The 261,748-nt window shown below is 39.2% G+C and overlaps 5 protein-coding genes across 18 annotated transcripts; 1 reads left to right on the forward strand and 4 right to left on the reverse strand.

Moving 5' to 3' along the window:
- Positions 1–42,764: 42,764 nt before the first annotated feature.
- On the reverse strand, positions 42,765–125,577 carry STK31 (serine/threonine kinase 31). Of its 7 annotated transcripts, none has more exons than XM_039342088.1 (24): positions 125,394–125,577; positions 117,176–117,214; positions 117,049–117,101; positions 116,692–116,790; positions 115,053–115,127; positions 110,870–111,028; positions 109,432–109,769; positions 105,891–106,059; positions 104,933–105,048; positions 103,332–103,491; positions 101,258–101,380; positions 67,939–68,118; positions 66,660–66,776; positions 64,966–65,085; positions 64,533–64,664; positions 61,696–61,797; positions 60,255–60,335; positions 60,026–60,148; positions 57,689–57,814; positions 57,391–57,477; positions 54,908–55,057; positions 51,888–52,013; positions 50,053–50,121; positions 42,765–43,612 (listed from the first exon to the last, which is right to left on the reverse strand). In XM_039342088.1, the coding sequence occupies exons 2-24, from the start codon at positions 117,201–117,203 to the stop codon at positions 43,355–43,357; spliced, it is 2,991 nt and encodes a 996-aa protein (XP_039198022.1). In that variant the 5' UTR covers positions 117,204–117,214; positions 125,394–125,577; the 3' UTR covers positions 42,765–43,354. The 7 variants fall into 7 exon arrangements, with proteins under 7 accessions (XP_039198022.1, XP_039198021.1, XP_039198024.1 ...); XM_039342087.1 differs by lacking the exon at positions 125,394–125,577 and adding an exon at positions 124,950–125,328; XM_039342090.1 differs by lacking the exon at positions 116,692–116,790.
- A 2,574-nt stretch (positions 125,578–128,151) lies between these two features.
- Positions 128,152–141,761, reverse strand: FAM221A (family with sequence similarity 221 member A). 3 transcript variants are annotated; one of them, XM_039342095.1, is made up of 7 exons: positions 141,330–141,761; positions 134,837–135,010; positions 133,206–133,396; positions 132,099–132,305; positions 129,816–129,929; positions 129,651–129,733; positions 128,152–128,511 (listed from the first exon to the last, which is right to left on the reverse strand). In XM_039342095.1, exons 1-7 carry the CDS (start codon positions 141,392–141,394, stop codon positions 128,440–128,442), a joined length of 906 nt encoding a protein of 301 aa, XP_039198029.1. In that variant the 5' UTR covers positions 141,395–141,761; the 3' UTR covers positions 128,152–128,439. The 3 variants fall into 3 exon arrangements, with proteins under 3 accessions (XP_039198029.1, XP_039198028.1, XP_039198031.1); XM_039342094.1 differs by having other exon boundaries at positions 129,645–129,733; positions 141,330–141,755; XM_039342097.1 differs by lacking the exon at positions 129,651–129,733.
- Positions 141,762–142,540: 779 nt separating this feature from the next.
- On the reverse strand, positions 142,541–144,684 carry FANCF (FA complementation group F). The gene has a single exon (XM_039342098.1). The coding sequence runs from the start codon at positions 144,621–144,623 to the stop codon at positions 143,604–143,606; it is 1,020 nt and encodes a 339-aa protein (XP_039198032.1). The 5' UTR covers positions 144,624–144,684; the 3' UTR covers positions 142,541–143,603.
- A 148-nt stretch (positions 144,685–144,832) lies between these two features.
- Positions 144,833–149,815, reverse strand: CCDC126 (coiled-coil domain containing 126). 2 transcript variants are annotated; one of them, XM_039342099.1, is made up of 5 exons: positions 149,701–149,787; positions 149,473–149,614; positions 148,080–148,310; positions 146,041–146,419; positions 144,833–145,319 (listed from the first exon to the last, which is right to left on the reverse strand). In XM_039342099.1, the coding sequence occupies exons 4-5, from the start codon at positions 146,276–146,278 to the stop codon at positions 145,144–145,146; spliced, it is 414 nt and encodes a 137-aa protein (XP_039198033.1). In that variant the 5' UTR covers positions 146,279–146,419; positions 148,080–148,310; positions 149,473–149,614; positions 149,701–149,787; the 3' UTR covers positions 144,833–145,143. The 2 variants fall into 2 exon arrangements, with proteins under 2 accessions (XP_039198033.1, XP_039198034.1); XM_039342100.1 differs by lacking the exon at positions 149,473–149,614 and having other exon boundaries at positions 149,701–149,815.
- Positions 149,816–152,390: 2,575 nt separating this feature from the next.
- Positions 152,391–181,941, forward strand: TRA2A (transformer 2 alpha homolog). Of its 5 annotated transcripts, none has more exons than XM_039342101.1 (8): positions 152,391–153,211; positions 161,304–161,437; positions 163,855–164,023; positions 165,096–165,284; positions 170,149–170,264; positions 172,903–173,034; positions 180,867–180,934; positions 181,117–181,941. In XM_039342101.1, the coding sequence occupies exons 1-8, from the start codon at positions 153,134–153,136 to the stop codon at positions 181,125–181,127; spliced, it is 897 nt and encodes a 298-aa protein (XP_039198035.1). In that variant the 5' UTR covers positions 152,391–153,133; the 3' UTR covers positions 181,128–181,941. The 5 variants fall into 5 exon arrangements, with proteins under 5 accessions (XP_039198035.1, XP_039198036.1, XP_039198038.1 ...); XM_039342102.1 differs by having other exon boundaries at positions 172,906–173,034; XM_039342104.1 differs by having other exon boundaries at positions 152,391–152,587.
- Positions 181,942–261,748: the final 79,807 nt, after the last annotated feature.

A 261,748-nucleotide genomic window follows, 5' to 3' on the forward strand; every position in this document is an offset into this window, starting at 1 on the left:
AGACTGGCATTATACCAGTTTTGATATGGTCAGTAAAGCTTTAATATTTAAAGTAAAGCCAGATTATTTCTGCATATCAGGACAACGCTGTCAGCAGTGACTGAGAACAGAGGTATTAAAGGCAGAATAGGTATTGTGTAGTGGGAACAGCGAGGCATTGAAGACACGAAGTTGAATTGCTTAATACATAACACCCCTTCCCCCTGATCAAAACATATCCAATAACTGTACATATTCATTTAGATAAGCAGGCAGTTTCTGCGTTCGATTCAACTGCTTCATTTCTGCCTGAGGTTCCCGGTCTACCCTTGGTTGGCTGGGTAGACCAGAGTCTTTCTGACAACTGGTCAGGAAGACCAGTCTCTGTTTGTCTTACAAGGCTAAGTAGACCGGTGTCCGTTCGGCTGGTCTATTCCAGTAGACCAATACAGATGTCTGAGAATGGAGAAGTCTCTGACAGGCTGGGAAATAAGTCTTCCAGCGAACTTTGATCTGCAGACACAGTTTCTTTAGTCGGAAGCAACCGACCCACAGCTGAGTCATCCAGCCTGTCTCTTGGAATCACACTGGACTCTGGAGAATTGCATCCGCAGTCAGGCAATTCTCGGCTCTCCTTTTGGTGGGTGGCGAGGGTTAGATTAGCCTGCTGCCAACGCAGCTGATCCATGAGGCAGTGCAAAATGCGCCCATCTTCCAGGACCACTTTGTAAGAGAGTGGTCCTGACACCTTACAAACCACAACTACCACCCACCGTGCCCCTTGACTGTAGTTCCTTGCCAAACTCGGTAGCCGACTTGCAAATTCCTTGGAGGCTTGGACTGCACTGTCTCTGTTGCAATTCTGTCTGGATGGAGACAGTCCAGCTTCGTGGTCAGCCAATGTCCCCATCTCAGCTCTGCTGGGCTATGACCTGTTGATATGCATGGAGTAGTGTGTTGGCAAAGCAAAAAGTCTATCAACTTGTGATGCCAATCACCCCTGGTTATCCTTTTGAGTGCTTCTTTGGTCGTCCTGACCATCCTTTCAGCTTGGCCATTAGAGGATGGGTGAAACGAGGCAGAGGTGGCGTGTCTAATCATATTAGACCTTAGAAATAACTGAAATTCTGCAGAAGTAAATTGTGCCCCATTATCCGATACAATTACATTGGGTAAGCCATGTGTGGAGAAGATTCTGCGCAGTTCCTGGATGGTCCTGGCAGTAGTCATAGAAGAGACAGGTGCTACCTCAAGCCACTTTGAGTGACTGTCCATTACAACGAGGAACACCTGTCCTTGGAAGGGTCCTGCATAGTCTATGTGAATCATAGACTGGAGAGTTTGCGTAGTTTCCCAGCGATGTACTGGGGCTTGAGGCATTTCAGGTCTGGACTGTTGGCAAACCTGGCATCCTTTAACTTGCACTTCGATATCTTTATCCAACCCTGGCCACCAGAGGTAGCTTCTCAGGAGTGCCTTCATCCTGACTATTCCAGGATGACCCTCATGCAGAGATTCTAAGACTCTTTCCCTAAGCGTGTGTGGGACTACAGCCCTGCTCCCCCATAGAATACATCCCTTGTGTGCAGACAGCTCCTCCTGTCTTCTACCAAAACTCTGAAACTCTGTTCCAGGACTGGTTCCTGGCCACCTCCTCAGCACCCAGTTCAAAACTCGGCTGAGAGTTTTGTCAGAGACTGTCTCAGCAGCCAAATCCCCTGCGTGTAGGGGAGATTCTGGCAAGTCCTGAATTGACAGGATGCATGCAGCAAGTGCGGGGTCAGGCTCTGAGTTGGGCAGGGGAAGTCTGCTGAGTGTGTCAGCGTGGCCCATTTCTTTGCCCAGTTTGTGAATTAGACTGTAACTATAAGCGGCAAGAAATATGGATGTTCTCAGCATCCTTGGACATAGGATCTGAGGAGTTTGTTTGTTCATTATGAACAGCCCAAGTAATGACTTATGGTCGGTGAATACCATGAATGGGCGACCATAAAGGAAATCATGAAATTTCTTGATGCTGGCCACGATGGCCAGTGCCTCTTTATCTATTTGGGTATAGTTATGTTCCGCCGGTGACAGCATCTTTGAATAATAGGCTATGGGAGCTTGGCTCCCATTGGCCATTAAATGGCTCAACACAGCTCCTACTCCATATGGAAATGCATCATATGCAATGCTGATAGGCAGTTTTTCATAAAAATGAGTTAACACGGAGTCTGACGACAGCAGTGATTTGACTGCCTTGAAACTGTTTTCATGGGCGCTTGTCCAGTGTCATGGTGCCCTTTTATCTTAGACCCTGTGCAGAGGCTCTGATAATGCAGCCTTGTGAGGTAGAAAGGAACAATAAAAGTTGAGTAACCCCAGAATGCTTGCAGCTCCCACTTTGACTTTGGACTGGGAGCCTGCAAAATAACTGTGAATTTTGATTCAGCTGGGTATATTCTGGCAGCATAGATGCAGAACCCCAGGAATTCTATGGAGCTGACTCCAATTTGACATTTTTCCCTTTTTAGCTTCAGCCCCACTTCGTGGAAACGCTGAAGGACAGCCCTTAAGCATTCAGCAAGTATCTCTGCTGACTGCCGAGCAATTAAAACATCATCAAAGTAAGGACACACCCCTGGAATATTTTTAATGTGTGTTCTATCACACTCTGAAAGAGCCCGGGGGCTACACTGACCCCAAACTGTAGGTGATGAACCTTGAATACCCCTCTATGGGTAACTATTGTTTGAGCCTCAGCAGAGGCATCATCCACAGGCAGTTGCTGATAAGCCTGTGCCAGGTCCAGCTTTGCAAATAAGCGATCTCCTTGTAAGGATGCCAGAATATGGCTAACTACAGGTACCGGATATGCATGCTGTTGCAGTGCCTTATTAATAGTGCACTTATAATCAGCGCAGATGCATACCTCTCTGTTAGGCTTGACCGGTGTAACTATTGGGGTTTCCCACACAATGGGTTGCAAGACTCCCTGTTTAACGAGCTTATCTAACTCTGCATGGACCTTGGGATTAAGGACAAAAGTCACTCTATGAGGCTTAACTCTTATCAGGGCTACGGTTGGGTCAAGGTGGAGAGCAATTGGTGCTCCTTTGTACTTTCCTAAGGGGACTGAATACCTCTGCAAACTCCTGGCAGACAGCTGCCAAATCTGTTGTTTGGGTTCTGTTGATGCTAGTCACATGCCCAGAGTATCAAACCAGTCTAAGCCAATCAGGCTTGTTCACTGGCCTTCCATCACCACGACACTGAAAGGACCTTCAAACTCTTTGAATGTCACTTTAATGGTAGCTTCTCCTTTAACTGCTATACGGGAGTTTTGAAAAATCTGACAAAACTAAATCTGACGGCTTGAGTCTGACTTGTTTTCCGCCATTTCTGCAGATGAAGTTAAAAGTTTATAGATTATAGACACAACTTATCCTGTGTCCAGTTCCATGGTGCATGGAACTCCTTCCACCTTGACTTTTAGTCTAAGCTTTTTTTTAGGGGGCGACGGGCTCCAGTTCTGAGGATGCTCCTTCTCCCGGAGCAAAACCCAACTCTATTCTGTCCCGGGGCCCCATTACCTTTCCTGGGGAATTCTTTGTGTGGCGATCCCCTCTGACGACCTTTACAGATGCCCGGCACACAGCTGTGCAGAACTAGCATTCTGAACATTGGTGTCTTCCACCACAACTGAGACAGCTAGGGAAGGGAACTGCCTTGTCAAACGACAACTGCTTTCTTTCTGGGATCTTCTGCACCCGGTCAATCTCAATGTTGATGTCTGGGTCTTCTATTCTTTCTGATTTTTCATGATGTACAGTCAACTGACTGGAAAGATTCCTTGAGGGGTGTAAAGCCTTGACAGCTCCTCCTGCAGCTTCTTCTGCCATCACCTTTTTAGAGCGTCCTGGAAGATCAGGGTTTCTTTAGCGAACAGCCTTTGCTCTAAGTCTCTGCTTCACAAGCCACAGACTAGTCAGCCCCAGAGCCTGTCTTCTACATCGGGAAACTCGCAGAGCCGGGATGCTTGGCATAGGGTGGCCACAAATTCAGCAATGGTTTTACCTGGCTGCTGCTCTCTCATCTCAAATGCATGTCTGTATGCAAAAATGGACCAACGAGGTTTGAAGTGCTCCTTGAGTCTACATTTTAAGTCAGCAAAAGTACTGATTCCAAGGGAGAAGGAGTGACTAAGTTCTCCGCTATATCAAAGGTGGCTTGGCCACACACACATAACAAGGTTGCAGCTTTTAAGTTGTCTTCTCTGACCTGATTTGCTTTGAAGTAGTTTTCTACTCTGGAGACGTATGAACTCCATCGTTCGGGGTGCGTTATGTCGAACTTTGAAAGTTTGCCAACTTTGGCCATGGTTTGGCTGTTTCGGCGTCTCCAATGCCATATGTTGCTAGGGCTTCTGTGAGTGTCCTAGGGATGGGTCCCTTAGGAAGGCAATACCTCCAGCGTTTGCATACTGACAGGTAGAAGGGGAGAACACTGTTCCAGCCAGGATGCTGAAGCCTGGTCTTGCCCCTTTAGTGACTTAGCTCTCTTTTTCCTAGCAGCATAATCCCACTTTTGTCGCAACTATTGTATAGTGGGAACAGCGAGGCATTGAAGACATGAAGTTGAATTAACAGCTCTTTAATAGGTTCTCACAGAAGCAAGCTCTAGCAGCTGCCTAACTTATATTTATACGACCACCACTAGGCAGCAGCCAATCAGTTTAAAGTATTCATTTGCGCCAAAACCAACTAACTAACTTAAAGATATACATACAGACAGTCTATCATTCAAATAATGCAATCAGTTAACCGTTTTTTTACCACAGACCCATTGAATTGCTTAATACATAACAATAGGGATCATCAATAGGGATAGAAAAGCCAGTTTGGTTAGTGGGTTTAAGGTATTAGGCTAGAAACTGGGAGAGTATGATTTCCAGTTCTGCCTGAGACACAAAGCTAGCTGGGCTGACCTTGAGCCAGTTCTTCTCTCTCAGCCCCAAGAAGGAGGCAACAGCAAACCACCTCTGAAAAGCAACTGCAGGGACATATTCAGGCAGTTGCCATGAATCAACTCGAAGGCACCTCTCCAAAAAAGATGGGAGACAGCATTTCATTATTGTTTTCTGCCAACTCAATGATGAGTTGAGATCATTTTGACCCTAAAAATTGGTACTACTGATTCTTAGTGGATCCACATGAATCATATGCAAAACAAAACCATGAAAAATTAGCCAAGCCTAGAAATATGCATATTTTGTTCCAACAAAGATTGATATCACTTTCCTTCTGTTTCTCTATGACAGTCCAAATTTATTGTAACAAAATATGTCATGTGTCATTTTAAAGAATAACAAATTGATTTTCATTAGGTAAGCCTTTTTATATGCCAAGGGATTAAACCAAATTCAGATTGTTAGTTAAACAATAAATGTTAAAGAAGTTAGCAATAGTTAAAATATTTGTTGTTCTTTTTGTTTGGTTATATCTTGATTTATAGGAGTATGCAATATAGGAATATGGTTTATACTCCTGCCTCCTATTTTCCCTCAAAAACAACCCTTTAAAGTGGGTGGAATGGTCCAAAGTCATCCAGCTGGATTTAATGCCTAAGGGAGGCTTAATTGTCTCCTGAATTTTATGTCAGTGTCTTAACCAGGATGATTCCAAAAACTAATAAATCTCCTCTGCACACAAAAGCTGTGGCATGATTTTTTTTTCTTCCATTCAATGGTGACTGATTTTTGGAGGCTATCTGGACAGGTTCCTGTAGATTGAGGTTCTGGCAGAGTCTTACATTTTTAAAATTTCAGATGAACTACCAAGGACCACCAAAAAAAAAGCCTTAGTGGCCTTCATGTGTCCTGCAAGTCACATGTTTGAAACACTTGGCTTAGAGAAATACACTCTGATGATTCTGCTAACGGAAATTTTGAAGTCAAGAGGTATGCAATTGAAAGAAATCCCAGCACAAATCCCCAGTGTAAATACAAGCAGTGTGTAAAGATCTATGTAATTTTGGTCACCATGATGTAAAAAAGATGTTGAGACTCTAGAAAGAGTACAGAGAAGAGCAACAAAGATGATCAGGGGACTGGAAGCTAAAACATATAAAGAACGGTTGCTGGAATTGGGTATGTCTAGTTTAATGAAGAGAAGGACAAGGGGGGACATGATAACAGTGTTCCAATATCTCAGGGGCTGCCACAAAGAAGAGGGAGTCAAGCTATTTTCCAAGGCACCTGAAGGCAGGACAAGAAGCAATGGATGGAAACTGATCAAGGAGAGAAGCAACCTAGAACTAAGGAGAAACTTCCTGACAGTTAGAACAACTAACCAGTGGAACAACCTGCCTCCAGAAGTGGTGAATGCTCCAACACTGGAAGTTTTTAAGAAGAGACTGGACAGCCATTTGTCTGAAATGAAATAGGGTTTCCTGCCTGAGCAGGGGGTTGGACTAGATGACCTCCAAGGTCCCTTCCAACTTTACTATTATTATTATTATACTGGTTGTTGAACCCATTGAAGTAATAAATTAAAACACTGGATTGAGATAAACTCTTGGGCAGCTGGAGGGGTTTTACTCTTATATTTACTGATGAAAGCAGAAACTAATGCATATTCTGATTTCCACAGTATTAAATATGAGCCCTCTTCTTTCTTTGTGATTTTTACCAAAAATTCAAAACATATGGCTAGACTAACACTCTCTTCTTTTATTATTGGACACTAAGTAAATTGAACATGGTAATAGCAGTGCCATTCCCACTGTTGTAGCTAAAAAGATGAAAACCTTCTGAAGAAAATCCCATTGATCACACAAGTTCATTGAGATCTCTCTTCATTGTCTACAGAATGACAGGCCTAAAACATGAAGTCATTTGATTTGATTCATTAAGACTTAAAAACAGAAAATAAAAGGAATAGGCAATTATCGTTAGATACATGATGACGGCAAAGCTAGAAGGTATTAACCATAAATTAGCCAATTAAGTATAACCTTTGCTTCATGAATAGTTCAATACTTCAGAAATGTGCTAGGAAATATTTAAGATACCAGGCTATATACATTATCTGAAAATAAATTACTCACTCCAATTACAAATGTGAGGAAGGCAGTTTTTTTAGTTGTTTGTTTTAGTAGGACTCACACATATGATTTCATGCTAACTAAATGAAAAGGATCTTTTGGGTGTAATTATTCTACTTTCTCAGAAAACAGTAGGAATATGTTTTCTTGGATACTAAATTTACACATGTATAGGTTTTTAAAATGTGAGAAAACCAGGAAAACAGAAAAGACAGGAGCTGTTTTTACAAATTGTTAGTCCCTTTCTTTTATTATAAAATTATTCAGCTTCATGATGAATAACCAGTTTTTGCTGTCAACCAACCCATTTTAAATGATCTCACATATCCAGGTGTGAATGTGTGGAGCCACCAGCAGGATTTTACCCTTTACCTAACAAAATTTCTAAAAATGCAAGGAAAGGGGGTTGAGGAAAACAAGCAGAATTCCCTGCAAACTTTGAAAAGCAGAATTAACTCATAATGCTCCCAAATCTCTGGCAATTTGGGCTTGCTGCTGAGGGATTAAGCTACTATACCTAGACTACAAAAATCTGGCAAAAGTCCAGGTGACAGCAAAAAATTAACATTGAGAATTAATTAATTACTCTAAAGTCTGTTGGAAGAAAAGTCTTCATCCTGGTTCATCCAAGCCAGGAATGAACATGACAACTGCTTTGGGAAGAAGGTTGTAGTTTATTGGAGAGGAGAGCCAGGCAAGAAGATGGCTCTGGCACCATGTAGAGAGTGGGTTTTTTATACCCTCTGAAGCCTTTTGTTTTGAGTTGTTTCCTGTTCCTGTGGCGTGAACTTTGAACTGAACTGAACTGAACTTTTCTGAGTCTTGGTATCTGTGATTTAATCCTATTATATTTCCCTGTGGCTGGGCTAATGACTCTTAAGAGTTTGGGTGAGGTATGCAGATTTTAGGTCTTTGTCTTCTTAATCTTCTAGCTCCAACTTTCCTGAATGGTCTGCATTTGCATTTCTATAGAGCTGGTTTCTGCTTGGGGGGAGGTAGACTTGGGGCTATTAAGAAAACTGGGCATGCTTTCCTGCCTCTTCAAGATCCTGAGGAAATATATTTTTTCTGCCCTTTTAATATTTCCTTCTCTGGAGGGGGTGACTTCCCACAAGTCCAACTTAAAGTACCGTGTTTTCACCAATCAGATGTAGATGAAAGCCCAACTCTCTCCTCTGTTGTTTCCCTGCAACTCATATTTAGGAGGGCACACTCCCCAATGTGAAAATAATATTGACTCTTTGAGACTAATAGCCTTTAATAGAATTGTCCCTCACAAACTTAATCCAGTCTGCTTTTGAAGCCATCAAAGTTGGTGTTAGTTTTGTTTTTACCCCTCAAGGGTTGTGCGCAAATTGGAGGCAACATTATGGGGACACAGCAGAAAATGAGGTTTCCAAGGTTCTTTTGTATTGTTATGTACAATAGAGGAAACACTTTGATTTCTTCATGTTGTATTATAGTTCATGCTTTTTATTTTGTTATTTTCTTCATATTGTATGTGATGAAATAGACACTTTTAAAATACCGCCAGTTTCTCAACACATTCTGAATGTTGATGTTACAGAGTAAAGCTAGAACGAAAATATTTTTTCATAATCAACTTAATCAGAATTGTAAGATGCCAATTCTACCATTCCTGAGCCATCGGCAAATTCTAGCTGTAAAATAAGTAAACTACATATGGCTTCTGTTAATAAAATATGCAGTTAAGGACTGCTATGCAACCAAATTTGACAATATACCTTTAAAGAATGTATACTGTTAAATGAGTAGAATGAGCTTACTCAGTAGTGAGTTAATGGAGATAGTAGTGCTGCTGGGGTCTCATATTAATGACCTGATGAGGTAGACAGCTATTGTTCTTATTAGGAAAATTACAACTGATATGTTTCCATGCGAACTAATTGTTAGATGACCTTCTTTGGATCTTCTGAACGAACAGCAAAGGCAGTACCCTTCACCCCTGCCTTATATCACCAGTACTGTCTCCACCTCTTCCTCCATATTGCAATTCAAATGTGTGTGAAAGAAGCCAAGGGAATATGCTTTTCCTTTGATGAGATGGATACAGAAATAGGCAAACTTTGGAAAATTGTCACTTTCAGAATTTGAGAACATGTCATGATTGCTTTCAAGAAATGTATATCATGGCAAACCATACTATACATTGGGCATCCATGTGCAGGTAAGAACATGTTCAAAGTTGTAAACTGTAACTGCCCCACACTTACAATGTCTAAAAATATTTATGTAGGCTATGTAGGTAGAGACATTTAAAAAAAAGATAATTCTAAAAGCTGGGTTCTGATTTGCAGAATTTCTATCTTAATGAAAATATTTTTTAAAAAAGTTTAAAAAATAAAGTCAGATAAAGAAGCTCAGCAGATTATTAGCCATCATGTTGACATCTGCTGGATTAAGATGAAAATAACAAAAAGTAGAGTTTATATTCTGTTAATTAAGAGAAGAATCTATTCAGACCGTATATTTGTAAATATATTATTATAACTAGTCTAAATATATTATTATAACTAGTCTAAGCTTCCTGTGATCTCCAATCAAAGGAAACCAAAATTCAGACTTATAAAGCTTCTCAAGTGGAGAAAAAAGAGAACTGCTCTATTTTGCTGATACCTTTCTCCTTCAAAATGTGGAAGAAAGTTCAAAATGATCAATTGCACCAACATGATTGTAACCAAAGAAAAATGTAGAGAACAAAATTGTTGTAATGAATTTTTTGGGAGGAACTGACCATATATTTTTAAACTGCTTAATAGACAAAGAAAAATTGAGGTACTAGAGCTTTCTAGGAAGCTGAAGAAAAAGTTGGGAATAAGATACAGTATTAGAGATTTAAGAGATTTAAAATCTTACTGCATAAGATTGGATTTTCTTTTTCTCTCTACTTTGGTTTCTGTACTCTTGTCCCAAGTATGGTCAAATGCATTCTTCATTATTCAAGAAAGCAGATTTTAATAAAATTAATAAATAACTAGATTTTAATGGCAAGAGACACTTATTCTGCATAGAGCCCAGGATAAATGGGAGTTCTCTAAAAGAGAGATTCAAAAAGTATTATTGCAAACAGTTCAGCAGTTTCAACAACAGAAAGTTGTGGAAAGGAAGGCAGAATCTGAAGCAGACAATATGAGTTCCACAAAATGTTTGGTGGAAATCCAAAAAATGCTGCCTAAAGGAAATTATAATAATGGGGTAGGTGATAGTGAAGGGCATAGAAATTATGACAAGAGACTAATTGAATGAAGCATACTCGGTCTGGAAAAAATTACTAATATAGAATATGATGCAGTTTACCTGAAGAGTATCACTCAGAAGGTCAACACTCACATAATACTTCATCCCAGAGGGCAGGAGATGATGACAGACAGATAGATGATAGATAAGTTTATCTATCTCTAAGAAAAGAAAAAGAAATGAAAGACAAATAAAGTTCAAGAAAGAAAAAATAAAAAATAAAAAATAAAAACAAATATAAAAAAGTAACTTCCAATCTTTATAGCAATTATAAGTCATTTATAAATAAGTTTCTTACTCTATGATTACAACATAATTCTTTTCATTCTATAGTCTGTCCTTTTAATCATCCAAACCATAATTATAAGTTCATATTTTTTTTCTGTTTTATGCAAAAGTTCATAAGAGGTTTCCAGTTAAGCATAAACAGATATCATCTTTTTTCTGGTAAATGTAACGATCTCAGCAATTTCTATCATCTGCAGGATAGAACGTTGGGAAAATAGCTCAATTATTAACAGAGGGGCTGGCCCCTGCTTCTTGAGACTGTTCAGAAGCTGGACAGCTTTGCTTTTTCCATCAGCCTAAATGTTCAACACTGCAGATCACTTCTATGATTCCATGGACTTAAGTAAGTTCCACTCTTTCAAATGAAGCTGTTCCCAGTCAGATGTATAGCAGCCTCCTCTGCATGATTCCTTGCTAACAAATAAGTCTCTGCTTGCTAGGAATGATGGGATTTCAAATCCAACACATCTAAAAAACATCATATTGGTGAAAGTGAACATATAGGATTGTATGTGACGGCTCATTGTTTTTAGCTGAGTTGAATAACTCAACAGTTCAAAAAAACTACTATGGATTTCAGTTGATTGGCTCACTTTGCTTAGTTCAACTCTCATCAATGAATTCCAACATTCAGCATTATATTTCATCTTTCTTACAACAAAAATACATTTATAAATTTCTCTGCTTTCTAAAAAGTTATTTCTTTTTCTTATGGGAACAACCACAATTAATGTCATGAACTAAATGACTTGTCAGCCAAATTGACTGTATAATTATATACAGTATTATGTTTTTCCTCAATAGTATTATGTTTTTCCTCCAGAAATAAAGATAACAATTTTGACACAAATGTTTTTACTCAAAAGTGTTTGCAGGCATTAGTACGATTTGGAAGATATATATATATATATAAGAAAAAAATCACTCATATTCTGATGGTTACTAAAAGATAAGTCGGTAGAAATGATGATGATAATAATGACAATGACAAATGAATTGTTGTTAATTTGGACAGGAGGTAATATTCATTCCAGATATTTTTTTTTTTTTTAAGAAACCTGCATATTGGAAAGAGGGAGCCCAGTCCATGTGTTTGCTTCATAGATTTAGCTTTATTTTATTTATTAAATTTATCGAGAAATCATCTTTCTTAAAATCTTCCAAAGCTAAATTTTCTCTATACAACTTTCATGACTACTCCAAAATATACTTTTTTCAGCTCAACTTCTACTGATAGACATTTTTCCTTTTTAATTTTTTTAATTAGAGTTTATTATAACAAATTGAAGCAAAGATTATAAGAATAGAAAGAAATAGAAGGGAAAGGGGTACAAGGTACAGAGAAAAAGAAAAAAGAAAGCAGTGACTTCTGACTTTTTTCAGTGCAATAGAATAGATTACAAAATACAGTTGTAATCTCAACTTGTTGCTTTACACGCTTAGCAATATTAGTCATCTTATAACAAGAGCATTAATATAATCAACACCAAAAAAAATTCTATTCTGAATACTAAGTCATGAAGCAGTTTCCAGGTGGAAACAAAGCTGAGTGAGTTCTTTAATTAAAGTAGTTAATTTTGCCACCTCTGCCAATTCCATTGTTCTTTTTTCCATCCATATTTCCATTGTGGGAAATGACTTATCTTTCGATTTTTGCTCATATAAGACTTTTGCCACAGCCAAGATGTATAATAACAAATTTTCAGGGTTTTTTTTCAAGTTTTTTATCTAATAGCCTAAATTCCTAGGAGCCAGATTTCAGGTAGCACTCTGCATCCCAAATGCAGTATTCAGGAGGGAGGCAGTACTAGTCAAAAGCAGCTTACAAACTGCTCTTTTCTCCTTCAGGTTTGAGTTCTTTCTTTATAGAAGATAATTTCAAATCAGGATGGTTCAAGACCATCTCACAAAAACTCCAGTGTCTTAGTTTCTCTGGGGAATTGTTTCTAATGATGGGATATGAGTGTGCATGTATTAAAGATCTGGAAATCCAACAACATTGGGCTGCTCTTCCCAAGAATGTTTATTTGAGCAGTCAAACTCCCCTTTTTAAAGCAGTGACATATTTATATCAAATAACCATCCAAAAAATCCAAAAGGGCATTAACCTTAGTGTACTACAACGCACTTCCCACAGCATATTTAGAGATCTGATACAAAAAAAATACCATATGAGCTGAGACTATATTTCTGTGGACAAGGGGCCACTGAAATTAAACTCATATCCTCCTATACTGCATCTTCTATAAGGACTCATGGACTCAATTTATAACACCTTATCTGATGAAATATCTGGGAAATATTGATCTTTTTTATATGCAAGTACTGTTATCAGATCAGTATGAAGTAGTTTCTCTGAATGTAGCCAAATTCTTTAACTGCTCATTGTTTATCCACCACCAATCACAATATATGATTTTGTCTTTTATTTTTATTTTTTACTATTATTATTGTTTTAATGCTTTAACTTCCTGGTCTTGATTAATTAGCTAATAGCTTTAAAAGAAAAACTTCTGTTTTCAATTTTATATTTGTTTTAGACTTCTGAATTAAAACAAAAATCTGTTAGATACTTCTTTGTCTTTAATACAAGTCCATCAGAGATGATAGAAACTCTTTACCACAGATATCAAAGAAATGCCTGTTATATGAATACAGGCATTCTTCTTGTGCTTGTAATTCTTGGAGTTGTTTTACAGTTTGTTTAAACACAGTTAAACCCTATCATTCATTTTAAAATATAGTTTTCTCAAAGGGAATGTGATTAGTTATGCAAATTCCCCAGTTACAGGCTAGTTTATACAAACTTTATTAATTCTGTAAAATGTCTCCATTCTTACTGTTTTTTCTACAGCAATGTCCACTTTAGCAAATTACTGTACAATGCTTTGAAGTAAAATATTTCACAAGCATAGTTGTGAAATAGATATTCCTATGGAATATGTATTCCAAAAAGCTTGTAATGCTTAGGTCTTTATCATATACTATAAAATATTCACTTGTTGGGAATAATCACTGAAGAGAACAAGAAAATTAAACCTTAAAAGCTGGCGATTTATATGCTGACAGCAGCAAGAATGGTATAACAAGAAGAAGTTGGGAATTTTATCCTATGATAAGAGTTATAATAAGGTTTGATATTAACAATGCAAAAAAACGCAGTTCATGTGTCACACTTTTGAACATGAATACAGAAAGTTTTGATACTTTTCTTCAATCAGAAAAACTATGGTAAACTATGCTTGCTTAATATGTGGAATAATCAGATATAGAAATAGAAATATATGTGTTAAATGTAAACAATTCTAAGTAATAGTTTGGAATAAAAATACCTTAAGTAACCATTTAAACAACTGGTTGTAAATTGAGGACTATCTCTATTTACCAAGCCTCTTTACCCTGTCTGCATTGACTTGACAAAGACATTTGACACTATAAACAGGGAGGCCCTCTGGAACATACTAAGATATTATGGATCCTCAGGAACTTCGTGAAGCTAATTCAATCAGTCCACAACAGAATGACAAGACAGGTCCTTTTGCTTTTTCCAATGGGGTATAAAATAGGGTTGTGTGCTAACCACAGTGCTATTCAATTTTTTCTTCACTTGCATGTTGTCATGTACCGTATTTTCCAGCGTATAAGGTGGTGCTTCTCAATTATTTTCTGTCATGCCCCCCTAGGAAGAAGAAAACATTTCGTCCCCCCCCCCCCGCGCGACTGTAACAAAAATTTTTCTGTACAGAGGACCGATTTCCGGGTCTAAAAGTCACACGGGCGGGTTTGGCCAATCAGGATAGAGCATCATGTCTATCCAATCGGGTCCTTTGCATGTGTCACGTGCGTTGGCGGTCATGTTGTCCTCCGTGTCGGGCTGCCGCTTGCGAGTGAGTCGGATGATCCGATCTAGAAATCCAATATGACAGTATTTGCCAAGGTCAAACGAGCCCCCCTTTACAGAGCCTCGCGCCCCCCCTGGGGGGCACGCCCCACTATTTGAGAAGCACTGGTATAAGGCAACCCAGCATATAAGACGACCCTCGACTTTAGCGCCAATTTCCATGCCTAGAAAGTCGTCTTATCCACTGGAAACTACCATAATTTCTGGCGTATAAGACGACTCGGTGTATAAGACGACCCCCAACTTCAGCACCGATTTCCGCGCTTTAGAAAGTCATCTTATACACCGGAAAATATGGTACTTTCCAGGATCTGAAGAAGGAAATATAAATCAGGTACTGCTTGGATGGCTCTCTCTTTGATCTTCTCTGCTTAAATGCATAAACAAAGTGTACTGTCATTCAAGAAACCTGCTTTGCTGATATGTGCTCCTGCAGCACAAAGATTGTAATCTATAGTTGTTGAACAAATACTCAGAAACTACTAAGCTATTTGCCATGACTACCAGCCTGAACAAAATGGAAGTATTTACCAGCCCATGCCAAGTACCAAGTTCATAGAAACAAAAATCACTATTAATGACACCCAGCTAACAAATGTAAACATCTTCAAATACTTGGGATCCTTGTGTAAAGAAATTGACTCCATGATCAGCAAGGCCAGCCAGGTTCAATCAATAAAATATCCATATCTTCACATAGCTAAATGTTTACGAAACTGTATTTATCCCTTCCTTCCCATATGGACATTAGTCATGTACTCTGTACCAAAAGCATATCAAACAATTCTCCACTCAATCCTTGGAATTCATTGACAAGACCGTGTCCTCAGCCTAGAGAGCTTGGATTGTGCAAAGTCCACCAGCACTGAGTCCCTAATATTAGAGCCCAGATGTAGTGAGTAGGTCATATCATCATAAGAAACAACCACTAAATGATTTCTTTTATTGCTCTATGATGTTCTGAAGACTGCAAAGAAACTTCAAGGTTAACTGCACAGTTGCTACAAAGACATTATAAAACAAATCCTATGCCACTGTGACAGCCAGCCAAGGGTATTAGAACTGTCGTTGCTGATAGAACTACTTGTGAACCCTGTGCTATGAAGCTTCCATCACCTTTGAAGACAAGGCTGCTAAAAACTGATAGAAAACCATGAGCAGGATCACAAAATAATACCCACAGTTACTACAATAATGGACTTTCACTGCCCCATTGTACTAGACTCTGTGATTCCAGACTGAGACTACAGAACCACTTACATATGCACAAATGGACTGCATGACAATATCTTCTTCGGATCCAAAGGACTACCATATATTGGAATTTATGACGATAAATATCTCCTGAATCAACTATCAGATGCAAACATAAATAAGCTTTTGATATATTGTACAATTGTTGGAATAACAGAATAAAAAAACCTAAAACCTAAAACTTCACTGTGGTTAAAAAAAAAATCCGCATTTGCCAAAATATTCATTTCACAGAGTTTGCAAAATGCTGATATGTTAGAGTTAATATGTGAATAAAAATTCTCTCGTGTCATATTGTCATCACAATTTGGGAATAACATGGCTAAAGGCCAACTGATTCCTTGCCATTTGAAAACCATGGTGGTTTGTCTTTAGGAGACTTTGATTCTGACTATAATTGAGCAAAGTAGATCTCAGGGCTCTTTAAAGAAGTACAGTATCATTTGGGATAGGTTTATTATGCTGGACCAAGAAAAAGCAAGTGGTAGAAAGCTTAGCAAACAGACAACTTCACAGTCTAAGAGCACCTGGCATCCAGGCTTGTGATAAAATCAGACATCTTGTCTCCATGAATCATTTTATACATGTAAAATTGCAAGTGCTCATATTTATAGTCATTACAGTGTCTTTGGAGAGCTTACAGAATAGTGGTAGAAAGGTACAGTCACATTCAAAAATGATTGAATTTTAAAAAATTTTCTAACACCTTTTTTAAAACTTTCTTGGAGAATAAATATCATTTCAATAAACATCATGGAAGTTTGCTGAATTGCTTTGAACTAATTGCTACCAAGTGTATTGTATAGGGTTATAATATTGGGGATTAAATTGAGGATACACCACTCTATAAGCAGCTCTGAGCTACAGCAAAATATAGAATGTTAATGTTATATCTATAAATATATATAAAGTATCTTTCTCAAACATGTTGTGTTTCAACTTTCATGCTGGCCAAATTTTTGAAGCTAAAATCTAATGGGATGAGAGTTTATCAAATTTGGATGTTAATAACGTCCATTAAATGTGCACAGAAAAAGCACTTTTAAAGACTCTTCCTAATTCTACTGAAAGGAAATGGTCTCCTTTATTTTGAAAAAGTTTATCAATCCTTTTACTTTCTGTGAGGGGAGAGAGAAAAAACAACCCTTATTTGTGGCTGCTCCAGATATGGTCTACAGCTCTTAGCTGAGAATATTTCACACCCACTCGCAAGTAACACCTGGAGCTAGCAAGCAGCAGGCAGTTATGTTACTAGTTTCTGTAGCAATAAAACTGACATTCCCAGTGTTAGCAACACTAGTGCCTTTTTGTACAGATTAACCCTGGGAACCTGATATATGGGTAAGGGCAATCAACAAGGTTGAATCAGACAGCAAGTTGTCTGCCTGCGGATATGGGTGGGAAGGTTGGTTGCTGTCACATTTCACATCTAAGTATCTTCAATGAAATAAGCAATTGAATCAGATCTCCAGATCACAAACTGTATTATAAAAGGTACTGAGCCCAAATCATAGAAATCCAAAAGCTAGTGCCAAGAAGGAAAAAAAAATAGTAATAAAGTGTCCCAAATTGGGAAGAAACATAAATTACCATCACATAATTTATAAGTTCTTATAAACTGTCATGATTTTTCCTAATCATAAATATTACATAGAATTGTGGAAATTGGTTTTCCTTTTTTCTGAAAACAATACTAATGCTAAATAACTTAAATGCTAAATACGGTAACTATTACGTACCAGCAAAATTGCATGAAAACATACATTGCAGTACATGAAAATGCATGTCCCTCATAGAGTGGCAGCAGCTTTACTCTCTATTTAGTGAGTGGAAAATAATTTTCATTAGCCCTCAGAGCATTCCTAAATTCAGAGACAAGATGTCACCGTTTATGCTTTTCCCACCATTATTAAAGATTTGTGTTAGCATTTTATCTACAGTGCAAACAGACTTAACTCTGGGAAACAACAAGGTTATGGACACAAACCCAATTCTCAACAACCATACATGCCATGACACCTTAAAGAGGTTCACATATTAGTATTGGTTCAATGGGATTTTAAAACTTCCCATGTGAATTAATTCTGCCTTATCTAAGTTCTTGATTACAAAAATGTTGAAAACCCAACGATGCATTTACAGTTTTTTGAACTTTTAAGAGAACCAAATTTTGCATCTGTTAGTACTTGAACTACATTGTTGATTCTTTTTCCCAGAGACTTTGATGAACCTTATACATCCTGATGAGATGTCCACTGAGACTAAAAGTATAGTTAAGTAATGCAAGCTGTGTTTCACAGTATGCTAATCTAATTGCTGTGTTTATGAAATATATTGCAAAGTTTCAAGTAGAAGCAGCTCAATCTTAGGCTGCATTTGGGTTCACCGGAGCATTAGGTTAAAATGTGAAATTAAGTAATTAACAACTTACTTAGCGCATTGGGTGAATCCAATTGCAGTCTAAGGTGAGAGCTGCTTCTACTTTCCACTTTCGATGCCTCAGAGGCCTTGATAATTTGAGACCACTGATTTTATGATTTTTGTCACTTTTGTTTTGATAAATTTATATACAGATAATTTTCAACTTACAGCCTTTTGTTTAGTGATCATTTAAAATTACAACAGTATTAAAAAAGGGACTTAAGACAACTTTTCACATTTACAATTGTTGCAGTATCCCCATGGTTACATGATCAAATTTGGATGCTTGGCAACTGGCATGTATTTATGATGGTTGCAGTGTCCTGGGATCGTGTGATCAACTTTTGCAAACTTCTGATAAGCAGTCAATGGGGAAGCCAGATTTACTTAACAACCATGTTACTAACTTAACAAATGCAGTGATTCACTTAACAAATGTGGCAAGAAAGATAGTAAAAGTAGACAAAACTTACTGTTTTGCTTAGCAACAGAATTTTTGGGCTCAGTTGTGGTTATAAGACTACCTATATCACTTTATTCTGTATAGACTCAAAATATTTACAATATGTGAGAATCAAATGCAACCATTCATAACACAGCTAAACTTTGTTTACATAAAAGAATGCCCTCTGTGTTCCTCATATTCTGTATGTATATATATGTCTCTGTCTCTGTCTCTGTATGTTTCTGTGTGGGTGTATGAGGGAGAGGGAGGGAGGGAGGGAGGGAGGGAGGGAGGGAGGGAGAGAGAGAGAGAGAGAGAGAGAGAGAGAGAGAGAGAGAGAGAGAGAGAGAGAGAGAGAGAGAGAGAGATTTTTTATATAATCCTCAACTTCTGACCACAACTGGTCCATTGCTAAGCAAAACTAAAGTTAAATGAGTTCAATTTTATGAACATTTTGCCATGGTCATTCAGCAAATCAGTGACTCTGACTTCACATTGACTTTTTCAGAAGCTGGCTGGGAAGGGCATAAATGGAAATCACATTAACCTGCTACATTGCAACTGTCATGAATATATGCCAGTTGCCAAGATTTTCCTTGTGTGATTATGGGGATGATAGACTGAATATCAGTTTTTTCAGAAGTGCTGCAACTTAGAATGATCACTAAGCAAATGGTTATAAGCTGAGGACTATTATTCATGGAGAAAATGAAGAGTGGGAAAGCCTTAGTTCAGGCAAGTCAAACGTGCAACGTATCGGGACTTTTTTTCCATTGCCGGCAATGGGGTGGGTGTGGTTTCGACCTGACACATCTGTGACGCAATTTGACATGCCTGCCTTAGTTGATGATGAAGGAAATCAACTGTCCTTTGCTTCTGGTTATTGGGAAGTTCTGCTACACTAGGGAAGGCCAGCTCTACATCAGGATCATATCAACAGGTCATTGTGTTTATTATTTCAGAGTTTGTATTTTCTAGTCTTACTTTCTTAAAAACCTGGCTTGGCTTATTTTTTATTTTCTACAGTACTCCTTTTGCTTGAAGTTGATTGAATGACCTGCCTGGATACAGAGTTGATCCCAGCCACATACATTACTGTGTCTATTTAAGCAAGACACTTCTAATGGGAGATTAAATGAAGCCTGATCAAAAGTCTACATTTAACTACAGCTGATGACTTTTGAAGTTGCAGTCCCATCACATCTGGAAGTTATAAAGTTAAGGCAGCTCCCAAGTCTATTTCAATATTTAAGTAGTAATGTGAGATTGTCTGTTATATAACCCCATCCACCCAATTTAGCACCCATCTTAAAATACTATGCGTTGTAGGAAAATATCTTTGTAACTCTCTCAGAAGATTAGAAATTTCAGCTTGCAAAATACTATAAAAATGTTTATGAAAACTTATTTTTCTCTTTAGAAGATAGGATTGTTGCAATACTAGCATTAAGATGTATAGATTCCTAAACACCTTGGCTTTCAAATATGCTGTTTGGGGAAATCTTGAAAAAATAAATAGTATTTTAAGATGTATTAACAGAACTATGTGATAATGCAAGGAGGGAACATACAAAAATATTCGGAGCGTAGTATCTGAATAATAATAATAATAATGACCAAATTAGATTTTGCAACAGGAAAGCTACCAATTTTTTCTTCTGAGAAATAATTTTTCAGTTTCAAGTGTGAAAACAAAAGGGCAAATCAATGTGGGCCTGCTGGCAAAACTATTCCTTGGTGCATGTTACTACTCCAAGAAACATATTCTTAATTTTTGAGATAAGTCAAATGAGACACATTTCCACTGTTTTATTTCATTTATATTGCAGATACACCATGAGGTCCTAAATAAAACTAGTTAAACAGAACACAGTATTAACATCCCATCCAAGTAATTTCAATCTAGATTCAGTCTATTTCATTTGCTATTTCAATAACAAGCATATAGTTGCATAATAGATAGCATTTCAGATGATTGAAGAGCATATTGTGTGGTTTGGATCCAGGCATAATCATAGTTAGGAAAGACCCATAGGTCTACTTTGGCAAAGCCTTAATCCAAACCTGTGGATTTTATTTGAAAAGTCTAATTCTGATATTCAAGAATATTAAAGTACACTATGTAACAAAAATAGAAATTGGATTGACAGAGCATAGCAAGACCAAAATTGCAATATTAAATTCAGAGGACTTTGCTCATATGACATATTGAATGTATTGCCATATGTCAATCTTTTTTACAGCCAAACTTATAAAAGTACAAAATCTATAACAATTATATAGAATTTAAAAGAAGTTCAAGAATTCTAACAGTAAATCTAAGTTCATGAGTTAGCTAGAAATCATTGCAATATGGTATGGGAAAACAACTGGTAATAGAATAGATCTATACTGCAGTGTATTTGGAATACTGTGAAAAAATTTGAGCTATTATTAAAATGTATATTATATGGAGGAAAAGATATAAAAAGTAGGATGAAATTGTGAACTAAAGTTGACTCCGCTGCCAACAGTGATGGAAAGAAGAGCAGGCAAGTGGAGGAACAAGGAGACGGCTTGAGATTGCCCATATGTTCTCCCATCAGCTCGTGAGGAGACTGTAGGACAGAGTCTCTGGTAGGCTTAGAGCTTTGGGAGACATCTTACTGAAATCACAGTCAATGTTTTAAAACAATACTGGTTTACATACTTCCTTTTCTAATCACTTTCAAAAATGGTTTGTTAATTGCTTTTCAGCTATTAGAAATGACAAGTTTTATAGCACCAGGTGAGTCTCCTTCAATCCTTCACAAAAGAAACTGCAAGTACAAGATTAAGAACATAAAAACATTCATTTTTTGAATAAATAGCAAATGGATTGCTACTGATATTAGAAAGTTAAATTTTCTTTTGAACTGGACTGGAGCAAACCTGAAAAAATTAAAGATTACAATATAGGAAGAAGAACACTTAGATTTGACTTACTAATACAAAATGAAGGAAAATACTTTCATATTGTATATATTGAGGGATATTTGTGAAAAATAGACCCAGCTGTTAATTTTAGTCTGCCATTATAGATAATGTTTTTAAAAAATATTATAGAAGAGGAACAGGTTTTACCAGACAAAACTGAGTCTGATGAGAAAGTGGACTTAAAAATGACAGGTTACAAGAATGATATACTGGGTATACAAATAAAACCAGCTGATGTCTTAATAAAAGGAATATACAAATGCAAGCCAAAAGAGCAACCTGAATAACTTTCCAGTACTAGATTTATAAGAGATTTGTTAATGTTTTGAAAAATGTTGTGAAAAGGGACAAAGAAAAAATAGGAAAAAAAATCAAGTTTTAAGACATCATTTGAAGGAATTAAACATCAACATTTTTTAAAAAATAAAAGAAATATAAAATTGGTGCATTTTATCAAGGTTTATCATTTTATCAGGATGTTGTGTTATCTATATTGACCCTTACTCAACCTTTAATTATTTAGGACTAAATAATATGGTAAGTTTTAAGGATTTATAAATAGATAAGAGATGGGATATGGGAAGATTTTTTTTGTATTTTAGGAGGTATTAAGTTACTAAAATTATATTTGTTCTGATAAATGACAAGTAATTTGTTTATATATTTTTCTTTTCTTTACTATATTCTTATTTGTTTTTTCTTTTTTTCTTTTTAATTTTCTACATGTTGTATTTTTATTCTTTTATTTTTCTTAATTGTATTTTTATCTTTTTAATTGTAATATTTGATACAATTACTATAGAAAACAATACAGAAAAGAGCAGCCAAAATAATAAGTGGTTCAGAATAATTCTCCTTTAAGGAAAGATTATCACATTAAGATTCTGCTTAGACAGAAAATGGCTAGAAAAAATAAGATAATAAAATAAATCAATGTTCATAGAAAATGTGGATAAATTTTCTTCCTAATTCCTATTAAAATTAGAGTTATTTATAGGAAGATTTGGCACAACTGCATAGTTTCAACACAGAATTCCTGCCATTCGATATGGTGATATCCACCAATATAGATGTCAGCTTTCAAAACCATCTCACCTTCCCATCCTTCCATGTTTATTCTTGTTTTGGTTTTATTCTTATTTGTATTGGTTGTTATGGGCTGTCTTGAAAGCCAATGGTGTATAGAGCGGTTAAGGTATTAGGCTAGCAACAGGAGGCTGTGAGTTCTAATCCTGCCTTAGGCACAAAGATAGATGTGTGACCCTGGGCCACTCACTTTCTCTCAACTCTAACAAGGAGGCAATGGTAAACCAGAAAATCCTTGCCAGGAAAATTGTAAGGACTGTCTAGGACAGTGATGGTGAACCTTTTAGAGTCCGAGTGCCCAAAAACTGGCCCCACCCTCACTCCATCTCCCTCCCCACCCCGTCTGCCCATAGGACCACTCACTGCCTCCAGGGCCCACTGCAGATCATCCAGGCAGCCCAGCAGTGCTATGGTGGCTCACCCTCTGCCCCCGTCCTGCAGCATCAACTGCATGATTGTCTACGCTGCCTGGCGGCCATGTCTTGGGCTGTGCTGCTCCATGCGGGCCATGCTCGGGGACGACTCTCCTTCAGGAGGTTTGCTGGAGAAGAGAGGGTCATGGGGGAGGCAAGACTGGGGCAACAGCACATGTGCCCACAGAGAGGGGTCCAAGTGCCACCTCTGGCACCTGTGCCATAGGTTCGCCACCACTGGTGTAGGAAGTCTCTAAGAATTGGATATAAATGAACTGAAGAAAAAAACACAAGCTGCCTAGATAATAATATGAAATAAATAAAATAAATAACACAATCTGCCATCCTGGATTCCCCTATTATCCTAGAAACTTATTAAATGAGCTTTGCGTGGCTTTAGTTGATACCAGTAATGTATAGTGAATAATTTTGTCCATGTAATCTCAGCCCTAATGATGGGAAAAAGATGTAATGTACTAGTGATGCAACACTGGATAATGAACTACAAGCTCAAAAGTAGTACAATCTGAAAGGAAAAAAATGAAGCCATAGCCCTAGATCAGGAAAAATAAATGCCGCTGTTCCCCTTGGATTTTTTTTAAACATTATCAGACCACACTTTCAGGCAACTTGCTTGTAATTGGGTAGCCTGATATTACCATTTCATTCTGTTCGGCAGGAATCATTCAAAACTAAAATAAGAGGCAGGTTTATACTATAGCTATTTTCATCTCTCATTTCCTTCCCATACTCCTGAAGTTAATGTTCTAAATTATACTAAGCAAACGTGTTAAAATAATCACACTACAGAAATCAGATTAATTGTCCATGTGGTCCATTCTTAAGAAATGTACAGTGAAGGAAAACTGTCATAGCTTCAACTTTTCACTTTTACTTTCATCAATAATTAAATAAATCAAAAGCATGCTTCTCGGAGTCCATTACCCATCTACCTTTCCCCAGCAACTTATCCTTACCATCTCACCTTGGAGAATTATTCTGATGATCACTATATGACAGCAAAGTTGCCATTTATATTTTTGCAGCTCCAAAGTAAGGAAAGTTCTCAATCATGTTTGGCAACAAAATATTAATTTAAACAAAAACTAATTCTGATAATAGTTTGTTATCCTTGAAAATGAAAAAGAATAAAATTGTTATTAACCAGATTGTACAAAGCTACAAAGGTGAATCACAACAATGCCATTAGGATAGGATCCTGTTTTATAACTTCCTAAAATTTCAAGTAGGAATGACTTTCTCATCACTTAATACCACAAATCGAGGAAGCAGCTGTACATAATTCAATTTAATTATAGTTAAATCAAAACTTTGAGAAGCTAGATGGCTTTGGTATGTAAAACCAGTGCTTTTTTTCTAAAAAAAAAAAAAAGGTGCCAGAACTCACAACATCATACAACCCGCCTTGCCTATCCTACAAGGTTCCATCCAAAAAAGGTACCGGAACTCCATTCTGGGCGTTCTATGAGAAAAAAAGCCTTGTGTAAAACTGACTTTAAAAATCTCCCATATATTGCAGCGATCCCCAATCTTTCTGGCTCTATGAACTAGGAGTGGCAGTAACAGCAGCGGGGGCGGGGGGGGATGGTTTTCCTGCTCCCAACCTAGATCCCACGCATGTGCAAATGAAACTTCACACACTCACCCGCCACTTCCCAACAGGATGCAGACTAATACCACTTTGCAGTCTGCAGGTTCGGGACCCCTGATATAAAGAATGCCCTTTTGAATTGAATGGCATTTCTTGATAATAAAAGTTTCAAAGTTTATTCTTAGTTATTTCACTCATGAGCTGAAAATATAAAATGAAATATAGTAGCTTGATATCCCTCTTGAGTGTGGCTGTTGAAAGTATGAGGACTTTTGAGATTTTTTTCCTTATTTAATTTCATCTCTCTTTAATTAAAGCAATTTTAAAGATTTTCCTGTCTAAAATCTATCAGTTGTAATCACGTACTGGCTGCACATCTACTATATTAATGTAATACAGTTTCATGCTCAGAATACTAGTGAACTAAATAGTCATATTTACCTGAGTAAAAATGGGAGAACAGAATATCTACAAACCATAATTGTGACATCAATTTCGGTTAGAAAGAAATGAAGATAAATTTTGAGGGGTCCTTGGTACTCTCTGAACTTGGTTGTTTCTTGCAGATGTTTTATTGCCCAAACTGGCTAACATTATCAAAGCAATTTTTCATGAGGTGCCTAAGTGCTAAAATATAAATTCACATCCCCCACTCCCACTCTGCCCAGACAAGCTGGCTATTTGAAGGCATCAGAGTATGATCTTGCAAGCACTTCTTTTAAATGTGTATGCAAGGCCTGTTCCCTGTCAGATACATTCCCAGCTTCCCTGATTCTTGGCCTGTTTAGGCAGAAAAAATATTACTTTTGACTTAAACACCCAACAATGGACCAAAAATGAACAAGTCTTTTTTCATTATCCAAGCCAACCTGACTAGATTACCTAAATTAGAAACATCTATGTAATGCACAGAGATCATAATGAAAATCAAACGTTACCATAATTACCTAGAGTATGAGAACAATTTTGGCTTAACCTAGTACATACCTATAACTTATATCTACATTCCTATTGCATTTTAACCTTCTATGAGCCAGCCTGGTGTTGTTTCAAGATAAACAACCATTTAAATTGACTGAAATAAATAAATATGTATTGTGTCAAGATATACATGTACTGACTTTTATATTTATGGTCATAGACATGATCATGGAGGCAATGTGAATAATAACATCCTAGTCCTTTCATTTCTCTAATATAACTTTTAACCAATTAAGTCTGCTAAAATCAGGAAAGCAGCTTATTTTGTAAGAAAGATTTAATTGCCCTTCTGATTTCAGAGGGGAGACTAAGCTCACCAATTACACAACACATCACCCCAGGATTTCTGAAATATTCTATATCCAATCCTAGCAATGGTATAACTGAAAAATGGAGAGCCTTGAGAATAAATTCAACCATTAGAAGTCCTCATTCACAGATTTCTATTAGATTGCTTAAAAAAAAAAAAGCCAAATTATTTATGTCCGAAGATTCTTATGATTCCCTAGGGCACTGGTCTTTTCTTCAGAAGTAACAGTAACCATGGATATTTCTTGCATATATTTAAAAAAATCCCTTCTTAAAGACTATTGTATGACTACTGTATGACTTCTTGTATATATTAAAAAAAACCTTAAAAATTATTGTATGTCAATGTCAATGTCACACTTTTCATTATTTTTTTATTTGTCAAAATAAAGTTTTATTTATGTTAATCTATCTCTCTCTCTCTCTCTCTCTCTCTCTCTCTCAAGACCTTTATTTCAGCTTTTGGTAAAACATAGTTGGTTGAGAAGGACTTTGGGAGCTGATTGGTGTGATTCACCGACACTAGATATGGATATTATAGGAGAGATATGTTAGTTATAGTGGCCAAAATCAGGAGTCTGCATGGACCTTTTCTAACTAATGCATTTTATTTAAAAGCCTAAGTTTTCATAAGAGATCTGGTGTAGTGGCTGCAGCTCATGAAAGTTATGCCTCTTAATAAAATGAGTAAATCAGAAAAGGTGCAACCAGACTTTTCTTAGGTTTTAATGTATTTTTATTGATTGGCTATGCCTTATTCTTTCTACATGTATACTCTTTGAAAACTGAAGAGTTTATAAATTTTCTAAACCAAGAAGCAAATGATGTGCTTTCCTGTAATCATAAAAACCTAAACTTTAAATACATTGGGCAAGCCACTGCTACTGTGATTCTTATGTTAAGGAGCATATGAATGCTCAGGAAGGAATATTTATAGTTACTTGTTTGTCTCCCATAATATCTTCCTGGCCAATTCTATCCTGCAGGGTTCCTTCAATTAAACAATGTCATCTCTCAAGACCTTAGAAGCATTCCTTCTCTATAGCAGCAGATGCCCTCTGGAATGAGGTTTCCTCAGGATCCAGATGCCCCCCCCCACTGTTATTTAGAGGAATTGTCAGTCTGTAAAGCAGACTGAGTATGAAACGTGATGAATTATATCTACCCTACTATAAGGCTGCAAGAATCCTGCACTGAAAGTGCAAATGTACTGTCTCTTGTTACCATCTGATTAGTTAGGGCAGATCCTTTCTGTTGCGTCCTTCGCGAAACGGCAAGACACGAGAAGCAGTTGTAGTTCTCAGGAACTCTTTATTCTTAGTTCAGCTTTACAGTTAGAAGACACCGGCAACGCCCAAAACTCCTGGCCTCTTATATAGGCCATCCCCGGGTCAATCTGCAACTTTTGGCGTGCCAGCACTTGCGCATGCGCACAAGTACTGGCGACAGCCTTCTGGTGCTGGGCAACTTGCACCTGCCCGGGACCGTTTGCAATGCCCCGAGCCTGCTTGCACAGGCTCAGGACATAACACCCCTTCCCCCCGGGCTAAAACTATTCCCCATACCATAATAACACATAACTCATTTCTTTAGTGTAGTGCCATGCTCCCCAATACCAGGTATTCCCCGTTTTCCATCAGCCTCAGTGCTCTACTTTTCTACTAGCTCTGTTTTGCCAAAAGAGTTACAAAATCCTCCAAATACTTAGATTTCCTTGCTCTCTGTGACCCCCTAAGTTCTGGGTACTTGCCAAGTACCCTTTGACTGAGGGGTGATGCATGCCTGTCCCTATTTTGCCTTGGTGGTTCCCAAGGGCTGTGCTCCACTGCCTGGCCTGCTTGCTTGCCCACCGGGCTTGTCAGGCCAGGGCTTCTTTCTCTGTATAACCTGGTTGTCCCGCCTAGCTGTAGGCTCTCTGGCCCTTCTAAGCGGCTATCACTGTCGGGCATTCCTGTAGAACCTCCTAGGTCCGTCCAAGACCTGTCAGGAGGCTGTCTGTCCCCTGAATCCCGTTCAGTGTCCGGGCTTGTGTGGTTTTCAGTACTGTCCCAAAACTCAGTTGTCCCCTGAGTGAAGTCAGAGGTGTTGTAGTCGGGATTTGGTTCCTCGACCACCTCACTATGTGTTTGCCCCCTTCTGGGGACAGGGGTAGTGTTGGGCCAACTAGAAGGAGTGTATGCCAGCTCTCTTGCAGGGTATGGATTGTTGGGATGCTCCCGGGTATTCTCCCTGACTGGAGTACTGAGTGATGCGGGTGAGTAGTGATTATGCCCCCGGGGTGACTCCCGGGCTGGAGTAGGCGTTGCTGCCTGGTATCTAGTTGGGCTCCTTGAATTCCTGTTTGGAGCACTCGCGGAATCTTGAGATGGGCTGTTTGTAGCTTCCCCATTGATAATGGGCATCATTCCATGCCCCTCCCTTTGCCCAAAGGGTTCCCCCTCCCCCCTGGAAAAGACCCAGGAGTCTCAGCGGGAAGGTCCCGTCTAGGGCGAAGTTGGTCAATGTGCCGACGCAGGACACGACCGTTGTCCAGGGACACCTCGTAAGACAGAGGACCTGTGACCCTGGATATAGAAGCGGGGAACCATGTATGACCAGGCCCGTAATTACGAGTCCAAACCGGGGCGCCCACAAGTAGTTGCCTAGGGGCCCTGGGGTGAGAGACAGAAGGAGGCAGTCTGTCCGGATGCAACCGGTCAAGCTTGGTAGTCAGTTTGCGCCCCCAACGAAGTTCAGCTGGGCTTCTCCCTGTAGAAGTGGATGGTTTGGTGCGATAAGAAAGGAGGAAGTCAGCCAACCTGCGATGCCAGTCTCCGTAGGTCAGTTTCTTCAAAGCGTCCTTGGTGATGCGAACCATGCGTTCAGCCATACCGTTGGTGGACGGGTGGAAGGTGCAGAGGTGGCATGACGAATCAGGTTAGCCTGCAAGAAAGCTTGAAATTCGGAGGAAGTGAATTGTGGGCCGTTGTCAGACACAATGACATCTGGGAGCCCGTGTGCAGCAAAAATCCCCCTCAGTACCTGAATGGTCTTTGCAGTGGTGGTGGATGAGACAGGTACAACCTCAAGCCATTTTGAATGGCTGTCAACGAGGAACAAGAAGAATTGACCCTGAAAGGGCCCAGCGTAGTCAATGTGCACCCTAGACCATGGAGACTGTGTTTCCTCCCATCTATGTACAGTAGCTTGGGGCATGTCAGGGCACGAGCGTTGACAAAGGTGGCATGCGTGCACCTTAGCTTCAATGTCTTTGTCTAGGCCCGGCCACCACAAATGGCTGCGCGCAAGAGCCTTCATTCGTACAATGCCAGGATGACCCTCGTGGAGGGAACCTAAGACCCTAGTCCTCATTGAGGTGGGAATGACAACTCTGCTTCCCCAAAGCAGACAACCCTGAGAGGTGGACAACTCGTTCCTTTTAGACCAGAAACTCTGAAACTCAGGACCAGGACAGTGCTCAGGCCATCCAGACAAACCCAAGAAAGGACACGTGAAAGTGCGTGATCTGTGCCTGATTCAGCAGCTACATCCCTGGCGTTCAGAGCGGACTTGGGCAAGGCTTGGATAGAAAGAAGATTGATGGCTGGCGTGGGGTCAGCTTCTATTACCGGCAGGGGTAATCTACTGAGGCCATCAGCATGGTCCATTTCCTTCCCAGGCTTGTGAAGTAGGGAAAAATCATATGCAGACAAAAAGATAGACCCCCTGAGCATCCTGGGGGAGATGATTTTGGGGGGTTTGCTTACGTGTGGTAAACAGTCCCAGCAAAGGCTTATGGTCAGTGAAGACCGTGAAATGCCTACCATATAAAAAATCATGGAATTTTTTAATCCCAGCAACAACAGCTAAGGCCTCCCTGTCTATTTGAGCATAATTACGCTCAGCAGAAGACAATATTCTGGAGTAATATGCAACAGGAACCTGAGTTCCATCAGACCTGAGGTGGCTCAGTACAGCTCCTACCCCATAAGGCAGTGGTTCTCAACCTGTGGGTCGGGACCCCATTTGGGGTCGAACGACCATTTCACGGGGGTCGCCAAACAAGGCTATCCGCCATTTTTCCCCCCTTTACTTTGATCACGCCCCTGGCACCCGGTGATGTATAAGTGGTTGGGGGTCACCACAACATGGGGAACTGTATTATGGGGTCGCGGCATTAGAAAGGTTGAGAACCACTGCCATAAGGGGAAGCATCACAAGCGATGCACACAGGAAGGGATTCATTGAAATGTGCAAGTACACTGTTAGAAGTAAATAAGGCCTTGACCTCATTGAAACTTGCCTCATGTGTTTGTGACCACTGCCACACTGCCTGTTTATCTAATAGCCTCTGAAGAGGCTCAGCTACACTAGCCTTGTGTGGAAGAAAGGAATTGTAGAAATTCAGAAGGGCCAGAAAGGCCAGTAGTTCGGCCTTAGACTTTGGCCTAGGGGCATGCATAATAGCTTTTAGTTTGGATTCAGCAGGGTGAATCCCAGCAGCATTAATTTTGAACCCCAGGAAATCAGTAGAAGGCACCCCAATTTTGCATTTGTCCTTTTTAAGTTTGAGGCCTATTTTCCTGAACCTTGACAGGACAGCCCTCAGCCTTTCAGCTAAATTGTGTGTGGAGTCTCCTGCAATTAAGACATCATCAAAGTAGGGGCAAACCCCTGGTATACCCCGTAGTGTGTTTTCCATTACGCTTTGGAAAATCCTAGGAGTGACATTTACTCCAAATTGTAGCCTCTTTACCTTGAAAGCCCCTCTGTGGGTCACAATGGTCTGAGCTATAGCAGCAGCATCATCAACAGGCAGCTGTTGATTTGCTTGAGCTAGGTCAAGCTTTGCAAAAACACGCCCCCCCTTGAGGGAGGCCAGAATATGACTGACCACAGGAACAGGATAGGCATGTTGCTGCAATGCCTTATTCAGAGTGCATTTGTAATCAGCACAGATGCGAATGTCCCCATTTGCCTTGAGAGGCGTGACAATGGGGGTCTCCCAGGACTGGAGTCAACAGGTTCTAGAATTCCTTGTTGGATCAGTTTATCCAACTCAGTGTCAATTTTACTCTTTAAAGCAAAAGGGACCCTTCTTGCTTTAATCCTAATGGGAGTGACAGTGGGGTCTAGCTTTAATGACACAGGGGGTCCTTTGAATGTGCCCAGCTGGGGGCTGAAAACATCTGCAAATTCTTTGCAGACTTCCTGTAGGTCGAGTGTTTGTAGGCTGTTGAGCCCTGTGATGTGTATCCCCAAGGCCTCAAACCAATCGAGTCCTATGAGACTCGTTCGTTCACCCCCTACTACTAATAGGTCTAGTGGACCCTCAAAATCCTTATATTGCACGTTAAGGGTGGCCTCCCCCTTAACACACACTCTGGAGTTTTGAAAGTCTGTTAGCACAATGTCAGAAGGCCTCAACTTGGCCTGGATTCCGCTGCCGGAACAAATCTTCCTAAATGTATGCATAGAAATGATTGAAAGTGCAGACCCCGTGTCCAGTTCCATAGTTAATGGAACCCCTTGTAGCTTTACCTTAAGTGACAGCTTTTTCTTAATGGGCTTGTGTGTGCCTGTCCTATAGATGCTTCTTCGCGAAGCGCAAAACCCCACCCTATTCTGGCTGGGACCCCTGGTACCTTTCAGGCGCAATTCTTCCTGAGGTTGTACCTTCTGACGGCCCAGGCACACAGCTGCAATGTGTCCTTGTTTTCCGCACGCCCTGCTGATAGCGGAGCGGAACTTGCAGTCGGTTCTCTTGTGGCAACCTCCACAGCCGATGCACTTGGGGAGAGCTGAAGAGCTTCCTTTTTGTTTCCCTTCCTTTTTGGGTTGGAGACGGTCCACTTCCTCATCAGGATCCTCCTCAGAGTTTCTTTGGACTTCTTCCTGGTGCACGGATGCAGCATCTGGACTGTTTCTGATTGGCCGCATGTTCTTGATGGCGCCGCCCGCTGCTTCTTCTGCGGTGACCTCTCCCAAGGCATCTTGGAAAGACAAGTCCTCCTTGGCAAAAAGTCTCTGTTGTAACTCTCTATGCCTTAGTCCGCATACAAATCTGTCCCTCAATCGTTCTTCGAGGTCCTTGAACTCGCAATGTTTGGCGGCCTTCCTCAATGAGGCGATGTACTCCTTGGCTGATTCTCCAGGTCGTTGATCTCTCTGCCCGAAGGTGTGGCGCCACGCAATGACGGACATCTTGGGCTGGAAGTGCTCCTTCAGTAGCTTTTTTAGATCTGCGTAGCTGACAGAATCTAGAGGAACAGGTGCTGCAAGGTTCTCAGCGATTTCGAATGCGTCTTGACCGCAAACGCACAGCAGGGTGGCAGACTTTAAACTATCTTCCCTTACTTGGTTCACCTTGAGGTAGTTTTCCACCCTGGCTACGTAGGACTCCCACCTCTCTGGATGTGAGACGTCAAATTCCGAAAGCCTTCCAATCTTTGCCATTTTTGTAGAAGGAAGGGTCTATCAGCCAGCCTACCCCCGAATGCACGCTGGATTGGCGGGTAGCTGCCGAGTCAACGCCGTTTCTGCCGCTCAGGACTCACTCGGGTAAGCTTACACCTTTTCTTCTTCGATGTAAGGCAATCCCACCTTCGTCGCCAGTGTTGCGTCCTTCGCGAAATGGCAAGACACGAGAAGCAGTTGTAGTTCTCAGGAACTCTTTATTCTTAGTTCAGCTTTACAGTTAGAAGACACCGGCAACGCCCCAAACTCCTGACCTCTTATATAGGCCATCCCTGGGTCAATCTGCAACTTTTGGCGCGCCAGCACTTGCGCATGCGCACAAGTACTGGCGACAGCCTGTCTGGTCCCGGGCAACTTGCACCTGCCCGGGACCGTTTGCAATGCCCCGAGCCTGCTTGCACAGGCTCAGGACATAACACTTTCTAAGTTTCTTTTTTCTACCTATTATTCACTTATGGGCTCCTCCTTCTACTATATAGCAATAGCACTTAAACCAGTGGTTCTCAACGTTTGTGTGACGGCAACCCCCGTCACACAAACGTGCCGTGCATGCGCGGTGCCGCACGCATGGGGGCGCCCCCATGCATGGCGCGCATGCGCAGCGGCGCCCCGAGGGGGAAAAATGGCGGATCGCCTTGTTTGGCGACCCCCGAGAAATGGTCGATCTACCCCAAATGGGGTCGCGACCGATAGGTTGAGAACCGCTGACTTAAACTTATATATTACTTCACCATGCTTTATTGCCCTCTCTAAGCAGTTTAGTGTCAGCCTCTTGCCCCCAACAATCTGAGTCCTCATTTTACTGACCCCAGAAGGATGAAAGGCTGAGTCAACAGAACTAATGAGTCATCAGTCAGCAGGCCACTTTAGCTGACTGTGTTCAGCAGGTCAGCGGTTCAAATCTCACCGGCTCAGCCTTCCATCCTTCCGGGGTAGGTAAAATGAGGACCCAGATTGTTGGGGGCAATGTAAATATATATATATATATATATTGCTTACTGGTGTAGACCGCTTAGAGAGTGCTTGCACTTAAAGCGGTATATAAGTCTCATAAATAAATAAATAAATAAATAAATAAGTTCTAACCACTATGCCACCACAGCTCTATAATCTTTTGTTAGGCAATATCTTTCCCCTCCCCCATCTTTCAAACTTATTCTCACATTGTATTACAAGAACCACAAAGATCTGACTCTTCACACAGACCTGCAGCAAAGCAATGAAATCCTATGCTTCATCTTTCTTGCCATCTTTTACCTTTGTGGCATTATTATTTTACCTATATTTTATTGATTTTATTCCAGTGTCTTTACTAGATTGTTGTGAGCTATACCAAAGAGGTCAGATGGCATACAAGTTTAATGAAATTATTATTAAACATTGTTTTGTTATGAAGTTTTATCAGGATATTTACTGGCTACTGGTGAATAATCTGAAATAACCAGTATCTCTAATAAGGTTTTAAAAATAAAAAACTTTTCTTATGGTTGGAAGTACTATTTTTCTAGTATAGTTATTCGCTTGATAGTAAATAAACAAAAACATGTTTACATTGTTATATAATATGTATAATAACTATATGTATAATAACTATATTTATAATAAAATGTGTATATAATAAAAATAAATTATATATAAAATATACATACCCACTCATAACCATATAGTATATATGTAATCTCTTAAGAGTTTTATTTTCTATGTCATGCTTCCTCCATCAGTAGAATTTAAGTAAATGGACCGCTCCCATCTTGAATTCAACATCATCGGAATTCAGTTACCTATAGTGAATAATTACAGCAAGCCTATATATTTCTAAATATCCATTGGAAATTCTACTGATGCAAAAATCACTTGCCTTTTGTGATTAGGCTGTTCCTACTGCTTATTAAATACCTGCCTGTACCTCTAAATAATCCTCTTGAAAAATTCATCTTATATAACAGATTTGTATTAGCATAGATGTTGGCTTAACTGAGAATGAAATAGTTTAACTTCTTAAATCTACTAGAGATTGATACATTCAAAGTTGACTTGATTTTTAGACCAGACAAAGCCAATGTTTCAGCTGGCGGACTGAATTCAGAGCATCAAAACTCCTGTTGCTGTACTGCTTGTCCAGAGCTGATTCAAGGCCAAACCTTTTGAAGCATTTGAAACAAAGAGTAGTTCATTTTATAGACACTCAAGTACATATATTATGGTTAAGAAATCCATCATCTAAATTTTGTAATTTGCATCTGGCCTTCATTCATTTATTTACAAAAATATAAAGCAACTGATCAGACTTTGAGAAGAATTAAAAATTAGAAAGGAGGCATAAAAATGAAGAGTTTCGTTTAATTTCAGTTAATACCAACAGTATTTTTTTTCATACTGAACCAGTATTTGCAATTAAAAACAACTCTAAATATGAAAATTTAGATTTCCTGAATCTCATTATTCTCTTTGGATATACTATAATGCAAATAAGATATGGAAATCATATGCTATCTCTTCTGTTTATACTTTGGAATATTCAGAAATGTAAGTTTGGTCCCACTGATGATTTACCTACTGTTCTTACCTCTCCATTTGATAACACACAAACATAGTTAGCAACAATGAAATAAAAATAATATTGCAGGTGGTAAAATGTATGACTCAATCAATTTCTATATTATACTACACATGCATCTTATGTATAATGTGATATAATTATATATTTATATAGCCTATTTTGCACTAAATTATTTCATTTACATCTTTTATGTGTTTCATTCCTAGAATGTATTTCACGTGTTTTTCAAATTTGCAACTTTTAAGATATGTAGACTTAAACTCCCAGAATTCCCCAGCACTGACACTGACAATGCTGCACTAAATAGGCAGAAAACTAACTTTAAGAGAAAAATTAAAATGTAGTTCCCTCTTTCTAAAACCAAATTCCAAATTATGAAAATGTTGAAACATAAAATTCAAATAAAGCTGGCTCCTTATTAAAATATATTCAGTTACCTATTTAGCTCTGATCATTAAATTTAAGGAAAGGATTTATTCCTTTTAAAAGAGGAAAAACAGCTGATAATCATGCCAATCCCTAGTTATTGTTGTTGTTAGTCACGAAGTCATGTCTGACTCATTGCGACCCCATGGACAACGTTCCTCCAGGCCTTCCTGTCCTCTACCATCTTCTGGAGTCCATTTAAGCTCACGCCTATTGCTTCAGTGACTCCATCCAGCCACCTCATTCTCTGTTGTCCCCTTCTTCTATTGCCCTCAATCTTTCCCAGCATTAGGCTCTTCTCCAGTGAGTCTTTCCTTCTCATTAGGTGGCCAAAGTATTTGAGTTTCAACTTCAGAATCTGGCCTTCTAAAGAGCAGTCAGGGTTGATCTCCTCTAGGACTGACCGGTTTGAATGCCTTGCAGTCCAGGTGACTCGCAGGAGTCTTCTTCAGCACTATGGTTCAAAGGCCTCAATTCTTTGGTGCTCAGCCTTCCTTATGGTCCAGCTTTCACAGCCATACGTTGCAATTGGGAAAACCATGCCCTTGGCTATACGTACTTTTGTTGGTAGGGTGATGTCTCTGCTTTTTAGTATGCTGTCTAGATTTGCCATAGCTTTCCTCCCCAGGAGCAAGCGTCTTTTAATTTCTTGGCTGCAGTCCCCATCTGAAGTGATCTTGGAGCCCAGGAAAATAAAATCTGTCACTACCCCCATTTCTTCCCCATCTATTTGCCAGGAATTGAGAGGACCGGATGCTGTGATTTTGGTTTTCTTAATATTGAGTTTCAATCTTGCACTCTCCTTCTTCACCCGCATCAAGAGGCTCTTTACTTTCTGTCATTAGAGTGGTATCATCTGCATATCTTAGGTTGTTGATATTTCTCCCGGCAATCTTAATTCCAACTTTTGTTTCATCTAGCCCTGCCTTTCTCTCGATGTGCTCTGCATATAAGTTAAATAGGCAGGGTGACAGTATACAGCCTTGCCGGACTCCTTTCCCAATTTTGAACCAATCAGTGATTCCATGTCCAGTTCTCACTGTTGCTTCTTGACCCGCATATAGATTTCTCAAGAGACAAATAAGATGGTCTGGTACTCCCATCTCTTTAGCAACTTGCCACAATTTGTTGTGATCCACACAATCAAAGACTTTAGCATAGTCAATGAAGCAGTAGATTTTTTTCTGGAACTCCCTAGCTTTCTCCATGATCCAGCATATGTTGGCAATTTGATCTCTAGTTCCTTTGCCTCTTCAAAATCCTGCCTGGACTTCTGGAAGTCCTCAATCCACATACTGCTGGAATGTAGCTTGTAGGATTTTAAGCATAACTTTACTTGCATGTGAAATTAGTCCAATGGTGCAATAGTTTGAACATTCTTTGGCATTGCCTTTCTTTGGAATTGGAATGTAAACTGACCTTTTCCAATCCTGTGGCCACGAACGCTTTCTGGATCTAGGATAACTTGCCATGCCCAACTCACCGCAGTCAACTTACCACAATCAACTTGCCAAGGGACAACTCACCACAGCCAACTCACCACTGCGCAACTTCAACACTGTATTAAACATTACATTCAGTTACTTTTATTATTGGTGACCACATTTTCATCAAAATTAATTGTAACTTTCTGGATTGACTTTATTATTAGCAGCTCTGGTTCCATTGAAATTAATTTAACTTTTGCATTTATTGAATTGTCCTGTGGTGAGTTGTCCCATGGCAAGTTGGCCAAGGCAAGTTGTTCCGCAGTGAGTTGGTCATGGAAACTTGTCCCATTCTGGTTTTCTTAAATTATATTCCTAACACCTTTCCTAAACTGCATTCATTTGCTATTTATAGCAGTTTAGGGATAATGGTGCACATCAATGACAGAACTGCGCAGATATTAATTTAAAAAATCTTATTTGAGTTTAAGCTACTATAAGGATTTTTGTTTCTAACCTTCTTATCCAGTTATAAGACCTGCTCTAAGACCAGAGTTGAGAGCATTATTTTTATGGTTTTACTGTAGTTGTGGAACTTTATTTTTTCCTACTAAAATTCACCAGCTAGTAGGAAAAACATCCATCAGTCTCCCTAGCATGGGCTGGAGCTTTGTAGGAGGCAAGAATGTAATAGGATATGAGGAATTTGGAGTCAATATTGGTGACTCCTTCTGGGTAGGTCACTTCTGCTTAGTAGAGCTGGATTAGAACTTAGTAGAGTTGGATCAATTAGCATATTTTACTGGTAAATTCACTTGGACTAAGCCTGGATTTCATTTGGATAGGATATTGTGATTTGCTATGCTACTTGGGATGTTTGTAAAATCTAAGAAAATGGACGGATCAATGGTGGGATTCAAATATGTGAACAACCTGTTCTCTGCGTGGATGCCACTTCCGGAAGTCCATTCTGGGCCTGGGCAACAAAAAATTAGCTACTGGTTCTGCCAAATTGGTGCAAACTGGCTGAATCCCAACACTAGGATGGATACTGTCTGGGATGACCTTGGATATCTGCAGGATAGAGCCTTGCTTTTCCTTGCTCCTTTAGATAAGTACCTCCCTAAACTGGAAAGTAGTGAATGATTTGTTGGATGGAACAATGTCAGCAGTCCTTCTCTTTGCATCTATTCATCAAAAGATCTTCCTTGGATCCAGTCTCCAATCTTCCCCTTTTGACAAAAGTCGAAACAAATAGCTTGGGGTCAATTACAGAATGCCCTAGGGGAAACAAGTTACGTGAACCTTTACCAATCAGGTTTCAGGCCTGGCAAGAGACTGACAGCTTTGGTTACTCTGGTATATTACCTTTGCCAAAACCTGAATAGGGGATTTGTAATTACTTGCCCCAGCTAATGTCCCAGTAGCAAGTGGATGGGGTTGCTTCTTTCCTGAAGGAGCAGGTCCATGACTTGAGTCTTCTTGGATTCACAGCTGCTACTAAAGCAGCAGTGGAAACTGTGGCCAGGAGGGTCTTTGCCGAACTTTATCAGGTACTGTAGAGCTGTTGTCTTATCTGGGATGTCCAAAATAAGGACATTAACTACTTTAAACTACCCAATGATTTTAAAGGTTTTTCTTGTTAAATTATTTTTATATAAGAAACATTTTTAATGCTGAGATTCAAACAGTCTAGGTTTTGTCATACATACTCCAATTCTGTTCCACATTTCTTGCATATTATCCAGGTTTATTCATTTATTGTTGGCAGTATTTAATAAGTCTAACTTGTGTGTCTCATGGATTCAGAGGGATTTGGAAGCTGTCAAAGCATCTGGACTAAACAAAACAAATGTAACAAATGTTTTAATTAAAATTGTAATTCAGTTGGTTTTGGTGATCCATGTTAATAATTAACTGATGAATAATAATTATACATTTTCTGCTCATGTTTCCAAAGAAAGGGTTTTCCCTCCATCTTTACTGAAGATTTATACCAGAGAATTGATTTCCAGAGAGAGATTGTAATTACATACCTAATGACATATGTGTCTAAATGCCTTCAATATTGATTGCTCAGAATTCCTACTAGGCTTAGAACCAATGGTGGCTAGATCTTAAAATTGCTAAGGTTCAGAAACACAGACGGGCCCATAATGGTAATATTCAGTACTACTGTTTTAATACATTACATAAGTTTAAAAAATACAACCAATTATTTAAATTCGATGCCTTTTTTTATATGGTTATTGGCATGTGACCATTTCATAGAATTTGTCAGTGTGTTGAAAATATCTTTCAATGGCATCTTCCACCTGCAAAGCTTGCCAAGATGTTCCAGAATAATTCACCAACATGTTGGAAATGTAAAAAAGTATATGGAACATATTATCATCTATGGTGGACATGCCCAGTTGCAAAAAAATACTGGTCTACAATAAGAAAATGGATCCAAGAAATAATAGACCAACCTGTAGACTGGAAACCAGAGATCTTTTTGTTGGGTATTTTAAATAGAAAATATAGTAAAGAAATATGGTACTTAATTTTACATATAATAACAGCGGCAAGAATAGCATATGCACAGTGCTGGAAAAATGAGAATATACCATCAGAGGAAGAAGTAATAAGAAAAATCCTGGACTGTGCTGAGATGGACAAATTAACAAAAGAGATAAAAGGAAGGCACAGAGTATTATACAGTATGGAACAAGGTGTATGTCTGGTTGGAGACTAGAAATAATAGAGAATATGGAAAGGTCAAAAGTGAAAATATGTGTACAATAATGTATAATAATAATAATATGAATTATTCTTAGTAAGAAATAGAACATGAAGGAAGAAAAATGTAAATAAAAAATAATGGGGCTGTAAGGACAAATATTTAAAGAAGGGGGAAATGTAAATATTAGATTACTGTTACGTAATTGCTGTAAAAAAAGGAGGAGTATATATATTGTGTGTATGTGTGCTGTTTTGTTTTGTTTTGTCTTGTTGGTTAAAAATAAAATTTTATAATATCTATCTATCTATCTATCTATCTATCTATCTATCTATCTATCTATCTATCTATCTTTCAATTCTGGAGACTCCATCCTCAAGTTTTACGTCATGGTTTTGAGTTTGTTAAAAATGAATTTGAAATCCGACTATGTGGTAGTGATGATCATATAATTGCCAAAGTCTATAAAATGTTATTAAAATTGAATTTGGAAAATGAACATGTAAAATATTGTATAATTCAGTGGGCAAGGAATTTTGGGTATCATGTGATGCTCATAAAAGAAAATAACATTAAGTACTTTTGTTTTTACTTGGAAACCTCTTCTGGACTTGTGCTTGAAAAGGAAAAAATATTATAATTGTGGGTTTTACCGATTAGACTGATTAGCAGATACAGAAATGGCTAGTTCATACTACCATAGAAATGTAGAAAGTTGAGATTTGATTTTACTGCAGCAGAGAGAGTCAGAAGTCGATGCCTTTTGTTTCTTCTCCCTTTCTTCACACCTTTTTTGTTTTCCCTTTTTCTACTGTTGTCCTCTACTATTTGCATTTGTATTTTCACATTTTATGTCATAAATGAATTAAACTAATAAAAAAATATCTAAATAAAATAGTTCCCAGTTCATCAATCTTGAGGCCATTATTAATCTGTATTATAGAATCTGAACTCTTATTTCTTATCTACTGGAAAATCAAAATAATAATGGGAATCTTCATCATAGATCTAATAGTTTGAACAAAAAAATGTTATTTTACATATTTATAAACATAATCTTATTACCAACTGGTAAAATGCCAATTAGTTTTATTTACAATAAATCCAAAATATGTACTGTATTGCTTTATTATCTCTGCAAATCTGGATGAAGATCTTTGATAAACAATAGAAAAACCCAAGACATTATCTGCCATAACAATTCGTGTTCAGTGCTGCCACCTGAATATCTGAAAATATCACCAGATAATCATGTCAAAGCTTCCAACATCAAAGCAAACATTTACAGTGGGGCAAAAAAAGTAGTCAGCCACCAATTGTGCAAGTTCTCCCACTTAAAAAGATGAGAGAGGCCTGTAATTGTCATCATAGGTAGACGTCAACTATGAGAGACAAAATGAGAAAACAAATCCAATCACATTGTCTGATTTGGAAAGAATTTATTTGCAAATTATGGTGGAAAATAAGTATGTGGTCAATATCAAAAGTTCATCTCAATACTTTGTTATATATCCTTTGTTGGCAATGACAGGTCAAATGTTTTCTGTAAGTCTTCCCAAGATTGGCACACACTGTTGCTGGTATGTTGGCCCATTCCTCCATGCAGATCTCCTCTAGAGCAGTGATGTTTTGGGGCTGTCACTGGGCAACACAGACTTTCAACTCCGTCCAAAGGTTTTCTATGGGGTTGAGATCTGGAGACTGGCTAGGCCACTCCAGGACCTTGAAATGCTTCTTACGAAGCCACTCCTTCGTTGCCAGGGCGGTGTGTTTGGGATCATTGTCATGCTGAAAGACCCAGCCACATTTCATCTTCAATGCCCTTGCTGATGGAAGGAGGTTTGCACTCAAAATCTCACGATACATGGCCCCATTCATTCTTTCCTGTACCGTCCTGGTCCCTTTGCAGAGAAACAGCCCCAAAGCATGATGTTGCCACCCCCATGCTTCTCAGTAGGTATGGTGTTCTTTGGATGCAACTTAGCATTCTCTCTCCTCCAAACACGACGAGTTGTGTTTCTACCAAACAGTTCTACTTTGGTTTCATCTGACCATAGGACATTCTCCCAATCCTCTTCTGGATCATCCAAATGCCCTCTAGCAAACTTCTGAGCAGAGGGATTCGAATAATAACTTTTTATGCAAAAAATACTTTTATAGAAATTCATTTTCCCTATCCCAAATACATTCCAAAAATGTAATTTGCAGCACATGATTGCTGTACTTCTAATGCACTGTCTATAGATAGAAATAAGTTATTCAGAGACTTGGAAAAAACTTGTACACTGAAAAAGAATTGAGTGTTCTAATGCTAATCAGTATTCAGTACATCTTTCTCAAAGTTTTGCAGTGACAGGAAAAATAACATGACTGATTTTTTTTCTATTTCTGCAGCAAATATTTAATCATTAACTCAGTTTTGCCATATTACAAAATGAAATCCAAGTGGATTAGTCCCATTGCAGAAGCAGATTGTTTCATGTTTACAAAGCAAGAAGTAAAGCCACCCTATGCAGGTTATGATACCAAAGAGGTGCAATATTTGACTAGGCATTATAGTATACCATAGTTTATCTGATATCCAATTCATTCTATGAGATTTAATTGTAATCTGCAAACTCTAAAGTTATTAACTAGTTTTTTCTAGTTCATAGAAAAAAATTGTAAGTGTCTTGCAATTTGTTTTTGTATAAAGTGTCTTATTCTCACTCTAAACTAGATTATATTTATTTTTTAAAAATGGAATAACCAAGATGCCTTTTTTATAGTTATGAGATTTTATGGGATAGTATGACTAAAACAAAATTCTATTTATATTCACTTCTTTAAAAATTGAAAATTCAGCAAAAATTGAACGAGATACAATCCTACAGCCTCAACCAAACAAAAGATTTATCTATTTACATATTTAAACAGCCTTTCCCTTTTCACAAAATAATAAATTGTAAACAGCAATATATGCAACCAGTTAACCTGAATCAAAAGCAGCATTTTACCATATGTTCATAAATATGCCAATTCAGCTCTGCTGCTTAACAGCCAAGACCTCCATCTAGTGGTGAGTTGCAGCCTGACACTGCAAAAGATTCACCTCTTATAAATGAATACTTACTTATATAAATTTCGATCTTCTCTACCTAATTTCTTCTAATTTATAAATCACAATTTATTCAAATACCACAACATATTTGCTTCAAAACTTTATTCAGATAAGTGTAATACTGTTATTGCAAAAATAGACATGCAACTGAACAGAAGAAATAGAATTACAAATAATTCAGCAACATTATGTCCAAAACAATACCAGATATTAATTTATGGATACTCCGATCTTAGTTAACTTAACTAGCTCTGGTTAATTTAAATAATGTAATTATAGAATACTCTAAGGCAGGGATGTCAAACTGCTGGCCCATGGGCCAGACGCGTCACATGGAAGCCAAGCCCACCCCATTACTGGCAATGGCAAAACTGGCCCGTTGCAAGTTTGACATGCCTGCTCTAAGGTAACATGTGAAGCTTCAATCCCATATTCTGTTGTTTTTCACTTCTGGAAGACAAGTGGGAAAAATACTTGACAGCAGATAAAGAAAATTTTAACATTCACAAAACTAAAGCTATAACTCAGGTCAAACACTGATATCCCTAGATATTATGTACCACTTGTTTTTTAAAAAATAATACCAAAACATATGTATATACAATTTTTCAAGATGTATTTGTATCTTCTCCTGAAAAAGGCTATCTTGGGATGTATAGGTTACTCTGACCTTATTTATTGTGAACTGGCATTCTGATCACTCATATACGCATCTGGATCTTTATCTGATGAAGGTTCACTCTTGTCATCCAGGCTTTCATCAGACACATCTTCTGGACTCTGTTCTCCATGGTCATATTCAGTCACTTCACTTTCCAGTGGAACTGAAATCAGGTCAGGCGACAAGAAGCAGTCGGCATTCAACACCTGTTCTGCAGTCATCCGATTATCATAGCAAAGGAGTTGTGAAAGCAGAGATTTAACTTTATCATCCTTGAAAGAAAAAGTCAGCATGAAACATCACTCAATCAAAGTGCAATTATTCAAAATCAATAAATGGGAATATTTGTTTTGCAGAAAGAGTAATTAACATTTTATTATGTATCTCTGAAATAAAAAAACAAATTGCTTGCTCTACTGCAGGTGAGAGGCAAAATCTGCAAGATGGTGGCCATGGCATCATGTTCACATACGGTAAACCTTTGATGATGTCACCTCCACTATCTTCCAAATTTTGAACTCATCATGCAGACTCCCCTAATGTATCCACTGTATTTCTTTTGTTTTCCATCTGAGCTTGGAGCACTTTTGTCAATTTCAATTCAGCATTTAATACAATCATTCCTCAGCACCTACACCTAATAGATAAACTGGGCCTTTTAGGCTTTAATACCTCAAAAGTAAGACTTACCCCGAAAGTAAGCCCAGCTTAAGATCCTGTGCAACCGGCCACCCGCTGATTCTGTCTGGTTGCTGCCAAACACGAGGTGAGGAGGGGGAGCTTCCAGGACTGCTGTGACGAGACACACCCGGTGGCAGAGGGGGGAATCTGACCCACGTGCCCTGCTTACTGGTACCCTGCTGCACCCTCTCACGCTGCCCCACTGGTTCTTTGGCTGGTTTCAGCCACTCACGGCATGACACATCGCATGTCATGCCCAATACTACTACATGAGGCTTGGCAGATCCCACCTCTGACCCACACGGCCCTGCTTTCCAACTCCGATACAATCCTAACCCTCATCCCCCAACCCTAACCCTCACTCCTTCCCCAGGGGAGGCAACTGCAATGCCTTACCCCAACACTAACCCTCAATGAAATCAAGTTTGACCCCCCCCCCGGTTTAATGATTTAATTTAATGGCAGATTCAAAGGGAATATTTTGACTCCTGACAAGATGAGTTCAAAAAGAAAGAGCTATTCCATCTTTGGGGCAAAGTCCCCCCTCCACCCGGAGGATCAGCCTGGCCATCCCTGCCTCGGCACCCTTCTGCCACCACCCCGCCCGGCACAGGAAAGGCATGCATGTCCACCTGCCTGAACTCTGCCATACAGTACCTTTACCATACTACAGTTGTTCCACCACCATGCTCAAAGGCTGGCCCATCACCACCATGCTATGTCTCCACTCCATGTGCAGACCACGCCATCCCCATCCCCCTGCGCACTGGCCACCTACTGGTAATGTAAGATCTCCCCTGAAAATAAGCCCTAGTGCTTATTTCAGAGCCCAGAAGAAAATAAGACCGGGTCTTATTTTCGGGAAAACGTGGTACTCCTTTGTGCAACTGGATTCTTGATTTTCTTATTGACAAGCCCCAGTATGTGCATGGGACTAATATTTCTAACATCATTTTCTTGAGCACAGGTTTTTCCCTAGGACTGCATCCTAAGTCCACTGTTTACTCTGTTGACCCATGAATGCTGTACAAGGCTTGCCACCAACCATATTATGAAGTATGCAGACGATACAACAGTGTGGGCCTTATTCAAGGTGACAATGAGGGTGCTTACCAAAGGAGGTAGAGGATTTGGTGAACTGGTATAAGAAAAACAGTCTAGTTTTAACTGTTGGAAAAACTAAAGAGATCATTGTTGATTTCATAAAAGACAGGCATAGGCATGCTCTTCTATGTATTAATGATTCGCCTGTGGAGCAGTTAGCACCGTCAAATTTCTGGGAATGCAGCTAATGAGTAGGCCGGTGTGGTTGCTCAACAGCAAGACACTTGTGAAGTGGGCACAGCAGCACCTGCATTTTCTGCGTCACATGAAAAAGTACATCTTCCTTCTCCTGTCCTTACTAATTTCTATAGAGAAATGATCAAGAGCATCCTTTCATATCGCATTACAGTCTGGTTTGGAAGCATCACTGCCTCAGACAGGAAGGTGGTGCAGAGAGTAGTGAGGATGGCAGAAAAGATTATTGGCAGTTCACTCCCTTCTATACAGGACATAGCATATAAGCGTTGCTTGAGCAGGGTCCACAGGATTGTCTGGGACACTACACTTCCTCTTCACAACCTGTTTTCCTTTTTACCTTCTGGGAAGAGGCTTCGTGGTATCCAAAGCAGAACAGCCAGATTCAGTCACAGTCTTGTTCCATATAGCATCAACCTTGTGAACTCTCACGTTTCCTCTTTCCATTATGTATTCAAAATGGACAGTAATTAATATTTATATGTTATTTATGTGTAAGGGTGTAGGTATATACATGTCACATATAGCATGTTTACATGTTTGTTATGTATGTGTACACTTTTGATAACAGGCAACAGATTTCACTTTTAATGTATGCCAGTGTGCCCGCAGTAAAAAATGACAATAAAGGTTATCTATTTTAGGAAAACAAAAACTCTTCACTCAAGTGAAGGAAAGAGAGTGAGAGGCTTCCTTCTGATCTGTTATTTTGCCATATTTAATCTTTATGTTTTATTGATTTTACTGTAATTTCTTTACTTGATTGTTATTAGCCACCCAGAGTTATAGAGAATCAGGTGGGATATAACTTTAATATATTATTGTTGTAAACTGCAAATTCACTGGGAAAAAAAGTATTATAAAATAGAAATGCAGAACAATAAAAAAAGAAAATAGCACTAATAGGGAGACTTTTATATGTACAACCAACAGCTAAGAGCATTGAATCCAGAGAGGACAAACCTCAACATGCCTGGATATCATATATAGTGACACTAAATTATGTCTAAATTATGGTTAAAATATCTTGCAAGTGAACCAGGAGTCAAAAACATACAAATAAAGCAGGTGTTACACACCTGCAGAGGAATCCCTTTTTAAGGAGGCTCTGTAAACTCCATGAACAAATGGAACCTCTTTAAAAATTGTGCCTCCTTAAAAAAAAAAAAAAAAAAAAACCTCTACAGAATTGTGAGAATAGAACCTGTTACAAAATAGCATGAAATTGCCAAAATAATGGATCTGTAAGAAACTGATCCTATATTGGGTTGGATGCCTCTGTTAGAACCTGCAAAACACAAAAAGGTTGAACTGCAAGCAGAGTCCTGTAAGTCCTTGGGTGGGATCTCCCCTTACTTCCTGGAGTTTGTGAACTGAGTATGGCCTAATGTCCCCTTGCTTGCTGGGTGAGAAGGCTTTGGAGATTTGTAAGCTCCAGATGATTTGATCTCCCTTTTCACTGGATGGGAAGGAAGCTGAAGGACTGCAGGGACACTGAGGGATGTGAAGCAGAGCATGATATGCCTCAGAGGGTGGGAATAGCCTTGAGAGACCAGGGGGAAGTAAACCTGGGCTTGTTGTAGGCCTCCCAGGATCTCCCCTACCCTGAGGCACCCTGTGCACCCTCATGGTTGTTTAACAATTGCATCAAGGAAAGCAGGACGTGGGGTTGTTAAGTGAAACCATTTTGCTTAACAGCCATTGTGACACGCAACGGTAATGGGCAGGCTCCATTACAGTCTTATCTCAAGGACTATCTGTACCTTCAAAGAAAAGGTCAGAATATTAAAAATTAGTAGGAAAAAACTATTGGAGATAATGCTTTGACTATTTCTTTTCTGCATATTACCATGTTTCCCCGAAAATAAGACAGTCTTATATTTTTTCTGCCTCCAAAAGAGGAACTAGGTCTTAATTTGGGGGGATGTTTTACTTTAGGACCACTACAGCCAGGCCTCCCACACCCTGACACTATAGCACCGCTGCTTGACTTCTTCAGTGGCTGTTTGCTGCCACTTGTGGCCAGATGCCATGTGGCACATTGGGCCATTGCTGCTACTCATGGCAGGAGGTCACATGGTGCTTCATGCCATTGCTGCCACTTGCAGCAAGAAGCCGCATGGCTCTTTGGGCCATTGCCATCACTCGTGGCAGGAGGCCATGCAGCATCCTGCCGCGAGCAGTGGAAACAGCTCAAAGAGCCACGTAACATCTTGCCACAAGCAGTGGAAACAGCTCAAACGCCATGCGGTTTCTTGCCGCGAGCAGCGGAAACAGCCCAAAGAACCATGCAGTGTCCTGCTGCAAGCAGTAGAAATGGCCCGAAGTGCCATGCGGCTTCTTGCCACGAGCAGCCAAAATGGCCCAAAGAGCCACATAGTATCCTGACGTGAGCAGCGGAAACAGCCCAAAGCACCGCACGGCTTCTTGTCGCAAGCAGCGGAAATGGCCCAAAGAGCCACGCAGTGTCATACTATGAGCAGTGGAAACAGCCTTAAGCACCATGCGGCATCCTGTCACGAGCAACAGAGATGGCCCAAAGTGCCACGTGTCCTGCCGCAAGCAGCGGAAATGGACAGCTCTGTGTAACTTCCTGCCACAAGCGGTAGCACTGGCGTGATGAGCCACGGGGCTTTACAAGTGTCAGGACTTGAGAGGCTTGGCTGTGACAGTCCTACTGGTAAGGTAAACAGGTGCTGGCGAACAGCTTCATCTCCCCTACGCCAGCTTAATTTTTAGGTTTGTACCTCGCCCCAAAACTAGGATTTATTTTTGGGGTAGGGCTTATATTAGCCAAGAGTTACAAAAAAATCTATTAGTCCTAATAATTGGGACTAATATTTATTCATTCATTCAATAACCCTATTTATATAAACAACTCAAAGCGGTAAACATTCCAAAATACCTTCCTCCTCCTATTTTCCCCATAACAACCACCCTGTGAGGTGAGTTGGGCTAAGAGTGACCAGCCAAGGTCATCCAGATGGCTTTCAGGCTAATTCATGATTATTTATTTATTTATTTATTTATGAGACTTATATACCGCTTTAAGTGCAAGCACTCTCTAAGCAGTGTACACCAGTAAGCAATGTATATATATATATTTTACATTGCCCCCAACAATCTGGGTCCTCATTTTACCTACCCCGGAAGGATGGAAGGCTGAGTCAACCTTAGAACTCACAGTCTCCTGTTTTCTAGCCTGCTGCCATAAGAAGTCTGTTATAAATTAACAGCTAGAAACAAAATTGAAATGCAAATGGGGAAAATATTATTGAAAGCACTGGTGTATTTAATTTAGATTTTTTGTGGGAGAAGGGGCATCACAGAGATATCAAGCACTGAATTTGAGACTGAACCCCAATGATATGCCCCATACCAATAAAACATGGGGCTTATTGTAGAAACAACTTGTGTTCCCAGTACAGTGAACTCCATATGTCAGGCAGACTGCAGACATTCATTCACCTCAGGCTGAAAATTATCTGCAGGAGGGATAATTATATTATATAAATAACCTCTGAAACAGATATTCCCCTGCTTCTACTTCACCTGAGGTGTTACAATCCACCTCTTATTTAGCAGCTTCTCCTTGTTATCAAAAGAAACTCCAATCCTCTCATTAGCAACGGGGAGGAGTCAGGAAGTCTGATTTTGCATGTAATTCAGATAATATAATTTCTTAGCAAGATGGTACTGTCTCTATTTTATAATCTAATTGGAACTATGTCTTACACTTTTAAATTGTTCTTTAGCTAGGCAACCCAGTTTTTGTTTCCACATGAACAGGGTAACTTCATAAGTTATATTTTTTCTTAGCATTGAATATTTATATTTTGTTATTTAAATTTAAATAAACTTTTATATTTGATTTTTTAAAAATATTTCTTTTAATAAATTTGATTTTATCAAATAAAATGTACCAATCTTGCAAAATAGGTTTACCCAGATTTATACCAATTTCCAAAGGAGAGGCATACAAAGTCTGATACATTTACAATCTCTATGACAATGGTGGCGAACCTATGGTACGCGTGCCAGAGGCAGCACTCAGAGCCCTCTCTGTGGGCACACGTGCCATGCCCAGAGATGGCGAAGGACTGGACTGCGCCACCCTGGCCCTGCCACCTAGTCTGCCATGACCACTGCAGCAATGCCCACCTGGCACCCGGTGATAAATAAGTGGGTTTTGGGTTGCAGCTTGGGCACTGGGTCTCTAAAAGGTTCGCCATCACTGCTCTATGAATATTGATGACCTTAATCTATGAGTTTATCTAATCCTTTTAAAAGCAGAATAAACCATGATACCGTAACCCTGGATCATCCAAGTTCTTGTGATATTAAAAAAATAAGAAAATTATTCACATTCTGAACAGCATTGAATGTTATGTGATTAGTGAGAGTGTAATCTTTTTCCAGTGATTGCTCCAGTTTTCTATTCATTTTGGTTATATTTCATTCTTCCAGAACCAATCCTTGCAATTATGTGAAATAATCAAATTAGTTAGCAATACTTGAACAATACGTGGCCCTCTGTTCTTCATACTTTATACCGATCTTTTCATTGTCCTGGAGATCAGCAATATGAAAATGTTTTGAAAGGTTTTGTATAAATAGTTGTCACTTTATGTCACTATACTCTTACATGTCTTAATTTTTTTTATTTAACATGCATTAAAAAACAGCCAATTCTGCATATAATCTGAAATATTTCAGTTGGAAAAAAACATACCATATCTAAGCCATCAATTTCAGGAGTTCCATCTTCATTTGTTTTCAATTCTTGCTTTCCAATAAATAGCTGCACATTTAAAAGATTACAAAATTATTCCCAAAGATCAATAAACTAAACATTGCACTGCCCAAACTTTTTCTCTCTCCCCCCCCCCCCAATCTGCATTCACTCAGCACTGAATTTCCTGTATACTCTTTGTCTGGTTCTGTTCTCCTATCCACTTTTTTTTTTCTTTTTCCTATGTTAGGCTTCTTTGGCATGCACTAATTCCATTTAGAAATCAAGCTGGCCTAAAATGAACATTCCTGGCTCAACTGGTAAGATTACCAACAGTATAACAAAAAAGTGCAGTAAACACAACTTGATTTAATAATTATGAAAACTATAATACTTTAATTTTCAAATATTCATTCTATTACATTGACTACCATTATTTTTTTAATATCTTCTCTAAGACAGGGCTTTTCACCGATTGTATCACTTTTAGGATATGGCAATATTCGAGTACCACCTAGCAAGGTGTCAAAAACTTGATGACCCCAAAAAAACCCTGTTCAAAGTTGCAATTGCACTGAAATGACTTATAACCATTTTTCACACTTATGACCATTGCAGCATGCCCAGGGTCATATGATTTATATTTGGATGCTTGGCAACTGATTCATATTTATGATGGTCAGTGTCCCAGGGTCATGTGATCCCCTTTTGCAACCTTTTGACAAGCAAAGTCAATGGCAGGGCTGCTAGTGGCCAAGTGCTAAGGCGGGACTTCCCTCCCTCCTTCCTTGCCTCCCTCTTTCTCATTCCCATCTCCTTCTAAAGGAAGAATTTGAAAACACCTTCCCATATTTTCCCTCTTTCATATATTCATCAAACAAGGAAAAGCCTCCAGAGATAGAAAAGACAAGTGCTGAGAGAACTAGGTTAAAAGAGTACATTCCCCTTTAAGAATTAGCTACTGGCTAGAAAGAAAGTTAAGGAGCCAGCAGCCAGCACTTAAGAAAGAAAAAAAACAAATGTAGTAAGTACTGGCTGCCGGCTAAGGCAGCCTCCCCAAATGCTCCATTCATAAGTAAAGGAATGCTACAGGAAAAATCCATTCAGGAGAAAAATATTTCAAAATCCCTTGCAGCAAAATTTACAGCTAACAATAGCAGAGCAACAGAAGCTAACACCAGACATCAGCCATCAGCCAAATAGAAATTGCCAAACACTCCTTAAGAACACAAAGCCCACATTGCACAAATCCCAGAACTCCAAAGTCACAAAAGCACATAAGAATCCTTCCACTCTCGATCTCCCTCCCTGCCTCACCTCCAGCAGATGCTGCTTTTCTTCATTCCTTATGGAGGGCGACCACTCCCCCGCTGCGTTTCTTGCCTGTTTGTTGCTGCCAGCACGGATGGCTGCCACAAGGTGTAGATTGGCTCATGGCCGACTTGCTTGATTTCCACCCCCTCCCAAGGCTGCTTTTTTCCCCCCTCTCCCTCTCCCAACCAAACTGCCTCCTTTTATAGCCTGTCTCCAACCCCCTCCTCCTCCTTTCCCATCCAGGTGAGCCAGAAGTGAGCCTGGGGCCTTTGCCTCACCCCAGCAGCCCTGCAGCTCCAGAGGACTCTCACAGTAAGTCCTGCCCTGCGCTGGCTCGTTCCCTCCTCCACTACACTTGGCAGGGCCGTGTACCACCTGTCACTTGCTAATATACCACAGGTTGAAAAGCCCTGCTCTAAGAAGCACCATATAAATCCTTAGACAAACACAAAGTTATCAAAACAGAAGTGAGATGCATCATATTGCGATACAGCAATGCCTGTGACCAAAGATTTACATACCCAGTAAAGCAGACAACCAAAAACATACATATCCGAAGCTGGAGAAGGTGGCTGACCATTTCTTAGTTCAGGGGAAATTAAGCTCAAGCCATTCAAAGTCATAAAATCTGACAAAGCACGCTTGCTCTGAAAGTAAAACAATCCAGAGGTTATATAGAGGCTTTGACTCTTATCTCCAGCCATATTGAGCCCATTGTCTGGGATATGAGGTCTACTGCTATTGATGCTATTCAGATATTATATTTCGGTGGCGTCAGGTATGGGAGATACAATTGCAGGAGACTTAAACTCAGCCTCTTTAGCTGGTCAGCAGATGAACAGCAAAGCAGGTCTTAAGCTATTGCTTTTAAATGCCAGGTCAGCCTGCAATAAGGAGAGCTGGCATGGTTGTTGTTATCCAAGACACTCTGGCTGCAAAGTCTCCACAAATGCTTGGGTGGGAGACTTTTTTTCTTACAATGGTTTCTAGGAACCAGTTGAGATTGCTGCTATTATACCAGCTTCCCTACTACATAACAGTTTCCCTACTTGAGCTCCTAGACTTTATTACAGAGTTAGTGGTGGAGTTCCCTAGGTTAAGTCCCCCTGGGGGACTTCAATCTGCCTTCCTTGGGAGTGGGGTCAGGGGTAGTGTGGGAATTTAGGCCTTCCAAGAAACAGAGATCACACACCCAATTTGGTATTCTTCTTGGAGCGATGCCCTTATGACCTGGAATTGGTGCCCCGTAATGGTCAGATAATAATTTTGTGGCTATGCGTATTTCCAGGCTGCACTCATTCACAAGGAGGCAAGATCTACTAAATTGGTCTCTCCCATGCAACCAATAAAGCTGACTGGTTCAAAAGGAGAGGGTGCTATAACTGAGAATCTGCTGCATACTTGTCACTTCTTGGAATAAGAGAATGACTGAGGTTTTAGACAGCTACACCCAAGCAGCCTCTCGACCTGTGGATCTCAGCATTCTTCTTAGTACACAGAAGAACTAAGATAAATGAAAGAGATTAAGACATCTAGACTAGAGCACCACTAGTAGAAATGAAGAACAAATTCAATTGAACATAGGTAAGAACTGCTATTAAAGTCTACCTTTGGCAATTCATTCAATGAAGCAAAAATATTTCGCACAAATTGCATCTGCAGATAATCGCCCAGCGGTCCTTTTTAAGATGACATGAGTCCTCATAAATGAGGACTTGGAGAACTACTTGCAAGGGTACACTGAGAAATTTGCTGATTTTCTGACAGATAAAGTCACTTGGATGTGTCCACAATTGTCCATGTAGGCATGGACATCAGTCCAATGGAGATGCCCTCGGAAGGTTCTTGCCTCATTATTGGGAAATAGTTTGACCCTGTAATTCCTTAGAAAGTGGACAGGATTCTAGGAAATGTGAGCTTGGCCACCTATTAGATCTGTCTCCCCACAGCTGATAGAAGACTTCCAGGAGGTGACACATGGGTGAGTACTAGAGGTGGTGAATGTTTCCTTGGAAAATGGTCCTACCCCAGTTCTTTAAAGCTGTTGTGGTTCACCCCCTTCTTAAGAAGTCATTACTAGATCCCACCCTGATGGACAATTTTCATCCTGTCTCCAGCCTCTCCTTTTGGGAAAGGTTGTTGAGAAGACAGTCGTGCTGCAGCTCCAGAGGATCTTTGCTGAAGCATATTATCTGAACTTTTCCTGGGATTCTGGTCTGCATATGGGATGGAAACAGTATTGGTCGCACTCTCTAGGGGGAGCAGGACAGGAATAGTACATCTATCCTTTCTCAAGTTGACCTTTCAGCAGTTTTCGATACCACTGACCATAATAACCTTTTGGAATAGCTCCGAGGGGGTTTTTTTTGGGGGGGGGGAGGAGGAGACTGTGATATCTTGCTTTATTTCCTTTCTACATTTTTCATCAGTGTTCGCTGGGAGCAAGAATCCCGACCCTTGGCCCGATTCCCGCAAGGATATGTGCTGTTTCCGCTTCTTTAGTATCTATATGAAGGGAAGATCATCTATCACCATGGAGTATGATATCATTAATATGCTGATGATGTTCAACTATGTATCTCTGCCCATAGTGAGTTCAGCGATGCCACAACCACTCTCTTTCAGTGCCCAAAGATCTGGATGGGAAGGACAGACTAAAATTGGACCCTACTAAGATCAAGAGAGTTTCGGTTCAGGTCTCCTTAGTTCTTGGTGAATTACTATCTTTGGTTATGGATGAGGTTGCATTGCCCCAAGCAGAATGGGTATGTAATCTGGGGATTGTCCTGGACTTGCAACTCCAGCTTGAGGTGCAGGTGATAATCAAGATTATAAGGGTCTTTGTACAATTGTGGATTATATGCTAGTAATGCTTATTCCTGAACCAATCCGTCCTTCTCACAGTCACCTCTATCCTGGTCACCTCATTTGGACTTTGTAATGAGCTCTATATGGGGCTTCTCTTGAAGAATATGAAGCTTCAGTTGGTTCAAACTCTAACAGCTTACAAACTTTTGCAAAAGACTAGATTTGCATGTGTCAGCTATTTTGGGAAAATTGGACTGATTGTCAATTTGCTTCCAGGTGCAACTTAAAATGCTGGTTATCACCTTTAAAGCCCTACATGGCTGGGGGCCAGTTTATTTGAAAGATTTCTTCTCCACATTTACATCCACCCAGCTCTCCAGGGCAAGAAGGCAATTTATGTTGCTTATCCCATCCATTACGGAAATACATCTGCTGAGACTAAGAAATAGGGCTTTCTCTGTGATGGTTCCCTCCTTACGGAATATAATTACCCTAAAGATAAAATTGGCCCCCATCTTGTTACTTTTCTGGAAGGCCCTATCATACTGCCACTGAAGAATTTATTCTTCTCTGTTATATTTTGCTAATAAATAAAAACAACATGCCAGGATCAAAATACTAAACTGAGTAATTCTTCAAATTCCTTGGATTTTACACATCCAAAAAGTGGTAGTATTTGGCTATTAATTTACTGTGCAATTCCTATTTATTTATAATGAAAATATTATTTTACCTCAGATTTGGTGAAATCAAAATCTCCAACAATTCCCTGTTCTCTGTTCAATGCAAACACATTATTTTTATGCAATGATCCATGAATTATATCAGCTTTGTGTAGTGCACACAGACCACGTGCCACTCCTTTCATTACTTTTAATGTTTCCTAAAGTGATAAAAGAAAGATCCTATGAGATCAGTGCCAAAATATTCCCGGAAGGATTTCAAAAAATGCTTATTACACATCCAATGAAAAAACTACTTTCAAAACTTCTATCAAACTGAATTTATAGTTTCCTATAAAGCATTAATTTTCCTAGGCTTCATTCAGTAGCATAGGACAATTAATTCGGATTTCAAAGGTGAAAAACATTTTGTCAACAATTATTTTAAAAATTAATAATTGTTTAAACTATGTTGGAGGCCATAGAACAGAATCCTTTTTTTCATTCCTCCATCATTCTTCTGGGGAAGGAGATTACCCCCTCTGCTAATGGCTAGACAAGGGATAAGATGGGAGTTCTAAGTATAACATTTCTAACATCTTTTTATTCTCTGGAAAGCAAAATGGGGCAAAGTGCTAACTAGGATCAATTTTACAGCAAAAATATACATTAAATATGGGTTCTACAATATGAGAATCTGAAATCAATATTGCTTTTGCCTCCTACAATTAACTAATAGGTGTACAGTACATTAAAAAAAAAATCACATTGCTCAGCTACTAAGGAGGTCAGAAGGGAGTGACTGCAACCTCTTCCTTTTTCTTGGCCAGACTGCTTCAGTAGGGCTAGGATATCCTACATAGGCACAAATCAGCCTTTGGGGGGAAAGTAGATGGGGATGATGGAAGCTTGCATTTACTTCTTGATGGTTATTTCTTGAAAGAGGAAAAAATGCTGTTTGGGATAAGCATTGGGCTAGGAGTAAAGAGCAAGCCAGCCAGCAAATTCAATAATCAGTCACGGAAAAAAAAAGGCATCTTGTAAAGAACATTAAAAACAAAGTGTGACACTGAATACATCCACAATACTCACATACATACATTCAAAGATCAAGAGGAATAATGGAGAAAACTCTCTGAATATTCCATATTCAACAGCCAATTAATCAGTATAGTATACTACAGGGCTTTTCACCGATTGTACTACTTTTAGGATATGGCAATATTCGAGTACCACCAGTCACCTACCAAGGTGTCAAAAACTTGATGACCAAAAAAAATGAAAAAAAAGTGATAAAATACAGGTAGTCCTCGACTTACAACAGTTTGCTTAGTGGCTGTTTGAAGTTGGCACTGAAAAACGTAATCCTGCCCCTCACCAGAGCCCCTCTTTTTTCTGCAACGATGCTGCACTGGGGATGATGGGGACCTGCCCTCTGCAGAGTAGGAGCAGGGTTACTACGCTCCCTGTCAATCAGGTTTGATTTCCTTTCTTTGCCCCCCCCCCCACCTCTCTGTCTCCCCTGCTTGTAGCTGCCTCTGAGCCCTTCAGTCTTGGGAGTTAGCATTTCTGGCATCTCTTTCTCCTGAGCCCCCCTGTGCTGGGTAACTGTTGCCACCCAAGAGCTGTTTTAAGGTTAGGAAATCTTTGGGGGGATAGCCAACTAGCACTCCAACATGCCCCCCATGCCCCCACTTCAACCGCAGAAGTCGCATTCCCCCCAAAGCTCCTGCAATCACCTATTAGCAATCACGTGCTGCTCCAAGGAGAAATGCTGGAGGCAAATGGGTGGAAGCGGAAGGCTCAAGGAGGAGGAGGTATGGCAAAGGATAGGAGGCAAAAGATCCTATACCTGCTGCCAATCAGCTGTAGCTGCATGTGCCAATCCTGGGCTCTCAGTAGGACCCAGACAACACCTCGCGCAGCTCCAGCTGATTCTCCCAGACCTGTGCGGCGCTGCCGCCGCTTCACCTCATCCACTTTTACACTTTTTTTACACTTTTTTTTCAGTGCTTTTCAACCCGTCGTATGCATACCACCTGCCAGGTGCCAACGTATCACCAGTAGTATGCCTACCACCAGTTGAAAAGCCCTGGTATACTATATCAATCAATATAGTATAGGAACATCTGAAGTATATTTTTGAAGTTACCAATGTATTCATTTACGCAAAGAGATTGATGATGTTCGATATTAAATTTAATTTGTTAAAGGCAGTATTTTTAAACAAAAATGATACAAGCAAAAAAATACATCCCAGGTATCTATAGAAAACCCATAAAAACTATTTGCATGCTTCTTAAGCTTTCCAACTATAAATACACAGTTTTAATGTCAACTATGAGCTACTTTGATTAAATTTAGCTATGGAAGATATAGATAATATAATCTGTTAAAAAAACCTGCATTCGCTGATTAGAACAGCTTTTTCCAAATTTAATGTCTAGATATTTTAGAATGGCAATTCCCAGAATTCCCCAGCTAGTGGACCTAACAAACTAAGGAATGCAAGGGTAAAAGGTTGGTTTAGAAATTCAAGAAGGTGATTACTTACTTGTGGGGTTAAAGGTGCTGTCATCTGCAATGTCCCCAGGTTTGCTCCAGCATAGTATGGAATCATTAGATATACCATAGGATCAGACTTAACAAATAAAAACAAAAGTTTTATGTGCAGGAACAGAAAACATCAAATATCATGCCAATGAAACACTTTCCTATTTGTGTCTTTATATCATTTATATAAATTTAAAGAGTCTTATCTTAAAGCAGGGAAAGGATTTCTTTATGAGATCTTTGAACTTTTTACGCAGAAGTAAAATAGGGAAAAAAATACACTTCAATGTACAACTTGCCTTGCATAAAAACAGGAACATTGGTTGCATTAAACAAGATTCCTCCCTTAATTCTTTCCAAACTTTGTGATACTTTGCTGCTCTTTCTATTATTTGAGTTTCAATATTCATATCCACAATATATCCCTGAAAAGGTAAATTCGGGTAAGTAAAAAACTGTTCTGTGAGATTATTAAACTATTTCCCAGAATATGAAAAAGGGAACCATTTCTGCCGAAAAATGTTTCTATTTTCTGAATTAATCAATGGAATCTTTATTGCTTTTGAATAATAAAGTACACACTATAGCCCACAATTTCCAAATGAAAATAACTGTATTCTAATAATACTGTGTTTCTTACTTTCAGAACAATGACAACTAGAAGGACAGATAAGAATAGGAGAGGAATTACATTTGGCAACAACTGTAGTCTATAATCTAAATAAACACATGCGTAATTTCTAGGTAGTTATCCAAAGACATATATCATCTTCTCTATCCTAAGCTGCTTTTTATCAAGATTAGGATGTGTGTCAACTTTCAGATGATCCTCAAGACCTGCCAAGTCAATACACAGGAATGGTGACTGCTAAAACGGGCAGAGCTAGAACTAGAAATAAGCTTTACCATTATTTCAAGTTGCCGTAGTAATTAGCTTTTTAAAATGGGATGGTTGTCAGAAATCTCAGCCAGCATGCTCTCTGAAAAGTGGATTTAAATTGCTGATTTCTCCATATTCAAAAGGCAAAACCAGATAGTTCAGTTTAGCTACCCAAGAAAATGAACTTGAACTACAGTGGATAAAAAAAGTCTACACATCCATTTAAATGCCATGTTTTTGAGATGTAAAACTCAGGAGTTAAATCACTTCAGAATTTTTTCACCTTCAACATAACATATAAGCTGTACAATACAAATAAAAAACAAATTGAAATCTTTTAGGGGGAAAAACACTAATGCAAAACTAGAATAATTTGGCTGCATAAGTACGCATACCCTAGGGATGTGGCTGTAATCACATTCAAACCGATGTTAAAAAGTAGTCAATACATACCTGTCATTAATTAAAGTGGCTCTGATCAAGCCCATATAAAGTTTAATTGTTCTAGTGGGAATTTTCTGACATTTACTCAGTTGTCTCTTAAAGCAAAAGCCATAGTCTGCAAAGAGCTTATAAGACATCAATAGGATCTCATTGTTGGAAGGCATCCATTAGGCTATACTATGGAACACAGGGAAGATAATCATCAACAAATGGGAAAAAATGGCATCATCAATTTCCAAGAAATGGATTTCCCTCTAAAATTGATGGGAAAAAACAAGAAGAAAACTGATCTGTGAAGCTGCCATGAGGCCTACAGTAACATTAAAGAAGTTGCAGGGATTTCTAGCAAGTACTGATTGTGTATTACATGTGGCAACAATCTCCCATACACAAGTCTGAAAAAGCATGTGGAAAAATGTGTTATGGTCTGCTAAGACCAAGGCTAATTTTTTTCACCGTAATTCAAACAATATGTTTGATGCAAAAATAACACTGCATGTCACCAAAAATACACCATATCCACAGTCCATAGTGGTGGCAGTACTATGCTTTGGGGCAGCTTTTCTTCAGTTGGAACTGGGTCTTTAGTCAAGGCAAAGGGACTTAAAGGGACTTAAGAATAGTTCTAAATATCAATCAATTCTGGCACAAAATTTTCAGGCTGCTGCTAAAATGCTAAAGACAAAGAGGAATTTCAACTTTCAACACAACAATGACCCAAATCAACAAAAGAATAACTTCACTGGAAAAAGATCCAAGTTTTGGAATAGCCCAGCCAGAGTCCATACTGAAATCCAATGAAAAATCTGTGAAGTCAGTTGAAGAGGACTGTGCACAGGAGATGCCCTTGCAATCTGATAGGTTTGGAATGCTTTTCCAAGGAAAAGTGGGCAAAGATTCCCAGAGTAAGAGGTGCCATGTGATAAGCTCCTAGCCCAAAAGATTGAATACTATCATAAAATCAAAAGGTAGTTCAGTAAAGTATTACTTTAAGGACATGCACACTTATGCAACCATGTTTTTTATTATTACCTTTTCCACAAAAGATTTATTTTTCAATTGAACTATACAGCTTATTATATGTTATATTAAAGATGGAAAAAATTCTGAAGTGATTTATCTTGGTCTGATTTTTTTACATCTCAGTTTATAGACTTTTTATATCCACTATATAAATGTAGTTACCAGCTCCAAAATAAGCCCGGCTATTTTAATATTTCCTAAACCTACCTAAAGGCTTGTCTTTTTTTAGCAGTAATTTTTTTTTTGGGGGGGGGGGGAAGACGACAAGCTAACCATTCAGAAACCATACCTTCAGGAGAACCTTTTGTCCTTGAATTGTGGAACACATCACAGGATGTTTTATGCTCAGTTCCTTCATTGGCTCAGCATTTAAGAGATCACGTTCTAAACTGACAGTCAAACCTCCTGAGTTCTGGAGAATATGTATTAAAACAGCTTATTCTCAGTTTTGCATCATAGACCTTTTGTCAAAGTTACTTGAATCAATCTTAGCTTTGTAAAGGAAACACAAACTTTACCATATACTTCAAAATTCCTACTTCAGGATGAAGGAGTGGCAGCTCAGGGAAACGTTTTTGAACTAGATGATTAAGCTTTTCCTATATTAGAAAAAAAAAAGTCTTCAGTAACAATTACAATATTAAAACAACATCCAGCAGTATGTTGGAAGCATGTTTTTTCTGTAGTATCACAACGATGACTCTGCAATCAGCAGGTAAAATATTCATGGACCTTCAATGCAGAAGATTTAACTTTCTGGTTCTGTAGCAACTCTTTTGTCCCAAACAAATGGCATCATCATAGCTCCACTTGTGTCTTCATTCTTTGGTAGAGCAGCATCTCTACTTGTTTATAGCTATTTTAACTAAGCATGTGATGAGAATTCAAAGCATAGATAATTGCACAATCAACCATTCTTGTCTGTAATTTTAAGAACAAAACCAGGTGGAAACCCCATTTTATTTGAGTTTATAACAAGATAGGGAACCGTTAGCTTCTTCGTGATGGTAACTGACACTAAATCTAGTAATAAACTGATTCTCAAAAACAAAGGAGGAAAAATATCCCTGTATATAGGTGGTAGTACCCTGTACTAGCTTTGTTCCCCAAATAAGGCAGTTTTTTAGAGAAAAACGGTCATGAGTTCTGATCCTTAGTCAACTTCTTTAAAATATATCTACTTTCCATCTATTGCCATTTACAGTTCCATATAATAGGACACTTTTAAAATGCCAAAGATTCTTGGGGTAAACCAGAGAGCAATTCTCTAATCTGTACAATGGAACAGCCTCCCGCTGAGATTCAGTTGGCCCTGACACAGTAACTCTTGGAAAGTCTGAAGACTTGATTCTTCTCCCAGGCATTGTGATCAGGATATTAGCTGAGGCCAATATGTATGTTTTGAGGTGTATTTTATCTGAACCGTGTTTGCAGACTCAGTAGCATTGTATTTATTTTTGCTATTCTGTACTCATCAGATAGTATTGCATACATTTAAAAATTACTTCAAAAGATTAAAATATTATTTGCACCAGATAATATATCCATTAAAATTGAAAAAATTATTTATTTTCTTCTATTTCTATTTTGTGTTTTTTGTATTCCTAGTGCCCAGAGTCACTAGGATGAGATAGACATCCACATAAATTCTTTATGTAAATAAATTAAAATATTGACCGAGATATTCAACTTTTCCCTCTGGACATATATTTAGGAGGAACATGAACAAAAGTTCAGTTTTTTCTGTTTTATTTATATCTATTTATAAATATGAAAAATATGTATAATTTGGCTCTACTAGTCTTTGGGTTATATGACACAGAAGGCCACAATTTTGCTTGAGATGAAGGGACTGACATCTGTCTTAATTTCATAGGCATTATACCATATATTAACTAAAATGAACTTCAGGATCAGAAAATGAGTTTTTCATACATCCTAATATAACTGAATACTTACATATTCTTCTTGTTCCTTATATATTTCCTGAAATACATTATCCTGTAGAGAACTGATTTCTTCTTTTATTTTCACCATTTCATCCTTGCTGTAATTATCAGACTACAGAAATTTAAAAATTACTACTTCAAAAGATTAAAATCTTATTTTCACCAGGGAATATACCCATCATAAATTGAATATACTATTTACTTTCTCTTCACCTTCCCATTCCCTCTTGTATCTGAAATTACATTAAATTCTAGTCACTATATCAAATGTGCCTGATCAAGTTAATACCAATTTCTTTCAGGTTTTTTTTTCTTGTTTACATACTGAAGGTACTCTTGAGACAAAAGGTGATTGTCAGAAGAAACACAGATTCAGTTTCATGGCCAAATAACAATTAATATGAGATCTCTCTCATAAACCTATTAAGAAGGATTAAGAAACATTTTCATTCATCAAAACAAAGCAGTTCTATTATATGCCGCACTGGTCAACTCCACCTGGAATATTTTTCCAGTTTGACTCACCACAATTTAAGGAGGACAGCTTAGAACTGGAAAGTGCACAGAGAAGAGCAATGAAGATGGTAAAGGACTTAGAACAGAGATCCCCAAACTTTCTTGGTTTAGTTTTCTTAGAGACTCAATAATTTTTGAGTCTCTAAGGACACTAGGACAATAACAATCACAGTGCCATTAGGCCACAATAAATATTTAATAGTCCCCTTTATTAAATAGTTAAGTCAAAATTTAAAATATACTGCAGCATGCAAGGCACACACTTGGGAACTGTAGATTTGGAGGTCAAGAAATCTACAGATTTATTCTCCTCAGCTCCTGAGAACCCACTAGAGGATCCAAACTCTCATCAGGAGAAATTTCCTAACTATAACATTAGCAATAGCACTTATATACTGCTCCATAGTGCTTTCAATGCTTTTTGAATAACAGCTATTAAACAGTAGAACAACCTTATCCCGAGGTTATAGATAATAATAAATTTGGAAGGGACTTTGGAGGTCAGCTAGTCCAACCCCCTGCTCAGGCAGGAAACCCTATACCATTTCAGACAAATGCTCCCTCACCAAGTTTTTCAACAAAGGCTCTGCAGCCATTTATCTAGATGGTATTAGGGTTGAACTAAATGGCCTCCATAGTACCTCCCATTTATATTACTACCAGCCACTATCCAATGAAAGGAGCTTTGGTAAGCTGCAGTTGCCAAAAAGCCAATGTAACCGTAGGCTCCATCAACAGAGCCGCATCATCACAATCACAAGACACGATGCCATCATTCTATACTGCAATAGTGAGGCCACACTTGGAATACTGTGTCAACTTCTGGTTATCACTATACAAAAAAGATGCTGATATCCTAGAAAGAATGTAGAGAAGAGTAACAAAGATTATAAGGGATCTGGAAGCTAAATTATATGATGAATGGTTAAGAGAAGTAGATACATCTAGCCTAATAAAGAGAAAGATTAGGGATGACATGATAGCTGTCTTCCAGTATTTGAGGGGCAATCAAGAGAAGGCTTGAGTTATTTCCCAAAGCACCTGAGAGCAGGATAATGGGTGGAAACTTTTAAAGAGAGATCCAAGCCAAAGAAATTTCCTGACAATGAGAACAATTAATCAATGGAACAGCTTGCCTCCCGGAATTGTGGATGCTTCATCGCTGGAGGTTTTCAAGAAAAGATGACATCCATTTGCCCCAGATAGTATAAGATCTCCTGCCTTGGTCAGGGTATTGGATAAGATTTCCAAAGTCCCTTCCAGCCCTATGGTTCTATGTCTATGAGACACAAAATGCTTATGTTTTTAGAACTGACATGAGCCTTTTTTCTTTTAAGTGATCTCTCTAGAGGTCAGAATGTTGTAAACCAGGAATAATTCTAAGCTTGCAGTTTCTAAATCTGTGGGATCTACTTATTCTGCTAAATTTTCAATCTGGAATTTTCTCAATTAGTTGTATCCCAGCTTTTATAACTGCCAGCAGTATCAGCCAACATGGCTGTAGGTGATGGCAGCTGTTGTTAAACACAGTTTGCAAAACACTTTCAGCCACAAAGACACCATATACAAGTAAGGATCTGAAAACCAAAATACTGGGAATGATTATATTAATTCTATCAGACATATTAACAGAGGATATGGGTATTTTAAATTTTCAAGACTAGAGGTGGGGCTGAGAACTACTGTACTTTTTGTTGCTGTCATGTGGCACTGATTGATTTTTTAGTCATTATATGAAATTAGATGTTGAATGAAACAGACCTTTGGATTAGCCCTAGAGGGCGGTACTTCACTTTAGCCCTGTTTCTCCATGGGTATTTATATAGTTTTGAGTGCTTTTTGTTATTCAGTATCTCCCTTCATGTTTCTTAATTCCTGTGTATCCTCATAACTCTTTCATCCCAATTCTACATTAACTATACAATCAACATTTTACAGCTTTTCAATCTCATACTGTTTAATGTATCCATTTCGGAGTTATGATAACCTGCTGCAAGACAAATGGAGTATCTGTTGTTTTTAACTGCATAATCAATAATACATGTAAAAAGTATGTACTTTCTTAAAATGCAATAATCAAGAATGAGGAGATTAGCAATGTGAAACACTAAGTGCAAAATAAATTGTTTAGAAATCTGCCATTTTTGTTTCTTTCCAATTTTGTTCTAAAATAAATCCCTTTCGGCTTTCATTTGGATTTATATGAATAAATTATGTCCCTAACAACATTTCTCCAGAGCTAGAAAGCAACATTTTCTATGTCATCATCCACCATTTCTTATGGAAAATAAGAAATAATAATCTTAAAACATTAAAATATCACTGCCATACTTCTTCCAAGTTGTTTTTTTCTACTAATTTCCATCTCAGCTGTGCCTTTACGTCTTTCATTCTCTTCTTTATCAGTAACAAATCATCAATATTAGGAGTCATATCCAGCCATTCCACAATCTGGTTTTTGAACTGAAAAAGAAAACACACTATTAATGAGAAGATTTCTTCAAAATGGAAAAAGCTCCTATACTTTGAGGAATATTACTCCTTATACACAAATTGCATTACAATATAAGTGTTAATATTTTCAGATCACATTTTAAGTGATAAAAGTGAACATAAAGGCTAGGTTGCACTGTTATATTTATATGACTCGTTAAACGTTATTTTTTCCTACTGAAATTACTCATAATGCATAAGTAACTTTTAAAAAGCTGTTAATGACTTTCTACATTATAGGATATGACAAAGAAGCAGCTAAACAACTGACCTCACAACTTTCAAGATATTTTTGATTCACTGCATTTATAAGATCTTGTTCTTGAAGGATCTTCCGCATAACCACATTATACATGTTTAAGATGACTTTTTTGTCTTTTTCATCTAGCTCCTAGAAGGAATTATAGAGTAACAATAAATATCTATAATAACATTGCAAAACTTGTTGATTTTAAAAATATGAAGTGCATTCTAAATGGAAAAATATGATGGGTTATCAATTTTTGTTTGAATAAAATAGAAAGTACACCATTCATAAAGCAAATTCTCACAAATATAAATAAGATTCTCCCATTTAGAGTAACACAACAGAAATATAATCCTCCACACAATTTACATCCATACTTGCAATGTCTCTAATTTCGGGGACCAGTTGTAAATACTATTGATTCAGCACTGTTGGAACTTCAGCCACTAGAGAAATAGTCGTTAAGCAAGGACTACCTGTATGCTATGCTATGTTTCTTCTGCTATGGTTAGCTTTATGGCTTTAATATTTTATTACAAACATTGTGATATATTCTTACTACTGAATCAATTTGTATTTTAATGTTTAGTAGATGATGTCTTGGAAGCAAAGCTTTTCTAAAAGAGGAAGTGCACATATTTTTAAATACAGAGAACTGAATGTGAGAAATCCTTTGCCCTTTTCTCCAAGTTTGAAGAAAAATGGAGAAGCAAGTTGGAACCTTTTTCAAGAAACTAACAGCAGCTTGCTTTGCATAAAAAGACCTGGGGTTTAACCAAGTACTTAATGCACACAAAGGTAATGAAATTATTTTCAAAATTCTCTTCTATTGTGTTACAAAAATCTTATTACATTAAAATGTATTATCAATATTTAGCACATCTGCTATTCCAGCTATGCGGAGATCTGGATTTGAGGATGCTTTGGAATGTAGAGTTGTCAGCACCTTCTTAAATTCGATGTATTTTTCTGAGATTGTGCTGCAGCTGTAGAGGATAGCCATGTGAATCCAGAAGAAGATACAGCTTCTTTAAAGAGTTACCAATAACTATGTACTCTTCAAAACTAAATCACTTCAAAACTCCTATATGGTGCCTCATGATATACAATATTAATTCCATGATTGGGAAGAAGTAACTGATGTGGCAGACTCCTATGGTAATGCACTATGAGAATAATTTTGGGAATCAAGATGAGGAGCAGCCACAACCTTGACAATAATTGGGATGGAAGGATAGTTATGACTAGATGGAGGGGAAGGATTGTATTTCTCCTCCCTGATTCCCCCCCCCCATCCTTCCATCCTTGTTTCTCACTGAGCTTGCTTGTTTTTTTTGCAGACAATTCATTATCCAAACTAGGTAATGTCATCAGAGCTAGGACTTATGATGTTACCTGGTTTAGGTAAAGAAACATCTACAAGAAAACAAGCAAGTTCACAGAGCACCAAGGATCTATCATGTCAATCCTGAGCTACAAATATTATCCTTAATTAGTATCTTTCCATCCGCCCCACCACCGTTCAGTCAGAACCTATCCTTCCATCCCTCATCACCCAGTCTCAATTGTCAGTACCTATCCTCCATCCCTCTCCCCACCCCCCATCACAACTGATGAAGTTTCTTGTCTGAAAAAAGAAAAAACAGTCCAGCTGCATTTTTGAAAAAAAAAAAAAAGAGATTGTTATGTGAAAGGAAAAATATAGAAATATAGCTTACTGTTAAAAACATGTCAAATTCTTGTGAAATATCAAGCTCGACATTCTTAAGAACTTCATCTACATTGACACCTACATCCTCAGATTTCATTAATACAGTTGAGCCTGTATCAAAAAACTTGACAGGAAAAAAAAGAGACACAAACAAAGAAGTATTAATCAAGTCTGCAAAGTAATACTCAAAAAGATAATAGCGAATGAGAAAACTGCAATGTTAGAATTGGCTCCATTCAGCCTTAAGCAACCTCTATCTTTTTAACCAAGAAAGCGAAAGAAGAAATAGCCAAGTCCTCCAAAAATTACTGTCAATACTAACTTGTACATAAAGCCATCACACTCCAACGCAGCTTGTCAACACTCAAGTTGAAGAAGTTCCAGTTGATTAAATCCATCTCTCTGCATCACCTTAAGTTCTTTTTTTAAACTTTTTTTATAACCAAGGAAAAGCCCCTTTCAACACCAGATTTCATGCACCAGAAAAATTTACAGAAGTGCTATGTTATAGTTGTTCCACACTTATTCGCTTCTAATGACAAGAGGGGAACAGTAATCAGTTGTTTTGTTATCTGGTACTTGAAAGAATAAGCTATAGCTCAACTGGCAAGATGCTCAAGGAAACACAATTTGCCTCTGAAAACTGGATCGTGCTTTCTCCTTGGTATATTTGGATATGCAGTATGTTTGCATCATATTTCCAAGCCAATGGAATGGGAGCTAAAACACCTCAATTTCTTCTAGACCAAATCCCATGAAATGGTGTTCATTCATTTTAACAATTTAAGAATCAGTGTGATTCCTTTTCATATTGTCAATCATATTATTCCCCAGCAAGACATGAATGCAGCCCAGCTGTCATTTTAAATGTAATCATGGTACTAATTTTCTCCTGGAAAAATTATTTTGGACCCACAATTCTCTGATCAAATATTAATGGTTATTTTATATAATGAAGTGTTCCATTTTGGATCTCTCAATATATTTTTTGCAAAAGCAACAATTAACTTCTTGTTTGTATTCAACTGCAGTACACATAGCAAAAAAAAAAAAAAAAAGTAGAGTGCTTTTCTACATTTTGCTGCCTTTTAATGAGATTCCTTTCTCTCCAGGTGACCATTAGCTGCAGTGCTGAAAAGTTGCAAATTTATCTGATGCAAAAAATCTAGAAAGAATTAGACCACAACCTCCATAACAGACCTTCAATATAAACATAGATTAGCTGCAAATTATAATTTGAACACAAAGCTTATATATATATATATATATGTCTATATCTTTTTTACCTGAATTATGTTGCTGAAACTTAATACAAGATTTTGTAAAGAAGTATCTGTAGCATTCCTAACCCAACTGAATTTCTCCAACCTAGCATTCTTCCATTCAAAGAATTCTTCAAATACTTCTTCTGAACCCTCTGCTTCATCAGCCTGTCCATATGCAACCTCCAAAGATCCTTGCAACTTCTGAATATCAAAATAGATAAAGAAAAAAATAAGATAAAAGCAACAAAGGAACATAATTACACATTATAAAACAAAAGAAGCTCCTCTGGCTTTATGCTGATTCCTCTAGTAATTATATGGAAGCAAAACCTGAAACAGCAAATTGTAAGCAATTTTTGGTTTATGGGCTAAATATTTTTCATTTCTAACCTATATATATCAGGAAGAGGAGGAATTATTGCTTATCTATACATCAGAGAGAATTCCAAATATGCATAAAAAATATTTTTATATAGGTAATCCTCAATTTACAGTCACAACTGGTCTGTTTCAGTTACTAAGCAATTTGGCAGTAAAACAAAAGATCACATGACCACATCACTTAGTGACTACAACCTAAATTTCGCTAGTTATTACCAAGAACCCTTACTAATCCAAGCTATTCTGGTCTTCATCCCTCTCGGTCCCAAATTTCAGTAAGGTAAGGGGATTGTTTCCAACTCTCCCCAACCAGCTATCCCCATGACATCTCTGCACCCTGCCTTGTGAGATAGCAAGCAGTCACAGAACCACATAGCTTCGACAGTTTGCCACACCCTGGGAAGCTGCAGCTGCCCTAGCTCGGTCCCAGTCACCCTCACAAACCTACATTCTGAGACTGCTGCCACTCTGCCCTCAACTACCACAGTTGACCTTCAACACTGCCTTCTTGCTCCTGCTATTCAAAAGGCATGCCCGGCCTTGGCAGGCCTTAATACAGTAAAAAAGAAAAAACACACACAAAGCAACTTAATGAAATAGGAGTGCAAAATGCCCCTTTTGGTTGGTTTTGCTTTGTGAAAAAGGAAAAAAAGGCAAGAGCAGCCCCAGTTCTGTCCAGCTCACTGCAGAAAAGGCTCCTTTAGACTTTTTTCTTCTTTTCCCCAGTGCAAAGGGATGTTTTAACACGCTTGAATTCCTTTAAGCCTTTTCTTCTCCAGTATGCAAAGCCAGCAGCCAGGCCAGGCAAACCTCATCAACACTGGGAACAAGGTGGTTGCAAAGGTCAGCAGGGAATCAAAATGGCAAAGATGGGGGAGGGGGGAGATAGTAGATGGGGTGAGCTGCAGTGTTGCAATCCTAAGTGCAGGTAGGCTGCCAAGTTCCCAATTTTCATCATGTAACCATGAAGGCACTACAACAGCCATAACTTTGAGCATCGTTCTAAAATGCCTTCTTTCTATGACATCACAATCTTGAATGGTTGCTGAACAAATGGTTGTAAATTGAGGACTATTTAAATTTGAAATAACTCATCTAGTTGCTTCATGCTTGTAGATGGAAAATGTCAAAAGACTGTAGGTCCTAAGGCTGATTTCATATTTTAAAGCTTGCCAGTTCTAACATGCGGGTTTTCACGCGCCCAGCGGTCTCCCATGGGTGTTGAAGAACAGACACGTACACGTGGTTTCCTCGGGATGGGAGCCTCGAACAAAGACGAAGCATCCCTTTTATTGTGTTATCAGAAGGCGGGTTTATAGGCACCTGGTGACCACCTTACACCAACCACATTTGTTATGACACAGCATATTAGCATATTACACGTGCTAACTTTGTTTTGCACACGCTACTATACAGCTGTTGCACACGGCACTAACAAACACCAAAACAACATTCCCTTGCACCGCACGGCACAAACTTGTTTACGCCAATCTATTTTCTCTTCTGACTTCCGCATACCTTGGCCTACTGCAGCTGGTGACTCAGCCTAACAGGCCAGATAACCCAATGACTCCAACATCTCCTACTTTTCTGTTTTATTTAAAAAATAAGGAGGTTGCGCTTTATAGGAAGTCATCCTCAGTGTCGCTTGGCAAAGTGAAGGCTGGTTTGGTTAGCAAGGGTAACTGAACTGCAGTGTTAGGTGTAGTTACTAAATTGACCTGTTGGTGGGTGACAGTTCCTGAGGATTACAGTTTATTGCAGAAAGATGGTTCTTCAGGAAATTGCATTATCATATCCTGCTTCCAAGGTGATGGGGCTGACTCCTAGAGTTTGGGTGGGGTATGCAGATCTTCTCTTTTGTTTTCTTGATTGCTCTGGCTCCAACTTTCTGATGGTGTTACATTTGCATCTGTATGGGCCTAGCTCTTGTTTGGGGCAGAGAGATAGATTTGGGGCCAGGTTTGGTTTTTAAAAAGTCCTTTTGAGGAAAAATATATTTTTCTGCCCTTTTTAATATTTCCTTCTGGGGGGGCTAACTTCCATCAATATCCCCACTTTGTGCCTTAAGTGTGTAAATATATGACATTAAAATTGATCTGGTCAGGGAGACTTGGTAGGCAAGCTTTTGAACTGTTAAGCAAAAAAAGAAAAAGAAGACATTAATGGAGGCAGCAGAAAAAGATCCCTTTAGTGGCTCCCAATTTTGTTAGATGGAAAAGAAATTTATAGTATCCAATATTCTGTGCCAATCATTTTCAAATGTTGGATGTCACCTTTAGCTTCCAGTCAGGTTTGCATACCTCCCAAAATTCTTCACAGCCATGGTTTTCCTTAGTACATGACCACTGGCTGCCCAATTTCAAGGGTTGTTTCCTGCCTTAGCTCTTAATTCAGTGCATCCAGGTTTGTAATGTCCAATATGCCAGTCTATTAAATTTTCTTTAAATTGCACATAATGAGTTCTAGGAATTCAAATCTGAGCTCAACAGTGCAAAATATTCAGGGCTGAAGTTTGGGATTTTCCCTGTTGCTTCCTTAGTCAGGGCATATGAATTGCAAATCACCTGAGGGGGCCTAGTTCCCTCCCCCTTGGAATCTGTTGGAAGTTGGTCCCACAAAGCTTTGGTGCAATAGAGCAAAAATCAGCCTGGGGGGAACTTTACTAAAGGTAGGTGGAGGGGATAGACTCTGAATGGTGTGAATGGTGTGTGTGTGTGCATATGCAGCTATTTCTACAAAACAGGCAATACAAACATTCTGGAAAAGTTTTCCCTCCCACCAGATAGAAGTCCAAGATGTTCAGTATTTGTTCTGCCACATATTCCCATCTCTCCATTAATACATTCAACTGGCTTGTTACAATACAAATGGGGCAAGAAAGAAAAGTTTACAATGAGTTTCCACCCTCCCCCCACAGTCTTAATTTTCTCTTCTGAGGCTTCACATGGCACCACCTTCCTTCTGCAGCTCTCACAGGCAGCTGGGGAAATGGTAGGACTTGGGAAGATGCATGGTGGCTTTTTAGTGGATGGCTGGATTCAAACTCAATCCCATGGCTCAAATGGATGGAGGCAGCATCTGGGTCTGTGTGTTGTGCTTCCAAAGGCTTGGGAGAGGGTTTCAGGGCTGAAAGATACAAGAACAAGGTCTCCCCCCCCTTTCTGGACAGACTCTACCAGGAGAGGCAGACAAAAGGTTTGGAGAACAAAGAGCAGGAAAAGAATTGGAAGGGGGGTAGTTTGCAGGCAGTTTGAAAATGCTGAAAACTCCAAATAATTTTAAAAGCCTAATATTTTAAGGTGTGCAACTTGCCAAGGGTAGGAGAACATTTATTCTAAAATAGACCACATCATTTTAGAGATTAGAAAATGCTTATTTGTTGCAGAAAAGTTTCATAGTAGCATCACCAATAAGTGATAGGATACGAAAAGTAACTTTAAAAAGTTATTTCCCCACACAAGCAGACTTGAGTTTCGAAAGGCTCTTGTAGATAGACACACAGAGAGAAGGAGGAATACAAACAAACAAACACAATTCTTTTTCTTCACTCTGTTTGTTGGCCAGACAAACAGAGTGAGGTTTTTCCTTTTTGTGGCTTATTTTAAGCAGAATTTCTAGCAGACTTTAAAATCCTTTTTCCTTTGGATTTGAAACAGTTAACAGTCACAGTTTTCCTAATTTAACCCACACAGACATTTTTAGGGATCCTCCTTCGGGCTATGCAAGGCAATTTAGATATACATATTTTAAGAGGAGGATCAAATCCCTTTTAGTGGGAAGCAGCAAATCTTTCCCATTGTTTTTCCTAATTTAATTATTGATGACTTGGTCAATTCCCTAAGTTCTGGGAGGTGCGCAACCTGAGGCTTAGAGAATTCTGTCCCCATACTCACGGTTTTGGGAGGGTGCTTCGTCTAGCTCTGACGACCGGCCCTGAGTTGCAGTGAGCTCTTCCGCTGAGTAAGTAAGAGGATACCAAGAGATGTAATATTTTGGGAGGGTGCTTCGTCTATCCTGACGACCGGCCCTGAGTTGCAGTTTTGGGAGGGTGCGTCTAGCTGACGACTGGCCCTGAGTTGCAGTTTTGGGAGGGTGCTTCGTCTAGCTGACGACCGGCCCTGAGTTGCAGTACCCAGAGACGTGCTCAGAAACTTGAATCACGTCGGGGTCACCATTTGCGGGTTTTCACGCGCCCAGCGGTCTCCCATGGGTGTTGAAGAACAGACACGTACACGTGGTTTCCTCGGGATGGGAGCCTCGAACAAAGACGAAGCATCCCTTTTATTGTGTTATCAGAAGGCGGGTTTATAGGCACCTGGTGACCACCTTACACCAACCACATTTGTTATGACACAGCATATTAGCATATTACACGTGCTAACTTTGTTTTGCACACGCTACTATACAGCTGTTGCACACGGCACTAACAAACACCAAAACAACATTCCCTTGCACCGCACGGCACAAACTTGTTTACGCCAATCTATTTTCTCTTCTGACTTCCGCATACCTTGGCCTACTGCAGCTGGTGACTCAGCCTAACAGGCCAGATAACCCAATGACTCCAACACTAACACTATAGCACAACATGCACCAGGCTGTCATGGATGTGAATGGCTACTATATACTATTTGAAAATAATGAAAAGCAGAAATAGATATAATTATCTGTAGGAAGAATGTAGTAGTGGGAAATAAGAGAAAATATAGGAAAGTCCCTGAAGTGCATGAAAAGAAAGGTGCCGCCAAGATGCTGTCTACAACATTTACCCATCTGATTTGATTTTGCAGGTTTGACATGCTCTGGATTCCTTCAATTAAACCATGTCATTTCTCAATCCCCAGAACTGTATTTTCTGCATAGCTGCATCTACCTTCTGGAACAAAGTTCCCCCCAAGATCCCGATAGCCCCACTTTGCTGTTTAAAAAAGTGTGAATATCTGGCCTTTTTTACAGGATGGATTACAATTACAAATAAAAGTTGTTTTGAAGTCATCTGACTTCCCTGGATTACAAATACAGCTTGACCTGGAATTTTCCAAGCTGTTTTGAGACAGAGTGAATAACAAGAAACTTCTATCATCAGAACACTTTGAATTAATTAATTAATTAATTAATTTCCTTTTTTCCCTTTTGTTCTTTTTTATTATTTATTATTTTTACTATTTACCTCTCCTATTTGTTAGGAGCCTATTGGATTACAAATTCTGATTTACCTGTTGGATTATAAAGTATGATTAAAAGATAAAGATGAGCGTCCCAAATCTATCTAAAGCTGGAAAAAAAAGTAACTTCTGCTCCCTCCTTTGCTTAAACTCCAGTTTATCAGAGATCAATTGATACAATGCTCCAACAAGAAGAGGCTAATAACTTCCAAAAAGAAACACAAGCGACACTACAAGCAATCCAAGAGGCAATTGCTACTCACATGGCAGCTACGAGAAACCATGAGATGAAAAGTGATCTTGATAAAATGAACCAAAAAATTAATAACATGGACTCTCAATCTAAAAATTTCACAGATGATTACAAAAAAACCCAACAAAGAATTAAAAAAATAGACGATAAATGAACTGAGGTTGACCAGAAATTAGAAGACTTAAAAGATGAAAACCAGAAATTGATGCAAATAAATGGAGAACCAGAAGACTCAATAGTTGTCATAGAAATGGAAAAGGCCTCATACTTTTTAAGATTTCAAAATATAATGGAAGATAAGGAAGAGGACCTTCTAAACCTGATACTGGAATTATTGGCAAACGCATTAGGAATTGGGAAACAGGAAATGGAAGGAGAATTAGATCAGATCTATAGAGTCAACTCAAGCTACATTAGAAGAAATAAAATCCTCAGAGAAGTACACATTAGATTTCTTAAAAGATCCATAAGAGATGTCAATGAATATAAATTGACTAAATTCTCCCTCAAAAAGAAAAAAAGTTTTTACACAACTACAAAAATTAAAAATGGATATAATTTCCCTCCAAGAAACACATATTAAGAGACAATACTATAAATTGTTAGAACAACCGAAAATTGGTAAACTTCACTTTATATTAGCACATCAGAAGAGGAATAACTCTATACATTAAAGAAACGATGAACCCTAAACAAATTTATGCAAATGAAGAGGGAAGAATATTAATGGTGGAAATAATGATGGATCAAAAACAGATACTGATGGTAGCAATATATGCACCAAATGATAAACAAAAATAATTTTACCAAAAATTATATAAAAAAATATTAGAATTGGACTATCAAAATCTTTGTATAATGGGAGACTTCAATGCAATAACAGATGGAACTTTGGACTATAAAAGCACTGAATAATGGAAGAAAGGAAGAAATATATTACCTAAAATGTTTTTTAAAATGGCAGAACTCTGTATCCAAGATATATGGAGAGAGAAAAATCCAAAGAAACTACGATATACATTTTATTCATATAGATATAAACCATGGTTTAGAATTGATATGATTTGGACATCCTCGGAACTTAGCACAATGATACAAGAAATTGAGATAGAAACTAATATCTTGGCAGATCATAATCCAATAAAGATGACTTGGAGAAGAGCCAAGAAAAAATTAAGATGGTCCTTGAACACATCTATATTGAAAGAAAAAGAATTCATACAACTAGCGACAAAGGAAATGGACTTTTTTTTTTCAAAATAAACAAGAAAGAAGAGACATCACTTCAAAATGTGTGAGACACAGCTAAAGCATATTTCAGAGGGTTGGCTACAACTTATATAGCTAAAAAGAACAAAGAAAAGAAACAACAACAGTTAAAGTTGAAGGAAGAATTCAGAAAATTAGAATCAGAATTACAAATAGACCCACAAAAGAAAATACTTAAGAAGCAAATGGAGATAATAAATTAAATTAAACCTAGCTGAGATGGAAATAATGGCCCAACAGATTAAAAGGGCTAAACAGAACTTTTTTGAAAATGCCAACAAATCGGGGTCTGTGCCTTATTTTGGGATAAGAGTTATGATGGCATCTATCCAGGAGGCTGGTAGATTAGATTTCTTCAACACATCATTATACACCTCTAGTAATATCTTTTCAAAATCTTCGTGGAAGGTTTTATATAGCTCCCCCGGAAGGGAGATTAAAAACTACAGGCCAATCTCACTGCTAAATACGGATTACAAAATTTTTACTAATATAATGGCTGAAAGATTAAAGTTAATTTTACAAAATATAATACATCCAGACCAAAATGGTTTTTTATCCCAAAGACAAATCAGAAACAATATTAGAACAGTGTTAAATGTCCTAGAGTATTACGAAATACATTTAGGAAAACAGGCAGCTTCGATTTTTTTAGATGCGCAGAAAGCATTTGATAGCCTCAATTGGCAATTTATGTTCCAACAGATTGAGGATATGAAATTTGGTGAGAAATTTAGTAACATAATAAAGGCAATATATAGAACACAGAGAGCTAGTGTGATAGTCAATGGAGAGAATACAAAAAGTTTTGAAATAAACAAAGGGGTAAGACAGGGATGCCCAATTTCACCTTTACTTTTTATTTTGACGCTTGAAGTATTATTAGTTCAAATTAGAGCAAATAAAGAAATAAAAGGGGTACAGGTCAAAGCAGAGGAATATAAGTTACAGGCATTTGCTGATGACCTGGTTTTCTTTATTGAGGAACCTATAGAGAGAGGAAATATTCTTATGGGTGAAATAAAAAAATTTGGAATAGTGGCAGGATTAAAAATTAATAGAGAAAAGACTAAAACATTAGCAAAAATTTTAACCGATAAACAAAAAAGGAAGTTGGAAGAGAATTTGGGATTACAAGTAGCGAAAAAGATTAAATATTTAGGAATTTGGATAACCTCAAGGTGTTCCTCAATAAAAGAAGACAATTATACAAAATTGATATTAAAAATGAAACAAGATCTTGAGATTGAGGGAATCTCCAATTATCATTATTAGGCAGAATCGCATTGACTAAAATGAATATTCTACCAAGATTATTGTATTTATTTCAAACAATTCCAATAAAATTAGAGAAAACTTTTTTTAAAGAATTGGATAAAATAATAAATAAATTTATTTGGGCGGGCAAAAAAGCTAGGATAAATACCAAAACATTACAAGACAGTAAGAGTAGAGGTAGTCTTGGACTCCCTAAATGGGAAATCTATTATTATGCGGCAGGATTATTATGGATTAAAGACTGGATAAACTTGGATAATGAAAGGATACTAATGATACAAGGACATGATCTACAGGCAGGTTGGAATGCACTTCTATGGGGGAAACAGAAGAAAACATCAACATATTTCCAGCAATATCAGATAAAAGGAGCATTGATCGGGATATGGAAAAAAATAAAAAAAGACACTAGGGGAAAATTCCAAATTGGTTCTCACCATGGAGGCAGTGATTCATCCCAATACATTAGAGAAAAAAAAGATGATTAGGTATAAAGAATTACTGGATAACCGAGGAAATCTCAAGTCAACAGAAGAATTGGAGGAACAAAGAATACCCATAGATTGGTGGCCATATTTACAAATTCAATCTAGATATAATAGGAATAGGCAAGAACATGGAATTAGTCAGACCCCACACCAACTTGATAAAATTCTAGTAAGTAAGGAAGGAAAATTATTATCAAAAATTTATAAATACTTATTAGAGATAGAGTTAGAGGAAGAAATAGTGAAGGGGCCAATGATAGCGTGGGCACGAAATGTGGGGCGAAATATAAATTTAGAAGAATGGGAAAGATTATGGAACATAAATTGCAAATTGAAGCTATCAACTGCATACAGAGAGAATCAATATAAAATGATTTACAGATGGCATTTAACACTGGCGAGATTGGCTAAAATGTATAAAAACATAGACCTGAAGTGTTAGAAATGTAAAATCAGAAAAGGAACATTCTATCACATGTGGTGGCTGTGCCCCAAAGCAAAAAATTATTGGGAACGAATAAGAGATTGGATACAGGAGATAACTGAGATACAAATGGACTTTAAACCAGAATTATTTCTTTTGGGCATAATAAATTTAAAGATGGAAAAACAACTCCAACACATCATTATACACATATTGACTGCAGCTTGTATAGCATATGCTCAATGTTGGAAGAGTGAAAATATTCTCACAAATGATATGATTATGTACAAAATCTTGGAATGCGCAGAAATGAACAAACTTACGTTAAAATTAAAAGACAAGGAGGCAACAGAATTTTATGAAATTTGGAATAAATGTTATAATTGGCTAGAACAGAGAAAGGAAAAGACATAATTATTGATGTACATAAAATGTAAATAAGATGTAAAGAATGCTTAAAATGTATAGTACTGTTCTGTTAAAAGAAAAGATTTATGTTTATGTATTTTAAGTTTGTTTGGGTGTATGGTGTAAAATAATTTAAAAAATTAAAAAAAAAAGAAAATGCCAACAGATCGGGGAGATAGTTAGCATATAGACTGAAAAAAGAAAAAGAGAAAAAATTGATAAACAAGTTGCAAGACTCAAAAGGTGAATTACAGTTTCAAAATGATACAATTAAAAAAATAATTAAAGACTATTATGAGATACTTTACAACGCAAAGGAAATTTCAAAAGAAAAAATACAGCAGTATTTTAAAAAAGCAGACTTACCAAAAATTTCAGAGAATATTCAAAATATATTAAATGGAAAAATATCACTGGTGGAGATTACAGAGGCTATAAAAAGGCAAAAAAAAATGATAAGACTCCGGGTCCAGATGGATTATCTGCAGAGCTTTATAAATCATTACAAGATATACTAAGCCCAATATTGAAAGAACTGTGCAATGAAATACTTTTGGAGGCTAAAATACCAAATACATGGACCGAAGCCAATATTACCCTGATACCCAAAGAAGACTCTGATCTAACACAAATAAAAAATTATAGACCAATTTTAGATTATAAAATTTTTGCCTCAATAATAGTAGAAAGACTAAAGAAATTTCTGACCAAATTTATACATACAGATCAAAATGGCTGTCTACCTAAAAGGCAGATAAAAAATAATTTAAGAATGATTCTAGATGTTTTTGAGTACTATGAAATTCATCCAGGGAAACAGATGGATTTAATATTTCTCGATGCACAGAAAGTGTTCAACAATGTAAACTGGCAATTTATGTTTCAGCAACTAGAGGTGTCATGGTTCTGATAGATGAAACCCTTCAAAAGAACTTCGAGGCATTGTTTTCCTTAAATAATCTTTTATTCGGGAAACAAAGTATCGGCACTACATAGTTGAACTCAAAAACTAAATTTCTGCCCCCGGATATAAAGTAACAAAGTACAATTCCCACCCCAATAAACAGTCATAAAGCACATTCCCCAATTAGTTTGAAGCGCGGGCTTTCTTCCCAGCTCTCCAGCCCTCCAAAACATTATCAGCTTTGGACCCAGTTTGTCCTTGGATTTCCATGGCAGAGTTATTATTATTATGACTAACTGAACTCTCATCCCAATCCCCCCTCCCAGCACCAACTAATTCTAAAAGCATAGAGAAAATGGCTGCATTTTCATCTATTGTCAAAGCAAGAACATCCCGTGTTAGCAGCGTTGACAAGAGGAAATGGACTTTGGAGAGAATTTTTATAAATGTAATTAAAGCAATTTATCATAAACAAACAGCCAAAATAATTGTAAATGGAGACTTTGCAGAAAACTTTGACATTAAAAAAGGCACAAGACAGGGATAGCCACTATCTTCATTATTATTTATACTAACACTGGAAGTATTGAATAGAAACATCAGACTAGATATAGAAATTAAAAAATTGGAGATAAAAGATGAAAAATATAAACTACAAGCATTTGCAGATAACTTGGTTTTTATATTGGAAGAACCACTTGAAACAAGCACTAAACTTACGGAGAAAATAGAAGAATTTGGAGAAGTGGCCAGGTTGAAAATAAACAGAGAAAAGACTAAAGTGCTAACTAATCTAACAGAAAAACAAAAAAAACAAACTAGCAAAAAAATAAATAAATCTTGAAATAGTTAAAAAAGTTAAATATTTGGGAATTTATTTAACAGCAAGATGTGCAACAATAAAATAAGACAATTGTATAAGATTGCTAAAAACAAATAAAATTGGATTTGGAAAAATGGAAAAATGTACAACTTTCAATGCTGGGGAGAATAGCAACAATGAAATGAATATCTTACTGAAAATACTTTTTCTATTCCAAATGATGCCTGTAAGACTGTGAAAAACCTTTTTTGATGAAATAAAAATAGCAATACTGAAATTTATCTGGCAAGGAAAAAAAGCTAGAATCAGACTGGAAATGTTACAAGAAGCAAAGTGGAGGATTTGGACTGCCGAACTGGACGTTATACTACCAAGCAACTATATTAACATGGCTTAAAGAGTGGATAATGCTCAGAGATAAAAGACGATTATACTTAGAGGGGAATGACCTACAACTTGGTTGGCATGCCTTTCTATGCTATGGGTAGAATTAAATTCATAGATACTTTCAAAACCACTTTATAAGAAATGTACTTCTTTTAGAATGGAAAAAATAAAAGCAAAAATTTATATCAAGATACCTGGATGGCTTTCAACAATGAAAGCATTTGCTTACCCAAATTTTATTAATTATGACAAAGTTGTGACCTATAAAGATATTTTGGCAATGAAGGGAAATTGAAAGACAGACGAGATTTACAAGAACAAGGTATTGATCTATCATATTTGCAAATATTGGCCATATTTGCAAATATGATAGATCAATACCTTGTTCTTGTAAATATTGGCCATATTTGCAAATCCAAACAAGATATGAAAAAGGTGCTAAAACAATGAGATTCTATAAAAAACAGACAGAATTCAATCAGATACTGCTAAAAACAGACGAAAAACTGATTAAGAAACGTTATAAATATTTGTTAAGCTTAAAGATGGAAGAGGAAAAAGTAAAAGAAACAATGATAACTTAGGCAAAAAAATTTGGACATAATATAGAATTAGAAAACTGGCAAAGTTTATGGAAAAGAAATGCTAAATTAATGAAAGCAGTGGCATATAAAGAAAACTTATATAAAATGTTTTACAGATGACATTTAACACTAGTGAGATTAGCAAAAATGTTTAAAAATACTTCAAACAAGTGTTGGAAATGCAAACAAAAGCCAGTACCTATTACCATATCTGGCGGACATGCTCTAAAGCTAAAAGATGTTGGTCAAAAATACCCTTATGGTTGGAGAAAATAACTAAAAAACAAATAGATTTCAAGCCAGAATTATTTTTGTTAGGAATAATAGGAGCAAATTATGAGAAAGACTGCATATATTTAATTTTACATGTACTAATCTGCAGCAAGAATTGTATTTGCCCAATATTGGAAAAATGAAAACTTACCAACTGAAGAACTAATTAAGAAAATTTTAGAGCGTGCAAAAATTGATAGATTGACTTTAAAGATAAAAGAGAAAGAAGATTCAATGTATTTTAGAACATGGGATAATTTTTATCAATGATTAGAAAAACGAGTTAGAGAGAAGGAACTTTGGCTTACCTGAACGCCTGTTCTCAGCATGATGATGAAGAATTCACCAATGGGTTATTTCAGTCCTCCTGCCCAATCAGACCAAGTTGTCAAGTTGTCACGCCTCCTCATTATCTGGGACCTCCCAGTTTTCATCAATGACGTAGCCAATGACAACAGTTTGACGTGATGACTATCAAGCAGGTATTAAAAGAAACTAACATAACAAGTATCCTACCCGGACCTGACTGACACCTAATAGGGCGTAGATTCTTCATCATCATGCTGAGAACAGGCGTTCAGGTAAGCCAACTCTCCTTCTCCAGCATGATGACTGAAGAATCCACCAATGGGACGTACCAAAGCATCCGGAGTCCCTAAGGGTGGGAGTCAGTTGGGGCCAGACCCCCAGATGGTGTGACTACTTGTTGTAAAATACACCTACCAAAAGTGGCCTCAGCCGACACAAATTTGTCTAAACGGTAATGTCTACAAGGCTTCAGACTTTCGGAAAGGTGCCGTGCGCTTGATATAATGTCGTAAGGCTCTCCTTACATCCAGAGTGTGCCAACGCCGTTCCAATTCATGTGACAGGTGAGGGCAGAAATTTGGAAGGATGACCTCCTGTGCTCTATGGAAAACCGTATTAACCTTTGGGATGAATGAAGGGTCTACCCTGAGAACCATCCTGTCCCCATGAAACATGCACAGATCCTCCCTAACCGACAAGGCAGCTAATTCTGAAATGCGCCTAGCCGAGGTAATAGCAATTAGGAAGGAGACCTTGAGTGACAAGTGTCGCAATGAGCATGTTTTGAGTAGTTCAAAGGGAGATGAGGTTAGTGCCTGAAGAACTCGAAGTAATACCTATGAATCACAGGCGGTCTACTATTCGTGACTCCCTTGAGCAAGGCCCGGATAGCAGAATGCCTTGATAAAGACCCTGAAGAATCCCATAAGAATACCAAGGAAAATGCAGCTAACTGTCTGCGTATGGTGTTGGGTGCCAGTCCTTTGTTGACGCCCTCCATTAAATATTACAGTACCCTGGGAATATTCACCTGTGATAGACTTACGTGATTCTTGTCGCACCATTGACAAAAAGTTTTCCACATATGATCATAAATGCGGTTCGTTGCCGGTCTCCTGGCCGCCTGGATCATAGCGGTCACCTCCGCCAAATAAGACTCCTTAATCAGGGTGCGGCGTTCAAGTGCCAGGCGGTCAATTGAAGCCATTGGGGGTCTGGATGTTGGAGATCTCCCTGTGTCAACCGTATATGGTTGTCGGGAATCCTCCACGGAACTGAGAAGGGGCATTGTCTTACCTGAACACCTTTTCTCAGAATTAGGAATGTAGACTCCACGAATGGGTTGATTTAGTCTTCTAGCCCAATCAGACCAAACAATCAAAGTTGCCACGCCTCTGCAGGGTCTGACCATGCCCCAGTTTCGAAAGGGTGAAGCGAATGATTGTGTGACGTGATCGCTCCGAACTGCTGACATTAACCTAACTGCTAGTAATGATCAGGGAGGGGGTGGAGTCTACATTCCTCATGCTGAGAAAAGGCGTTCAGGTAAGACAACACCCCTTCTCCAGCATGTAGAGGAATGTAGACTCCACGAATGGGACATACCAAAGCCCCTATGATCCCACGGGTGGGAAGCAGGTTGGTTAAGTGTCGTTGCTGAAGTAGACCACTTGTTGTAAAACCCGACGGCCAAAAGCGGCCTCCGCGGAAGCAAACTTGTCAAGTTTGTAGTGGTGAATGAATGGTGAAAGGGACGACCACGTAGCTGCCTTACAGATGTCCTCTATGGACGCCTGAGTCTGCCACGCCGCCGATGTAGAAGCGCTACAAGTAGAGTGCGCTGTCAGGAAGCTTGGGACAGGTAAAGAGGAAGCCTGGTAAGATTGAGCGATACAGGCCTTGATCCACCTGGCTATAGTAGAAAAGGAAACCTTGGAAGTTGAGTGGAAAGAGACAAACAAAGCCTCCGATTTGAGAAAGGAAGCTGTCCTCTTAATGTAATGACGTAATGCCCTACGTACATCTAGGTAATGCCACTGCTTTTCTAGTGTGTGAGAAGGATTGGGACAAAAGTTTGGTAGTACAATGTCCTGAGCACGGTGAAACAATGTATTCACCTTGGGAATGAATGAATGATCTAATCTCAGCACCACTCTGTCCTGATAGAAGGTACACAGGTCTTCCCTAACTGAAAGAGCAGCCAGCTCTGACACGCGTCTCGCCGACGTGATGGCTACTAGGAAAGCCACCTTGTGGGACAAAATGTGAAGAGGACAAGACCTTACAGGTTCAAAGGGAGACCTAGTGAGTGCCTGCAGAACACGAGGTAGTTCCCAAGATCGATACCTGTGTACTACCGGAAGTCTGGTGTTGGAGACTCCTTTCATAAAGGATCGGACCCTGGGATGACAGGACAATGGAGTCACATTGTCACAGGTGAACACCGTGGAAAGAGCGGCCACCTGTCTACGCAAGGTGTTGGGCGCTAAGCCCTTATCCACTCCATCCATGAGGTATTCAAGAATCACTGGAATAGTGACAGAAGAGATAGACAAACCCTTACAGGTACACCAGTCACAGAAGTTCTTCCAAGTGGTATCATAGATTCGGTTCGTTGCCGGCCGTCTGGAAGCTTGGGTCATAGCTATCACCCTTGAAGAGTAAGATCCACACATCAGGAACTGGCGCTCAGATGCCAGACGGCTAGTTGTAGCCACTGTGGGTCCGGATAGCATATGGCCCCCTGCATTAGAATTATCCTCTCTGGAGGGATTTGCCAAGGGGGGCCTACGGCGAGGTTCACGAGATCCGCGAACCATGGACGTCTCGGCCAATACGGGGCCACAAGGATTAGCTCCGCCCGTTCCTGTAACAGCTTCCTGATGACGGCCGTGATCAAGGGAAGGGGTGGAAATACATATAGAAGGCCCGCCGGCCAAGGGCTGCGGAGGGCGTCTGCTCCTTCCGAACCCTGGGATGGGTACCGAGATAGAAACCAGGGAAGCTGGCTGTTCTTCGGGGATGCAAACAGGTCGACTTTGGGCCGACCGAAACCGTGAGTTATCTCCCGAAAGAGACGGGGATGTAGATGCCACTCTGAATGATCTATCGTAGATTGACTCAGAAAATCTGCCTGGTCGTTTTCCACCCCTGAAATGTGTTCCGCCTTTAGGGACAAAAGATTCTGTTCCGCCCATGACCCCAGACACTGGGCCTTGGACATTAGAATCCGCGATCGAGTGCTGCCCTGCCTGTTGACATGGGCCTTTGCCGCCACGTTGTCTGTCAGAATTAGCATGTGGCGGCCCGCCAACTTCTTGTGGAAATGGCGAAGTGCTAGGTGTATGGCTCTGAGCTCTAACAAATTGATATTTTTCTTGAGATCCCGTTGAGACCACCGTCCCTGGGCAAATTGGGATTGCAGATGTGCCCCCCATCCAAACAGACTGGCGTCTATGGTCAAGGTTACCCGAGTTGGTTCTCTGAACAGGGATCCTTTGGACAGTGCTAGGGACAACCACCAGATGAGGGACGTGAGCGTCTGTGGTGGGACTCGCACCCTCTGTGGAAAACATGCTACACCCTGTTTCTGGTAAGGGAGTAGAAACCACTACAGTTGTCTTGTATGAAGCCTGGCCCAAGGCACTATGGCAATACATGAGATCAGTTTCCCTAACAGCTGTGACAGTAGGAGCAGGGTTACACGTTTCTCCTTGCACACCCTGGTGACCATCGTACGTATGCTGAGCTGACACTCCTGAGACAGGAAAACTCGGCACTGGCTGGTGTCTATTATTGCGCCTAGGTGGAGCAAACGGTTTGCTGGGATCCGATGGCTCTTTGGGAAGTTGATCATAAATCCATGATCCTGGAGTGTCTTGATCGTCAGTGCCACGTCTGAATGGGCGTTCAGTGCCGAGGACGACTGGATTAGGATATCGTCCAAGTAGCACTGAACACGGACTGGTGCCAACCTGAGCTGTGAGGCGAGAACCGCCAGGATTTTGGTGAAAACCCTTGGAGCTGACGATAGGCCGAATGGCAGGGCCCTATACTGATAGTGATGGTTGGAATACCTGAATCTGAGGAAACGCCTGTGATTTGGATGTATGGGAACGTGCAGGTAAGCTTCTGTCAGATCTATGGATGTAAGAAAATCCCCCGGCCGAATACTGCCCAGAATAGAATGAAGAGTTTGCATCTTGAATTTTTGGTAAATTAGGTACCAATTTAGAGCCTTGAGGTCTAGGATCGCCCTCGATCCTCCTGAGGGTTTTGGTACCACGAACAGGATGGAGTAGAAACCCAGTCCCCATTGATCTGGGGGTACCCGCTCGATTGCCTCTATGCTTAACAGATGACAAATGGCCTCCTCCATGAGACCTTGTTTCACGGGATTTCTGGATAGGGGGCAGGAGATGAAGCGCCGAGGGCGAAGTGTGAGGAACTCCAGAGACAGTCCGTCTCTGATAGTGGTTAGAACCCAATTGTCCGTGGTGGTACTTTCCCATTTGTGGAAATATAGTGCCAGTCTTCCGCCAATGGGAGGAATCCGCCTAAAGTCACTTTGACTTTCGGAAAGGACGAGCTCCTCTGCCGCGAAAGGGCCGCTTAGCCTGGAATTGTGGCTTTGGCTTGTCTCTGTAGCCGGACCGGTCCAATGAGCGGTCCGGCCCTGCTTGAAAGGGCCGATACCCGCTCCATGTAGTTCGGTCTGAGCCAGGCTTGAACGACGGACGCCGGTTGTATGGAGAAAAACGTCTGCCCGTTTTTTTAACAACATGAGCTAGTACTTTCAACTTTTTTTTGTTTTCAGTCCGGTAAGGAGTGAGAGCCTCTCCAAAAAGGCGACCCTTTTGATATGGTGCTGCAGCTACTCTCCATTTGTGCCTGGTATTGGCCTTCCAATTTTTTAGCCAGAACAACCAGCGTGTGGCCACGTTGGAAGCTATGGCCCGAGCCAAATATTTGGCCGACTGCAGAGACACATCCCCCATGTATTCCAGTGCGGCCCTTAGTTTAGTGACATCCTGGTGAACCCTTACTTCGTCTGGGGATAATCTGGCCTGTAATTCCCTGAGCCAGATTAATGCAATTCTGACGAAAAAGGAGTTAGATGTTGAGGCTCTTATAGCCCAAGCCGATGCCTGATGGGTCCTTTTGAGGGAAATCTCAGGCTTCTTGTCCTCAGCCTTAAGGGCCTCCGACATATCTCCTGGGATTTTGGTGTCTGACAGTATGGGGGCGAGAGCCTCGTCTACACTCGGAACTTCGAGTACATCGTTGAGGGAAGGGACCATATCTAAGAGCTTACAATCTAATCCCCCAAGAGCAGAGAAACTTCCAGGAGATCCCCACTGATCCTGAATGGATTTGAGAAACATGGGGGGGGCAAGGTATCTGTAGGTTCTTCTTGACCGGTTCCAGAAACAGTGGGTCAGAACTCTGTCCAGAGTCCTGATCGGTCGTCTGTGGTTTCACGGGTTCAATTTTTCCGGTGACATAGGCCTTTTGTAAAAGAGAATAGAAGGAATTTGGATTAAACACCCCTACCATAGGAGTGGCCTCCGCCTGAATGTCTTCCCCATCTGACCACATGTCTTCTTCCAGAATCTGAGCGGAAAAATCTGATATCTCACTCCCTTCAGATTGAGGTGGAGAATCGTGATCTGAGATCACATACTCCCTGGGATGCATAGTTTCCGTGGGCGTAGGGGGGTTTGACGGTCCTTGGACCAGAATGGCCCTCCCTGAAGCCGCCATTGCCTGAGCCACCGCCTGTGAGATCATGGCTTGGAGCTGGACAGTAAATGAAGGATGTTCGGGGCCCCGAAGACCTGCCACCGTCGGCATGAAAGATGCTGACGGGACTGGGGGAGGGACAACTGTAGTAACCTCCCCGAGACCCACAAGACACTGAGGAAGGTCCTGGCTTAGCAGCTGGAATGAATCTTGGACCTGTAATCTCAATTCTCGGTCAAAGAGGGACAGATGGTCCCGTTCATATCCCAGCAAAGAACCCTGGTCCAGGGTCTGCTCAGGAGACCAAGCCCGTGTAAAAGGGGAAGGTCGATGCTCCCCTGATGTGGATGCAAGAGGAGGTGAGGGGATAAGCTGCGTCTCTCCTGTCTGCCGTTGGGATTTGGAGAACTGTCGTCCAGCGCCCTATGTCTGCTATCTGCTTGCTTGTCATCAGCCTTAGAGGTACGTTTGACCTTGGCCTTGGCTTTTGCAGGTGTATCCAGACTGGATGGCTTGCTTTTTATATTTTCACTGAAGGTGGAAGCCTGTGAAACGGTGTTATCCGCCATATTGAAATAAACAATAGGAAATAAACAACAGGTGTTCACCAGGAGATCCCTGGATCGGTCCTTGATCTGCAGGAGAAAGGAAGGCCACGGCCCACCTGGGTGGTGCAGGCCTGCACGAGGGTCTGTGAGGTCCGGCCCGCCGTTAAGCACGAGTCACTACGCGATATAAGCCGCGCTACGCTCAGGGGCTCTCCTCCCCGTTCAATTTTTCAGGCCTACTGTAATAGAGACAATTTGGCCGAAAAGGTATCAAATATCAATTAAAGATAAGTCTATATATGAATATAGATATATATCTTGTTTATTTTAATTCTGTTTTATTTTAATTGATTTTTATTTATTTTTTATTTTATTTTATTTTTTTGACCCTCGTGTCTCACTTAGTGATAATAAGTGCCGACCACTATGCAGACAGCGGAAAACAGGCAAGGCAAGCAGCCGTCCAATCTGTTGGCACTGGATATTTAAAAGGTACTGGTAAGTCACACAGTCTGGAATATTACCAGATAAAATGGAGTGAGAGACTCAAGGTATTTTCCCTATGTCCACTAGGTAACCTGAGATGGTGCCTATTAAGCAGCTGACGCACGAGGTAATGAAGATCTAAAGGAATGTAATTAGAACTCCTATTCCCCCCCCCACTTAGGGAGAATCACCAAATAAGTAAGTTACTTTGTGACTGAAAAGGCTGTAATTAGGACAAAGCAGTCAAATTAATGTGTGCCATCGGGCGGAGCCCAAAATGGCAGCCGGGATGATCTAATGAGAGATAAAACAAGCTGAGAGAAAAGATCCTCTCCTGCAAGTAATCTGGTTCCTGCAAGTAATCTGGTAATAAGCTCTTTTAGTCAAACAGTTCACCTGCTGTTTTTTTGGGTAATTTACAGCTGACAATCAACAGTAACAAGGAAGTACTTGAGTAGTGTGAGGATCGAGCCTTCTAGAGGCTCAAAATGGTGCCCACAGGTTGTTTTAATTGGTCATGAACCCAGGAAGGTGATTTCAGTTTTCAGCCGAAAATTAGTAGTTTAAAGCTTCGCATTCACAGCCAAGATCCTGGGAGGGGGTGGGGGAGGTGGATTGTAATGAGGAGGCAGCAATCTATGATCAGCTGTCTGCCTCTGAAAAACTCACGGAGAAGGGAATTGATTAAGAGAGAAGAAATGGTGCAGCACTGAGCTCAGCTGAACCAATCCCCCCCCCCAAAGAAGGAAAAAAGGATAGAGAATCCACAAATGGCAATAACTACCTTTCTGAATCTAAATTAGGAGCCAAATTCTCACGTCTCTTCAGGGCTGAGAACAAACGAAACTGGGGCATGGTCAGACCCTGCAGAGGCGTGGCAACTTTGATTGTTTGGTCTGATTGGGCTAGAAGACTAAATCAACCCATTCGTGGAGTCTACATTCCTCTACATGCTGGAGAATGAAAGACTCACCAGGTCCGCGAACCAAGGTCTCCTGGGCCAGTAAGGAGCGATGAAGACCATTTCCGCCTGTTCCTCCAGGATCTTCCTGATTACTGCAGGAAGCAGAGGCAATGGGGGAAAGGCATACAACAGACCTTGTGGCCACCTGCTGCGCAGCACATCCGTCCCCTCTGTTCCCCGGGAGGGGAACCGAGAAAAGAATCTGGGCAGCTGAGCGTTCCCCAGGGAGGCGAACAGGTCCACGATCGGACAACCAAATCTGTCCGATATCTCCCTGAAGATATCTGGATGTAACATCTACTCCGAATGATCCACTATTGACCTGCTGAGAAAGTGTGCTTGTCTATTTGCCTCTCCCGAGATATGCTCGGCCCTGATGGAGAGCAGGTGTTTCTCTGCCTATGAGTTCAATGCTCGAGCCTCCGTCATGAGGGATTTGGACCCGGATACCCCCTTGCCGATTCACGTGAGCTTTTTCAGCCATGTTGTCTGTTTGGACCAGTACATGCTGGCCCCTGACTACAGTGTGGAATTTTTGGAGAGCTAGATGTATTGCCTTGAGCTCTAACCAGTTTATACTGTGTTTGAGGTCTGTTTGTGATCACCGACCCTGAGCTATCTGGGATTGGAGATGAGCCCCCCCCAACCAAAGAGCTCGCGTCTGTGGTCACCTGAAGTCGACTAGGCTCCTTGAACAGGGTCCCCTTGTGAATAGCCGATGAAGTCCACCAGCCGAGTGAGAGACGTACCTGATGAGGAACCCTGACCAACCGATTGGATGTACTGGTATGCTGTCTCTGATACGGAAGCAGGAACCATTGCAGGTCCCTGTCATGTAGCCGGGCCCACGGCACTATTGCTATGCATGATATTAGCTTGCCCAGGAGTTGAGAAAACGTAGCCAATGACACCCTGCATGCCAGGTCTCTGATGCTCCCGCGCCTCTCCTCTGACAAGTACATGAGGCACAAGTCCATTTCTATCACTGCTCCCAGATGAAGCAGGCGGGTAGAGGGAGTCATCTGGCTCTTTTTGAAATTTATCAGGAAGCCGTGGTTCTGCAGGGTCTCTATGGTGAGAGCCAAATGCACTGGGTGGCTGAGACTGACAGGGACTGGATCAGGATGTCGTCCAGATAACACTGGACCCGTACTGGAACTAGCCTTAAGTGAGCTGCCAACACTACCAGGATTTTGATAAAGACCCTAGGGGCTGAGGAGAGGCCAAACGGAAGGGCTCTGTATTGAAATTGTCGGTTGAGGTAACAGAATCGCAGGTACCTGCGATGATCCGGGAGGATAGGAATGTGTAGGTATGCCTCCTTTAGATCTATTGAGGTCAATAGATCTCTCTGCCTGATGCTGATTAAAATGGAATATAATCTCTTGTATTGAAGGTGGAGATTCAGTCCCTTGAGATCGAGAATTGCCCTCCATCCCCCAGAGGATTTTGGGACTACAAACAGGATGGACTAATCCCCCAGCCCCGCCTGGGTCGGGGGAACCTCCTCCATTGCCTTGATGGTGAGAAGGTGTTGGATAGCGTCTTCCATGAGCCTTCTTTTTACAGGGTTTCTCATGGCTGGGCAAGACACGAAGTGATCTAAGGGCATGGATTTGAACTCCAGGGACAGGCCTTCTCTGAAAGACTAAATCACGTGGTCGTGTTTTCCCACTGGCGCATGAAGAGTGAGTCTGCCGCCAATGGGAGGGGTTGCCTCTGAGTCATTTTCTGTGACGGAAGGGGTGACCCCCTCTGCCACGAAAGGAATGTTTAGTTTGTGGCTGGTACCTGGTTCTGTCCCTGTAATCTGCCTTATCAAATATGCGCTCAGGCTTAGGAGCTGGTGGCCGGTATGGTTGCGCAGACTCTGTTGCGGCCCCAGTCCGAAATGACTGTCGGCGATTGTAAGGGAGGAATCGTCTGGTAGTTCTCCTTGCTATATGAGAAATGACCTTTTGTTTCTGTTTGTTCTCAATTAGAAATGGCGTTAGGGCCTCCCCAAATAATCTACCACCCGTGAAGGGGTCTGTGGCCACGCGCCACTTATGTTTGCTTTTGGCTCTCCAGTTTTTAGCCACAGCAGCCTCCTAGCGACTACGCTGGAAGTCATTGCTCGGGCTGAATGTTTGGCCGAATACAGGGAGACATCCGTCATATACTCGGATGTGGCTAATAATTTGGTCAAATCCTAATGGATTCTGGTTTCTTCAGCGGACTTCTGTCCTGTAACTGATGAGCCAGGTAATAGAGATCCTTGCAAAGAAGGAAATGGCCGTTGCTGCCTTAGTTGCCCAGGCAGATGCTAAATGTGCCTTGCGCAAGGCCATTTTGGATTTTTTATCTTCTGCCCTAAGGGCGTCCGATACATCTGCCAGGAGACTGGCAGTCGAAAATAGTGGGGCCAGAGATTCATCTACCTTTGGAACCTCTAAGAGGCCTGCTAAAGTCTTTGTCATGTCTACTATTTTGCGCTCAGTTGCACCTTGAGTCGGCTGAGCAGCAGGTGACTCCCACTGTCCCTGAATATTTTTGAGGAATAACGGGGGACAGGGAATTTGGAGGTGTTTGTCTACTGGTTCAGCAAACAGTGGATTAATTTCCTGATCAGAGGAAGGTTGAGGGGTTGGGACCTGGTGGGAGGAAAGCTTACTCACTTCACAGGCTCTGCACAGCAAGGCAGGGAAAAGCGAAGCATTGAACAGCTCTGACATAGGCTGAGATTCATAAGTGGGTTCCTCGCAATCCGACCAACCATCCTTACCTCCCTCATAATCTGAAACATTAGAGTCGGAATCAGGAGAGTGGGATGGGGAGACCATACCTGACCGATCCAGTGAAGGACGTGTGGCGGTTGTTGGTGCAGAAGAAGGCCCCGGAATGGGAGACGCCTGCTGGTGACCCGCTGACGCCATGGCTTGGAACACAGCCTGTGATAGCCACTCTCGGAGCTGGCTGGAGAAAGACTGCTCTAGCGGAGGCCTTAACCCCGCAGCAGGTGGTGTGATAGCAGTGATGGGTGCTGCCGGCGGGCCGGGCAAATTAAGGTCCTTCCCGAACAGAGGTGGTCCTACCTGACCAAAGGTCTGTGTCGGGACCTGCTGATGCACATTCTCAGGCGACCAAGCTCTCGAAGTGGATGGTTGAGGCGCTCCCGTGTCAGGTGGTGTGGGGCTCGAAAGTTCAAGACCTCTTTCAGCAGAAGTGCTATGCCCAGGAGAATTGCTTCTCCAGGGTTCTGGGTGTATGGTCGGCCTGCCTGTCGCTTGCCGGTCCAGCCCTCCTGCCATGCTTAGATTTGGATTTGGCCTTACCTGAAGGTGCCTCTCGTGCCGGCTCAGCTTGGACGGGGGTGATGTCCATGTCCAAAGGATGTGGCTCAGTGTTTTCTACCATTTCCAACAAGATGCAACCCAAAGGTGACTTTGGGACTGACTTGGTCTGCAAGGGACGTCAGAGACCCCCGTGAAGGGGGACTGACTTCACGTGGATTGTCGTGAGTCGGCCCACTGGCTAACCTGAACTCAAGCTTGGCGCAGAAGCTCCCGTCACTCCGCGACGGTTGGTGGTGAAATCACACGTGTCCCACAATAGTGACAATGGTCAGGATCGTGAAGCAGCCACTAGATGCAGAGGGGCAGACAGGCAATATGGGGATCAGGCTTGAAGGACCGGTACTGCTGCTGAATCCACACTCTTGTGATAATAGCTGTCTTCAATAGGGAGGTAGTTTCTGAAACACTAAGACTCAAAATGAAATTAATACAAATGATGTCAATGTATGAAAGTTCTGTGAACTATGCTAAACAAGTCTTTTTTTATTACTCACACAAAATGGCGTCCTAGCCTGAGTGTGAAAAGGGCGTTGCCCAGAGGAAATATGTCCCCAAAATGGCGGACGTTCTAGGTTCCTTGAGGAAGAAGGGGGGAGGAACGGGAAGAGGAGACTAAGTCGAGCCTCCAATACAGTCCAAGTCGCTAAAATCCAATGGGGCTAAATTCGAGGCTTTCTACCTATTCAGGGAACTGAGTTGGAAATCGCTCACCGCTGCACTGCGAGGCTCCCTCCTCTTCAGCAGCAGTCACAAACAATCAGAAGTCAGCAAAAAGAGATTCCCCCCCTTCGCTTGCTCTAGCAAGCCTCTCAGAGTTGTTTCAGTAAATCAAATCTTTCGTCAAAAGGATGTTCCGCAGATCCAAAATGGCGGCCGTTATAAGGATCCCTGACCAAGCCCGGTCATAGGAGAAGCCACAAGCCTTCAAAATGGCAACCACCAGACGAAAGACAACACGCGCGCTCACTGGGAAGGTGAACAAGCAATCCCCCTATAACCTGCGTGAAGGGCAACTCTCCCCACTTCTTTTAGAAAGAAATCTTGCAATAATTCAGCAACTACTGGATTGGGAAAAGGGAAAGAGCCGCCCCCCCCCCAGTCCTGGAGAGGAGGGAAAACTAAATCAGAAGTTCCAGAAAGGAAAATAATTTCTACTAATTCTCCTAATCTTAAGAATCCACCAATGAATCTGTAAAATCTAGTCTGACCTGCTCCAAACAACAGAGAGTCAAGATATCACGTCTTCATGGGCGAAAGACCAAGATGAAAACTGGGAGGTCCCAGATAATGAGGCGTGACAACTTGACAACTTGGTTTGATTGGGCAGGAGGACTGAAATAACCCATTGGTGGATTCTTCAGTCATCGTGCTGGAAAAAGGAATGTGATATGCAACATTAAATATATACTAGTAAGAAGATTATTGAGTGATTAATTAACATATTGTTTATGATAAATATTATTGTTTTTTAAATACATGAACCCAAACATGCTGTTTGCTAAATATTAAGAATGTTATTTTAAAAAATCCTAACCCTAACCCCAACCCCAGCTCCACCCGACTCCTAATCATTTATATATATGTATGTATGTATGTCTCTGGTTGTTCGGGTTTTCTCCCGCATAAAATTGAAAGTGTCTTGGCGACGTTTCGACGAAGTCCCATTCGTCATCTTCAGGCTGGTGTTTTCAGCTTCGTGCTTCGAGGAGCAATATGTGGTCTTAGCTGTTTCTTCCTTTTAACTGCCAGTGGGGGTATGAACTGATTGGGTGGGAGCTTGGCTGTGTTCTGATTGGGTGGAGGTGTGGTCTGAATGGTTAGGGGCTTGGCTGTGCTCTGATTGGCTGGGGGAGTGTTCTGTTTGGTTGTGCTCAGGTTAGTCTGAGTTGCAGAGGGGTTTAAGATTTTGGGCTGCCTTGCTATTTTTTGGCTTCTCGTTCGTGGTTGTGTCTCCTCTTCATGGAGGGTGTCAGTTTGCTTCATGTATGGATTGGAGGGGTTTAAACTGGCTAATGATGCAGCTGTGGTCTGGCTTCTGGTTTGTGGTCGTGCCTCATCATCGGTGTGGCTTTGGGTTTGTTTTTTGCGTGGATGTGTGGTGGTGACATCCTGTGTGGTTTTTGTGAGTGTGGGTCTGGTATCATTTTTTGTGTTAGGGAGTCGTTTGTCAATAAGGGAGGGTTTCCAAATGGCTGGTAGGCGGGAGGTATCATCTCGCTTGTTCATGCTGTGTGGGCGTTTTTCTATCTCGATGGCTTCTCTGATTATTCTGTTATTAAAATGTTCACTTTTGGCAATGGTTCTTGTATTTTTAAAGTCAATTTCATGTCCTGTAGCTTTAAGGTGTTGGACCAGGGAAGATGTTGGTTCCTCTTTTTTGATTGAGTTCTTATGTTCTTCAATGCGTGCACTTATTCTTCTGTTGGTTTGTCCGATGTATGTGGTGGGACAAGTGGTGCATGGGATTTCGTATACTCCTTGATTTTCTAATTCGATTTTATCTTTGGGGTTTCTAAGGATGGTGGATATTTTTCTGTTTGTGCAGAATGCACAGCCAAGCCCCTAACCATTCAGAACACACCTCCACCCAATCAGAACACAGCCAAGCTCCCACCCAATCAGTTCATACCCCCACTGTCAGTTAAAAGGAAGAAACAGCTAAGACCACACATTGCTGCTCAAAGCACGAAGCTGAAAACACCAGCCTGAAGATGGCGAATGGGACTTCGTCGAAACGTCGCCAAGACACTTCCAATTTTACGCGGGAGAAAACCCGAACAACCAAAGACCTACATACAAATACCCGCGAAAACCTCAGAAAACATATAGATAGATAGATAGATAGATAGATAGATAGATAGATAGATAGATAGATAGATAGAAAGAGAGAGAGGGGGGGAGGGAGGGAGGGAGGGAGAGAGAGTAAATTTGCACTATTTGACTATTCACAAAAAGAATATTCCATATTATAAAGGGAAAATAGCAAGTGAATTGAGAAGTTGCTAGAAATCATTAATTGGAGAACTCACAAGACAATTCCACAACAAATGAAACAAAATTAGAGCAATTCATTATTTTTAAATATCACTATTATAGAACCAGAACTATTAAAGGTCATTATAGAGAATGAATTTCAACATCTGCATTTCTTGAAGACTTCTGAAGAAGTTTTTCCTAAACTTCTTTGCCAGTTACTAAACATCAAACAGAAACATGTGTGAGATCTGTAAATGTTATTCCTTCTGAATATAGATGTGCCACACAAATATTTTCATTTTTACTTCGCTACAGATTCCTGAAAAATCATTAATATGCATATATTAAAATGACTGCTGCATGCTAGAATTGCACTATTATCTAGATTGAAGCATTTAATTCTCACATTCATTTTTCACAAGAGTATGGAAACTTGACTCTGTTGGACTGCAGAATAATTAATCCATTCCAAGAAGCAGTATATCATTTTCTTATTCTTCTTTCTCAATTCTGAGAAAATGTTCAATCTTTCAAATATTATTATTTTTAATTTATAGCAGAAAAGCAATTAAAGGCATATATTACTATTCAAAAATATTTAAAGCAAGAAAGTCATACTTTCTAAAGCATTGGCAAGAAAAATAACTGAATATGAAATTATTTTAAATACATCTTTTGCAAGGCCATTCCAAGAAAGAATAAAAATGAAGACAACTGTGATTTTGAATGGCATTCACAAGCATTAAATATTCAATAGTCTGGATATAATATTAGAGACCTATTTCAAAAATTAAAGGCAAACAGCAATTTGACTCTGATTAAAAAAATCCTTTTTTAAAAATTTGTAAATGCCCAGTGAAAAGGTTTGACAGTAATGACACATTGCTAATGACACATTTGAAAAAGCTTGAAGACTGCCATCTTGTGGTGACAGGTTAACCTGTACTAACTTAGTACATATGCAGTACTAAGTTTGAAGCAAAACTTTTTTAAAAGCTTCAAGCCTGTTAGGGAGTTTAAATTGTTACAAAATATATTTATAGATGATCTGTGGAATAAAATAGAAAGAAGTATACTGAGGTAGCTTGGTCATATTGAGAAAATGAGCAAAACTCAAAATGCAGAACAAATGTATAAAAGAATAATAAACTGGCGGGAAAGAAAAGACTACAACATTAGGATCAGTTGGAGCTGAATGAGATCCTCAAAAAAAGAGGATACAACAGACACAGAAGGAAAAGATGATTCTGAATTAAGCTCTACAAATATTGACTTTTCTAAATTTTTAGCTTAACTATGATTATAAATGTCTATCATAAAATATAAATGGAGCATATGCTTAATAGATATTTTTCAGTACTTAAAAAATTAAAACAAAATATATTTGTCTACAAGAGAATTATATAAAGAAAAATATAAAATATTTGATTTATAAAAATTTGGATGAAAAATTTCTCTCAGCAGGAATAAAAAAAAAGAAATGGAGTTGTTCTATACATATTAATCCTCAACTAAAACCAGAAAGCCTATTGATTACTGAACATGATAGATTTATTGAGACAGAATGTTTACTTACATGGGGCTAAGACTATAGTATTGAGAATTCATGTCCCTACTTTTATAACTTTTGTAACTCAAGAAGAGATTAAAATTGGGTACTGGAATGGAATGGGTTTTTTCCAACAACTATATACAACATTAGAAAATTTCTTACTCAAGATAAATTACCAAAACTTTTTTTTTAGTTTGATGGACAATGTAAGCTTACTGGATGCGTGGAAACAGAAAAATGGTAATTCTAGAGAATATATACATGCTTTTCAAAAAGATAAGGAGCCTTTACAAGAATAGAGTGTGATTTGGATCTCAAAGAACTTCACTGCTGAAATTTGAAAGTTTGGTTCATAAAAACAAATCACCTTCTTTTAGAGCAGTGGTTCTCAACCTTTTTAATGCCGTGACCACCAACTGGTCGTAAGTCGAGGACTAGTCAACCAGTCGTAAGTTGAGGACTACTCAACTGGTGCAGCACCGTTTGCAGAATGGGACTTTTGGCGGGCTCAGCAGGGCAGAGACAGGCTGGCTCAGGAATTCTGGGAGTTGAAGTCCACAAGTCATAAAAGAGCCAAGGTTGCCTGCCCCTGGTTTAGATGCAGAGAAACCCTTTGAAAATTTGAAATGAATTTTTCTATTTGCAATTTGGAAGATATGAATTCTGGGAAGAATGTTATAAAACGGCTATAATCGATTTATAGCTCACAGAAAGAACAAATTATTGTTAATGGAGATTTAACAAAACCATGTGAAAAAGGAACACGACAGAGCTGTCTTCTTTTTGTGTTCTTGACATTTTGAATAGAGATGTAAGATGGGATGAAGGAATAAAAATTTAAAAAGAGACTTATAGGTTTAGAGCTATGGCAGATGACCGTGCTGTTTTTGGAAGATCCTTTAAAAGGTATTAGTGGGAAAAATAAAAGAATTTGGTGCATTAGCAGGTTTCAAGATTAACAAAGACATTAACACAAATAAAAGGTAGACCAGAGGAATGCTGTGGACATAATTTACTTGACTTCAGTAAGGCATTTGATAAAGTAGACACAACCTACTACTTGATAAGATAGAAAAATGTGGATTATTTAGACAACATCACCACCAGATGGATTCGTAGCTGGCTGACCAGCTGTACTCAGCATGTGGTCATCAATGGAACGGCATCTATATGGAGGGAAATGTGGAGTGGGGTGCCCCAGAGCTCTGTTCTGGGCCCAGTGCTCTTCAACATCTTCATCAATGAACTCATTAAATTTGCACACGACATCAAGCTGGCAGGAATAGCCAACACTCCAGAAGACAGGCTTAAGATACAGAAGGATCTGGACAGACTTGAACACTGGGCACTATCTACCAAAATGAAATTCAATCGTGAAAAAAGGTTCTACATTTAAGCAAGAAAAACCAAATGCACAGATATAGTATAAGTGGCATCTTGCTAGATAGTAGTAACTGTGAGAGGGATCTCGGAGTCCTAATGGACAATCACTTAAACATGAGCCAGAGTATGCTGCAGCTGCCAAAAAAGCCAACACAGTGCTAGGCTGCATTAACAGAGGGATAGATTCAAGATTACGTGAAATGTTAATACAACTTTATAATGTCTTGGTAAAGCCACACTTGGAATACTGCATCCAGTTTTGGTCACCACAGTGTAAAAAAGATGTTGAGACTCCAGACAGAGTAAAGAGAAGAGCAACAAAGATTATTAGGGGACTGGAGATTAAAACATATAAACGGTTGTTGGAATTGGGTATGTATGGTTAAGTGAAGAGAATGACTAGGGGTGACACGATAGCAATGTTCCAATATTTCATGAGTTACCACAAAGAAGAGGGAGTCAGGTTATTCTCCAAAGCACCTGAATGCAAGTCAAGAAGCAATGGATGGAAACTAATCAAAGAGAGAAGCAACCTAGAACTAAGGAGAAATTTCCTGACAGTTAGAACAATTAATCAGCAGAACAACCTACCTTTAGAAATTGTGAATGTTCCAACACTGGAAGTTTTTTAAAAGAGACTGGACAGCCATTTGTCTGAAATGGTATAGGGTTTCCTGCCTGAGCAGGGGGTTAGTCTAGAAGGCCTTCAAGGTCTCTTCCAACTCGATGATGATGATGATGATGATGATGTAAAAAAATGATGAATAAAATGGGTTTTAAGATTGAAAGTAGATATATGGGTATTAGTATAATAAATAAGAATTGAATATAAGGTTTTACAAGATATAAAAAAAGAGGGCTTGGGATTACCCTATTTAAATTGTATTTTGCAGCTTGCTATTTAGTTGGATGAAAGAATGGATGTTGGTAGAAAAGCTTTGGAGCTAAAAACACATGGTTTGAAACTTGGGTGGTTTGTATATTTATACTAGGATAAAGCCAATATTTTATTGAATATTGTAAAAATCATTTTTTTAGATGTACCACTGTAGAAGAATAGAGAAAACTGCATGTATCTGTGTTGCCTTTCTTTCCTATTTGAGCCCCCTCTGAAACAGATGGAGAAGGAGAAGAGAGAACAAAGGAAACAGCAGTGGCTACTGCCAGAAAACCTGCTCAATAAAAAAAACATTTTTTTTTCACAGAGGCAGAAATGATGGAGGAAAAAGAAGAGGCGCAGCCAAGCCAAGCTTAATATTGGGAAAGTGCTAGTGCTTTACCTGCTGCCTATTAATAAAGAAGAACATAATAATAAAAGAAATCCGGGGAAGGAGAGGATTAAAAGACAGTATGTGTAACAATACACTGTTGAACATGACTGAATGGATAACATCATCATCATACTAATAATAGTACAGCATCAATAGTAATGTTAGTAGAAGTATTATATAGCAGATAATAGTAGTAAAATATTGTATACAGAAATGTTTAGAGAACACTATATACTACAAATAGTAACAGAAACAAAGGGAGGTATAGGACAATTCACATAGAAACTTGCATGTTTCTATGTTTTACTTTTATATCTTGGGTATTCTTTTTCCAAAATAAAGCCAACTCTTACAGAGAGATATAAAAACCCAACTGCCTAGGATCCAATGCTTTTAATGGATTTTTGGAACTTAAGTTATCATATTTTATTTATTTATCGATATATTTTTCATATTTCTGAACTGCCCATCTCACTCAAAGAGGGACTCTGGGTACAGTGTACAATAAATTGGGTATAGTTTAAAAAAACACATTACAGCCATATTGAGAATATGGAAGAGATATAAACTAGATTATACTTGAAAATATCTTTGTGGATCTCAGCGTAAGAATCACTTTGTAGAAAAGAAATGATAAGTAAGCTCAAATGGCTAACTAATGTGATATATGATTTTTTCTCAATGAAAATATAAAAAATCAGGAACAGATTTGGTGATAAGAGGATATACTTGTCAATGGTTTTTTTATATACCATTCTAAGATTTAATAACTTCTGGGTCTGAGCACTGTAAGATTGATTTTGAAACAGTATTGTGTACAATTGAGAAACATATTATTGCTAAGGTGTATATATTTCTGCTGAAATTTGAAACAGAAGAGCAAGTAAAAGAATGTATGATAAAATGAGTTACAATCTTTGCTTATAAGATACAAAGAAAACAGTGGGAGAATATGATTGAAAAGATTGAAGTTTACATTATGTTAAAATGTTAAGAGATTTGTTAATTAAATAATGTTATCAATGGTATATGTCAGCAGAATTGTCTATAATGTGTAAAGCACTTCAAACTTATGTTAGGAATGTAAACGAGGGGACATTTCATAATGCTTCACTGATGTGCAAAAAGCAATGTTTGTGATTCAATTACATATACAAATTCAGAAGATTTTAAAGATTAATATACAACTGAAACCAGAGGTTTTCATTTGGGGCTCACTGATAGGCAGAAAAAAAATAACTGAATTTTGTTTTTATATGATAACAACAGTGAGACTATTATATGCTCAAAAACAAACATTACTCATAATGGAAGAATGGATGGTGACGATGATAGAAACTTGATGAGATGGCCAAATTGGCAGCTTTGATCAGAGAAAAACATTATCTATGTTTTAATGTTGACTAGAAGCCATGTATAGACTTTCTATGTGAAACAGAAAAAGTGAATTTATATGTTTTTGATTACATTATCGAAAAAATGTAAATCATGTGGTAAACCATAGAGTAAGATAAATATACTTATAAATGCTGTAAAGAAAATAAGAATCTACTTCTTTATATTTTCTTTCCTGCACTTTTGGCATTGTCTTTTCCTTTCTTTTTTTCTAAATATTAGTTTGTGTTAGTTTTATCTTTTTTTAAAAAAAGAACTGATATAAAAAAAGAACAGTGAGAAGTTTAACAGTACATTTATTTAGAGATCCTTTTCTTTCTCTTTTTTCTTGGCTTTAATTTCCTTTATCGATTATTACTCATTTGTTTTCTTTGCATTACACGGCATATCCCAAATGGGAACAGCAGGTTGCTATGTTCACACATACACTTATTACTGTGCCATTTCTAAATACTATTTTGAATAGCATGACCTGCTCAGATTGCATAGACTGATAAATGGTAGAACACAATGGAAATTTTGTCAATATTCCAGATTAGAAACAACAGCATCAGGGAGTTCTAGGAATATCTCAGAAGTTAATTTAAATATTAATGTCTGCAAAAAGAAATGTCAGAATGATCCTGTGACTTTCTTAATTTACTGTTTATATCACTTATAATACTAAATTGTAATCTGATCTGGAGAACATCTTATAAACATAAAATAAAATAACTGCACATGCCACGCTGGATCCAACCTTCAACGTTTCTAAGCGCTCAGAAAGAGGCAGATCATTCACTTCCACAATGAATTCTTCTAGAGCCTTGGGCAATTTATGCTGCAATTCATTCCTCTGGAGAATTAAGCTTTGTACTTCATCCTGTGTAGAAGAGAACACACAACTGAGGTCTTCTTCAGTAGAGATACAGGTACTCATCAACTTACAACCACAATTGGAAACAACATTTCTGTTGCTAAGAAGAGGAGTTGTTGCCAAGTTTATGACCTTTCCTGCCACAATTGTTAAATAAACCACTGCAGTTGTTAAGTGAATCATGCAGTCACTAACCAAACCTGGCTTCTCCCATTGACTTTGCTTATTAGAACCCATCTGGAAAGATCACAAATGGCAATCACATGATCCAAAAACAATGCAACCCCATCATAAATACATGCCATTTACCAAGAATCCAAATTTTGATCCTGTAACTTAGGGGATGCTGTGATAGATGTAAGTATGAGGACTGTCGCTATATTCAGTGCTGTTGTAACTTTGAACAATCACTAAATCATGAATGGTTCTAAGTCAAGGACCTTCTATATAGGATAACGCTATAGGGCAACCTCAAATTAAGGCAGTTAGTAGTCGATCATATGTCAAAATGAACTTAAGCACAAGAAGTGTCTACAGTGCATCCTGATTTACCTTCAGGTTTTTCTACAATCTAATACAGCAATGACATTACAATGTTGTATCATGTACACATTTATAATACAAGCCAGTACAGATCAATCTGCAGATGAAAGCAAAAGCAGCCAAATTCTCAATGCTTGCAGTTAGACAAGTGAGCAACAAGAGAAAGAACATCTCTTCGGGAATTCTCAAAGTTTTACTGTTGTTTACAGCAGTTCTCAAGCAGTATGTCCTTTTTCTTTATTTGCTGACATATGATAACCAATGAAGAAAGTATATACATTAATTTCTTTACCTACCTTTTATTTATTTTAAAATAAATTATTATTATTATTATTTTAAAAAGCTGTATTTGTTAAAGTTATGTCAAATATTTCACCATCAATTACTGGGCTCTTCCCAAGCTATTTTATAGGACCTTTTAAGACCAAAATCTTATGTCTGTTTCTACATGAATTTACGTAGCTTTTCAATCCAGATGCTGAGTCCTTTGGGGGAGGAGGGGAGACAGAGATAAAGAGAATACCCAGGGAAAGTGAATTTACTCTCTCTCTCTTGCAAACATTTACAATTTAGTAATAGAATAATTTGTAAGTAATGGGCATGCAATAAGCATAACAATCATATAAAGTTAACAAGATCAATAATATGAATGATAAAAAAGATACAGAAGCCTTAAATTTAATTTTCACTCAAAATTTCCTGTCACTGGCCCTACCCAATATAATAATCTTCCTGGATGTAATTATTAGAAATTGAGTTTAATTTACTAGTAGCTATATCTGGGAAGATTATTCTCGTGGGTAGGACTAGCAACAGGAAATTTTTCATTTGACTAGCAAGCTGTAAATTTTTTAAGAAGTTCATTCTCTTTCTCTCGCTCATTCATACACACATACACACGTTATTGCAGTCTAACAAATTCTCAAATATTCAACTATCCCGTTGCTGATCAGTAGAGGGAAGAGAAAAGCTGCAAGAATTTGCTGGTAATTACTTGCAAGTTTCTTTCTCCTCTTCACAAAATCTATAACCTGTGATAGTTCTAACGTGGTCTAATGGTTAAGGCCTAGAAACCAGAGGACTTATGAATTCTAGTCCTGCCTTAGGCTTGAAAGCCAGCTGGGTAACTTTGAGCCAATCACACTCTCCCAGGCAACTCACCTCACAGGACTGTTGTGTAAAAATAGGAATATTATAGATGTTCCCCATCTTGAGTTACTTATAAAGTAATAAAGTAGGATAAAAATCAAATCAATTAATTAATATGGATACATCATATATTAGCAAAATATGGTCACATTTTAAATCCTTGACAATTCTTTTGCTAACAAGCATAAGCAGCTACAGTATATCAACAAAATTTAAGAGAGATCATTGAAGCTTATGATTTGCCATAAAATAATATATCACCTACCACATGTTTACAAAGACGTATTTCTTGCTGGGAGATGTTATAATCTGTCCATATCTTTTCCAGCTTTTCCATGGACTGAAGGGCCAGAATTTTCTCTTTGGTAACTATATTTGCAGCTTCTAAAAGATCTTCTCCAAAATGAGCACTTGCATGATTTTGCCTGAATAATATTTAAAAATGAACATTTATAATACTACATAATTAAGATCCATTATATAATTAAGGTTCATTGCTATGTATCTCTTACAGCTATTTTTACTCAATAAAATATGTCCTTGATATCCCAAGTATAACTGATTCTATCTGACATACAATAAAAGAATACATAAGAGGAACAACAGATTAAACCTTTCATGTAGGAATATTATCATCAGGCACATAATGAAATAATATGCTTAAGTAACTGTATTCAAAGATAAATCAATACTATTTATCAGGAAAGCATAAACTGTAGCCCAGACCATGTTCAGTCTTTGAACCCTCTTGTTCCCTTTCCTCCTTCCTGCACCTTCCCATCAGGTTGCCTGTTGCCATATTCCCCTTCATTTCCTTTCCCTCACCCCAACCTCCTACCCTCCTTCCTATTTTTTTACCAACTGCCAAGCTGCTAACTTCTATTCTGTTTCTTATACCTCCCTACTTGCATCTTTTATTCCAACTCTTCCTTTTGCCTTGCTGTCTTGCTTTCTTTCCAGCTACTTTCTGTTCCTCCTGACACACTATCCTTTTCTTCACATCTGCTCAAATTTTTCACTATGCCAAATAACAAAGGGTATTGAGGGAAGTGGGGGGGAGTCAAAGAAATCAAGATGGCAGCCAAAACAGAGACCTTTCTACATTTGTTGAAGTTGGTACTATGATCCACCTTTATATAATCAAAACCATTGGCTTAAATACTATATATAGTTATATTTTTATTTATGTTAAGTAAATCATGCTATTTGACTTTGTGTGAAAAACCAAGTTTTTCTGCAAAGAGATTAGAAAACCCTTTTATGGAACTACTATGTCCAAGACACTTTAAACAACTTCCCATTCAGTGAATTTATCTTTAAAAAATCAAGGTTTAAATGTTCACTGTTCTTTGAGACAATCTGTTCTTGAACTGTCAAATTTTGCACATTCCTACTAAGGCCTCTAGCCATTACTGAAAAGTAAGCTACCATTCTACTCAATTAACTGGGCCCAAAACATATTGTCCTCAACTTATGACTGTAATGGAGCCTGAAATTTCTGTCATATGTTATGGTGGTCATAACATGAAGCACTCATTTGACCAACTAAGTTTTATAACCTTTTTTGCAATTATTAAGAGAATGCAGCTGTTGTAAAGCAAAAGCTGCTATTGTTAAGTAAACTCATTGTCTGCAATGAGTATTTTTGCAAGAAACTAGAAGTAAGTTTTTGTTGACTGCAATATCTCAAATTATTTCTCTCAATAATCCCCAACTTAGTTTGCTATGCCTATTTCATAAACTATGTTTAAACAAATCATAGGTATCTTAAGAGTAAACCAATGTTTGAAAAACAAATCCAGGATTATTATCACTTACATCAGCTATAAATTATCCTTTACAGATATAGTCTGGAAACATGCATACCTTGTTTCTTTCAATGTTTCAAACCTGGTAGCCAATTTTCTCACTGTAGTTCCTACATAAGTGAGCAGCCTATTTTCCATACAATCAAGGCTTTCCTTGTAAGCTTTCTTCTCGTTCTGCATTGATACCAATGAAAGCATTAGCCCTACTTCTTTCAGGCTATCAATCTTTCACTGAAGAACTGCACAGGACTAAGTAGATCTTTCATACAGGCACACAGATTTTTGCTTTAGGCAATTAAAATCACAAAGGAAAACAGTGTTGGCATAAATATTTTAACTGGAAATAGTAGGATGAACCAATATAACAAGAGAGTAAGCAGCTTTTCAGCAGTCAAGGGCCACATTTATTATTACTAAGGAAGGCAAAGGTAAGCATGATAAAGCAAATTGAAAGAAGCTATGTTACACATTTGGACAAGCAGGCAAGGCAACATTTTCCTAACATGGAAGATGAGTTTCAGAGTTTGAGTTTAAGACTACGATAAGCTTTGTGATTTTTACCAATCATGGCCAGAAGGGCTTGGTTAGCAAAAGTGATTGTGGACTAGCTATCCTTGAGCTAAAGAGTACCAGGTTAACAAATGCTACTCTAAAGAATTGCTCATTTTAGCTGGATCTCTATTGTCTCAGGCACCTTCATCATTAATTACATTTGGTCAGGCCCACAGAATCCACTGACAGAAGTTAAACATATTAAAGAAAAAACATCAAGGTCAGTATTTCTGAATCTGGGCCACTTTAAGAGCGTTGGATGTGAATTTCTGAAGTCCCTATTTCTTAACCTGATTGTGATTGTGGCTGATTGTGATCAAGGCTGAGAAAAACTGACTTAGATCATCAAGCATCCACCTTCATTTTCCACTAAGGAGAAAGGAAGCATGTTTTCTACATCATTTCATTATTATAAGACTGACAATTACATAATTATGGATATAACAACATTCTATTTATCCTACCTCCAAATCACACGTCAGTTTATGTATTGTTGATTCCTGTATTTCACATTGATGGGAAAGAATTTGGTTTTCTTTTTGGAAAGTCACCATTTCTTCTTTTAGTTTCTCAGTCTCCTCAATCAACTTCTGATCCTCTCTGATCTTTTCCAAGCTAATATCTGATATCCTTCTAAAAATCACAAATTACCATTCTATTATTCTTGGAACACACAAGGAAGATTTATCAAAGGAATTTTAGAGGTGTTTTAAGGAATTGTGTCCAAAGTCTATCAAGTACATCTTAATAGCTAATTAATTTATCTTCGATGTAACAAACCTGAGTAAAACAAAAGCAACTTTTATGGCTCTGCTTCCTAAGAAAGTAACAATATCTTTTTCCAGTATATTCCACTCCACTGCTAAGCTAGCACAAAAGCTTATTATGTGCATTATTCCCAATGGGTTCAAAAAGTTCACATCACACATTAACACTTGGATGGTAATTAAGCTTCAAGTTCAATTCCTAGAAATCTGTGGCACATCCCTGTTTTATTGACAATAATATGAAGATATAAGATGATGGACTATAAACTTTTACTTGATAAACAACTTCTACTATAAATACCACCTATAACACATGAAATAGATGTCCCATACCCAGCTACAAAAGACAAAAACTATATTTATCATTTGATTCTAAAGTCTGCAACTTAACAACCTAGCAAAAGACAAAAACTATGTTTATCATTTGATTCTAAAGTCTGCAACTTAACATACTATTAAGAGAATATGGATGAAGACCAGGAAAAAATCCTTTCCATGTTGAAATCAATATGTGAAACCATCCTTTCAGCTTGTGATGAAATAAGCAACATAAAAGAACAAGATGCCAGCTTAAATATACAAACCCAGATCTTGACTACAACCAAAGAACTAACAATGCAGGAAATGACAGAAAAATTGGAACAATTAAACACCAAGAGACAGAGGACACAGTTGATCAACAGACGCAGCCAACGGAAAAAACAGAAAAGGGAGTGACAACATTGAAACTGGAAAAGACTTTTTACAAAAATCAGAAGAAATTTGAGGAAAAGGAAGAAGAACAGACTGAATGGAAGATAAATCTATCAGGACATTTGTGGGAAATTGGAGTAACACAGAGGTGATTTAATGCAGGCCTTTTCAACCAATGGTACGGGTATCACCTATGGTACATTGGCACCTGGCAGGTGGTACACAACCATCCTAGAAAAGTGGTAGAGGGGAAAGGGAATGAGCTGAACCGGTGGCAGCACCGCACAAGCCTCAGTGACAGATGGCTGCAGCTGCCTGGCTGTCAGGGCCCAGTGGAAGCGCCAGGATCAGTGCCAGTCTCCAGCTGGAGCTCGACCCTGATCCTGGCACTTCTACTGAGCCCTGAAAAAGCACCAATCAGCTGGAAAGTAGCACTGATCCTGGCACTTCTGCTGAGCCCAGAAGAAGCGCCGATCAGCTGGAATGTTGCAGCATCTCCAGAGTCTTGTGATTTACATTCAAATGCTTGGCAACTGATTCACTTTTTTTTGGTCATAAAGTTTTTCACACCTTGCTGGTGGTACTCGGATGTTGCCATATCCTAAAAGTGGTACAATGGGTGAAAAGGTTGAAAAGCCCTGATTTAATGAATACAAATGGGTTCGTTCTTCCAAAAAAAACTTCAATCAAATGGTCTTTCTTATTCCAAATAATATATATAATAATAGAGGGAGAACTATTTGATGATTCAAAGGCACTGACATGGAATGTTAGCTGGCAAAGGAAGAAAGCCAGAGTAAGGCTGAAGAAAATAATGGCTTTGATTTATTAGAGGGGATATTATATTACTAATTAGAGGGTTGAATATGGTGAAAAATAGACAACTTTTAGAAAATAAAGTAACATTATAATTGAATGGCTAAGATGTGTAACGAGACTATTAGTCTTTGGTATGAAAAGGGGGAAAGGGAGAAGTTGAGATAAGAGAAATTTTGATCACCTAACAGAAAATATTTGGAAATCATAAATAACAGTGTGTTTTTGTTTGTGTTTTTCTTTGAATATTGATGGGAAATTAAAGTTTATGTATAGGCTAAAAATATTGACAAATGTAACAAGAATGTTTTTACTTAGTTGAAAATAAGAATTTTGTTTGCCCAATATGAGATACTTATGTATATTACTGAATTATTGGTTAACCCAGATAATACTTATAATGGTTTTGACTTATTAGAGGGGATACGGTATTATTAATTAGATGGTTTAACATGGGAGAAAATAGATAACTTTTAGAAAACAGAACAAGACTATAATCAAATAGATAAGATGTATATTTAGAATATTAGACTTTGTTATGAAAAAGGGGAAAGGAGGAAGTTGAGATAAGGGAAACTTTGGTCACCTAAATATAAAACACTTGTAAATCATAAATAACAAATGTTAATTTGAATATTGATGGGAAATTAAAGCTTGGGAGGAGGAAAGCAATAACAGGACATTGATTGTATATAAGGATCAAATGCGAACGCAATTAAGATATGTATAAGCTAAACACTATTGATAATTGTAACAAAGATATTTTTATTAGTTATAAGAACTGTATTACTTAATATGAGATAGTAGATATTAAGGAAAAAAGAGAGGAAATACCTGATGTTGTAACATGAGGTTTATACTAAAGATTTATATATGCTATTGAACTATTGATTTACCCAATTATCATGTTGCTTTTTAAAATACTCAATTGTAAAATGAGAAAAAAAATAAAAATAAATAAATAATAGAAACCAAAAAATATTCTTTTATGTCTATTGGAGAAAAAATTGGAACTTTATTACAATTATTTTAATTAGGGAAAATGTTAACTAGTTTTGTTTTCATTTGGAAACCACTTTTTGGAGTTTCTGCTCAAAAGAGATAACAATGAAGTTTTAATTTTGGATTTTGATGGTTAAATAGATAGTTGTTATAGAAATGGCTAGCACTATCTTTATATAAGTAAAAAGCTGAGATTAATTTTATCTAACTTACTGCACCAAAAAAAGTTGGAAGGCATAGATTTGACCCCCTTCCTCATTCTATTCCCCTTTACCTTTCCCCTTACCTCTTTCCTATTGTCTTTATTTTTATTTATATTTTATATCAATAAAACAATAATAAAAATTATTATTTAAAAATTGTTTAGCTTTTCTCATTTTCTTCTAAAGAGAAATTCAGGTTAAATTAACCAAAGCCGGACTACCCTTGGTCTTTCAGCATTCTGCTGGAGAATATGCTCCAAAATGCCGGAGGGACCAAGACAGCAACCTTTAATGAAATGAGGATCAAACTTAAAATTCAGATAAATTACCCATTTATGTTAATGTAATTAAAATATGAATAATAGTTTTTCCATTATAGCAAGTAAAAAATTAAAAACTGGATGCAGTATATTGTACCCATGGGCTCAGGTTGCATACCGTTATTCTAAGAAATCATTATGTACCCTTGCCCTTCACTGTTATCAAACTATTATCACAGAAAACCCTTTCCCACTATAACTTACTGAATCGAAGAAGAATGATCTATAGAATTTTCATTTTTTTCACTCAGAAACATATCACCATGACTTCCTGTCATTCTACTGCTTGCTACAGAGTTCATTGCCCATCTTGGAGTTGATATTTTGGCATTCTTATGCACAAAGAAATCCACTTTTGTCTCAAAGAATTTATTTTTTATGGAAGATTTGCGAAGTTCAGCAAAGCCTTTCTTAGCCATTTCTTCTCCAACATCCAGTAAACCACATTCTGCCTGGGCAATAATGGTGCCATCCCGATGCATGGCTTTATGTGTTATCTTTATCTCTTTTTCAAATATCAAACTATTCAGAAATATCCTCCCCTGCAAAATAAAATTTAGGAAGTATTACAGAGGAAGTTGAAATATGGTCTTACAATTAAAGAATCTCAGAACTGATGAAGTGCACTGATGTATATTCTCCCTCTCTGTTTGTGTGTGTGTGCGCGCACGCACACATATACACACAAAGGCTCTGTGATCCTACACAGGCTTTGCCAATTGGCTCTTATCAAAAGTTACATTATTTTGTCAAAAACAAATTAAACAAATATACAAATTGCTTCCAGTACTTGCATCACCTTGATATCTATCATTCAGAGCCACTCAATCTAATTTAGTACTATATACATTTAATCAAAACCTAGAAAGTATATCCACTTTTCTGCAAAATATTGCTTTTTACAGTTCTCGTCATTAAACATAAAACAGAAATTGAATGCCTTTAGCTGGGTGATTAATCTAAATATTTAAGGTATCTCCTTGCCTGTTCATCTTTGAGCCTTTAACTGGTAATTCTTCTATGGGTAAAAAGGTGTATAAAATGGAGTAATCATGACTTCTGATCAGAACAAAACATATCTGTTTGTTACTGATTGTGCCTTCTTTTTGTTTTTCTATCCCTTTCATCTGAGCATTTATTCTCAGTTTCTTATAATATGAGGATCTTTGAGGATACTGACTGTTGCAATCAAGGGCAATGCTCCATTTATGATGTCCTGGCCAGCAATTCAAAACTATCTATAAGTGAAACCCACTTTTATATAACCCTTGGGGAAATAAGAATGACCCAGACTGCTTTTCACCATTTTGCCTCTGTATAAATGAAATTAAAATGGGAAAGGTTCAGGAAGAAAACAAAAGCTCATTTCCTTGTTCAGTGTCTCTTCATGAAGTCAATAAGATGCTACAGAAGGCATGTTTGTGTCATATTAAACTAGTTTTTTCACAATCAGTAAAATAGAGATGAAGAATAAATAGTTCACAAAGAAAATAACAAGAATGCTACCAAGAGAAGAATGTTGTTACTTTTCTTTGCAATTTTATGTATAAGTATTTTTCTATACACCCTTGCCACAATTACCATAGAGCTTACATTTGAAATTCACACACACAAACATAATCACATGAAACATCTGGCTTACCCGATCAAATTGATTTAAATCTATATTAGCTGATAACTGTAATCCCCACAATTTATACTTTTTTGCCACACCAGGAAACTGCAAGTTTTCTGTGATCCCAACTATTTCTGATCTTCTGAGGACCTCAGAGTTCCCATAGTCAATGTATAATACCTGGCACTGTAACAGCAAAATAACAATGATAAAAATAAAATCTGTCTTTTGAAGTAGTAAGGTAGTGAAGCCTTTCTGATTTTCTTCATAGGGATATTATGTAAAAATCAGGGAGCTTAGCATTATAAACAACACGATGTATTAGGAATCAATTTTCAATGGGCAAATAATCTGGATAAAGAAATATCACTTTAATTTATAATAAAAGTAAACATGCACCTAAATGGAAATAAAATCTAATTACTGAATATGTATTTACAGAAAAAAACAACCAATAGAACAGTGGTTCTCAACCTTCCTAATGCCACGACCCTTTAACACAGTTCCTCATGTTGTGGTGACCCCCCCACCATAAAATTATTTTTGTTGCTACTTCATAACTGTAATTTTGCTACTGTTATGTAAATGTAAATATTTGATATGCAGGGTGTATTTTCATTGTTATGAACTGAGCATAATTAAAGCATAATGATTAGTCACAAAAACAATATAGCAATGCTCGCTGGAGAAGCTTACTCTTCCTTGCTCAAAAATTTGGGAGGGAGGGAAGGGGAAGGAAGGAAGATTGAAGGGGAAAGGAAGGAGATGGAAAAGGAAGGAGATTGAAGGGGAAAGGAAGGAAGGAAGAAGAAAGAGATTGAAGGGGAAAGGATGGAGATGGAAGGAAGGAAGATTGAAGAGGAAAGGAAGGAGATGGAGAAGGAAGGAGATTGAAGGGGAAAGGAAGGAAGGAAGGAAGGAAGGAAGGAAGGAAGGAAGGAAGGAAGGAAGGAAGGAAGGAAGGAGAAAGAGATTGAAGGAAGGGATGGAGATGGAGATGGAAGGAAGAAAGGAAGATTGAAGGGGAAGATGGAATGGAAGGAAGGAAGGGGAAAGGAAGGAGATGGAGAAGGAAGGAGATTGAAGGGGGAAGAAAAGGAAGAAGGAAGGAGATTGAAGGAAGAAGGAAGGAGAGATTGAAGGGAAGGAAGGAAGGAAGAAAGATTGAAGGGGAAAGGAAGAGATGGAGAAGGAAGGAGATTGAAGGGGGAAGGAAGGAAGGAAGGAAGGAAGGAAGGAAGGAAGGAAGGAAGGAAGGAAGGAAGGAAGGAAGGAGGAGAAGATTGAAGGGGAAGGGAAGGAGATGGATGGATGGAAAGGAAGGAAGGAAGGAAGGAAGGAAGGAAGGAAGGAAGGAAGGAAGGAAGGAAGGAAGGAAGGAAAGAAGGTTGAAGGGGAAAGAAAGGAGATAGAGAAGGAAGGAGATTGAAGAAGGAAGGAAGGAAGGAAGGAAGGAAGGAAGGAAGGAAGGAAGGAAGGAAGGAAGGAAGGAAGGAAGGAAGGAAGGAGAGATTGAAGGGGAAGGGAAGGAGATGGATGGATGGATGGATGGATGGAAGGAAGGAAGGAAGGAAGGAAGGAAGGAAGGAAGGAAGGAAGGAAGGAAGGAAGGAAGGAAAAGGTGCTTTATAATGCTCGACGGGGAAAGATATTTTAATCCCCGGTGGCTGATTGAGGAAGCCAGGTCCGTCGGACCAATTTCCAAATAAGCCTGATTGGGGAGGTGGGAGTTTAAATGATGTATCAAAGGACGCTTCCCGTTGCCCCTTCCCCTCCCTTTTTGGCTACCACTGGGGAAAACGCAAATGCGCGCGCACAGGGGTAAGAAAGCACAAGCGCCCGGATTAAAACTGGTGCCAACGTTTCCAAACAAAACGCTCCGAGCCGCGAAGCCTTATCCAAAGCGGTGTCCGCTCGAAGGATTTCTCTTCCCTTCCAGCCGGGTTTTATTTTTGGTCCCCCATATCTGAGCAGAGCTGCCGCCGGCCTGCCCCCGTAGCCAAGGGTCCCAGAGCAGCACCTTTCCAAACCCTGGCGCTGCTTGTGGCAGCGATCGGGGTGGGGGACAGAAATCCTTTCTTACAGCTCCAAAATGAGTTTTCTCCTTTGATTTCGGGGCCCCATTGCCGACCTGGCCAGCTGGCCTCTGACTCACATGCGGGCATCGCCACCGCCTCACCCTTTTCCCTGCCCCATGGCCGCTTCCGAGGCCCGGAGCCCGGTAAGCCAGGAAGGAGCCACTCCTGCCCAGCAGCCCCACGGCCGCGCTGGGCGCCAAAGGGTCAAGGCAGCCTTCAACAGCGATGGAGGCGGGCTGGGCAGTGCGGGGGAGATTCCCGCATGGTGCAGAGGGCAGCCGGGGCGGAGCACAGCCAGGCAACCAGGAGGCATGGAGACCAGCTCAGCGCTGCAGCTCAGCTCAGCCAGCAGCGGCGGCAGCGGGCACCCCTGTTGATGCAGCAGCGGCCACCGCTGCCACCGTCCCCACCGCCCCCATGCTGCCCGGCCTGGTCCTCCATCCATCAATGGAGCCGCAGTAGGGGCTGGTGCTGCACGGCCCACCAGCCGCTCCGCCAGCCCGCTGCTCCCCCCAGGCACCCCTCATCCACCCAGCTCCCGCCCAAGCCACTTTGGGGGCAGCAGGAGGAAGGAGAGGAGAAGGGCGAGAAAACCGCTGCCGCCGCCCCCGCACTGCCAGGCCTTGCCCTCCGCCCATCCGATGGAGCCGCGGTGGGGGCTGGTGCCCCCTCGTCCAGCCTGGCTGCTTCCCCCAGGCACCCCTGGAGCCCGCCCAAGACGCCTTGGGGGCAGTAGGAGGAAGAAGGGGAGGAGGAAGAGGATGGCAAGGAAGCCGCCGCCAGCGCTGGGCACCAGGTGACAGCTCTCCTCTCCTACCTTTGCTGAATCTCCTTCCTTCCCGGCAGCCTGGACTCCGGTGCGCCTTCCTGGCCAGCAGGTCCAATGGTCAGGCTGGTTAGGGATTGCAGCGGCTGGTCTCCTTTGGGCCGCGGCTTGCAGGAGGGCTGACCTGCTCAGCGGAGCCTCCAGTGGGCCGCTCCCAACAGGGATCCCGGGATTTCCCCGAGCAGCTCCAAGGCCACGAGGCCCTGGCCGCGCTTCTCCCAGGGGCCGGGGCACCTGGGAGCAGGGCCAATCAGGAGCCCTGCAGGAGGTAAGTCCGCCTGAGAGAGAGAGAGAGAGAGAGAGAGAGAGAGAGAGAGAGAGAGAGAGAGAGAGAGAGAGAAGGGAAACGAAAGTGCCTCTCTCTCTCTCTCTGCAAATGGTGGAGGAGGCCGTGCGGAGACGGATGCGGAGCGGTGCCTCGGTTCCTAAGACCATCGGAAATATGTTTTTTCCGATGGTCTTAGGCGACCCCTGTGAAAAGAGTCGCGACCCACAGGTTGAGAACCACTGCAATAGAACAAAATAAAGACAATAGAAACTATAATCTAACTAATCAAAGCCTGTTCTCTAGAGACACTTCCATAAACTTTCTCTTACAGAAAGTTAATGGCTGAGCCCTTCACTCAATCAGAGCTGTACACTATTTGAATTGTTTGACCATTAAACACCTGCCTTTTATTTGAAAATCTCCTACACCTACTCCTTGCTCTGATAGAAAATCTCAATAACTGTCCCCATAGCACAGGGGTGTCAAACTGCCAGCCCACAAGTCGGATGCGTCATGTGGAACCCGCGCCCACCCCTTGCCGGCAATGGCAGAACAATCTCAATACGTTTCGCGACGTCACATGACATCACAACTTTGACATGTCTGCCATAGCACTTAAGATTTTCAGGGCATCAATACAAATGTGTACAATAGTCAGTAAAAAGTAAAGCCCATAGATTTTGGTGGGCTTATTTGCAAGTATGCAAATGTAACAAAATAGGATGAAAAAGTTGGTCCAAGTTTAGTTGTACAAAAACAGTTTCTCCGTTAAGACCTAGACATTAAAATCAGAAGTCAATAGTTCTCCCAATTATACAATGAAGTGATGAGAACCACTGAATTTCCCATAATTAAATATAACTTATCAGTTTTTAAAATACAGCAGCAGAATAATTTGAATAGTGTATTAACTAAGATACAAACTTAAACCTGCTGTATTTTGCAAAACTTCATTTTTCTTGTCAATCCATTTTTGTATTTCCAAAATTATATTTAAAAATCAAGCTAAGCAGCTATTAATCAAAATATCATCCTCACTTTTTCATCACTGATAATTTTGAGTACTTTACATCTGTACCAGCATTTATCTTCAGAAAAGCAACCTCCATATATCTGAGGATTAAAACAGATTTAGGACAATTTATAACTTTCCATGCATTTTTTTAGATCTTGTTTAGAAAGTCATCATGATATCCCAATAAATATAAACAGGAAAGAAATCAAGATTACCAGCAATTTACCAAAGATATATCCCATAGTTTTATACTTTTTCATGCTTAATATCTTATTCTGATATTCTCAGAAGTAGTTTGACGTGCACACAGGTTGTCTGGGTTTATGATTTTTGTAACCAAAATTTCATCCTATTACCACTTGACAAAACATTCATAAAAGTTATACTAGAGATCTGAATTTCCAAGAAAAAGAAAAAAGAAATCTGGGATGAAAAATTTTGTTTCTCCCTTATAACTATGGAGAAAAAAATAATAATTCTCAAATATTGGGGGGAAATCTAGAAGTTACAGGTAACACTGTAAAAATTACCTTTGCTCCTTTTGGAAAAGTTTTTTTTTTAAAAAATCAATTTCATACAAAGAATTCTATGTGAAAGGTTTTATGCACAATAATCCACAGCAACAGAAAATAGTAATTCTTCTGTTAGGCCAATATCCAGGATCCATTATCCGCATGTTTAATCATAAAACAGTTAAGAGCAAACACACTGCTATGAGCAGACAAAGATATGTTGTTTCCATACCATCCTTCTATTTATGATTTCATGAGAGTCAAGCAAATTTCCCAATCTTAAGATGCTACTAAACTAAGCCACAAATCTTTAATACAGGTAGTCCTCGCTTAGCAACTACAACCGGGACTAGCAACTTGGTTGCTAAGTTGCTAAGCAGAAAATCACATGACCACAAGTCTTATGGTTAAGAAAAGCACTGCAGTTGCTAAATAAAAATCACATGACCAATTTTACTTCTGCCTTCTCTAACAACTTTTTGTTGTAAGCCATTTGTAAAACATGCAAACAATGATCATGTGATGATCAGAAACATGACTGATCAGTTATTTATTTTATTATTTTAGTGAACTCTTAACTTCAAACAATTGCTACTTGATGCAGTCGGTAACTGAAGACTACTTGTACATATTGTTTTAATATTTCTACAGAAACTAGAAATACAGTTTTCTTTTTGATAGCCACACATCCATAGTTTGTCAACTGTTTGCAAGCTGTTCTTTTTTTTCCCACCAGCATTAAAATGAATTATTGTATTAAAATACTGTATTGTATTTATTTAAAATATTTATTCAACTTTTCTATCATAAGCAGCTCAAATATAAGAGAAAACAGCATTTCAATTCAATATTTTGAGGCAAATAAAAAGCCAGATCACATGTTTTGTAGAACAAGCCACAATTAACAAACTGGGCTGGGTCATTAAGAAAAATTATGTTATCATTTAGCATGAAATGCAAACCTAGTCAATATTTTCTGTGCATGTACTTTTAAAAGCAGAGGGGAAGACAGGAATATATTGTTCAAAAGCTCATCAATTTACTTCAAATAAAAATCCTTGGTGTACATGTTAAAATATACAAATTCAAGTGATCCCTGCAAGATATTATCTTATGCTTATATAAATAAGAAAATATGGGCATAACCTACCTTATTAAAATCAGGATTGCCAAAAACTGGGATGGCTTGAGGACAGATTTCAGCTAGACCAGAGCTAATCTTTAAAATTTCCTGAGATTTATTAATGTTCTAAACAACACACATTGAAATCCAAATCAATATACGCATTCAAGATTTTTATACCACATAATCAATGACAAATACTAAAGTGATTCAAACATAAAACATTCTATGTGTAGAATTTTATGAATTTATCTTTAAAAAGCTTGATTTTATCAAATTTAAGCATCAAGAATTTTGATTTTTAGATAAACTCCAAGCATGAATTATTTTAATTTCACTTTAATCAACAGTGCTATTCGTATCACCCCATAATTCTGATCTTACCTGTGCCCAAAAGGTTACAGCATCTTCTACGTGACAGCCAACTGCAATTTCGACTGTGGGAGAAAAAATAGTCAAATCATAATTTTACTGTTAAAGAAATAAAACTATATCCTCTTCATATATGTACCTTTATTATATGTTGAGTCCTCCTCCATGATGACAGAACCTAAAATATGGAAGCAATCAGTGGTTAGAATAATAGCCTCTTATTTATTAATAACTTAAGCAGTTTCACTACAGGTAACCCCCAAATTACGACCCTTCACTTAATGCTCGTTCAAAGTTACGTGATCAGAGCCCCCTAGTGCTTATGAGCAATTCCCGAAATTACAACTATCACAGCACCACGGCAGTCATTTGCCCTTACGAGTGACCGCAGAGGCTCTGCAATACAGTATTCACCCTATTCTCTTCCCTACTCCTCACAACTGCTTCCCCCTCCCTTCCTGCCATACTGGAGTCCCTTACCTTGCAAAATCTGTCTCCTCTCTGCTGTGGTTTCTTTCCTTTGAGGGAGAGGAGAAAAGCTTGCAAATGCTTTTCCTGCTGACAATGGAAGCTCCTGGGTGCCGTAATATCATACGATTTCAAACACCCATTCTTTGCAAAAGAGATCATGGCCCTGGAAGCTTCCATTCTCGGGGGGGGGGGCAGAAGTGTTTGCTTCATTTGCACACCTATAGGGCAAAGTGTGGAATCAGAGTGGACCGGGCACAGGAACCAATACTGTTAGTGGCCAAGATGAGCCGTTTGCTTGCGTGTACCAGACTTAGTTTGAGGGCAGGAACAAAACCTTCAAATGAATGGGGAGGCATTGCGGGGCCAGGTCCCTTGTAGCTGCATCCAAGCTGGCAGTGGCAGAAACCACCTGAGTGGCCATGATCCCCCTCCCCAGCCAGCCAGCCACCCACTCTGCCTGACCTAGTCCTTGCCTGGCCGGCTGGCTAGCACAAACCCCACCGCTCTTCTCCTCCTTACTCAAGTGGCAGCAGGAGCTTGGGTTTCTCAACTCAATCTGAGTGGAGGAAAGCAGAGGCACAGCAGCAAGATTGCTCTCACACAATAAGACCCAGGTGCGCTGCTTGCTTGTATGCGTCGACCTTATTGAGAGCAATCCTGCTGCTCTGTGCCCAACACAGTAGGCTACTATAAGTAATCGGCCTGATATCAGCCTGAATGAAGGCCTCTCCAAGATGGCGATCACACCCAGCACCGTATTCAAAATGGCGGCCGCGAGTCTCCTTGCCGCCTAAAATGGCGACTCCTGTGAGACCAATCTCAATTAAGTCTCCACAAGTCCCTTTTTTTGCCTGTTCAGGGAGCCCAAGGGAGCTTAAATTATCCTCTTCTCACCCCCTTAATTTATAAGGCAACCAAGCACTTGCGTTTCTGCTGCGCAGGCAAACTGCAGTCCGATCGTCGCTGGAGCCTCGTGGCCACAGGGCAAGAAGAAGACAACTCGGCCGTTCGGCCCGATCTTCCAGAGCATTCACGGAGAAATCGCTCCTGGACGCTTGGGGAACTCCCATCGTTGTGCCAAACAGTTGATAGGAGCTGAAGCCGCTGTTCCACGGCGGAGCTCCTAACGATCCTCGAGGTCAGGCAGGCTCCCTGGGACCAACGCTCCCAAACTGTCTGAAATCCTGTCCTTTTACAATCACTATCTACAGTAATTAACTAAACACTAAAACTAAATGAAAAATTCTAACTATTTAAATTAAGCTATCTGAGGAGCTACCAAAGTTGTGTCCTACTGAGCTGAGACTAAGACAAAACTGGGAAAGGACCACCCAAGGGAGGCGTGGCTAAAGTTTGGTTTTAGTCTAAACTGAGCAGGAAGGCTTTGATAACCCATCGGTGGATGCTACATCTATCATGCTGGAGAATGGGTGTTTGAACTCGTGCGATATTGCGGCACCCAGGAGCTTCCATTGTCAGCACGAAAAGCATTTGCAAGCTTTTCTCCTCTCCCTCAAAGGAAAGAAACCACAGCAGAAAGGAGACAGATTTTGCAAAGTAAGGGACTCTCGTGCAGCAGGAAGGGAGGAGGAAGCATGAGGTTTCTTAGTGGGTCAGGGAGATCTTGGGGGCATGTTCCATCACTAGGCCCCTTATGGCCTTCCCCACCCTGAGATATTTCATGTTTACTTAACGAGCTGCATGAGTTTTAACAAGGAAGAGAATGATTTCACTAAAGGAACGAGATTCACTCTATGACAGACATGTCAAACACAAGGCACAGGGTCCAGATGCGTCCCGCAAAGTGGTTTCATGTGGCCTGCGAAGCCATCCTGGAAACAGTAAGGAAACGGCCCCTGCTGCCATGGCCCTGGCCAGCCGGAAGCCAATTTTGTGGTGGCCATCTATGCTGAAATGCATTTAGTCTTAGCTCCACAAGGCCTTTTAGAGACAGCAAGGAGCCAGACCCTGCCACATCGACACCCCCCCCCCCGGGTGCATGCTGGGGAGGTGTCACTCTTTGTGAGGAATGAAGAAATGCACTATTGCCTGGAAGTGGCCAGCAAATGGCCCTCGCCTACTTCACATATCTGGCTTGATGGGCTCCGGGGGAGGGGTTTTGGCAGGCAGGGCCCTTTCCTCACAAAGCTTGGTGGCGCGAATCCAAAAAGAAGTGTGAGGCTGCCCAGCTCCCAGCCTGCCCAGTTTCGGCAGGCAGCAGGGCGCTCTCCTCACAGCGCCAAGAGTTGAGCCAGGTCGCGCGAATCTGATGAGAAGTGCAATGTTGCCTAGCTCCCAGCTTGCCCAGTTTCAGCAGGCAGCAAGGTGCAAAGCTGGTGAGCTTCGCACCGCCCAGCTCAAGCTCTCGGCGCTGTGAGGAGAGCGCCCTGCTGTCTGCCAAAACCAGACAGACTGGGCAGCATCGTGCTTCTTTTTGGATTTGTGCCGCCCAGTTCAGCCTCTCGATGTTGTGAGGAGAGTGCCCTGCTGCCTGCCGAAACCAGGCAGGCTGGGGGGGGGCAGCCTCATGCTTGTTTTTGGATTCGCGCCGCCCCGGCTCAGCCTCTCGGGGCTGTGAGGAGAGCACCCCACTGCCTGCCGAGACCAGGCAGGCTGGGGGCTGGGCAGCGTTGCGCTTCTTTTCAGATTTGCACCACCAGGCTCAGCCTCTCTGCACTGTGAGGAGCGCGCCTTGCTGCCTGCCGAAAGCGGGCAGGCTGGGGGCTGAGCAGCATTGTGCAGATAACATCGACTCTCACGTTGCTCAAGGCATCCCTTCCCCCAGAGCCTACCAAGCCAGATATGTGAAGTAGGTGAGGGCCACGTGCTGGCCACTTCCAGGCGATGGTGCATTTCTTCATTCTTCATGAAGGGTGACACCTCTTCAGCTGCATTTCTTGCCTGTTTTTCTCCCTCCCTCATCTCAAATATTTTCTCACCACTCTGTACTTAGGAAGGAAAGAAGGAAAGAAGGAGAGGGAGGGTTTGAGGGAAGTCCTGCCTTAGTCCTGCCCTGCTGCACTTTCACCATCCCTTTGCCCCCTCCTTCTGGCCTATCCTGGGGGATCTCCCATCCTATTGCTAAGAAAGATTTGGATACAAAGCCAGGTCTCCTCCCATGGAGAGGAAATGGGTCTCCCTCTGACTTTGCCCTCGTACCCATCATGATCAACCTGGTTAAGGAGAGCAAGCACAGCAGCAGCAACCTTGAGGAGGAGTTAAGTGCAGCTGGGCATCCCCTTGGGGAAGTGGGGCTGGGCTTTGTGCCACGGGTGCTCGAGGACCAGGCTGGGCATTTGAGCTCTGCTATCCAGGATTCTGGGCAACCCGCACCACCATCCAGCCCCTCCCCCGCATGGCCTGAGAAGAACAGTGGGGCTCCTCCAGTGGATCATGCCTTGGCACTTGCCCTGGTCTCACCCCCACCCCCTTTTGCCAGAGATCCTCAGATCTGTCCCACTCCTGCCCAGGCCCCCATGGCACACTTGACGTGAACAGATGTAGAGCTAGCCACACCCACCCGGCCCCCCCGAGGGCAACCGCAATGCTGATGCAGCCCTCAATGAAATTGAGTTTGACACCCCTGCTCTACAAGTTTTCGATTTACGAGTGGAATGGGCAGGCTCCTTTACACTCGTAACTTGAGGACCACCTATATTACATATACCTTTTCAATGGAAGAAAAAAAAACACAGGAAACAAGGGATCATCTACCTGCCACTTTCTTAGGATAAAATATGTTGCCCCTTCTCAAAATCTATAAGGTTCAGATATCATACTAATACAATGATTGTTAAGTGAATCATACGTTGTTAAGTGAATCTGGCTTTCTACATTTTCTTTCCTCATTGGAAACCAGCTGGGAAAGTCAGAAATGACAATCACATGATCTAGGGACACTGCAGTTATTGTAAATACATGTCAGTTGCCAAGTGCCTGGATTTTGATCATGTGACAGTGGGGATGCTATGATGGTCGTAAGTATAAGTCACGTTTTGTAACTTTAAATGGTCGCTAAATAAACAGTTGTAAGTCAAAGAATATCTGAACACCATGAGGCTAGTTTAATTAAGGCTTAGTAAATCATATGAAACCATTTATTTATTCATACAATGGCAAATTCAGCCTCTTTTGTCTCATTCAAAAAGTCCTGAATAAATAATTCATAGTTTAATATGATATATCATAAGCCATTTCTCTAGCATGTAGCAGTAATACCAAAAGGGTTTCTCTTATGGATGCAACTATCACTTTCTTTTTAAGTTTTAAAACAGTGCTATCTGATTAAAAACTTTTGTTTTTGTAATTAGAGCACCACTGTTTTGTCAGATGTCCCTGCCTTTTATTCGTCACTCCTACACAAATTTCTCCACACAACTCCTTCCCGATTCACCTAGAATACTTAAAATACTTAAAACACTATTATTTCAACTGCAGCCACACCTTAGATTTTATGGAAAAGCGCTATAACCTTGACAAAGTTTTTTCAATCCTTTTAATCAATTCCAATACTAAGGGAAGTTATGTTTGTATAATACACTTCTCATAGTTTACACAATCATAATTCTCTTAATTAACCCAACTCTCTGGGTTCAAATGACCTCTTAAGCTACAAATTAACCACACAACACATTCAGCTAAAATATAGTTATCTGTTTTATGATTTGGTGACTGTGTTCTTGCATAAATTTAATCTGAATACTGAATAAACTGATTTTCCGAGCTAGCAAAGCACAGAGCCATAAATTAAGCAAGCAGACTGAGTTTGCTCTACTCCACAAAAGTCAAAGCAAAGTTAAAGTAAAAAGTTTGATATGCTGTATAAATGGAACTCTGCTTAATATGTTGGCTTAAAAGCAGAAAAAACCAACTTTCTGTTCAGTTACAGCCTTGAATATTTATTCAATAATAATAGATAGCCAACTGCTATCTCATACATGAGAAGAAATCAGAAGAAAATATTTACCCATCAAACTTCATTTATTTATTTAACTTGTATGCCTTGTGAGCTATGAGCTCAATGACTCTGGGTAGCTCATAACAATCACAACAAAAACATTACAATAAAACCAATTAAAAGGAAGAAAAAAAAGATTTAAAATTGCAAGAACAAGGGATCAAATGGAAGAGAAGCAAAAAGTCTTGTTCTCCCTTAGCAAAGATTAGCTGAAGTGCCCAGGTCTTCCCAGGTTTTTTAAACAACAGAGTGAGGATTATCAGGATCTCAAAGCAAATCTTATTTCAAGGGAATGTGCTGCTACAAAGAGCATCCCAGCATTCCAATAGGCATTGTTCAAGGAACCCAAAATGTGCAACACTACCAGATTAGATTGAAGGGCAGATTCTATCAGAGCTCCATGGAGGAACTTGAGCTTCTGGGGGGCAGAAATGAGATATAAATGTAAGGAAGAGTAAATATCTGCAAGGAGAACGGCCCCTAGGTGATGCAGTGCACAGGCTATAGAGATAGGTCTTCTCACTCTTATGTTGCTTATGTCTTATGTCTTCTCACTCTTACGTTGCTTAAAAAGTAAAGTGATTTTACTTCAATCAAACCAAAGTTAATTAAAGGGACCTATACTATTCTGTCCCTCAGATCCAGCTACAAACACCAAAGAAAATGATCAGAGACTCTGATCTGAGATTAAACTATACAACTATAAAAAAGAAAACAATAATTTTACAAGATTTGTAAGATTACCAAGATAAGCAGTTAAAACTGCATCTCTAAGGAAGAATCATGAGTCTGGAAAAAAGCTACAGCCCAGAAGGTCCTATAGATCCCTAAACTTCAGAGCAATTTTTCTCAACAATATCAACAAAGATGAGTGGACTTCATCTCCCAGAATTCCCCAGGCAATATGTTGGCTGGAAAATTTGGGAGTTGAAGTCCACTAATCTTAACATTGAGATGGCCAAGGTTAAGAAACACTGTCATAGCAGGTTATATAAGCTAATGTTCTGAGTAAAAGGCAGCTTCCTAAATTTAGCCTGTATATATTTAATTAGTAGTAGTGGCAGGTGCACTGAAACAGTTTCTAATCCCAAGAATATCCCTGTCTGAAAAGAGGACAGCCTCAGTTGCTAGTTTTGTAAAGCTATGAAAATCAGCTGAAATCTGTTGACATAATTTTATCAGCCTGGGAAATGCTGATTCCCATCTCACCTGCTTCAATGTTATCACAATTCTCCACACCCAAGATCACTCCTACTTTTAGATAATTATTAATAGTTGTAATTATATCATTATTTTAGTTTATAATTTGTTAACACTTGTTTTGAAAAGGAGTTAAAGTGTGTTAGGGTTTTGATTGATAGTATAGTTGGTTAATGTTAGTTAGATTATGTTTGTTTATTTGTTACCCTGTAATCAGCTCTGGGAAGTGGGGGAGGGGGGAAGGGGTGGGAGGGGTTTATATTGTATTAAATTTGTAAAACTTTTAATAAAAAAAAGATCACTCCTACTTAATTGCCACAATTTAGAAACCACCCATAGCCTTCACAGAAGGACTTTGGGAAGTATACAAACAAAATATTAAAACAAAAATTATATATAAAGTTTAAGAGACAAGAATAGTTAAAATTTAACATTAAAGGTATGAGTTAGTGGATTATTGTCATCGTTACAACGCTATAAAGTGATTGATTTATTAGATTTATATCCTGCTTTTCATTCAGGAGCTGAAGGTATTGTTTGCCACAGTATTTTTCCTATTTTCCCAACTGCAACCCTGTGAGGTAAATTGGGCAGAAAGAGATTAGCTTAACCATGTTACCAACTTAACAACTGCAGGGATTCACTTTACAGTTGTGGCAAGAAAGGTCGTCAAATGGGGAAAAACTCAATAACTGTCTCACTTAGCAACAGAAATTTTGGGCTCAATTATGATTGTACATCTAGGACTATCTGTATTAGTATGCTTCTGTGGCTGAAGCTGAAGATCTCCCTGCTCTAATTCAAGATTTCAACCACTATATTACAATTCATCTACAAATTCATCAGTGGATCAGAACTACTTTTAGCCATCCTGCCTTAAAGACTATCCCAACCTACTTCAATTTAAAAGTAACTATCCAAATAATTACCATCTTATTTTTTATGGACACAAGATTCACATAAACCACATTCTCCCTAGCTTTCTAATTCACTAATCTAAACAAAATACAAATTTGGTTGAATGTTGCAAGAACAAATATAGTAATGTTTATTCCAGAACTCTGGATAAGGGTAATTGCAATTCCACTTCAGTTTTACCTCATTTGTAAAGTCACTTAGTATTATATCTCTATCGCCCCAATTGCCTATCTTAATATAATTAACATTAAATTATTAAAACGACAGCTATTCCGAGGTTGTGCTGCAGATATCTTACAGGATGAACCTCTTGGAATTTGGCACTAATACAAATATCTCGAGGACTCTTAGTAAGCCACCTACTTACCCACAGTTGCTTGAACGAAGTTAGCCTAACTGGCTGGTTTTGCAGCACTTAGTAAATCACAAACTCTTACACAGCTGAAGCTCCCGACTTACTAGCCAACTGACCACGTTTTCGTTTTTAATGCGTGATGCAATCTAGCAACACGTTAATAGACTCCACTCTCCATCCAGCAAGACTAGGTGATTCAGACAGCCGGACTCTTCGCGCTTTTTTTTTTTTTTTTTTTTTTTTTTTGGCAAAGGGGCGATTCCGAGGAAGCTCTTAAGGTTTCAGCTTTTTTAGAATTAAATCACCACTTTGCAAGTGAGTGGGAGATGCTTTTTGGATTCTTTTTTGTTTCTTTCCCCTGCGCTCACTCTATCACAAAATCATAGCCAACCGCCTGTTTTAATAATTGGGCCAATTAGGATTTCAAAAGTAATACAAAAACGATCGAACACTCACCCTAACGGGAGAAGGAGGTACTCGCAGCACGCAACCAAAATTGCGCCCTTAACACAATCACGTGTGGTATTAAACCAATCTAAGACTGCGCGGGAATTTAACGGCCAAAGAGTAGTTCTCAGATCTGATTGGGCAGATGTGAGAATGGCTCTTTGGCCTTTGACTCAGAGCGTTCTGTGCCTTTCGGTTTTTTGGGGAAAATCCATTCACCCCATTTGGCTACTGTGTGCTATGATGAGCATGTTCCCTCACCATGGTTGCTGCAGAACACTGTATGTTTCATCTTAGGCAGTGGTCTTCAAACTTGGCTCTTTGATGACTTGTGGACTTCAACTCCCAGGATTCCTTAGCCAGCGTACCTGGCTGAGGAATCCTGGGAGTTGAAGTCCACAAGTCATCAAAGGGCCAAGTTTGAAGACCCCTGATCTTAGGTAACAATTGCCCCATCACCCTTAGACAAAATCTTCCTGGGTAAAACTGCCTCTTTTTCCCCGTATTCATGAAGTATTGTGTATACTTTGTCAGTGATTTTTGGAAAAGTCTTTTTTTCTTTTTAAATTAGCCTTACATAAACAGAGTCCAGTGATCCTTTTTCACTTGGGTTTCTGGCTACTTTTTAATCAGGCAGAAGTAGCAAAGCTAGCTTGCAAGCTTTCAGAATCAAAATGCAAACAATCACCTTAATGCAGCATTGGTGCGATCAAAACTAAGCCAGTTGGAAATAGTTTAAACTGCCAGATCATCATTTTAACCATTGTCTATCCCAGGGGTAGGCAACAGTGGCTCTTTTATGACTTGTGGACTTCAAGTCCCAGAATTCCTGAGCCATCATATAGCTGCTCAGGAATTCTGGGAGTTGAAGTCCACGAGTCATAAAAGAGCCAAGGTTGCCTACCTCTGGTCTATCCACTACACGATGAAGGCCTCTTTTGCATGTTTCCAACTAATACGGATTCTTTTGCCAATTAGGCCATCTTGGATTGACATTTTCTTTTGTTTACTCATGTGACAGCAAAAATTAGATATATGGTTTTTCCAAATAGACCGCTAAAATGTTCATTACAAGCAACCAACTACGGTAGTGAATTATACAACATGATTTCTAAGGTCCTGCAGTATAATTCTGTAACTCCTGAATTTTATCTGCTTATGGGAATGGAATACATATCTCAAAAGACTCAAAAAAAGAAAGTAAATGTGGTAAAGAAGCAGGAGAGTCTACTGATCAGGTGTTGTGGTATAGGTCATCTAGAAACGAAACCTGACCAGTACAGAATACAGTATAACAGAGTTGGAAGGGATCTTGGAGGTCTAGTCCAATCCACTGCTCAGGCAGGAAACCTTACCATTTCAGATAACTGGTTCTCCAATCTCTTCTTAAAAACTTTCAGTGTTAGAGTATTCACTACTAAGTGTAATTGCCAAAACCTGGACAGTGACTTTTATCAGCTTCATTTCTACCTGGTTTCAATATAGCAGACAAGAAGCCTAAATCTGCTGGGCAGAATTGTTTTAAGAACTCCACAGTGAGGGTAAAGATATCTTTTTTTGCAAATTAGCCAATTGAAAGGTAAAGCAAGCAATTTTTATCATCTGGTGAAAGAGGACTAATAGTTATGCCAAAAAAACCCCTCCTATTGTTTGTCATATTCACATATAGCACTGTTCAACAGGAAATTCCTTGAAACACTTCACTTCATCAACATATTGCAACAGATTTTGGGGAGGAGGTAGAGTTGGTACATTCCAACAAAACATCGTTGCGTTGCCATAATTCAACCTTCAGATATCTTTGCCTGTCATAAATCAATCTCCAAACACTTCAACTGTTTTACTCAAATACTGAATGTGCATTTCTCACTTTAAGAGGGCAAAGAACAGAGCTATTTACATTTATTAATGCCATCTGCTATTCACACTATCAGTTTCTGCTCTCTGAATAAGCTTATGGGATAGTCTAAAAAGGCTAGTTAATGAAATATGCATTACCAATTCTTTTACATTTTCTTGTTTCACCATTTCAAAAAGATTGTTAAGAGAAAAAATAGAAATTGTTATAATTTTAAGAACTCCCATCTAGCAACAGAGTCCTCATTAACAAATGCTGAGAAATATTCTGACTCTTGAAATTCTAAGTCCATAAGACAAGTAAAGTACTGTTATTAGAGATTAAGATCCATTTTTAGCTATCATCTATAAGGCTGGTATAATAAGGGATATCCTATTTAAAAAAACATGAGATGTATGTTGTCCAATCAAAACCATCTACTAATATGTCAACCACACTTTTATTGCATTATATTTAGATAAATCAATTGTTCAGGCAGTTCTCGATTTACAAAAGTTCCTTTAGTGACAGAAGTTATAATGGCATTGAAAAAAGTGACTTATGACCATTTTTCACACTTACAATCATTGCAGCATCTCCATGGTCATGTGTTCAAATATAGTCACTTAGCAACTGATTCATTTTTATGACAGTGGCAGTGTCCCAGAATCATGTGATTACTTTTGTAATCTTTTGACAAGCAAAATAAATGAGGAAATCAGATTCACTTAACAACTTTGTTATTAACTAAACAACTGCAGTGCTTCATTAACAACTATGGCAAGAAAGGTCGTAAAATGGGGCAAAATTCACTTAAAAACTGTCTCACTTAGCAACAGAAATTTTGGGCTCAATTGCTATTTATAATAATTATTTTTTTATTTATTATCAATATTTTCAAATCTTGAAATACAGAAAACAAAACCACTCTTTTCATACAATTCAAATCTTTATTAACAATAAAATGTTCTAAAGTAGTTCTCAATGTTCATATAATAGTTTCTGCCATGAAACCTGAAGTTTTTCCATTGCTGATTTTCAAGTTTCCAGAATTAGATGGATAGCATGATTTTGCTTCAATGCCTGAAAAGAAGTATACTCTCATTTTATATATAACAAAATTGGCATAGAAAAATAAACATATTGTATCTAGTCATTGAAGATAGACAGACAAATAGAGACAGAGATGCTGATAAATTGCAGTGAAACACAAATGTATTATTGATTATGTTGAGTCTTTGTTGGCATTGGATGTTTGCCTTTCTGATCTCTTGCCTTTTCTTGTTTCAACTGTAAAGAAAAAAAAATGTATAAAATTACTTGAAACATAAGCTCTGCTTATTTTGTGCAAACTACAGAAAACAACTTGCAGCTAATCCCATTATTGCCACATTTTCTTATCCTAGAAATTTCCTTTGCAGGATGCTAGGTTGCATCTACATCCAAGCATCCATATGAATTGACACAAACCCACAAATTGAAATGTATGAGTTATGCCATTGTTGGAAATCTCATAAGCTGTGATCTAAGATGGAGGTAGAGACATGAATTAGTTGATATGATTATCATGCATAAAACGTAAACCTGTTATAGTAAGATTTATACAACATTTAGCCAATATAAATATTCTTTGTGCAATCACATTATTGAATAGGCCTCTAAAACCTTTATTGCTTTTGAACCTGCACATTTCCCATTACTAAATCCATGCTGGAAACATTTTAAGCAGCTGAAGAGTTTGATCAGTTGATTAAACATAAAAGTAAAAATATGTATTTCCAAAACTATATTTTATCTTCTTTGTTTCTGCAAAATAGAAATATTAAAAAAGTAACTATGGCCTTCCTCCATTTTTCTATTGCTTATAGTTGCTTATTGTGCTATGCTTTGGATTTAATAAAGAAGTGCTTTGGAATGCATGGAAGAATGAATCAGTAGATCAACAATTCAATAAAACACCTTTGTCTGTTTCCAGGACTGTGGGACTACAGGGTAAGTCTCTGTGCAATAGCTGCATAATCCTGCAAACATATATCATTGATTTAATAAGACATAAACAGATATTATAATACACTAAATTCCAAAGCACCTTTTCAAAATAGATGGTATTACTTAAGTGGTACTTATTTTCAATTTATTTAATTACAAATAAGCAGAAACAGAAAACGTACAGATTTAAGATATGATAAAATATAACTATAGCAACAGAAATAGATGGGGAAAAGCCACTGGACTTCAATATAAATTACATAAACACTCTTCATTTTTGCATGTCACAATAGTCCTGATATTTCCAGATTTTCAGATATCACTACAGTTCCCCAACATACTATTTAAAATTATCAACATATTATTATGTGTGCTAGGTGCCATTTGAACAAATTATTTTAAAATGCTTTAAATAATGTATGCTATGGATTTACCCGTGCCTGATACTGTCTTTCAAAATAAGCCATATCATCTTCTTCAGATCTCCTTAAACTGGAAGCTTGCATTGTTGTACTTGTATTTCCTTAAAGACAGTAGTTTTATTAGATTTTAAAATTCATCTAAAATCTGTTTAATCAACTATAAAAATATTTTAAAATCATTACCATCTGTTAACTGGGAGTAGGCCTGCATGGAACTGGATGGACCTTGATATGCTTTTAAAAATGGATTATCCATGTTGGTTACAGGAGCTTCTAAGAATTGAACAGAAGGTGCTCCTTAAAAGTAAAGTAAACAAGCATTAACAAATTAAAATTAAAGCACTACAGCCAATGAGTGAGGTCTAGGTTAAATATTTGTTCGATTAAAATCACCAATGAGACTGAATAGCATTTATGTTAGAATTATGATGGTGTAGTATAAAATGAACAAATGAATAAGATAATAGGATGGATAAAATAGCATAATCAAGATGAATCAACACTCATCAAAAGGGTTGATTTATTTTCTATAGGTCACATCAGAATTAAAAATAATTCATATTGCATGTATTTATCTAAATGTTCTGTCATTGGTTAAATTGTCAACAAGAAAAGCTTGAAAACAGCCACTGTTAGAAAGGTGAATAGCAGATAGGTAGGTAGGTAGATATGATGTAATACATTTTAAAAATATATAGAACACTTCACGAATACATTTCTTAACCTTTAAAGTACCACAAGATTCCAGTTTTGTTGCAAAATGAGCACTGCTACTCATTTGCAAATAACTATGAAACTGATTTTAATAAAACTGGTGATTAAGCTGCTATTAAAGAACAATCATAAATATATTGACAGAAGCAACAATTAAAATGTATTTTAAGATAGCTTTCTTCCATATCTGTAAAAGGGATGAAGTATGAAAAGGATAATAGTTTTTTCTGTGTCAGGACTTACCTGAAATGTACTGATAAGTTACAGATAAAGCTCTGTTTAGAGAGCCATTCCAGCAGGAGAGTCCAACAAATCCAAAGACAGAAAAAGAAGAAAACTCAGGATAGTTAGGATAGCTTCCTTATACAGTATATATTGCCGAATGAAAAAAGAGATTATTCAGATGAGGGTATAAAGTTAGATAAGAAGTCAGAACAAAAGCCATGATGGTGAAAAGGAATTGCTGCTGATTTCCCAGGCTGGCATATCCTACCAGAATGCTTAATCTTTCCTCTCTCTGTCCTAAACTGCTGTTTCAACACAGTAAATTTAACTAACTGGATTACCCAATTAATGATATGATAGTATCATCCTCCTTGTCCTACCCTTCCCTCATCCAGAACTTAAACATGAAATGTAAACAAATAAGTGCTTGCGTGGGGGAAACAACCAACATGAGGAAAAGGAAAACCTATTGTTGCTTATTTTCTATTTTGTGTCTTCTGTACTCTCACCTAGATACCTGAATTGATTTCAAAAATGACCTTGTCCTTTGCTTTCAGCCAAAATCCATTAAAACATGGTTTTATTATTTTATAGCTCAAAAGTTTACTTAAAATACATTTAATTATTTAATTTAAAAAAACAAGCATATTATAATATATAATATTGTATTACTTTCAGGATAGCTATTTAAGACAGCAATTTTAAAATGTAAGTCTGAAAGCTTCTCTACTTTATATTTTTTAAAATATGTATAAGTTTTCAGAGAGAAAAAAGATATGACTGATCTTCATAGGAATAGCAGAACACCACAGAGGTATATTCCAGTAAAGGCCTGTTGCCAACTGTAAATGACACTCCTTAATATACAGAAGATAAATAAACCAGCCTAATCAACGATCATGTTCTATTGTGAAAGATTATTTGCATTAAACACAGATTATAAAGGGTTTGAAAGTCAAGCATTTCTACGTGGAAATTAAGCCTAGACAAGTATTAAAAGCCAGCATGGTGATTCAAAATCAGTGTTCACAGATTTATAAAGCTGAAGGAGGCAACAAGCTAAATTGAGCCCATGAACACAGAATTATAACTTCAAATTAATCAGAAAGAAGAATTTTAAATCTATTAGAATTTCAGGTGATCTTCAAGGTAACTGCATAAGTCAAAATACAACAATCCTCATTTATTTAAAAAAGTGCAAGCATATTTGTACTAAACTTTATGGTACTAAAATAGATTTCATAATCAGACATAATTACTTGAAACAGTACTGATTTTGTTAGACATGCAATTAAATTATTACAATTATATTATTAAACTAGTATTTATTTCTTTTTAGGTCATGTTATTTGTTCAATGCATATTCCACACCTCCACTCCACCCCAGTTTCTTCCAGGATTTCTAAGTAAAACATATAGCACGCCAATGCTAGTCTTCCCCGAAACTTCCTAGGATAAGTTGGCTGAGAAATACAGAGACAATTGGGCATACATTTTTTTTAAAAAAATCATTAATTTCATCCTTACCTATTCCACTATCATCAAGTCTCATGTAGCCTTCTGCTAAGGAACTAAAACCTGTTAGTCCCCCCATTGCAGCATAAGGGACATCTTGCCCAACTGGCTTTCCTTGGGCTAAACGTTCCTCTTTTGTTTCCACTATTGTTTCATGAGAATATGCTGGTTGGCCACATCCACAAGTAAAGCAACTGTGAAACCCTGCACATTTGGAACCTAATGCAAAACATATTTTGAAAAAGTCAGAATTTGTTTGAAGGATTTCCACTCAATGTCAATTTTGCTTGCTGTAGCCTTGGTGAAACAAACAATCGCTACAACTGAAACCTTTTAATATTCATATTACATGAGGAAAAAAGTAATAATTACAAGATAATTATTTCTACATTTGGATTCATAAATATTACTATTCTTTGCTTAGATAATAATTTGAAGGTGGGCTCTAATTTTGCAAGGAGTTGTCTGATAATAGAAACAGTCTTATTGTGTATTCCTGAAAAAGACTACACTGAGAATCTCATATCTGAAAGCAGCACATATTTGAATATTGTGTATTATTATGCAAGGTAACCAGATTTAAAGTATTTATTTATTTAGCCTTTTTGCTTGCCACTTCAATCAAAATTTATACTTGGCAGCTCACATAAAAATATAATATAAAACAAATCCAATTTTAATGAAAAATAAGACAAAAAATAGAGAATAAAAGATGGTGACAACTCAATCAGAGACTTTCCAGAAAACTCAGTCTTCCCAAGTTTATGGAAACCAACAAAGAAAAACTGGCCAAATCTTCCCAGGGAGATTATTCCACAATATTGGGGCTGCAACAGAAAAGCAGCCCCAACTCCTTACCTCAACTCCCTGAACCTCCCAAAAGAATGGAATTTGCAGCAGTTTTTCATGACTAGATCTAATCAGGCAAGCCAAAGCTGGCTGAAGAAATATTTATGCTGAATCTTGAATTAGTTTCCTGATGCAGAATTTGAAATGTATTAGTTATTTCCAAAGCAATGGTACATTGTTATGATACTGAGATAATATTTAAAGAAAGGTATCTGTGGATAGTAGTTAACTCTTAAATATGAATTACTCATTTAATCCATGTACACTTACACATATTGCATAGAAACCCAGTTGCTGGACTATGTTGATCTGCAAAGTGCTTACATCTACAGCGGATGGGCTGAGTGCCAATAAGAGGAACAAAATGATAAGATTTGCATGGGCACCGGCTCACTCTACAAGGTACAGAAATAGGACGTTCTTTTGGAATCACTTCAAAATCTGTTTTGTGTTGTTTATATCTAGGGAAAAAAATAAAATGCAAATATACTGTTTAGTTACTATTATTAGAATATTTAGGAATCCTTTTATTCAAAGAAATTCAATTATTTTATAAAAAGTGCGAGGCCAGTACAATTTGGCAGAATCTTCAGAATCTCAACTTTTATCCCAGATTTGGAGAAAATATGCACCAATCTTTAACTCAGCAGTCCCCAACCTTTCCAGTCCCTAACCTTTGCTGACTGGTGGGCGGAAGAGGGGATGATTCCACATGAGCGGGCACAGGTGCCTACTGTTTGTGCAAGTGGAGCTGTGCGTTCATGCTCTCGCCTGCTGCTTTCGCAGTCTGGTTCCAAACAGGCCATGGCCCATTATTGGAGACCCCTGTTCTAATTGATTCCTAGGATTGCTCAATTTTCTATTTGTAATTCCAAGAAATATTGAGGCTTCCAAAGTAAGAACCTCTGAATGAATCCTTCCCAGCAGAATTATTTGGAATGAACCTTGTCCTGAACTGAACATAATCCAAAATGGATAGTCAAAAACCTTACATTTATTTGACTTAACAGTAAATAACATAGAAAAAAAGACCAAGGTCATAAATTTTGCCCTGTTGAAAAACTCAGACATGTGTGAGTATATGTATGTGTAGACACATACTGTGTTTAATATATTTAATTATATATTAGAAGTGAAGAATGAACAGATTGGCACATTTCCAGGACAAAATGTTTCTAACTTAATAAAAGGAATATGAGCTGTTAAACTTTTACTTTCTCTTGATTTATATTTGTGAATCCAACCAATAGCAGAGTAATATGTACAATATTCTGTGCACAAAAGAATTGTTACGGAGTCTGATAGTACAGACCAGCAGAGTACAGTTATTGGGCCATTACCATTCAGAAAAAGATAAGGCAAAGCCCAATAATAATTATTTTTTTACTTCCCATAATACGATGAGGCAGAAAAAGAAATCTGCCTCCATTTTTTGCATTTTCAACAAATGCAAAACCACTCTTCTGTTTTAAAGATAAAAATAATTTGTGGGAGTATTAGTCTTCCTTTAGTACAGCGGTTCTCAACGTTTGTGTGACGGCGACCCCCATCACACAAACACTATGCGCATGCACGGCACGGCGCCCCCATGCGCGGTGTGCACGCGCGGCGCCCCCATGCACGGCGTGCATGTGCGGTGCTGCCCCCATGCGTGGCTCGCATGCGCGGCGGCGCCCCCGGAGGGGAGAAAATGGCGGATCGCCGCCTTTGGCGACCCCCAAAAAATGGTCGATCGACCCCAAATGGGGTCGCGACCCATAGGTTGAGAACCGCTGCTTTAGTATATTAAATATATGCAATATATATTACTATTAAGACACAAGTTCTCTAATCAACAGCGTTTTTTAACCTAAGATAAATTTCAGTGCATCATCCATTGGCACAGATATAGAATGCCTCACCTGTGGGAACAAAAGCAGAGTGTTTCTGGACCCACGAGTTTACAGTCAATGCCAGTTGGAGATCTCCAGCTCACATACAATCTATTTTGCAACCGAATTGGTAATACTTGTTTCTTATATTGTTCATATTCTTCCGGAGTAAACAGTTTCCCACCATCATCTTCTCCTACAATTCTGCAAAAGTGTTGATTTCTGTAATACTTTACATTACATATTTAATTAAAATTATAACCAACAACTCTTTTAATAATATGCACATAGAACACAGGGACGTCATATCATGAGTGAATGAGAGAGAAAATATGAATATCTGGAAATTCTAAGTCTGAAAGAAAGAAGAGTGAATATCTAAAAACTATTATTATCCTAAATATAATTGCCTGTGGTTGCTTAATATACTTGATTAACTTATCAATAGTGTTCTCAAATGAATTTTAATGATTTGCATAATTATCATAAAATGACAAAGATAGGATGAATTTTTTACTTATATTTGTATGAAAGTCAGAAATTATTTTTTATTTTCCTTTTTCTTTCTCTTTTACTTGTTTCATTCCTTTTTCTTTTATCAAATATTTTTTGTTTCTTTTAACTTGAGAAAATAAAAAATAAGATTATAATATATATATATATTATAATCCCTATCCCTCCACTACTGGTCTTTGGAGGCGTTAGTGACCTTGCATCCCCGCCTCCAAAGACCAGTAGTGGAGGGATAGGGAAGGGCATCCGAAGAAAAGAACATAACGTTATAGACACATCTTGGTTATCAGCTGGCCAATCAGGGCCAGTAACACAGTCTAGGAGCCATGCGCAAACGTTACTTGAACCTACTTAAACCACCTTTATTGCAATGGCCTTTTAGCCCTGACGATGCTGGGGAGTTCCCCCAGTGAAAGCTTGGCAACTTTTTAGTATAAGTATATTTTTAGTAAAGTATTCTTACTTCAACCCTCCCGGTGATCGTGTTTTATTCTTGTATTTATAATTATGCCCGGGAGTCGCATTTTTACCAATATATATATTCGTGCTCCTAGAAGCACGAAGCTGAAAACACCAGCCTGAAGATGACGAATGGGACTTCGTCGAAACGTCGCCAAGACACTTCCAATTTTACACAGGAGAAAACCCGAACAACCAAAGACCTACATACAAATATATATATATATATATATATATATATATATATATATATATATATATATATGCTGGAAAATTTGCATAAAAATACGACTCCTGGGCATGTCTGTGGTACAAATAAAATACGAACACCAGGAGAGTATAAATATAAAAATATACTTTACTAAAAGCTGCCAAGCTTTCGTTTGGAAACTTCCCCCTTTCATTGCAAGCATAAACAATGTTAGTAACATATCACTTTTTCTTAAAATGCAAATGAACAACTGATCTCTTCTTTCCCACATCCCATCCCATCTCTGCGGGAAATGGACAGTTAGGAAACATGAAATATATTGTTGGAATATTCATGAGCAGGAAGAGTCATGTGGTAACTCAGTCAGCCAATGTGAGTAAAGTGCTACTGAGTCTGTGCAAAAAGATATTGAGTTAAGAGCTGGATTTTTTTTATTCAGTCTGAGGTCTGTCTCTGTATCTCTCTGTAAGAAGTCTTCATTTGCTATGTTGCTGTAAAGAAGAATGTATGGTATTGTAAATATTTTGATATGAATATAAAGAGGTTATTTGAATCAGCTAAATGCAGTCAACTGTGAGAGCTTCTGATTTATTTTTACCAACAGAGAAATTAAAATTCTCTAACACATATACATACAGATTCATATATTGTTTCTTATATTATTCATATTCTTAAGCCTGATGTCAGCAAAATTCCATTAAGGACTACAAGGGATAACAGCATATCTATTTTAAGCTTGATCAGATTAATCAATTTTACATTCTTTGCTTTTATTTCAAACAACCTTAATCTTTAGTTTTTTTAAATAATGTTGCTGAACTTGAATTCTTTTCATTTTTTGCTTCTTCTCACAATTTTTTTTCAAAATTTGAACAACCCTTTTGCAAATCCAATATAGGAAAATTATCCAGTTACTCTTGATTTTAATTATTTAATTGTTTAATAATTTTAATTATTAAGACATCAGCAAGTATTTTTATAGAGTATGTCCAATGTAACATCTTTTTTGATGTCATTTGCATAGAAATGCATTTTCAGTCTCAAACTTATCAATTAGAAAACTTGTTTCTCTTCAATAACATCTTTTAGACACATTCTCTCTAGAGAGGCAAACACTTTTAAAATTAACTTCAAAAATGTCCTTCAATATTTTCAATATTAAAATATTTTGCTTCATTCTGTAATTCTAAATTGAGTCAAATGTTATTCTCCTTTAATGTAATTTTTAGTTCCCTCTAGTATGCCATTTTTAAAATCTTATTTTATTATATTTCAAAACAAAAGCATTTTCCCATGGGAAGAATATTTTATAATTCCAAATTATCTGCAGCCTTAGTCAATTCGTAACTTTCTATAATCAAAGTTTTAATTTTGCTTTTTCTGGTTTTTTTTTTTCCCAAAAAAAAAGTTCTTCAATTTTTTAGTTAAAACTTCTTTTCACTAAGGATTGAAGAAAACTGACCAGGTGCTATAAAAACTTGTCAATCCAAAAGTTCCTAATAGCTGAAAAGCACTTGATGAGCAATTTCCAAAAGTGGTTGGAAAAAGGAGTATGCAAACTTAGTGTCCTTTCAAAGTCACAGTATTAGCAAGATAGCTATTTCCTAGTCTCTCAGGGGTCTAGGACTATAAGGTTCCGACCCTTGGCCACGCCTCTTCTGTCTCCCACCTCCTGCCTCCACCCATTTACCGTCAGTGTTCCTCCTTGCTGGCCCTCCCCTGCCCATTCTCTCTGGCCAATGGGCTCCTTGCCAAGGAATTCTTTGTCCCAGGCCTTTGGCTACATGGGACAGATAGCTGCCTGATTGGCTGCATGGAACACTATCTGTTCCATGCAGCCAATCAGGTGGGTGGCAGGCAGAGGTCACAGTGCTGCAGGGCGGCAGCAGGTGATGGGCGATCACAGGGGCTGTGTTGTGGGGCAGCAGGCAAACAGCACTGGCACTTCTCCAAATCTGGGGGAGGAAGGGTGGGTGGGCAGGGAAATGGCAGGGCCAGCGCAGCTTCTCCAATTACGGGGGGAGCACAGGAGACTGGCATTCTGGCCTGACACACAATAGGGAGTTGGCCTGCTGCCCCACACCATGCCCCCTCCCCTGCAATAGCAGAAGCCATGCCAGCGTCATTTATCTGCGCAACCCACCTGTTCCCCCCACAACCACTGAAGCTGTATTGGCCCTGCCATTCACCTGCATCCCCCCCTGCAATCACTAAAGCTGTGTTGGCCCTGCCATTTGCCTGCACTCCCCCCGCAATTGCTGAAGCTGTGCTGGTCCTGCCTGTGCACCCACAATACAGCCCCTGTGATCTACCATCCCACGCTGTCCCCCTGCCAACACCATGGCTTCTGCCTGCCACCCACACAATTGGCTGACCACTATCTGTTCCATGCAGCCAAAGGCCCAGGACAAAGAGTGCCTCAGCAAAAGAGCCAGGCTGAAGGACATGGGGTGGAGAGCAAGGGGCCCATTGGCCAGGGAGAATGGGCAGGGGAGGGCCAGCCGAGGAGGAACACTGGCGGTAAATGGGCAGAGGCAAGGGGCGAGAGGTGAAGGAGGCGTGGTCAAGGGTGGGAGCCTAAAGGTCCCATTCGGGTCTCTCAGAGCTCTAAACCTGCCAGAGAATGTTATCTTGTGTTGAAGAGCACCTGTCAGGAGTACATATGGGTGTTCACAAGTCCTTTCCTTGTCTGGAGAGGAAAAGTCAATCTACACAGCTTTTCACTGTGCAATGATCATCAGCTCCATGTATTCAGTCAGATATTTCTTCCCTTGAAGTCAGGCATATTATTTTCTTACTTCCTAACCGTACAATAAAAGCTAAGAAATAGTAATTACTGGAATGGCTGTCTGGGAAGTGGGGAAGTACATGGTATGCAGCAACAGTGAATGATTCAGCTATAAGCCATAGTTGTATTCACATAAAATTCTAACCAATTGTTTATAACATTAATTCAGACAAACATGCGTACAATGAATCATAAATTAACTACATTGGCTGGATTCTCATAACACAAAGGCCACAATTATATATTTTAGCTTGGCATGTTCTGCAAACTCAGACAAGAAATCTAGAGTAGTAGCATTGAAATAGTGCAATCATTCTACTTGAGTTGCTTTCCAAAATTCAGTGTCAATGTGTATAATTGCAAAATATAAAAAACAAATCAATAAAATTCAGTCAAAGAGACAAAAATAAAAGCATGATGCACCTAATGTACAAAATAAAATTAAAATATATTACAAATAAGCACAAGTATTAACAACATCAACCAATATCACCTTTCATATTTCATATCCCCAATCTTAATATATAGCTTCTATGGCTTTAGCATGGAGTGTATATCTAGTCAATGAATCAAAGCACATACTAAAAAGGAATCAGATGATAACATTCTAAATACATAATGTACAGCAGAACCCACTTTGAATTCATGTTTAAATGTTCATGCATAATGTGAGAAGAGCTCCAGCATGGATTCAGAACATTGGGAATACTGTAGATGCACCTCCTTCCAAAATTCTTAGCCTTTTCAGCAATTTATCATTATGATTGCTGCTGGGCATTATGTAGATTAACTAATTGAAATATTTTCCTTATCAAAATGAAACCATCTTTTTAGATGTTCTATAAAAATGACCACAATAATTTTCTTTTTAATCATCAGGTTGAGGCACCAAATATGTGGTAAATTATTAATCCAGAGTCAGACTGAACTCTGCAAACAGCCAAAAATGTATAATTATCCCAGCTAAATAAGCAGTTATTTTTATTGGAATATCACTCTCCTTATCAGATTGTTCTTGGGAGAGTAGTGTTTGCTAATAAAGATGAATTGTGTATGACGGCGAAAAAATATATCTATATACATGTTTGTAGCAGCCACAAGGAAATTACCAAACTACTTTGGATAGCATCCTAGTGAAGAGCATCACAAGCAAATCAATGCTGGATAACAACCTCAGTTGGATACCAATTGGAACACTGGATAAATGATATAATTCAATTCAAAGAAGTTAACTAAGAAAAAAAACACAATATGTTAAAGCATATGGAAAGCAGCTGAAGAGGCCTTCATCAAATTGATTGTGATGAGTAGTTAAATTGGCACTAGAATCATTCACTCCTTTTCTGCTCCCAATTTACCCACTCACTCTAGTACACCTTAAAGCCTGAGAGGGAGTGTTTTGTGTCTGCCATTTTTTTCCCCTTTTCCTTAGCTGTGCTACTCCCTTTTATTCTATTGGCTTTTGAAAGCCAATAGAATAAACTCTCTTGAATAGAGTCTAATTCTATTGGCTTTCAAAAGCCAATAGGAATTGTCCAGGCTGTCTCTGCCCTGCTGAGCCTGCCAAAAGTCCCATTCTGCAAATGGTGCTACACCAGCTGAGTAGTCCTCGACTTACGACCAGTTGAGCAGTCCTCGACTTACGACCGGGTGGGGGTTGCGGCATTAAAAAGGTTGAGAACCACTGGTTTAGATCAGGGGTTCTCAACCTTGGCAACTTTAAGACTTGTGGACTTCAATTCCCAGAATTCCTCAGCTAGCAACTGGTTTAGATCAAGCAGCTTGACTTAGGATAGGTAACAGTTCTTTGGGGTCTGATTGGAGCAGAAAATGAATCAGAAGTGTTCCAGTTAAGCACCATATGATTTCATATATTAGGTTGTGATGTAATTAGCTACTAAGTGGCTCCAACGCTTGTGCAAACCCAATTCATAATAGCGTGTATATAATGCACTGTTATAGACAAAAATTAGTTTATTCACTGAACCACAGTTTAGATTACTGTTTTGCAGTAACATAGCCAAAATGCTGAAGCCAAAACGCTAGAGTAGAATGGAAATTCCCTATTGGAAAATGGGGCTTAAGTCTAGATCTTTCTCTAAATCTTGGCTGCTAAAGAGCAGCATCTTTAGAAAGGGAAGAAATGTTTTCCATACATGCCCATTTCTTTATATGGCCCAAGACCGCTAGGTCCAAGGAGCTGTCCCATGGTTTTCTGAATCAATTAGGTTGGGTGGAACCGCATACAATAAATCCGTCAATTCCATTTTATCCAATCCCTAAAATTTGTTCCTGGTTCAGGTCAGTAAATGAAGTTTGCCGTGGAGTTTACAGAATAGCCAGGCTACGAGATCTGGCGTACAGAAATCTGAACCGCCACCAGACTACAGCGTGGGTCTTCAAACGTGATCTAAATAAACGTGGGTCTTTTGAGACATGCGCTTATCATTCTCGAGGACTGCAGAAGCCTCTTCCGTACTGAGCGCCTTAGCAACGGCTTTCCCGGTCCCTCCTCGGTGGATAAGAAGCGACCTTTCAATTGGCTTCCTTACCTCTTGTATTCCAAGTAGTCGTCTATGGCGGCGGCAGCCCCTGGTTGAAATGTCAGCTGCTCCATTATTTTGGGAAAAGCCTCCAGGAAGACCTGGAGGCACTCGGCACGGAGCTATGGCCTCGCCGGAGAGGGAGGCGGTTCCTGTCAGGAGCTGCTGCGCCGCGATGTCACTCGGGAGGATTCGCCGTTGCTTTGGCGGCAGCGGTTTCAGAACGTTTTCAGCGTCCGCCTTGGTTTTGAATAATTTTGTTGAAACTGCCGCTCTTCAGTCGCTACGTGAATCATTTCAGCGACAAAATTTCAGTTTTAATCATTTTGCGATAAGGGCAGCTAGTAAAGAAATACTAGCTAGGCCGCCCTCCCTCCTGAAATTGATTTTGCAGAGTTGCGAGAGCCACAAACTTTGCCTGTCTAGCCAGGGTAGTTAATGCTTCAGTGCATCATGTGAACTCAACACCGGAATGGCGATTCACTACCTATATATTATATAAACCGAGCCAGTTTGATGCAGTAGATAAGGCAGCATTTCACACCGTGGGCAGTTTTAAGATGTGTGGACTTCAACTCCCAGAATTCCCCAGAAAGCTTACACTCTGAAAAATTCTATGGTTGAAGTCTACGTCTTTAAGTTACCAAGGCTAAAAAACAATACAAAACACTGACCTACAAACCAGAAGACTGAGTTCTAAGTTTTGCCTTAGCCATGCAAGCTTAGACCAGTCCCTCTCTCAGCCCAGTCCAATCCACCTCACATCATTATATGGAAAGTATACATAGTAAGAAGCAGGAGAATTTGGTATATTCCCTGCCTTGAATTTTAGAGTGAGTGAGTGAGTGAGTGAGTGAGTGAGCGAGCGTGTGTGTGTGTGTGTGTGTGTGTGTGTGTGTGTGTGTGTGTGTTGTTTGGGTGTGTGTCTAAATCACTAAACCAAACTTGCTTTCCTGTTTTATTTACCAGATAGATATTAAAGTAATACTAACAATTGGAAATATGTTGCTTTACAGCAGTGTTTCCCAAACTTGACAATTTTAAGGCATGGGGATTTCAACTCCCAGAATTCCACAGCCAGCAACGCTGGCTGTGGAATTCTGGGAGTTGAAGTCCCCATGCCTTAAAATTGTCAAGTTTGGGAAACACTGCTTTACAGGATTACGCTAAAAAACCTAATTGAAACATTTGAAAAAGTAATTGAATAGATCAATAGGGACTCATAGCATGGACATATATTTTATTTAACCTTTCCAGATGCTACAGTTGTGTGAAGAGAAAATCATTTGAAATTCTACATCTAGAACTCCAATCTTGTTCTTTTTCTAAATATTTTTTAAACCACATAGTGTATCTAAACAAAAATAGTAGAACAATCCTTTTACAAATCATTGTATATAGGTGCAAAATCCAAACTGGTACTTCATTTTATAATTTTTGATGCAGAATTTAGACTGTAGTAGAGCACCTTTACCACAATTCTCCACTATAAGGCTAACATGAATATAAGGCAATGCTGACCTCTGTTCCCATTTACTTTCAAGTTCACTTGAAAAGATCCTGGTTATAAACTGTTATTACTGCACAAGAACTATCTGCAGAATAGTCTGTACCCCTTTAGCATAAATTTTCAGTAAACATCAAAATGCTTCACTTCCCATCTTCAAAGTTCAACCCATTCCTCTTGTTTCTGTTTCACGAGTAACTTAAGATACAGTATGCCCTATGTATCATAGAGTGTAAAATATATTAAATAGGAAAGCAATGAATAAGAAGCTAATAGTATTCAATATCCAATTAATCTGACTCCATCACAGGTTATATCATGTTACTAAATACATGTATTAAATGTTTCTGGAATAGTTATATACATTACTATTTTTTTAATCAACTGCTCTAGTTCTGTAGCAAGATTACACTTTGGCACATTGCTACTTTAAATTTTCTCAAGTGAAACTATTTTTAAAACATTCTTTCTCAACTATTTCACAGTGCAAAAAGAATTCACTCTTTGGACCACCATCTTTAAGATGGAACACACTTCAATTGGAACAAAAATATGCCTACTAATTTTAAAATATTTAACCTATCTATACTTAACAGCACTCACTTTAAAGGTATTCTTTCTTCACTATGGATTAATAAACCAGTTCATAAGATCAAGCTAATTTCCCCACATTTATATTTATTTAGATATTAAACCTATACCTTTTCTATAATTATCATAGAATTCTACACTTGATCTGTATAATACCTACACTTTTTTTTACTCAACCTCTTTAGTTAACATGAGTTAAATTTACTTTCAAAATGAGGCATCTCCATATCCAGCAAAAGGTCAGTCCAAATGCTCAGACCTCGGACTTCAAAGTTCCCATCCTGGGCCTTTAGCTGTCTTAGCCAAGTCTGGATTGCACTGCCTAGAGGCTCTGGCTCCTGGTAAAGGGCACGGACACGTTCCTGCATCTCCTGCCAAGGTATTTCATCTTCTTTTAAACCACTAGTTTGCCATTTCCCATGCAGAGGGTCATAACTGAGGCAGTTTCCCCAGGCTGAGAGGAAAGTCAAATAGGAAGCAAGTAATTCAGAATAATGGGCACAAAGTGAAGCCAAACACCGGGGAGACAAAAAGTGGCAGAAGGACAAGAGACGAGTTGGGTCTCCAAACAGCAACCAAGGGAGGAGCAACACCTTGGCCTCCACTTCCCAACCAGGCTCCATCAATGCTGCAGCCACAACTCTGTACAGCATGGAACCGCAAGGCAAACAGTCCAACAAGGCTGAGGAAGATCGACCTTGGTTCCCATCACCATCTCTGTCACCTTGTAGCTGTGAAAGCAGCAGCTGAGCCTGGACTCTCACTGGCAGCCCTTCCCATTGTTCAACACCAGCTATTCCTTTTACAGGAGGTTCCAAAAGACCAAGAAGTTGAGAGGCAGCTCTGCGTCTTGCCAGTAGACTGATGAAGGGCTCCACTCCACTAGTGGCTGGGATCAAGAAGCTGCAGAAAAGGCTATGGCGGGTAGTAGAAGGCAATGCCGGATTTTCCAGCAGTGCCAAACCCAGAAGCTCTGGGCAGCGCTTCAAGTGACTTAACCTGATTAAACCTCTTTTTTTCAGCTGTTTCTTCAAAACTTCCCGGAGAGTTGGCTGAGCCTGAAGACAGCTATGAAGTTGCCGAAAGAAGTGCCCCCAATTTAGAGCTCGTGTTAGGGTTGTGGGATCCCAACTTTGTACCATTCGTGAGCGGGAGGCTGCCAAAAGGCTAGGCAGCCGCTCAGTTTGTAAGAGCAGCATCTCCATGAGGCAGAGAGCAAAAATCCTTGTTCCTGTCAAATGGCAACCTCAGAAGAAAATGTTTTCTTTTGCTAAGAGATCACTCCTTAGAAATATTATTTGATTTCTCATTGCTCTTAAGATCTGGGTTTCATATAGAAAATTTCTGCTGGTTGATCTGTTGCTATATGTATAGTTTGCAATTCATTCCATCAATTTCTTCATTTTTTTTCTTCCTATTATATTAGTCCTCTTTTTCTTTTGAAGGAATTTTCTGGGTAGTTTGATCTTTGATATAGTGTGTGTGTGTGTGTGTTACCTACTTATCTTCCTACATTAGTTTATTACCAATACACCTTTTTAAAAGTTACAATACAATGTTGCTTTATGAAACAACTTTCTTAACACAAAGGTTTTTAAATAAAGAAATTGGGTCTCTATATATTCATTTTTTTTTCTGCTGCAACTGGATTAGCCAATTGTTTGCTTCTCTCCTGAAGAAGAATTAAATCTAAAGCAGTTCCAGCAATGCAAAATATTTTGACTATTATCTTATATTGTTTGCTGCATTTACTCGTTTGCTTGTAGCTGATGGCATTAAGTTCCCATTTGTAGTATTTGTTGTTGAGCCATTTACAACCATATAATCAACCTTGTTTTCCAGTTTGACCAAGCGTTGCAAGATATCATCTAGAAGAACTGCAATTGTTCTTTTCAGATCCGCTAGAGGAAAAAAATATATATTCAGAAAATGATATTATGCAGAGAAAATCTCATGTGACAAAATAATTATTTTCTCATTGTGTTCCTGGTTATAACTTTTTCTGTATCTGTTTAATATATGGAAAAAATATAGTATATGCAAACTTTTTAAATATATGGTTTATGTACTATTTTTCCATTTTAATTTTTTTCTTTGCTTTTCTTAAACAGATTAAATGCTATATTCTTTAGAGCACATTCTAAGCTTTCATTTGTAACAAAAACACTAAACTGTATAAATTTAGAGTTGTCTAAATAAACGATTTACTTACTTAATATACTTCTGTAAATTTTCATAATAATACAGTGAAACTCATTCTTTATATGTAAACAGTAAAAAAAAATCACATTTGAATTTTTCCCAAATCCTTTATTGTTTCAAAAGTTCTGGAAATTTTATATTTCTAGTATTAGACAAAAACCTATATTATTCAAAGTAAAATGTTTCTAGACATACCATACCCAATGCCAGTATATTAACTCTTTAATATTAAGAGCAGTCTAATATTTCTTAGAAATGAATATTATACAGTATTTTCAGCTTCAGTGGAACATTGAAAATGTAGCAAACATTAATTCTACTTTATAAATATTAAACTTCTTATGCTTTTAAAATAATATTGCTTTATATATTTTGAAAAACTAAACTGAGGATGAATTTACAGAGATTATGTAGGCTTACCATATCCCGCCATTGCAACTCCATTATCACCATTTATTACATTCTTGTTTTCTTCTGCTAGGGCTCTAACATATCTTTTACTTAAGTCAAGAATTTGTTCACGCAATTCAGCACTGCTTTGTTGCCTTGGATGCTGAAAGGTGTAGCGCAGTAACATTATGCCCCAGATAAAACCAAAAACTAGCAACAATAAACTCAATTTCTGGGACACATTTTTTCTAGAAAATGCAAAAACCATTTCTGAGCAGGCTAAATATATCAGTAGAAGGTAGTAAGTGTGAAGTCACAGTATCTTCATGGTAAGTTGTTTTGCAAAACATCTCCACAGCATGCTTGGTCTTCGGGGGAGACTATTTTGTCTAATTTTTCCATTTGTTTCCTGAAATTTTTTATCAAAAAACTTGTGTCAAAATTGTTTATTTTTTTATAAACTACAGTATTAATTTGGAATGTGTTATATAATTTAGAGCATTATGATTGAATCCCTGTAAAATGACTACTGAGAATACAGGCAATTTAAGAACAAAAATCTGGTAATTTTCCAAACTATACTTGTATATGATAACAATATAATCATGAATTGGAAATCCATGGTACAAATATCCATTCAGCTATGAACTATTGGTGCCTTCGTGTAAGTTTTAATGTCTCTACTTCAGTTTTACACCTGCACTATGAAAACAAGGCCATTATTATCTAAAAAGATTGCTACAAAAATAGTGATTAAATACTAACTATATCAGAAAAAGCATCAGCAGTGAAAAACAAGCCATTTCATCAGCCCTGCAGATAAACCATCACCCTTTTTTTTCTCTTTAAATTATACCCAGCTGATAAGTTACGGTATGAAATCCTAAGAAATCATGTTTAAATTTATTACGGTTTTTTTTCATTCTCTATGACAGGGGTGTCAAACTTGCAACATCCCATGACACGTCGCAACGTGTCGTGACTTTTTTTCCATTGCTGGCAATGAGGTGAGCGCAGTTTTGCTATGATGCATCCAGTCTGTGGGCCAGTAGTTTGACACCCCTGCTCTGTGGTGTCTTTTAAATTGAAAGCTTGCTATCAAGGACTGTCGTTTTTCCCCGCTTTCTGAATAGATAGGCAAATGTTAGTCTTCACTTAACAACCATTCATTCAGCAACCATTTGTGTTCAATAAATGACAGTAATGACTGGCTGCTGAAAATAAAGCGTTTGCAACGCTCTTGTGGTCACATGATCTAAATTTGTATGCGTGGCAGTCCACCCGCCTTTATGACTACAGTGTGCAATCTTTTCCACTTGCCTGTTTACCCCTCCCCTCTGTCCTTTTGGCCACCTGTATTCTGCCACCATCACCTAACAGGCTGCTTCAATTGACTTTGCCATCTTTTTCTCCCTGCTGCTGAAGAGGTATGCCTAACCAAGGCAGTTGCTGTCTTTCACAATGTCTCACAAGAACCAGCAGCTGCCTCAGCCAGGTGCACCTCATCAATAGCAGGAGGAAGATGGCAAAGGTCAGCTGGGGGTGGCAGGTTATGCAACAGAGGGCAGGGTAGCCAAAAGGGCAGAGGTGGGGAGGGGAAGTGGTGGCTGGGGAAAGTTGAAGTAGAGGTCAGCATGGAATGACAGGAGTAACATGAAGTCCTCACCTAATAATTGCTATCAGGAGTATTGAAATTGTTCTTGCTAAGTAGTATAATTTCATGATGTTTCACCTAACAACTGTTTTGCTTAGGGATGTAAATTCCAGTCCCAGTCAGAGTTATTAAACAAGGACTACCTGTAAACCATCTGCAAGTGAGAAATCTGTGACTTCCCTAAAGGTTTTGTATTTCAGACTCTAAAACCCCAGGAAGCTTGGTTAACAGTAAGAGGAAACAGAAGCTACATCCACTTTTTAGAATAAGCCCCATTAGAAAAAAACAGAACTATTTATGTAGGAAGTACAGTTAAACAGTGCTTTATCTGACAGTTTTCCATTGCAGATTACTCTGTTAATATGAATTAACATAAAATAAGTAGTTTTCAAGATAATAAATTAGGAACACCTACCATTTTATAATTCTGTTGCTTTAGTTGGAGCTGTCCTCAACTAACCAATATTCCAAGATAATATTTGCATCCATGCTCAGCTCAATATCATTTTGAATAAACTCAAGGATTATTTAATCCGTTATATTTACTCAGCCTAACGCAGTTCTTATTTTTCAGAATTAAGAGTAGCACAGTTTGCTGGTCAAATGATAAACATTTAGGAGAGGGAGAAACATCTGAGGAAAAAGACTTTAAAAAAATAAGAAAACTTGTTCAGGTTATTATGTTATAAATGTAGGCTTGAGAAGAAACTTTAGAAAGCATATTGGCACTTCAAATATATATTTTATGATCCTCTAGTTAGTATAACCAGGAAAACGATATTAAAGATGCCAAAATATCAAAAATCACATATTCCAAACTGCCCAAACCCCAATGTATAGTTTATAAGAAACAATTCTCTCAAAATTCTTGTTTTCTTCAGCTAGAAATAAGCAAGAAAAAATTAGGGTTGTAGGTAAAGTTCAGAATTATACAAAGCTCTTTAAGTGATTTTTGGGTCTTTTATTTTCTTTATGAGACTCTCACAAAATGTAAATACATTATTAATCTTACAATAGCCTTTATATATTAGCAAATTACTTATTACTGGTCTAATATTTTTTGTATGTTAACAATATTAAATAGAAAATACCTTTGCAACTGGTATAACTGTATCAACAGAAAGACACCAATTTCTCCTTTTTGTAATCACATAGAAAATTATTTTAAGTAGTAAACACCATTAAATTGAAAGAATTTAAAGACCTGCCAGCAGGTTATGTTCATCTAAGTTCACATGTCCCATTGAGATAATAAAAATGACAAATTCAACTTCATAAAATTACATATTTTCAAACAAATTAAATTTTAGTACTTAATGCTTTTTTAAATGTTACCATGCAAAATTAAATCTACCAGGAGGAAGTGGTCTTTCAAAAAAAAAATCTCTATTCACAATCTATATTTATTTCAAAATCTGAAATATAGATAAGTTGAGGGAAGCTTGATTGAAGGAAGGCACAAGATTTAAGAAGCAAAGAAATGAATTACTAATATCTTATTTCATGAAAGCTATCAAGAAAACAACCCTTATAAGGCACAAAGAACGTGCAAAATCGCCACGGTACTTAAGAAAACAAAAACTATAGTTGTGTATATTCACACACGTGATTATCATAGCTTAACCATGATCTATTTAGTCCCAGTTTATTGGATTGTACATTGAACCAAAACTACACGCACGAATTAAGTTCGCGCCAGATGCTAGGTTAGAAGTTGGCTAGCTCGTTTCTGTATCAGTACGTCATGCCAACATACACGCCCAGAATCGTTCTTTACAAACACAGTTGTTTTTCATCAAGCGACTCACACAAATCTATTCATCGCCTATCAGATTTTTTTTTTCTCCATGGGTTTCACGGTGCAGGCAAAGCTTGCGACGGGCAGTCACCAAAACCTCGTCCGCCCTTCCGGCACTCGATCTCTTTCTCCCCTTTCTCCAGATGTGTTCTCTAAATCCAAGTGTGAACTATAAGTTACCATCGAATCTCGCACATCCTGCCAGCGTACCACACACAAAGAGCAAACAACCCCTTACCTGAGCATAGATTTCAGTCAGCACCTCCTGACTGCGCAGCGCATAGGGACAACAGCAATTGAATCATATCCAGGCCGCACTTCCGGCTGCTGGTGGAAAAAAGGGTAAAATTATCATATGCGGGGTGGAGCAAAAGAAAGGCAACGGAAACCACACGTTTGAAATGTTGATATTTGCTCCTAATTTTAAAAGTACGTTGATTTATTATAGTGCATTATTTTTTGCAGTACACTTACTGAATTTACAATGAATTCTAACAGTTTCTATTTTAAATTTTTTTATCAATCTGCTTTTTCTTTTCAGCGTTTTCTATAGTATATGAATTTTACAAACAAAACACTTCACAAGTGGACCAAGTTTCCTAGAAAGATTAATTGCACAAAGATTATGGTTGTGTACATTCACACACGTGATTATTTGATTATCATAACTTAATCGTGATCTACTTAATCCCCGTTTATTGGATTGTACATGGAATCAAAAACTAGACCTACGAATTGAGCTCAAGTGGAGAGCATACAGCCACATGTCTGTATAATTAATTCAGATTCTTATATGAAGTGGGGAGTTGGATTGGTGGCACAAATGACCTCGTCCCCTTCCATGATTCCATGATGCCCCTATAAACTCACCTTTGGGAGTTTGATTGCAGTTAATTAGATTTATATCTCACTACACAATAGTTTTTGTTTACATGAGGCACCGAACCATAAACTAACCACCCATTATATAAATTCAGTTGTGTATGATCGTGTCTATGGAGATTCTCAGTCATCCAGGTCATAGTTATCCCAAAGGTACTTTTTCACAAGGCAACTGGACTTTTGTTTGTCTTTGAAGACATTTCGTTGCTCATTGAAGAAGCTTTTTCATCTCAGAGAAAGCACCTTTGGGATTGTGTATGATTAGTGTGAGGAATAAAATTCAACTCCAAGGTTATTGGAAAAAAAAAGTTTTATTAAAGTGCTTGCAAAGGCTGGCGGATCTCAGTACATGAAAGTAAGAGAGAAAATAAGAGACCACACCTTCTTTATAGATTTCAGCAGTTCAGCTGGTCCATCCTCCCCAGGCCCAGTTGATAGACCCAGTTCAGTCACATGCTAACAGTCCACCTATCATACCTAAATGCTTAAAGTTAATTAAGCCCTTGTCACCCAAACTTGTAAGCCCTAGCCCAGTGATGGCGAACCTTTTAGAGACTGAGTGCCCAAACTGCAACCCAAAACCCATTTATGCATCGGCTGGGCATAGCCCATTGGGTGAGTGTGACCCATTGGGTGGGCATGGCTGCGGTGGTAACGGCAGATTGAGTGGGATTAAAAAATTCAATCAATCAATTCCAACTTTGCAAGACCTTTTTTTTCCCGGCGAGAAGTTGAAATTGATTGATTTAACCTTTTTTTTTTTTTTGCACACAGCGGCAGAAACTTAAAGCTAAGGTGACCAACTTTTTTACAATAAAAAGGAGGACACAGATATATTGAAGAAAAAAATATTGTAAATAAAAGAAACATTTTATTCATTGCAACAATAATACAGACAACTTGCATGTGCAAAGTTTGCCAGTCGGGTGTTTTGGCGTGCTCAGCAGCAATTCCTATTGGCTTTCAAAAGCCAATAGTGGGAGTAGCACAGCTCATGCAAAAGTTGAAAAAAAAAACGATCAAAAAAAGGTGCTGGAACACAGTTCTGAGCGTTCTATGAGGAAAAAAAAAGCCCTGCAGATTAGTCTTCAAATGTTGAAAAGGAGGACATGAAGGAGGACACTTTTTGAGGGAGGACAGAACTTACAAAAGGAGGACTGTCCTCCCTAAAGGAGGATGGTTGGTCACCTTACTAAAGCAAAAACGTTTTATAAAACCTAGCTGAAGGCCTAGGACTGGGGCGACAGAGCGCGTGCCCACAGAGAGGGCTCTGAGTGCCGCCTCTGGCACCCGTGCCATAGGTTCGTCACCACTGCCCTAGCCCCTTCACTGCCCCCTCTCTGGTATTTCCTTATTAATTCCCTTGTTATCTGTACAATGGTGTAACTGGTACATGCTTCCAGCCAGAAGCTATGTATGTCATAGCTTTAGCAGAGTTCATGCATTGGTTAAACATAGCTGTGCTCTGGATATATAATAAAGTGGCTATTCTTTAAAATACTAACCCTAGCTAGTTTGAATAAAAAATAAACCATATAAATTGGATATGTCATTCATAAGCTATATGCTAGTCTACATTATGGAAAATTACAATGTATTATGTTGTATCTCATATTAGTTTATGGTGTAATGGATTGTGCAAACCCAGAGAACTGAATTGTATAAATTGGTTAACTGGGCCAAAGTGAACTTAACTGATTTAACATCAAAAGGTCTTGAACCATAAATAAATAAATTACATTATTAAAATATTTGATTCTAGATTCACCAATAGCATTATTAGAGTCACTTTGCAGTTGGGTGAGCATATAAACTAAATAAAAATAACTGATAGGAACCACAAAACTAGAAGAATTACTATGCTATTGCACTCCAAGTCAAGCATCCCTGGAAAAGCCCAACACGTGCAAAGCCGAAAACTAGACCCAATAAATTGCGCATGTGCCACTCGTCCAGCCTACTACTGTACGTTGTTTCTTGCGGCGGAGATGCCACATTGTGGCACGTCTGGGCGTGGCACCGGGAGTCCCTCCCCTTCCCTGAGTGTCGGGCGCAAACGTTAGTGACTGAAGCGCCATTTTGCGTTGCCGTCGCCACAGCATAGGAGTTAGGTAATTGGAGGCAGTGGCAGGAGAAAGTCGGGGCTCGGTGCTCCTCCCACGGATTCCCACTTGTTTGGCCACCTGCCGCCTTAGACACGCGCCAGCATGAGCGACGTGGAGGAGAATAACTTCGAGGGGAGGGTGAGTAGTGAGCGGTTCTGTTCGGGCCGAGGTGTCGGAGGCCTGGCCTGGCCCTGAGGGCAAGAAGTGGGCGAAGAAGAAAAAAAGAGCCTCCGCATCGGGCGCCGAGCGGGGCGGAGTCATCCTGAGAGACTTCGTTGTTCCTTACCAAAATGGTTCCTTCCTCCGAGGTGGGGCTACGCTACATCCCGCCCGCAGGGACCGCGCTCTCGTTGGCTGTTTCGACTTGGCCCTGCTTTCCTCCTTCCGGACCAGGATCCTCGGAATTAACAAACCGTGATCCCGACTCCTCTTTTGGCGCCAACCCTCACCCCTTTAATGAGTGTTGGGTTCTCGCTCCCCCCCTTCGCTCTATTTTTAACCGTTTGCCCTTTTCCTTTTTTTTTTTTTTTTTGCCATTTTCAAGTTCTTTCATTCTCGATTGCTTTAAATTCCCGTTTTCACTTTAACTAATAACATCCTCCTCCCGGAAATCCAAAAAGAAAGTATGCAGGGCTGGTGGGAAGGGACCCTATACAGTCAGAGAAATCGGGAGGGCCGGCGATAATGCCCCCTTGTCCTAGGAGAGAGTTGAGGACCGTTTCTAATAATAATACGATGAAAATGGCATCAGAATTTTTTCAGGTAAAAATGCTATTAAGCTTCCAGCATGATTTATTAGGTTTACACCGGAATACAGAGTCAACATTTTGTTACGATAAGGTGTTTAAGGTATGGTACTAGTGGATATTTTCTGCATTATTGTGGGCAGTAATAATGAAAAGAGTTAATTAGAAGCTACTTGCCATTGTTCCAATTCTACGTTTGCACTATCTTAAATAATTTATCAGGTCATTATTTAATTATTGAAAGGAATTTTTAAATTTTGCATAGAGAGTATAATAGCATACTTTTAAATATGCTGTCTGGGAAGAGTTAAATATGCTGTCTGGGAAGAGTTACGGTATTTTTAGATTTAGATTTGTGTGTGTGTGTGTTTGTGTGTTCTGTTATTACAGTATAAAAAACTTGAGGTACTCATTTCGTTCCCCTCCTACCTTATAAATTTGGGAAAGCTCATTTTTTAAAAACTAATATATCTTGTTACTACTTTTCTCAAAAATGATAATAGGAATGTGTGATTGTAGTGCAAATCTTATCCTTGTATAAGAATATCCTATTTGAGCCTTTACAATTAATGTTCATTTGTATCTAATAATGATGTTTCTATAAAGTTTTTTATTTTCATTTATATTAAAATCTTGAAAAAACAACAAAACCAAATGTAAAGCGGTGATAAGTTTTTCAATATGTTTAGGATTATTATTTGATTTCACATGCAAAAATTCAAGAACACTTATTATTGAAGCAGCAGCTGGAAGTTGTGAAGAAGTGAAAGAAATGAAACAATTTGAAACCAGGCAAGATAGAAGTGTATATTGTAGCTGTATTAAAATAATAAAATACCCAGTATAATTAGATTAAGAATCTGGATGCAGTAGAATCCTCTTTGTTACTTTAAAAATTGTTCCTTATGGTATTGAAGTACCATGGTTTATTGTTATTAATGTTGTGTTTTGCTGAAATACATTTCCCTTAATTAAGAACTGTTCTGCATTAGCCTCTCTAAACTGCTTGGCTTAATTCAGGGGACATATACAGGCAGTGGTGGGATTCAGGCAGTTTGCACCAGTTTGGCAGAACCGGTAGCTAATTTTTTGTTGCTCAGGCCCAGAGTGGACTTCCGGAAGCAGCATCCACACAGACAACCAGTTGTTCACATATTTGAATCCCACCACTGTACACAGGTAGTCCTCAACTTAAAACAGTTCATTTAATGACTGTTCAAAGTTACATTGAAAACAGTGATTTAGAGCAGTGTTTCCCAAACTTGACAATTTTAAGGCATGAGGACGTTGCTGGCTGTGGAATTCTGGGAGTTGAAGTCCACATGCCTTAAAATTGTCAAGTTTGGGAAACACTGATTTAGAGCAATAGCACTTAAATTTATATATTACTTCAAAGTGGCTTATAGCCCTCTCAGGTGGTTTACAGAATCAGCATATTACCCCTGACCTCAGAAGGATGGAAGGCTGAGTCAACCTTGAGCATCTCAGAATCAAACTCCTGGGGTAAGCAGTGAGTTAGCCTGCATACTGCATTCTAACCACTGAGCCACCATGCAGTGACTGTTTTTCATACCCTTGCAACATCGCTATGATCATGTGATCAAAATTCAGATGCTTGGCAACTGACTCATATTTATGATGCTTGCAGTGTCCAGAGATTATGTGATCACCTTTTGCAATCTTTTGACAAGCAAAGTCAATGGGGAAACCTGTTTTACTTATCACCTGTGTTACTAACTTATCAACTCCAGTGATTCACTTAACAACTGTGGCAAGAAAAGTTGTAAAATGAGGCAAAACTCATTTAACAAATGTTTCACTAAGCAACATAAATTTTGGGCTCAGTTGTGGTCGTAAGTTGAGGACTACCTTACTCTCTTTAAAGTTCGCCTAGGAACAATATAAAGACTACTTCAAATATAAAGACTTTACTTTATAAGATTCAAGACTAGGAACATACTAGCTTTGACTACAACTTTCGTTATAATTAGTCCAGCTAGGGAATGTCCTTTTTGCATTATCAATTAGCTGAATTTCCTAAATATTGAATTTGATATGGGGAAGTAGCTTATTATCAATAGAAAGGAAGCTAACATATATTGTGTTTCCCCCAAAATAAGCCCTAATTTTGGGGTGAGGTACATGCCTAAAAATCAAGCTGAGACGGGTGGAGCTTACCATTGCAGCCAGGCCTCCCTTGGATTGACACTTGCCTTACAGGCCGACTTCTAAGGTTGAAGGAGCAGCTTCATTCTGCAGCTGAGAATGGAGCTTGGACCTGCATTTCTCAGTCAGAGGCCTTTCCGGAAGTTATATGCAGCCAAAAACCGAGCTATGAATTCAATCTGCAGCTCAATTCTCAGCTGCACAGGCCTTCCAGAAATGCCTGTGAGGGCGAAATGCAGGCCCAAGCTCCATTCTCAGCTGCAGAGTGAAGCTGCTCCTTTGGCCACAGAAGAGGGCTGGCTGGGCGGAGCTGTCGGTGCCACCGCTGCGAGGTAAGTGGAAAATAACCACCACCCCGGTGCCTCTTTTGGAGGCAAAAAATTAAAAATAAGACCAGGTCTTAATTTCGGGGAGAAACAGCATGGTGAAGTAAATCTGTTTATATAGGGATAAGTAGGAGAGATAAGAATGGCTTTGTTTAGATTTTAAAAAATGAGCTGTGAAATTTCAGTATAATTAATTTACTCTTCTCAAATAGAGAAAACTCAGTTACTCTGTCAGAAGTAGATGCAGAATGTTTGAGGCCATCCAGCCTGGGCTGCATAATTTGAGTATATTTAAATGTTGATGTGTAATCCCGCAAAGCTCTTATGGCAATTGTAAAATATTGTGCCCTCCCTCTCATATAACTGCATTTTGGTGACTTGTCAACTTGTTCACATTTACAAGCAGTTGTGAAGTTCCCTTGGTGTCAGATGCCACATGATCACCACTTGCGGACTTTTTTTCTGCTGGCTTTCCTAGGAAATCAGTGATGATGCTAGCAGGGAAGGTTGCAAGCAGAGGGCATGTTGGATTTGATATCTGTTCTCTTAGCACATACATTTATGGATTTCCCCTTTTCCCTATGCAGGGAAGGGAAATCTTTCTATGTACAAGAGGAACAGGCCTCAAATATGGCAAAAATGAACCTTCAAAAATGATGGCACTCAAATTTGTTCTCCCTGATTGGGTAGGCTTCCTGGGTGTGGTGGGAAACCCAAAGCCTCTCCCTGGTGCTCTTCTTAACTGGTGATTATTGAATGAAGCAGTCATGTGGTGTCTCATTTAATGACCATTTTGGTCAGTGACCAAGATTTCAGGCCCAATTGTGATTATAAGTGGAAGTCTACCCATATTGTCAGATTTTCTATTGATTTTGTTTTAATTCCCCCTGAGAAAATTCTAATACATCATCATTTATTCTTACTTATTTCTCAGCTATAGAATGCTTCTTGTGCAGAAAGCCACAAAGTTGTTTTTGATCATAACATAGATTTTATTTATTTCATGTTCTTAAGTATGGCCCACCTGAGAGATCCACACCAATCTCTTAAGCTTTAAGAGTCTGGAGAAATTGAGTTGTTCATTGCACTTTTGAGAAGGTAGCAAAGTCCCTATAATAAATTTGGCAATATAAATTTTGTAATTTCCCTGTAGAATTTTTCTTATTTTTATAATATAAATATATTGAGGAATGTTGTTTAATATTTTTGATTTATATATAGATAAATCATAATGGATTTATCATAATGGAGCTTGGAATTTCCATTATAAATCATAGTCATAAGTTGAGGCGCCCATGTGATTGCAACCTTTCTTGCCACAGTCATTAAGGTAGTGGTTCTCAACCTTTTTAATACCGCGACCCTCCCCAACTGGTTGTAAGTCGAGGACTACCCAACAGTCGTAAGTCGAGGACTTTCCCTGCCCGGGATCGCCGTGCATGCGTGGTGCTGCCCCCTGCGCCGGCCGAGGCCTAGCTGGCAAGGGGCAGCGACGACGCAGGGCGACCACTGGCTGGGCCACCAGCTTGCCCAGCCCAGGCAGGTAAGGCACCTGCCGAGCTCCTCGCGCGCCAGAAACCCTCCCTGCGCCTGCTGCTGCCCCGCTAGCCTTACCTTGGCCGCCACCCATTCGGGGTGGCGGCAGGCAGGCCCAGGCACTCCTGAGCGGCCACGGCAAGCGACAGCGCAAGGCGACCACCGGCTGGGCTACCAGCTGGCCCAACCCAGGCAGGTAAGGCACCTGCCGGCCCCACACGCACCAGCAACCCTCCCTGCACTCGTCGGCCTCCTACCTCCAACCCCTGGCCCTCTTTTACTTACTTTTAGTAGTTGCTCAGCAGGGAGGGAAGCTTTCCTTGCAGCACCGTTTGCAGACTGGGACTTTTGGCGGTCTCAGCAGGGCAGAGACAGCCTGGACAATTCCTATCAGCTTTTGAAATCAAATAGAATTAGACTCTATTCAAGAGAGTCTATTCTATTGGCTTTCGAACGCCAATAGAATAGAGTCTCCTGAATAGAGTCTGTTCTATTGGCTTTCAAAAGCCAATAGAATAAGAGGGAGTAGCACAGCTAAAGAAAAGGGGGGGAAAATGGCGGACAGCCTTGTTTGGTGACCCCTGTGAAATGGTCATTCGACCCCCAAATGGGGTCGCGACCCATAGGTGGAGAACCGCTACATTAAGGGATTCAATGCGTCCTGTGGGCATTTTTGCCAGAAACTGTTTAAAAAAGCATGCTTCTAGCAAAAAGTATAAATTGCAGAACATTACAATCTGTCAAAAAGGTGAGCCAGTTGCGAGTTGAACAGAATGCAGTCATGATGGTATAAATGTAAGGATTATTTATAAAATAGGGCTGCCTTCTAATAGCATGCTTTTGTTGTTGACCTTGGCTAATCTCAACATGTTTACAAAGATAAGAGGTTACTGGGAAATTCCAAGACATATAATAGATCTCGAAATTGGAAAAAAAATATCCAGAAAGTGGCAGTACAAAATCATACAATTTGATTGTTTTCTCCCCATCCACGATTTGTTCATTAGGTCATCTGGAATCAACTTAACTGAAAGAGAGCCTTCAAACCAGGATAAAGTCCTCTTTCAGTTCATTTTTATTCCTGGTGACTTTATGAACATATTCAGGATGGAGGAGAAGGCAAAAAAATGAAATGCCATATCACTGATCCATTCTTTTCCAGTGTAATTTATTGTTTTGTGTTCTAAAAATGTGACCAGTACAGTTTTGCAATGTATATATTTAAATTTAAAAGATCATATATGTGAAAGATATAAGTGTTGATAGTGAGCCTTGGATATGTAATTTTTTTCCCTTCTATTCAATTGTGTCCATTTCTCAATGGACAAGTCCCTGCAGTTTTCTTACAAAGGTTTTTTTAAAAGTGGTTTATGCCGAGGGCAGGACTAGAACTCACAGTCTTCCAGTTTGTAGTCTTAAGTTTTAACAATAACCCCAAATTGGCTCTCTAATTAAAGAAAAGTTCTGGCTAGAGAGAAGTTCCCTGAAAATGGGCTCCGGCATTAATCCGAAAGCTCAGAAAACAAAATCTCTGGTCAAGGTGACCAACCCAGATTGGATCCTCACAACAGTTTGTTTAGTCTTTGTCAAAAATTAGTACAAGTAGTCCTTAGCTTACAACACTTCATTTAGTTAAAACAGCACCAAAAAAGTGACTTATGACGGTTTTTCACATTTCGACTATTGTAGCATCTCCATGGTCATGTGATCAAAATTCAAATGTTTGGCAACTGACTCATTTATGACAGTTGCAGTGGCCTTGGGTCATGTTATTACCTTTTGCAACCTTCTGACAAGCAAAGTTAATGGTGAAGCCGGATTCATTTAACAATCATGTTATTAACTTAACAACTGCAGTGATTTATTTAAAAAGAAAAATTTTGGCTCAATTATGGTTGTAAGTTGAGGACTACCTGTAGTTCCTTGTAGAAAGCTGTCTACCATTATCTAAGAAACAATGCATTTTCCAGTGTGATATTTCTTTCTACCCATTCTTTTCTCATTAAAAGTCTTTGCTTTTTAGAAGTTTTTCTGAAGAGGTTAGATTACCTCATATTTAATTGTGGGGAAAGTACAGGTAGTCCTCAACTTACAACCACAATTGAGTCCAAAATTTATGTTGCTAAGGGAGACATTTGTTAACTGAATTTTGCCCCATTTTATGACCTTTATTGCCATAGTTGTTATGTGAATCATTGACGTTAAGTGAATCTGGCTTCCCCATTGATTTTGTTTATCAGAAGATTGCAAAAGTGATCACTTGATCCCAGGTCACTGCAACTGTCATAAATATTCTGTCTGAATTTTTATCACATCTTCATGGGGATGGGGTAACTGTCATAAATGTGAAAAACTGTCATAAGTCACTTTTTTCAGTGATGTTGTAACATTGAACAGTCACTAAATGATCTATTGTAAGTTGAAGATTACGTGTACTGTAGAGAAATACATAAAAGCTGAATTTTACAAAAGCCACCAGGTATTTGCAACTTTATTCAGTATTTTAAAAATGATGGGGAAAAGATTTGAAATTAGAAAATAAAATGAATAGTTTCAATTCCTGAAAAAAAATGGGTCTTTTTGACATCAGCTTTTGTATTAAATAATTTTGAGAGTAATTTCTGCTTGGTTCTTTAGTTTGGGAGAACAAATGATCACCTCATTTAGATACATATAATATACATGCATATATATATATATATATATATATATATATATATATATATATATATATATATATATATATATATTGCTTACTCTTTCTAAATTGCCTTGCCTGATACATTTCTTCTGGTGGAGTACAAAGTAGACATCTAGTCAGGCAGTACAGTTAGCAGCATTATTAAACCATACTGATATTAACAAATAGTTTAGCTTTGTTATTTTACTGTACAAATATTTCTAACTTGAATAAAATAATCACACTTAATGATAGACATGAATCATGGGATTTGTAAATCAAACATAGCTTCTATGGCTAAGATCCAAAGTAGTAAATCAAATTTGCATTTTCAGTACAGATTTGGGATTTGAACAACCAGCACTTAATATGTATTTTAGAACCAAATTTGTAATAAGTTGTGAGATCTTTCTGTTTAAAAAGTAGGAGTCAAGATGTTTTATTATTTGTATTTGTGTTAATTGATATGCTATTGTAACTCTTTGAATCTTTGCCTATTAGTCTGTTTCACTTTTTAAGAATGTGTGTGTGTGTGTGTGTGTGTGTTTGTATGTGTATATAAATACAGACTTGAAACGTTACTGAAATTAGGGAGCCGAATAGGTGTACAATATTTGAGAAACACTGCAAGGGAACCAGTGTTCATTACTAGAGCCTATATGATTATATCAGTTAAAAGATTTTTTAATTGCTTTTATAAACTAGTTATTTGCATTTCACCTGCTGGCTATTCCATTTTAGTAGATAAAATTCTGAAAATCCAGCAGGGTTTTATAATCCCCACATGCTTAAATATACTAAATGTTCTTTTTCCATTAAGGTTAATGTTCGTGAAGAAATGGAAGAGTTTTTTCCAAGAATGTGGAAGATAAATCAAGATAAAAGAAGGCTAATGAAAAATGTTAAAGATCAGAAAATTAAAATTGAATGGGGGAAAATTGAACAGAAGATTGGTCAGATAGAAGCACTTGAATATTTTTTAAGGCTATAATGAATTGTTTGAATTGGGGAAGAATACACGAAGTATGAAAAATGAAAAACTCAATGAAGAATGAAGAAAAGTAGAAAGCAAGAGTGAAGTAGAATTAAAAGAATCTGGAAGAATGAATGGGTCCTAGGTTAAGTAAATGTATGGCTTATGTTCCAGTGTCTGTCTGATCAAGTTATAGATGAATTTGCATGATTACTTAGTTAATAGAATATTGGACATCTGGTTCATGTAGGGTATTATTTGAGGAAATTGTACAATATTAATAGTGGGTTAAAGAGAATCTTGTCCTGGAGGGTATTACCTAACCATTTATTTTTCAGGCACAATCAATAAAATATAGTTACTTTTAACTTAAGAAGGTAGGCATTTGTGCAACCAATACCATTTGTAATACTGCTTCTTTCGGTAGGAATCACGCTCCCAGTCAAAATCTCCAGCTGGGAGTCCTGCTCGTGCAAAATCTGAGAGCAGGTCACGATCTCGTAGCCCATCAAAAGCTTCTAAACATTCTGAATCACACTCTCGATCAAGATCAAAATCCAGGTACATTTATGTTTATTAAAAAATTGAATATATTAAACTTTACTTATACACTTGTTGCAATTATAGAACTAAGTTTTTTTGTCAGGTCTTGAAAAATGCCCTGAAACTTCATAAATAATCATATAGTGATAATGGCAAAAATAAAAAGTTAACATTATGATATTGTAAAATCCATCAAAACAGTTGTACTAGGCTTGTTTTCAAGCAGTTGTGATGTGCTTTAACAATGTGCATGTATAGACATGTAAATATAGAAATACCAGTAAGCTATTTAAATTCATAGCTACATGTAGTTATGAAAAATATGAAAATATTCCTATAGTAATAGAGGTAATCCCTGAGGTACGTACCGAATGGAACCGGGCCATTAGCTCGTAAGTCAAAAACTCAAATGGATTGTTAAAAGAATGAAAATCTGATTTACTATTTCCTCCGATAGCTGCCATGTTAACTGAACTGGGAAAGTTTCCCGCCAGCCACCCATCACCTGTTTCCGATGCCTTCAGGAACTAAATTGCCTCCAAGCAGGGCTTGCAGCCATTAAATTATTTTTTTAAAAAAAACAACTGTTGCTAGTTAGCTCAAGCTTCTTCAGCTAACTGTTGCTTTAAAATTTTTTAAAAACCTTGTCACTAATTAGCTTAAGAGTCTCCAGGCAGGCACCCAGAGGGCGATGGGGGAGGAACTTGCAGAACTCTTGGCTTGTAATAGTAACAGAGATGGAAGGGATCTTGAAGTCATTTAGTCTAACCCACTGCTCTCACGAGAAAGTATCTGATAAATACCTATGCAGTCTCTTCTTAAAAGCTTCCAGTGATGGGCACCCACCACTTCTACAGGCAATTTAAATTTAAAACCTACAAACTACAGTAATATATGCTAATCTCCAAAATAAAAGCTTAATAGTTTGCAAACACAATAGTTTGCAAAGTACAGTACTTAAAAAGCAGAGCAGTTCCCAAAAGAGTAACAAAAAATTTTTTTAAAAATATTTACAGAAGTAATTGTAGCACTTGAGCCCAGGCAATAGCACAGTGGTTCTCAACCTGTGGGTCGGGACCCCATTTGGGGTCGAACGACCATTTCACGGGGGTTGCCAAACAACGCAGTCCGCCATTTTTTCCCCCTTTTCCTTAGCTGTGCTACTCCATTTTATTCTATTGGCTTTTGAAAGCCAATAGAATAGACTCTGCAAACGGTGCTGCACCAGTTGAGTAGTCCTCGACTTACGACCGGTTGAGTAGTCCTCGACTTACGACCGGTTGGGGGGTCACAGCATTAAAAAGGTTGAGAACCACTGCAATAGCAGATTGCAGCAAAACCAAAAACCGGTGCCAGTTCAGCTCTTGTTTGCCTATGTCAGTGGTTCTCAATCTTTTTAATGCCGCGACCCCCCCCCCCAACCGGTCGTAAGTCGAGGACTATCAACCGGTCGTAAGTCGAGGACTAAACTGGTGCAGCACCGTTTGCAGAATGGGACTTTTGGCGGGCTCAGCAGGGTAGAGACAGCCTGGACAATTCCTATTGGCTTTTGAAAGCCAATAGAATTAGACTCTATTCAAGAGAGTCTATTCTATTGGCTTTCAAAAGCCAATAGAATAAAAGGGAGTAGCACAGCTAAGGAAAAGGGGGGAAAAATGGCAGACTGCATTGTTTGGCGACCCCCGTGAAATGGTCATTCGACCCCAAATGGGGTCCCGACCCACAGGTTGAGAACCACTGGCCCATGTGACCAAGGGACAACCCCCCCCCTTCCAGCTTCTCATACCCCAAATGGCCCAGGCAAGTCACAGAGTTAACATGGCAGCCATTTGCAGCAGAGACTGAATCCAAGTCACATAGCTACAAATGCCTCTATTTGGTCACAATTTTGAGTATTTAATACAAGTATCCTTTCTGAATTAATTTGTTTTTGTGAAAACTCACCAAATAAATGTTGGTACCTGGGGGATTACCTGTAAATAAAGACTATTTGAAGAGAAGTTCAGAAATTTCCATGACAAATTATGTCCCAAATAAAAATACATGCATTTCTGCTCATTTCACACCTTCTCAAATAGAATGGCAGTGGTCATGCAGTTTTTCTGCAGTTTACTTCTCCAGTGTAGAATGTTAAGATTAGTAATGCTTCATTTCTTTCCCTTTAAAAAAAAAATGACATCTGTTTTAGGATAGGTGAGCGTTAGAATTTCTTTAGGAGATTTCCTCAATATGTAACTGCAGCATAATAACGGCATGTCAGGTGCAGATCTTATTCCATAAATTGCCCATAAGTTTTGAAAAACAATGAATTTAATATCTTAAAATGTTAACAGTTATATAAATCAGTTGTTTTAAATTGTTATTAATAATTTTTAATATTAATTTTGATGGCCTATTGCAGTCTTTATATGAAACTTTATTTTTACCATTTAAAGATCTAGATCCAGAAGACATTCTCACAGGCGATATACCCGCTCTAGATCCCATTCTCACAAGCGGCGATCACGAAGTAGATCTTATACCCCAGAATATCGGCGTCGAAGGAGCCGAAGCCACTCTCCTATGTCTAACCGAAGAAGGCATACTGGCAGCAGAGTATGTAGTGTAAGCTTGTAGGAATATTATTTTTTTCCATTAATTTAAGTTGGCTGACTATAATACAGTTTCTATAGTCAAGAAAAAAAGACAAGTCTTTATATTTTCTGCTTTATAGACACAGTTGCATTCTTCTTAGCTACCATAAGTTACCCAAAAAGTAAATGTGTGTTTTCCTAGCTAAACTTATTCTTTATTCCTCTTGTTCACAATAAGCTGTGGATTAGAGATAGTGAGAACAGAAGTGGTAGCTAGGTAGAAGGAATTAAGGAACCAAAGCAGCTTGCTTCTGAAGTTTCTGCTAAAAAAATTATACTAATATTTCTTTAGAGAATTGGATTGGCCATGGAGAACACAAGTTTAAACCCTTTCCTTATGAGATGATATTTAAATAGCATAATTTAAATTACATGATAACTTGTTTAAAATCCATGATGAGATGAGAAACATTGATACATAGCTCACTCCACAGTAGATTCCTTTCTTATGCCTCTCTTATAATTTGAATGAGAACGTCTTTTAAAAAAAAGTTTGATACAGTGATAGATTAAACAGAGCATATTTCTGTTCCCTTTATATGCTACTCAGAATGCAGCTGAAATATTTTGCTATCCCTGTTTCTGGGGCAAGGTTGTATAAATGAAGAACTACAGTAGTCCTCAATTGACAGCCATTTGTTTAGTGACTGAAGTAACAACGGCACTGGAAAAAGTAGTTTATGACCATTTTTCACATAACCATTGCAGCATCCCTGTGGTCATGTGATCAAAGTTTGGATGTTTGGCAACTGGCATGTATTTATGACAATTGCAGTGATCTGGTGTCATGTGGTCATTTTCTGCAACCTTTGGAAAGTAGAGTCAATGGGAAAGTCATATTTGCTTAATGACTGTGTTACTAATTTAACAACTGCAATAATTCACTTACTGTAACAAGGAAAGTCATAAAATGGGACAAAACTCAAATGTCTTGCTTAGCAATGGAAATTTGGGTTCAATTGTGGTCATAAGTCAAGGACTACCTGTAATAGATTTAACTGTTAATAATAAGACACTTAATAGTTTAACTTGATACATTTTAGGCTAATCCGGATCCTAATACATGTCTTGGAGTGTTTGGCCTCAGCTTATATACTACTGAGAGAGATCTTCGAGAAGTCTTTTCCCGTTACGGACCATTGAGTGGAGTCAATGTGGTGTATGATCAACGGACTGGACGATCAAGAGGATTTGCTTTCGTTTACTTTGAAAGAATAGACGATTCTAAAGAGGTAAAACTTTTTCTGAAATTACCAGGTGTTTTTTTTGTTTTGTTTTGTTTTGTTTTGTTTTTTGCAAAGGGGCTTGTTAACTTTGAAACTACCTAATAAATGATACAGATAAATTTCTGCAATCACATATATAATGAAATAAGTGGCTTATTTTGATGACTTTAACTATAGTTTAGCTTATGTAGGATCCTAAATATATGGCTAATCTTGATTATGTTTTTTAAAACACAACCTCATATATCAGATTTTATGATTTTATCCAATTAACGTTAATAACTATTCTGAAGAAGAAAGGATGCATCCTGGATGTGGGTCAATATATTTCATGCAGGTAGTCCTTACATTAACAATTAGGAACAGATTGCATCATAAGTCAAGACACTGTATGATCTAACCCAATTTTAACAGTTATTTTTACCACGGTTCTAAGTTGAGTTACGCGGTCATATATGTAAATCCAATTTAACCAATGGCAGGTTTTGCCAGAAACTAAACAAATGCCATCACATGATCAGGATGATGCAACCAGTCATAAATACAGGCTGCTTGCTAAGTGCTCAGGTTGTGATTACATGACCTTTAGGATAGGGCAGAAGTCAGAGAAGTTTCAATTTAGGTCATAACTGGCTTCTTTAGACAGATATTAATCCAAATTATTATTAAGCAAATGGTTGTAAGTAGAAGTTTACCTGTATACATTTCTAGACACCTAGGTAGGATGTTGGTTAGTTTGCTTGCCAGGTGGTCTCTAGTGTAGAAAGACTACTGTAGAAAGAAAAAATCTTCATCAGGGTCCAGTCCAAGCCAGGAATAAACAAAATGGAAATTGCTTTAGAAAGAAGGTTGTGGTTTATTAAAGAGCAGAGCCAGACAGCAATGTGACTCTGGGAAAGCTGAACACGTGTTGCTGGGAGTGGTAGGTTTTTATATCTTCTGGGGCTTTTGAGGTTATTTCCTGTTCCTGTTGAGACTTTGTATTTCCTGTGCCATGTACTTTGACCTGAGTCTGAGTGTGCCCTTTTTGGTATTGGTGGGTTAATACTATTAGGTTTCCTGTCCTTAGAGTTTGGGTGGGGTATGTAGATTTTGGGGGTCTTTGTCTTACTAAGCTCATCAGCTTCTAGCTTTCTGGCTGCCTTTTTAAAGATCTTCTCCATTATTCCTTTGGAGAAATATATACTGCCTTTTTAATATTCCCCACAATATTTCTTTCTCTGGATTCCTCCCACACTACCTTGCATGTTAAAGCATAAGTGTACTTGCGTAAAACTAGGCTTTGGTTTTATTTTGATATTATGAACAAAATGTACCAATATTAACCAGTGCATGTTATTAGCAAGGAATGTTCTATGTAGCACAAATTCATTGGAGGCTGATAATTTTGCACCTTTTCTATTATAAAAGTGTTATTTGAAAGTCTTGAATGATCAGCATCATGATGTGCAGCGCAGATCAATATTTCTGCGAATTTCTCAGTGATAGTGGTAAATTATGAAGAGCACAAATTAAATGACAAAAATACAGATAGTCCTCAACTTACAACAGTTCATTTAGTTCAAAGTTACAACGGCATTGAAAAAAGATGACATGACAATTTTTCACATTTATGACCATTGCAACAGCCCTATGGTCACGTAATTTACATTTGGATGCTTGACTGATTCATAGTTAACGATGGTTGCAGTATTCCAGGGTCACGTGATCGTCTTTTGTGATCTTCTTGACTTAGAAGCCAAGTCAATAGGGAAGCCAGATTCACTTAACTGTGTTATAAATTTAACAACTGCAGTGATTCACTTAACAAATGGCAAGAAAAGTTGTAAAATGGGGCAAAACTCAATAAATTTCTCACTTAGCAATATAAAATTCTGGACTCAAATGTGGTCCTAAGTAGATGACTATCCATATATGTTTGAGATTAGATTAAGAGAAATAGAGTTGAACGAAGGTCTGATTTTTTTTGAATGGAAAGTAAAGATGTAGGTTTAGTTATGAATGAAAGGGATAATATGTATATTTGAAAGTATGAACAGGTGATATTTATATTGTAAGTATGTCTTAAAACTAGAAATCCATAGGTTAATACTAAGGGAAAAACTAGATATGAGTATTGGAAATTAATCTTTCCATTGATACTATACTGAATAAATTAAGTCCTTAGAGCTAAGAATTATGTCAGTATCAAATCAGGTTTTGGGTTGCTTTTATATTTTTGGCTATTTTTCAAAGGTGAAGTTGTGCGCATCTCTATAAATTAATCTAAATAGTTCAGAGTTTATGGTACAACCCTTTCAGGATTCTCATTCTTCTGATGTGTGTTTTTATAAACAATATTCACTTTACTATAATTTGCATTTAATAACATTTCTGTGAGGGTGGAAAGATTCATACAATACAAACAGAAACCAGAATAGATTTGTTTGGATGAAAAAGCTAAATAATTTTACATTTGTAATATTGATACTACAATTGCAATTAACATTGATAGATTTTTTTCTCTTTTCCATTCTTAGTATTCTAAGCTATCTAAATAAAAAAAAATAGCTTTAAACATTAAACAGACATCAGTGTATTGAAACAGCACAATGTGTAACAGACTTGTCAAACACAAGGCCCGGGGGTCGGATGCAACCCGCAAAGTGGCTAAGCCATCCTGGAAACAGTGAGGGAATGGCCCCTGCTGCCTTGGCCCTGGCCCAGGCCAGCCGGGAGCCAACGTACAATTTTTGTGGTGGCCATCTATGCTGAAATGCATTCAGTCCTAACTCCACAAGGCTGTCTGGAAACAGCGAGGAACTAGCCCCTGCTATGTCGGCTCCGCCCCCTGGGTGCATGCTGGGCAGGTGTCACCCTTTGTGAGGAATGAAGAAAGGACCATGCTTTGGTGCTTGCCCCGGTCACTCCCTTCTGCCAGAGACCCTTACATCTGTCCTATTCCTGCCCAGGCACCCTTGGCGCGAACGATGTAGAGCTGGCCATGCCCACCCAGTAGTCCACCCCACTCCATCCACGTCCAGTAGGACGCACCCACCCTGGCCACACCCACCCGGCCCCCTGAAGGCAACCACAATGCTGATGCGGCCCTCAGTGAAATTGAGTTTGACACCCCAATGTATAAGATTTACAACATAGTAAAAAGGAAAAAATATTTCTGTGGAATTAAAAGAAACACTAGGTGGCAGTATAGTCTACATTTAATGTGGTCTTAAAGAACGTTAAATAGGGATATATTGAATAGTCCGTATTCCTGTTATTTTGTTTCAAGCTATAAATAATACAGAACTAGCTTCTTCAATCTATGAATTTAATATCTAAATTCTCTAGTTTCCCTCTTAAGTATAATTATTTAAATTAAATAATAATATACTAAAATGCGTTTGAAGCTAATGCATAAGTGTTATTGTACAATAGGGCAATTCTGTCTATGCAAGGACATTCTGAGTAAACATCCTGATAGGTCTATCTATTATGATATAGAAGCAGTAATTCTCTATGGAATGGCATTAACTTTTTCTAACAAAATATTTGATAGCAAGCAGGCATTTTCCTCATTAACAGGAATTATCAATTTTTAAATATCTTAACATGAACATGTTACTTGGTTCTTAAGCTAACGAAGTACACTATTGAGACTATTTTGAAAAATAATTCAGTGACTTGATATAAAGCAGCAGTTAACAGCAAGTTTCAAACTGATTCTGTAAGGGATGGATCCTAATGTAAAATCAGTCTCATGATATATTAAGTATGTTTTAAAAGATATTCTTATTGTTACAATAGTAAAATATTTAGGAAAAAGTTTGTGTTAAATAGGACAATAGACAGAATAAAACAAAAGAATGCAAAAACTTTCCATAGACATATTCTTGCCCTCTGTTACAAATGACTAAATTTGTCTTACTATGCAATCTGAAATATATATATGGGAGCCATCTTTATTTAAATTTAATTAGATTTCTATTAAGTAGATATGTCATTGCTACATATTTTGTCATTGCTACATATTCTCCATTTTTAGTTTTTCAATCTGATATTGTAGGTAAAGTTTTTCTTTTCCAATACTGTGCCAAATTTGTTCTTGCAGTTATCATATATTTTAGTAAATTGTGATATTTTTCATTTATACCCAATAAAAATATTTGCATTCAGTTTAAACTTTATGTTTAGGATTTTCTGACGTTTTTATGCATTTCTAATACTTTTGAAGATTTTTTTAACATCACCACCACAGTGTTTAAAGTGATGAATAAGTAGAGAAGATAGTAATTAGAAAGTCACATAAATGGGAATCTATTCTGTAAAAGAATAAGAGGGTTAATGGATTTGTAAAGAAATTAAAGGCAGAAGTTAATGGATCTGTGAGAAATATGAGATGTTTTTAAGTTAGATGTTTAGTTTTGTATTTGGAGGTTATGTGTGTTTATTGTGTTTTAATGCTTATTTTATGTGTAGAGCTTTAATAATGTTTATATAGATTTAAAAAATAACTGGAATCTCTACTGGAAGAATTGAATATCATTGAAACTTCAATGATACCCAATTCTTCTAAAAGAAATGAAATGAAAGTAGACAGGGAAAACGTGAAATGAAACTGAGTCTGCAAGAAGCCATACTGCTGGATGCCCCTGATCATACTTTCCTCTTATGTCTTTGATTGAAGTTAATCATAGAATTCTTTGCTTTAGTTAAGTTAAGTTTATCTTTTTTTTTTTTTGTCTTAATTAGGAACAAAGCATCAGGAATGCAATAGCATCTTCCTGTGTTGGCTTAAAAGTGATCATATTTAATTCCCCCTCCCCCATTAATTTGTAGAAGATTACTAGATACAGGCATTATAAGAGGGTTTTTTTCCCCTTTCTTGTAGGCTATGGAACATGCAAATGGAATGGAGTTGGATGGTAGAAGAATCAGAGTAGATTACTCTATCACAAAGAGAGCACATACACCCACCCCTGGTATCTATATGGGCAGACCAACTCAGTAAGATATTTATTGTCTTAGCCCTATTACTATGAGAAATACATTTGCCATGGGACTTTAAGTAAAATATTCAGTTCCTTTAAACATGTTCCATTCTAATGACTGCTTTATTTCACTTTATTGTTTCTACAAATATATTCTATGACTGGCGTTTTAAGTGAAACCTCAAAGCCCAATGTATAGGAGTAAACATGACTTGTTAATTCCAAATTCCAAGCAATCTATCTCAGTAGAGTGTTCTATCAGAAAGTTTCAAAAGATTGGCTTCCAATACAGCATAACAAATAATTCCAATATTTTGCTATAAGAAACCAATGGAACGCAAAGTAAGCCCATTTTTCTCTTTTATGTTTTAGTCCTGGCGCTCCAGAAATAGGAGTAATTGTAGTCTGTACTGAGTATTTTCTGAGGAATGAATAAATATTTTAATAATAATAATAATAAAGTTGGAAGGGACCTTGGAGGTCATCTAGTCCAATCCCCTGCTCAGGCAGGAAACCCTATACCATTTCGGACAAATGGCTATCCAGTCTCTTCCTAAAACTTCCACTGTGGAGCATTCACCACTTCTGGAGGCAGGTTGTTCCACTGGGTAATTGTTCTAACTGTCAGGAAGTTTCTCCTTAGTTCTATGTTGCTTCTCTCCTTGATTAGTTTCCATCTGTTGCTTCTTGTCCTGCCTTCAGGAGCTTTGGAAAAATAGCTTCACTCCCTCTTCTTTGTGGCAGCCCCTGAGATAGTGGAAGACTGCTATCATGTCCCCCCTCGTCCTTCTCTTCATTAAACTAGACATACCCAATTCCAGCAACCGTTCTTTATATGTTTTAGCCTCCAGTCCCCGGATCATCTTTGTTGCTCTTCTCTGTACTCTTTCTAGAGTCTCAACATCTTTTTTACATCGTGATGACCAAAACTGGGTGCAGTATTCCAAGTGTGGCCTTACCAAGGCATTGTAAAGTGGTATTAACACTTCATGTGATCTTGATTCTATCCCTCTGTTAATGTAACCTAGCACTGTGTTGGCCTTTTTTGCAGCTGCAGCACACTGCTGGCTCATATTTAAATGATTGTCCACTAGGACTCCGAGATCCTTCTCAGTTACTACTATTGAGCTAGGTACCCCCTATACTATACCTGTGCATTTGGTTTTTCTTGCCATAACATTCAATGTGGCATGCATTTTTGCAGTTTTTCTTGAAAAATAGCTCAGAGCCTAATTCAGTTAAGAAGCTTTCAATTCAATATTGGCCATGAACAGTTTTGCTCCCTAATGATTGACTTCAGCTTTCTTAATACACACACTTGGCCTACCTGCCAAGTTTAACAAAGTACCATACTTTTTATATATAACACCCTGGAATTGAACATTAAAGCACATTGTGAACAGTTTTCTATTTGCCAAAGGCTAGAAACACATTCCTCCTTTCATTATATCCAACCAAGAACTCCAGAGATTATTATATTTGTTAAGTGGGCCAAGTCTTACAATTCTGGGTAGTATAGCAATAGCACTTATATACCGCCCCATAGTGCTTTACAGCATTCTCTGGGCAGTTTAAAACTCAGCATATTGCCCCCAACAATCTGGGTCCTCATTTTATCGACCTCGGAAGGATGGAAGGCCGAGTCAACCTTCAGCCCATTAGGATCGAACTCCAGGCTGTGGGCAGATTTAGCCTGCAATGCTGCATTCTAACCACTGTGCCACCAGACTCTTAGTATACAAAATAACTAAAACGAATAAACAAACTAGAATAAATTAGAAATACTACAGGAATGTATACGTAGATAGGAATAACCACATACCAGTTAACTGGAGTTGAAAGGTTGCTAAAAAAAAAGGAAGGCTCTCAATACTGTGAGGAAAGCTAAGGCTCAAAATGAACTAAGGCTTACAACAAAAGTAAAAAATAAAAAAGCTTCCTTCAACATGTAAAAAAAAAAACCAAGAAAAAAGTTAAGGAAATGATTGGTCCATTAGTGGGTGAAAGTGGCAAGAAGGTGACAAGCAGAGAGAAAGCAGAACTATTTAACTAAACATATAACTAACTGTTGCTGGAAGTGGGAATGTCTAGTTTAACAAAGAGAAGGACAAGGTGTTGCCACAAAGAAGAGGGAGTCAAGCTATTCTCCAAAGCACCTGAAGGCAGGACAAGAAGCAACGGATGGAAACTAACCAAAGAGAAAAGCAACCTAGAACAGGAGAAACTTCCTGACAGAACAATTAACCAGTGGAACAACCTGCCTCCAGAAGCTGTGAATGTTCCAACAATGGATGTTTTTAAGAAGAGACTGGACATCCATTTGTCCGAAATGGTATAGGGTTTCCTGCCTCAGCAGATGGTTGGACTAGATGACCTCTAAGATCCCTTCCAGCATCATCATCATCATCATTATTATTATTGTTCCTGTAGCATATTTATTCATTTTTTTCCTGCGATTAGGAGAAAACTCCAGCATAGTTTATAAATGATTTTCAATATCTGATGCCAGTTTGAATAATTGCTGAAATTAAGTCAACTATGAATCATCAGTTCCTTCATTAGGAGTATTGTCTTGATCTTTGAGACAAAATCTTAATGTATAGCTTTCAGCAGAACTTGTCTGAACTGTCTCTCTCTCTCTTTTTTAATAAAAGCAGTGGAGGTGGAGGAGGAGGAGGTGGTGGTGGTGGAGGAGGAGGAGGAACTGGCCGTCGCCGTGATTCCTATTATGACAGAGGATATGACAGAGGATATGACAGATATGAAGAATATGATTATCGCTATAGGTAAGTATTCAAATTAGATGTGGAAGTTATGGGAAACTTTAATACAAGCAATACATTCCAATACAGTGATTTTTAAAAGTTTGTGAAGCCTTTTAAATGTTCAGTATTTCTACATAAATATGACCTAAGACATGATCTATTCTCCAGCATGATGATTGAAGAATCCACCAATGGGTTATTTCAGTCCTCCTGCCCAATCAGACTAAGTTATCAGGTTGTCACACCCCTCCTTGACTGAAACCTTCCAGTTTCATCTTAGTCTTTCGCCCATGAGGACGTGATAACTTAACTCTCAGGTTTGTTTGTGTGGCAGGTTAGACTAAATTAAGTTGTTAAACCTATTAATGGATTCTTTGAATTAGAGGCTTCTAGCTTCTGATTATTCCCTTTACAGGGGATTCTGTCCCCTGTTCTCTTTTAAACAGGGGAGAAAAGAAGTATTCCTCTCCACATTAAGGGGGGGTGGCTGTTCTCTCTCTAAACTCAGCAGTTGAGTCTCCTTCCCAGCACTTTTTTTAGATACGGGAGGGGGGTGATTCCTTTTCCCTATAGCTCAGCCGGGGCTGAGTTTCATTCCCACTCCCCTTTCAGAGGCATCCAGTCCCTCTCGCGGCCGCCATTTTGAGGCCACGTGGCCTTATTCTTCTGACCGGGGTCGGTCGGCACTCCATCACTCACGGCCGCTATTTTGAGTCCGTTCGGCCTCCAGCTTCTTGCCGAAGCCTCTTCGGCCTGCTGACTGGCTGTATAGAGCGGATTGCAAGCGCTACGGGGGATAATTTGAGTACTTTAATTTTCTTTGCTCCGGCTGCCTTTCGGAACGAAGGAGGCCCTGCTAAAGCACAGTGAGCACCGTTGCGCCAAACAGCTGTTAGGCGCGAATTGTTTAATCTTCCCCCTTCGATCTCTAGGACCTGGGAATTTATAGAATTTATTGTAGGGCCTTATTATAGATTGAATCCAAGCCTCGATCGTCAGACCCTCCCCCCCTTCCTGGGTTCAGTGCGTCCGCCATTTTGCGAGGCAGTAACTTTCCACAGGGAAGCTTCCAGAATTGTCTCTCAGTCGTGGACACCATTTTGTGTGCTCTGCTAGCACCAATTTAAAACATATATAAATATGCTTATATATGTGTGGGTGGGTAGGTAGGTAGGTAGGTAGGTAGATAGATAGATAGATAGATAGATAGATAGATAGATAGATAGATAGATAGATAGATAGATAGATAGATAGATAGATAGATTGATTTATATAGATTGATTTATATAGATAGATTTGTGGATCCCTATCACCTTGCTGACAAGAAAGTCTATCAGGCCCTGCTTGCCTAACATCATCTTAGTATCTGTCACTCTGCATCTAGTGGTTGCTTGCCAGGACGTGACCATTGCCACTATTGTGAGACGCGTGTGATTTTGTCACCATTTTGGCCTCAGGACTGGCATACGGATTGCCCTTTGCCTTGGTGACGAGCGCTTTGTGGCGCCCAGCATGAGGCTGGCTTAGCCAGTGGGCAGGCTCACGTTAATCCACATGCAGTCAGTCCTTCCATGGGGGGCAACTGACATCTCTTGCAGAGCAAGTCAGTTCCAGAGCCTCATCTGGGACACTTCTCTATCGCCATGGCAGACCTCACTGAGCCACAGCCTTTGGACATGGAAAACCAATCCAACCAAGCCGATCTGGTTCAGAAGCGCCTAAGGGAAAGGCCAAAGCAAAATCCAAATACGGCAGGAAGGCTACTAAGGCAAGCGACAAGCAGGCCAATTGCACGCACAGAGCCCTGGAGAAGCAGTTCTCCCGGGCCCAACATTTGTCAGCTGGGCAAGGACATATGCCTCTGCTCCCCCCACCAGCTGCACCTGAAGCAGGAGCGCAACTATTGACTTCATCAAGGGCGTGGTCACCGGAGCCTGAGCATCAGCAGGTCTCGATTCAGACCTTTGGTCAGAGAGGGCTACCCCTCTTTTGGGAGGACTCGATCTGCCAGGCCCTTGTATGGCACCCACAGCGTCATTCACACCGAAGGCTGCGGGGTTACGACCTCCACTAGAGCCGTCCCTTACAGACCGGCTGCAATCATGGATATCACAGGCGGTTCTTCAAGCCATGGCATCATCAGGTCACCATCAAATGTCACCCATACCGGGGCCCTCATCAGCACCCACTACTTCATCTCAACCTACATTTGATCGTACCGGCATGGTCTCGCCATCCCACTCACCTGAATCTGATTCCTCTAACGCTTCGGATTATGACGAAGGTGCAGACCGGTGGTCGGATTGCGAGGAGCCTCCACAAGACTCCCAGTCCATGGCAGAACTCTTCAATACATCTCTTTTTCCTTCTTTGCTGCGCAGGGCCTGTGCAGCGGGTAAGCTTACCTCCGACCCGGTCCCCACCCCAAAGTCTTCCACTGCTCAGGACATGAATCCCCTGTTCGCTGAACCAGTAATAAGACACTTACAAATACCCTGTCCCCCATTATTGCTGAAGAACATTCAGGGACAGTGGGAATCACCAGCAGCTCAGCCATCCCAGGGAGCGGCTGAGCGCAAGATTGTGGACGTGGCCCAAACTTTGACGGACTTATTGGAGGTGCCCAAAGTGGATGAATCCCTAGCTCTACTTTTCTCAGCAGCCAGTCTTCCAGCAGATGTTTCTGACGCCCGTAAGGCGGAAGATAAGTCTGAACTAGCATTGCGCAAAGTTCACCTGGCATCTGCATGGGCAGGGAAGGCGGCAACCTCCACCTCATTCTTCGCTAGAATCTCCCTTACCTGGCTTAGACAGTTACAGGACAGAATTCCCCTGGAAGAGGTCAGGATCCACCAGGACCTGACAAAACTCATAGCGATATCTGAGTATATGGCGGATGTCTCCTTATACTCTGCCAAACACTTGGCCCGGGCAATAGCTTCCAGCATAGTCGCTCGGAGGCTACTCTGGCTTAAAAGTTGGAGGGCCGAAAGTAAACACAAGTGTCGAGCGGCCACCTCCCCCTTCAAGAGAGGCAGATTATTTGGGGAGGCATTGACTCTGTATCTCATAGAAAATAAACAAAAGCAGAAAGTCATCTCTCATTTGACGAGGAGAGCTAGCAGGCGCTTCTTCCTCTATGGTCACCATCAGTCCTTTCGGACTGGAGCTACGGCAGAGACGGGACAACCCTACCAGCTTACAGCTCCCAAAACAGAACGTACATTTGATAGGACGAGCTATAGGGACCGGTCCCAGTATCAGACCCAGAACAAGTCTTCCTTTTGTGGCAGAGGGGATCATCCCTTCCGTCGCACCAAGTGACTCAGGAGGGACCCCCCCCCATTGGCAGCAGACTCACTCTTTTCATTTGACAGTAGGAAAACACAACCACGGGCTCCTGGGTTCTGCGCACATAAGAGAAGACCTGTCTCTGGAGTTCAAATCCACGCCCATAGACCATTTTGTCTCTTGTCCAACCATGAGAAACCCAATAAAAAGAGAGCTCATGGAGGACGCCATCCGACACTTACTGAGCATCAAGGCCATAGAGGAGGTTCTCCTGAACCAAGCGTGACGGGGTTATTACTCCATACTATTTGTAGTCCCCAAATCCTCAGGGGAATGGAGAGCAATCCTCGACCTCAAAGGTCTGAACCTCCACCTCCAGTACTGGAAGTTCAAAATGCAGACACTCCATTCCATCTTGGCCAGTGTCAGACGAGATCTCATGACCTCAATAGATTTAACAGAGGCATATCCGCACATTCCCATCCTCCCGGAGCATTGCAGGTTTCTGCGGTTTTGTTATCTCAACCGCCACTTCCAGTACAGACCCCTACCATTCGGTCTTTCCTCCGCCCCCAGGGTCTTCACCAAGATCCTGGCGGTGCTGGCAGCTCATTTGACATTGTTCCCGGTGCGCGTCCAGTGTTACCTGGATGACATACTGATCCAATCACATTCTGTCACTACCGCTCAGTCCGACTTGGTCCTCACTATCAGGACCCTCCAGAACCACAGATTCTTGATAAACTTCAAAAAGAGCCAAACATCTCCCTCGACCCGCCTGTTACATCTGGGCGCGGTAATAGACACAGACTCTTGCCATGTGTTTTTGTCAGAGGAACGGCGCAGGAGCATCAGAGACCTAGCACTCAAGGTACGCAGGAGCAGGGCAGTGACACTGGCTCTCCTTTCCTAGCTCCTGGGGAAGTTGATATCCTGCATAGCGATAGTGCCATGGGCCCGACTGCATGGCCGGACCCTCCAGTGGTTTCTGCTCCCGTACCAGAGATAACACACCAGTACCTCCAACCAGTTGGTGTGTGTCCCTCGCCAGGTGTGTCTCTCGGCTGGTGGACATCCTCGGCCATTCGCAAGGGGACTCTTTTCAAGGAGCCTCGTCGTATCATTGTGACCACGGATGCAAGTCTCTTCGGTTGGGGTGCACATCTCCAAACTCAGATGGCTCAGGGTCAGTGGTCATAGGCAGACCTGAGGCACAGCATAAATTGGTTGGAGCTCAGAGCGATCCATCTGGCTCTCAAGCATTTCCAAACAATGCTCAAGGGGCAACACGTGCTGGTCCTAACAGAAAACATGGCTGCAAAAGCTCATGTGAATCGGCAAGGGGACACTCGATCCAGGTCACTCATGATGGAGGCTCGGGCATTGGGATCCTGGGCAGAGAGCTACCTGCTTTCCATCAGGGCCAAGCACATCTCGGGAGAGGCGAATCGTCAGGCAGACTTCCTCAGCAGGTCGATAGTGGACCATTCGGAGTGGAGGTTACACCCGGATATCTTCAGGGAGGTCTCAGACAGTTTTGGTCATCCAATCGTGGACCTGTTTGCCTCACTGGAGAACACCCAGCTGCCCAGATTCTTTTCACGCTTCCCCTCTTGGGGAGCGGAGGAGACGGACGCCATACGCAGCCCGTGGCCACAAGGCCTTTTATACGCCTTTCCCCCCGCTGCCTCTGCTTCCAGCAGTGGTCAGGAAGGTCCTTGAGGAGCAGGTGGAGTTAATCTCACTGGCCCAGAAGACCGTGGTTCGCAGACCTAATGAGCCTCTCCACCTCAGCTCCATGGTGGATCCCCAACAGTCACATATGGTTAACGCAGGTAGGGGGATAAGCACAAGGGATCCAACAGGTTGGGATAGGTGGAAGATAGGCAGGTGGAGCAATTGCAGCATTCCTGTGGTCAGTTGTAAGGAAGGGTGGATTGCCAAGCTCCCAAATTTTGTTCATGTGACCATGGGGTGCTGCTGCAAATTCTGGTACAATTTATAAGTCCCTTCATTTAGTGCTATCATAATTTCAAATATTTGCTGAACAAATGGTGGTAACTCAAGGGCTACCTGTAGTAGTTTTCTTCTTTCAACTCTGCTATTATTGTTCAGTTTCTCCTGAACAATAGTGGTCTCATGAACACCTAAATTCATCAATGAAGAGAGGCCTTTAATCCCTTCAACATTATTCTTGGGTTTTTTGAGACCTCCAGCAATATTACAGGCATTAGTCTTGGTGTGATCTTGATTGTTCAACCCTTCCTAGAAAGGTTAAATGCATCCATTTATACACAATTTGCCTGACAGTGGATTGGCAGAATCCAACTCCTGAGAAATAGTTTTGTAAACTTTTCCAGCCTGATAAGCAACAACAACTTTTCTGGAGGTCCTCGGAAATCTTTTTTATTGGAGCTCAAACACACTTCCCCATTTAGCAGAGATGGACAATCCAAGAGTCATATATTTCCCCTAGTTTCCCATTTGTGGACACCATTTATGGTTTGGGAGACAAACGCTCAATTATGTACACTGCAGATTTAAAATGACAGAAGTATATGGTCTGCATAAGCCAAATCCCACCTGTAAATTTCTCTTAAAATGTGTGAAAAATATGCCCAAAATGTTCAGACCTACCTCTTCCAGGACATTGCTAGAAAGTCTTTTGCAGTATTTGGAAAACTAAGTTTATTTCTTTATCATTTATTAAATTTCTATACTGCCCATCTTATCTAAGTGACTCTGGGCAGTTTACAGACAAGTTACTGCTCATATATAACATGATTTTTCATTTGTATTGTGTTTGAAGTGAATAATAACAAACAATATTTTAACCATTTTATTGGCAGCTATTAATATGATATAGTGAATATTTTTAAAATACTCAAAATATCACAATAAAACCAATTAAATAAAATAGTGTGAAAGCTGGCAGCATAATAATAAATATGCTGAATATTTTATTAAAAAATGAATGAAATTTTGTAATTTGTGTTGGGGGGAAAGGAGTGACCATCTTTTATTTACCACTTTTTAAAAGCCAAACTTTTAACAGGTTTTCTAACAAGGAACGTTCTTTGTTCCTTGTTAGAAAATAATCAGTCAAGCGTAATCAGTTGATTATTTTCTAGTAAAAACAAGAGGGATGCCTTCTATCATTGCATGCTCCTGTTATACTTTTTGTTTTTGTTTTTTTAGGAAAAAAATAGATTCATTAGATCTTATCAGGATAAGATTACCTTGTTTGTATCCTACAAAAGAGGCAAAATAAATAGGGAGTGAGTTTCCCATGCAGTTTTTAAATTTTCTGTAGGTGCCATACCCTTGATTCTGCCTGACATTTAAAAAGGAAAAGAAAAACCAGGATCACTGGAGGAGATTATTGAATTACAGTTCAATAAAGGCTTAATTAGAGTGTGACAAAAATAGTTAATACTATTTATTGTGCTATTCTTTCATCAGTATAATTGTATCACTTTAAAATCAGAGGAAAGGATACAATGTGAAAAATAAATAATAAAATAGGAATGGAAAAAAGTTGGTTTGGGAAGAAAATATCCTAAGAAGTGATGGCAAATAGGGCAATTTGGAACTTTTGCACAAAAGTAATGATCATTATTACCTACATGTTGGGAAGCTATTTAAAAGTAGAATGTGCATTTGTGCTAAGCAGATTATATATGTAGACTGCTGTTATATAAACCAGTATAAATAGTTCACACTAACAATTTGGGACTGGCAACTCTGTCTCTAAGTGATGCAATTGCTAAGTGAATATATCACGTGGCTCTACTGGACTTAACAATTTTAGTTCCATTGCAATTGTTTAGCAAATCACTGCAACTCATTAACATCACATGACCTTCCTATTGACTAACCTTGCTTGTTACAAGCTGATTGTAAAGGTCACAAAAGGCATTCATATGACTACAGGCTGCTGTGGCCATCATAAACATGTGGCAGTTGCAAAGTGCCCAAATAGCAGTTATGTGATTGTGAGGACACTGCATTGAATGGTCAGTGATTGAGGTGGTAAGTGAGTGAAACAGGCTACATGTATGTGGGGGAGTCTTCAACTTGCAATTGATCCAAAAATTTTCAAGATAGTTGTTAATTTTACTACCTGTCTTACCACAATTGTTAAGTGAATTACTATAGTTGTTAATGTGATTGTTAAGTGAATCTGGCTTCCCCAATGACTTTGCTTGTCAAAAGGTGATCTCATGACCCAGGACCTTGCAGCTGTCATAAATACATGCCAGTTGCCAGGCATCCAAATCTTGATCACCATGGGAATTGCTGCAACAGTCATGAAAAACGAATGGTCATAAGTCACTTTTCTCAGTGCTGTTGTAACTTTGAATGGTCACTAAACAAATGGTTATAAGTCAAGGATTACCTGTATACAATTTAATTCTATTTTACCACAATGTAAACCCTACAAATAATTTTTCAATTAATATCTACAAGCCTCATTAATATATATACCTGTGAACTGCTAAAATGTATGAATATGGGAATGAGCCACTGTCAACAGAAATATTTTGCATTTTCTTTCAAAGGAGGCGATCACCTTCACCATATTATAGTCGTTACAGATCAAGATCAAGATCTCGTTCCTACAGTCCAAGTAAGCATAACTATATTAATTGTGAAGAGTAAATATGTATAATTTAATATAGTGAGAGATTTTAAGAGTAGCATAGGAAATACTAATAAAATATACTCTCCTTTCAGAAACAACTAAATTAATATAGAAGCTAGTCTGGAGATATGAATTTATAGTTACAGCATTCTTTTTTTTTCTTTCAGGGCGTTATTAAGAAGAGAAGTCAATTACAGAGCAAATACCATTTTTCAACAGCATGTTCCGAACCTAGCTTTTCCTGTTGGTCTCCTACCATTATCCTATATCCAATTAAAATGTCCCTGGTTCATTAAGATGTATTTTCTTTTAAAATACCCATTTTCATCTCTTCTTACTGTAATATTCAGGTGTAATTGTTGTAGTTTTATGTACTTAAATATCTTTAAACAAAAATTAATGGGAATCCCAGAATGGTAAATATTTTGTAATTCCTGCATTTGGTTGTTTTTTAAACAAGTGGATTTTTGTTGAACCTCATGGAGAATGGAGAAAGAACTGGTATGTGCTAATGCTTGCATGTCATATTTTCAGTAGAAAGCTACTATTTTAATAACCTGTTATCTTTTTTGGTTTCAAAAAAATCCTCTTGTCCTGCTTGTTTTGTTTAACACAATTTGGTATATAATCCAAAGCCAGAATTTTCCTGTATCTTCAGTTTAATAATTAAAATAATATTGGACCGGAAGGACTATCCCTTGGAGGGGGGGGGAATATATACCTGACGCACCCTGTTTAATGGACTTTGGTAATAATCTCAATGCTGCTCAGAGGAAATTGAATTTTGTTTTAAATACCTGCAAAGTATTCCTCTTATTTTTATTTTTATTACCCCATAATCAGGATAAGCTTAACTGACTAGATATAAGGAATATTTGATCTGTTCACACAAGTCTATATGATACAAAGATGAAGCGGGTTCTATTTAGTAGTATGATCTGAAATTGTAATTATTTGACTTCTCAAAATAAATTTAAATTGTACAATTGCAATTGTTCAGTATTTCTATCATTTGTTAAAAGTTTTTAGATTTGAAGCTGGGAATGGATAATGCAAAGTAACAAATAATTAGACATGTTGATATAGTGAAGGCAAACTGCTTGTGTCTATCTTTACATTCCAACCAAACTGAAAAACAATACAAAAATTAATATCTTAAAATTCAGCATTTGAAAATGGGTTTAAAAATATGATTCTTATTACTTTCTATATTATTAAAGGTTTAATTATACATGCACATATGTTACAAAGAAAAAATAGAGGGAAAAAAACAAGTCCTCTTAACTGGAAAAACCTGAGGCTTTACAAATGGCTATGATTTTTGTGATGCCAAAAGGAAGCCTTTAATCCTTGCAAAATCAGCATGAACTGAACTGCTTTTAAACTGACAGCAGGTCTTAGTAGTGGGTAATATTTGGATATAAGACATTGCCTGAAACCAGACAGTATGCTGAAGGAAAGCAAGAATTAAATAAGAAATAAGAATAAATATCTAGGAAACAAGAACACATAATACCGTGTTTCCCCGAAAGTAAGACCTATCCTGAAAATAAGCACTAGCTTGATTTTTGGGGGTGGGCCTAATATAAGGCCTACCCCCAAAATAAGCCCCAGTTTTAGGGTGAGGCACACCTCAAAAATCAAGCGGGGATGGGGGTGTTGAGCTGCCCCAAGCACCCTGCACCCACTTATTTGCAGCAGGCCTCTCCTGCCCAGCCTACTTCTGAGGCTTCACAAGGCCTGCATTTCGCAATCAGACTCTTTTCTGGGAGGCCACTGCAGCTGAGAACCAAGCTATGGATTGGATCCATAGCTCGGTTCTTGGCTGCAGTGGCCTTCTGGAAAGCTTTTGACTACAAAATGCAGGCCAGAGCTCCATTGTCAGCTGTAGAATGAAACTGCTCCTTTGGCCACAGAAGAAGTGGGCTGCCTAGGTGGGGCTGTCGATGCCAGAGATGAGTGGGAAAGATACTCCCTCCCCCCAAATTAAAAACTGATGGCTCTTTTGGAGGCAAAAAAAAAAAAAAGACGGATCTTATTTTCAGGGAAACATGGTAGCCTTCTATAATGTTAAGGAAAATTAGACGTTTAAATGCAGTCAATCCTTTTTTTTCTTAATTTTTCATTTCTGGAAATAGGTGTGCTACAGCTATAATGAATGGACTGCCATACTGTAATGCTATAAACTTGCTGTTGAATTCAGTAGTTCCAGTGGAAGAGGAGATAGCTTAGGGTTGTACTCTGGAATTCTTGAATTGTGCTTTGTACATTTCAAGAAAGGAGAAGATAACAATAGTCATACATATGCAAAGGCATAGATCAGGGGTAGATAACATCAGCTCTTTTATGACTCGTGGACTTCAACTCCCGGAATTCCTGAGCCAGCCACGCTGAGGGAAAAGGGAGAGGTTTCCAAGCTGAGCCATGCTGGCTCAGGAATTCTGGGAGTCGAAGTCCACGAGTCATAAAAGAGCCAAGGTTGCCTACCCCTGGTATAGATGATATAAGCATGAATATTCATAATTAGAAAATCTCATATTACTTCCCCACTCATCTACTGTAACTATCCTGAAGAGTTATTGTCTTAATAAAAAGAAACAGTTGCATTGCTATAGCAATTTTGCTACTACTGAGAAAGCCCCAATTACCATACATTTCTTCAATATTTCTATCTTGCTAACATGCTCCCACTTCTCCAAGAACTTGTTTTCTTCATAAGTTCTCTCCATTTTGATCTCTTGGAGGGCAAAATATGTGTCTCCCTTACACTCTTCTGGAAACAATTATTGAAAAGACCTAATGCCAGCCAGAAGAGTAGGCAATCTACAGCTTAATTTTCTAACTAGCCTGCCAACAAGGTTTACAATTTCATAAACCAATTGTATAAGGACCTGAGGCAGACATGTCAAACACAAGGCCCAGGGGCTGGATGCAACCTGCAAAGTGGTTTCATGTGACCCGCGAAACTATTCTGGAAACAGTGAGGGAACAGCCCCCGCTGCCTTGACCCTGGCCCAGGCCAGCTGGGAGCCAGTGTACAATTTTGTAGTGGCCATCTATGCTGAAACGCATTCAGCCTTAGCTCCACAAGGCCGTCTGGAAACAGCGAGGAACCAGCCCCTGCCGCATCGGCCCCACCCCCTGGTTGCATGCTGGGGAGGTGTCACCCTTTGTGAGGAATGAAGAAATGCACCATCACCTGGAAGTGGCCAGCAAATGGCCCTCACCTGCTTCACATATCCAGCTTGATGGGCTCAGCCAAGAGCTGAGCCAGGTGGCTTGAAACCAATGAGAAGTGTGATGCTACCTAGCCCCCAGCCTGCCCAGTTTCAGCAGGCAGCAAGATGCAAAGCTGATTGAGCTTCGCACCACCCAGCTCAATCTCTCGGCGCTGTGAGAAGAGCGTCCCGCTACCTGCTGAAACCGGGCAGGCTGGGTGGCATCACACTTCTTTTTGGATTTGCGCCGCCTGGTTCAGCCTCTTGGCACTGTGAGGAAAGCGCCCCACTGTCTGCCGAAACTGGCAGGCTGGGGGCTGGGCGGCATTGCTCAGGTAACATTGACTCTCATGCTGCTCATGGCATCCCCTCCCCCAAAGCTCACCAAGCCAAATATGTGAAGTAGGTGAGGGCCATGTGCTAGCCACTTCCAGGTGATGGTGCATTTCTTCATTCCTCAGGAAAGGTGATACCTTCCCAGCTGCGTTTCTTGCCTGTTTTTCTTCCTCCCTCATCTCCAATACTTTTCCCACCACTCTGTACTTAGGAAGAAAGGAAGGGAAGAAGGAGAGGGTGGGTCTGAGGGAAGTCCTGCCTTAATCCTGCCCTGCTGCCCTTTCACCATCCCCTTGCCCCCTCCTGGCCTATCCTGGGGGTCTCCCATCCTATTGCTAAGGAAGCTTTGGATACAAAGCCGGGTCTATTCCCATGGAGAGGGAATGAGCCTCCCTCTGACTTTGCCCTTGTACCCATCATGAGCAACCTGGGTAAGGAGAACAAGCACAGCAGCAGCAGTCTTGAGGAGGAGGTAAGTGCGGCTGGGCACCCCCTTGAGGAAGTGGGGCTGGGCTTGGTGCCACGGATGCTCAAAGGCCAGACTGGGCATTTGACCTCTGTTGTCCAGGGCTCCTGGCAGCCCGAACCACCATCCAGCCCCCCTGCATGGCCTGAGAGGAACAGTGAGGCTCCTCCAGTGGACGACGACTTGGCACTTGCCCTGGTCCCACCCAATTCTGTCAGAGACCCTCAGATCTGTCCCACTCCTGCCCAGGCCCCCACAGGCACCCTTGACGCGAATGATGTAGAGCTGGTCACACCCTCCCAGTAGGCCACATCCACCTTGGCCACATCCCCCTCCCCGAGGGCAACCGCAATGCTGATGCGGCCCTCAATGAAATTAAGTTTGACACCCCTGTCCTGAGGCATAAGAAAAGAAAAGTATGGAATAATTTCCATCAACAAATACCATGTCTTTGGCAAGTACAGGGGAGTTTGAACATAATCAAGCTGTATTACAGTATGGTGTTTTCAATTGCTGGTAGAAAAATACATGTCTTAATTTAACACATACATTGTACTCTTGCAGATTTGCCCTTTGTTTCCCTGCTGTATAAACCTTGATGAGTAGAGGCTCAATATAGAAAAGAACTGGCGTTAGTGATTGAGGCTTGAGTGGTGTATGCATTGAGGATGCCTTATGGAGTCCCTACGAAAACTTCTCTGCTAAAGCATATTTTTAACCCAGAATCTCAGTTTGTTCCCTTCTAGCATCTCTTTCTATGTTACCAAGGGAACAAACTCTGATTCTGGGTTAAAAATACACATCAATCGCTCATCCTCGATCACCAAGGCTAGTTCTCTTTTATATTGAACCTATACCCATACAGCGTAGAAACAAAGGGCAAACTTGCAAACTCCAGATGAAATTATGAAATAGACTAAAGCAATTATTTTATTTAAAAGTTACTGGTGAACAACCAGTTCAATTACTGTTGCATGCTACCTGGCGATCATAAATAGATCATAACCAACAGAAACCCACTTTTTAGCAACAACATTGCTTTTGCTGTAGAAAAGAGAAGGAAAAAAAAGAAGATGAATATAGTAAAATAAGCACATTATTTTAACAATAAAATCAAACTTCCATTGGCTTAAAATCCATTAAAAGTGATCTTCATGGCTTTTCAGGATTTCATAGTCAGAACTTTGCCTTTTTTATTTCCTCTGCTTGGAACATCTAGTAAGACTTGCTTCTGGGGTTGCTGGAGCAGCCTCAAATGACTTAAACGCACCTGTGAAGTTAAACCTTCAAACTTTGTATTGCTTTGACTTTCCACAGAGTTTTTTTCTCTAGTGCACTTTGTGAAATGCCAAATTTCCCCTTACAACTGGTTATAGTTTGGTGTAGCCCACTCAGGTCACAATGTAGTCTGACTTGCCCTTGGGTTTTTGGCACTGCTCCTATTGAAAAGATTGTATAGCATATCAGCAATTTGATCATGGTCAAAATAAACATCTTGAATAGGAATTAATTCAAAACCTACGGGCATTGGTTGCCCATATATAATTTCATAGGTAACTTTTAGGTTGCTTTAAACTTGGGAATACCAGGGGAACTATAGGGGTATATCAGCAAAATCCGTTTGTATCATCTGGAAAGGGTACCACACTAGGCAGTTGGGAAGAATGTGGTCTTAGTCCTCTTCCCTTAAAGTGCTCTTAATACTGCATAATTGCCAAACATTGCCTCTATATGAATTTCTTTGCCTGCCCAAGTTTGCTTAAACTTCTGGGCTGATGCTCCTGTTCCTTCATGACCTTGGTTATATAGTTCTGGACAAGGTGTTCTGTGGGCTGCATATCCTGTCTCATGCTTTGCACTCTCCCTTCCCACTGTGATGAACCTGGTAAGACAGTAAAATTGAAAGACTACATTAAAACTGGATGTACCTTTTAAATTCTCCATTAGCTTTGTTTCTGCTATTATAAAAAAAGTAAGAGGCTTAACATATCAGACTTTTTGTAAGTCATTGAAAAGCAGGTTGGGCTTAAAGCTGAACCTTGCAGGGCATTCAAATATGTGTACTGAAGGCCCCCAAAATAAAAGCTAATACTGTATATTGTAAAAACTTATATAGGTGAAGAAAGAAAAGGACATTTGCCAATATCAGCGTGTGAAAAAAATTCTCTCTGGTCTTAAAGCTGAACATTGTGGGGCATGCAAACATGTGTATTGAACCACCACCACCCCCTAAATAAAAGCCAGTAGATAGTAAAATTTCACATAATTGGAGAGAGAAAAGGATATTTGCCAAGATCAGCATGTGAAAAATTTTTTCTCTCCAACTTATTTATCAAAACAAATTGCTGTAGCAGCTTCTATCATCAGCCCATTTTATGAACTTTTATGTTAACTGCCAAAAAGATTTCTTCTCAGGTTAGCCTTAGATAAGGACTTGATAATCAGTTCAAACTCTGGAATGCAATTGGCAGTTAGTGGGGGCAAGGGGGATAGAACTACCCTGCAAAATATTTTATTTGGGTAGCAACTGTCTTTGTGCTGGAAAAAAAATGAAAACTCAAATAACAATCTCCTGGGTAATCTGAAGTTTTCCATAGTACTCAGTTTGCGCTTGTCCCAATAAGGAAAGGAGCATGTTCTGTATTTTGTACATGCTCAGGAATTATCAGCAGAGAACAAAGAAACAACATATTGAATCACTATTCATAGACCATCTTCTCTCGGCTTTTAGGAGTGATAAATAAATAAATATCTTTTAAATCAAGAGTTGTAAGGCAACATGATCCAGCAGTCTATGTTCTTAAAAAATTAATTATGGCTGCAAGATTTAATTTCATCATTCTGTTCAGTTTAATTAGAGCTTCATTTTGTGCCAAGTTAAAAGTGCATGTTTTCAGTTCAAAAGACTTTTGCACTTCCATTTTAATCAGGGCGCAGAGAGGAAAAATGATCTTCCTCCCACCTGGCTACCCTTTATGAAATACTTGTATCCATTTGTCTTTTTTTAAAAAAAAAACAAAACCCCCACTTCAACATCTTTCTCTGTATCCTTTTTGTCCATCAGATTTTTTGTGGAGTCTGCCTTATCACTATAAGCAGAAACCTGTAACATAATGTTTTCTATACTGAAAATGCTGTTTTCATTGAGCACTCGATCCCATAGAAAAGTTATTTTTTTAAAAAAAAAATGTAGCCCACAAAACTATGCCATTGAAAACCCTCAGTCTTGCATGCTTTGCACTCTGTACATGTAGAGATACTCAGTGAAATCTTAGTGCAAATGCAAAGAAATTAATTTTATGTATGTGTGAAAGCACTTTAAAAACCCCAAAAAAGATGTGTGGGGGAATCTGTTCCCAGTGATTTTCTACAGAAGTATTTTTTTGTGTCTCTGCCCCCCCCCCCACACACTTCCATCTCCTCTCTGTGACCTTCAATTAATGAGAAGAGACAGAAGAAGCAGATACCAAAGAGGCAGATACCTTAATTAGCAAATCTTACAAAATCTGGAGGAGAGAACTTTGAGCCTGAGGAAAAGTAAATCAAATAGAAAAAGAGGGGGGGGGGAACCTCAGATATTTCAAACAATAAAATTTAGCAAAGAAGTACCAGAAACATCTCCATTTCCTTGACTTATCACAAAATTTACATGAAACACACACCAGGAAAAAAAATGGTGAATGTATGCATGGCCAGTGCCCACATTCAACCTTTTTAAGATTCAACTTTTTTAAGTGGACAAACATATAAATTCCAAACTTTTTCTATATAATCCAACAGGTTTCAAACAGACATTTTGTTTTATGTACATACGCATAGAAATTTATACAGTCATTGGTGCCTTAATATTGACAAAAACATCTCTCTGTTTGCATTTTCATGGAATCTATCAAATCTATACAGAAACAGGAATTCATCCTCCCAACCGCTGAACTGGGACAAAAAAAATGGTTCACATAGAATTTAATTAACAGGGAAACATTTTAAAAAGTGATGTTCTATTACTTATATATGTAATGGCATAACAAGTACTTTTCTGGTTACTATTAGCTTTGATGGTTTCAAATCACTGCCCTGCAATTCAGGAGCAAATTAATTAACAAAAAATAAAACTGTTATTGCTTTAAAAAAATCTTCTTAAATTTCATATTTAACACTAAGCTGTACATGCTTCAAAATTTTTTCTATACATGGTGTAAAATGTATCATGAGTTTCATCAGAGCTCTGAACAATGGTGTTTCTCAATACTCTTTTTTTTTATTGAAAATTTTTAAAATTTTTACAAATAGGGGAAAAAAAAAAAGAAAAAAAAAACAACCCTACCCAACCACCCCAACCCTCCCACTCCATCCCCCCCAACCTTCCCAGAGCTGAATATAGGCTTAATTAAAATTTCTAAAAATCTTAAAAAGAAATTAAAAAAGTATAAACCATAAATATATCTAAATACATTACATAAACTTATAAGATAATTAACAATAATATATATGTAAAAAAGAAAAACATAAATATTAAAAAAGAAAAATGCTTAAAAAGAAAAAGAATAAAAGAGAAAAGAAAGAAGAAAAGATGTATATATATATATATAAAGAAGTAAAATAAGATAAAATAAAAATAAGAAATATAAGAAAAGAGAAGAAAAAAATACAATCTATAAAATATTAAGATTTATATATAAGTTATTGAAAAACTAAGTAATATTTTTTATATCCAACTTATGTTGTATAAAATCTATCCATTTTTCCCATACCGCAAAAAACTTCTCTTGCGATTGATCCTTTAAAAAAGCCGAAATCTTTGCCATTTCCGCCAAATAAGAAACTTTAAAAAAACCATTCTTGCAAGGTAGGCAAAGATTCCTTCTTCCAGTATTGCCCTACTAACAACCTTGCGGCTGTAATTAAATTTAACATCAGTATAACCTCCTTAACATCACAATCAGTAACGATACCCAACAAAAACAATTGTGGGGTAAATTTTACCCTCCTTCTAAAAATTCTTTGAATATTCCACCATATCTTAATCCAAAAAGCTTTTATATTTTTACACGACCACCAAATATGATAATAAGTAGCATCCAAACAACCACATCTCCAACATTTAGGCTGTAAGTCAGGATACATACGAGACATTTTTTGTGGATCAAGGTGCCATCTATAAAACATTTTGTTAAAATTCTCCCTTAAGTTCTGGGCTTGTGTAAATTTAACATTCCTCACCCAGATGGTTTCCCAGGTATCTAGTAGAACTAGTTCACCAAAATTTTGTGCCCATTTAATCATACATTCTTTAATTAGTTCTGGTTCTGAATCCAGTTCTACTAGCACCCCATAGATTCTCTTAATATGAGTTCGCCTTTGATCTTTTACTTGTTTAAAAAGATTTTCATCTTCTCTAAGCAAACCCATATTACAATCTATCTTCCATCTACCCACTATTTGTCTATACTGAAACCATGAATAATTAATATTTTCATGTGCTATATCATCCAAAGATTTTAACTGCCAATTTTTACCATCCCATCTGAGTAATTGTACATAAGAAACACTATCCATCTTAACTCCTCTCCTTATCCCCTCTATCGCATGCCAAGGTATAGCCCATAATGGTATTTTAAAATCACTTTTATAATATTTCCTCCAAACCCGAAGTAAAGAAATCCTTATAATATGAGATTTAAAAACCCGGTCAACTTTTTTATTAAAAATTAAATAGGCATGCCATCCAAAAAGTAAATCCCAACCCTCCAAGTGGAGTATTTCTACATTTGTTAAATTAACCCAGTCACTAAGTAATGTTAAAGCCACAGCATCATAATACAATTTCAAATTCGGTACTTTGAGTCCACCTCTCTCACAAATATCTTGCATAATTTTAAGCTTTACTCTTGGTTTTTTCCCTGCCCAAATAAATTTATTGATACCTTTCTGCCATTCATTTAAATTAACCTCATTCTTTAAGATAGGTGTCATTTGAAATAAAAAGAGAAACTTTGGCAGGACATTCATTTTAATCACCGCAATTCTTCCCATAAGGGATAATTGCAACTTCTCCCAATTTTTCAAATCTCTTTGTACCCTGACCCACAATCTTTCATAATTATTTTTATACAATTTTACATTAGAAACAGATAAAGTGACCCCCAAATATTTTATCTTATCAACAACTTCAAAATCTGTCAAGTTAACCAAAGTCTGCTTATCCAAATTAGTCATATTTTTGGGTAATATTTTAGTCTTATTATTATTAATTTTAAATCCCGAAACTCGTCCATATTGGTAAATCAATTGTAACAACTCTACCACAGAATAGGTAGGTTGAGACAAGGTAACCACCAAATCATCTGCAAAAGCTCTTAGTTTATATTCTTTTTTATTAACTTCTATTCCTTTTATTTCCTGAGATTCTCGAATTTTAATCAGCAGAATTTCCAAAGTTAAAACAAACAGTAGTGGTGACAATGGACATCCCTGTCTTGTCCCTTTTTCTATTGTAAAAACCTCTGACAAACCCCCGTTGACTATAAGTTGTGCCGTTTGTTTTTGATATATAGCACCAAGAGCTTGTAAATTTTTTTCTCCAAAATTCATATCCTCAATTAATCTTAACATAAACTGCCAATTCAATTGGTCAAAAGCTTTTTCAGCATCTAAAAATATCAGTCCTGCAGAAACTTGGTTATTCTTATCTAAATATTCTAGTAAGTTAATAATTTATCTAACGTTATTCTTCATATACCTACCAGTTATAAAACCCGTTTGGTCCTTATGTATAAGCTGGTGCAAAACCCTCATGAGCCTATTGGCTAAGATTTTTGCAAAAATCTTATAATCTACATTTAAAAGAGATATAGGTCTATAATTCTTTGGTAAAATAAGATCTTGATCTTCTTTTGGAATTAAAGATATAAAGGCTCTGCCCCATGACGGAGGAGTCGCTAAACCCTGTAATATATTATTAAAAAGCTCACATAAAGGTTGAATCATCTCTTCTAGCAAAGTTTTATAATAAATAGATGTCAGGCCATCCGTACCCGGTGCTTTACCTAATTTTAATTCCTTAATCACTGTCACAATTTCCTCACTAGTAATTAAACCATTAATTTCTTGTTTCTGATCTTCTGTTAATTTGGGGAAGTTGGCTTCACTTAAATAATTATTTATATCTAAAATTTGTACATTAGTACTCTTATATAGTTTTTGATAATAATCTAAAAAAGATTTCTTAATCAACTCCTTCTGATACACCAATTTACCATTATAATTTATTTTATTTATAATTCTCTGTCTCTGTTTCTTTCTCAATTGGTAAGCCAACCATCTCCCTGGTTTGTTGGCATTACAAAATGTATTTTGTTTCATATACAATATGTTAGTTGCGGTTTGATCAGCCATCAACATATTAAATTGTGTTTTGAGCAATTTTATAGATTCTTTAACCTTTTCATCTGTGGGATTTAGAATCAGAGATTTTTCTTTTAGTTTAATCTCGTCTTCCAAATCCTTACGTTTCTGAATCTGCTTTTGTCTCTGAGCACTATTCATTTGTATCAAAATCCCACGCATGAAGGCTTTACCTGCATCCCACACCATTGACATTGAAGTTCCTTTATGCATATTTAAAACAAAATAGTCCTTTAGATGTTCCTTTAATTTTTGAATATTCTTTTCTTGTCTAAATAATTTCTCATTCACCCTCCACGATCTCCTCTCCTCTTTTTCATCAACCAACTCCATCCAAACTGGACTGTGATCCGTCAACGTCCTAGGAAAAATTTTTACATTCTTTACCCTAAAATATAAATCAGTTGTAATAAAAAAAAAGTCAATTCTTGAAAAGGATTGATGTCTATCTGAAAAAAAAGTAAAGTCTCTCTCCTCCTGGTTACGTTCATGCCAGTAGTCTCGCAGCTCCCAGTCCTCTTTCAAGTCAAAAAAAGCTTTGGGTAGTTTAGCCTGTTTAAAAAAAGTGGAAGATCCTTTTTTGTCTCTTTGTATATCTAACACACCATTCCAGTCTCCCATTAATATCAGAGATCTATAATCCAACAAAGTTAATTTCTGATGCAACAATCTATAAAATTGTTCCTGTTGTTGGTTTGGTGCATACAGTCCCACTATAAGTATTTTCTTACCATATAAACCAACTTCAATCATAACATATCTCCCTTGAGGATCAGATTCTACCAAGCAGGCTGATAAGTTTTGCTTAACATAAATGACTACACCCCCTTTCTTCCCCGGAGCAGAAGATACAAAATGAGATCCCAAACGAGAATTGACTAAATATTTTTGATCTTTAAGTAAAATATGTGTTTCCTGCAAACAAATAATATCATTATTATGTTGCTTTAAGTAGTGAAATATTTTCTTTCTCTTTTGTGGGGAATTGAGGCCGTTAGCATTCCAAGTCAGGAGCTTTACCATCTCCCTTAACCAGAAGCCTGGAGAAGACTGCCTGAAGGTCTGCCATTGAAGAATGTGTTGCAGAACTCTTGGGTCTTGCTCCTCCCACCGACAACGAAGCACTTTCTTGGAGAGATTCTTTAACTTCTTTCTTTTGTTGTTCCTTTTCCTTGCGTCTATGTGCTGCACGGGTCATTCTTTGCTCTTTGATCTCTGTTTGTCGCAACCATTCCATCTGTAACTTTCCAGCAACCATCACACCTAATCCTTCAGACTGCTGTTCCGCCTCTTTAGCATCCAGAACTTTCTGCATCATGGATGACGATGAGCCTGCTCCCAGGACCGAAGTATAAAACTCCTTTGCTTTAGTAACTGTGTTAAGTCTATAATGCGTCCCCGCATGGCTCAAAACAATACCCATCGGAATCTCCCATCTGAATGGCATCATTCTTGTTTTAAGTTCATTAGCTAAAAAGCAAAGTCTTTTCTATTTCTTAAAATTTTAGATGGGATCTCCTTTAAAATGATAACATCTTGAGCAGCAATCTGGAACCTCTTATTATAAAAAGCTTGTATGATTTCATTGCACAGAGATCTCTTTGCAAAATAAATCACCACATCTCTTGGTAAGTTCTTCTGTTTTGCGACCCAGGAGTTAACTCTGTAAATTTTTTCCACTTCTCTACGTAGTCCATCTTTCTCCCTATTCAAAACGACGGCAAGGTCATTAACCACAATCTCTATCAAATCTTGATTCATATCCTCTTTCAAACCCCTGATTCTTAGGGCATATTCCATTTCCCTGTACTGAGACATAGCAATATCATCTTGTGAGATTTCCATCTTTTTTTCCATACCTTCAAATTTATCTTCCAGGATATCAACTTTGTCTGCGACCTCTTCCACTCTAGAATCAAGCTTCTCAACCACAGAGGCCAATCCTGATAGAGCCGTAACTATATCTTGCCTCAAAATAGTGTTATTCTGCTCTAAAAGGTTCTTCATTTCCCCTCTAATTTCAGATTTGTTCTGATTTGGAAGCTCCTTCATTTCCTCTCTGATTTGGGATACAGCATTTCCCATTATATCTTTCATGTCTTGTACAGATAATACTGGCAAAGGAGGAGAAGATGGTGGTGTAGCTTTAGGTTGTTGTACTGGTAAGATTGCAGGAGAAGAAGCCATCTTAGGAACTGTAGAAACTGCTTGCCTCTTTGAAGCCATTTTTTAAAAGGATCTTGTTCCCTCTTTCTTCCTTCTTAAAAAAAAAGTACTAAAATCCTCAAAAATTAAAAAAAGAACAAAGGAGAGTCCAAAAGAAACTTTAAAACCACAAAACCACTTTCAAAAAAAGGTTTAGAAAGTTTAAAAGAGAAAGAACTATATAGTCCATTACATTCCGTTTAATCGCTTCTTTCCGGAAAAGAAAAAAAAAGCACTTTCAAATCGCCATTTTACTTTCACTCTCCAGACCAACAAAGAACAAAAGAAAAAGAAATCAACATAGACTAAAAAGCAAATAAAACTCAATAAGTAAAATCCTTTATCCGGCTCTGTCCGCTTTAAAAATCACTCACCCGATCATTTTAGGTGCGGAGATGGTAGCGGCGTTTCACTTTGTTTTCGAAGAAACAAAAACAGCTGGGAGGCGGAGGCAACACGAACTCCGAGGGAGCCTCTTTTCACCCCCCAAAAAGAAAAGTCCTGGGGGGTTTAAGAGGCTCTACCTCTATTCGTGTACTTCTCTACCCCCTCCCTTCGCCCGGAAGGGGGATTTTGAGCCGCGGGACAGCTGGTATCTGCTGTGCTCCGCGGTTCTGACGCCGTCCCAGGAGGACAGCTACAATGTAGCCGCCATCATCGATGCTGACCACCGGAAGCTCTCTCAATACTCTTAATAGGGTTAACTTTGTTGCTTGACAAAATTACAAGGAAAATGTTTTGAGACTATGTTAGTGTCTGCTGTTGAATTACAAGGACAAATTTCATCCCAAAAATGTCAGTAGCCAGTTTTATGTGATTGCATTGTGTGTTCTTTTTTTATATATAACAAAAATAAATAAATAAATAATTTTAGGTTGCAACAATCAAAAGTTCTCCTATTTGAGCCAATTTATCATAATTATCCAAAAATCTCTGCCAGTTTTTTCTGTAAACTACCTTATTGTACAATTTTGAAATAGTCTAGCTGCCTCTATGGTGGTGTGGGCTGCCTTCACTTGTGCTACCTCTTCATATTTTTTATGATTTCATTATCTGCCATCCAGATGATTTTTTTTTTTTACAAAGCAGGGAATCTCTGATGCTTCTTACCTCTGCTCATATATTCCTTTGTAAATGCATGATCTGCTGTATAAGATCTGTTCCTTCTGCAACAGTCCTTCACTCTTCATTTTACAGATGGCAGCACCTGGAATAGAATAGAGCCGGAAGGGACCTTGGAGGTCTTCTAGTCCAGCCCCCTGTTCAAGCAGGAGAACCTATACCATGTCAGACAGGTGATTGTCTAGACTCTTCTTAAAAATCTCCAGTGATGGAGCACCCACGATTTCTGGAGGCAAGCTGTTCTACTGGTTGACTGTGCTCACTATCAGGAAGTTTCTCCTTAATACCAGGTTGCTTCTCTCTTTGATCAATTTCCAACCATGTTTCTCGTCCTTCCGTCTGGTGCTCTGGTGAACAAAGTGACCCCCTCTTTCTTGTGGCAGCCCCTCAGATACTGGGATACTGCTATCATATCTTCCCTTTTCCTTCTTTTCTTTAGACTAGCCAAACCCAAGTCCTGCATCCGTTCTTCGTATGTTTTAGTTTCCAGGCCTTTGATCATCTTAGTTGCTCTTCCCTGAATTTTTTCCAAACTCTCAACATCTTTTTTGTGATTATGGTGACCAAAATTGCCTGCAGGTGTGGTCTTACTAGGGTTTTATAAAGCAGTACTAATACTTTGCGTGATCTTGATTCTATGCCTCTGTTTATACAACCCAGGATTGTATTAGCTTTTTTGGTTGCTACTGCACATTGCTGGCTGATAGTCAAGTTATCGTCCACTAGGACTCCAAGATCCCTCTCACAGTTACTGTTTTTAAGCCAAGGAGTTTGAAGAGAATCTCAGGGAATTAGAATGGAAGGGACCACAAACATTCAAAAACCTGCCAAGCCGAAATAAACTTTTAGACACAAACAGTTGCCTTACACTCCTAAACAGTGCCCTTTTGTGTCAGCAGGAAGAGACGAGATCAATCTGACACCTACCTTCTAGGATAGGGGTAGGCAACCTTGGCTCTTTTATGACCCCTGTTCTAGGGGCATCCCAGCTACTGTCCTTGGTTACAACTCGAAGATGATGAATCCCACTTCTGACACCAGTTTTTGTGGAATTAAAAACCAATAACTGCAGTTGTTATTTATTCAGTGTACACTAGAGCAATTTCCCTCTAGAAAAATAGTGGTTGAGATTCCTATAGATAAGAGGATGCACTCATATTTATACATTTCAAGAAAGGAGGAGAAAATGATAGCCATATGTAAAGGTCATAATTGATGCAAACATGAATATTCATAATTAGAAAACCTCAAATTACTTCCCACCCATCTGTTATTACTATCCTCAAGAAAGAATTGTCTTAATTAAAAATATATCAGTTACATTGTTATAGTAGTTTTGATAACTGCACTGAGAAGTGAGGACTTCAAGGCCCCAATTAGCATGCACACCTTCTCTATTTCTATCTTGCTAATATGCTATCATTCCTCCAAGAACTTGTTTTCCTTACAACAGTAGCTTGTCCTACTGTGGAGTGGGGGTATGGTGGTTCCTTGATTACATTTGAACACCATTCAAACAAGTCAATTAAACTAAAAAGGAAACAAAAAGATCAGAACATATTCTTTGCAGAAGGATACCCAGATAAGCAGGGATTAACACCAGGCAAACAAAGTGGAAACTACCAAGGAGAAACCACATTCCCACCAATACTAGCAGAGCAAGCTACTATACATAAACAGGGATCAAACCCCATGCTCACCAGCACTAGTCCAATAGTGAAACATTTGCAAGCAAACAATCAAGTACAAGAGCACCAGAACTCCATAACATTCAGTATTTTTTGACTAGCTGCAATATAAGAATTAATTCCAAAAGCAAAGAAATAGAAAGAAAATGTCCAAAAATTGTAATATCTGCTAGAAATATACATGGGAATAAAGTATACTGTTTATCTTTCTTTCACAAACATACTTAGATCAAAACCTTAATTTAAATCCAAATACAGCACATGTTTTACCAGTATAATTTCTAGAATGCTATTTTTATGACCAAGGAAGGTAAAAAATATCTAAATCATAACAGCAAGTATCCCACAAGATTTCTGATTTTGAATTTTATTTGCTGAGAAGAAAGTTTCAATTTCTTTTGCAATTAAATACTTAGTTTACTGTTTTAAATTAGGTAGCTCTTTTCTACTTTCTAATCAGACGAATTATAATAATGTATAGAGCCTTAAAATACTTACAATACATGTATATTGTTACATAATCTATCTCATCTATACAAGAACAAGAATTTGATGCCTTAAGATGGGTGAAAATTCTAAGAGAAATTGTGTTCAGTCTCTTGCAACAGACTAAATCAAAAACTTAAACATGCTCTGTTCTGTTCTCAAAGAAGAGGCATGGAGATGAAGCGGAGTAACAAAGAACAATCTTCCTTTATTCAATTCACCAACAGAACAACAAACAAAAAATGGCGCGGCCCTTTTATAGTCCCCTGGTAGGGACAGCATCAGCCAATCATTCCACGACATTCTCCCGCCTTGGGCATGCGCGCAAGGCTGGAGACAGCCTGTCTGGTCCCAGGCAACCACGTGATCTGCCCGGGCCTGTCTGCAGCTTTCCTGAGCTTGCTGAGCAATTCATAACACCCTTCCCCCCTTGGATAAAACAATAAGTATATATTATTTCTTTTAAATCAATACATATATACACGTGTTCTTAAGAGCATGTTGTTTTGTCTAAATATACTTATAACTGCCCCCTAGCAGACCACCCTTACATTTCTGGTATTTACAACAATATGATTCTAACACCCATTCTTTTGAGTGTATTCTGATTGGTAGAGAACTACTTGGCTTTCCCCATATTTGACAGGAACATGACATAGTCCTTTAAGTATTTGGGTAGACCCTTGGCCCGCTCTGACCTTCTTGGAGCAAGTGTGTGTGCCTGGCCTGCCAGGTCGCCTGTCAGGCTAGGCAGACCAGGACTTTGATGCCCCATAGAACCAGCCGACCCCCCCACACACACTGCTGACTGGCTGGATCCTCTGACCCCAAACCAGACTTCCTGGGTGGGGTGGAATTCCCCAAGTCCAGTAGTGGGGTGGAATTCCCCAAGTCCACAATGGACCCCTCTTGGGAGCACTGTCCCAGTGACCTCGTGCCAGTGCCAGAGCCAGGAGCTGCCTCCATGGCAAAACCCCCTTCTGGAACATGTGCTGAAGCATGTGAAGGTCCGCTTGGGCGGAGAGCCACTATGGCCAAGGCTTCTCTGTCAATCTGCATGTAATTACGCTCAGCAGATGAAAGAGTCCTGGAATAGTAAGCCACAGAGACTCCATCAGCCTTCAGGTGACTAAGCACAGCTCCAACCCCATAAGGGGATGCATCACATGCTATGCACACAGGCAATTGCTTATTGAAATGCGCTAAAACCGCATTTGAAGATAGCAAGGCCTTGACCTCTGCAAAGCTCCTTTTGTGGACCTTTGTCCACTGCCAAGGAGCCTATTTGTCCAAGAGCCAGTGTAGCGGCTTAGCCACTGCAGCCCTGTGGGAAGGAAGGAATGATAAAAGTTTAACAGTCCCAAGAAGGCCTGGAGTTCGCTCCTTGACTTGGGACTTGGGGCCTGCTGAATTGCTTGCAGCTTGGATTCAGCAGGATGGATGCCTTCAGAACCCCAGAAACTCAGTGGATGTGACTCCAATTTTACATTTCCCTTGCTTAAGCTTCAGCCCTGCTTGGCAGAAACACAGCAAGACAGCCCTCAGCCTTTCAGCCAGATTCTCAGATGACTCCCCAGCAATGAGGACATCATCAAAGTAGGGACAGGAATGCCACGGAGTGTATGCTCCATCATGCTCTGAAAAATGCCAGTAGCTACATTAACCGCAAACTGCAGCCTTTTTACTTTAAAAGCTCCCCAGTGCATTACAATTGTTTGGGCCTTAGCCGTTGCCTCATCAACTGGTAACTGTTGATAGGCCTGAGCCAAATCAAGTTTTGCAAAGATATAGCCTCCTTTGAGGGAGGCCAGAATGTGGCTCACCACCGGCACCGGGTAGGCGTGCTGCTGCAAGGCGTGCACGCCTACTGCGTGCACTTGTAATCCGCACAAATTCGGATTTCTCCATTTGCCTTTAACGGCATGACTATGGGGGTTTCCCATGGACTACTGTCCACAGGCTCTGAGATTCCCTGCTGGAGCAGCTTGTCCAACTCTGCATCAATTTAATTTTTTAAGGCAAAGGGCTTGATCCTAATGGATGTGATAGCTGGGTCTAAACGTAAAGCAATGGGAGGCCCCTTGTACGAGCCAAGCTCTGAACTGAACACATCAGCAAATTCCTTGCAAACTCCGGCAAGGCCTGACATTTGCAGACTGTGAAGTCCAGTCACTTGAATCCCAAGGGCCTCGAACCAATCGAGTCCAATAAAACTCGTGCGGTCATCCCCAACTACCACCACATGTAGCAATCCTTCAAAACTCCTACGCTGCACCTTGAGTGTGGCCTCCCCTTTCACACTGACTCTGGAATTCTGGAAGTCAGTAAGGATTAAATTAGAGGGCCTGAGTTTAACTCGTAGGCCACTCCTGCTGCAAATCTTTTTAAAAAGTCTTGAGAAATGATTGATAAAGCAGACCCTGTGTCCAACTCCATTGACAAGGGAACCCCTTGCAACTTCACATCAATGTGAAGCTTCTTCCTAAGCGGCCTATGTGCCCCTGTTTTGAAAATGCTCCTGTGCGACGCGCAGAAACCCACCCTGTGCTGGCTGGGGATCCTGGTACCTTTCTGAAGCAATTCTTCCAAAGACTGATCCTTCTGATGACCCAAACAGATGGCGGCAATGTGGCTTTGCCTGCCACATGCCTGGCAAATGGCGGAGCGGAAGCAGCAGTCGGAGCGCTTGTGGTGTCCTCACGTCTGAAACACTGAGGGAATAAAGTTGCCTTTACTTTGTACTCTCGAGGCCTTTTCTCCTCTACCTGCTGAAGTTTGTCCACCTCCTCTTCTGGATCCTGTTCGGACTCTTCCCGAGCAACCTCTTGGTGGACGGAGACCACTGCTGGAGGATTCTTGGCTAGCCGCAAGGCCTTCACAGTGCCGCCCGCTGCTTTTTCAGCTGCAATTTCTCTTGGAAAGAGACATCTTCTTTGGCGAAGATCTTCTGCTGCAGCTCACGACTTCTTAGTCCACAAACTAAATGATCCCGCAGCCTTTCTTCCAGGTCCTTGAATTTGCATGGCCTAGCTGCTTGTCAGAGCGCAGCAATAAAGTCCACAGCAAACTCACCAGGCCTCTGGTCCCTCTGCTTAAATGCGTGTCACCATGCAATTACTGAGAGCTTGGGTTCGAAGTGTTCTCGCAGCATCTTCTTCAATTCAGCATAAGCAATTGATTCAAGTGGTGCTGGGGCAACCAGATTCTCAGCTATATTGAAAGTCTCTTGCCCACTAGACACACAGTAAAGTAGCAGCTTTGAGGTTGTCTTCCCTCACTTGGTTTACTTGGAAGTAATTCTCCACCTGAGCCACCTAGGAACTCCAGCGTTCTAGATGTGCTGAGAGATGGCCGATTTTGGACATTGTTGCTGCCCTGGAGCTTCGTCAATGCCTCTAGCTGCAAGGTTTGAGAAGGGGTTCCTCTTGCCGAGCTCATTCCAGCATTCTCATACTAGCAGGCAGAGTCGCAGTCTCCGGACGCCAAACTTCCCAGCGCTTCAGGCCTGCCTTTGTGAGTCAGCCTAGCTTTTTCTTTGTTGTTTTCCTTGCAGCTATCCCACCTTCGTCGCCAGTGTTCTGTTCCCAAAGAAGAGGCATGGAGACGAAGCGGAGTAACAAAGAACAGTCTTCCTTTATTCAATTCACCAACAGAACAACGAACAAAAAATGGAGCAGGCCCTTTTATAGTCCCCTGGTAAGGACAGCGTCAGCCAATCATTCCACAGCATTCTCTCGCCTTGCGCATGCGCACAAGGCTGGAGACAGCCTGTCTGGTCCTGGGCAACCACGTGGTCTGCCCGGTCCTCTTTGCGGCTTTCCTGAACCTGTTGAGCAATTTAGCAGGCCCAGGACATAACACTCTAAACTACACTTCTGCCAAAATATATTATCCAAGTGCTGTTCTGCATCATTTGAAAGAATAAGTTGAATTGCAAACTTCATATAATTATATTCTACTTTCCCTTGGAGGATTTTATTGTTCTGTATTTTTCCAGCTCAGGTATATTATTGTCAGTGTATGATATCATTTCAAATGAAAAACACATGGGAATTACAGATCTCCGCCTATTTAACCTTGCAGATATTCTACATATTTCATAATTCAGCCTGACTAAATATGCAGATTGCTGAAGCTGGCGTTAGAATCTTGTTAGCTTAAAATAAGAGTTAATGCAACATAATCTATATAGCAAGGATGGGAACACTGAAGATGGATGGTATGTAATATAGTAATATACTATGTACAGAAGCATATTTTGATAGTAATTTCTCACAAAACGCACTTATTTTGTGCAACATACATACCATGCACTGTAATTCTACTATTTACAGATTGTAATTTATCAGTTTTCTTCAGTAAATATTAATTCTGACATTAATTCTTCTCTAGTTTTTCCACAATGTTTATTAAATGGCAAACATTGCAGTTTTATTTGTTTTATTTTATGCAGTTTTATTTGATTATACTGCAACCTTTCTTGCTCTGAAGATTTTGCATGGTGTACAAAAGAGATCAACTCCCACCTTAGATGAACACTCACAATTTTTTAGGAATAGTGGAATAAGATTTTTTTTTTTAGTACTTTATGAAATTCAAGAAAGGACGGAGTTAAATGAACCTTTGTGGGGAGCAAATTGCTGAGCACATGGGCTGCAATAGAAAAGAGCTGCCATTTTGTTTATTCCCCATATACTTCTTGTGTGAAGAAGACTTACAACAGCCCATCTTAATCCACGCTTGAATTAGATATATTGATACAGTTTTGCCTAATGTATTTTGGTGCTGTGTTGAAAAAGATTTTGTAAGTAACAAACGGCTACCAGGTAGGAGTCTGACATAAGCAGGAAGCATAGGTTTTTCTATCATAAATAACCCTTGATCTTCAATATGTTTGTTTGTTTATTTTAGTTATTTATAAAATGTATTGGCCGCCCATCTTACCAAAGGGTAACTCGGGGGGGGGGTACAGTTACATATACAGTTAAAAACATAAAAAGATATTAAAACCAAAAACACACATGGGGGAGGACAGAGGCGGAATATAGGGATAGGTGGGATTTGTTATTACTCAATCAACCATCTCCATTATGCTGTTCCCCCACTAGGGCCCCAAGCTGACTGGCACAGCCACTTCTTTAGGCTCTTACAAAAAGATGTTGTCAAATTCATACTCCTTGTTGCATCATGCAGTCTAATTCATTGCTAATCAATTGTGTTAAATCAACAAACATACAATTAAGCTTCTCATATTTTTCAATGACTTGGAGAGAAAAAGTATGTTGAACCCTCTTGTCAGGGGTTCAGCATGTCACCATTATTCTTATATAAATCTTTTTTTTAATGAAGAAATTTTATTGGTTTTTTTACATAAAAGTGCTTAAGAAACAACGTGGTGATTGGGCTATCAATTATCCAAGAACAAAATCATACATATATCACACGGATTAATTCCTTAAAAGTTCCCTCTCTATTTCCCACATATTATTTTATCAATTAAAATTATTACATTTATAAAAAAAGCTCAATCAATCCAATTGGTCATCAATCACATTTCAATTATAAGAATCCAAGTCCTGTTTTTAAGCTTTACTATTTTAAAAATTACTATATTCCAATTAAGCTTATATAGACATATTAACACTTTGGGCATCCCTTATTTCTCTTTTCCCTATCATGATGGTTCTATCTAAAATAAATATATTATCCCAAAAAGCAACATCCTTACATTTTTTTAAATATAGCCTAGTGCTTAAACTAATACATCATTTATTAATTTCTCTTATCACAAATACCTCCTCTTATTTATTATTATTTCTCTTATCATAAATACTCCTCTTTCCCCTCTATTACAAAATAGTTATCTTGGTTAAAATAAAGATATCAGTCCAAAAAACTACATTTCTGTCTATTTTAAATATATATTCTATCAATCAATTAAGTAAAATTTACTCCAACTACTTATCATCTCTAATACCAAGTATTGTTAGAAAAAATATCCTTTACAGAATCACCTATTTCATTCGTTATTAGAACAATCCAAGTGTCAACAACCTTTTTAACCCATTCAGTGGAATTTTAAACCACATTTTTAAACCTAACTCTAGCTTTCTTTCTATGCCAAACCGATTTCCAAGATAAAGCCTCAGCATCATCAAACCTCAATATTTGAGTAAAACTATTTCTCAATACATCAAAATAATCAAAGTTCTCTTCTCTTTCTTCCAATGTTGTTTGAATAGAATAGTCAATTTTATTCCTTATTAAAGTTGCTAGTTGATTGTCCACATTGTCCCAATTTTGAGTAACGTGTACCTGAATGTCAAGCTCTGTTATTTTTGGGAGATCAAATAGTTCAGTTAATGGTATTCTTTGATCATCAATGTTCTCCATAGGTTGTAAGTAGGATTGTGTAGAATTAATTTGCTCAGTCGTTTCTACTGTAAGTTCATAACTGAATTGTAAGTGCAGTTCCTCTGTCTCGTTCAGTTGTATATCTTGCTGAGTGGGAACCTCTCTAGGGTTGCTCTGTTCTTCCTCTGTTATTCTTTGGTCTGTAGTTTGAACCGATGATTGAAAGTCAATTTGTGATTCTCTAGTATCATCTTTGATTTTTCTCCAAGATTTGATATAAGCTTTCATATAGTTTGTAGTTTCCAAAATCTTTTCCAATATATTCATAGTCGAGCTTTGAATAAGCTTCTTTAATTTCAATGGTGAAATAGACTTTGATCAAGAATAGTCTTTAATCTTTTAGTGGAGGCTATATTTCAAAAAGGTCAAAAAATGTTCACCTCCAAAGGTCAAATTCATCTTCAAATAGCAAAAAAATACAGTTGTAATGGCACTTTCCGCCACAAGATGTCCTCAGTGATTGTAAACTCTTCCAAATAGATAAAAATTTATCTCTTTTGGGAAACATAAAAAGCAAAAGCAGGTATCTCCAGTATAATAGATAAAGTAAAAAAATATAGCGTTTCTTTTTTATTTTTTTTCAGGGCCCCTAAGTATCCAAAAAGAAAAGAAAAGAAAAAAAATCAAGTAGTCAATAAAATTTTAACTATTTTAGTTCTTTTAAAACTTTCTTTCCCAAGTAGACAGAAGCTGCTCTCTTAAGACAGGGAAGTAATCAAAAACTTTTTACAGGCAAATAGTAAGGACAGAGAGAGGGAGAAAAGGTCTCATCTGGATTCACCATGCTGGTTCTTTATGCTTAGATGATTTTCTGACTTCGGCTGGCACAGCAAAGTGATTGGCCGTTTTACTGGCTGATCTTCTTCTCCATCGGCCCTACAGAGTTAGCTCGGACTGTAGGGGGAGCCACTGCTCCACCACAGCTGAGCAAAAGCCTCCTCGATGGTAGTCGTCCCTCCAGGGCAATTTAAGACCCGCATAAGGATCTATTGATGGAGGGAAAACAGCCGACAAAGAGAGAGATCTCTTTGTACGGCTGAAGTGCCGCGGAAGTCATTCTTATATAAATCTTTATAAAGTAGTTCTTCCAGCATTTCCTCACTGTTTCATTTCAAATCATTACATTATATTCATTTATTCATTTTGCAGATGATCCTCTTCACCTTTTTTATTTTCATCAAAATCACTGCATGTTCTTTGCCTTTTTTCTCTCTGTCAACAACCTACCTTTTTCTTAAATGCACTTTTTGTCCTTTGCATTTTTCTTCATCCACAATAGCTGCTTACTTCACTTTATCCAGGACCTGTATTTCCCATTAGTAGAACCCCACAAAATTGTGCGGCACTCTGTAGCATAATTTTTAGTCTGTTAGAGACATATATCAATTTTCTTTCATTACATCTACTCTTGAAAATACTGCGGTCTGCCACAAACAAACAAAAGAATCATTGAACAAATTGATACAGAGTTCTCACTCTAGTTACACAAGACTAGGCTCAAATTATCTTACTTTAGGCCCATTAGGCAACAGTCTAACTCTCTAGAGAAGGCCCTAATGCTGGCAAGGGTGAAAGGAAAGAGAGCAACCAGCAGAAAGGACTCAGTTATAGCAACAATGACTATACTATTGGAAGATTAAAAAACTACATTGGGGAGATATCATCATGGACAAAATCTATATGGACATTAACAGTTGACAATGGCACATTATCAATCATTCTGTTGAAATATTTATATTCCAAGGTACTTTTATACAGAATTTCTACTTTTTCTTCATGTAATAATTTTTGTACTTTTTTTCTTATTTCTTTCAAGATCCATTCAGACACTTCCAAGTTGTGTTCTAACTCATATCCAGACTATTCAGCAACATTGCATTTTTTAATCTTACCTAATTTTAATTCATTCACTGCTTAGTAGCACTTTTAAAACAATACATTGCAAATAATAGCACTTAGCAATAGCACTTAAACTTATATACTGTTTCACAGTGTTTTACAGCCATGTCTAAGCAGTTTACAGAGTCAGCCTATTGCCCCCAACAATCTCTAACTCATTTTTCCAACCTTGGAAGGATGGAAAGCTGAGTCAACCTTGAGCCAGTCAGGAACAAACTGCTGGCAACCGGCAGAATTAGCCTGCAATACTGCATTCTAACCACTACACCATCATGGCTAATATTCTTGACTCCCTAGCTAATGTGCTTAGTGAAGCATGAGCAGTTTTTGAATCTATTATTCACCGAAACAATTTCATTGTTACACTGATATATGTTGTTATAACAAAGAAAAATAAGTGTTGATGTGGTTGTTGTTGTTTTAGTATTTGCAGTTCATTGATCATTCTAGATATTGCTGCAAACTCTATTACAGATAGTCCTTAACTTATGATTGTTCATTCAGTGACCATTCAAAATCACAACAGCACTGAATGACAGGACTTACCACCAGGCCCCATAGGGGTGGTTCAATTCTCCCATCCACTATCTTGCCATCTATGTCCTTTTGGCCTCCTTAGCTGAGTTTTGTAGACTTCTTTCTCCTACTGCTGACCAAGCATGCCTAGCCTTTCCCTTTGCAAGGCAGCTGCAGTTGCATGAGGCTTTCTTCACAAGGTTGTACATGGCAGTTAACAAGGTCTGGAGAAGACATGGTTTCCTCAGGAAGGGACAGGGTAGATATGCCTCATCAGTAGGAGAAGCAAGATGATGGTGAAGATAGCAGGAGTGGCAGGAGCCTCACACTGCAGAGTGGTGAGGATGACTGCAGCTGGGACTAAGCAGGGACACTTCCCGGACTGGCAATGGCTTTGGGCCACATCTTTGGAGCTTCCCAGGAAATGGCACCTTTGGAATGCACTGTTGGAGTTCCCTGTGCATGGCAGCCTTGGGCTGGGATGGCTGAGACTTCCAGGGTTGGGAATGGGATAACTTGCCACAGCCAACTCACTGCGGCCAACTTGCCAAGACAAAGTCACCGTGGCCAACTCGCCATGGCCAACTCACCATAGGACAACTCACCATGTCCAACTTTCCGTAGGACAGGGGTTCTCAATCTTGGCAACTTTAAGACTTGTGGACTTCAACTCCCAGAATTCCTCAGCTGGCTGAGGAATTCTGGGAGTTGAAGTCCACAAGTCTTAAAGTTGCCAAGGTTGAGAACCCCTGCTGTAGGACAACTCACTCACAATTTAACAATTTATTTAATTATTTAAAATAAATTAAAATGTATTTTAATTTTTACCATTTACATTTCATTCTGTCTTTCCTTTTGCATCCTTTTTTAATGATTCTTTTCCATAGTGTAGCTATAGTCCCAAACAACTTGTCCTGTGGTAAGCTGGCCGTGGCGAGTTGTCCCACAGCGAATTGGCCATGGTTAGTTGGTCACGGTAAATTGTCATAGACTTCCACAGGTAGCTGCAGCTTTGCACTACACTTTCTTGTAGCCCCAGAGCCATGGCGTACCAAGAAATCCCTGAGCTACCATGTGGCAACAAACCCCAGAGCTGCGTGGTGCTGGGCTGTTTGCTGCCCCACAAGCTAGGGTACAGGGTAGCCAAAAAAGCAGAGAAGGAGGAAAGCAGGCAGTTGAGGGGAGTTGCAATGGAGGCAGTCCTTTACTCTGGAAAAACTGAGGTTTGGGGCAGGGATGGATCAAGTCCAGAATGGTTTGCATTGGGGCAGATCCTCATCTAATATGTAATGACTAGTTGAATCTACTTAACATGGCAATGGAGAATGCTGGGATTGCCATTGTTAAGGGATGCCGTTATATGATATCAGACTTTATAAACACATCACTTAGTGATGGAAATTCCAGAGCCAATTGGGGTTTAGGTTGAGGACAGTGGTGGGATTCAAATATGTGAACAACCAGTTTTCTGTGTGGATGCCGCTTCTGGAAGTCCATTCTGGGCCTGGACAACAAAAAATTAGCTACCAGTTCTCCCGAACTGGTGCAAACTGGCTGAATTCCACCAATGGTTGAGGACTACCTGTATATATTTTGATTCTAATCGAAGATAATAAAGTTGAACATAATCCAGAAAGGATATAAAGTTGTGCATTCTTTCCCTAGAATTACCCAGTTATAGCTTTATTCACTGACTCATTAATACTTATTTGTTCCTGAATACTAGTCTGTTGCATTTTGTGTAAATATATTGTGAGATAAATATCTGCTATTGTTAGGGTTAGCCATGTCTTTAGCTTATTTTATCCAGCTTTTTAATATAAGATGTTTATTTCAATAATAACATAGAAAAGAAATATTGCAGCAAGGCAATATTTAAAACTGTTGTACATTATCTGTTGAAAGCCAGCCTCCTCAAACTTGCAATGTTAGCATATCTAGAATAAAATATACAATTTTATTTTAGACAGGATGAATGCCATTCTGTTGTTGCCGCTAACCAAAGTAGAAAGAAGATATATTTGTAAGAGATTTTGAGAAGGCTGAGCAAGGAATAGAAGAGAGTGCAAGCTTAAAATAACAAAGAATAGTGGACAAGTCAGATGATAGCTATCTCATAAATGGCAACTTTGCACAGGTGGAAAGGCATTCAGAAAGAAGTCTTTCAAATTATTCAAAGACATCTTTGTAATTCACTATGAATAAGACTGGGAAGTCTTAATTTCCAAGATTCTATATTCTAGATTAGCATTAAAGGTACTATATTGAAATATGTGTAGTTTTTGTTTCTTTAATCTTGCCCAGGTGTGTGAAGCTTGAGATGTAACCATGGCTGGTGCAAAAGCAGCAGTTAAATAATATATACTGCTAAGTTATATTCTTTTTTTAAAAAGTTTTTATTTTCAATTTTATAATACATTACAATCTTAAAAAATACTTCATGGTTTCAGTATAGACAATTACTGGAAAGGTGGAAGATAGATTGTAAGGTGGGTTTGCTCAGAGAGGATGAGAATTTGTTAAAACAAATAAAAGATCAAAGATGAACCCATATTAAAAGAATTTATGGGTTGTTAGTGGAATTGGATTCAGAAGTAGAACTAGTTAAAGATTGTATGGTTAAATGGGCACAAAATTTTGATGAATCGGTTCCATTAGATACTTGGAAGATTATTTGGGTGAGGAATGTCAAATTTACACAAACCCAAAATTTACGGGAAAACTTTTATAAAATGTTTTACAGATGGCACCTTGATCCACAAAAATTGTCTCGTATGTATTCAAACTTGCAGCCTAAATGTTGGAAATGTGGTTGCTTGGACGCCACATTATCATATTTGGTGGTTATGCAAAAACATAAAAGCTTTTTGGATTAAGATATGGTGGAATATTCAAAGAATTTTTAAAAGCAGGATAAAATTTACTCCACAATTGTTTTTGTTGGGTATTGTTTCCGATTGTGACAGTAAAGAAACTATATTAATGTTAAATTTAATTACAGCGGCTAGGTTGTTAGTAGGGCAATGTTGGAAGAAGGAATCTTTGCCTACTTTGCAAGAATGGTTTCTTAAAGTTTCTTATTTAGCGGAAATGGCAAAGATTTTGGCTTTTTTGAAAGATCAATCGCAAGAGAAGTACCTTTTGGTATGGAAAAGATGGATAAATTTTATACAATATAAGTATGATATAAAAAAATACTATTTAGCTTTTGAATAATTTATATTTAAAGTTTAAGATATTTCTTAGATATTTTTTCTTTTTTTCTTCTTGTTCTTGTTTCTTTTCTCTTTCTCTTTCCGTTTTTTAAATACTGGTGTTAAAGTATTTTATGATTTGTTTAATTATTGTAACCAAATTTATATATGGTTTATTTGTGTTTAAAAATTTTTCTTTTAAATTTTAACTAAGCCTTTATTCAGCTCTGGGAAGGCTGGGGGAGGGTGGGGGCGGGTTGGGAGGGTTTGGGGAAGGGAACTTTTTTGTAAAATTTTAAAAATTTTCAATAAAAAAAATACTTTAGATAAAAAATAAAACAAATTGATACACACCATTTTCGGTATTGCCCACCCATTTCCCCCCAAACCGCATATACCCCCAACCAACTTGCCTCTTTCCCTCTTCTTCCTCTTCCTCACTCTCCACCTCTCCTCAACCTTCCTACTTCTCACCTTCTTCTACCTTCTCGCTCCGGATGCGGTCCAGGGGAAATGCCCGAGCAGTTCCTCTCTCCAAATTGAAACATTAATATTATATACAGTAAAACTATTTCTACTTTATCTGAACTACTTAAACTTCGACCCATCCACCCCCCACCCCCTTCCCCCTACCCCCCTCCCCCCGACTTCCCAGAGCAAAGTACAGGATTATACAAACATATTAAACATAATCTATTTAAGTTTACTAATTATACAATGAACAAAATCATATTAACCCTTAACTCTCTTCAAACTTTAACATCATAAATTTATAAACAAATTCATTACTCATAAAATAAATGAAACTTTGTAGTTCCATACTTCTTTTGAACATATTCTATCCATCTTCTCCATACATTAAAATATCTCTCTTGTGACTGGTCCTTTAAATAAGCAGAAATTTTAGCCATTTCTGCTAAATTAGAACCCTTAAATACCCATTCTTCTAAAGAAGGCAGAGTATCCTTCTTCCAATATTGACCCACCAATAATCTTGCTGCTGTTATTAAATTCAACAATAAAATATTTTCTTTAACATTAAAATCCACAAAAATGCCCAAAAGAAACAGTTGGGGAGTAAACTTAATCTTCCTTTTAAAAACCTTTTGAATGTTCCACCAAATCATAATCCAGAAGGCTTTAATATCTTTACAAGTCCACCAAACATGAAAATAGGTTGCATCCAAGCAACCACATCTCCAACATTTAGGTTGCAGGTTCGGGTACATACAGGACAACTTTTTAGGATCCAGATGCCATCTATAAAACATTTTATAAAAATTTTCCCTCAAATTTTGGGCCTGCGTAAATTTAACATTTCTGGTCCAAATTACCTCCCATAAATCCAATGAAATCGGTTCCTGAATATTCTGGGCCCATTTAATCATACAATCTTTTACTAACTCTGTTTCTGAATCCAATTTTATTAACTCATTGTAAATTCTTTTAATATGGGCATATTTCTGATCCTTGATCTGGATTACCAAATTTTCATCTACTAAAGTAATTCCCACTTTCTTATCCAAAGTCCATCTCTGCACTATTTGCAAATATTGAAACCACGATTGTAAAATATTTTCTTGCCTCAACACATCTGAAGACTTTAATTGCCAATCAGTACCCGACCAAATAAGTAACTCTTTATAAGAAATGTTTCTGGTATGGATGGAGTTGGCCGTGGAAAAAGAGGAGAGAAGATCTTGGAGGTTGAATGAAAATTTATTTAGACAAGAGTTGAATGTTCAGAAACTTAAAGAGTATTTAAAGGAATATTTTATTTTAAATATGTATAAGGGAACTTCAATGGCAATGGTTTGGGATGCCAGTAAGGCTTATATGCGTGGGGTTTTGATTCAAATGAATAAGGCTTATAGGCAAAAACAGATGCAAAAGCGTAAGGAATTGGAAGAGGAGATTAAATTAAAAGAAAAAGTTCTAATTTTGAATCCTTTAGATAGGAATGCAAAGACATCTATAAATTTGCTTAAAACACAGTTTAATATGTTAATGGCTGATCAGGCTGCAACTAATTTACTCTATATGAAACATAATGCATTTTGTAATGCTAATAAGCCAGGGAGATGGCTGGCTTATCAATTAAGGAAGAAACAGAAGTCGAGAATTATAGATAAAATAAATTACAATGGTAAAGTGGTTTTTCAGAAAGAATTGATTAAAAAATCTTTTTTAGATTATTACACAAAATTATATATGGGTAAGAAGGTACAGAGTTCAGATATAGATAAATACTTACAAGATGCTAACAGATGATCAGAGACTAAGAGATTAATGGATCTATTACTTCAGAGGAAATTATTATAGCAATTAAACAATTAAGGGCAGGCAAAGCACCTGGCACTGATGGATTGACATCAATTTATTATAAAGTTTTGATTGATGAGATGATAGAACCTTTGAAGGAACTTTTCAATAATATATTACAGGGGTTAGAGGCTCCCCTGTCTTGGGGTAGGGCTTTTATATCCTTGATTCCAAAAGAGGATCAAGATCTTACTTTACAAAAAAATTATAGACCTATATCTCTTTTGAATGTAGATTATAAAATTTTTTCAAAAATTTTAGCTAATAGACTTATGATTGTATTGAATCAAGTGATACATATGGATCAAACAGGTTTCATAACTGGAAGATATATGAAGAATAATGTTAGACAAATTATTAACTTAATAGAATATTTGGATAAAAATAATCAGATTTCTACAGGATTGATTTTTTTTAGACGCTGAGAAAGCCTTTGATCAGTTAAATTGGCAATTTATGTTAAGATTGGTCGAAGAAATGAATTTTGGAGATAAAATTTTACAGGCTTTTCGAGGTATTTATCAAAGACAATCAGCACAACTTATAGTTAATGGAGGTTTATCTGAAGTATTTCAAATTGAAAAGGGGACTAGACAGGGTTGCCCATTGTCTCCTTTGTTGTTTGTTTTAACGTTGGAAATTTTGTTGATAAAAATTCGTGAATCACCCAAAATAAAGGGAATAGAGATTAATAAAAATGATTATAAATTAAGGGCTTTTGCAGATGACTTGGTTGTTACTTTGTCTCAACCAACTTATTCTGTAGTGGAGTTGCTACAATTGGTAAATCAATTTGGACAAGTTTCTGGTTTTATAGTTAACAATAATAAAACTAAAATATTACCAAAACATATGACTAATTTGGATAAGGATACCTTGGTTAGATTGACAGGTTTTGAAGTTGTAAAAAAGGTTAAATATTTGGGGGTATTTTTATCTGCTTCTAATGTAAAATTGTATAAAAATAATTATGAAAAGTTGTGGTTTAAAATACAGAAAGATTTGAATGATTGGAAAAAATTGCAATTATCTTTGTTGGGGAGAATTGCTGCGGTTAAAATGAATGTTTTGCCAAAGTTTCTTTTTTTGTTTCAAATGATACCTATTTTAAAGAAAGAGGTAAATTTAGAAGAATGGCAGAAAGGTATTAATAAATTTATCTGGGCGGGGAAAAAACCAAGAGTAAAACTTAAAATCATACAAGATGTTCGAGAGAGAGGTGGACTCAAGGTACCGAATTTGAAACTGTATTATGATGCGGTGGTTTTAACACTGATTAGTGATTGGATTAATCTAACAAATGTAAATATACTCCTTTTGGAGGGATGGGATTTATTATATGGATGGCATGCCTACTTAATATATAATAAAAAGGTGGATAGGGTTTTTAAGTCTCATATTTTAAGAATTTCTTTATTGCGAGTTTGGAAGAAATATTACAGAATAGATTCTAGAATTCCATTGTGAGCAATTCCAGGGCATGCAATAGAAGGAATAAGAAAAGGAGTGAAGATGGACAGCATTTCTTATAAACAATTACTTAATTTGGATGGGAAAAATTGGCAATTAAAATCTATGGATGAATTATTACAAGAAAATATTAATTATTCTTGGTTTCAGTATAGACAATTATTAGAAAGTTGGAGGATAGATCAAAAAGTGGGTTTGGCCAGGGAGGATGTGAATCTGTTGAAACAAATTAAAGATCAAAGTCAAACTCATATAAAAAGAATTTATGGTGTTTTAGTGGAATTGGATTCAGAAACAGAATTAGTTAAAGATTGTATGGTTAAATGGGCTCAAAATTTTGAAGAGCCGATTTTATTAGATACATGGGAGATAATTTGGGTGAGGAATGTTAAATTTACGCAAGCTCAAAATTTACGAGAAAATTTTTATAAAATGTTTTATAAGTGGCATCTTGATCCACAAAAGATGTCTCGTATATATCCAAATCTGCAGCCTAAATGTTGGAGATGTGGTTGTTTGGATGCAACGTACTATCATATTTGGCGGTCATGTAAAAATATAAAGGCTTTTTGGATTAAGATTTGGTAACGTTCAAAAAATTTTTAACAGAAGGATAAAATTCACACCACAATTGTTTTTGTTAGGCATTATTGTTGATTGTGATGATAAAGAAATTATTTTAATGTTGAATTTAATTACAGCGGCAAGGCTGCTGATAGGGCAATACTGGAAGAAGGAGTTTTTGCCTACTTTAGAGGAATGGTTTCTTAAAGTTTCTTACTTATCTGAAAGGGCAAAAATTTCGGTTTATTTGAAAGATCAATCGCAAGAGAAATATTTTTTGGTGTGGGAAAGATGGGTGAATTTTACACAGCATAAATATGAGATTAAAAAGTATTATTTAGCTTTTGAATAATTTATGTTTAAGGTAACGATTAGAATTGTTGTTTTGTTTTGTTTTTATATATTGGAGTTAAAGTATTTAAAAATTTTGTTATTTGAATGTATTTATAATTGTTTGATGTTTATTTAAGTTATAAGGTTTTTTCTAGTTTTTATTAACCCTGTATTCAGTTCTGGGAAGGAGGGGGGAGGGTGAAGGGGGGAAGGGGGGGTGGGAGAGGGGATTATTTTATTGTAAAACTGTAAAAATTTTCAATAAAAAAAAGAAATGTTATCAAAATTCACCCCCTTGGAAGCCCCCTGAATTGCTTGTCCAGGAATCCCCCAAATAGGTATTTTATAATTTAGCTTATAATAATATTTTTCACAAACTCGAAGTAAAGCATATCTTAAAATATGTGACTTAAAAACCCAATCTACTTTCTTATAAAAAATTAAATATGCGTGCCAACCATGTAATAAATCCCACCCTTCAAGAACAAGAATGTCTCTATTTGTTAAATTAAGCCAGTCACTTACTAAAGTTAAAGTGGCCGCATCATAATATAATTTCAAATTTGGTGCTTTAAGTCCACCTCTTTCTCGAGCATCTTGTAAAATCTTAAACTTTACCCTTGATTTCTTCCCACCCCAAATAAATTTATTAATACCCTTCTGCCACTCATCCAAGTTAGCATCCTTCTTTAAAATGGGTATCATCTTAAACAAAAAAAGAAACTTTGGTAGAACATTCATCTTCACTACTGAAATTCTCCCCGATAACGATAGTTGTAGCTTTTGCCAATCATTTAAATCTTTTTGAACTTTAACCCATAAGCGTTCATAATTATTCTTATACAATTTTCCATTAGATGTTGTAATATAGACTCCTAAATACTTAACCTTATTAACTATTTCATAACCTGTTATTTCAATTATAAAATCTTTTCCCTTCCTAGACATATTTTTCAATAATATTTTAGTTTTATTCTTATTTACCTTAAAACCAGAGACCTGTCCATACTGTACTAAAATTTCAACCAAGTCTTTGAACGAATCTGTTGGATGGGATAACGTCACAACCAAATCATCAGCAAAAGCTCTCAGCCTATAATCAATCTTACTTATTTTTATTCCTTTTAATCTAGATGAATCTCGAATTTTAATAAGTAAAATCTCCATTGTTAATACAAATAACAAGAGGGATAAAGGACAGCCCTGCCTTGTACCTTTTTCTATTTTAAATACGTCAGTTAATCCCCCATTAATTATAATTTGTGCCAATTGTTGTTGATAAATGGCCTTGAGAGCAGACAAAAATTTATCTCCAAAATTTATTTCCTCTACAACTTTCAATAGAAAATTCCAATCTAATTGATCAAAAGCTTTCTCAGCATCTATAAATATTAAAGCAGCAGGGATTTAGTTGTTCTTATCCAAATACTCTATTAAATTAACAATTTGTCTTACATTGTTTTTCATATATCTCCCCATTATAAATCCAGATTGGTCAGTATGAATCAATTGTTTCAAAACCTGCATTAATCTATTTGTCGATATCTTTGCAAAAATCTTATAATCAGTATTTAAAAGAGATATAGGCCTATAATTTCTAGGTTGGGACAGATCCTGGTCATCCTTTGGAATTAATGATATGAAGGCCGTTCTCCAAGATGGAGGTAACTCTGCTCCAGATAAAATATCATTAAAGAATTCCTTTAATGGTTCTATCATTTCTTCAGATAGCATCTTCTAATAAATAGCTGTTAACCCATCAGTACCTGGAGTCTTACCAACCTTCTATTGTTTAATTGCAAAAATAATCTCTTTAGAAGTAATTAAACCATTAATCCCATCACGTTGGTCACTCGTAAGTCTAGGAAAACGTGCTTCCTGTAGATATTTTTCTATATCTGAAGTTTGTATACTTTCACTAGCATATAACTTTGAATAAAAATCTAAAAAAGACTTTTTAATCAAATTTTGTTGGTAGACTTCTTTACCTTTATAAATTATTTTATCTATAATCCCCGATTTCTGTTTCTTACATAACTGATAAGCCAACCATCTACCAGGTTTATTTGCATTACAAAATGTATTATGTTTCACATACCTCAAATTAGTTGCCATTTGATCTGCTAATAACATATTAAATTGCTCCTTCAGCAAAGTAATAGAAACTTTTAACTTATTATCCATCGGATTTGATATTAAAATCTTTTCCTTACATTTAATCTCATCTTCAAGATCTTTACGTTTCTGAATCTGTTTACGTCTATGAGCATTGTTCATAGAAATCAAAATCCCTCTCATATATGCTTTACAAGAATCCCATACCATTGGCATCGAAGTACCCTTGTTCATATTCCAAACAAAAAATTCCTTTAAATAACCTTTGCATCGCTGTATATTCTCTTCATATCTAAATAAATTCTCATTCAACCTCCAAGACCTTCTAGTCCTTTCTTCCGATAAAATTTCCAACCATACAGGACTGTGGTCTGAAATTATTCTAGGAAATATCTTGATATTCTTCATTCTAGAAAGGAAATCATTAGTAACCAAAAAAATCAATTCTAGAATAAGATTCGTGCCTATCTGAAAAAAAAGTAAAGTCTTTTTCCTCAATATTCCGTTCTCTCCAAATATCTCTAAGTTCCAAATCATCCTTTAAATAAAAAAAAACTTTAGGAAGTCTTGCATGATTAGAAACTTTAAAAGAAGCCTTCTTATCTTTACTTGAATCTAAAACACCATTCCAATCTCCCATCATGATAACTGACTTATAATCCAAAGAAATTAATTTCTGGTGAATCAAATTATAAAAATGTTTTTGTTGTTGATTGGGAGCATATAAACCGACAAGAAGAGTTCTCTTATCATTTACCAGTAAATCAATAATAACATATCTTCCTTGTGAATCAAAATCAATTAACTTCGGTGAAAGCTCCTTTCTCACATAGATAACTACTCCTCCTTTTTTCTGCAAAGCAGGAGCTATAAAATGTATCCCCAGCCGGGGATTAAACAAATATTTTTGATCTTTAGAAATAATATTAGTCTCTTGTAAACAAATAATATCATTTCTGTGTTATTTCAAATAATGAAAGATTTTCTTTCTCTTCTGTGGTGAGTTGAGCCCATTAACATTCCAGGTTAACATTCTTGGCAGGATGAAGCCTTTGGAACAAAACCTCTAGATTTACAGTCGATGACCTCTTTGGCCTTGCTCCTTCCACTGGCTCTGAAATAGACTGTGGTAAACCTCCATCATCTGCCTTTTGTTGTTGTTGCTGTTGTTGTCTTTCTCTACATTTATAAGCAGCACGTGTAATTCTCTGTTCCCTTGGGTCTTCTGTTATTTGCAAATTCTGTTGCATAGCTTCAACCAACAATTCTTCTCCCAAAGATGGCTTTGAACCTACAGCCAACTGTGCTTCTGCCTTGCTCTCATCTTTCTTTGATCTTGGAGATGATGGTGGACTTGCTTTTAAAATAGTAACATAAAAATCTCTTACTTTTGAAACTGTATTAAGACGATATCGTGTACCAATGTAAGTCACCACTATCCCCACAGGTATATCCCATCTAAATTGAATTTGTCGCTTCTTAAGTTCTTCAGCCCAAAAAGCAAAGTCTTTTCTTTTTCTGAGAATTTTAGAAGGTATTTCCTTTAAAACTATCACATCCTGAGCTGCAATCTGAAATCTTTGTTTATAGAAGGCCTGTATAATTTCATTATGAAGTGATTTTCTCGCAAAATAAACCACCACATCTCTTTTGCAACCCACGAATTAACTCTAAACATCTTTTCTATATCTTTCAACATTTCTTCAGGATCAATTTCCAAAATAGAAGCCAGTTCTGCTGCAATTTCTTCTCTCAAATTCTCCTGAATATTTTCCTTCAGGCCTCTTATTCTCAAAGCATACTCCATTTCTCTATATTGTGACATTATAATTTCATTCTGTGTAACATCCACATTGTCTTCTATTTTTTCAACTCTGTCTTGTAATATTTCAACATTACCGACCACTTCATCCACCCGGTCGTCAATCTTTTCCACAAGACCAGCAAGCCCTTGGAGTACCAAAACAATATCTTTCCTGAGCTCATTACTTTCTTGAGCCAGGAGCTCTGCTGTTTTTTCTAGTGATTTTTCCAAAGTCTTATCTAAAGCATCTTGTAAATCCTGAAGTGTAAGTGCCTGAGGTGGAGGTGAAGGTGGAGAAGGTTTAGGTTGTTGTACAGTCTGAGTTACTGGAGAGGCAGTTGAAGTTTTAGAAAGAGAAGAAAGTCCAGGACGTTTTGAAGCCATTTAAAAAAAAAGGGAGGGGTTCCCCCCTTCCTTTTTTCAAAAAAATAGTAAAATAAGAACAAAGGAGAAGAAAAAATGATTCCCTTTTAAAAAAAAGGAATAAAAGGAATAATTTTTTTTCTTTTAAATAAACCAAGTCTATTACATTGTTGAAACTTTGTTGCCAGTTAAAAAATAGTAAGTAGAAAATAGAAAGGGAAAGTTCTCAGACAAAGAAAGTAACAAAAAAGGAGGATTCCTCCGCCATATTTCTTCACTCTAATTAAAGTAGTAACAGGAGTAGATGTTAATTCAAACTGAGTTAGGTTTAAAATAAAATCATCCAATTCTTATCTTCCTGACCACTCTATCTGCTTTAAGTTGACTTACTGTTCCCATCAAATAGCAACAGTGGAGGCAGCATCCTAGCTTTGTTCTCTTCAGAGAACAAAGGCATCCGAGGAAACGGAGCAACACCCAGACTCCGAGGGAGCTCTCACTATTCGTCTCCCAGAAAAAAAACTGGGAGACTTGTGAGGCTCTACCTCTATCCAGGCAGAAGCTCACCTTCCTCCCTTCGCCCAGGAGGAAGGTTTCAAGCCGCAAAACAGCTGATCGTCGCTGTTTTTGCCGGCTTTTATGATTTCCCGGGACGGGCAGCTGTTAAACAGCAGCCATCGGCACGGTGCAGCCACAGGAAGTCCTAAGCTATATTCTTTTATTACAGTGATTGTTTATAACTAATCTTCAGGCCACAGTATTTTTTTTTCCTTGCTTCTCTTTACAAAGCCCTGAGTATTCTGATTACTAGTGAAAATATGTGCAAATAACTGCCAATTTTTATATTTTCAAAGGAAAACAAGTCACTGCTTTCTTGGTATTTTTTCCAACACAACAGAATGCTATGAAGACATTATACAAAGAAGCTTGAGATGTTGATAGTACACCTGCCATCGATATGATAAATCTCTATACACATAAAACAGAACTAGACCAGATTTGATGTGGAGAGAATCCATAAAAGTAGACTGACTTCACAAAGAAGATGGAATTGACTGGAGATGTGGAGGAAAATATTCTACAAAACAATTCTCCATTGCATTCATATAGGAGAAATAATTAGCGGTATTACCTGAAATTTTAGACTTTATTACTATCATTTTAATAAAAGTTATATTTTAGCACCGCATCCATTCCTTTGAAGTTTAGGAAACCATGTTTTTCTTTTGAGCCACAGGCATTCCCTTTGTGGTGCAAAAACCAGCCCTTTCAGGGATCGTGAATCAAACATTAGGATTGTATTCTGAAATCCTTGAGTTATAAGTGTTAAAGAAACAAACTAGGGTGAGAAAGGAAGAGATGCAACTTATTTTAAGGGTAACATCTAATCAATATCCTTTCTTGCTTGATTTATTGTTTTTTAACACATCACATATATTACATTTGTTTCTGCATTCCATATAATATGATATTCAGCCACCTACCCTTCTTTTGCCTGAAGAACCTATAGCTTGTACTGGGTGGGAGGAAGGCACTTTGCAAAAGTATTGAGTGTTTCTCTTTCAAATTCAGAGACTAGTTTCTTTCCAGTTCCAAGCCAACCCAGATGCCTGAGTTTTATTGGCAATTGTGGCATCTCAGGAACTGTTTCTCCATTCTAAACTCCTATCCAGGGCTCATTATTCAGAGCTGAGCTCCAGCATGTGCTTCCCACTTCATAGACTATATAACATGGGATGAAAGCATAAGCACATGTAAACCAAAATGGAATGTAGATGCATCTGCTCTGGTTAGACCTCCCAAGAACATACTGGCAGGATATGCACACTGAATTAAATTCAAACTTTTACAGGATTCTAAGGAAAGAGGTGGATTTGGCCTCCCAGATTGGGAAAAATATTATCAAGCAGTCATGCTTACTTGGGTGAAAGAGCGGATACATTTGAGAAATAGGAGATGATTAGCCTTAGAAGGCCACGATATGCAGACAGGGTGGCACACAATTCTTTGGGAAGGAAAGCACAAGGTTCACCAGTACTTCCAGAAACATTACATCAGACGGGCACTACTAGATGTATGGGTCAGAATTAAAAAACGTAATTACATGAAAATACCTAATTGGGTATCCACATTGGAGATATTCATACATCCAAATTTCATGAAATCAGGAAAGGCGATCACATATACAAACATCTTGGACAAAGGAGGGGAATTAAAATCGAGGAAAAAGTTATTAGAAGAAGGGATAGAACAGTGGTTCTCAACCTTTTTAATGCCGCGACTCCCAACCGGTCATAAGTCAAGGACTACTCAACCGGTCGTAAGTCGAGGACTACTCAACTGGTGCAGCACCGTTTGCAGAATGGGACTTTTGGCAGGTTCAGCAGGACAGAGACAGCCTGGACAATTCCTATTGGCTTTTGAAAGCCAATAGAATTAGACTCTATTTAAGAGAGTCTATTCTATTGGCTTTCAAAAGCCAATAGAATAAAAGGAAGTAGCACAGCTAAGGAAAAGGGGGGAAAAATGGCAGACTGCATTGTTTGGCGACCCCCGTGAAATGGTCGTTCGACCCCAAATGGGGTCCCGACCCACAGGTTGAGAACCACTGGGATAGAACTTGAATGGTGGGCGTACCTTCAAATTCAATCACGATATAGGAAGGATAAAAAAGAATGTGGAATAAAATTAGAGAACACAGAATTAGATAAAATTCTATTAGGAACAGAGGAAAAAGAGATAAAAAGGATATATCAATATTTATTGGAATGGGGTATCTTGGAAGAGCATTGTTAATTTGGAGTAAAAAATTTGGCTCTGGTATCGATTCTTAGGCCCCAGAGAGAGCATGCATGCCTACATAAAGAGACAGAGAAGTAATGTGGCTTCATTACACGGAAGAAAAAAAAATGCCTTCTATGGCCACAGCTGATAATTCAGTTGGAAAGAATTCCAGAAGCCATTCTTGGCATGCTTTCCCTAACTTGCTTTTAATGCAACTAATAGGATCATTTTGTGGCAAAAACATTTCCTGCTTGTGGGTTATACTGCTGCGCGGACCAGCCCGTCCCTCTCCCAACATCAACATCTGCCAAATCTCGGATAATCCATGTGATTTCAGGGACATTCAAGGCTTTTGTCTAGAGCTGGATGTGCAAGCGTCTGTCCTTGCAACTATTCACTGTGTTGCACACCAGAGAGAGGGACTAGTTCACAACCCAACACAGGAGAAAGGATTTGAAGAGACATACAGACAATTCTAAATTTGATGACATATCTCTTTTCACAAAAGGTAATGCTTCTTTAGAGGAAACTATGTGTAAAGAAATTTTGAGAAAATTTAAGTCTGGGAATATAGGTAGTCCTCGACTTACGACCACAATTGAGCCCAAAATTTCCATGGGTAAACAAGACAGTTGTTAAGTGAGTTTTGCCCCATCTTATGACTTTTCTTGCCACAGTTAAATGAATCACTGTAGTTGTTAAGTTAGTAACATGGTTGTTAAGTGAATCTGGCTTCCCCATTGACTTTGCTTGTCAGAAGATCGCAAAAGGTGATCACATGTCCCTGAGACACTGCAACCATCATAAATGTAAGTCAGTTGCCAAGGATCTGAATTTTGATCATGTGACTACAGGGATGCTGCAATGGTCATAAGTGTGAAAAATGGTCATAGGTCACTTTTTTTTAGTGCTGTTATAACTTCCAATGGTCTCTAAACTAATGGTTTTAAATCAAGAACTACCTGTAGTTGTGATAGATTATACTCTTCAATTAAGCCATTTCATTAATGCCATTAATTGTAGATAGTTTGCTACCTTGAAGTCATAAAATCTTCAAATCTCCAAATTTCAGCTGCTGCAAACTGTTAAATAGTGATATGGCAGTGAAATATTGTATGCCTTCATTTAATCCTTTTCCAAAATAAAACTCACAGTTGATCAAGTAGAAATCTGAATATCTCAGACCAGCCTGCTTGAAGTGTTTGAAGTTGACATCCTCGTTTCAGTCCTTTGCACCACCTGCATCCCCAGCTAAATATTCATAATGCACAGTCCTGGCTGCTTAAAAAAAATAATACCCACATCTAGTATGTAATGATACCAATCTAGTAATGATGTTTAAACCAACTTATTGGCTTAATACCATGCTAGTCACATCACAAAGCTTTTCTTAAGTGTCTACTTCTTTACTTTTGCAAATGTATAACACAGCTATTGTTGGGGCAGTACTTTTTTTCTCCACTCAGCATTCTGCTTGCCATAACAATGGAAGTGGTGGGGAATAAATCCTTAAAAAAAAAAACTTTTTTCAAAAAACAAAAGAGTTGAGTTTGATATGTTTCAAAAGCTAAACTAACTAAAAGCAAGGCAGAAAAAAAGTTATAGAAGGTGAGGGGGAAAGCGAGAAGGTCCAGAGGCAACAAAATGGTTCTGATTCCGGGTGTTACCAAAAGCCGCACGTGAAAAAATCTTTGCATGTTTTGCTGAAAGAGCTTTTGTAGGTTCTAACAACTTCTTGGTGCATTAATTTCCTTTCTTAAGGCAAAATTGTCCACGAATTGGATTTGCCAATAAATTTGTGATTCAGTAAATCTATTGCTTTTACATTTATACACTTTTGTAGAATATGTTTGGTAGCCTCCATTACCAAACAAGTATATGTATCAGAATTCAAAACCGACATTGTTATGTGTTCCATTATACCTGGCAATAGCAGCTTCTACATTAACTATTTGTTTTCAGCGTTATTTTAGGTACTGGCACCAGAAATATAGCCATAACTCAGCAACATCTTAAAGGCCCAACATTATAAAGTATACTGTTTCTAAATTTTGGAATATAGTAGTTAATAGTATAATGTATAAATTGTTCAAATATTTAATCATTTCACATGTCATTCCAGTGCCAGTCCTTAAAATATAACTATTATTCTCCATATATAGAAGTTGTTTGATAGATTCATGGGAGAAAGGACTACTGAACTAGGAACCTACTGATTTCATAGCTCATACTGAGTTTATGACTACTAAACACAGCAGTTCATAATATGCTTGCCCTAGAAAGAGTCAACAAATGTCCTTTCTTTAACATGCCACAAGGCAATCCTAGCTTTGTCCCACCACATTTTCACATTGTATAATCTATTTTTGTTGCTGTCTACCAGTTTATCTGCCTAAATCAGTGGTTCTCAACCGTTTTAATGCTGCGACCCCCAACCGGTCGTAAGCCGAGGACTACTCAACTGGTCGTAAGTCGAGGACTACTCAACTGGTGCAGCACTGTTTGCAGAATGGGACTTTGGCAGGCTCAGCAGGGCAGAGACAGCCTGGACAATTCCTATTGGCTTTTGAAAGCCAATAGAATTAGACTCTATTCAAGAGAGTCTATTCTATTGGCTTTCAAAAGCCAATAGAATAAAAGGGAGTAGCACAGCTAAGGAAAAGGGGGAAAAAATGGCGGACTGCGTTGTTTGGTGACCCCCGTGAAATGGTCGTTCGTCCCCAAATGGGGTCCCAACCCACAGGTTGAGAACCACTGGCCTAAATGGTAGTCATCCATGGTTCTGTGCTGTTAAGAAAACAATTGCAGAAGTTCAGCAGCAAGCGGTCTGTTATAAAATACAGATAATCCTCAATTTATGACCATTGTGTAGCAATGATTTGACGTTATGATGGACCTCCCAAAAGATACTTAACCAATTCTGAAGTTCTGACAAACCATGCCCCCCTCCCGTAGTCACGTGACTGCATTTTGAACACTCAGCATCCAGCCTGCATTTACAGTCATTTGTAGTGTTTCATGGTCATGTGGACGCGATTTACATTTTTTTGTCAACCCACCCAACATTTACTTCTGGTTTTTGGCAGAAGTACCTCAAAATGAATAATAGATTCAAATAATACTAATACTAATACTAATAATACTAATACTACTACTACTACTACTACTACTACTACTACTACTACTAATAATAATAATAATAATAAAGTTGGAAGGGACCTTGGAGGTCATCTAGTCCAACCCCCTGCTCAGGTAGGAAACCCTATACTATTTTGGATAAATGGCTGTCCAGTCTTTTCTTAAAAACTTCCAGTGTTGGAGCATTCACCACTTCTGGAGGCAAGTTGTCCCACTGATTAATTGTTCTAATTGTCAGGAAGTTTTTCCTTAGATCTAGGTTGCTTCTCTCCTTGATTAGTTTCCATCCATTGCTTCTTATCCTGCCTTCAGGCACTTTGGAAAATAGTTTGACTCCCTCTTCTTTGTGGCAGCACCTGAGATATTGGAACACTGTTATCATGTCCCCCCTCGTCCTTCTCTTCGTTAAACTAGACATATCCAATAACTGCAACCATTCCTTATATGTTTTAGCCTCCAGTCCCCTAATCATCTTTGTTGCTCTTCTCTGTACTCTTTCTAGAGCAGCGGTTCTCAACCTATGGGTCGCGACCCCATTTGGGGTTGAACGACCATTTCACGGGGGTCGCCAAACAGCACTGTCCGCCATTTTTTCCCTTTTCCTTAGCTGTGCTCTTTATTCCCTTCTCTTTGCACATGCGCAGCTTTTTCCAATATAAAGTTAGGAAGTTTCAGTTTCAGAGCACGTGGCAGAAAGCAAGAGAGAGAACAAGCAAAAGCGGTAAGTTTTGAGCACGTTGATTCTTCGCCCTGCTTTAATTATTATTTTTTAAAAGGGGAAATGGGGAGAGAAGGGCGGGGGAGGGAAGGGGGAGAAAGAGAGAGGTCTGGTTTTACAGAAGCGAAGGGAAAAGAAGGGGCGAAAGAAAAACCTTGGCTTGATTGGAGCAGGCTCGGTCCATTTCTTGGGCTGCCCTGGCCGGGGCAGAGTGGGGGGGAAGAAGGGATCGGCGCAGTTTCCGCTTGGAGCCAGCCGAAGTTGGGCCGGGGTTGGGCGAAGGAAGAGGGCCAAGGGCCAATGCGGAGGGTCAGAGGCGAAGGGGATGCGCTGGGTCTAACCCTGAGGGCTGCGGAGGGAAGCGGGGTGGAAAGTGGAAGGAAGGGAGGGCGGGTTGCTCGCGCCTGGCGGGGCTCTTTCTGGAAGGAAACCCGCGTAGAGGGCTGTCTCCGAAGTGGTGCGGGGTTACGTTCTTGTGGTGAGTGGCGGCGAAGGGCGGGCGGTGAATCCGGGAGGACCCTCGAGTGGAGCGGGTGGTTTTCTTACCTCCGGTGGGTTCAGAGACCCCTGCGGCCCTTCCTCCCTTGATTGCTTGGAACGAGGGGGCAGCAGCCACCCCGAGTCACTCATCCCAGCCCTGTCCCGCTTGTAGATTGTTGGCCAGACCCCCACCCCGCCCGCCCACCTGGCGGGTCTGTCTGAAAGCAGCGAAAAACTTTGCTGCAACTCGGCGGCTGTGCCCGGCTTGCTGAGCGCCCGCGTGAACTTCCGAGTCTCCGAGGAGGAGGAGGAGGAGGCAGCGGCGGACTGAAGAGACATGGTTACCATCCTTGCCGCCTCGGTCCTCCGCTTCTTCCTCTCAGAACTGGTTCTTCCTGGCGGCCCCTCTCGCCGTGGGAAAGCCGAGCCCGGCCCGGTCATCTCTCAGGGTGCTGCCTCGTCGGCGCTCGGGAGCCCCATCCCCCCTCCCTCCGGTGACGGCTGGGATGGCGCTGGAGGCTTCCTTGCTCCGATGTGGCGACCAGCATTGGAACGGCGGTCGGCAGCTGCGGGCTCCGTTGTGTGTCACCCCCCCCCCTGTGAATGGCAAGCCCCATGGGGCTTGACAGTGGTGTTGCTTTAAGAAAAAAAAATATTCCCCCCCCGCCCCATCCCCCCTTTTGCATAGCAATAAACACCACAATAAACATTCTCATGCTTTGTTCCCCTCCCATTTACTCGATAAATATTAAACATACACTTCCTGCCTCATGCTGACTGAAGGGCAATGTTTGAATAAGGCTGTGGAAGATGACTATAATCAAAAATCAGAAAGAAAAGGAACTCAGGGAATATTTCCAGTCCATGTACACTAAGGGAAGCAGTTGCTAAGTGAAACAGTGATTATACTTATGATCATACTTCAGCTTTCCTTTGCATATCTGTGAAAATTGTAAATGCAATGATTGGTCATAAAGTTACTTTTTTATCACAATCTTAATTGCAAATGGTCACTAAATGAGGCACTCACTAAATGAGGACTACCTGTACCTAAAAAAGTCAAAAGGGACACTTTAAAAAAATAAAGATTTTACAGGCAACAGCAGTACCTGAGCAATATTGCCTAGGGACCACAAAAAAAACCCTGGCCTAGTTAGGATGGAATTCTACCAGAGTCCAGACAATGTGGTACAAAACCAAACCAAACCACAAACGCATCCTTGCTGGGATTCAGTTTAAGTCTATTTCTCCCCATCCAGAACTGGGCCTTCAGGATCTGGGTCAGGTCTCCACCTCATCTTCTGCTTGGGCCAGGTTGAAGATCTATAATAGAGTAACATTGGTATCATGATGACTCTTTCATGCTGGCAAATGAGCTCGCCCAATCCCTTCATGTATAGTTGTACTTTTCAGTCTCTGCAACTTTAAATGTGTGCATTTCAATTCCCAGAATTCCCCAGCCAGCATGTAGATTGGGGAGACATCCTATAGCAGAGCTCCCAAGAACCCAACTTCTCCTTTCTCCACCTGCTTAGGACAGAGAAGAAACACTACAAAAGACAGTGTCTCCCATTTCCAGGCCTTCCAACTATCCCAGAGGGATAGTCTCCAAAATCCCTTGTACAGGAAAGAAAAAAAAAAACTACGAGAGTTTTCTGGCAGCTGAACACAAGGGATTATAAAATGGACCATAAAACAAATTGCATGGATATGGTACTTAATGTTACTGGCTTACATGTTCTCATAACAAGTAGCATATCTCTGAAATTATTACACACTGAGAAACTGAGAAACATATCCCTTTGCCTGAGAAACATATCCACATGTGTTTTTCTGAGAGCTATTTTGGTTGTGGCCACTTGGTGGCCACGCCCAGTTGGTGGCCACACCCACTTGGGCACACCCACATGGTGGCCACGCCCACTTGGGCACGCCCCTGGGGTCACCACAACATGGGCAACTGTAGTATGGGGTCACGGCATTAGAAAGGTTGAGAACCACTGTTCTAGAGTCTCAACATCTTTTTTACATCGCGGTGACCAAAACTGGATGCAGTAATTCCAAGTGTGGCCTTACCAGAGCTTTGTAAAGTGGTATTAATACTTCACGTGATATTGATTCTATCCCTCTGTTAATGCAGCCCAGGACTGTGTTGACTTTTTTGGCAGCTGCAGCACACTGCTGGCTCATATTTAAGTGATTGTCCACTAGGACTCCGAAATCCCTCTCACAGTTACTACTATTGAGCAAGGTACCCCCTATCCTATACCTCTGCATTTGGTTTTTCTTGCCTAAATGTAGAACCTTACTTTTTTCACCACTGAATTTCATTTTGTTAGATAGCGCCCAGTGTTCAAGTCTGTCCAGATACTTCTGTATCTTAAGCCTGTCTTCTGGAATGTTGGCTATTCCTGCCAGCTTGGTGTCGTCTACAAATTTGATGAGTTCCCCATCTATCCCCTCAACCAAATCATTGATGAAGATGTTGAAGAGCACTGGGCCCAGAACAGAGTCCTAGGGCACCCCACTACACACTTCCCTCCATGTAGATGCAGTTCCATTGAGGACCACAGATTGAGTATGGCTGGTCTGCCAGCTACAAATCCATCTGGTGGTGATGCTGTCTAACCCACATTTTTCTATCTTATCGAGTAGTAGGTTGTGATCTATTTTATCAAACGCCTTACTGAAGTCCAAGTAAATTATATCCACAGCATTCTTCTGATCCACTAATTTTGTCACTTGGTCAAAGAATGCAATAAGATTTGTCTGGCATGATCTGTTTTTGACAAACACATGTTGGCTTTTAGTAATGACTTTGTGTTTAGGTGTTCGCTGATTTGTTGTTTGATTATCTTTTCCAGAATCTTCCCAGGTATTGAGGTCAGGCTGATAGGTATGTAATTTCCTGGATCCATTTTTTCCCCTTTTTTGAATATGGGAACTGTTAAGTCCTGGGAGCGATGGCAAATGAAGAATACACATATTTCTGGAACAGCTCTTTATTGTGCTTATTTCAAACTCCAACAACAATGAGCAAAGGCACGCAGGCCTCCTTTTATATTTCCCCATTCCCTGGACAGGATGGCAACATCACTAGGCACTTTTTGCACCTTGCGCATGCGCGCTCGGCCAGCGCCACTCAGTCTGGTCCCGGGCAGCTTTTGCAATTGCCCGGGAACCTTGCAATGTTCTGAGCCTGCATTTGCAGGCTCAGGACACAACACCCCTCCTCCCCTTAGCTAGAACACACACGGTACTTGTTCTTACAATCCATACAAGAACATAAAATTATGTGTGTGTGTGTGTGTGTATGTATGTGTGTATGTAGGTCTTTGGTTATTTGGGTTTTCTCCCACATAAAATTGGAAATGTCTTGGCAACGTTTTGACGAAGTCTCATTCGTCATCTTCAGGCTGGTGTTTTCAGCTTCATGCTCCTCGAAGCACGAAGCTGAAAACACCAGCCTGAAGATGACGAATGGGACTTCGTCAAAACGTCGCCAAGACACTTCCAATTTTACACGGGAGAAAACCCGAATAACCAAAGACCTACATACAAACACCTGCGAAAACCTTATTTTTATATGTATGTGTGTATGTATGTGTGTATGTATGTATGTATGTATATACCGTATTTTCCGGCGTATAAGACGACTTTCTAGGCCACAAAAACCTTCTTAAAAGTTGGGGGTCGTCTTATATGCCGAGTCGTCTTATACGCCGGAAAATACGGGTATTCTATTTTATTCCTTTACACATGTGGTTTGGTATATTACTCATCAAGTTTTCTCTCCCCCCCCCCCACTCAAAAAGAGTCCTTGATTGGTAGAGTGGCAGTGGGGAGAGCAATTAAACTTTAAGCTGTTTGTTTCAGCAATCCGTCCCCGCGGCTCACCTCTAGCAGGCTTGTGGTTTGCAGCTGCTTTTTGCTAACTTGAAGTCACAGGCTGGTAAATGCCTGTGGATCTCAATCTTTCTGAGCTGGAGATCAGGGTGGGAGGGAAGGATTGGAGGGAGAGGGAGGAGGGAAAGGAGGTGTGTGTGTGTTGTGTGTGTGTGTGCGCACGCTTCTCCTCGCTGCTTTCTGAGCTGGGAAGGATTGCATTTTCCGAGCTGGAAATCAGGGTGGGAAGGAAGGATTGGAGGGAGAAAGGAGGCGTGTCTGCATGTGTGTGTCTGTGTGTGTGCACGCACGCTTCTCCTCGCTGCTTTCTGAGCTGGGAAGGATTGCATTTTCCGAGCTGGAAATCGGGGTGGGAAGGAAGGATTGGAGGGAGAAAGGAGGCGTGCGTGCGTGCTTACTGGAAATCAATAGCCATTTTTACAGTACTGCACAAAAATTACTTTTTCCTTATCTCACTCCTTAATTTTCATTAATGTGCCATGAATAGCCAATGCAGATATGCATGCTTCAGCAGGTGAATCATTTTGTACAGAAATCAGCAAGGTTTAAATAAGTTAAAAATTACAACAAGCAACTACTGAAATATCTGTCAGCGCGTCCTCTTCAGAGCCCAGAAAAGAGCCGACAAACAGGAACGAATGACAAGCGAATGGCCTTTAATCCATACAGCAACAAAGTTAGCACTGGGAGTGAGTTGCTCCCAGTGCTTTACATAGGCTCCCGCTTGCTGTTCCCACCCCCCCCCGCCCGGCAAACCAGCATCCGGCCTGTGGTGAATAAAAGCAATTAGCAGAGGCGTCACCACCACCCCCCCACTCCGCTTGACATGCCATTCTCTCCATGGCGTTCCAGGAAACAGAGTAAGGCAAGTTCCTCTTTCCCTTGCTGTCTCTCATTATGCTCCCTGTCCCTAAGTGTCTCTGGCAGTCTGGTTGCTTGGACTGGCAAGGCGCTAGTCCGTAGGCTGACCCTGCTGTGAACCCAGTAGCCCAAGAAACCAAAGGCATCAGTCACGATAGCCAGCCAGCAGCCTGCAAAGTCCCCCCGGCGCCTGTAAGTGCATCACAGCCAACCTCCGGCATCCGTTGGCCACGTGTCTTTCTGGCTTGCGCCTACCAGCTGGGAGAAGGTTTGACGGGACAGGCCCCTGCCAGTATGTGTCGACCCCATGGGGTATCAGGAGCCGGTCAGCCGGGTGGCAGCTGGGCGACGGGTCCAGTTTGCCGAGTGGCAGCTGGGCGGCGGCAATACCACAGCCGGCCTCGCGTGTACAGGTTAGCCCCGCGGGGCTCGACAATATCATTAAACTATGCCTAGCTGCTTTCTGCTGAAAGTGGATAGTGTTATATATACTCAATGTTTTTACAAGCTACATATCTAAAGGCATACAGACACATTTAAAAATACTCCTAGAGAAGTCTATTGAAGGATAATCAAAATTATTGCATTCTTGTCCAAGGATCAGAATAAAGTGATACAACTAAAAATATTTTTGGCAGCTAAGGAACTTTCCCTTTTATATGGATATAACTATGAAGTAAAAAAGAGATATTGGTCTAGTTTTGGAGAAAAATCATACTTAAAATGTCAAATTTCAGGCAATATTACACAATAAAATAATACAGCACATCTGAAGTTCTAACTTGGTTGGCCTAATTTAATAGCAGATTGAAGAAAAAGCATTTTCCAGGGCATTCATAAACAATATCTGTTCTAAGTCTGTCAACATCCTACAACAGTGATGGCAAACCATTCAGAGACCGAGTGCCCAAACTGCAACCCACTGATTTATTACCGGGTGCCAGGTGGGCATGGCCCACTGGATGGGCATGACTGTGGTGGTCATGGCAGATTGGGTGGTCATGATCACCAAGGTGGGTGTGATCACCTCAATGTTGCTCATGGGGAGGGATGCAGAAACAGTGATCAAGTCTTTCAAGAAGTGTGGCATATCAAATTCATTAGATGGTATGGAGGATGACTACTTGTGGCAAGATGAAGAGGAAGCTGAAGCTGAGACCACATCATCTGATACGGAATTCGATCCATATGATGACTGCCTTACAAATGTACCACAAGATGTCATTGATATTTTTATGATATCAGATGATGAACAGGATGATTTTGAAGGCTTTTAAAGGGAAACTGTCACGCGAGCAAAACCTGTTATGATGGGCGTTGCTGACTCGCCAGGGACTTGCCCGGCACTTGCTCTTTCTATTGTTTTTTATCTTCCTCCTATCATCATCAATTCAGTTTGGTTGACAGCTTAGAAAACAAACAGCATGGCAGCTCCCATGGGTTTATTGTCTTATCCTTCCTTTCAGCTTTAGAGTGAATTAGGAAAAGTTTAATCCACTTGCACTGTTTTATGTTTATATGTTTGATGACAGCCTTATGTTTATAAATGACAGTTTTTCTGCTAAGTACCTGCATGTCATAAGCATTTGAATTAAAATTACCATATTGAAATCAAATCTGATGTTTTTTAATTTTTATTTGGTGTGCGTTGGAAGAGGGGTAGTCTTATACGGTGAGTATAGCCCAAACTCTATATTTTAACTGGAAAAGTTGGGGGTCGTCTTATACGCCCAGTCGTCTTATACGCCAGAAAATACGGTATATATAATAATTCTTCCATCCTACAGACACTCCATTCCACTACAACTTGTTTGCCACTTCTAATGTGTGCTTCGTGAGTTCTATTGCTACCCACATAGGTTCCAACTCCTCACCATAGACTTGTATTGTTCTTATGCTGACAAGAACCTTACATACTCGTTTAGGTGTTTAGGAGGGGCTTTAACCCTTTGGGACCTACGCAGGATGAGGGAGGGTGCCTGGCCTGAAGCTCCCCTGCTCGATTGGACAGACCAGGATTTGACCATAAGGGCGCCTGGCCTACCAGCCCGTTTGAAGGGCTCGCTAGACCAGGACTTTTATGCACAGGTTTTGCAGGTGACCCTGAGAGGGCATACCGGCAGACATGCCAGAGTTTCCTCAAGGCTCTGTGAGAGCAGCTCCATTCTCCCAACCTTCTGAGTTGGCTGAGGATTCCAGAACTACTCTGGATGGTTCCTGAGCACCTATGTCCTCGAGCCAGCGACTGTTTTTGGACATGCCCTGTGAAACAGGTGTGTGTAAGGGGCCCCAGTATTTGGCAGACCCCAGGGTCATGCCTGAGGTGCCAGAGTCAGGAGAGGCCTCTGTGCTTGCCCCCCTTACATAGGTCCTCCTTTTGGAAGCAGTTGCAAAATTGAACCTGCTTCCCAGCTGGGTTGCCAGTTCTTATGTATTCTGTGAGTCCTGTGGATACCCCCAGTTATCCTCCCTGTCTGGAGTCTTAATGTTTCTATTTGGAATATGTGGGTTCCCCTGGGGTGACTCCCTGGCTGGAGTGTGTCTTGGTGTGTAGGGTAGTTCTCTGCCCCATGAATTCTTGTTTGGAGCACTTGTGGAATCTCGGGATGGAGGATCAACGATCTCCTCAGCTGCCAGTACTGGCTGCTGACATTGATCCTCAAAATGTATTCTATAACCTTCCTCCCCCCCCCCCAGAGCAGAGCCAGGAGCGGAAGAATGAGACTCCAGCCTCACACGCAGCTATCTATGTGCCACCAAAAAACGCGGCCGTCTTCCAGGGACACTTCATAGGACAGAGGCGAAGAGACATTGCAGATGACATCAGGTACCCACGGGTGACCAGGCCCATAATTTCTGGTCCAAACAGGAGTACCCACTTGCAGACACTGTGGTGGCCGTGGATGCGACCTTTGAGACGCCACCCGGTCAGGGTGCAATCTGTCCTGCTTAGTAATGAGCCGGCGACCCCAACAAAGTTCAGCTGGGCTCTTTCCAGTGGCAGTACAAGGTGTGGTGCGATGTGCAAAAAGAAAGTCTGCTAACTTGTGATGCCAGTCACCATGTGTCAGTCTCTTAAGGGCATCCTTGGTGGTGCGCACCATACATTCAGCCAGTCCATTGGTGGATGAATGGAAAGGAACAGAAGTTGCATGGCGGATCATGGAAACCTGGAACTCAGAAGAGGTGAATTGAGGACCATTGTCTGAAACGAGAACATCTGGAAGGCCATGAGTTGCAAAAAGACTTCTCAGCACCTGGATAGTCTTGGCAGCAGTAGTGGAGGACACAGGAACAACCTCTAGCCACTTAGAATGGCTATCAACAACAACCAAGAAGAATTGCCTCTGAAAGGGCCCAGCATAATCTATATGTACCCTGGACCACGGGGTGTGAGTTTCCTCCCATCTATGAACTGGGGCCTGAGGCATTTCAGGCCGGGACCTTTGACACACATGGCACCCATGCACTTGAGCCTCAATGGCTTTATCGAGGCCAGGCCACCACAAATGGCTGCATGCAAGTGCCTTCATCCTGATTATGCCAGGGTGTCCCTCATGTAAAGAATGCAGCACTCTGGTCCTCAGTGAGGTAGGGATTACTACCCTACTTCCCCATAGTAGACAACCCTTGAAAGTGGACAACTCATGTCTCCTTTGCCAGAAACTCTGAAACTCAGTATCAGGGCATCTGTCAGGCCATCCTGACAACACCCATGATAGAACACATGTGAAAGTGTGGTCAGTGGCAGTTTCAGCAGCCACATCCCTTGGATTGAGAGGAGACTCAGACAGCTCTTGAATGGACAGAATATTAATGGCTGGAGCAGGATCAGGTTCCAGTGTTGGAAGGAGTAATTTACTCAGAGCATCAGCATGACCCATTTCCTTTCCAGGCTTGTGAATTAAAGAGTAGTCATATGCTGACAGGAAAATGGACCAATGCAGCATATGAGGAGAAAGAATATGTGGGGTCTGTTTGGATGTGGTGAACAACCCTAGCAGAGACTTATGGTCAGTGTAGACCGTGAAATGGCAGCCATATTTGAAATCATGAAACTTCTTAATGCCAGCCACAATGGCCAGTGCCTCCCTGTCAATCTGAGCGTAGTTCTGCTCAGTAGAAGACAAGGTTCTGGAGTAATATGCTACAGGGATCTGTGTCCCATCAGCCAACAGATGGCTAAGAACTGCCCCCGCTCCATATGGAGAAGCATTGCAGGCAATGCAAACAGGCAATTGCTCATTGAAGTGAGCCAGTATAGCATTAGAAGTAAGCAAGGCCCTAACTTCATTGAAACTTTTTTCATGGACCTTAGTCCACTGCCAACAGGCTTGTTTGTCTAAGAGCCGGTGCAATGGCTCAGCTATAGCAGCTTTGTTTGGCAGAAAGGCATGGTAAAAATTTAGTAGCCTCAAAAAGGCTTGTAGTTCTCCATTAGACTTAAGGCTTGGGGCCTGCTGAATGGCCTTTAATTTAGCTTCAGAAGGGTGGATACCTTGAGCATCTATCTTGAATCCCAAAAAATCAGTAGAATTGACTCCTATCTTACACTTGTCCTTTTTTAACTTGAGACCTGCTTCCCTAAAACGAAGCAAGACAGTCCTTAATCTCTCAGCCAAGTTTTGAGGTGATTCTCCTGCAATGAGGACATCATCAAAATATGGACAGACTCCTGGAATACCCCTCAGTGTGTTCTCCATAATACTCTGAAAAATGCCTGGGGCTACATTTACCCCAAACTGCAATCTCTTCACTTTAAAAGCTCCTCTATGAGTCACAATCATCTGAGCCTCAGCAGCTGCCTCATCAACAGGCAACTGTGGATAGACCTGTGCCAGGTCAAGCTTCGCAAATATCCGCCCCCCCCCTTTAGGGAAGCCAGAATGTGACTTACTACAGGTACTGGATAAGCGTGTTGTTGTAGTGTCTTGTTTAGTGTGCACTTGTAGTCCGCACAAATACGAATGTCCCCATTAGCCTTTGAAGGCGTTACTATGGGGGTTTCCCAAGGACTAGAATCTACAGGCTCTAGAATACCCTGCTGGAGCAATTTGTCCAGTTCAGCATCAATCTTGTTTTTAAGGGCAAACGGAACTCTCCTAGGCTTGACCCTAATGGGTGCTATGAATAGATCTAATCGTAGTGAAACTGGAGGCCCCTTATAGATTCCAAGCTCAGAGCTAAACGTATCTGCAAATTCCCTGCAGACTTCTGCAAGGCTAGATGTTTGCGAATGGTGCAGCCCCATGACCTGGATTCCCAGAGCCTCAAACCAATCGAGTCCAATAAGACTCGCACATTCACCTCCAACAACCAACACATCTAAAGGACCCTCAAAATCCTTGTACTGTACCTTAAGGATGGCCTCCCCCTTAACACACACCTTAGAATTCTGAAAATCTGTAAGTATCACAGTGGATGGTCTGAGTTTCACTCGAAGGCCACTGCTGCTGCAAATCTTGCTGAATGTGTTGAGGGAAATAATGGAGAGAGCGGAACCAGTGTCCAATTCGATGGATAAGGGAACCCTTTGCAACTTTACTTTAAGGGACAACTTCTTTTTTAGGGGTTTATGTGTGCCTATCCTCAGAATACTTCTCCGTGTTGTGCAGAAACCCACCCTATTTTGGCTGGGGACCCTGGTACCTTTCAGATGCAATTCTTTTTTTTTTTTTTTTTACAAATGTTATTAAATAACAAAAAAAGAAAAGTTTAAAAACATTGAACATGGTAAATCAGACTTGACCAACATTTCAGTTCATTCCTATTCATAATTAATTAAACTCTATACAATAACATCACTCTAAACTCAATCTTAACTTATCTCATCACAGTGACCTCCAAATTTTTTCCCCCACCATTTATAAAATCTATTCCATATTTGGTAGAAATCCATAACATCCTGATTTTTGAGTCTTTTAGTTAACCTATCTAATTCTGCGCAATGCATAATTTTATAAATTAAAATTTCCTCACTAGGTACAGCTGTATTTTTCCAATTCTGAGTGAATATTATTCTTGCCGCTGTAGCCACATGAATAAATAAATACATATCCTCTTTACTAACATTTTCTTCAACAATTCCTAACAAAAATGTCTCAGGCTTATACTGAATATTTTGTATGCTCATTTCTGTTACCCATTTCCAAACCATATGCCAATACCCTGTGTTTCCTTCTGGCTGCCTGGTAGAGCTTATTCACCTCATCTTCAGGAACCTCTTCCGAATCTTCCTGCACATTCTCCGGGTGGACAGCAACAGTCTCTGGAGGGCTTTTAGTGGGCCGCATGTTTTTTACTGCTCCGCCTGCTGCTTCCTCTGCTGTAACTTCTCGTAGAGCATCTTGGAATGAAATGTCTTCTTTCGCAAAGATCTTTTGCTGTAAGTCTCTATTTCTCAGTCCACACACAAAAAAAATCACACAGTCTTTCCTCTAAATCTTTAAATTCACACGGTCTAGCTGCTCGCCTCAATGCTGAGATAAAGTCCTTAGCAGATTCTCCTGTTCTCTGATCCCTTTGTTCAAACGTATGCCTCCATGCAATGACAAACAGCTTGGGCTGAAAATCTTCTTTTAGAAGTTTCTTTAAGTCTGTGTACGTTACGCCTTCCAGCGAAGCAGGAGCCACGAGATTTTCAGCAATTTCAAAAGTCTCTTGGCTGCATACACACAACAATGTGGCAGCCTTCAGCCCATCTTCACAAACTTGGTTAACCCTAAAATAGTTCTCTACTCTTGCAACATATGATTCCCATCGTTCTGGGTGTGCAATATCAAATTCTGACAAGTGGCCGATTTTCGCCATTGTAGTTCGTGCTGCACCACTCGCTTCTTCAGGGAAAGGTCTCTCAACCAAACCCTCCAGCGATGCTGTCCTGGCAGGGTAGCTGCTGAATTTAACTCCGTTTTCCCTTCCAGGACTTCTTTTGGGTAAGTCTTAAAACTTCCTTCTAACTTTCCTTGTTAAGCATCCCATCGTCGCCAGTGTTAAGTCCTGGGAGCCATGGCGAATGAAAAATACACATGTTTCTGGAACAGCTCTTTATTGTGCTTATTTCAAACTCCAACAACAACGAGCAAAGGAACGCAGGCCTCTTTTTATACTTCCACATTCCCTGGACAAGATGGCAACATCCCTAGGCACTTTTTACACCTTGCGCATGTGCGCTCGGCTGGCGCCACTCAGTCTGGTCCCGTGCAGCTTTTGCAATTGCCTGGGAACCTTGCAATGTCCCGAGCCTGCATTTGCAGGCTCTGGACACAACAGGAACTACATCAGCTCTTTTCCAGTCTTCTGCTAGTTCCCCAGTGCTCCAGGATCTTTGAAAAAAGAGCGTTGTCTTACCTGAACACTTTTTCTCAGCAGGATGGTGTAGACTCCACTGATCAGGTAATTTAATCCCACCTGCTCAGACTAAGACAAAAAAAACCTCTGCCATGCCTCCTTCTGGGTGTGACTTCCCAGTTTTTGTCGAGGCGAAGCTACCAGACGCAAGGCTCCAAACAAAAAAGAAAGACACAGGCCTAGACTAACACTAACAGGGTGGGTGTGGAGTCTACACCATCCTGCTGAGAAAAAGCGTTCAGGTAAGACAACGCTCTTTTCTCCATCAGGATGGATGTAGACTCCACTGATCGGGACATACCAAAGCTGCTCATGTCCCTATAGGGAGGGAGTCTAGGCTTGTGACCCCTGAGAACCCACTATTTGCTGTAGGACTCTCCTACCAAAAGCAGCCTCAGCTGCTGCAAATTGATCTATCCTATAATGTTTTATGAATGAGGAAGGAGAGGACCATGTCGCTGCCCTGCAAATCTCCTCGAGTGATGCCTGTGTAGACCAAGCCGCTGAGACAGCGGCACTACGTGTAGAGTGAGCAGTAATATGTGAAGGTACCGGAAGGGACTGGGAAATATAAGCCCTGGAAATACACATCCTTATCCACCGACCAATGGTGGAAGAAGAGACCTTCCGACCCATAGTTGAGGGTTGAAAAGACACGAATAATGCCTTGGACTTCCTGAAGGTCGAGGTTCGTTTAATGTAATGGCGCAGAGCCCTGCGCACATCCAACATATGCCACCGTCTCTCCAGATGATGGGAAGGGTTAGGACAGAAGTTAGGAAGGACTAGTTCCTGCGAGCGGTGAAACCCTGTATTGATCTTTGGAACAAATGCAGGATCCAACCTGAGGACCACTCTATCCTCATGGAACATGCACAAGTCCTCCCTGACCGACAGGGCCGCCAATTCTGAAATCCTCCTGGCCGATGTGATGGCCACTAGGAAGGCTACCTTCAATGTAAGGAAGTGAAGGGAGCAAACTTTCAGAGGTTCAAATGGAGAGGATGTTAAAGCCTGTAACACCTTAGACAGGATGGATAATGATGAACCGTGGGGACCCCTACATTGGCCGCACCCTTGAGAAAGGCACTGACTGCTGGGTGTTGGGACAGGGAAACCTGGTTGTCACAGGTGAGAACTGTCGACAAGGCTGCTATCTGCCTATGTATGGTGCTGGTTGACAGACCTCTAGTTAACCCCTCAAGTAAGTAATCTAATATGTCTGGGATGGAGATAGCAAGCGGTGAAAGCCACTTTTTGGTACACCAAGAGCAAAAACTTCTCCAAGTGGCATCATAGATTCTGTTGGTCGAGGGACGCCTCGAGGCCTGGATGACGGAAATAACCCCAGAGGAGAAAGACTGTTTGGTCAGACTCTCCCACTCAAATGCCAAGCGGCTAATTGGAGCCACTGTGGATCCGGATGTTGGAGGTTCCCCTGGCTGAGAGCTACTCGGTCCGGGGGAATCTTCCATGGAGGTGAAATTGACAGGTCCACCAGGTCGGCAAACCACGGGCATCTTGGCCAAAATGGAGCCACTAAAATTAGCTCTGCCTGTTCCTGGATGAGCTTGCGAATCGTCGCTTGTATTAGTGGAAGAGGAGGGAATGCATAAAGTACACCCTCCGGCCATCTGCTCCAGAGGGCGTCCGTTCCCTCCGCCCCCCTCGCCGGAAACCTGGTAAGAAATCTGGGGAGCTGTGTATTGATCGGAGAGGCGAAGAGATCTAGGATGGGCTGTCTGAACCTGCGTGATATTTCCTGGAATAGGATTGAGTCTAGCTTCCACTCTGAGTGATCCACTGTGACCCTGCTCAGGGAGTCTGCCTGTTGATTCGCCTCCCCCGATATGTGCCCTGATGGACCTCAGGTTGGACTCTGCCCACAGTGTCCAAGAGTGAGTGCCCCCTTGTTTGTTTACGTGAGCTTTGGCCGCAATGTTGTCTGTCAGGATTAATACATGTTTCCCTGATACAAGGGGGGAGAATCTTTGGAGAGCCAGGTGGATGGCCCTGAGCTCCAGCCAATTTATATTGTGAGCCAGGTCTGAACTGGACTACTGACTCTGGGCTCAGAAGATGAGCGCCCCAACCGAACAGACTGGCGTCTGTGGTGAGGGTGATCCTGGTGGGTTCCTTGAACAGAGTGCCCTTGGACAAGGCAGACGAGGTCCACCATAGGAGGGAGGACAGAGTGTGATGGGGAACCCTGACCCTCCTGTTGGAGGCGCTGATGTTGCGTTTCTGAAAAGGAAGAAGGAACCACTGGAGGTTCCTGGAGTGCAGTCTGGCCCAAGGAACGATGCCCAGGCAAGAGACCATCTTCCCCAGGAGTTGGGATAATTGTACCAGGGGTACTCTTTTTTCCCCTCGGATCTGCAGTGTCAGCTTCCGGATGCTGACTTGTCGCTCCTGGGAGAGATATACCTTGCATAGGCTGGAATCTATCAGAGCTCCTAGATGGAGCAGACGTCTTGTGGGTGTGATGTGACTCTTTTTGAAATTCACGGAGAACCCGTGATCCTGAAGTGTTTGAATAGTGATTGCCAGGTCCGACTGCCCTGATTGGAAAGATTTGGACTGTATCAGTATGTCGTCCAGGTAGCACTGTACACGTACGGGTATCATCCTTAGATGAGCCGCCAGCACGGCCAAGATTTTTGTGAAGACCCTCGGGGCCGAGGATAGGCCGAAGGGGGGAGCCCGGTACTGGTAGTGTTTGTGTGCATAACAGAACCGCAGGAACCTGCGGTGTTCCTGGATGATCGGAATGTGTAAGTAAGCCTCTGTCAGGTCGATGGAGGAAAGGAAATCCCCCTTCCTGATACTTGCCAAGATGGACTTTAGGGTCTGCATCTTGAACCTCCTGTAAATGAGGAAGTAATTTAGACCCTTTAGGTCCAGTATCGCCCTCCAGCCGCCTGAGGCTTTGGGAACTACAAACAGGATGGAATAGAACCCTTCCCCGATCTGTTCCTGAGGAACCCTTTCTATGGCTCTGATCTCTAATAAATGAGCGATGGCTGTTGTGATTAGTTGTGTTTTTGATGTATTGTTTGAAACCGGGCACTGTATAAAATGATCTGGGGGAGAAGATCGAAACTCTAGGGAGAGACCCTGTCTTATGGTCTCTCTGACCCAGGCGTCTGTGGTTGTGTTCTCCCAGACATTGTAAAACAGTGCCAGTCAACCCCCAATGGGGTAGTCCTCCTTGGCGTCACTTGGACTGCGTGTAAGGACGACTGCCCAATTCCCTGAAGGGACGCTTGGTCTGGAACTGACCCCTGGCTGCACTACTCTGGCGGTCCTGTTGCCGATCCTGTCTGAAAGAATAGGATCGCAAGCCTCTGGGCCAATCCCAGGATTGCCCTGCCCGAAAGGGCTGTCTCCAATCCCAGGAACCGCTGGGACGGAATGATGGCCTACGGAAGTCCTGTTGGGGCCGTCTATCTGGCTTTTTAGAGGGATGGGCCAGCGCCTTGCGCTTGTCCTTGCCCTCAATGATATGAGGCTCTAGGACCGGACCGAAAAGGTGGGTGCCACTGTACCTAGATGTTGCTAAGCACCACTTTGCCTTTAAATCCGTGTGCCATTGCTTCAACCAGAGCAGCCTACGTGACGCCACTGAGGCTGCAATGGATCTGGCTGAACATCTAGCCGAGTGTAAGGATGCATCCGCAATGTATTCGGATACTGCCACTATTTTCCCTATTGTTTGGTGCGCTCTGACCTGATCTGGCGGAATGAGCGTCTGGAGTTCCTGCAACCACATAATTGCCGAGCGTGCAAAGAAGGAGGATGAGGTTGCCGCCCTTATGGCCCAAGCCGAAGATTGGTGAGCTCTACGAAAAGAGAACTCGAACTTTTTGTCCTCTGCCTTCAAGAATTCAGCCATGTCCCCCGGGACGGCGGTATTGGAGAACAGAGAGGTCAGCGGAGCATCTACAGATGGGACTTCTAGAAGAGAAGCGAAAGAAGAAGAGACATTGTAAAGTTTCTTGTCTAAACTGCTCTGTGAAGGAGTGGTAGCAAGGGATGCCCAGTGCTTTTCCACTGTAGACCTGAAGACTAATGGGCATGGAATCTGCGGTTCCTCCTTGACCTTTTCCGCAAACAGAGGGTTGGCTTCCCGGTTGGATGAGGAAGAAGGTGTCTCCTCCTGGGCTGAGGTAAGTTTTACCGTGTCAATAGCCCTTACGAGGAGTGACCGAAAAATGGACGGATCAAAAAGCCCGGAAGAGGTCACCTGTTCAGGAGCTGGATCCTCCTCCTCAGACAAGGGAGTCTGCTACTCCCAGTTCCACTGATCCCTCCTCCCCTAATTGTGAGGATGTCTCCGAAACAGCAGAGCTAGGTCTAGTATCACGCTCCACCTGAGGTGGGGGAATAGATGCGGGAGGAGTAGGATGGGACTGCACCTGGCTACTCTCAGTTGATGACATAAACTGCCTGAATGCTTGGTGCATGAAGGCCTGGAATTGAGCCTGGGACCACATTTCCCCTTGGTCCCTGGAACTGACCTCAACCTCCGTTGAGGCACACCTGGTCTCAGGTGGCTGGTGTGCTGATGAAGGAGAGGAGCGAGGAGGACCTACCTGCTCAGTTTCCCCCCGAGGAGACCAAGGTCTTGGGGCATCCTGAGATGATTCAAATTGAGGTTCTGTCAAAGGAGTATCCAGTGGGGCGGGGGAAACCATTCCAGTCCCACTGGATCTGAGCCTTTGTGCCTTGGAGAATTCTCTCTCCAATGCTAAATGTCTCCTTGTGGCCTCTCGCTCGGCTGATTTGGAAGTATCTTTGGAAGACAGATGTTTGGTTTTAGCTTTTTTCTTTCCCCCCCATGTCCAATTCTTCAGATCTGCGCTTTGCTTGAGCGGGGGGGACACTAGATTAAGAAGCCTGGGGTGAGGAGCTGTCTGCCATTGCCGTCTAGGTATTCCTGGACAGTAGTACCTAGAAATGGGGGGAGGAACCCAACACGCAGATCACAGTCAGAGATGGAAAACCGATCCTCGCTCTGAACAGAAGGCAATGGCAAGAACAGCCAGACAGTGTTCTAATGCTGTCTGTACAGGCCTTGTGACAAAAGGTCACGGGCTAAACTGAGAAACAGGTGGACAATAAAAGAATCTCTTCTCTCTTCTCTTCTAGGCCTTAGGACCAGTTAATAACATCTTGGTCTGCTCAAATGCAGCCAAGGCCCACACCTGGAGAAGCCCCCTCAAGTTTGACCACAACCCCCGTGGATACAAAATATCTTCCCCCCTGAACAGGTCTCCTCACAGACCAAGTGACACAGGCAACAACTATGCGTCCGCAATAATGCAGGAATAACTGCCAATGATTATGCAAAAATTTCAATTAGGCCTCCAAAATGGCGTCCGCCACGTGGGACCTCTAGAAGCAGCCGCGCTAGACCATGCGGTCAAAATGGCGGCCGCCAGGCCTTAAGGCCTGGAGAAGCAAAACCCTGTCGTATTTTAAACAGGAGAATCAATTACACAGCAGGGGAATACAAGGCTGATTTGGGATTCCTCCCCCAGTCCCCAAGCACTTGCGATTAGTAGCGCAGCCCCTGCTGCGATCCAGATAAAGCTGCAGTCAGGAATTCTCCCTCAAGGCCTCGAGGCAAGTAAATCACTCAGGAGGTCTCCAAGTTGAAAAGCCGACCTCCGCTACCCAGCTGAATTGGCGGAATCGCAAAGAGGCTACAGATCGTCGGAACGGGAGCTCCCTAACGAACGAAGCCTGCAGCCTCCTTTTCAAAGCCCAAGGGCTGCAGGGGAGGGAGGACAGAGTCCCTATCCCCCCCAACGCAATCCTCTTAATTTGGAAGTGAAGCCGAATTAATCTAATTGTTAATCAATTTGAATTTAAAGTATCCAATTTTAATTTGAATAGCCTAAAAGAAAAAAGGAAAGAATCAAACTTAGCTAGGAGCCTTCTGAAAAGCGTCTTGCTGAGCATGAGACTAAGACAAAAACTGGGAAGTCACACCCAGAAGGAGGCGTGGCAGAGGTTTTTTTTTTGTCTTAGTCTGAGCAGGTGGGATTAAATTACCCGATCAGTAGAGTCTACATCCATCCTGATGGAGAAATATAGTTCAGTGGTTCTGAGATCACACTTGCCAGTTCCTTGAGAACCTTGGGGTGTAATCCATCTGGTCCTGGGGATTTGAACTTGTCTAGGCTGGACAGGTGCTCACTTATCATTTTCTTGCCTATCTGAACTGTGTTTCTATTCTGTTTTTTATAGCACTATTTTTGATATGTTGGTTTGTTTTTTCCCTTTGTGTAAAGACAGATGCAAAAAATAAGTTAAATAGTTCTGTTTTCTCCCTATTGCTTGTCACCTTCTTCCCACTTTCACCCAATAATGGACCAATCATTGCCTTTACTTTTTTTCTTGTTTTTTACATGTTAAAAGAAGCTTTTTTTTTTTGGTTATTTTTGACTTTGGTCGTAAGCCTTAGTTCATTATGAGCCTTAGCTTTCCTTACTTCATCTTTACAGGCTTGGGCTATTTGCTGATATTCTGACTTAGTTATGTGCCCCTCTTTCCACTGCATTCACTTAACAACCACAACTTAACTTTCACAGTGAAAAAGTCTGTAAAAGTGGACCGATCATGGGATGACCCAACTTATCACCATCATGACTTATTACCATAATTGGCATTATGGTTATAAGTCAAGGGACTGTCTGTACTGTATATACATTTATACAAACCCAAATAAGATTGGTGTGCTACGAAAAGTAGACCAGAGATCACCCACAGAAGATGGAAATGATTAGGATCTGGATTGAGAAGTTCTGGGAGTTGAAGTCCATATGTAAGATGCTGTTTTAGCAAGTGGGTCTATAGGCTGGGAATACCCAGTACCAAGTTTCTCCTCTCCCAATATTAATAGCTACTTTGACTTCACAAAGAAAGAAAGGTTTGATGTGTATGTTTTAATAAAATAAGTATTGTTTTTATGTCTGCTCTGGGATAATTTAGAATGGATTCTATTTTTTCTAATAAATCACAGGTCCCCAACCCCCCCCCCCCGGTCCATGGATCAGCACCAGGCCACAGCATGCCAGCAACTAGGCCGCACAAACAAAGCCTCATCCATGGGGTGTAGGCAGCACATGAAACCATGCCCTCTCTGGTCCGCAGAAAAATCTTTCTCCACAAACCCGGTCCCTGGTGCCCAAAAGGTTGGAGACCTCTGTAATAGATCATCAGTCCTCAATATTACCTTTTCCAGTACTTCAGTTGAGAGTACTATACTCCAGTTACAGTACTAAGCTGAGAGGGTTATGTATGAGAGAGAGCCTGAGTAAGTGTTATTTTTACCTTTACCAGTTTTTTTCAGAGTTCCTTTCACAAGCTTTTGCCCTCTGGGATAACTAAGCTTTGTCATGTTTTTTGTTGTGAACTCCCATCCACAAACTGTCAAATCAGCAAGGACACATCTGTTTTTAAATAAATCCCTTGGATTTTGAGTTATCTGCACTAATATTCTGATTTTCACAACAGTTTCTGTACCTTAAGTAGAGCAAATATAGGAAAACTTTCTATTTGGGGCAGGAGATAAGTCAACCTGGAGGGCAGAACAAAACACAGAAAGGCCATGGGACTTTGATCTTCTTGAATTTCAGAAAGCCATCAAGGCTTGATAGTTCCAAGAAGTCTTTAGGGACTGAAGTGAAAATAACCCCCTGCAGGTTGTGACTGCTTATAGTGGAATAATTTCCAGGCATGTTAGGAATTCTGATGATTAGTATTAGCGGTTCCTATTAATCAGGTTTACAGACATGATGTTTGCCTTAAAATTGGATATAAGCTTGAATAACACATATATAAACAAACATATGCATACAGTTCTATACAGTATTATTTGTTCCATACAGCATTAATCTTGCGAACTCTAAAGCTTCCTCCTTTCATTATGTATTCAAGATGGACAGTGATTAATATTTATATGTTACTTATATGTAAGGGTGTAGGTCTATACATATGTTCCATATAGTATGTTTTAAATGTGTGTTATGTATGTGTACACTTGACAGCAAGCAACTAAATTTCATTTTTAATGTGTGCCATTGGGCCACAGGGAACCAACCGGAAAATAAGCCCTAGCATGATTTTTCAGGATGCTTGTAATATAAGCCCTACCCCAAAAATAAGCCCCAGTTAAGATCATCAGCCAGATGGATGCATTTATTATTTCACCTAAAATAAGACCTAACCCAAAAATAAGACCTAATGCATCTTTTGGAGCAAAAATTAATATAAAACCTGGTCTTATTTTCAGGGAAACACGGTACATTCAATAATGGAGCATTCAATAATTTGGTCTAATAATCCTATAACAGATCTTTTCAGATACTATCACAAGATATAATTTTGCCTTCAAGCTTCTGAAGGAGCTGGCAGATGTGATCTCAGAACTACTGAACAAAATCAGAGTCTCTAGAGCCTAGGCAAAGTGCCAGAAGACTGAAAAGAACTACTATGGTTCCAACTTTCAAAAAAAGGGAAAAAAGTGGAACTAGGAAACTACAGATCAATCAGCTAAACATCAGTACCTGGGAAAATCCTAGAAACGATAATTAAGTAGTGGATTTGTGAGCATCTAGAAATGAACAAAGCAATTAACATAAGCCCGCAAGAGATTGTGACAAACTAACTTTATTGCCTTCTTTGACTAAATCAGTGGATCAAGGAAATGCTGTGGATATAGTACACTTACAGCCTCCTTCTTTGTAAGATAGAACAATGTGGGACAAACAGTATCACTACCAAATGGATTTGCAATTGGCTGACCAACTACGCTCAGTGTGTAGACCTCAATATAACCAATACATGGAGAAAAGTATGTAGTGGAGTACCTCAAGGTTGTTTTGGGCACAGTGTTCAATATCTTCATAAATAATATATATGAGGGGATACAAGGGGAACTTATCAAATTTTCAGGCAACACCAAGCTACAGGGTGGATTGTTAACATTTTGGAAGATAAACTCAAGATTCAAAAGGATCTTAGCAGACTTGAACAAGAGACCCATCCAATAAGATACAATTCAGTGGTGAGAAAAATAAGGTCCTGCACTTAGGCAGGTAAAACCCAATGCATAAGTTCAGAATAGGCAGTACCTGGCTCAACAGTAATAACTGAGTGGGATCTAGGTAACCTGGTAGACCACCACTTAGGTATGAGACAGCAATGTGCTACAGCTACCAAAAAAGCCAATGCAGTCCTAGGTCACATCAATACAGGCTGCATCATTATGATCATGAAATACAATAGTGTCATTCCATACTGCACTAGTGAGGATACACTTGGAATTCTGGATCCAGTTCTGGTTGTCACAATATAAAAAAAGATGGTGAAACCCTAGAAAGAATGCAGAGAAGAGGAATAAAATAATAAGAGGTCTGGAGACTAAACAGTATGATGAATGGTTAAGGAAACTAGATATGTCTAGCCTAATGAAGAGAATGTTTAAAGGTAACATGATAGCTGTCTTCCAGTGCTTGAGGGGCTGACACAAAGAAGAATTTGATTTATTCTCCAAGGAACCTGAAGGCAGGACAAAAAGCAATGGGTGGAAGCTCATCAGAGATCTAAACTGGAACTAGGAGGAAATTTCCTAATAGCGAGAGAAATTACCCAGTGGAACAACTTGCCTCTGGAGCTCTGGATACTCCATCTCTGGTTTTCAAGAACAGATTAGACATCGATTTGTCTGGAATGGTATATAAGGATTCCTGCCTTGGACAGGGGTTGGACTAGAACAGAGGTCTCCAATCTTTTGGGCACTAGGAACTGGTGCCATGGAGAAAAGTTTTTCTGCAGACCAGAGGGTGTGTGGTTTTGAATACTGCCTGCATCCTGAGAATGGAGCTTTGCTTGTTTGTGCAGCCCTCTTGCTGGCATGCTGCAGACCAGTGCCAGTCCACGGACCGTGGGTTGGGGACCCCTGGACTAGAAAACAAAGGTCCCTTCCAGCCTTATGGTTCTTTTTCTTTTCATTACAAAAGCATGGCAGTTCAGGAGTAGGCCATTAGTTCTGAGGCTTAAAATGTATACCGTATTTTCCGGCATATAAGACGATTTTCTAAACCATGAAAATCTTCTCAAAAGTCAGGGGTCGTCTTATATGCCAGGTGTCATCTTACAGGGCGGGTGCTGAAATGCATCTCTCCGGACCGGTCCATGGTGCCCCAGGTGCCTTCTATTTCCTCCTCCCCCCCCCCACTTGGCCTTCCCGGGATCTCCACCCATATTCCCATGCCCGGAACAAGAGAGGAAGCGCTGCTTTCTGGGCATTGGAAGGGGCTTCCCCCTCCCAGCCCCCCATCCACTGGGACCGGGGCGCTCCTCTGGACCAGGATCGGGGCTGTACGAATCGCAGCACGCCTCCTTTCCTGCCACCCAGACTGGCCTGGCTCACCCTCCTGCAGGATTTGGCCCTGGAAAGGCCGGGACAGCCAGCCAGCCAGGGAGGTCAAGCAGCCCCGATGAGGGAGCCGCTCCTGCCCCAGGGCCAGCTGGCCAGGAATCCCGGCCGGCACGGGGAACTCGAGGGCCACCTGATCGCCGCAGGGGTGTCCACATCAGCTGCCTCCTGGTGGGCCTGCTAATTGTGGGCTCTTGGTCGGCTTTCTCCATGAGTCAGGCACCTGGGACTCCGTGGAGCTGCCCCTAATTGCACCCCATGAGGGGCTGACCGAGCCCTGGCCTGACCTCTGAAACGCCGCTTGCCGAATTCTTTCTGCCTCCTGGGGGAAGTTGCACCTCGTGGTCCAATTATTGTGGGTGTAGTTGTTGTGCGTCTAATCACCAAACGCCTTTGAAACGCGGGCCAGGAGAAATCTCATCCATCCCGCCACCGAACTGAGTTGGAACCGAGGGAAAAGAGGAGAAAAAAGGAAAGCAGGCAGCACTTTGCTAGAATGGAGGGGTCAGAGGCTTTGGAGCAGAAGCATCAACGGGGGGAAAGAGAGGCTCTGCTTTTCAGGGGCGCTGCCTTACAAGCAGCCCAAATCTTGGCCCCACGTTCGGCCACCCCACGTGCGAAGGCTGCCGCCATGGCTGCGTTCACACGTGCGGTGTTTGGCTAGTTTTCTGTCACGTCGTGAACTCAGCTGCGTCGGCTTCCTGGATGCCAGCAGCAGGAAGCTGGGCTCGATTCCCCTGGAACTGTTGCAGGGCGCAGCCAAGAGTGAGCCCTGCAGCCTCCTCGCCTGTCCCGCCCTGCCAGCAGCACCCCTGCCAAGCCTTCGCCACAAAGCCGTCTCCCCCCTTTGCCCCACTGAAGGTCCCCCAAGCAGCATCCAACCAAACAGCTAACAGAAGCACAGGAGGCAGCCTCATCACTCAATATATCGGTTTCTTTTAATATAAAAAGTGCCTATTAAAAATTCCTTCCTAAATACACAAAAAGACCAATTGGGGTGTGGGAGAGGGAGCAGCAAAAGAAAAAAAAGAGTGGTGATGGTGGGACTCGGGGGCTGGACGAAGATGATTTTTTGGGGCCAGGGAGAGGAATCAAGCAAGCAGCAGTGGCTTAGATGGTGCCAATCCGAAGGATTTGAGTGTTCGTCTCCAAGCAACTACCAAGGCTGGTATATTTGCATAAATGGACAACACAGGAAGGTGTGGTTCCCCCCCCCTTTTTTTTCTTTTCTGCACGATCCACAAAGCTGCACAGAAGTTTCCAAAACAGGGAAAGGAGGGAATAGAGAGCAGGACACAAGGTGGGCAGGGGGAACGGGGAGTCGCACGCATGCGTACACATGCACGCACACACCCTGAGCTCAGCACTGGCATAAAGGGGCGCCCGCGGAGGAGGGAATACTGTACTCATTTGGGCTTACAGGTGGCCAATGAGAACTCAGAAAACTTTGCTCCCTTTCCCCCCTCCCTCTCCCCTTCTTCAGCGAAAGGGTGTATTAGCTTGTCCATTTTTTCCCTACGGTGTATAAGACGACAGGGAGGGCTGGGCAGGCAGGGAGAGCTGATCCACCCAATCCAAGCAGGCTTTGCATACAACAACCAGCCAATCACGGGTAAGGTACATCGCTTGCCGTGATTGGCTGGTTGTTGTATACTGGGTACATACAGTACAGCACCAGTATCTGTACCAGTTCATATAGTACAGCACCAGTACATACAGTATAGTATACAAATGTCCAATAGTCAAGACCCCATCATGGCTCCACCAGCAAGAAGAAAGAAATATGAAGCCAGTTTCAAACTGAAAGTTGTAAACTTTGCCATGGAACATAATAACTGGCTGTTGCAAGACAATATGGAGTAACAGAAAAGATGGTTCGGGACTGGAAAGCAAATGAAAAAGCATTAAAGAGTATTCCAGGGGGTAAGTGTGCATTAAGAAAGGCACCTCACATTGGCCAGAACTCGAAAAACATTTAGCAGACATGGTGAATGAGCATCACCAAAACGGTTATGTAGTGACACGAAATAAAATACGTTTGTTTGCACTTCAATGGGACAAATCTAACTCAGATCACAGCAACAGATTTAAGGCCACTGTATCCTGGTGTACTAGATTCTTGGGAAGGCATAATATGGTACTGAGGCAAAAGACGAAAATTGCACAAAAATTACCTGCTGATCTTGATAGCAAAGTAAATAGTTTCCATCGATATGTAATACAACAACGCACTAAACATGGCTATGCATTAAGTAGTATTGGAAATATGGATGAAACTCCAATGAATTTTGATATGGTTGGAAATAAAACTGTCCATCAAAAAGGTGAAAAAACAATTTTAATTAAAACAACAGGACATGAGAAGTCCAGTTTTACAGTGGTATTAGTATGCACAGTTGATGGTGCCAAACTGAGACCAATGATTATTTTTAAAAGAAAAACAATGCCAAAACTCAAGTTCCCTGTTGGTTGTTTTCTACATGTGAATGAAAAAGGCTGGATGGATGAAGAAGAGGTAGAGCTATGGCTTGATAATGTATGGAGCAGGTGACCAGGTGGACTTATTCAAAAACGTAGTCTACTGATGTGGGATACGTTCAGGGCTCATTTAACTCCCAGCACCAAGCAAAGGCTTGCAAGAATAAACACAGATGCGGCAGTTATTCCTACAAGATTGACATCGATGGTACAGCCACTGGATGTGTGCCTAAACAAGCTATTTAAAGATCACATTCGAGAACAGTGGAATGAATGGATGGTTAGCGCCGAAAAGTCATTCACAAAAGGAGGAAACATGCGTCCTTCACAGCTGGATGCTTTGTGCAAGTTTGTAATAAAAGCCTGGAATGATATTGATGCAGAAACAGTAATCAAGTCTTTCAAGAAGTGTGGCATATCAAATTCATTAGATGGTGTGGAGGATGACTACTTGTGGCAAGATGAAGAGGAAGCCGAAGCTGAGACCACACCATCTGATACGGAATTCAATCCATACGATGACTGCCTTACAAATGTATCACAAGATGTCATTGATGTACTTATGATATCAGATGACGAACAGGATGATTTGAACGCTTTTAAAGGGAAACTGTCACCCCAGCAAAACCTGTAAAAATAGCTTGCGGTTATGATGGGCATTGCTGACTTGCCAGGGACTTGCCCAGCACTTGCTCTCTTTATTGTTTGTTATCTTCCTCCTATCATCATCAGTTCCAGTTTGGTTGACAGCTTAGAAAACAAACAGCATGGCAGCTCCCATGGGTTTATTGTCTTATCCTTCCTTTCAGCTTTAGAGTGAATAAGGAAAAGTTTAATCCACTTGCACTATTTTATGTTTACATGTTTGATGACAAACAGCCTTATGTTTATAAGTGAGTTTTCCTGCTAAGTACCTGCATGTCATAAGCATTTGAATTAAAATTACCATATTGAAATCAAATCTGATGTTTTTTAATTTTTATTTGGTGTGCATTGGAAGAGGGGTAGTCTTATACGGCGAGTATAGCCCAAACTCTATATTTTAACTGGAAAAGTTGGGGGTTGTCTTATATGCCTAGTTGTCTTATACGCCGGGAAATACGGTAATTTAAAAAGAAAAGTCACAGCAAATATTTGACTTCCACCAAAAGGAATGTACCTCTGTAACAGAGTACAATCAGAATGTCCCAGAATTGTTAATAGTTTTAAGCTATAAAAGCTTACAACATCACTTTGGGGACACCCTATAAATTGATGACATAATTCCAGTTTCAAGCAGGTACATGATGAAAAACCATCCAACCAAATTTAAGACAGCTTCCACTTATCCCATAGGAAGAAGAGTAGGCAAAGGTAACTAGATCTGGTTATGGGAAGCAAACCTTAGGAAATTCAGTGATAGACTAATAATAATAACAATAATGATAAAGTTGGAAGGGACCTTGGAGATCATCTAGTCCAACCCCCTGCTTAGGCAGGAAACCTTATATCATTTCTGACAAATGGTTGTCCAGTTTCTTCTTAAAAACTTCCAGTGTTGGCATATTCACCACTTCTGGAGGCAGGTTGTTCCACTGGTTAATTGTTCTAACTATCAGGAAGTTTCTCCTTAGTCCTAGGTTGCTTCTCTCTTTGGTTAGTTTCCACCCGTTGCTTCTTGTCCTGCCTTCAGGTTCTTTGGAAAATAGCTTGACTCCCTCTTCTTTGTGGCAGCCCCTGAGATATTGGAACACTGCTATCATGTCCCCCCTCGTCCTTCTCTTCATTAAACTAGACATACCCAATTCCAGCAACCATTCCTTATATGTTTTAGTCTCTAGTCCCCTAATCATCTTTGTTGCTCTTCTCTGTACTTTCTAGAGTCTCAACATCTTTTTTACATCATGGTGACCAAAACTGGATGCAGTATTCCAAGTGTGGCCTTACCAAGGCATTGTAAAGTGGTATTAATACTTCAGACAAGATATGGATAATAAGCAGTCAGTTTTTAAGAAAATTTTATTTTTGTCCATTTACTTAGGCACACATTGCTTCCTAGTCTTGTGTTAAAGTCAAGGGTAGTAAACATGTTAAAATGAACAATCAGCAAGTGGTCACTTTATATACTCAATTAAATGCCTATATTGGCAAACCCCTACAGCTAGTAAACCCTTGGAACACATTAGTTAATAATTCATTAAGGCAATTAAACCTGAATTTATTTGATTCTATAAACTAGTTGGCAAAAAAATTATATTTTAACTACTTCTGAAATTTCCAAGGAGACAGAATGTCAAATGTTTCTGCAAAAGCTAAATTTAAAGATATGTTCTCTTCACACACACACAGGGGTAATGAAATACAATGCCATCTTCACATAGCACTTAGCTCAGAACATGCGTGAATCTTTGCAAGCTTGTTTGCTTCTTTAAAATAATATATTACTTATTTTTCTACTGCAACCAAAATACTTACGGCTGATTACCTAAATTAAAATGAGCATTCATTTACATTTACAACTTAACTTTTCAAATTAGATGGGGCCAAATAAAAAAAACCCCACAAATATGAATTCAACAAAGAAACTTGAAACAAAACACTCCGTTTTGCACCTAAAGCCTTCAGAAATAAAAATATGTTCAATAAATATATAAGGTCTAGAGGTTTGGGTCTGTGGCAAGGAAATCAATTGGATGCAACTTTCAAGTTATCTGCCTCATACCAATCATTTACTGTCTCTTTTAAGGTGACTCAACATGGCATTGAGCTTCATCCAGAGATCGTAAGGAACAGACAGGTTTGTATGATAAATGCCCATTGCTAAATTGATACATTTTGTTTCTATTAATGATGTTCATGATTTTCTGAGCTTCATATTTAAACTTTTTTGAACTTGACAAAGGCTGCATTTTTTAAATGTACAGGAATGATCCTGATTCTTTGGGGGGGGGAAGTCTTGAATATAGAAAAATATTTTCTATAAAGATGACCACCCTCCTGCTGTAATTGATTATGACAGCTTGAAATAGTCCTATCTGTTTTTTGGGTTAGCAAAAATAATATATTTTGCCTTAACAATACACTTTTTTCAGATTTTCTTCTGACTTAAGTTACACAATACTGAGTTTCTAGTGGTTCTTAAAATTAGTAATTTTGAAAACATACACTGCAAAAATAATCACAAATCCCATCAACTATTGTATGCAGAAAATGAATGACAAGTATTGAACTGTCTTCTAATTTAAACATTTTTTTCAGAGTGAAGTCTGCAAAAATAGCCATTTCCCTAAAGCTACTAAGCAAGTTTCTATATATGATTTGAATTTGAGATTTCACAGTTTCCACTTAGAGTAAGAGTTAAAATGTTCAGAAAAAGTTGCACCAATGTTACTTGCTTATTCTGTTGTCTGGATCCTCAACTACAAATGTCTATTACAATACAAATTGTAGCCAGTTCCATTGGAATAGACATATTTCTTTGTAGACATTTAGTCAGATTCTTTAGCTTGCAGAAGAAAGATTTCAGTCACAAAATTTCAAGTTTTCAAATGACAAACTGCAATTCATTGGGAAACAGATAATGTCATTCTTTTCTTATGTTGTTTCCTTTGTATTACATTCATACGATTATGAATGTAATACCAGCATATGATGTTGAAGACTACTCTTTGGCTGGAAACTTCCAAGGAATTTGTATCTTTAAACCCAAATTTCCAACTGTCTTTAGATTACTTGTACAATTGGCTTTAAAACATGTAACCTATTTTTATATGAATATCATTAAATGCATTGAATTTTAGCATTTATAATCTCAATTCAGCTTCCATTCAAGGGTGGAATATAAATCTCTAATGAAAGAACTGCGGTTTTATAGAGCATACAGACATTATGGTTACTACTTCTTTAATGGTTAGGAATTTATCACCATACTTCTATCACAGAGCAAGCCATAGCTGTTTCATATAGTATCTAACTTCAAACATGCCACCCATTAAGTTTAAATTAAAATTAAATTAAGTTAAATTCTCTAAAACACAGGAGAGTCAATCAACTCCTCAATGCACAAAACTGACTTTGATTTTAATCTTATCAATATACAGTCTGCATGTTTTTGCTACAACTAGGAAGAGAAGAATTAATCTATTTCAAAGATCAATTACAGGTACTCTTCATCTTATGATGACAATTGATGCAACGTTTTTATTGCTAAGTAACATAGTTGTTAAATGAATTTTGCCCCAGTTTATGATTTTTCTTGCCACAGTTGTTAGTAACAAGGTTGTTAACTGAATCTGACTACCTGTAATGAGGCAAAAATTTCAAATATTATTAAATATTTCCTTTGGAAAGAACCTTTATATTTCAATTGAGGAGTATAGATTTATAAAATTACATTTAATAAATCAATTAAACCTGCATGATTTTCTATTATCTCTCTGGTAAAACTATTGAAAACAAGAGTGGCTATATGATGATTGTCTGAGCAAGATTAAGATTTTAATTAATTCTGATTTTTTTTTAGCTATTTTATTCATTTTTTATTTTTTTACATATGTTTTATTTGTAGTTTTCAGGAGAGTTTTAAATTTGTTCTGCATTAAATTATTCCAATTCATGATTGCAACTATTCATTACTGACACTAACATATGAGAAATGCCTCAAATATCTTTGTCCCATTACCACAGAGCTGATCTGCAACAGATTATTCGTTGTAGTTTAATTCTTTCAATTACCTATATAGATGTCAATCTCATTGTCATCTCTAGGCAGCCAACAATTAAAAACACAATATAACAAAAAAGCCCACAAACTTGGCAGTTGAGATAAAACCAAAAACAATTATTAATATAACCATCTTTCATACATTGCACCCCAGTTGTCTTGTTTCATAGCCAAGTCTTGCAATAGACTAAGTATTTTTGAGACTAATGCAATCTCTAGAGTATGATATTCTAAGGAGTAGGTGCTGCCGTAGAAAAGGCTCTCTTTCTCAGTTTAACCCTAACTATAGCAGCTTTAAATTCCTTGAATCACCTGGAAAATACCTTTTTATAATTGCTGATTTCTGACTGAAAATAATAAAATAGTAATTGCTAGTTCATTAATGTTCTAATTTAAACCTTATTTAAGAAAAACAGAAGATATGCAGCAAAATAGCAATATGTTCATAGAAAGATCCAATGCATCTATGTGGAGCTATACTATTCTGGAAGAACAGGCAATCCAGTTTTATGTCCTGTTTTAATTTTTCCTAAATGGCCACATGATTGTTTATAAATTCTATCTTTCTGTATCTTATTGTAGAAACTAACCTAATTTAAATTATTACAAATATTTATACATTGATATTATTTTACTAGAATTCTAGACAGCTTACAATAGGAATAGGAATAGAACAAAAAGTATATTTAAATTCCATGATATGAAACTCCTTTTACAATGTTTAAGTCACAGTTGTAAAGCACCAGCCTTTGAAGAAACTGCACACATTCTCATCAACTGCAAATTGTACAAATCTGCAGAAGGGGTCACTGATTTAGAACCTTATTTAAAAAATAAAAAAATATTGGGGCATTTGGGAGAAACAATCTTACATAGTAGGGAACCAAACCTGCACCTCATCAATAATATTGCACTCTTCATTTCAAAGTCCATCTCCAAGAGGACAGAAGACTCTGAATAGACTGAAGTTAACTGTAGGAGTGACAGTCCATTACAAAATTTTGTTTTCTTTTTATCTATTTGTTCTTTTGTATCAGTTTCATATATCTAATACAATCGACTTAATAAAGTCCTCTTCTTCTATTTTACCTTATATTATTTTATCTTTTATTTTCACTTTATCTGCTATATTTTATTCTATTTTATCTCACCATAGTTATTTTATCTCACTTAACTGTATCTCATTTTATTGTATTTTAGTGTGGCTGATGCTCATGTTTGATATAGTCAATTGATTAATCAGTGAAGTATATTGTATCATATCATGTTACTGAAGATATTTCTTTGCTTTTGTAGTATAAGCAATTTCATCTATGAATTCCTCAGGGTTTAGTATTGCTTTTAAATCTGGACAATGTATTTTACTTATTCAGCAATAAAATTTCAGTACAGCTAGAATTCTTACAGATGGAGAAAGCTTGGGAACATTCTTTTCATTTCAAGTTCCAAAATTATATTTTTATGTTTCGTTGTGTAATCCAGTTGTTCAAAGTTTTAAGATTGGATTTTGAATTATAAATGGTGAAATCAATATATAATGTTTAATCAACATAAACAAAACACTTTCATTTAGCCGAAATGAACATTGTTAAGATTAAAATTAGTAAAGCAGTTACCCTCAAAGAAGAAAGTTGAACATTTTTTTCTATATATCTATATCTAGGTTCATTCCACTATTTAACCATTGTAATTTGAATGGCCCCAATAGCTTTGATCTTTAAAGCCTCAGACTTTATATAAGAAGAAAAAAATGAAGGCAATGGGAATGTTTTTTTAAACCATTGTTTAATTTAAATATTGATATAAGATGTAGAAATTGAATAGTTATAATCTCTCTTGCTTATTCATACCGAGGGGATACTTAAAACTTTTGCTAGTATTTAAGAGAAAAGTTCAAGAATATTTTAGAAGTTGAATCATGGCAACTGGACTTCTTTTCTTTTTGATTTGAAAAATTTTGCTGCTTATCCAAGTATTATTTGGAGCAGTGAAACATTTCAAACCAAAAAGAAAAAAAATGACTCAGTTTCTACCTGGATGACTGATAATATTCCTCGGCTCAAGAGTATTGTCAAAGAAAAAAGTAGTTACCCACATGAGAAGATTACAATGATATAAAGAAAGAAGCTTTGAGTTTCAGTTTAAAAAAATGTTCTACTAGGAGTATAGGGGAATAGATTCTTACATTAACTAAACTGCCTGTTTAAAGGAAGCAGGTATTTTAATATATTATTCATATATATACCAACCAATTCTGTTCATTAAATTAGATTTGGTTACAAACTTGATACTGATACCCCTTAAACAGCATTTTAATCAAAATCAAAAGAGGAAAGTTGGGTTTTTTTCCTGATAAGTTGCAATATTACAAATCTGCTGAAACAAAACAGAATTTCCTGTGGCCCCTTTATGATACTATTTTAATTTGCATTCTGAGAAATCAATATCCAAGCTTGAAAAATATTGAAACAAGAGAACGTAACTATTTAGTTAAATCAAAAATTTATTTACTGTATCCCAGGTAAATAATCTATATACAAATTTACCTTTAAAAACAATTTCATAAGTAATAAAAATATCTTCCTACTTATATAAAAATTTTAGATTATGCAGAAACATTGGAGATTGGGAGGAAGGGAATTCAGGATTTAAAAAATTTCCATTTAATTAAGAGTAGCTAGAAAATGCTAGCCAAACATGTACACTGAAAAACTTTATAGAGGGCAAAACCTATCATTTGAAATGTGGACAAGTATTGTTTTCAGGAAATTCTGGTTATATGGCATCCATCTGTCAACAAATTTGAATTACAAGTTGTAATACTTTGCATTTGATAACCCAAGTAAATCAATAATATGTTGTAATCTTTCTGCTTTTTAATTATTTTTTCTAACTAAATTCACCCCATTTGCAACTTAAAACATGAGAATAAATAAACAAGAATGCTAAATTAAATGAATTAAAGATTTTAGAGAGTTGTTGAAACTGATAAAAATAAAAAGCTCATATTCTATTTGATAGTTCAGTTTCAATTAGTCAAGCTATGAATTAAATAAAACAATTAAAACTTATTTTATATACTCTCAGATGGTAACAATGATATAATTAATTTGAAATGCATTTATTATGCCTTTTCACTAAAGTTGTATACAAAACTATTCCTTGAATATAAACTACATAACCGAAAGACCTAGTTGCATCCCAGTTTTAAGCTCCATGTAAGTGGCTACTCTGAAAGCAAAAGAAAAACCACATACTTACTATTCAAAATGGCTGAACTTGTTTCTAAATAAACCTGCATAAGACTGTATTGATAGCCTTACTTTTCCTGGAAATAAATTGGGAAAACACTTAACTGTTCACAAATTCATGCAACCAACTTGATCAGAGACAGATCCACTTTCTGTCTTAAAACTGCAATTCTACAAGCAGGGCTTTTTTTCTCATAGAACACCCAGAATGGAGTTCTGGCACCTTTTTTGGATGGAACCTTGTAGGGTAGGCAAGGCGGGTTGTATGACGTGTGTGAGTTCTGGCAGTTTTTTTTTTTTAAGAAAAAAAGCACTGTTTACAGGTATATGCCCTATTGAATTCAATGGATTTTGCTTCTAACTATATATGGTTAGAACTTCAACATTTTGCAACTAACATTAGCAAATTGTGTAATAATAAATTCTAGTTATCTCAATTTATCTCTTTCCTTTTATTAAATAATGCAACAGTATCTTAAAATGTTAGTGATCTAGTATGTTGAATTATTCTTGACCTAATTGTATAAGAATCTTTTGAAAAGCATAAAAATATCATATAATGTATTCCCAAAAGTATTAAAATATTTTCTGAAAGTTGCCACTTACTCACCAAATTAAAAGATATTTCTAACAACTTAATTCCAGTCAGCTATTAAGCATTCACATTGTGAAGTCCTGATCTTCTTTTGAAAGCCCATTTCACTGAATAGGAGATATTTTTGAGCAAACCTTCACAGGGTTCTTCTGCATAACTACAATCCTAAAAATATTTAAACTTCATCAAAGATAACGAAATGTACTCATTATACCTGGAATGGCAAAGGAATGTGGTTCTTAAGGATAGTGGCGGGCAGATTCACTGCAGTGAGATTATCAATTAAATACTTTCCCCATTTGCAAAACAAATAATTCATATACAAAACAAGCTAACGTTAGATTTAATTTCCACATATTTATACTGTCTGCACCAACCCAAAAAAATGTTAATTTACAAATTTCCATAAAAAACCCACACATTTCAATAGATAATAAAAAAGAAATGCTACTTATGTTATCTGAGCTTTAAATTATAAATGATTTCTTCTATAGCTTCATAACATGAATTTATTTTTATTGTGATCACTTGTTTCCAACATTTCAATATTACGTACAAGGTTACATGCAAGCCTAAAGATCAAAACCCAAATTAATTATACACAATTTTATTTTACCATTTGGTATCCAAACTAAATAAAATAAGTGTATCACAAAAAAACCCCACAGATATTAACCCATTAAATAATCTTCTGTCTAAATTCAAATCCTTCCTGGGTAGAGAGAATAGCAGTTTCTGTCATAGAATGGTTTTAATTCCCATTATTAAAAGTAGATTAATATTTCAGTACATAAATTACTTTAAAATAAATTTAATTTCTATATTTAATAAAATATAAAATTATGCCAATATGTTCTTTTTTGCTTAGACTCTTCCCAAAATAGTCTCTCTATATGCCCCAAAATAAAAATCAGACAAATGTTCATAATGCAAGCAAACATGTTATGGCTAGAGAATAGATTATACATTTAGCTAATGCTCTATCTTTGTATTGATCCAGCATTAAGAATTGCCCAGATTCTGTCTTTTCCTTCTGGCACACTTTCAGTATGCCTCTGATAGCTATCAAGGCAGCAAAAATTTAACACAGGTGAAATACAGATGCAATCTGATACTTTCTGCTTCTTTCCTTGTAAAAGGTACAGAAAGCTGGCAAAGAAACAGCAGTGCTGTTATTCTTGGATCTATTAAATAAGCAGCAGTAAATGTGCATTTGCACCATTTTTCTGAAGATTAGAAATGCATTTTAAATCCTACTTTCTCAATTTAAATAAATTTTTCAGGAGTTAACAAAGTATTTTAAATACTTTCTAGTCTTCATTTGTCTGTGACAGTCGAACGTGTTTTGTTAAAATATTTCTGAATCTTTAGTGATCTCATTCCCTCCCCCATCATTAACATTTTCTTGAAGATTTTGCTATAAACTTCTTTAACTCTGACACATTTTTAGATTCATAGTTCTAAAAAAATACATCAAATTCAAGATTCATGGAACATTTCTGATCTTTGTTTACATAGTATTCTTGATTATAAGTACATTAACAGGCGATTCGACTCTGACGTTGGCGATGCAAGAATGATTTAGATAAGTCATACTGAATGATACATTCCTTAACTAGACTGTTTTAGAGATATGCACGCTCCATTCTACTTAGTGTTAAGTCCTGCTCTAAGAAAACGCCGAGAAGGCACAACTATATATATATATATATTCGTGTAAGATTGCAATCAACCCTTAAGCCCCAACAGAACCGCTCCTCCGTCAGCCATCAAAAAATGCGAAAACGATATCGTAGGAAACCCATAGACTACAAACAACGTCCTCATATTTCTTCCATCAATTCGTTCGTTTCCCTATCCTCTTTACTTAAAAGAAGAGCGGAATAATTTTGCCTTTATTAGCATAAACGGAGTAAGCATCTAAGCCACCCTACAAACCATTACCCTATCAAACAAAAGAAGTCCCAAGTATACAGAAGCACGACTGCGCGACGAGAGACAAGCGAGTTTCGCGCCACAGCCAGCAGAGCACTAAAGACTGCCCCAAAAGCCCGTGAATGGAGAGAAGCGGGAGCGAATCAGAGAGCCGGTGTCGCCAGCGCCACTGTGATTGAGCACTGCGATAGGTAGACGCATCGACCAATAGGACGCATCCCTGTTACACATA

Source organism: Crotalus tigris, unplaced genomic scaffold, assembly GCF_016545835.1.
Source record: "Crotalus tigris isolate CLP2741 ecotype Arizona unplaced genomic scaffold, ASM1654583v1 scf7180000017774.6281472, whole genome shotgun sequence".
Classification (NCBI taxonomy): Eukaryota; Metazoa; Chordata; class Lepidosauria; order Squamata; family Viperidae; genus Crotalus; species Crotalus tigris.

Excerpts from the sequence above, each read along its gene's own strand:
- STK31 (XM_039342088.1), bottom strand. The coding sequence starts at position 117,203 with ATGGAGGAGGACTCAACATATAATAAAG. Across the intron at positions 106,060-109,431 it reads GATCATTCTTCTTCGATTCA|AAGGATATCAGATATTAGCT; the intron begins GTAAGTTATAGT and ends TGTGATTTTTAG. Across the intron at positions 57,815-60,025 it reads GACAAAAGGTTCTCCTGAAG|GGATATATTGTGGATATGAA; the intron begins GTATGGTTTCTG and ends TTACCTTTTCAG.
- FAM221A (XM_039342094.1), bottom strand. The coding sequence starts at position 141,394 with ATGGAGCAGCTGACATTTCAACCAGGGGCTGCCGCCGCCATAGACGAC. Across the intron at positions 132,306-133,205 it reads TGGGTTTCTATGCAATATGT|GTTCCAAATGTGCAGGGTTT; the intron begins GTAAGTGTACAT and ends GTTTTGCATTAG. Across the intron at positions 128,512-129,644 it reads AAAGACAGTATCAGGCACGG|TTGAAACAAGAAAAGGCAAG; the intron begins GTAAATCCATAG and ends TTTTCTTTACAG.
- FANCF (XM_039342098.1), bottom strand. The coding sequence starts at position 144,623 with ATGGAGATGCTGCTCTTACAAACTGAGCGGCTGCCTAGCCTTTTGGCA.
- CCDC126 (XM_039342100.1), bottom strand. The coding sequence starts at position 146,278 with ATGGTTTTTGCATTTTCTAGAAAAAATGTGTCCCAGAAATTGAGTTTA. Across the intron at positions 145,320-146,040 it reads AGTTGCAATGGCGGGATATG|CGGATCTGAAAAGAACAATT; the intron begins GTAAGCCTACAT and ends TTTTTCCTCTAG.
- TRA2A (XM_039342101.1), top strand. The coding sequence starts at position 153,134 with ATGCCCCCTTGTCCTAGGAGAGAGTTGAGGACCGTTTCTAATAATAAT. Across the intron at positions 153,212-161,303 it reads TGGCATCAGAATTTTTTCAG|GAATCACGCTCCCAGTCAAA; the intron begins GTAAAAATGCTA and ends TTCTTTCGGTAG. Across the intron at positions 161,438-163,854 it reads CGATCAAGATCAAAATCCAG|ATCTAGATCCAGAAGACATT; the intron begins GTACATTTATGT and ends TACCATTTAAAG.